Genomic DNA, 247,442 nt, shown 5'->3' on the forward strand with positions numbered 1-247,442 from the left:
CTCTGTTGCCAGAATGTTTGTAATGTGTTCGTTGGCCCACCGGCTACTTCAATATTCGTACTAGAAATTCTGACTGGTTGATATTCCAATTGCTGAACTGTATATCTTGGAATTGTGGATTTATACTTATGGAAAACATCGTCAATAAATTTATGCCAACGATAAAATATTGGATCACGCATATTAATTGCACTATCATTCATAGGTGAAAAGTTTTCCAAATATCTATGATCCGGATCATGAACATAACCAATAAAAATGTGACCCATATTATGTAAATTTCCATAGTAAGGTCTGTTAAGTGACAAAATGTTAGCTTCAAGTAAATTTCCAAGTACATCAATACCTTCATCCAATCCATTGGGAGCATTAAGTGTTTGTTGAGAACCATTTTCCTAGAATAAACATTTAAATTATTTATTATTATTTATTTTAATTTTATTTATAAAATTTATAAGGTTTTATTTGGTGAAATAATGCAATGTTTGCATCGAGGATAGAATTATGGTGTTACTGCCGAAATTGTATTTTATTTTACTGACATGAAATTATGTACATAGTTAAATAGTTTCATTTCAGTACATTTGCAGGTGTAGTAAAAAAAAAAAGTTTTTCATGAATATATTGCACAATAATAATTATAATTGGATATTTTCATGGTTTTCTAATCCATTGAATAGCTACATTTTATTATTTAAAATTTTTGAAAAAAACAAATTTTTTTAATTCATAATTGAACTAATAATAAAACAAATTGTAAAAATTTAACCGAATATCTAGCTCCACCTTGTGTATGTGACGCGTGATTATTATTAATAATTACCTTCGTTATACAGGGTGTCCTTGACTCGATGGTACTAGCCTAAGAGCGCATTCTCTGAAATTTTGAGTCGAAAGTGTCTTTTTAACTTCCAAAGTTCAATAGTTAAGAAGTTATGGGTAATATGAATTTAACCACTAAAGAAAAGACACTATATATGACACTTTCGACTTGTCCAAAGAATACGCTCTTAAGCTATGACCATCGTGTCACGCGACATCTAGTATATTATGTTTAAGTAATAATAATATGCACAAAGACGGCAGACCAATTATTATTCATTTATTTATTTAAAAATCGTTTATAAAAATTAAATTTTAATCTTATTTAAATATTTAACGTATATCAAAGAATTTATTAAAGTAACTTTATTTGCAAAATCAGTTTCATGAAAATCCTCAAGTTTTGGACTTTTTATTATTTTTTTTATACCAAAAATTGAAACTATTTATTTTAGTTTGCTGAAATGAAATTAACTTTCCGGTAATAAATTTTAGAATAAATTTTTCTAATGGTCACATCAAATTGGAATTCATCCCACTCAAAAATTTCTAAGTGCAAATTATTTATCAGTTTTTTTTTCTTTTTGGATATTTAATCATTTTAAAAATCCGTTTACAAACAGTAGAAAACTCTCTCCTTTGAATATATCGATACAATAAGAAAAAAAATTGCTTCTTCAAATTTAATTTTAGATTCTTGATTAAAATACGATACTTGAAAAACTTATTTATAAAATTTCGAAAAAATAAAATGTGGTTAATAATGCCGACAAAGAAGTTTCTGAGCTCGCTTTCAAAAACATTCGAAAATACAAACAAATTTTGCATTTATTGATTTGATTTAATGCTTGTTCATGTGTTCTATGATTCTAAAAGCTATATCTTTCAGGATTTTGTTGGCCTTAAAAATATATAAAAAATTATGTGTTAATGACCAATTTCCGATCATTAACTCCAACAATCAACCTTTGAAGTTCATTGCTGAATATTCAGTTTTACATTTCAATAAATAACGAAAACCAAAATTTTGTGTCAGATTTTTTAAATTTTACGTTTCAGTTTATTTAATGTGCCCTTACCAATCTAATAAAACCAGAATTAATAGCTTCATGAAGTCGATCAGTCCAACGAGTCATATCATCTAAATCTTGCTTCAAACGATTAGCGGGTCGATTTAAGTCTTTACAAACCATGTTAGGACTTCGTGCAGGCCATGCGCGACTTGCTACTAAACTGTCCAATTTCGGGAAATATGCCTCTTTCATAGGTTGTTTCAAGTCTGCTAATGGCAGCACGCGTGGTAATTTGTTACATAAACGTTCAATATCGTATCTGGCAACAATTTGTTGATGCATATAATAAAATAATTCTCCACGCCTGTCCTTTGCTACAATTTCACGTGGTCCTTCGATCGGGTACACTAAATGCCAATGCCAATGATGTAAATTAACACCCAAATCTTCTCGAAAGTATGCTATACGATTTTCTGGTTCCAAATCACTTGCAGAATAATCACGGGGAAGTTCAATTGGCATCTAAAAAAAATTCCATTAGTTTTCCATAATATATTGTCTGAAAAATATACTCACTCGTGATCCTTCTGGAACTATAGCAGCCTCTTCACGGGCATTACTAAATACAGCACCATCTACGAATTTTTCCGGGAATGACTCAGCAAAATTCGGTATGTCCGTACCTTGGGTATCAGGACGATGTAACATGGCAACACTCAAAGCGTAGTTAAACAAGAACGGATTAATTCGATCGCGAACATAACAACATAATGATGTTAAATCCGAAACACTTTTCATGCCCATCATAAGAGTAATTAAGTTTGCAGCTAGTTCACGATGGAATGGAAGGAATACCGAAAACGGTTCACGTCGTCCTAGCTCTTCAAATTGGCGAGTGTTTGGTAAACTAATTTTGTTCACATTTATTTGTTCTTCGGCCTCTTCACCAAAACGGGTTTGTAAAGCTGGCCCGAGTGGCTTGTATCGGCTGGATAAATAAGTATTAGGCACTTTAAATGTTGCTTTTCGATCACCTTTCGGTACGAAGACGGGCTCAGTTGGTCGTTCAAACATAAGTTTCAAATTTTCTACTTCTTGTCTGCTCATTTTGAAACTATAAAAAATGTATTTATTTTATCATAATTTATTAAAAAACTATATTCTACCTTGGTACTGAACCGAAATGAGCGCTTCCTCGGAGAAATATTTATAACTTTATACTCAATTATTTTTAATTATTTAATTATTTTAATTATTTTTTCAAAATTCAAAATATTTTTGTTTTTGGTGATCAGTTTTAAGCAAAAAAATACTCTTGTGATGTTTTCTCTAGGCACGCAGTTTTTGAAATAAAAATTTGTGTAAAATTATAATTGCAATATTCGATTTTAAGAAAATGCGTTTTGAATCTATGAGGGAATTCGCTTAGCTAAAGAAACTCTTGCGCTACGAAGCTTTGTAAAGGGCTGAATGTATTTTCTGCTATTTTTTTGTTAAAATCTTTCGGGTCATATGATTGACGGAATCTGGTTAGTGCTATTTGCATGTTTGTCTGGTTATTTATATTATACCTAAAATGGTAATTGTAACAACAATAATTTTGTAAACTTACATGATTTGCTGACTTGTAATAATTCACAACAATGATTGACTGCTTATGCGGAAGATAAAAAACTTCGAATGATTATTATGTGAAAATTATTGCCTTCTTATACCCATTGTAAACCGAATAGACACTCATTGACTGTTACTAAAACCGCAATAACTTAAAAATAAATATTTTTGACATTGAACTTGTTTTCTTTTTTATTTGACCGCTAATCTCCCCATAATAAAACAATAGGATACTGTGGTTTATATTATAGACATCAATTTTTTCCAGTTATTTTTTTCCTCCTACCGGAAATTAATATCAGAATCTACTATAATTAGAAAATCTCCGTTTTAGTACGGCAGATGATCCTGAAATGTATCATACTCGTTTTTATAACGCCAAATTTGAATATAAAATGTTAGAGAATTTTTTTTGTTCCTTTTAAAATTTTGAAAATGAACATCTTGCTTCATGACTTTAAAAGTAAAATTTATAAAATTAAAAAACTCCCGAGAAATTTTCCGGTTACGAAACCCAAAACTTGCACTTGAAACGTATCTAAGAACACTTCCCATTACCTTTAACCTAAACGAAACAAAAAAAAAACACCCAAATCGGTTCATCCGTTTAGGCTCTACGATGCCACAGACGCATGTAGTGGTCAAACTTATAATGTCTCTTTTTGGTTCGGCGGTTAAAAATGGACAAAAACAGTATATATAGCTTTTATTTAGTTAGTGAAAAAAAAATATATATTGGCTTCAAAGGAGCTTGCGTTTTAGCAGTATTTTTTGCATTCCAACCCTTGCTTTTAACTTTTGATTCAAACTTGGTTTGATTTGAAACATTATGACTAAGATAAAAAAACAATAAAAAAAAAAAACTAAACATTACTCCGGTAAGAAAATGAACTTTTTCAAGCATTTGTAACATTTGTCGACATAACTCCGGATTGGGACCACTAGCTGGGATCAAACTTTGCAAAATGACTGTTCAAAATAACATCAAATGAATTATCAAACAAGCCGTTTCCAGAACCATCACTTGGTGGCAGTTTCGGTTTTTTCGGCACAGCACCGGATTGGGACCACTTGTTGTGCTCAAACTTTACAGGATGACTGTTCAGAATCACATCTAACGAATTATCAAAAAAGCAGACAGTTTCCAGAACCATCAATTAGCGACACTTTTTCGAACCCCCACCTAGGACTTGGGGCATTACCTACTATCATATTTAAGGTTCAGTAGACAGTAACCATGACCATCAGTAAATCATATGGACAGCTCTCTAACTATTTGGGAATATTTGAAGGTGTGAAAAAATCATTGGAAGGTTTGAAAAAACAGTACTTAATAATTGTTTAATAATTACAGTGTAGATATATTGATTTTATTTTATTTCATCAGATTTTGTAGGTATTTTGTAACATACGTGTAGTATCATCAATACCTAAATATTAGGGTGTATTACCCGTAGGTATATATAATATTAGGAATTGTTTTTAACGGTATTAATTGTTATTTATTCTCTTTTGTAATATTATTCTTCGTCATGCATGCAGAATATGTTAACAGCTCATATATTATAACATGGACATTTATAACAGCATGTTGTGCTCACAACAAGCATTTTACATTTATGGATGTACGGACGCCAAGGCAATTTTATTTTTTTTAATTTGAGATTGGACTGATTCTTAATCAATTCTAAATAAATGACTTCAAAAGTAGGCATATTTAACATTGGTCTTAAGGGAAAACGGTAGATGCGTTATCAGATGGATGATATATTTTCATAGATATCTCCAAAACTAGTCGGTGGAAATTAAAAACACAAAAAAACTATTTAAATTAAAGTTAAAACATTAATAAATTTATGGAGAAAAAGAGTGGTGCCCGATTAAGTAAGGATGTACGAGCATGGTAGTGGGGACATAAATTAAAAAAATATATAATTTCAATTTTGTGTGTGAATTATGTTATAACTTTTGTTATAAGATGAAAAGTAAGACTGCAATTTTTCGATATCTGAAGTAATTTCCAAAATATCGAAAATCGAAAATATTAATTATTTATTTAGCTTTCGATCTAATTTTTCGTCTTCTTTCATGAAGCTATTACAAAATTCACCACCAAAGTTGAAAATAAGGTACATAATTTCAACCACAAGTCTAAACTTGCCTTGGCACTCGTACTACCTTAAATGCATGCTAAGTATAAACAGTTCTGTTTAACTCATGGAAAAAGTTACCTTCGTTAACTACCGTATCTGCCGAGAAATTACTGACAGATTCAAGGTACAATGTAATCAAGGTCTTAATCTATAACACATGAACGAAAATAATAGTTTATAGTTTTCCAATACGATATGTTTACCGAACTATTAAATTTTATGTGAATTATCAGATCGAAAGTGAAATGGTTGTTACACGTACATTAGTGTTGTTTCCCATATTTAATTCAGAAAATATCTGACAAATTAAAGATGTACGAGCGCCAATTCTGAAAACTTAAGGGCGGAGGCTCTGCCCGATTATATAAATAAATAAATGACTTCAAAAGTAGGTATATTTATCATTGGTCTTACGGGAAAACGGTAGATGGATGATATATTTTCATAGATTTCTCCAAAACAAGTCGGTGGAAATTAAAAAAAAAAAAAAACTATTTAAATTAAAGATACAACCATAATAAATTATTGAGAAAAAAAAGAAAAAAAAACGTTGTGCCCGACTAATTAAGGATGTATGAGAACGGTTGTGGGGACACAAATTAAAAAAAACATATATATTTTATCAATTTTGACCCTGATTTATGCTATAACAATATAAGACGAAAAGTAAATTCTTCGATATCTCGAGTAATTTTTAAAATATTGAAAAAAATTTTGTGTTTTAGCTTGCAATATTTCGAAAACCAAGGCAGATATAGGAAACTTTATTCTTATTTTTCGTCTACATTCATGAAGTTATAACAAAATTTATCATTCAAGTATAAAATAAGGTACAAATAAATTCAACCACATGTCTAAACTTACCTTGGCACTCGTACTTCCTTAACCAATGTATTCTAGCTTATAAAATGGGACATTTATTGTGAAATCATTACGCCCTCCATCACAGAATTGTTAGGTTCAATGCCCTCCTTATTATAATACTAAGTCATTTAGCGGTCACCCTCTCACCCTCAGCACTGTTAAGTGATTTATGGCCAGCCCTAGATAACCGAGTTTTGTTATACGAACATCCTTAAAATATTGCTTATTGACATATTTCGTTTACTTTACAAATAAACATAAATGTTTTAGCTCGATAGATAATTATAGCCTATTTGAATTGAATTAACATATTAGACCAACATAGAGTAAACATAAAACCAGAATAATAATTCTAGTTAATACCATTGGCACATATTTAATATAACTAACAAATTAACGTAATAGCTCTGTTATTTAGATGACACATAGTCATGAGCTTCATATAGGACACTATTAATAATTTGATGATTTAATAACATATTCATATAATTTAATGATAATTAGAAGTTTATAAATTATATTATGTATACAGGTCGCCCTTCATACTACTATTTTATTCTATACTATATTTATTCGCATGGATGCATATATAATTGTATGGATTGCATTTCTGACTTACATTGAAAATTTAATATTATTGTCTCACAAATTGAAATAAATAATTATGATAATTTACATTTGAAAAATAATATTTGTGCAATTTGATTTCTTATTTTCACAATTTTTAATGCATTAAGTTTAATTAATTCGTGTTTTTCAATAATTTTAATTTGACATTTTCTATAACATTAACATGTAAAGAACTGCAAGTTAGTCATAACAGCCTCCTTTATCGCCAAAATTTTTCACTGGAAGCGCTGGCATCGATTTTATTGTCCCTACCATGACTACGCACACAACGAATACCACATGGATAGGGCTTTAGTCTAATTTGTCCTTTCTATTAGTGTACTTAAATTCCTTTTGAATACGCATTGGGTTTGAACCTACTAAATGGATCATTTAATCGATAATGAATCTTACAATAGGGATGATGATTAAATTTTTTTACCACTTCAGGTGGTGAGTTAGTTTCTTCCTATTGGTTTTCGGATAGTAGTTTGAATTGAACACTCTGTGTTATATGTGTTGATATATTATATTATACATATAATGAAAACATGACGAATTCATCTCCATAAATCAGCTATTAATCAAAATCCTTTGTTAAATATGAGAAGTTGTATACTGACATTTGAGGATATTAAACGGGACAGTAATGTTCATTGGAGAGATATACCTTTCCATCGCCGTATTGATTTAATGTAAAACAAAGTGAGGTTATGTTGTATCTCAGCACGTTAACTATGCAATAACAAGAAGGTAAATGTCAGTTTATTGACAATATTTAAGTGAACTATATGTTTGTTTATGAAAGGTATAAACTATTTTAACTTTGAAAAGCTGTTTATCCTAAGCTGCATTTCTGTTTTTCATGAAAAAGGTCTATTATGGCATTCGTGCATATACGCTACCTTCTCCTCTGTCTTAAAATTGGTCCACACATTATGTGACTTTCTTCGATACATGATACTTACTTTGTAAAATTGCAATAGGTAAGAATTATTATAACTTGAAGCTTAAGATTAAATAAAGAGATAGAATAAGTATAAAAATAATAAAGGTCTTTATTCTGTGTAATTAAATTGAAAAATTATATGACACACAATGTATATACTTGACTTACTAGAACCAGACAGACATGTTTGGTATAGGTTAGGTAGGTATAATCTATCTTGCGGTATTTTCTGCTGACGTTATATAACTACTTTATCATGTAAGAGAAAAACATGGCATTTTGGTGACTTATGCTGATGTATACGATTAGATTTTCTTCGTCTTCCTTCTATGTTTTTTTATTTTCATGAAATTATGTTTGTCCTATATGGTGCTATTTATTATATCAATTTCATGTGTGTGTTTGTGTGCACACATGTTTCCGTATGTGCTATATGCAATGTGTCACAAAACTATGTGGCATCTAGTACAGTAAAAGATCGTTACAAAAATCGACGAATAAAGGAAAATGAAAGAAACCGCTCGCATTTGGCTAAAACCACATGGAATGGGTTTCGTTGGTGTCAAATATCTTTAGTAAGACATGAGTTAGTGGTGCAAATTTATCTATTGGTTAATAAGCAATAAATTTTTAATTAAATGAAACAATCATGTTCACATGTGTTTTTCAAATAGGCGAAAAATATTATAGATATATAACGCATACGTAATTCAAGTTGCCTATTTATAAGTTTTGTAAGTCAACTGTAACATTTATCGTTTGATTGAATTAAAAATTTATTGTTTATTAACAATACAGATCGCTTTCAAGGGCCTGTATTAGGAAAATTGTTGGTGCTATTACAGGACACAGGCTGGGCGCCAGGCATGCTGGACTCCTGGGCCTTACAGTGTATCACGACTACTGCAGGAGCTTACACAGTGCGGAGGAGGAGGAGATTATGAACTTATTTGAACAAGCGTTTCTTTGAAGACCTCTCTGATCTAAAGTCCATTGACGTCGAAGCACTCCTGCTGTTCTTGCACAACAGCTCAAAATGGTTCATGGGGTAGTGGCCGAGATTGGGCAACCCTTTTTCGGTATCACAACGGACCCCATGGTCTAAGTGTGTCCCACCCCAGCACAGCCTAACCTAACCTTTACAAATAGAAACATTGGCTCCACTAACCAATGCGTTACTAATGATAAGAAACATATTTCATGAGGTTTTAGCAAGCGGTTACTTTCTTTTTCCTTAATTTGTAACATCTTTAACTGTACAATTTAGACATATTTTGTATTATTTACGTCAGATATGTGTACATAAAGTTTCTAAATCAATTAAAATATAATATAAATTCTAAACCTGAGAAATTTCTCACAATTTAGTAACAGGATAAATAACTCGACAAGTATTATTTGCTATAAACAGTGTACGCCGTTATATCATAAATATTATGAATAATCTAAAGATGACCGATGTTTATTACCATGAATACTAATTTAGTAATTAAACCAAATAAATAATAATGGCTGATTGTTGCAATCGGACTTTCTAATATAATCAGGTTTTTTACAAATCTAAAAATGTCATTCACATCTGTTGACTTGAGCAGTTCGATGAAATAATCCAATATAAAAACGTACTATCCCATACGGTGCTAAAATTATAACCCTCCTTTTAGCTTCACTGTTTTCGATTAAAAAGAAAATTGTATATAAAAAACCATACGTAATATCACACACACAATTTTTTCTTTGCATCCAATATTTTTACAGTGTGCTGACGCATAACCATCCATCGTTCTAAACACTTTTATATCAAATAGCTTAAACATTAAATAAAATTATGAGTCACTTATTTAAAACAATGAGATCCACTTTATCTAAATATATAAAAACATTAGGGCGTATTAGTAATGCTTTAACATTTATAAAATGTCAAAAAAAAAATTTGTACGATTAATGGTTTTTCAAAGCATCTATTTAAAAATTCTACTTATTCAATCGAACGAAATGACCATTAAAGTGAAAGTAATAAAATAAAATTAATGATTCATGTAATGCTGAAAAATGTAAAAAAATTTTGTCGGAGTAGGTCATTTTCTTTTTATTATCTCAATTAATCCATCATCGATTTGGAATAATTTATTTGTATATTTGATGATATATGCATTATTTTACTCGCAAAGTTTCGTAATTCTTTAAGTATTTATGGAAGTAATAGGTGTTCCGTAAGCATTAAGTACATCAATAACCAAATTTATAATTCCAATTTTAGTTCTCAAGTTCTTAGTTCTCGATTGCTTGTGTCAGTTAAATCTTTTACAGCCCCTTTTATAAATATAACTCCATTGAGTAATAAAAGTTATTGCTCCATTAATTACTCTTAATTATAAGATATTGAAAAAAAATTATTAGAAAAAGTTTCTTAGAATATTTTTTTATACCCATATACCGATTTTTATGACAAAATTCACAATTTTAATTTTTTCATTATTTTGATCTTTACTGAAAATTATAACAAGTTTATTAAAATATTTGAATACATAACATTATTAAGTTATCAATTTGTCCAGTTTTAATTTTCCATTTTCCATTTGTTGTAAAAGTTTATTTTTATTATTTTTTTTAAATTTTATATAACTAGTGTTCTATGGAATATAAAAACCGTAAAAATTGATAATTAAACACTATTATGTATTCAAATATTTCAATAAACTTGTAATTAAAACAATGGAAAACTTAAAAATACGAATTTGGTCATGAAAATCGGTATATGGGTATAAAAAATATCTTAAGCAACTTTCTCTTATAGTGTTTATCGATATCTCTAATCATCTCTGATGTCAGGCAAAATATTAAGAATCGGCCCTAGATTTGTCAATTTGAAGTAGACTGAGTTTAAATACCGAATTTCGATTAAGTGTTTTAAAAAATGTGACCCATTACCCTGTGTGACTTTGTAAAATTTAAAATCGATATTCTTATAAATAACAAAAATATGGGAATGTCTTCAACTTAAATTCGACACAATGTATAAATAAAAATTATACACAAACGAAAAAGGGCTAATTTCCAGTTTATTTTCAATGAATATCTTTATTTCAAATCAGTATAATTAAATCGGATAGAAAATTAAAAACTATTTTTATATATTTGGTAAAACGAAAACATACGGAAAGGAATGTTTGTTGAGTTTTTTTACTAAACGAAACACTATGTGCATATCCTCGAATTGATTCCTTGGGGGAAGACTAGAAATTGTACACTAGTGCTAGTATGCATTAAGTACCTATACTTAAACTTAATCGAAAGGAAAATTTCGTTTAAATTTACAAAGTTTTTTACTATTAACAAAGTTTTTGAAACATAGTCACGTATTTCATTTAAATTTTATTTTTTTTCTCAAAAATAAATACATTTGACTGATACAGAAAATAGAATACACATTCACAATAATATCAATTGTAAAGATATAGAAAAAAGAAATTATAGCAGAGACACTTATGAAAAACACTTAGGGTGGTGTGAATCATGTTAGAGGACAAATATACAGACAAGTACTAAAAAAAAATTATTTATAATGTTTTATAATTGAAATATAATACCAATTATGTTATACTAATAAACAATAACCTTTTTTCATACCCCTGCATCTATTCATACATACAATATTACTTATACAGATATGACATAATATGCTGTGTTTTGTGAAAATGAAAGTCAAATAAGGTTAAATAAGTGTTATTTAATATTCATATACGATCCCCTATTTTCTAATATACTTAAAAGTAATCATGGTTAAAAGGGCGTTCCATTTTTTATATATAACGGATGTACTGTAAAGTTAAGTTCATACGAATTTAAAATATGCAACAGCAGTAATCGAATACTGAATTTCTGACATTTATGACGAATGCCACTCGATCGACTGCAACGATTTGAATTTTTGTTCTCAATTAACACCATTACTGTTGGTACAGTCATATTAAGACATTTTTCACGAATGTAATAAATTAAGGTAATTCCAGCATGAATGAATTTAAATATTATCAATTAATAAATGAGAACTCTAGGATATTTCGAAATAAATTTCGATTTTTGCCCCGAATTCCTAGATTAATGTTTTGTATTATATAAATACATATATTGACTACCAAGTATTCATCATCAGTATGAATTAGCTAATCATAAATGTTCTTATTGTGGTATGTTAGTCGTTACTAATTTGGTAGCGAACGAACTTCACGTGATTCATACTGATGATGACAACTTGGTAATCGAAATACGTATTTATATAATACAAAAAAGTGATCTAGGAAATTGGGACAAAAATCGAAATTTATTACGAATAATGCACTTGTCAACAGAAAAGGCCTTTTTTTTCCATAGTCTCATAGGCTAATGTTTGCTGTAAGATACCGAAGTTGCAAAATTTTTGGTCGTTTAGATGGCAAGGTAATCAGCTATCAACTTTTAATCTAATATAAAGTGTTATTCTATCTCTTGGCTTGGCTTTTACTTTATGACGTCATCAGAATCCAAAAAATTTAATTTTGCTCTATCACAGCCAAATTTTATCCAATTTTGATAAACCAAGTATGTAATCCTACTAAATTTGGGCCATAATTTTCAAATTTATGATCAAAATTACCCTAGCTCTATAAGATTTCAAGAATGTGGACGCCTGGTTCCGGAATTAAGCACACATATGATAGCTAGCAAAAAACTGACATCACAGCTGTAAAGAATGACCCAAAATTAGTTGGTTTCAAAAAAAATTCCAAGAAGATCGGATAACAATTGCCTGTGTTATCAAAAAATCGAATTTTTGAACTTTATGACGTCATCAGAATCCAAAAAATTTAATTTTGCTCTATCACATCCAAATTTTATCCAATTTTGATAAACCAAGTATGTAATCCTACTAAATCTGGGCCATACTTTTCAAATTTACGGTCAAAATTAATCTAGCTCTATTAGGTTTCAAGATTGTGGAGGTCTGGTCCTGGAATTTGGCACATATATGATAGCTAGCAAATAACTGACATCACAGCTGAAAAGGATGACCCAAAATTAGTGGGTTTCAAAAAAAAAATCCAATAAGATCGGTTAAAAATTGCCTGTGTTATCAAAAAAATCAAATTTTTGAACTTTATGACGTCATCAGAATCCAAAAAATTTAATTTTGCTCTATCACATCCAAATTTTATCCAATTTTGATAAACCAAGTATGTAATCCTACTAAATTTGGGCCATACTTTTCAAATTTACGGTCAAAAGTAATCTAGCTCTATTAGGTTTCAAGATTGTGGAGGTCTGGTCCTGGAATTAGACACAAATGTGATAGCTAGCGAAAAACTGACATCACAGCTGAAAAGAATGACCCAATATTAGTGGGTTTCAAAAAAAAATCCAATAAGATCGGATAAAAATTGCCTGTGTTATCAAAAAAATCGAATTTTTGAACTATATGACGTCATCAGAATCCAAAAAATTTAATTTTGCTCTATCACATCCAAATTTTATCCAATTTTGATAAACCAAGTATGTAATCCTACTAAATTTGGGCCATACTTTTCAAATTTACGGTCAAAATTAATCTAGCTCTATTAGGTTTCAAGATTGTGGAGGTCTGGTCCTGGAATTAGACACAAATGTGATAGCTAGCGAAAAACTGACATCACAGCTGAAAAGAATGACCCAAAATTAGTGGGTTTCAAAAAAAAATCCAATAAGATCGGATAAAAATTATAATATATTATATCTCATATATACATGGTATGAAAATATCAAGCTTATTTAATCCTTCTTCTTTTTACACCTTCAGTTATTTCGTAGTATATTTTAGGTATTTTACGTACCTATTATGATAAACGTATATTGACTTAATACATAACTATAAAGCAACATTTTGTTTATGATCTTTATGATATAATGTTATAAAAATAGTTTCTAGCTTAATAAACTAATTAAAAACTCGTATGTTTGATCTTGTAGTCAGGTTATATATAAAAAGTTGATGTTTAAAAGGAAGTTCTGAAATACCATCAGCATAAAAACACTAAATTTTAAAACACTCAATATACTACATAATACACACACCCTTGAATACGCTTTGAATAAATATAAAATCTTCATTAACATATTTTCGTAATTTAGCTTTAGCTAGTACGTATCGAGTATATAGGTAGGTGTACATATTAGTGATGTGGCGAATGTTGCATTTTTTCCTAGGGTTTTTCATTTCAAAATCACGGTTCACTTTTGTTTCGTACTAAAAGAATTATAACCAATGTGATAAAATGAATAACAAATATCTTCTATCTTAGCCCTACTTATTGCTGTCAATACGAAAAAATAAACGCTGCACTTGCGCTTATGACATGATGAAAAGGCTGATTCACGAATGCGAATGTTAACTTTAAAATTCTAAATGTATTATTAACTTAATTAATCCTTATATATTATTTTTCCAGCATGTTTTTTTCTGCCATGGGAGCGGAATGCCGCACGGATCGAACATTCAAATTTTACATTTTTTTGCAATTTTTGATGTTTGGGATTATTTTGCAATTAATGATACAAAATGATAATGATTACAAACGCATCGTTTTATGCGAATGCGAATGTTAAAAAATAGGCGAATGTTCTCGAATTCGAAGGCGAATATTCGTCCCATCACTAGTGTATATACATTATATAGGTTAGTGCTTCGACACAATACTTAAAATAAAGAATGTGTGTTCGAAACATAAAAGAAAATATTTTAAATTAAAATTTTAAATGAAGTATTGAATCCAATGTATTGTTTATTCAATCTACTTAATATAGAGCCAGAAAAATCACCTCAAAATTTGTATTATTTTTTTTTTAAATTTCTAATTGTTTTTGTAAAAGATGTTGTTTAATTTTTTAGCTCTACAATTTGAATTTTATCGATTCTATCAAGTAATTGGTAAGAATTCATTCAGTGGAGTAATGAACCTTTAAGTATCAACGTGTCATTTGTTCTAAAGTAATGCTTAATAAGGCCATAAACTTCTTCTTAGATAATTCTATGAACACCTATACAAAAATTTATTTCGTAGCATCAATATTTTTAAGCGTTACAAACTTGGAACTAACCTTAATATACTATGCATATTTCATATATACATGGTATAAAAAATTAACACACTTTATTTACAAAACACCAATATAGTAGCACCACCATGATACCAAATACAGAAGACAAATTATATATTTTATAACTTTATATATGAATACAAAAATAAAAATTATCTTCAGACATAAATGGTTACAGTTACTGTGCCAGCTAAACTTTTATCAAATGTTTATAATATTCATATAATATGAAAATTATTTGAATACATATTAGTGAAGATGCTTTGGGCATATAACATGGAACACTGTCCATTTATTATTATACCTCAAAATGAAGACATATATAGTAGTGTCAGCTTCTCGATTCTGCTGCAGAGAAGACCGTAAAAACTACGTTTGTCACAGCTATAATTTTACCAGTCCATCCTTGTTTACTGAATGTAATACTGTGTCCGAAAACTAAGGTGACATTTGAATTTTAACTGCGCGCGTTTGTTGTGCATTATGAATTCCTTCCGCCCGGCCAAACAGTCAACAAGGAATATTATTTGACCGTTATGCGTCATTTTCGTAGCGCTATCCGCCTAAAAAGGCCGGAATTGAGGAAAGACAATTCATGGTTTTTACAACACGATAATGCACCATCCAGTCATTTCCAGTCAAAAGCTCAACCCATATCGTTTCGCAACGACCGTATTCACCTGATCTGACACAGTGCGAATTCTGGCTGGACACCGTTTTGATACGATAGAGGAGATTCAAGTCGCAGCGAAGACGGAACTAAAGGCAATCCCGGAAAGTGACTACAACCAGTGTTTCGAAGATTGGAAAATTCGTTGGCATAAGTGCATTGCATCGGGAGGGGATTACTTTGAAGGGGATGAAATTGATTTGGAAGAATAAATACAAGTTCACAGTACCAGGATATTTATTATGACATAACATACAAATTTCATTGTACTTACTTTACATTATCTCTCTTATCTTTAACTTCCTATAACTTTCACAACGAAATTTTGTTAAATGATAATACATAAAATTTTGACAAAAATACAAATTGACAATTACAATAATATTTTTGTATTTTCTCAAAATGCATAGAAAGCTGAGTCGATTGTAAAAGTTTAAGTTTCCTAGGCAACCTAGAAGAAAATATTCGGTTTTTGTTACACTTTTTATACCATGCATATATGAAATATACATAGTATATTAAGTTTAGTCCCAAGTTTGTAACGCTTAAAAATAATGATGCTAGGAAAAAAATTTTGTCATAGCTGTTCATAAAATCACCTAATTAGTCTATTTCCGGTTGTCCATCCGTCCGTCCGTCCGTCCGTCTGTGGTCACGATAACTCAAAAACGAAAAAAGATATCGAGCTGAAATTTTTACAGCGTACTCAGGACGTAAAAAGTGAGGTCAAGTTCGTAAATGAGCATCATAGGTCAATTCAGTCTTGGGTCCGTAGGACCCATCTTGTAAACCATTAGAGATAGATCAAAAGTTTAAATGTAAAAAATGTTCCTTTTGTTTTGATTTAATCTTCCAACCTGCAAAGAAATCAGAACAATAACGTGTGAAAAGGAACATCTTCAAAGTAAAACACGTTGTGTTAAAAAATCCAACGTCACCTCTGTTATTTTTCTATAATCATCACATTATACATATACTTGGAGTATACTAACATATATTGGTTTTCAAATTATTCTGGCAAATAGCCAGTACATATATAAACATAAAACTATATATACTATAATATATAATAACATCTATATATATATTCCAAATATATACCAATTATAATAATATTTGTCTGTTTGTATAAGGTACAACTCCATTGATAGTAACAATAAGATACACTATTACCGGCTTACCTCAAATGATACCTATTAAATGTAATAAAATTGTAACCCTTGAGGTTTATTTTCAAAACCGATCATGTATGTATATTTTCATTTATTTGAGTCTTGTATTCAGTATGTTTTGTGTACTATGTTTTATATAAATACAAACTTTGGGAAGCTGTTTATGATTTGTATATAGATACAAATCAAAATATATCTATGGATATAAATCCAAGTAATCCGAGAACCAGACCGTATGTAGATTCTGGAAGTCTGGATAAATCTAAAGCACATGATGAAGAACAAATAAATTTAGTATCTTTTCAGATAGTAGACAATGTAGAAGTGTTTTGATACAACATTGAATGTGTTCCACGAAGTAATCAATAAAATTCAATTGTTGGTTTGATGCGGAAAATCATGCTAACAAAACTAATTCATTTTCACTACTATTTCTCAACTTTATAATATAATAAATAAATAATTTTGTTCACATTGAAATCATAAAACATTCATTTCATGGTAAGTTAGTTTTTATGTTTCAATAAAACTTCATAATTTAATATTTTAGTTTAGAATGTTGATAATAAACAGTTCAAAAACTAAGTTCGAATATCACTTTCATTTTAGTATTGTCAAAACTATTCGATTTATATTATGTCCTTGTTAGCGGGGGTTCAGAAGCTTTTTTCTTTTTTTAATGGAATCTACAAAATTTTTATTGGGTCTGTTAGGTTAGGTTAGGTTATATTGGCTGCCCACGAAGGACACACTTAGGCTATAGAGCCCATAATGATACCATATATAAATACTCAATTTCAAAGGCTCAGTGCTTCATGCATATACCATGCCCTACATCAGCCCATCACAACTATTAATTAAATTAATTTTGTTGCGACGACGGGAATGAAACCCGCTACCCTAAGCATTCCGCAGACGGAATTGGTTACGCCTTAACCAACTGACCTAATAGGCCGACTATTGGGTCTGTAACTACTAAAAAAACTTTAGTGTCATATTGAAGATTGAATCGGGTTTTCTGTTCACAATTATTTTAAAGGTATTGATTCTAAATTTGTGTATATTCGATTCAAATTGTATGTGCATTTGGTGTTCAGTTAATTTGAATCGGTAGATACCCGCATTCACCACAATTTGCCACTTGTTAATTTGGAGTACTAAAATGATTAATACAAGAAACATTTTTGACTTGCGATTATAAACCTGTGTAAAATAATGAGGATTCTTTAAATTTTATTATCCGAAATTAGTCTGGATACTGAATTTACTATCCGATATCCGCGCCGGCCGGATAGTGAAAACAAACCGGATAGGCTGGATACCGGATAGTTTCCGGATATCAGTTTCATATATAATAAGAAACATTCATTGAGTTTTCTACGAATATAATTATGATTTCTGGGAATCAGAAATACTTTATATAGAATAATAGAGGAAATCTGCATGTATTATTTTTATTCAATATATTTATACAGAATTTATATATGCAGAATATTCGCAGAATTTAGTAGTAGCCAGTTATTAAAACTATTATAACTATTATTACTATAATTTTTTTTATTTTTTGATATAAACAAAATGATATTATCTATCGAAGCGGGATGTTAATGGTTAGTAAAAAGTGGAATATACATATTCATTTAAATCATTAGCAGTTTAAGTGGTAACTCTTGCTAAAATATTATAATAAAATACATTAAAAACAATCCATTAAAAATGTTTCCACTAAAATTACCAAATAATTCACTGTTGAATCGAATGCACACTTTGAAAAAATAATGATCAAATATGAATTATTTACTTATAGTAAAAGATGACTATTTAGTACTTTATAATAAGAGTACACACAATAGTCAATTTTTTAGAAAAATTTTTGCCCGTGTTCAATAAAACTAGACATCTTTGAAACATATTTCCTTTTGCCACATGTGATATACTGGCTATTAAGATTCGTTTAGATAGTTAAGGGAACTTGTTGTTGCGACAGATTTGAACTATTGTATCACTTGGTATTCCACAGTGTTTCATAGTGATGGGCTACACTAAGACCAAAACCAAATTTCGATTGTCAAGTGATCAAACACCTAATCTCCATTTCAGCAAGGCTTGATTTTTACCTAAATGTTGACTGTTGTTAACGGCACTTTTTTTTTTTACTTTTCAAAAACCTTTGAACTTTGAAGAACCCAGAACTTGAATATGGGTTCTTACTCATGTTGTACATCAATAGTGTTCAAAGTACTTTGAAATAAAACTGTATCGGAGAAAGGCTATAATAGTACAAGCTTACTGCGAAAATAACTCTGTCTGTCTGTTTGAATGTATGTTACGCAATCACGCCTAAACTACTGCACTGATTTAAATAAAATTTAGTACAGAGATAGTCTAGACCCTGAGGAAGGACAAAGTTTTATTGCGAAAAAGAGCTGTAATGAGTTAAAATAGAGGTTAAAAGTGGGTTGCTTCAAATCTTAAAAAGTTTTGCATCGATTAAGCACAAATTTTGACAAAATATACAACCAGCTTCAAGGATGATTTTATCTATTATTATATTTCAGGGGGACGAAAGTTGGGCCGTGAAAATGGGGCTAACAATATAATATTTTCAAATATACCCAAGGGGGGTATCAAATAAAAGAGCATGACGCGTACATTACAAAGCTGTAACCCCGAAGCAAAGAGATATGGGGGGAAGGTGTGAAAGTGGGGATGAACGACAGAATATTTTCAAATATATCCAAGTCTGATATCAAATAAAAGGGCACGACATGTACATTGAAAACTGTAAGCTACATGAAAGTCAGTTTTGCCGTTTAAAAGTTTTGAAATTTTTTATCTCGGGCTTATCAAATTTCATAAAATTTACTAGATACTTCTCATCTATTTTTATACAACCAATATCCCACAGCGAAGCATGGCAGGGTACAGCTAAATAATAAAGTTCACGAAATTGGTAACAAGGCCAATTGGGATAAGTGACGGCATTTGACGTGAAGGTTATAACACAAAAATCTTTGTATTTAAAATTGAAGTTGCCTAACGAAGCGGGTAGTTCACAGCTAGTATTAGATAAAAGGTACACAGTGTTCTTTACTTTGCGAATATATGGATAATATTTGACTTAACTTTTATAAGCGACTTTCACTATATTTTTGTTGATAAAGGAACATTAACGAGAGAAAAATAAAACAAATAGCATTTCTTATACGTTTTAACATTATTATTCATTAAATATTATATGAAAAATATGCCTTTTCAGTATATTAAAATCATTTATAAAACATTTTTTTTCATCTTGGAAAATGGTTATAAGTATCCCACCCACAAAGCCCATTTGTTATTCTGTAAAGATATTTTATTTTTCAATTATCAATTTTAATTAAAACAGAGGAAAAAAGTCGGTGGAGCGTGAATAAGGCACACTTATTTTACAGTAGTACACAAATAATAGGGATGTTGACTTAATTTTTTTATCACTTCAGATTAAAAATTCTCACTGCACGAATAGAAAAGAGAAATTGGCTTTTGAAAATCTTTAGAAATACGCAAATTGAATGTTTAAAACTCCTAATTAAACAAAGAGGACAATATCGACTAGTGACATCATTGCACGGTATCGCCATAGAGATTACATATAAAACTTGGTTTTTCAAAAAAGAGTCAGATAACAATATTTGAATGTTTATAGCTACTTCATCTTTTCATCAATTTTAAATAAAGACTAATAATAGTTAAAATTAGGACGCTAAAAAATAAAAACCAAATAACTTTTCCATAATTTCTTTACTTTAAATTGTTAGAAGTTGAAGGCGGTGTTTCGCAACACCTACAAATGATTTGTTACATTTTAGTTTAAACCTAAGATCATGGAGAAATTTTTTTAAAAATAATTTCAATTGTTCACATATCAATAAAAGCAAATTACCTCCGAAAACTTTCAATAGCTCATATTTCAATAGAAGCGTGTCGTTTTTGTGCCTTAAATATCCTAGTTAATGATTTTCCGCTACATAACCTTAAAAAAAAAAATAAAACGATTCATAAAAAATGTATTTTTTTCCAAACATAAAAAGTACATCACATTGTGTAAAAAAACTCTTCTCAACGTTTTCGTTCAAAGCACTAAATGCTTAAGGGTAGTTGAACAAAAAAAGAAAAAAGAATGGAGAAGAAATGTTTGTAGATATCAGAAACCAACCTTACCAAACAACCCCTTTCTTTAAAAACATTTAATAATAACCAACGATATTTTTTTTTTTTTTCATTACAAATGTGAGACGTTATGTATAACTAAAGAAAAGTCATCTAAATATCTCTGGAGTTGTTGAATGTTGCTTGCTTACATTCTTTACTCTTAAGGATGTACTAGCGCCAGGGCAATTTTGGATAAAAGATTCGATTTTAAACCTCCCAGAGGAAGTTAATGTAACGGGGTCGATTTTGAAAATGTCCAGTTTTACAAATTTCCGCGGTTTCAAGGCCGCAATAACTGAGTCCAACCTTTTCAATGTGATGTCTGTGTGTGTAAGTATGTATGTGCGTATCTTCGTTCGGATTCTTTCGCCTCGATTATCTCCGAACCAGTTGTGACATTAATACGTGACTGGGCTTATTCGACGCGTAATCGCGTATTTACAAACGGCTCAACTACTTCTACTGAAATAGTCCTCAGCAGAATTAGTTGTGCCGTTTTTTAATGGTAATAAAAAAACTGGAAAAAACTGTATAAACTGAAAATGAAAAGTGAATAAACACACATCTTTTATCTATAGAGATAATGATCGTTCCAGCATAAGCTACAGTACGTGTTCGAAGAATAATTCATGAAGGCTAACAAGACCTTTTTATTAATGTATTTTTTCCCCTCTGGGAAGTTAGTCGTGTGGACTACAGGGGTCGAACTCACACGACTTAAGTACCACACCGACTATATACTGCCGATTTTTTTTAAATATGAAGTTGGACTAGGTCTAAAATTTTAGGAACGGTTACCCAATTATTTAAATAAATAAATGACTTCAAAAGTAGGTATATTTAACATTTATTTTATGGGAAAACGGTAGATGGATGATATTTTCATAAATTTCTCCAAAACTAGTCGTTTAAAAAATTTAAAAACTATTGAAATTAAAGTTAAATTCTTAATAAATTATTGACAAAAAAAAACAGTAAAGTCGGACTAATTAAGGATATATGAGCACGGTAGTGGGAAAACAAATAAAAAAATATAAATTTTCAATTTTTATGGTGAACTATGTTTTAACTTGACAATATAAGTTGATTGAAAAGAAAAGCGAGAACGAAATTTTTCGATATCTGGAGTAATTTTCAAAATATGGAAAATTGACAATTTTGTTTAAATATTTAAGCTTTCGATATTTCGCAAACCAAGGCAAATATCGAATAATTTTGTTCTTATTTCTTCTTAAAAGTTGAAAATAAAGTACAAATACTTTAAACCAAAAGTCTAAACTTGTCTTGACGCTCGTACTACCTTAACTCTAAAGAATTAGAGTATTTTTCTTGTACAAATTTTAACAATATTGTAAATTTCGTAGGAAAATAAAATTTGTATTGTATGTTATTGTAATAATAAATTTGTATTCTATGTTATTACGTCTGTTGTTTTGTAATTCTAAGTAGTTTTAATGTAAAAGACAATTTATCACTAATTTCTAATTAAATTCTTGGAGACAGACATACAACGTTTCTGTTTTGTCTACAACTTTATGACAATTACGTCCAAATCAAGTTTTATTTTAATTTACCCTTCTTTCAGATTCTTATACACGACACATAAGCTGGACTCAAAAACTCACTAATCTACAAATTTTCATATACGAAAACGCGATTTCGATAGTGTCTGTAAGAATTTGAATATAGTTAACCAGCTAAAATTAATAATATTTCAATTAATTGTTAAGTCGACTTGTTAAAATTCCTAATGCATAATTTCAAAAACATTTTTGCATGTTGGGCTTACAATTTAATATGACGTACATAGACATGAATATGGCATACATAAATGATATCTTTAGCCGTAAATCGTGTCTTAATTTGAAGTTTTAGTTTTATTTGGTTCGTAATTATTCTTTAACAAGTCACAAAAGGTATGATTTTGGTGCTATTTCCAAAAAAATATGTTAAGATATGGGGAAATCGCGCTTTTTCCGAAATTGAAAAGTAGGTACTTATCCTTATAAGAGGATAATTTTTGGGCTACAAATCGTTAAAACTAAAGTTTTGAAATACAACGTTTGTTTTAAATGTATTTCAATGAACGCAGTTTATACTGAAACTGATTTTTTAGCATCAAAAACCATTATAGGGGCTATTATCGCGTCATTACTTCTTCAAAGTATCCTTAATTTCACTTAAATAAAATGTAAGATTGGATCAAATTCTTGGTACTACCTTTTTATGCTGACATTTAACAAAACGAACTCGGATATATACTCATACAATATCACTTCAATAACAACTAATTTATTTAATGGATAATCTACGCTTTAAGTACAAACTTTAATAATCTTTGATAAAGTTATATATAAGGAAGACTAAAATTACCTCTCTGATTTAAAAAGCACGATCTTTTTTTATTATGTATATTTTTGAGAAAATTTTAATTTCTTTCAAAGGTTAATTTAATTTTTTATTCACGTCCAACATGGAATAATATTACATTTAGTACGATGCCCATATTATTTTTGGTGAAATTAGTATTATCTGGAAAATTTTGTACAATAACTTGAATGTCTTCACAATTGAAAATATGAGACGTTTAGACAGCCTCTTTTTAAATGATCATATGAAAAGACTCAGCTAACTGAGCAGGTTCAGCTTATTAAGGTAATGAATATGGTACTTGCCAAATCTTTAAAATATTCTGATCAGTTTCTTTGCAGTGATATATTTTTTATTTTGAACGTTAATACTTCTCTGTAAAAAAACTTATAAGCCTTTTAAATAAGAAATGAACTAATGGTTCACATTCTATTATGTTCAAACATTCAGATATACTCGTATGAATATGAATAAAATACTTAAGGGAAGGTGTTGAACCTAGAATCAAGACTCATTTATTAAAATATCACAATGGAATTGTCTTTGTTTATTTTTATATTACTATACTAGAGTGATACCCACCCGCTTTGCTGGGTTTAAAAGTAAAGATTGATAAAGATTGCTCTCGCTTATCCCTTTTCTATAACACTCGAAATAATGGTAAGGATTGTTTTACAATAATGGTAAAATATATTAATGGTTTTTTGTTTTTTGTTTTTGTTTTTTTTAATGTATCATAGTCGTAATCGTAATAGCTCCCCAAAATTTGACGTTATGTTTAAAACTGAAGTATGGTATAACAGCTTTCTCATCAATATGATCAATTCATGGAACAAAATGCAATTGTCAGCTTGTAAATAGACAATCAGGCAAATTCAAATTTTTTTCGTCTCAAAAATATTTTATATTTAGTTTATTCGAAAACAAAGCCACATTCACAATCAGTCTTCTACCTACCATCTTTATCATAAAATATCCTCAAATGCTGTTCAGTAAATAATAATATCTATTGTGAAACTACTGAAGATTCAAGGTGCATAGTACTCTAGGTACTACATCTTATCCTATTATCGAATAATGTTTTCGATTATTTTTAAATTAGTATTTGAATTTTATGCTTGATATCATTTTAAATTAACTAATTGCTTTTTTAATTCTTGCGTTGACATATTTAGTAGAAAATTAACAACGTTTATAAAAAGGTTTTCAATATGAGTTTCTATATTTCCTTCTATTATTGGGTAAAAATATTATTAGGTCAATTCAGTAATTTAATAATTTAATTTTAATATTTTTTCATTGAAAATGATTAATAGGTCCAGTCCATGCGTGTTTGCCCGAGCTTTAAATGAAAATATCTGATAGAATGTAGATGATCAGACCACGTTCCATATTTCATAGCCTTTGATGTACCTTATAGGGTAAGCTTGTATTCTTATTTCCTTAAGTCTCTAAAAGCTAATCAAAGAGGGTGCAAGAAGTAACTTGTTTTGTACACTGCGGGATATTTTTTGATAGCTCAGAATGCAAAAATGAATTGTTAATTTATACCCATTATTGAACACTTTTTGAGAATGAAGTGGTAAATTGGAAGTGAACAAATAAGACAACCGTAGTAGCTCCTTGCTCCCTTAGTTTCCCTAATTGGTTCTTTCACATATTACTCCTACGAATCTATGTATTTATGAAAACTGTAGGTTGACTCGAGTTTAATATTAAACATGTTTTGTTTTATAGTTAAAATTTGTAACAGAATTGTTAAATATTTATTTTGTTTAAAATAATGAAATGATAATTATTTCTAATGTTTATGTTTTCCTAAGAAAATAATGAATTTTTTTGGTGATGTTTGTTTAGAAATTGAAAAATACAGAATGTAACAAAATAGTATATTTGATTTTGGTACCTATTTGAGTTTATATGATAAACAGAAAAATTAATATTCTAAGTAGAAAAAGTCACACACTGAATAGAAACAATTCAAATAGTATCTAATTCCCGACATTTTTTTTTAATAGTTCACTGTAAGTGCCTTACTCCAGGGGGCTTTTTGGACAACATTTCATGTTCAGTAGAGTGGCCTATCTATTTATATAATAAATTATAATCTGTGATTAGTTTTGTATTTCAAGTAAAGAAGATATTTCGAGTGTAGAAATTATTTTTTAGCCATTTATTCAGTTAGATGCCCTTGATACAGGCTGTATGTGTTATGAAATACATATATTTTAGGGTTCCTATATGAAAGATATTTGGGGTTACCATGGTAACAGCTAATCCCAATTGAATACTAAATATGTACCATATAATACATGCTTATGTTTACGACGATGAAGACTATACATACACTCACTATACAATGGTTTTACTATAAACTTACATATTTATTTCTTTGTATACAATATGAGCATATATTACCTACTAGCTGGTGTATTTGTGCGAGACGATGGTTTATTGGTTAAGCTTTACCTATACTAACACACACTTACACAACACAATAATTCCACAAACTTATTGTAAGTAAATAACACGTTTCCCAAAAGCATGTTGATGTACAAACTTACTCTAACAAAATATTTTCTCAATACTGAATAACAAACATATTTTCTATTTATCATAATACATTTACATTAGTCCTTATACACCAGTCTAAATACCTCTGAAATTAGTTAGTTTTGGAAAAAATTAGTTGCAGGACCAGACCTGTTTTTTTTTTTGGGTAGGACATAATATATATAACTCTCTATTAAAGAATAATTAAAACAGCTTAATTTAGCCGCAAAGGGGTGCGCTGGGGGGTGAAAAAGGGTAGCAGCAGGCTAAAGTATTTATTTAAGAGAAAAAAGTTAAATAGAAAAGTTCTTAATAATAAAAAAATACCTTCTTGATCATAATATCTTTTGTATATATCATTTTTTTTACATAACTTCAAATTTAACGAGTAAAAAACTAATATTATTTTTTTAGCTTTAGGACACTTCCCCCTCCAAGTTTGTAAGGATTTGTAAGGATCTTACATTTAGTACATGATATTGAACTTATTTGAATAAAAAAATATCTCTTGTAATTTAATGCAGAAAAAAATTCTGTGTAGTTTGAAGTAAGTCAAAAAACACAATTTTGATTACAAAATAAGAAATCATTTACTAAATCTTCGTGTCATAAAGTAAGTATGAAATTGAGATGGAAAACCTTTGTCAATATTTAATACAATAATGACAGTGAAAAATAATATAAAAATATATATCTTTATTTTTATATACGTCATTTAAGTTTGAATATTATGAATTTTCCAATATTTTCTTTACCGAGATTATTATATATTTTATTCAAAACTGTTTTTTCCTTTCATTTTGTTACTATGTATGTATAAATTTATATAAATCATGAATAAAACGTATGTTTGAGAATTCTCAAATGTCACCGAAAATGTACAGTTTTGTTTGAAAAATATTAAAGGATTTGAGAATATCGTATAGATATTTATTTACATAACATATAGGAACATTTGAAAAGAATAATGATCGATATCCATTTCATTTTTTTTTACCGCCTTCAAACAAAAAAGAAGGAGGTTATCAATTCGACTGTATTTTTTTTAAGTGTGTTACCTCAACTTTCGATTGGGTGAACCGATTTTGATGATTCTTTATCTATTTGAAAGATGGCACGTCCCGTGTGGTTCCATTTGATTTTGGTTCAGTTCTGACAATGGCATCCATGAGAAAAAAATTAAAGTTTTTAATTTGCATCAAGTTTGCACGACAAGAGGACGAATAACTCAATATCACGCCAACCGATTTCGATGATTCTTTTTTTAGTGACAAATTAGTTAGTGTACTTCAGATTCACTATAAGTTACAAAATAAAATAAACTTTTAACAAAAAGAAAATCGACTTTAAAAGTAAAACTTTTCCAAAACAAATTAACATGCACTAAAAAGTAAAAAATTAACGATAATATAATGTAGTTAAAATTATTATTTTTGTCAGTCAAGCTAATGTAGCAAACTGTTCTGTCAGAGTTGCTTCCATGACTGACACCGACTCCAAAAATAACAATAATTTTAACTACATTATATTATCGTTATTTTTTTACTTTTTAGTGCATATTAATTTGTTTTGGAAAAATTTTTCTTTTGAAGTCGGTTTTCTTTTTGTTAAAAGTTTTTATTTTTATTTTAATATAATATGTTTCTCCATTTTGTTGTTTACAAGATATGGTATTGACCTTGAAAATGTTGTTTTTCATTTTTATAGATGCAAATGAAGTCTTTTTTCATCTAACCAAGAAAATTTTATTCTTTGACTTATGTTTTCTTATAAATGATGCAATGAAATGTGAACTAAAAACTATAAAGAAAACTTGGCTATAATAAAAGAAAGAACCGTGGTTTGAAGAGTTTTAGACTATAGTCTAAGACAGCAAAAAACCATAATCCAGATTTTCTATTGGGTATTCTATAATTGACTGCAGTTCATTTATTAAATAAGCTGAATAAAAGAAAAAGTTATTTGCCAAATTTTGGTCGAAGGTCTAATTTCCGAGATAATTTAGATAATAAAAAATACATAAATTAATAGAAAATACATCAAATAATAGACCACTTAAATAGCAAATGTGTATTGACATAGATAGGAGGAGTGATCTAAACACAAAATTATTACACACAAAAAAACTGTATTTGGCAATTTATATAATACTGTTGCTGTCTTTATGCTCCCATTTAATTATCAAATTATCTCACTTTCTTTCACTATTTTTTCTATTTTTAACGAAAAAGACCGTTTCTTTTTATAGATCAGAAGCTGTCAATATTTGAGTTTGAAAAAACTTGATCATAAAAGAATATTTGAGTTTGTAAAAGCTTTTTCTTATAGATTAATATTCCTAATGCTATTAGAAATCCTATTGCTCCAATTTAAAACTACACTAGGTTTTTCTGGATCATTTCACGTAAAAAGGATCTTTGTGATTTTTAAGTAAAGTTCACCGTCTTCGAGATATAATCAGTTTAACGTTTGGAAAAACTCCAAAACGACCATTTTCAAAGCTGAAAAACGAGGCTAAAAACCTTTTTGAACTCACCAATATAGTACTTTCTTTCGATTAAATGCAATTCTGACAAATTTTTAAGCCGCATATCCTCTGAAAGCTGGCAATTTTGGAAATAATGGTTAAGGCAAAAATGAAAAAAATGTTGGTTTTTTTGCGAGGGTTAACTTTATAATTTTAAAAGTTATTCTTTCTCTTACCGTATCTAAATTGGCTATTAAAGACACCTTAAGAACTAGGTCCCATCTGATGTCAGAACATGATCCTCCATAAAAATCAACAATTTTTGATTAGATTATTTTTTAATTGGTTAACTACAAAACGAGGTAATAGCCATTTTAGATTTAAATGACCTACCCTGAATAAACGAATAACTTTGGTTTGAAACATTTTTTTAAATATGACTTACCTCAGAAGAAATACCTCATTAAAGGGTGGCTAATGACTTATAGGAAAAACTGTATATTGGTCCGATGACCGGAAGCTTGAAGAAAAAAGTTAAAAATAATTTAAATAATTATAAATTGAGAATTAAATTGGTAAGCCTATAGTCTGGGGCAGATATTTTTACGAAAAAACAAGCTGGTTGCATTGATCGTACTCGTACCCAATGTTATAAATTCATTTAAATGTCGCAATTTAAATGTGTCGTTAATATGTGAATATCATGGCTAGGCATAGACTTTTAATATTTTCACTTTTGTTCACTGTTATATACGGTACGCAAGCATTTTATACACGAGTTGGAAAACTCGTTGAAAATTTTATTTCTAGAAATGGATGTCCATTTCTGGAATAAAATTTTCTAAATTGCTGAAATAGTTAAAAAATAATTTTTTGAAGCAAAAGAATGAACGTATAATTTATAATCGGTGATAATTAAACCAAGTTTGGATTTTAATAAACGTTGTCTACTCATTTATGTGAGTTATGTGATACGATATAAGTGTGATTCCAATAAAAGTTATTCTACTTGGAATGGGATATCTTAGTAAAATCTGAGAATTTGATCTGGACTTCCGGGATCGTAAAAATAGTTATATCTTTACAAGATATCTACAAGATATAGTGATCAATTTATTTAAAAACAATTATTTTCAAACAAAACACATTCAATTGAAAAATGGCGTTTATCAATCATTTTCGCATTTTTTCTCAAAAGTTGCAGTAAAAAATCTGTTTTTTGTTTTTTTTCTCTTGAAGTTTTAGAAAAACATCTAAGGAACAAAAAGTTCGAATCAATATCATAGCATCAGTATCCTAAAGTGCACCATTTACGAGTTATAGCGCTTGCAAGGAAGCAAAAAAAAAATTTTCAGTCGAATTTTTTTAATAATTCTAGTCCCCAGGTCTTGGGCGAGTGGACTCACCAGCCCCATTATGAGAGTACCCCCTTTCAGAGATTGAAACCACTTCTGACCTGATACCGAAAACAAAACGTACAATCTATTGGCCTAAAGGTCTTAGCAACGAATTGTCCATACTCAAATGTCTAATTTGAGTATGTCTATTTATGCATATATTTGAGTATGTCCATATGAGTTGTCCATGCAGCATAATTTTTAAATAAAAAAATTAACACTATATATGCAAATGAATCATCAAAATTTAAATAATTGTGATCGAAAATTCTACAGAAGTCCTTCAAAGAAGGAAAGATTCCAAGAAATAAAAAACGAAAAACCATAAAAATGAACTATTGTGATTAAGTCAGGAGAAAAAATGTACATAAGAACTGATAGCATTGAATGTTCAAACACATTTTAATATAAGCTTCAATGGAATATTTTAATGTACGCTACCAATTTTTGTATTCCTTAAATAAGAGATATTATGATAAGAAAAGTCATTGCAATATGATGCCGTCTTTAAGAATTCAAAAAAGAAAGTTTTTTTATAGCGTTACACACGTCTATTGGGGATGTTAAACAATAGAGGGTCGAAATATTTATGAGTACCAATTTGCAGATTCTCTTCTTTTGTGTATGGCTTTGTGTTTAAAAGTATAGAAAATTTTACAAAAGTCGTAATGTATTAACTTATAACAAAAGATTACCGATAGAAAAAATGTGAATAAATTATTTTGGAAAATTATCAATTCAAATAATTTCCCTTCTGTCTTCTTAAATTTAATCTGGCGTCTAGATTTATAAATATCCTGGCTCGATATTTGAAATCAACGTCAGTTTTGTATGGTACAGGTGAAAATATAAATGTCACACGCCTGGATCAGCATATATATACGACGTTGCCGGGTACTAACTCTGCGTAAGTATTCGAAGCTAATTACATAAATTTTGTACTGAAATCACCGATAATAAGGCTGCCCGCTCTCGATAAAGTTACCTTTCTACAAAAAAACTAAGTAAAAATCAGTTGACCTAACATCTGTTGAATCGGGAATTACCAACGCCTCTGTCTGGTTGAGCTACATGAGTTTATATGAATACAAGTGAAAAAAAACAATTGAGTGTGTTAATTGTTTAAATACCATGTATAGACAGTGTTGATTACGGAATGGTTTGTTTTTTCTCTTCATGAGAGTAACGAGAGATAGCCAGCTATACATACATGTCACACACACATGACTGATATTCCGAATACTTGCTATACAATATTCGTACCTAATTTGCGCCATCACGGGTAAACAGTGATGTATTCGAAAAAATGTTTCAAGCAAAAGTTGTCTCTTTTTTTATAGAGAACATTTCTTACATTTAAACTTTTGTTACATCTATAATAGTTTACAAGATGGTTTCTATGGACCCAAGAAACAATTGATTTATGTTGCTCATTTACGAACTCGACCTCACTTTTTACGTTCTAAGCACGCTATAAAATCAAATAAAAGTTTTCAGCTTGATATCTATTTTCGTATTTGAGTAATCGTGATGACAGACGAACATTTCGACGACAGACAGACAGACAACCGGAAAGGGGCAAATTAAGTGATTTTATGAACAGCTACATTAAAATTGGGACTAAACTTAGTATACCTTGATATATATATTACATGTATACATGGTATAAAAATGAGTATTGAAATGCATTATGTGAAACAATAGCTTAAGTTAAATATGTTTTCCCTTTGTATGTTATGTAAATAGCTGCAGGAAGCATAACCAAATATTTACTACTAATTAGTCAATACCAATGTGTTCTTATATTTGTGTCAATAATACTAATCAATCGTTGGGTATGCTATGTTTACAAAGCTGCTACTAGCAGTTGTACTTCTATTTTATTAGATCAAATGTATTTTAATGCATATTAGTGATGTGACGAATATTCACTTATAGATATGTTGGCTTTAGATAGCTGTTGGTACATTTCCAGGACTGCAAAGGATTTAATAAAGCGGCACCCTGTTTTTCATTTGCTCGTGATTTTAATTCATCATATTCATTTTTATGTTTTTATACCGTGTATATGAAATATATCAAGGTATACTAAGTTTAGTCCCAAATTTGTAACGCTTGAAAATATTGATGCTATGAACAAAATTTTGGTATAGGTGGCCATAAAACCACCTATACCAAATTAGTTCATTTCCAGTTGTCTATCTGTCTGTTTGTCGTCTGTCGCCTGTCTGTCGTCTATCCGTCTGTCATCACGATAACTCAAAAACGAATAGAGATAACAAGCTGAAATTTCTATAGCGTGCTTAAGACGTAAATAGTGAGGTTGAGTTCGTAAATGGGCAACATAGGTCAATTGGGTCTTGGGTCCGTAGGACTCATCTTGTAAACCGTTAGAGATATAACAAAAGTTTAAGTGTAAAAATGCTTCTCGTAAAAAAATGAACAACTTTTGTTTGAAACATTTTCTTATAAACATCCATGTTTACTCGTGAGAGTGTAAATTATGCGTAAATTGTCTAGTTTGTATTATATAGGTATATCAAATATATATATGTGACATGTATGTATGTATAATGTGACAGAATAATCAAGATATGGTATTTCAACAATTTACTCAGTCAATTGTTTGTTTTCTCTTGTTTTCTAGATGATTTCCGCGGTTCCGCGGTACGGAACCCTAAACTTGTACTTGAAAAAATATATATAAAAACACTCTCCATTAAATTACTTTTTTTCTTATAGCATTTTAAAGATAGTCGCCAATTTTTTTCAACTAAATTCGCACTTGAAACATAGCTAACTCGTCGTTAAATTACCTTTCAAATGAAACCAATAAAATTATAATCGGTTCACCTGTTTAGGCGCTACACTGCCTAGGTAACCTATATGAAAATGGTCTTTTTTTGGTGTCATTTTTTTTATTGCTTTTTTTTTTTTTTTTATTTCCCAACCAGCAAACAAATCAGAACGATGTCGTGCTATAAGGAACATAGTTCCAATAAAAAACAGACCATACTATTGCACAATGTTAATTTATACAAAATAAAATTCTTTAAAATAAACAAATATAATAAAAATATAGCTAAACTGAGAAAAAATTTACCATTTATATCTTCATTTTTTAATTCATATTTCAATTACGTTGTACCCCAACAATTTAAATAATTTAGTATGTGCTACCATGGCTGTAAGTGTATAAAATTGTACAACAATGGTTTAGTAGATACCTTCCTACTCTATAATAATGGTGGTTTTTCAACACATAACAACATATTTATAACAAACAGACAAAATTCTATACAAAAAACACAATCGTTGGGAGTATTGTATTAAAGGGTTAAAAATGGTAAAATTATGAGACAGTGGTAACATATAAATGGTGTTTTGAGTTTTCATATAGCGCGTCCTCAGTTTTAATCGCTTACGTTGAATTTTTCGCCAATGAAGCGTTTTTGAAACACATGGTCTGACTAGTAGTTGTCCTGTTTGGAGGGGTAAATCTTATGTAGATATCAATAAAATAAAGTTCGAAAACTAAAACCCAAACAATTACAAAATCGCGCCCTTAAAAGTATGAAAACAAGAAAATATTTTCATCTGAAATTGTTTTGATGAGTAAAATAGCCATTACAGTCGGGGACATCTTTTTGGGCCTGTGGAAAACTGTTTTATCTTAGAGGTCTCCCGACTGTAACGACGATTTTACTTATCATAATAATTTCAGATGAACATATATTCTTGTTTTCATACTTTTAAGAGCGCGATTCTGTAATTGTCGGGGTTTAAGTTTTTGAACTTTATTTTATTTAAACCATTTCAGGGTTATACTTTCGCGAAAAATTATAACAACATACATAAATTGAAAAAGTGCTATCATAACTTTATGTACTCTAGAGGGCGCCATATTCAATTTATTGTGACGCCTCATAACCTATAACCAGCAAGCAATGAAGAAGCTTCTAACGATACCTCATGGTAGGTTTTTTGAGCTATCATGTTGACAGACAGACGGACAGACCGACGGTCTGACAAACGGATAGACGACCGAAAATTAGATGATTTTATGAATACCTATACTAAAATTTTGTTCGTAGCGTCAATATTTTTAGGAGTTACAAACTTGGGACTAAACCTAGTATAGCTTGATGATATATTTTATATACATGGTATAATAAAGATATTATTATATTCATATTTATTTTATGTGATATATGTGAAATGTCAAGTTATAAATGTTTGGCCGTTGCCTGTACTACCATTACATAGATACTCGTTGTATTACACAAAACCATTGTGCTCAGAGAATCTAGCTCTGTTCGCAGTTTTTAACCACTAGATATTTATATGCTATTGTGTAGTGATTTTAGTACGTATAACTTTTTTTTTTCATAAACTTTTTTCTCTATTTATGTTGTAAGAGTTACATGGGTCCTTTATGCCTTTTATTTATTTAATTTTTTTCATAAAAATACATCCTGTTTATTACCTTGGAATTCAATATATAAAAACACACATACAACAAGCATAAAATAAAATAATTTTTTTAATATTTCGCAGAAATACTTTGATACTACAACCATTAAAACGCGAAATATTAACTTCCAAATAATGCCATATCTTTATCAGGTCTTCATTTATCAGAAAACTGCAAATGAGCTTGTGTCTCAAAATCTATATTTGGGTGTGTTATTCGATTTCAGTTTGGTAGCCTCATATACCCCATTCATATTGATTATTTCATTATTTTTCGACTGCAGAAGTTGGTTACCAAGATATCGGAAGCAAAAGAATATGTATTCAAAGAATTTCATATGGAAAGTCAGTAAAACAGCTAATTTTCAAGCTCTGGCGTCGGTCAGAACGTTGATGTGATTGATTTGTTATTAAAGTTGGTATTGTCTATACTGCAAAAGCTACGAGCGGGGGCATAACCTAGGGCAAGGTTAGGTTAAGTTAGGTAAGAGTGGCTGTCCTAAGGTGGGTCACACTTAGACCATAGGGTCCGTTGTGATTCCGAAAAAGGGTTGGCCCATCCCCGGCCACTACACCATGAAACATTTGGATTTGTTTAAGAACAGCAGGAGAGCTTAGACGTCGACGGACTTTAGGTCGGAGGGGTCTTCGAAGGGAGGCTGGCTCAAGTAAGTTCATGGCAAGAGCTGGGCAGTAACAAAGAAGATGAGACATTGTCTCCTCCTCCTCACCACTGTGACAGCTCCTGCAGTAGTCGTGATACACTGCCAGGCCCCAGCGTTCGACATTCCTGTCGCCCAACCAGTGTCCTGTAATAGCCGCAATAACTTTGCTTACAGAGGCCCTTGGAAGTGATATAAGATCTTCGGAACACAAACGATTGTACTCAGACCACATCTGTCTTTTAGTACTATAAGTACGTTCCTCCTTCCATCTAAGATTGGCTCTTTTTAAGATCCTCCTTGAAGAAGAACTGGTAGTTCGCAAATGGAATTCCCGGATTTGTATTGATGCTTGTGTCCGGCAGTATTGTCATATTTCTAGCAAGCTCGTCGCTTCACAATTTTCTAGAATCTTCCTGTGTCCCGGAAGCCTATGAGCGGGGGCATAACCTAGGGCAAGGAACTGATAGACTGAGGACTGAGGGCGCCGCAGCCTTTGTTTTTAGAGTCAAATTTTAAATATTTCAAATCTTTGTATATCGTTTATTTTGAGACCCAGTTCAAAGTGGACGATTGAAAACCTGTAAACAAGTATCCAGTTTAAATCCATAATTTAATGTGAAAATTTTGTTTACTACTGTTATTTGTTTAAAAGAATGATTGAAACATATAGATTTTCATATATTTAATGAATTCAAATACCATAAAATACACTCGGTTTTTACGTCAGCTGCTTTCTTGTTTCATATGTGTATGTAAATTTTGAGATTTATAGTTTTGTGTTTTGAGTTATTTTTTATTGTTTCTGCATTTATTTATACATTTCGTTTTTTTTTTTTTTTTATATAAAACTATAAAATAAAACTCATAAAATTGTAATGTTTTTTTGTTTTTATAATTTTTAATATTAAACTTTTAACAAGCAGATAACAAAATTTTATGCTTGGCTCTCATTGCTCTAGAATTTTTTTGAGTAGAGGTTTTTTGAACAAATATTCGTATTATTTTAAATTCTGCAATATTAATAACTTCCCGGTATGGGAAGTTATATTAATGTTCGATTTTAGTAATCGAATTTATGAACATATCTTTACTTTTCATGGTTAGGAAGGCTTTAACACCAATTTGAAGTGTGTGAATGAGTGTGTGTGTGATTGACATTATTTTGGAATTCAGAGTTGACTTTGAAAGCAAAATCTAACACAGGTCACAAAATAGGTGTTGCAAAAAAGGCTACTAATAAATTTGAAGATTGTGGTGCATTTAAAAGTCCCTCAAAAGAAGGTATGTAAAAATGCTACCTCTTAAAAATATTACCGCGCACGGTGGTAAATTCATTTTTGCAAGCAACGAATGGTAGCTTTATTATGTCTTCGTCTCCAATATTAAATATTTTTATTCAATAAATAATATTGATATATTCGTTAATTTTGAATGCACTTGTTTGGATTTATTTCATTGAACGAAATATGTGTGTAAATTTCAAAAGCGTTCAAAGTCTTTCTATATTTTATATCACTTTTAGGTTATCACATGCTTGTAAAAATGAATCTACAATTTTATTGCTTCGTTTACTTTTATATTGATAGTATTGCAAAGCTTCGGTTTTGAATACATCTTTCTACGAATAATTTTACAAAAATAATCACCTAATTTGAATATAAATTTTCCTCTATTTTATTTTTCTACTACTCAATTAAATTAGCAACAGACTAGAATAACTATGGACCAAAACACTAACGTTATAACAGTTTGTTTCAATTAAGTGTATGTTTGTTTAAATTATTTTCGACTTTGCAACATATTCGCCGGACATAACAGTACATATTGGCCAATATATAGTTTCTAAACTAAAGAAAGGAAAGACACTGGTTTTTAACTGTTTCATTTAACACTAAATTGTTGCGTAGAAAACAGTAGAAATAAATAAATTTTCGTAATATGATATGATAAATTGATGAAATGTTTAGTAAAATGGAGAAACACACTTTGATATCATTTATCATAAAATTTTGAGAGCTTTGTACGTAATCCTTACTCATCTGAGAACAACTACTTTATCATTTTTAAAACAAAACAAAAATGTCATAATTCAAAATAATAAATAAAGATATTTTCAAATGCTTTGAAATATTGCAAAAACATTAAAATAAAAAAATATTGAAATAGTTTTTCTTTAAAGCCACTAAAAATATTCAGTCTCTCTATATTTTGAAACTTCGAGGTTGCTGAAGTGAAATGAACCTAAAATTTTTAATGCTTTCTTAGTTTCTCTCTATCAACCTGCATTCATCATCTTTCATGACGATAGTAAGTCTTTAACGATAGTAAACTCTGTGTATGTAATTTCTATGTAACAGGAAGAAAGTTCCCTTTTTGCCACTCTCACGGCTTAAAGGCACTGTCCGTATATATTCTTAAAAGTTTTATTTTTTAATTTAATTTCAAAACCTATTTTCTTTTCTTTCCAAATTTATAATTTCTACAATGATGGAATTTTGCAAAACTTTTTGAAACTTCTATCGAAGTTGAATATTTGAAAGGCAATGTTTATTAACCTCCGAAATCAACAATTTCGACTCTTTCAGATACAATACGCCCTCTGTTAGGTACTTAGCCTCTAGGTAAAGTATTATTGTTTACTTACACACACACTTTAAGATTCTTCTTCAATTATTTTGCCACTTACGACCCTTAAGTTTTTCGAGGCTCTATTTAAAAATTCATCCAGCAAACATGATATAAAATAGTCAAAACAATCGTAATTGCTTCACCAAATGGAAAAGAAAGCCTCTATTATACATTTTCATTAGCCGAGGAAAACACAAGAGAAAGAGACATAACATGCAATTTCTTACTGTCTAACAGATTCGGCAAAAAGTCAATTTTAAAAGTAATCTGTATATATTAACAAGTGAAAACAAACAATTGACTGAGTTAATTGTTGAAATACCTTGTATAGAATGTGTTGACTATCATTCTTCCATTAAATGATGCGCTTGCATCATTTTTTTACAAATTAGAGCAGTTTAAAAACCAAAAAAATTAATTCAACTCCTTTTCTTGGAGAAAATGTACACTTAAATTTTGTCCTGATTTGCACCCTCACGGGTAAACAGTGCGTTTACGAAAGCATGTTTCAAATTAAAGTTGTTTTTTTTTTTTTTTATAAGAAACATTTTTTACATTTAAATTTTGTTCTATCTCTAAAGGTTTACAAATCGAGACCTATGCACACAAGACCCAATTTTGACGTCCTAAGCGCGCTATAAAAAATTTCAGCTTGATATCTCTTTCATTTTGAGTTATCGTGTTAACAGACGGGCAGACAGGCAGACGGGCAGACGAACAGACGAACAGACAGGTGGTTTTATGAACACCTATACCAAAATTTTGTTCCTAGCATCAATATTTTTAATACCTTGGTGTATATTACATATATACAGGGTATAAAAAGATGGTTTTTGAATTCGATTTCCAATGGTGATACGGTATAAAGAGGACGACTAAATAATTTAGAAACAAACTTTTAAATTATCATATGTATAGTTATAATGTAAACTTTTCTCGATATAATTTCAAAAAATTGAACTTTTTTATAATATTATTATTATACCATGTATATATGAAATATACATAGTATATTAAGTTTCGTCCCAAGTTTGTAACGCTTAAAAATATTGATACTACGAAAAAAATTTTGGTATAGGTGTTCATAGAATCACCTAATTAGTCCATTTCCGGTTGTCCGTCCGTCCGTCCGCCCGTTCGTCTGTGGACACGATAACTCAAAAACGAAAATAGATATCGAGCTGAAATTTTTACAGCGTACTCAGGACGTAAAAAGTGAGATCAAGTTCGTAAATGAGCAACATAGGTCAATTGGGTCTTAGGTCCGTAGGACCCATCTTGTAAACCGTTAGAAATAAAACAAAAGTTTAAATGTAAAAACTGTTCCTTATCAAAAATTAAACAACTTTTGTTTGAAACATTTTTTCGTAAACATCACTGTTTACCCGTGAGGGCGCTAACTAGGCGGAAATTTTATAATATGTAATATATCAGATTTGTATGTGTCACATGTTTGACACATCAGTTGATGTGATTATCAGTTATGTATGTGTCTCATGTTTGTATGTGTAATGTGATAAAGAAATCAACACTGACTATGCACTCAACAATTAACTCAGTCAGATGTTTGTTTTCACTTGTTTTATAATATTATAAGCTCCAATCACATTTACTTATATACCTCCAACTATATGTACGGAGGTTATAAAACATAATAATGTAAATGATGAACGAAATAAAAAAACAATGAAGTAAAAAACTATATGATTCCTTAGTGTGTTATATGTTGTATATGTTGTATGTGCTTTGTGTATTGAAAAATATAAAATCGTATATATTTTTTTTTTTTGTTTTCAGGTCGTTGTGGACATGGTAGTCCATGTGAACAACTGTGCTACGAGCTACACGATGGCATGTATGAATGTGATTGTAAAGAGGGTTACGAACTACATCAAGATGGTTATAGCTGCTACGGTACGTTAAATAAAACTATAATAATAGTATACTACACTTACTACATACTATGTGTATGCTTTTGTTTTTAAAGGATTTTTACTTTTTTATTTTTACCTCTATCCACAAGACTTGAGCGTAGGAGGTCTGATATAGGTAACCTGTGAAATAAGCTTAAGGTTGGCTTGACTACTTACAACGCTGAAAACGTGACGCTGTGAAAATTCTTAAATACTTTATTACTCTAGCAAGTTTTTTCCTGTCCTACTGTTATCTTCCTTATTCCTTTTTCATATTCCATGATTTATCCCTCTTATTATGTCCTATATATTAAGTTTGACGAAAACCATACTCATGGTCTAAAAATGTACCGCTTAGGAAAAAACACGATAGACAAATAATTTGAACGAAGAAATATCATAAATTTAAATAATAAGTTTATTAGACAAACATGTTAGTTTTTACAGATGCTCTCCGGATACTCTAAACACTTAATACTCAAAACATGATTAGGCAAACATGTTACTTTTTACAGATGCTCTCTTAATACTCTAGGCATACATAACTTGTTGTTGCTTTTAACCACGGCTACGAGGTAGCCACGCCTTTCGGTAACTGCGGGACCGGAATTCCCACGGGTCGAGCTAGTCTTATATATGATTACTCTAGCAAATTTTTTTCTTTCCTAACCTTATCATGATTGGCTCCTCATTTTCAAGCTTATTATGTCTAAGTTTGACAAAAAATATACCCATGGTTTAAAAATGTACCGCTTAGGAAAAAACACGCTCGACAAATATTTTGAACGAAAAAATATCATAAATTTAAATTAATTTAAATAATAAATTTATTAGACAAACATGTTAGTTTCTACAGATGCTCTCCTAATAGTCTAAGCATATAATACTCAAAACATTATTAGGCAAACATGTTAGTTTCTACATATGCTTTCCGGGCATATAATTACTAAAATATACTATTATAAACACTTTGAGCATATAATTAATATTTTAAATAAATGTTCTCCTAATATTAATTTAAGGACTTCGACTTTTTTCACCATTTTCCTACGAAATTTGTTGTTTATTGTTTCCCGCCACTGGTACAGGGTAGCCACGGCACAAACGGGACCTACAGAAACGGGATTCCTCACGGGCCGAGCTAGTAATAAACTTAATAGTCTACATACAGGGGTTATGGTTTTGTGAATACCTCTCTTGAGAAACTTCGTGAGTGGCTTCATTTCAGTGTAACCTATAACGTTTAACGTTTAAATTTACGAAAACTTTTAAAGTTGGGGTTTTAATGTAGAAAACGGAAAACATGTCAATTAATTGACCTATTGAAAAAATATGAACAACCATTTCATTTTTTCTTGAATGCAAGATAAATAAATATAATAAGAAATAATAATAGTTGTCGACAAAAATATTAAACCGTTTGGCCTGACCTATACTTCCAACAGGAAAACTAGGGTACGAAAATTCATTAACAACCGGCTAACTTTTACACAAATAAATAATAGTAAAATTGAATGCGCATACTGGCCTAGAAATCTCATAAGCCGTTTTCTCAGACCTAGATGAAGTCTTTTTGACCAGTTTTCTACCTACCATTTTGGAAATTTTTGAATTTTCAATACAAATAGTCTTCAAATTTAATATTATAAAATTTCTCCTGTCCTCATATTGTGTAAGTGTGAGATCGTATTCTGTGTATAGAGGTTGTAAAGTGCTCACGTCAAATTTTTTTAATAGAAATTTTCAACTTCTTTCATTTTCATACACATACTACAAACAATCAGTGCATTGCATTTTATTTACAATTTATTCATTTTTTTCTTTTTCCCACGTCTTCTCTTCACATCATATCTCAGTTTTGTTTTTTTGTTTTATGTTTAGAGATGTGTTTTGTTTTTTTGTTATAATTACTAGCTATATGTTTATATTCTGGTATAGCTTTAGTAGTTACATTCAGGAAAAACAAATGAAAATGTTGTATGAATAACTATATATTTACTGCATTCCCATATTTAAAAGTGTAGCAAATTTCTATGCTATTATTAAAATTAAAATGATAGAAAAATTATCTTTCGGAATCCTTAACTTCTCGCTCCATATTCTGTACCATTTACTATACATTTAATATCATATTAGCGACTTTCCGTAGGAAATGGAGCCATTGCTTTTGTACTGACGATGGAATTTAAAATAATTTTTTTAAATGTCCATCGATCCTACGTAAAAAATGTCCATTTAAACCAGAATTGAATTAAATTTCATATGAAGAAGGGTTTTGGTATTTGAATAGTCTAGTTCGTTAGTGAGAAAAGTCGACCTATAAATGGCTTTCGCAAATATTTTGAACTTTTCCAAAATGAAAAATATTTCGGTGTCTTTTAGTCAGTTTTAAGCAAAAAAAATACACAGACAAAAAAGTATATTTAAATGGATGCAATAAGAATATTGTTTCAGCTACTTTGACATTGTATTGGTAAATGTGGCTACTTCTTTTTAAAACGCCCCGCTTTGCTGATAAACTCTGTATAGACTGTACATAGCAATTATTAATAACAACAGTCTATCTTAAATAGTTTTTAGGTGGATTAAATTGGGATTGTATTTGGATTTAGTGTTCAACCTATTATCGTCTTTTAACCGTATTACTAACACTAAATCATACACACATGCGGTATAGTCACTGTTTCCACCGTTTAATAACAGAAATAAAGAATAGAATATAAGAAAAAGTAAAAACGGTGTTCACAAAAAAAAAAATTAATTAGATTTTTATCTCACCCTCATACAAAATGTAGATTCTTCTCTTTATTGCAGTTAATTTTTTAATTAGTTGTAAAATTTAATTCTGTTTACACAAATAAACTGTTACAAAAGACTTACTTTGATAGTTTGATGTTTTTTTATTTTTAACGAGAAAGTTATATGAATTTTTTGATGTGTAGATAATAATGTTTTATTTTTTATTTTCTGGGAAAATAGCAAAGAGGGAAATTTTAATTAATTATTGCAGTCTTTTGAATCAGTTTAAAATTATTTTCTGTTAATTAAGATTTTTATGTCTTACAGTTTTTAGATAACAGGTATGCATTTGGTTAGGAAAATTTGAAGAAATTAGGGCCAAATGACGAGCAATAAGTGATAGAAAAAAAGTTAATTGTATCCTTAACAACATTTTGTTATTTTGAAAAATATATTTGAAATAGAATATTTCCATTAAATTTCCAGTAAATTTTATTAGTGTACTAAGAATTGCTGACGTTACAATCATACAGTAACTGATACAAAGGAAGTATATCTGGTATCACAATCAAATTCGAAAATGTAATTCCAAATAAAATCAAGTGAAAACAAACAATTGACTGAGTTAATTGTTGAAATACCATGTATAGCCAGTGTTGATTACTATGTCATATTACACATACATACATGTCACAAATATATAACTGATATTGCCATATAATACGTACTATACAATTTGCACATAATTTTCGCTCTCACGGGTAAACAGTGATATTTACGAAAAAATGTTTCAAACAAAAGTTGTTAATTTTTTTACAAGAAACATTTTTTACGTTTAAACCTTTGTTGTGTCTCTAACGGTTTACAAGATGGGTCCTTTTACGCCCTAAGCACACTCTAAAAATTTCAGTTGAAAATCTCTTTTTGTGTTTGAGTAATCGTAATGACAGACGTTGAGACGTCAGACGTCAAACGACAGACGACAGACGACAGACGACAGACGACAGACGACAGATGATAGATGGCAGACAGACAGACAGATAGACAATCGGAAATGGACTGATTAAGAGATTTTATGAACACCTATACCAAAATTTTGTTCATAGTATCAATATTTTTAAGTGTTACAAACTTGGGACTAAAGCTAGCATACCTTGGTATATTTTATATATATGGTATAATTAGAATGGTGCAGCAATAAGGAAGACATATTTTTTGTTAAAGTGAGCAGTGGTTTTAAACCTTTTTATAAAATATTATTAATACTCCCTAAATTAACATGCGGACTAAAAAGTACAAAATAATTTATAGGCTTATGTAAAATTCAATGCTTAATAGATTAGGATTCTTGATGTCTTATAGACCTGTATCATACATAGAATAATATACATAGAAAACGCGAGGAATCTGCTAGTCTGAAAGTGGATGCGATATGATGAATGAGAAAAAAGAGTGCCATTGAGTTACCCTGTGTCCCGGTCATAGTCATCTGTCATAATCATATTATTTAGCCAATGACATATAGATTAGACAAGGACACAGGGGAACTCAGGCTTCTTTCTCGTAGATCATATCGCAAGTGAGGGCCATGACGTTCTCTAGTTTATTATTCTATGATATCATATACCTCGATATCGGATGGTTATATGAATACTTTTCGGTCCACGCTTTGCACTCTGCACTGTATATCACCTTAAATTTTGTTTTGTATTATTTAGTATAGTACTATTTATTAAAGTGCTATTAGGTATGTTTTTTAAAGCTAAATTTTCTGTATTAAAAACTGAAAATATTAATTCGAAAAATTATTATGCATATAAAAGATGATGTTAAAAAGTTTGTTCAAATATTTGATTAATAGCATTAAAAGTAATTTGTTTAGTATGAAAGTTTTATTTTCTCTAACATGTTATAAACAAACTGCTTTTATCATATTTTAAATTTACCTCGAACGTCAACTGTCTCTATTTTGTATCGGATGTCCTACCATAAAAATAAATTAAAGACAAACGAATATCAGACGAATCACACTTAGACTACAAAAAAAAATCTAAATTCACAGAGGGTAAGCGAAAAAGTAGATGCGGGGAAAATAGACCCGGAAAAAGGAGACCGAAAATCTTAAAGGCTCAAATTATTGTTGCGAGTTGGTTGGATTCTGAAGATTTAGCTCTTGAGTTCAAAAATGGGACACTATCACAGAAAATTTGTTCGGTTGATTTTTTCCTTAATCCACACAAATAAGTACGAATTGTTCAAAGGATTTCTTTAAGTATATTAATAATTGTTTATCAAAATAAGTTTTCTCAATTTGTTCTTGGATAAAAATGATGATTCATGTCAATCAATATACGCTCCAGTAAAAGTAGAGTTGGTTGGCAGATAGAAATGAATAAATATCATTATTTATTTACCACAAAAGTTTTTTACAAATCTTTTCTTATAACACTTTAAGTGATTCCAAACTTATTAGATAAAATTTTTTTTTTTGATCTTAATATCTAAGTAGTTATCATTTTATTTAAATGATCTCTAGCAAGTTCAAATATAAATAATATCCATGATAAAAAATATCTTGATATAAATAATATTCGTATCCCTTAAAAATATTTTTTTTATTATAGCTACGATCTAATTGTCAACCTGAGTATCTCAGCTTGATAAGGTGTAACCAATTTCGTTCGCGGTATGCCTAGCGTAGCGGGTTCGATACCTGCTATCACAACAAAAATTAATTAATAGTTGTGATGGGCCGGTGTAGTGCATGGTAAATGCATGAAGGAGATGCACTCTGCCTCTGAAAATAATTTAGGAGCTGATAAATGAAATTATCAGCGGAAAAGGTATCGTCCTATCACGATTGATCTGAGTGCGAATTTTTGTATATTTTTTAATTTGTCCGGATGACATTATGTTATGAGTACAAACTTATTTGAGAAAGCCCATTATTTTTGTCTGCTATAATACTAGTATGGATCTACTATATAAAAAACATTCTTTTCAGTTCACTGTATTTTATCTCGTTATAGTATAATGTTTATACTTAAATTACATCTAATAAATCACACATCTTGCAAAAAGTTTAAATATACGTTACAACTGATTCGGGAGTAAATCTTTAAAATATTTTTACTGTACAAATACATACAGCACATAAGAACACAATGTTGTTCGAAAATCATTGTATTATGTACCACTAATTCGCTATAATAGACCTTTTCATGAAAAACAGAAATGCTTTTTGGTAACTTTTTATGAAAATATAGGTTGAGTAGAGTCTGTAACTCGAAAATTACGCATTTTTAACAATAAAAACACTAAGAAAAAAATTATAAAAAAATCACAATTGGCGGTTTTCCCCCAACAACTTTAGTTTGATTTTACTTGATGAGTGGAGCCTCCGTCCCTAGTTACCTACTCTAAGTAAAGTAAATGATACAATATTGCGAGAGAATAATATCATTGTACGATACTTTACCATACAATATCCACCCCCCCCAGCCATAAAAGTTTTTCTTTGAAATATAAATACATAACAGTCGTCATTTTCATCGCATTAATCCAATAAAGAAAAAAAAAGTTTCATTTCCAATATATGTTATCCTTACAAATAATATATTTTTCATTTATTTAATTTTTAATACAAAAAATCACTGCTGAAACTGTTGTTTTGTAATAGGTAATATAAAAAAAAAATATGACACAGGCTAGGATTCAGTTATTTATTTATCGATCCTTAGAAAATAAAAACAGTATTTCAATTAATTGATTTCAATTTTTTTTTAAATCACTTAAAATCATTTTGTAATATTTGAATGCAGCTCTTTAAAGGAGATTCGTATAAAATTTATCCATGCCATATTTTTGGAAATTCGTGCTTCTAATTCCGATCGTGTGTTGTAGCTTAGTAGCTTATTTCTATATGGTTAATTCATATAGAAATAAGCTACTCCTTTTTTTCCTTATTTTAAGGACTGTAATTCTGAAACGAATGGTTTAGGGGTACAATAGGGAATATTCATGTATTTTTTTATATTTTTAATTCATTGCTTACACCGTTATAACATAGTAAAAAATATAAATACTGTTTAAAAATGCATTAATCAAGTGTAAGAAAATATTTAAAATACATAATATTTTTGAAATGTTTAAACGCAGTCTTTTGAGGATGTTTAAACAGAGTTCAATGCATAATTTAAACTTTAAAAAAATGAATTTACACTCGTTATTATTAAGTTTTCTAATAAAAAGTCGTAGAATAATATAACTCAATGTAATACCATACAAAATATAAGTAATTAATACCATACACTATGCAAACGAATTTGCGAGCCAATAATATGACGTTATGTACGTTTTAAAATTTGAATTTCCGTTTTAGAAATTTTGAATTTCTCTCACTGAATTTGCACTTTTATTAATTAATTTTAAATAATTAAAAATATATTAATTACTAAAATAATGATTTAGTTGAATTGTCCAGCCAACAAAGTTACGGAAAAAAATTAAAAAATGCATGCAAATTTAAATTGCATGAATATTCCCTATTGGATTTATTAGGATGACAATACCATATTATTATGTACGGTTTAAAGAAATTTTTATCGAAAACCAAATTTTATCAAAAATATATGTCTTTTCTTGAAAACAAAAGAACGCGAACTTTGTCTTCAAATAGGTATATTTCAAGTGCCATAGAAATTTTTCAAGAAATAGAATTCAAGATAAATTTACATAGAAGTAGTTGACACAATATAAACATGCGAGTAACATGGTACCCAAATTCGAGCTGCTTCGAAAAAAATTGCGAATGGGCATAACTTTTACCGTTGGCCGATTTATTTTATCTCATGTCTCATCTTTGGTTATTTAAAGAAAAAATATACTATAAGGAAGGAGAATGTACAATCCATTTTCTTTTGTAATATTTTAAACAATTTTGTTAAAAAAATAAGAATAAAAACCATCTCGAGTGATTTTAATCACCCCACTATAAAAAAAAAAAACCATAGAAACAAGCATTTATTAAGTGGTTGATTACATACCTGTGCAGCTAGTAACATTCAACAGTAGCAAAACACTCGAATACATTTTTTACAGAATTATATTATTTGAAGAGAAATTTTTAAATTATATTTGAACTCGATGATCTGTATAAAATAATAATATTATTCTGATTTTATTTTTTATTACTTTCGTTGTAGTTCTTTAAGCTTTTTGAACAGCCGGAAAATAAAAAAAAGTTTCTTTTTTGTTGTTGAAAATGTTGAAAATAATATCTACCTACATTCATTTCGTCTACAACAAACATCCTCCCACCTGTACTTTTTTTTATATGTTTTAATAAATAAATTAAGTTTTCTTACTAAAATGGACGTCTTACTTTTCATTTGTGACATAGATCTTGTAAATATTACTTTGGATTTGGCTTTTGGTTCAAATTTCTTGAATTTAAACGCGTTTTTCTTACGAAACAAAAGACTCGTTTGAAGTTCAAAGAAGGTTAAAAACAATACTAGATTCATGCACGATACATCTTCTTCGTTCTTTATTTCAAAGATTTAAATCAAAAGTTTAATTACATACGATTGTAAATAGACTTTATAAACTTGTAATTATTTTTAACATTTTCTAAACGTTTTTAAAGTTTATTTATATATGGTTGTATATACCTATTTAACATTAAATTAATTTTATTTCTAGGTTCTCTTTTTAATTGAACAGAAAACATCTAAAAATAAAATTTATATACTGAAAGAGGGTGGCAACTTACGTCAATATAATTTACTATAAGTGTTTAAATAAATGTTTCTAGAGTAATTTCTATCCATATTATCTCTAACTATATTCCATTAAGATTTGTTGTTCTATTAATAAATTATTATGTTCACTATAAAATTGCATAAACTATTTGCAAATAAAATATGCTTATTATATAAAATGCTTTTTAGCACTTAGTAAGTATACATTTGTTTTCTTTAACGTTCATTTTCCAACCTGTACTGCTATGTGCGTTCATAGAAATATCGTACGTAAAATTAAAATGAATAGAAAGTAATTGAAAAATTCCTAAAATGTATATAACCATTATTATCCGGTAAAATTTTCAAGCATAGTTATTGAAGGAATTTTTTAGAAATATCGTTTAAACTTTTATATTATCGTAATTTTTTTTATTTCTCCAATAATATCGTTGACGAATATTCGTCCTTCAAAAAATATATATATCTAAGAATTAAGTCAAGTTGAAATACGTGACTCAAAAAATATATCTGGCTTAAAATACTGACCGGAAGAAACCACAAGAGGAGCTTTTTCACCCCTATCTTCAATTTCCACCGTCTCATTTAACAACACTTTTTTTTTCTTTTATAGCCCATTTCACGCTGCAGTTCCTTTCTATATGATATAATTCATAGCCTGTTTATGCATAGAAAAATAATTGGTTTCGGAAAAATCTACAATTTTTCGAATTTTTCTTCAGTATTACGTAGTTTACCTTAAATTGCGACTTCTAGGAAAAAATGCTGCAATCAAAACTTTAAGACAGTAAAATTTTCATCATCCTGTATATTCGGATTTTTCCTGACTTTAATATTGTCGGGGAAATCGACATTTTATGACATTTCTCAAAACTATGCATTTTAAGGAGAAAATATTACGGGTCAAAGTTAAAGCAAATAAAATTTTTTATAGATTTGTGAATTGTGGTTTGATGGATTCTTCGTAAGCTGGGAGATTCAATCTAGTCTTTCGACCGAAAGTGGTAGAAAAACGTTACTAAAATATCACTCACTAAATATTATATGAAAGTTTGCGATTCCAGGATGTTTAAACTGTAATCAAGCTTGGGACACCTAAGAGCCACCGGAGATTGATATATTCAGTTTATTTTAACTAGGAAAAAAAAAACATTTGGAAGACCTGGTAAAGGCGCATATCTTTCAAACTAGAATCTGGGGTCTGAGTAATAAACAGCACATACTATTGTGCATTTACCATAGCTCCGGTACTATATTGGAAACAAGAATAATTTATTATTAACGTATATTTTATAGTTTTCCATTTTTATTTATTTAGCCAATATGTTATTGTAAATTGGTAATCACTACATATTATAAAACAAAGTCGCTTTTTCTGTCCCTATGTCCCTATGTCCCTATGTCCCTTTGTACGCTTAAATCTTTGAAACTACGCAACGGATTTTTGATTTTTTAATAGATAGAGTGATTCAAGAGGAAGGTTTTTATGTATAATACATCCATATTATAGTAGAGTAAGGGGTTGAAATAGGGGTTGAAAGGGATATGCTTCAAAAACTAAAATTATTAAGCTCAAATATTGACACGATATACAACCAGCTTCAAATATCTATTGTTTTTATCTACTTTTAACCTTCGGAGGGTAGAAAGGTGTAGCGAGAAAGTGGGAAGGAATTATCGAATATTTACAAATATACCTAAGTGGGGTATCAAATAAAAGAGCATGACGGGTACATTACAAAACTGTTATCCCACGCAAGGAAATGTGGAGGGAGGGTTGCAAGTGGGGATGTTGCCCAGCAAAGCGGGTAGTTCACAGCTAGTAATAAATAATTAAAACAAATTTTACAGCCAGATCTAAATGATATTCCAGATTTACAAATAAGTTTTTATTAATTTTAGAGTGTATACATTTGATACATTTGGCTATACCTGACTATTATTGAAATTAAATAAAAACAAGAGGTAGTGAACTTTTAGCCTTAGACTTTTTCCATGAAAAAAGTTTATTTAGCATCACTTTTATGTCTGAGATACTGATTAGACACTGGTAGCTACAAAAAAACTATCTGCATTTTTATATCCTCAAAAAAAGATACAACTAAAGAAGCAGTTAAAATTAAAAACATGATTATTGACTATTATTTGTATTTATTTATTTTTACGAACTCCCTGTATATTAAACATATATAAAATATAGGGTAAAGTATATATAAAACCGAAACAAATAATACAATTTTGTATAGAATATAATGAAAACTTGTATGTAATTTAAATCGCAATGTAAGTCAATCCAATTTATATTGACTTGACATTTAAAACGTATACCTTGTTGTTGTAAAGATTAAAATAGAATACGAAATAACATTATCTGTACAGAATGTAAGAGTGACTAAGTATTTTGTTGTGTTGGTACTATTAACACAGGGTAATGCTATTATGAGCACAACGTTCACCAGGTCGATGCATTATTCTTGAAAATTTATTTTCCCTAGTTAAAATTAATTCGTGTTATTACATATAAGTTACACATATAAGTCATATTTAATTAACTTCCCAGTAAAGGAAGTTATTGTAATGGGTCCGATTTTCGAAATCGAAACTTTTAACATATTTTTACGTTCCATGATCAGGACAAGGCATTAACTCCGATTTCGAGAAGAAGTATCTGTGTGTGTGTGTGTTCGTGCGTGTACTTACGCAGTCATTTTTTTACGTCGTCGATATCGCGTTAACAAAAACAGATATCGACTTCGTTGAAGTGTTGATCGAAGCGTATTAACGGCAATATGATCCGAAAAGAATTTTACAATATTCGGTCGTTTTGATTTGATAGAGTTTTTAGTCGCACCAGAGTCTACCCCAGCTTTGTTAGCTAACATTCACCTTTGTGCAAATATCGGTACCACGGCCCTATTATCTTCAAAACTTTTAGAGGTAGGTTAAAATTTGAAAAGTATGACCCAAAATTAGTATAATTTCATTCTTGGTTTATTGAAATTGGATATAATTTGGATGTGATAAAGCAAAATTCAATTTTTTGGATTTTGATGGTGTCATAAAGTTTAAAAAATCAATTTTTAATAAATACACCCAAAATTAATTCGATCTAAATGAAATTTTTTTTGATACCCACTAACTCTTATGCACTTTGTATATAAGAATATATACAATATAGATAAAATTTTCATGTTAATCTTATTTTCCATTATTACTTACATTGCAAAATTTTAGTTGAATCGAATGAACAGGCACGTGTAATCTAGCCTAAGTTTTTACAGGCTGTGCTTCCATGAAAAAACGTATTTCATGAAATATAACGAAATACAATCTTTTCATGTTTCTATTTAATAATTTCAAATAGAGGAAAATATGAACTTTTCATAATTGTGTTATTTTAATGAAAATAAACCAAATTCATGAGAAAATAATTGTAGCTCTCGAATGTGATATGTCCTGTATGTTTAAAATATATACCTATGGGTTGGCAGTTATATTGAGTTTGACGCATTCATTCATCCTCACAAAATTTCACACTAATAATATGAAAATAGGATGACGATTCATCTGAGTAAGTTGCATTTATTTGTCATGAATTTTTTTAAAGAGGAAATTCAAAAATAATAAATTTCATTAGATATTAAAAGAAATATTCGCAAAACAAGAACATCCATTAAAACTTAATAAATTTATTTTCCTAATAATTATCCAATTTCCAGTTTTATTATTTATTTCAATTTATTTCTTGATCATTTATTTGTGTTTGTAATAGATCACAAAATAAACAAATATCATAATCAATTTACTTTAAAATAAATAAAATTTTGTGATATATGTTTATTTTAAGTTCAAATTTAATAATAAATATATATTACAATCTATATTCGTATTTTATCCCACGCTCAATTATAATGTAATATTTTCTATACATTTTATCTAATATTGTATTTCATATTATATTGTATGCTTATGAATACAGGATTGGATCAAGTAGAATTTTATATCTAGTCCACAGTACAGAGGAGGGTATGGTTTCGTGACTATCACTCTTATGAAACTTCGTGAGTGGCTTCATTTCAGTGTAACCTACAACGTTTTCCTTGTTCATAATAAAACCAACATGTTCATAATAAATCATATTGTCGTTAAATTGGCATGTTTAAGGCGTAGGACTGAGAAAACGGCTAATGAAATTTGTAGGCCAGTATGAGCAATCAATTTTACTAATATTTATAAACATTTCTGTAAAAATTAGTCGGTTGTCATAAAGCCAGTTGTTCGTTCCCTCGTTTTTTCGATATGTTGGGGGTGGAGGTCACGCAAAACGGCACAATATTTTTGTAGGTCACTATTATTTTCTCTTATTATATTCATTTATCTTGCATTCAAGAATAAAGCAAATGGTTGTTCATATTTTTTCAAATATATCGTTCAATTGACATGTTTTCCACATTGAAAAGTCCCCAATTTCCAAAGTTTTCGTAAAAGAAAACATTGTAGGTTACACTGAAATAAAGCCCTTCACGAAGTTTCACAAGTATTAGTCACGAAACCATATCCCCCCCCCCCAACTGTAGTGTAGACTAATCTCATTAGATTGAATAAAAGAGAAATCAATATTTTTGTAGCATATTTATTATTTTGTTTGGTAGAAAGTAAGAAACTTTTTATTAAACGCGAGAAAATAAAACGAATTGAATTTTTCGATTCCGGGAATTTAATTTTTCCACTTTTATCCTATTAAACGTCTCTTAAAAATTTAATATATCAAAATTAAACTTCGCCTCAACTCAACGAGCAGCTTTTTCCAAAAATCGGTTTGTCAATAAAAATGTTTAGTATGTATTGATGATTTGAAAATCTGTTGTCATTTATTCGGAAATTACCATAGAGAAAATTAAGACGACGCCTATTATAGATCCAGAAACGTACCAAAAATCAAAGCGTACCTCTCCTTATATTTTATATCAAAAAGTACCGACCATCGCGCGTACCTATCCTGTAAATTATGTTATACTCGTATTGTATGAGAAAGACATATTATACAGGATGATCCAAGTTATAAAAGAAGCTTTATCAAATGGTAGATAATATTAACATACTAAAAAATTTCGTAATACACTTATAACCGGAGAAGGTTGTTTTTCTAAATACCTACCGTAAGGACCTACAAGGTAAGAAAGGAAGATAGTTCCTACTGGTTCCTACTGGGTGTCCCATGACACCTCTCGTTTTTTATAAAATATAAGTATATTTAGAAATTATCCCTATTTTAACGTCATCGTAAACCTCATTTTAAACTCGTTATAATCGCGATTATAGTTTATGCCTTTCCTTAAGCATTTTAAAATAATAGTAAAGTTATTCACGAGTCGTGTTGTACGCAATTTCATGATGTCCTGAATTGTCATAACTTGAACCATCTTGTGTACATTGATGATAAACGAGTTACGTAAAATATAATTAACAATTATATAATATATTTAATATAAATATGTATCTTAGTATCTATCCAGAATGTTGTTGAGTTTACAAATGTAATTAACGTATTTATTTAGAATTGTATCTACCTTCTTCTTGCCAATATAATTTACCTGCACTATATACATAGTGCTTTTCCAAATACAATTTGTTTATGCTTGATAAATAAGCAGAAAAAATATCACTAATGTTAAAATGATAGCCCTTGAACAAACGATAATTTTTATGGTTCAATTACCGTTAAGCATTTACTTTATAATATTTCGCTACTGAAATATTGATTTTTTTGTTGTATTTTATTCTTTTGCGTTGAAGTTTCATCGGATAACATTTTCATGGTTTAATTATTTCCGAAAGAATTGAGGATTAATTTTCATTAAAAAATTAAAAGTAATCACGATTTTTAAAACCTTAAATTTTATAGCAAACTGGGGTGATTCTCACCCGCTTCGCTGGGCTTAAAAGTATAGATTGATAAAGATTGCTCTCGCTTATCCCCTTTCTATAATACTCGAAATAATGGTAAGTATTGTTTTACTCAGGTAAAATATATGAATGGTTTTCTATTTTTTTAAATGTATAATAGTCGTAATTATTCATTGAGTATATCAGAAAAGATTGCCGTGAAATATTTTATATTGATTAGTTTTACAGAATTCTGTAACTTATGGCAATGTCAAATGACTACAGAAATCTGTAATTTATGGTAATGTCAAATTAAATTATTTTATGGCCTACAGATATATTGAGCCGTGGCGCGTGGTAAATATTCACCAAGCCCGACTATCATATCAATGAATTAACCTAAGCATTCCCTAGAAACGAAAGCAAACATTAAAAAATAATAATAGCTTATACATATGTAGCTATTTTTCCCCATTGATCATTAAAACTTTTTCAATTTATAACAATTTCTAGTCAGTTGAAAAAATTTTTAATGCATTGTGTCTCAGACTATTGTGAATAAATCAAAATAATCAAAAATTACTCATTTAATTCGTAATTAGCCCTGAGTTACTCATAAGATCGTGATAAAATAGTTTTTGTAAGATCTTAAGTGTTATGAAATACCCGCAAAGTTAAGAGCAATAAAAACTGTGTAGTTAAATCTGGAAAAAAACTATAACATCAACCCACATAAACAAACGATCATCAGTTTTTATTGTAAACAGCTTCATAAGTTTAATAAATATAAATCGAATTATGATGTATTATTAATCGTATTTGTTGTGTATTTTTAAACGAAACATGTTCATTTGTTAAGTATTTTTTATTATATAGCGTACCTACTTATGACGTAAAGTTGCTTTTTGTAGACCGAGTATCATTCTGTATACATGTGTACTAGTGATGGGGCGAATATTCGCATTTGCGAATATTCGGGTATTTCTTAACATTCGCATTCGCATTCATAAAAAACGATGTGAATGTTTTTGACAAAAAGCATCATCATTTTGTATCATATTGCAATTGCAAAATAACTCCAAACTTCACCAATAGGTACCCCTTAGAAAAATTCGAAAAAATCGTAAAAAATTATTTGTTTCGGAATTTGATGAAACTCAGTTTATAAGGTAATTTTGACCCAAGAAATTCAAAAATCGAGTTTATTTGCCGATAGGCCGAGTAATTTTCGAAAAAAACGATATTTCGGATCGATTTCCGGTATTATCTCGAGAATTATTCGCCCAATCGTTAAATGAAACCGATTTTTGTATTTTTTGGGTCCAAATTACCTTATATACAGAGTTTTATCGAAATTGGAGACGATAAATTTGTATCGATTTTTTGCAATTTTTTCAAGGGGTACCCCTTAGAAAAATTCGAAAAAATCGTAAAAAATTATTTGTTTCGGAATTTGATGAAACTCAATTTATAAGGTAATTTTGACCCAAGAAATTCAAAAATCGTGTTTATTTGGCGATTGGCCGAGTAATTTTCGAAAAAAAAGATATTTCGGATCGATTTCCGGTATTATCTCGAGAATTATTCGCCCAATCGTTAAATGAAACCGATTTTTGTATTTTTTGGGTCAAAATTACCTTATATACAGAGTTTTATCGAAATTGGAGACGATAAATTTGTATCGATTTTTTGCAATTTTTTCAAGGGGTACCCCTTAGAAAAATTCGAAAAAATCGTAAAAAATTGTTTGTTTCGTAATTTGATGAAACTCAGTTTATAAGGTAATTTTGACCCAAGAAATTCAAAAATCGAGTTTATTTGCCGATAGGCCGAGTAATTTTCGAAAAAAAACGATATTTCGGATCGATTTCCGGTATTATCTCGAGAATTATTCGCCCAATCGTTAAATGAAACCGATTTTTGTATTTTTTGGGTCAAAATTACCTTATATACAGAGTTTTATCGAAATTGGAGACGATAAATTTTTTCAAGGGGTACCCCTTAGAAAAATTCGAAAAAATCGTAAAGAATTATTTGTTTCGGAATTTGATGAAACTCAGTTTATAAGGTAATTTTGACCCAAGTTTGATTTCCGTGAGTATATTTTTTGCCAGAAGCCAACATGATAAGCTTGAAAATGAGGGGTAAATCATGGAATTTGAGAAAGGAATAAGGAAGATGGTATGGGCAGAAAAAAACATGAAGGGGAAATAATATGTAAAAATAATAAGGATTAATTAAGATAATCATTTACTTTTCATTTATTTATTCGTCCCATCACTATGTATGTAATAAATACAATGCATGGATACTACTACAATCAGAGCTAGAAAACTTTGTTGTATCGACGCAGAATCACATTTGTAATTTAATTCAAAATATATTGTAAAGCATCTATTGGTCTAACAAAGTAATCTAATATATAAACTAAAAACCTCATCCTGTATTATTATCGTCTATCTAGGATTCTCAACCGGATGTGCCAGAACAAATTCAAGTCAATTATCAAGGAGGTGATAAGAGTAAGTCAAAGCCAGAATTCTGTTCGGAAGCTTGCCTTCGGGGCTGCAACCGTTAAAAACTTTGTATGGGGTTAAAAGAAGTTGTAGAAACTTTTATCTTCTGTATCTTTTATAATGAATGTTAATACGATTGAAGGCAAAAGAAATGAGATATACACAACAAACTAGTTTTCGAGACCTTCGACCTTATCTACGGACGCGCACATGTGACCATATGTGACTTTTGAGACAACATTTTTACTATCAAAAGTGATTCGAGCATTAATTTCTCTGTTAAAATAGCCCGATCTGTTACAGTTCATGATTATTTACAGCCTCGTACATGAATATTCTGTTACTCATAACAAAATGCTACATAGTACCTGTATAAATGTGGTTATATGCAGTTTATCTTTTAAAGTCATCAGTAAATCACACGTGAAATCACATTTCTACTGTTACGGCTAAGTTATCCACACTACAACAACATAATATTATTACGAGTTTATTATGATGGCAATGTAGACGACTCAACGACTGGAGTGTTTACATCCTATAGAGTGTAGTTACTGTAGGTACTATATGCGACAATACGTGTGATTGTGAATTGTATGATCATTAAACCGTAGACTATTTAGTTATCGGTGTAATGTTGTAAATTTTATATTCGATGTTATTATATATCTTTAGTTTTCACTGAGATTTATTGTTATTGAAAATTTCTCAATACGTGCTACGTGCAGTTATAGATAATATTTCATTGATGCATTTGATAGAACGGAAATTAAACTATTTACATTAAATGCAACTTCTACAATTCAAAATACCTTAATCTTCTTTTACACAGTGATTGGTTAGCGTATCGGCAAAATTTTGGTAAATGATAGTTAGTAGAAATCCACACTAGAATATCAACAGGCTTACGTTAAGAGCTGACGCGTTAATCATCTCATAAATCTTGACACTCCAAGCTGAAAATCGTGACGTAGATTGAAACAATCGACGTTGAGCCTCATCAATGCAATAGGCCAGTCATATGTTACACTAAAAATCGCTAAAATAGCAAAAAAATTACTAGTTGTGATTTATTAATATGTTGTTAGCTTCGAAAGACCTGTGCTTACTTCACAGAACTCGAAAACCCTTGAAATTTTTGCCCTTTTTTTAATTTTTTTAATATAAGTCCAAACCTATGCGTTTTTTTTTTTTAGAAAATATTATCTATAAGTTTTTAAAATAGAATAAAATTTTGAGATCAAAACCAGCTTACTTACTTATCACTTATCTTTTGGGATCTTAATTGATTATTGAGGCAATTCGGAAAACTCCAATCCGAATGTCGAAAAAGTCCAATCTGATGTCAGAACATGATGTCCTCCATCAAAATCTGCAACTCTTAAGTTATTTTTTGATTATTTAACTATAAAAAGAGCTATATTAAATGTTAAAAATCCTATAATAACGAATTTGTATAATACTTTTGTCAAGTTGAAAGTAGCTTACGCCTCCACTAACATTTTATATATTTTCAAGCATCGCTAGCATGCATTAAAAGTTTAATCTTATGATTGATCTTTGTTTACGAAAAATGCAGTTTTGGAAAAATGATTAAAATATTTTAATAAGAAAGAAAAATTTCCAGAATTGCACAGTAAGAAAGTAGTAAAAAAAAAGGAAAGTTTTTTAAAAATATTTGCAAATAGTTTCATTACTGTAAAACCTAGGATAGATAATACGATGGAGAATGTTTTTTTAGCGAATTGCCGAAGGAAATTGAGCTATTGTTTTTACATTGATGATGGAGTTTTGGAAAAATTTTTCAAATGTTCATAGATCTAACCTAATAGATGTCAAAAACGACCATCGCGATCGTAGACATATGTATATTTACATATGATTATGCATCTGTAAACTCTCTAGCGGCTGCAATTTAAGATCAATTTCAATAAAATTTGGTATCAGGATGGGTTTTGGTATTTGAAAGTTTGCTAATGAGAAAAATCGACAGGAAAACAAGCTGTAGTTGGGGGTTGTGCGCAACGTACAATGTTTTGAATTTTTTCAAAATAAAATGTACTTTTGTGGTTCTTTCTCGGGATGCTTAGTTTTGGAAATAAAAAAGCTTGAAAAATTAAAAATTCAATATTCGATTTTAAGGAGATATGCAAGGATTGAATAATACTAGAGATTTCAATAAAAGTTTATAAATACATTTTTTGATTAACAAAGTTTCCAAAAATCGCAAAAAATTCCTTGGTCATCGGGCTTTTTATTATTATTTTATCGTTCAAAGTTGGCTGATAAAAATGATGAATTATATGGGTTATCCTTTTCAATTGAATATTTCTATATCAAAAATTTAGAGAGTGTGATAAAAAAAACTCTCTAAGATATTTAGGCAATCTTTTAATTTATAATAATTTCATAAAAATATAAGGTTGCCGATGATATAAAAAAAACTTTAATTTAATTATTAAAATTCGAAGATCTATCATTTGATGAACAGACACGACTATAGTTATTATATTGATGATTGAAGAGCGATATCTATATTATCAAATTTATAAGCATCACTTTCACGCAATATATTATATAATTTTGTAGTTGCGTGATATTGTAAAGCCAAAAATAAAATCATAAAAGCATGTATTTGGTTTATATGTATGTACCGTGCAATAAATCAAAACTTTTTTTTACAATACTGAAGATTTACAATCACCTTAAGAAAAATGTGTTATTTTCTCAATCTCAGAGGGAATGCGCTTAGCTAACGCAGCTCCTGCGCTATGAATTTTTTTTCCAATGCACTCACATAGAATGTCATTGTTCACAATGATGATATCGTCATGTAAAATTTCATATATCGAACACAGTACAATCCTGATTAAATGTTCTATCATATATAATGTCTATATATTCACATATGTATGAAATGCATATGAGACTTTTTACTATTATTTCTAAAATAACTCTTGTGTATACACATTATTTTTTATACTAGATGTACCATGAAAATTTGTATATAATGCTATTGTTTTTATTTCAAGAATGTACAAGCGTCAAGGCAATGTTGGATAAAACGCTTGTTTTTTTTTTTTATATGAAGTTGTACTTAGTTTAAATCAATAAGCTATTGTCCACTAAGAATAAATCGTTTGAATAAAAGTTTTATTATTATCATTAATATTTTTGGATACTAATTTTCATAAACCTATGCATCCAGTCACGTGACAGCAAACACAGATCAGATGTACTTTCATGGTACTACGTCACATAATATGAAAGAATGTAAATACGCAAACAAAAAAACATATAACATGTCATGAGGTGACATCATAAAGGACGCTATTAGATTGTTTTAGTATTAAATTTGAATTGGTTTTTTAAAATGGAAAATGCATAAGATAAATAGGATTTTTTTAAGTAATACTTGGTATAAATCAAATACTAATGTAACATATAAACCAATTTTTAAGTTAAGGCCTATTCTGAAGATTTGGGGCAGGTTGCCCGATTATTTAAATAGATAAATGACTTCAAAAGTAAGCATATTTAACATTAATCTTATGTAAAAATGGTAGATGGATGATATGTTTTCATATTTTTTTTTAGAAATTAAAAAATAAACTATATAATGAAATTCAAAATCTTAATAAATTATTGAAAAAAAAAAAACCTTGTGTCCGAGTAATTGAGGATGTATGAGGACGGTAGTGGGGACACAAATTTAAAAAAGTATGTATTTTCAACTTTGTTGGTGATTTTTGTTGACAATATAAGATGAAAAGTAAAAATAAAATTTTTCGATATCTTTAATAATTTTCAAACTATCGAAAATTTTAAATATTTTTTATTTATTAAGCTTTCGATATTTCGAAAACTAAGACTTATCGAAAATTTTTATTCTTATTTTTCGTCTTCATTCATGAAGTTATAACAAAATTCATCATCAACGTTGAAAATGAGGTACAAATAATATAAATATTTTTAACCACAAGTCTAAAAAACAACCTTGGCGCTAATACTACCCTAATTACTTATAATATGTCATACTTTACTTCGTTCTGGCGCATATTCTCATCATTACTTTGGGAAATTCGTCTTATGACTATAATATCGTACCGTAAGTCTCTACACAAGTGCATGTTTTATAGTATCTGGTTTTTTATCTTATCGTAACTCTCAATTTAAATAATTGAAATTTTTAACATTTTTCTTTAATATTCAATACGTTGAACAAACAATTTTTCCAGACATTATACATCATATATGATTTGGATCACAACTGATTCATTTTTTTTTTTCATGTCAAGTTAATATGAATGCGCTCAAACATTTTCAATGTCCATAAAACTGTTTATTCAGTCCAAATATTTATCTCATTTTGCAATCATTCTAATAGGGTTGGCCTTTTCTAGGAAATTAAATATGACTAACAAATTTCATATCTCATAAAATCATTATTATGTATGTGAGTATTACGTAAGTGTATGTGCGTTTCACAGGAGGTGAGGGGGTTTAAAAATAAAAACTTAAGTTAGAGATTGGAAAAATTTTATTTCAACATTGAATAAATTCGGTTGATAATGATTGTAAAATTGTTATTTTAAACGGAGAGCCGCAAGGTATAAATATGAAAAAATTTCGGAATCCAGGGATAGTCAATGAATCTTAATAAAAACTGTTCGACTGCATTGTTTAAAGCTTACTTAAAGAAGTTAAAAACACAAATTTGTGCGATCTTCCTCAGGGGGTGGAAAAGATTATATTAAAAATGACAACGAGAATCGATAGGAGGATGAATTTTTAAAGAAAAAAGTCATTTAAGTATCTTTCGAAAAGTCAAGTTTTCGAGTTATTGGCGATTAAAATTTGGATTATTTAACGTCAAATAATTGAAAAATTTGAAGTTTTTTAAGCAAACACGTCGTACACTTTTTAGAATAACTATAACAAAAAACCCGACGCACATGTTTATACATACTCAACTCTGATCAGCGTCTGTTTTCTATAATATCTATAGGCGGTAATTATATAAAAAATATAACATTTTCAATATGTTACGACATTAAAAATCAAACTGATTGATAGATGATTGATTTGAATGGTTAAATAAAATTTATTTACAACATGGGGATTTAAAAAGATTTTAATTATAATTTTTTTTTGTGTGTTAATGTTTAGTTAAACTTCAATTTAAATTTCATTTTTAAATCAAAATGTTTAAATGATTTATAAAATATATAGTATTACAAATTAATTGTTTTTTTTTTTTTTTTTTTTTACTCAGATAACCCTAATTCATCTTGCTCGTAATGTTTTTATATTCATTTATATACACGGTATCTGTAAATTGCGGAAACGTTCAAAGAACGAATCCCGCGAATGATGGCACTTGCGGGACTGCAGGTGGATAAACTTACTATTACATATAGGAGCTACTTTTTCAACATGATTCCTGGTGAGCCATTTCATCGGAAAATTTTTAGCATAGGCTTGTAATCTATTGCTGTCTCTAAATGATAAGAAAAACTTTGCTTGTGATAAATATTTCTAATAATAACTAGTTTTGCTAATAAAAATCAAATTGCGATTGAAAAAGTAAATGCGACTGATCTTTAAACTACATAACAATATTTTTATAAAATGAAAATGTTCCTTTTCCAATAGATTGTCGACTTAGATAGATATAAATATCTGAAACTATTAAATAGACAAAGATATATTGTCTACGATTATCAGACAATAGCAAAAATAATGATATATATCATACCTAATCTATATACTACATCGAATGTATGGTATTATGTTTTCTCTAGTCTCGTCGAGATGACAAATTTGTTGAAAGATGATTTGAAAAAAAATTTTTTTTATCAGGTGATATCAAATAAAAGAAATTTTTTCATAAAATTCAACACAAATTATACCGGCTGTTTGTTAGTTCGATGGCCACGTTAAAAAGGCTTAAGCCCCAAATAAGTTTCCAAACATAAATAACTGCAAATAAAAATGAATGAACAGCTCTCTGGCTATCAAAATTCTAAGTTCTCCATGTTCTCTACATTTTTGTTGAGAAAACGTTGAGAATCATAAAACCTGTTACATTTTGGGCAAATACAGTTCGTGTAATCTATGCAAAGCATAAAATAAAGTCGCTACATGCGTCTGTTTATCTGCTTACTCCTTCTGAATCACACAACGGATTTTGAAACGGTTTTTTTTTTGGGTAATAATATTGATAACAGCCAAATTTTTGTTATAAAATAATATATTTTATATCATTCCAACGAATTAGCCCATTATAAATAATACCTAGTCTATTAAAGCTAAATAATTAAACAAAATTTACAATTTCCAATATTTTGAAAATTATTCCAGATATCGAAAAATTATATTCTTACTTTTCGTCTCATATGCTCATGTTTTAACATAATTCACCCTCAAAGTTGGAAAAATATATTTTTTTAAACTTGTGTTCCCACTTCCGAGATCATACATTCTTAATTCGTTGTGCACAACGTGTTTTTTTCATTAATTTATTCAGATTTTTATTTTCATAAGATAGTTTTTTTTTAAATTTCTACCGACTAATTTTGGAGAAATCTATGAAAACATATCACCCATATACCATTTTTTCCTAAGACCAATGTTAAATATGCTTTTTTTTTAAGTCATTTATTTATTTATATTATAGGGCAATCCCCATAAAAATTTTCAGAATTGATTTAATACAACTTCATAAAAAGAAATCAAACTTTTTATCCAAAATTGCCCTGGTGCTCGTGCATCCTTAAGTTATTTAAATAACTAAACCCTCTTTCTGGCGTAGTCATATAATAAAACATTTGCCTTTTCTTCTGCATCAACATGATATAATATTATGTAAATATAATGTTAGTAAACTATTCTGCCAATTTTTGTGTCATTTAAAGTGCGGTACTATGATGCATGTATAAAGTAAAGTTTGTATTTCATCTCTATGTAAATTTATAACCTTATTGCTGATTATGGCGTGGCGTAAATGTATCTCTGTGAACATATGCGCGAATATTCATATGTGTATAGTACGTAATATTTGGAATTGTATGTATACCGAATGTGTCAGAATAGTGGTATCTGCAGAATGTGATATAGTACACAAAACATATATTTTGATATAAGGGATATTTATCCAGAAATACTCTTCAAAACTACAGACGTTAAAAATTTTACATACCTAGTCGAATTTTTGTTAAATCCATTGGCTAGTCGTTAGTAAAAATTGTTTCGAGCAAAAGTTGTAAGTATTTTTATGAGGTTTTACTCTATCTACTATATTATTGTATTAAGAGCTAGTTTTTCTACAGCTCTTTAACTTGTGAGCTGTGTTCCTCAAAATTTGTTAGATATAGAAAAAAAAATTCGTATCGCAGGAGCTGCGTTGGCTAAGCAAATTCCCTCAGAGATTAAAAAACTAAGCGTTTAGGAAAAAAATTACAAGAGTACTTTTTTGCTTAAAACTGATTAAAAAAATCATTTTTAACATCTATTAAGTAGAATCGATGAACATTTGACGAAATTTTTTCAAAATTCCATCATCAGTACAAAAGTAATAGCTCTATATCCTTCGGCAATCCGCTAATAACTTTAAATGTCAAAAATGTTTTATCTAAAAATATTTAAAGTTATAGAAACGAAACACTAAAAATGGTCCAAGTTCGGAAAATTTGAACAGTCTTCTTTGAATGCGATTTTCGGCATTCGATTCGTTAAAGCGTCAGGAAATTTTACGACCTAAATATATTAATGAGACATTAATAATATGAAATTTGCATAAATAATTTGCATTTTAAATAAACTGTAAATCTATATTCACAATTCAGTAATTGTGTTGAAAATGATTCCAAACTTGATACTCGGGGGTTTTTGGGGTGGCTGAAAACGAATATCGTGACAGAATTGATTTCCGAAGTACCTGATGCCCGATTCTATCGCGATATTTGTGTTCAGCGACCCCAAAAACCCTCGAATAACAAGTTTGGAATAATTTTCATTACTACTAACCGAATTGTAAATTTAGTATATTTAGGTACTGCTAATTTAAAATGCAGTTATAAAATGGATATTATTTGTGCAAATTGAATGTTTTTAATTCCTTATAAATCAATTTAAGTTACAAAATTTCCCGACACTCTAACGAATCGAATGCCGAAATACGTATTAAATCCGATTTACTGTTCAAATTTTTCAAACTTCATTGCTTCGTTTCTGCGACTAGTACAGAACTAGTGAAAATGTGACGTTCATTTAATCAACTGCATCTTTATTCATTCTAATTGTATATGTGACATGCTGCCTGTTCTTTTCATTTACAAATGATTTTGAATAAAAAAATTATTAAATAATGTCACAAATATTACATAGAACAAAAAGTTTATATAAAATTTCCGTCAGTTTCAATTGTGATCATGATCTTGAGAATTTTTTAATGAAATATTATGCTCACTCCACAGGGAAACCTTACAACTAACACTTTGAAGTTTTTTCTTGTTCATAATTTTTTTTCTGTTTTATTATTTATGTGACAGAAACATTAAGTATCTACCTATGAAACAATAATTGTTAAGTAATTAACAAAGGGTGTATATTCCATTTTTAAAGCCTTTTGTGTTGTAAATGAAAATTAAAAGAGAGTGTGTTTTCTACTGACAGGAAGAGTCGAAAAGAAAGTACAAAGATGTATTTTCTACATTAAGAACTACATTTAGGTGCCGTCATATTTTTTTAGTGAAATCTATTAAACTTTCAGTGGTGGCGCCAAGTTTGACAGAACCATAAATTTTTGGTTTTATTTCTGGTTTCTGTTAATAATTTCTTATCATTTAAGTTATTTTATAGTATCTGTGGGATATACTTAAGAGATGTAAGAAATCAGTAGATAAAGAAATGGTACAACAAAATTGAATTCTAGGAATCGGAACCTTCCAAAAAAGATTTAATTACAAATATTCTTTATTATGGGTATTTAAAACGCATAATTATTACCTGCATAGTTATTTGAAACAAAACATAATTTAAAGCCTCCAAACATGAAAATCCCACTTGTCTCAAGCATATAATTTTTTTTTGTGAAACAAGATATTGTTGGATAAAAATCTGGACCAAACTTTTTAAAACTTGAAACCAAAAAAAGATTTTCTTCAAACCTAGAGTATGGGCCCAAAAGCGGAAAACGAGATTAGTAATGCCAGCTTAAATTTTGTGCGTATGACTGATGTATCCTGATGAAAGCAGAAGTTTTTATAATAAAATTGAAAAATTTTGTTTAGAATTTTGTATTTCGTTAAAGACAAAAATATCGTTAATCGGGCAAAATACAACAATCTTTCAATTATAGAATTTTATTCTTAATTTTGGCTTTCCTCGCAGTAAGCTGTAAAATCAATAATTTAAAAAAAATATGTTTCAAAAATATTAAATACCTTTTTTACAATTTCATTTAAAATTTGCATTTCATTAAAGTAAAGAAATGGCTTGGGCCATCTAAAACTAGAACATGCTATATTTCGCCGCAAATACAATTTACATATCAATAACGCACTCTTCTAGTACTCTTTTGTACGTTCCTTCTGGCTCACTATATACTTCAGTTTAACGTAATATAATTTCACTTTTAAATGGTTTCTCCAAAAAACAGGTAGGTAAATGATTATGAAAAAATTTAATAAAAAAATTATCCTTTTAAGTGCTTTGTTTGTAATGAAAAAAGTATAACTAAGTAGAATTAAAATAATCATTGGACGGAAAGGTATAAAGCAAAAAATGTACGAGAAACGGGTTTTATGGAAGGAAAACTATTTATAAAATGTTCTAATTTATAGTTAATAGCAACACAATTAATCCGACTCAATTTTTATTGAAAATTTCCCATGCAAACCCATGGATAAATACTTTACGAGAAGGCGTTAGTCCAAGGTAACGAATTTTTCAATATGAATATTGATTATTTGAGAAATAAAATAGATACCATTTTCTTAGTCATTTTCTTAAGGTGAGAAAGCTAGTATACCATTTGTAAAAGCAAGTATGAAACGTTGGGAATTTGAAATTTAAAATTAATGTTATGTCTTTTCGAAGAACATAATGCATGATTCAACAAATGATCTATAAATACGATTTAGAGTGACCACTTATGTACATAAACTTAGAAAGGTAGATCAAGCATCACTATTGATACAAGTGGCTTCTTTGAAATAAATATGTAGGGATGTGATAGTCATGATTGAACGAAAATAAACACTTATTGAACAAAAGAAAAGATAGAACAACCATTATATTCAATACACTAGGTACCATCAACGAATAGATGATAATGGCAATAATATTACAAGAGTACATAAAATTTGACTCAAATTACTCATATGACATTCATAGGTATATGTAGAGTAACAAGTCAAAACCAACAATTGACTGAATTGATTGTTGAATACCATGTAAAGACAGTGTTGATCACAGAATCGTTTGTTTTTTCGCGTGTTAGTAAAGAGAGATAGCCAGCCATACATATATGTCACTAATTTGCACTCTCACGGGTAAACAGAGATGTTTTCAAAAAAACGTTCCAAACAAAAGTTGTTTATTTTTTTATATGGAACATTTCTTGCATTTAAAATTTTATCTATCTCTAACGGTTTGCAAGATGGGTCCTACGGACCCAAGACCCAATTGACCTATGTTGCTCATTTACGAACTTGACCTCACTTTTTACGACCTGAGCACGCTGTAAAAATTTCAACTTAATATTTTTTTTTCGTTTTTGAGTTATCGTGATGACAGAAGGGTAGACAGACAGGCAGACGGACAACCGGAAATGGACTAATAAGGTGATTTTATGAACCCCTATATCAAAATTTTGTTCATAGCGTCAATATTTTTAAGCGTTACATACTAGGAACTAAACTTACACAAATACATCGTATAAAAGTTTTAGACACTGTTATGTATTGGGTATCTAACTACGAATTATTATCAAAATGTTGTTGATTTACACGCTTTTGTGGTTAAACAAATAGAGACAAAAGGGAAAAATAAAAATTATTGAATAATTTTACTTTACTCACATTTCCTCGAAAAAAGACTAACGCACTTTATCAACGCTCAACGAGAGGCTAGAATACGACTTACGGGTTTTATTTAATTTGCTAAGGATCCTTCTTGATTTAAAGCTTATGTAGATTAATTTCGAAAATCAGCAGTAAATATACCTGTGGGCCATGATCCGTTTCAATAAAAAAAGGAAAACATTTCTAGCATTCTACCATCACTGGAGGCATTGTGTACCAAATTTTCTATTTTTCTAAACAGGCAGCCGCTTTGTTTATATTCACAATAATATTCTTTTTTCCTAAAACTACTTGTATTAAGAAGGAATTGAGAAATTGTTATTGATTTAACGATATCTAACATTCGTTGAATTCCTCAATGTTCCGCTGTTATAACTTGAACCACAATATTTTTGTATAATTATCATTTCAGCAATTGGGAGGGAATTTCCAGGTTCGATTACTGTTTTTTAAAATTACATCTTGAAAGTCTGAAAGTTATATAGAAAGTGTAAAGTCATCCAAGCCACAATTCAAAATCTTCATTGATTAGGTGTACATATACATATACATACATTACTTATATGTATATAACATATATACATGTAAGTAATAAACATAATATAGCTATATGAACATTGAAAGTTTACAATGTAAGCAATAACTAACTTTATTGTGGCTTATTGTTAATAATGCAGTATCTATCACAAAGTTATTGTGAATATTGGTCAATATAATGGATATGGCAATGACTTCATAGTAGCATGTATCATTTGTAAATTATCAATATTCAACATAGGCTCAAATTACTCGTAGGAAAGTAATTCAGGAATCACTTATTGTTTTTTTTTAAATTATATTAATTGAATTTATACTTATTAGGTTTTTGGTAGTACATACTATATTACAATAAATAATTAAATTAATAAAACATAATTTTATTGTTGATGTATGACTACAAGTTTTTTTATTTTCTCTCTTTCGAACTTTCGGCCATTCTCAAAAGATAAAATTAATTGATACAAAATTTGTTTATGATAAATATAACAAAATAAATACCATGGTTTTATAAAATTTTTTGACGCTAGTATGAAAAAAAATAAATAAATAAAGTAAAATTTTGAATTTATCATTAAGTTCATGGGCATTTAGAATGCCATGATGAGTAGTCATATAATATAACTATAACATAGTCATATAATATAACTATATGTGTAGCTTTGATTGCCAATAGCTCGAAAACGACTCGTTAACAAATTTTGTGGCCTTGAGAGCTTTTGATCCGAACAATCCGAATATCATTTTGGAAACGTTTTGAAAAGTTTCACAGAAAGCCATTTTCCTATCTAATCGTGCGGGGCCTTTTTGATATTTTTCAAAAAAAAAAAAAAGCTAGGCCTTTATACCTATAAAATTTTACGATTTTATGTGAACTTTTTATATAAACTATAAATGGACTATAAAATTTTTACTTTGTATTTTATCGCACCACAAAGAATAGAACAATATTATTTATAATTTGAGAGTTTTTTTTTTTAATATTATTTAAATGAAATGTAAATTAATATTACACTTGTGAGTTATATGTGAGTACATACAGTCGCCATGATGGTGTAAAAGAGATCCTTCGTTTATTCAAGATACGTTTATATGTATATACAATTTATGAAGTAGGTAATTTACCTAAGGACATAATGGTAGTTTAGTAGTTTTATAATGTATATAATTATTTAGTTGGTATACATTATGTCCAAGGATTGAGTTAACAATAAGGAAATTGTTTTTATTATTACGAAAGTAAATTATATTCTCTATAAAATATTTTGTTTTGTTCAAAAATATATTATTTGCATTCTTATAATTTATATAAATGTGGACAAAATTTAGAAAAATATGAAAATGCTTCTAGTGAAAAGTAAACATACATTATTTAAGTAATTACGATCAGCTAAATCATGCTGATGATGGCTACATAATAGCTGAAATACATATTAATAAAAAAAATTTAAACTCAAATCTATAATATATAAACCAGATTCACACAATTTATTTAGTTTTCTTTGAGAAAATCAAGTAATTCAATAAAATGAACTACTTTACCGATTTTTGATATTCCAAAGCGTTTTTAAAAAAATTAACTGGTAACTTTTCAAAAATCAACCTGTATGTAAAAGTTTAGGTTAATCAAATAACAACTAACCTCATTTTTTTTGTTGCAGGTACGTAACTTTTTAATTTTTTAATGTGGTAAGTAAAAAAAAAATTATTCATTATTTTACGAAAAATTATTTCTAAAAGAAAAAATTATTTTCGAATTGTCTATAAGGATAAATAAATATAATTAAAATTTTTGGATTTTGTTTAATTAACTATAGATAAGAAAATATTGATATAAAATTAATCAAGGCTATTTATGCTGGTGTAAAAGTATCAATTTCATAGTATATTGGATCTACTTAAGCTCAAACTTTCATTGAAAACAATAGACGGTATCAAAAGGTTTGCAAACCTGATATCAATTTGGTTGACAGACCTAATATCAATCGCACTTCTCGTCGACAAATTGAAAGAAAACTATCAAGTTCTTTGTTTATTTTCAAAAATGTATCGAAATCTAATATGTCTGCTAGAAAATATAAAGGTGAAGCTGAAAAACGAAAATTACAGTTAGATCGGGAAAAAGAAAGAAAAATATAAATAAATGTGCAAAGAGATTTTAGGTAGAACCCTCAGTACTATTAGGAATACACCCGTGATGAGTCATAAGATATGAACAACTTTTTGACATAATTATATCGTGATTGGTATTAAATTATAGATCTTGATGAGGTGAATTATAGGTTGATCTGTTGGTGATTACGCAAAAATTGCGGGTACGGAACCTTAAACTCGCACTTGAAACATAACTAAGAACACTTTTCATTAAATTAACTTTCAAACGAAACAATGAAAAATCTAAATCTGTTCATCTTATAACTACTACTATGCCACAGATAGACGGACAGACAAACAGATACACACACATAGTTGTCTATCTTATAACAGCCTTTTTTTTTGGTTTGGGGGTTAATAAAAATCTCCATTTTAGAACACTCGAAATAATAATAGGAATTGTTTTAACCAGGTAAAATATATGCACGGTTTTCTATTTCAAAAAATGTAAAATAGTCATAATTCAGAAAAGATGGCCATGAAATTTTTATATTGACTGTTTTTACAGAAATCTGTAATTTATAGTAATGTCAAATTTAGTTTAATTTTTATTTTGTTTGTTTGTTTTTTTTTTTGATATATTTTCATAAATTATAGCTCATGTTAGTTTTTGCGTGAAAGCGTAACAAACAAACAAACAAACAGACATCCTTACTTTTACATTTATAATATATAGGGATAGGGATAGGGATACATGGTATAATAAATAGTTACAAAAAAATGTTTTTCCCATTATTAAAATCGAACAAAGGACTCCCACAAACCCAAAATTTTTCCCTTTTAGAGAAATGTATTACAAACATCAATTAACATTTTTCATTTATTCAACTAAAAGATGTACTTGAAAACAAATAGCTATACACTAGAATATATTGTAAATATAATTATGTTATGTGTTTTACAAATATGAACTTTATAAGGTAACCATGTTTTGTATTGAACTTTTGTGGGTAGGGGGTGAATTTTGTATAAAGAGTTATTTGTGTATATGTACGTTTGTATTGTAGACTGTACATACTTAATATCATGGCGTGACGTTTTTCCTTCATTATTCTATAATTAAAATAGTAGTAGAAACGATCGATATGTGTTATACATTATTTATATTTTCCACTTAAAACCCGTACTAGTAAATATATAATTACCATAAAATATTACGTAGGCATAAAAGCTTTGGTCTCGAATAATGAAATCTGTCTATTAGTATAAGGCCGATGCTATTCTATAGCAGAGTAACCAAATATCAAATTTATCTTTTAATGAATGAATTTTTGGTTGCATATTTGTAAGAGAAAGTATTATGCTATAGTAGATCATTACAATATTTGTGGAACTATTGTGCCTTCTTGAATTTTCAAAACTTCCTGACTCCTAGGTATACTCCGTTAAAAAAGTACCCCTCCCAAAATCCTCATCACTTTTGTTGAAGATGTGGAAAATATTTTCTCATGTGGATTCAAAATCCCAACTGTTTTTGCAGTTAATTTAAACTTTTTCCTATAACGGTTTTGAATTGTTACCATTTTCGAACATAAATGCGATAAAATTTCTTCAGGATGGAACAATTCCGCTTAATAATTTTTGTTACGTTAAATATTGTCAGGAGAAGGTTCTAGTTAATGAAAAAATTAGGGAAGTTGAGCGGAACAATGAAAAATTATTAAATACAATAAATGGTGGGAACGCATATAAATAATGAGTAACATTACACCTTCCTATCTACTATGTATTTATTTGCGCTCCCACCGTATTTATCCAGAATAATAATAATTTCTAACAGTCATGATGTATTTTTTGTTTTTTTATTTAATTTATTAATATTCACGTATTCTGAATATTTATTTATTAAAGCTATATGAAAGCGCAACGACTTCTCATTGCCGAAGGATTCAGGCAGCTCGAAGGTTTGCCCAAGAGATTGTAGTAATAAAATATATTTTGAAATAACATTTTTTTTTTAATTCATTATACCAATTCGAATTCAATATGGATAGTTAAGACAGGACATTGTCTGCCGAGTCAGCTAATATATACATTCAATTCATGAATGATTTTATAAAGTTTCGCCTGGATATCCAATTAAGTAACCATAAGTTGATAATTCATAATCACTACGATCATCACTTTCCTTTTTAGGTCTTAACCAATATAAATATTCTAAGCCAATTTTCAGCAACATTTGACAGCACTGCCAGAGGCTTTAGCCAAAATCAATTTTGACTAACTTTCAGTCAATATCGATGTTGGCGAAGCGTTCAGTCAATACCGATTCTGTTTGATTTTTCCAATTTTGGCTAGTTGTAAGTTTTTTTTACACGAAACCAATGTCGACTGGTTATAATTTTTGACTGTAACATATATTAAATAAATAATAATTATATTTTAACTGAGTTGCTTGTTTATATAATGTAAATAAGTGGTAAATTGTCTAACATTTATTATTTTAATGAATATAAGATATTGTTATAATTAATAATATTTTTTTATTTACATTATATAATTTGTTTATTTCTCTGTTTATTATTATTATTTATTTTCATACAATGTGTACTTGAGGAGAATAAAAACTGGAGTTTAATTGAAAACGATTCTATTTGATTAACTCACTAGCTAAAACTACTCGAGGTTTCATTAGGCGATAATTTTCTTTCATTTTGATTCTTGCTTTATAAGTATTTAAGGATGGTATTTTACTCATATACCAGCCAGTTATTTGGCCCAATCCTATATTTCTGATAAATTTTGGCCTAACCCGATAAATGATACGTTTATTATTTTTTAATCTATAAATTGATCCATTTTTGTTTTCACGAATTTGGGTTTTTTAATTTTTTCAGGTTTGTGTTTTTATTATAATCTAAAGTACGCTATTCACTATCGAGCCCACACATTGACGTACCTGGACGTCTAGCTAATATGTATAATTTTACAGTCTCCAAAGCTAGGAATTCACTAACTATTGTGTTGTATCTAACAATCACACCTACTATTGTATATTATCATGCAACAGATGGGTATTTAAAGTATAATTAGTAGCTTATTTTTATATACAAACAACATTATGGTTCGTCAGCTAAATCACGGATGGTTACACATTGGCGAGCTCGATTGGCTCGGGGCACGACAGTGAATGCTAGGCCTTCTAACAGACAAACAGTCATGAATCGGGTGTATATATCCATTCCTTAATGTTTTGAGTTAAAAGCTTTCTATTCATATCATTATCCATGTTTCAGGTAGGTTTTCAGTCGTTGGTTTTTGTTATACTTTCAGCAGTTTTGAATGCTTACACATTATAATAATTTATTAAAATATTTACTTACATAACATATTTATAAAGTAAAACTTCCTATTTATATTTTACCTTAATAAACATAAAAGTTTAGTTACAGCAGGTACATATAGAAGGGTAAGATGTAGTACCAAAAGTATTATGTTGTATCGAAGAATACAATTTACCTTGATTAGTTATCTAATTCTAGATAGTTATTACTATTTATGAGATAAAAACTACATGCAGACAAAACTTAGTTAATATGAGACAAGTAACCTAGAGAAGTAACCGATAAATTTTTCGGGCACGGAACCCTAAACTCGCATTTGAAACGTATGTAAGAACACTCTGCATTAAATTACCCTTTTCTTTAGAACCTTATGCAAACTGAATCGATTTTCTATTTTTTAGTTTTTCTGGGTACGAAGCACTAAACTTACACTTTAAACATTGCTGAGAACACTCCCCATTAAATTACCTTTCAAAGGAAACAAAACAATCCAAATCGTTTCATTCGCTTAGGCGCTATGATGCCACAGATAGACTCCCAGACAGACAGACACACATAGCGGTCAAACTTTTAACACTTCTTTTTTTGGTTGGGGGATTAAAAATACAAATACGTGTAAATTTTGGTCTCTGGTACTATTATTTTTCCCTAAATATTATTTATAATAATACCTACACACACATGTATTTATAACTATTTTATATCATAAATAACAGGATAACTAAACAATAGAATAAGCAATTAATAATAATAAGTTTATTGTAGCAAATAAAGTAATTATTAATAAAAGGTATGTTTCCAATTCAATATAAATAATTGGCTGTCAGATAAAACTATTATTTTGCATCATAAAATTTCATATTTTCAAATACATTCAAATTCCATACTCAAAAATTGAGAAATATCCCGTATAGGTATATCAGTAATATGCCTGATTAGTAAAAATGTAGATCTGCTTCTGATATTTGCTTAAGAACTACAATATTTTCGTTTGTTGAATACTAATCTAGTTTTTCGCAGAAACAAGACACTTAAAACGGTTAACAAGGTTGAAATCATGTCCATTATTACTATATTAACCGAATTGTGAAATCAGTATATTTACGGTTAATTTAAAATGCAATTATAGAATGCATACTATTTATGCAAATTGCATATTTTAATTTGTTATGAATCAATTTAGGTCACAATTTCCTGACTCTCTAACGAATCGAATGCCGAAAACTGTGTTCAAATCCGACTTACTGTTCAATTTTTCGAACTTCATTGCTTCGCTTCTGTGACTAAGTTTAGGCAAAAATAAAGTTTTTGTGTGGTTGCGATACCATATAATGGCAGTGTTGACATCGAAATGGTTTTTTACGTCATGTAAGTAAAGAAAGATAGCCACTCTTACACACAAAGCTATAAGAGTATATTTCTTCTCACTTCCTCAGTGGATATAGTAATAAGCAAACAAACACATACATAATATAACGTATAAATTTAAAATATATACAATAGGCATACATACTATATAATGTTACTAATATGCACCCTCACGAGTTTGCAGTCATGTTTACGAAAAAACGTTTTGCTTAGCTGTTTATTCTTTAATACGGAATATTTTTTACATTTAACCTTTTGTTCTATCTCTAACGGTTTACAAGATGGGTCCTACGAATCCAAGACTCAATTGACCTATGTTGCTCATTTACGAATTTGACTTCATTTTTTACTCTCTGTACTCGATATAAAATTTCATTTTCATAGACAGTGCTGATTATACTGGCACATTTCACATACGTATATGTCACTCATACATAACTGATGTCCCCATATAATACATACCATACAATTTCCGCCTAATTTGCGCTCTCATAGGGAAAGTTGTTTAGTTTTTAAAAAGGATAATTTTTTACATTTAAACTTTTTTTTTATCTCTACGGGTTTACAAAATGGATATTACGGACCCAAGACCCAATTGACCTAAATTGCTCATTTACGAGCTCGACCTCAGACAACCAGAAATGGACTAATTTTGTTTTTTTTTTAGGAACACCTATATCAAAATTTTATTCGTAGTATCAATATCTTTAAGCGTTATAAACTTAGGACTAAACTTAGTTTACCTTGATATATATTACAATTATACATGGTATAACAAATGCATAAAAACAAATTATTTTTTTATAAATACCTACTAAAAAATAAAATTTTGTGAGCAGACGCCTTCCATCCCGAACAAAGCAAAGGTTTAAAACAAGTGAAAACAAACAATTGACTGAGTTAATTGTTGAAATACCATGCATAATCAGTGTTGATTTCTTTATCACATAACACATACATGCATGTGACTCATAGATACATAACTGATATTAAATTACTATATATTTATAGTACATTCTATAAAACTTCACGAACTCGACCTCACTTTTTACGTCCTGTGTACGCTGTAAAAATTTCAGCTCGATATCTTTTTTCGTTTTTGAGTTATCGTGTCACACAGACGGACGAACAGACGGACGGACAACCGAAAATGGATTAATTAGGTGATTCTATGAACACCTATACCAAAATTTTGTTCATAGCATCAATATTTTTAAGCGTTACAAACTTGGGACTAAACTTAGTATACCTTGCATATTACATATATACATGGTATAACAAATACAGTGTCTATGAAGATGTATAACAATTGTAACCTTACAAAATCATAGAGTAATATAATATAAAACAAGTGAAAACAAACAATTGACTGAGTTAATTGTTGAAATACCATGTATAGACAGTGTTGATGCGCAGTCGTTTGTTTTTTTGACGTCACGTAAATAACAAAATAAATTCACTTTTAAATAGACACACACACAACTGATATTCCTATATTAATACGTACTATAAAATTTGCACCTAATTAACGCCCTCGTGGGTAAACAGTGATGTTTACAAAAAAATGTTTCAAACAAAAGTTTTTTATTTTTTTACAAGGAACATTTTTTACATTTAAACTTTTGTTCTATCTCTAACGGTTTACAAGATGGGTCCTACGGACCCAAGACCCAATTGACCTATGATGCTCATTTACGAACTTGACCTCACTTTTTACGTCCTGATTACACTGTAAAAATTTCAGCTCGATATCTTTTTTCGTTTTTGAGTTATCGTGTCCACAGACGGACGGACGGACGGACGGACGGACGGTCGGACGGACGGACGGACGGACAACCGGAAATGGATTAATTAGGTGATTCTATGAACACCTATACCAAAATTTTTTTCGTACCATCAATATTTTTAAGCGTTACAAACTTGGGACGAAACTTAATATACTATGTATATTTCATATATACATGGTATAATTATGAATATAACAATAATATTATTATCATCACCCATAATATAAATTTTCTTTTATATTTCTTAAATTTGCTGAATATTATTGTAAATTATAATAAAATAATATAAATTGTGAATAATTTCCTTTGTAGACGGAGAGAAGTGTAATAATAATTACTATTCTTATTATATTACATACCTATACGTACACATTTTATATTATATAAAGACGAAAAAAAAAAATTAAATTACAAATTGTGCACAGAAAATATTTATTATGAAATCTGAATACTTTCTCATTATATTTTCTAGAATTTATTTTTATTGTAAGGCTTTTATTTCTTTCAGTGCTATATTATTACGATAAAATATTGTACAATGTTTGTAATGTACATTTTTGAGACAGTCTTTACTTGAACGTTGAAGTGGGAATTGATTATTAAAAAAAAAAAAAAAAAAAAAAAAAAAAAAACTTTTATCAAAAAGAAAACCGACTTCAAAAGAAAAATTTTTCCAAAACATATGAATATGCACTAAAAAGTAAGAAAGTAACGATAATATAATGAAGTTAAAATTATTGTTAATTTTGGATTCGGTGTCAGCCAATGAAACAACTCAGACAGATCAGTTAGCTACATTAGCGTGGCTGACACCGACTCCAAAAATAACAATAATTTTAACTACATTATATTATCGTTATTTTCTTACTTTTTAATGCATATTAATATGTTTTGGAAAAGTTTTTCTTTTGAAGTCGGTTCCGTTTTTGTTAAAAGTTTTATGTGATTTTTAGTGAATCTGAAGTACACTAACTAATTTTTCACTAAAAGAATAATAATCGAAATCGGTTGGCGTGGTATTGAGTTATTCGTCCTTTTGTCGTACATACTTAATGCTTTAAGACTTTTATGGTTTTCTCATGGATGCCGTTGTCAAAAGTGGACCAAAATGAAATGGGACCACATTAATAACCTCCTCCTTCTTTGTTTGAAGTCGGTCAAAAATCTAGAATAAACAGCGAAACAACTTTGATTTACAGACTTTGTTGTAATGTTTTTGTTATTATTACAACAGAGTCTATTATTACAGTTAATTAAATGTGACGTAACAAAGCCTATAACCACCGGGCAATCAAGACGTTTATAACGATACCTCATTTGTCAAATTACGATAAGTAGTTTAGAAGCTAGGTCCGAACAGATGAACATACATACATACCGGCAAACACATAATCCTCGCCATAGTATAGTCGGGGTAAAGATCCCACCCATACTTGCATTGTTTTCCCTAGTTTTACCATTAATTTAAATAGAGATATACACAAATATCATACCAAAAAGTATTCTCATTTATTTAAATTATTTTTCCAGTTTATAATATTTTGTAAAATCTCTTTCACAGATCACTAAACTTTAAAAATATATGATAACTAAATCATTAAAATGATGATAAAGCTATTATTGTTTACATATATAAATGAGGGAGTGTTACAACACAGGGGAGCCTAAAGCGCATCTGATTTATCCAAAGCGTTATCTATTATAATCTACATTGATTTCATAATAATTGTATATACAAGGGTTGGTACTCTATACATTAGAGTGTATGTAAATTAACTGGGCAAAAACTTATCGCCTTAACTAAAAAGAAATCTAAACATGCTATAAAATTGGATATTGATCTATTTATTCTATGATAAATTGGTTCTATTTAACTATTTAACGCATGTTTTCATTTCATTTCATAATTAGTTATTTGTTTTATATGTTCAAGCAGTGCAGCAAGCGTAAAATCATCAGAAGGTATATGCTAAAATGGCCGCAAAAACAGAATGTATACGCTATAATCGAGGAATGGAATTTTGGAATTTTCGAATAAACAACACAATAATTAAAGATGTTGGGATCAATTTGTAATGTTTTATAGGAAATAAAATTATAATGAAACTTTCTTTCCTGTCATAAAACTTTTTTTTGTGCTAAATTGGATAAAAAAAATAATTTTTATGTATCCCTAGCCGAAAGTACGTACTTACTGGCCGCATTTGACTCCAGAAAGAACAACTTTAGTGGCTTGTTATTCTGGTAGCATAGCAGCAATCTGTAAAATTACAAAACCGATTTAAAAAAAAAAGTTAAATCTGTCCAATCTTATTGGCATGATTTGACCCATCCTCTTTACCTCACAAAATTATTTATGGATAATAGAAAGGTCGTTAATATATACGAAATAATGAGAAACTATTCTTTCGGGTAAGTGTAGATCAAGAAAAATTGTATTTTTGAAAATGGACATCAATTTAGTTGTTTCGGCCTCACCTTACCCTTTATTTAACACACGCCAGGAAATCCAGCTCTCTGGCCTGTAGAAGTAATTTACTATTTTACTCTTGGTATATTTTGAAAAATTGCAAGTTTTAAAATAAAATTTATTCAAAGTTGAATTATGATCAAATTGGGCTTTTTTTGAATTTTCTCAAATATTCACGTTCATGTTTCCTCTGATGTATGTTTTTTCTAAATGTGAAAACTAAAATATAATAGTATTGCTGGCTCCTAAAATTTGGCCTGAGTATTTAGTCGTCAAATTAAGGTAGTTTAGTGCTCAGCTGAGATAAACCCCATGTAATAATTCAAGCAAATATAATGGTGAAATTGAAAAGGTTATATTACGTTAGTTACACTCAACCACAACTGAACAGTAATTATATACAACAATTTTCTCTCCTGTAAAGTTATTAAAAAATTGTATACATAACCTGTAAGTCTTATCTATGTATATATTGAAACATTTTCCAAGGTATTTTCATGTTGCGTCAGTAATTATTATAGCTGCTAATGGATTCTTTTTTACAATAGATACTTAAACATTGTTTATATAATAATAATAATAATAAGCATGAAAAGATAATACACAAGCATTCATTATAATACAGGGTGTTAAAACAATTAGGTTTACAAGTGTCTAACATAATGGTATCATTTTCGTTACAGTAAAAAGAGAATCTAAAAAACGGTGTAAAAATTATATCCATATTTTAAAAGTTTTTTTTATTAATTGTATTAAACGTATTAGTCCTGGTAAAAATTGCAAGACCAATGCTACAACCATAGGGACCAACTTCAACACCAGTACACCCCCTTTTTAAATATTCCAAAAACATAAAAAATTAACTTTTTGAAACAAGCGGTGCTCTTATCAGATAACGTTTTGGAGGTTTGTATACATTTTTATACCCATACATTATCTATTTGATAGTGTCTATTTGATAGATAGTGATCTATATTTGATAGAACATTATAAATACTAAACAATCCGTGAGGTGAATCTGGTGCGACTCTTGAGACCCACACAAATAACTTGCCAGCATATTATAGAGAGTGCAAAAATTTAAAACCAAAAACTCGATCTAATCGAAACGGCTTGACCAAATCTCATGAAATTATTTTCGGATCATACTTTCATTAATACGCTTCGATCGAATACGAAGTTTAGCGCCAAGGACTAACGTGCGTACGTACGTCTACTTGGGGGTAAGAAAATTGCGAAATTTTTCTACTCCCAAGTAGGCATCACCAAGTATCTTCTCAAGTAAGCACACTGCCTTCGCTTTGGGATAGACAGAAATTATTTAATTTTTTTTAAATTCATCTTTTTCAAATTCATCAACTTTTATCTAATCTACAGTTTAATTCTGATTTACTTTTTAACTTTTTATCCAAAACAGGATTTAATTGAAAAAGTAGAACTAGGTACAAAAATAGGATCTAATTATAATTTTTTTAATTCGTAGCGCAGGAGGTGCGATAACTGAGGGAATGCCCTAAGATTCCCTTTATTTTGAAAAAATTCAAAATTTCGCGCACTCCCCTTGTTTCACTGTCGATTAATTAACAAACTTGACCTCTCGAATACCAAAATCCTTCTTGATATCAAATTTTATTCAAATCGGACTTAAATAGATACATTTATATATACATACATACATATTTATATATATGCATATAAATTTTAACGATGGTCATTGTCGACATATTTTAGGTAGGATCGATAAACATTTGAAGATTTTTCAAAATTCCATCATTATAAAAGCAATAGCTTCATTTCCCTCGGCAATTCGCTAAAAAAACCTAAAAACCTTATTAGTAATTTTACATTATACACCGTAGTAATAGGTACAAAGTTATACTACATTGCTGGAAACAAATCACTGGGTTGAAATAATAGCATTAACTTAATTATATCAATAATTTATTCCAGAAAATAAGTTGATGACTGCTTTAAAATTTTCTTCGGACAAGAAAATATTTACTTCTTACCAAGTTTAAGACATATTTTATCGCAACTAATACCTTTTTTAGTGTTTTTTTCATTTAAGGTATCCTATTATTGTAGAAGTAAGGAATCCTATTATTGTATAAGTGTGTTGGTGCTACTACATTCTTCTTCATGTTATTTGAGTAGCACAATTTTAATTATTAATTTAATTTTTTAAATAATGTTTTTATAATAATAATAGAAGAATAAAATGAATATGTATATCGTGTATATAACGTACTACCTACATGGAAGCTTAAATTACAATGAAGTTTTTTGTCATTTATTTCAAATAAAAAAAACTTACTTTAAACGGTTTTTCTTCTCTCTTATTTACCATGTAATTATATTACTCTTGTTATTGTCATTGTCATTTATTTATTTATAACCTCTGTGTACATACCAGATCCGTGGTGTCTGCATATTGAGCATTGATACACCTTAGCAGAGCAGTTTAGCAATTTCTGTCATGCGGCTCAATATACTATAAGTATCAGAGTTTACAAGTGAAGCAAAATTTAAAAAACTCGCGACATATTTTAACAAAAAACTGTTTTTCGCACTCTTACGATTTTTTTTAAACAACTTAATAAACTTTGATTTTTTCCAAAATTTTTTTTCAGCTATGAACTCTAATGAGCTACGGAAACTTGTTTTAAATAAAATTTCTAAATAAATAATGTACAAATATATATAAATGTTGATATACAGTTGATATAATTCCCAAACAAACTTCAAACGCCACTTTTAATCAGGTTTTATTAGTTTTCCAAAATAGTAAGTTCAACTTTCTTAAATCGCATCTTCGAATCAAACTCCAGACCCGCCACTTTCCAAGAAAGCTTGAAATGATTCTTCGAATCTACCACTCACTTCCAGTTTTTATCGAGGTAGAAAAAAGATATGAATCAAGGTGAATAAATTCTTTTACAACTTTCAATACCCAACCCTGTATACCTAATAAATTATATATAAAACTCGTTTTGACTGTTATATTTTAAACTCGTATTGATTGTAATATTTCCTCAAGGGGAATTTTATACATTTAACCTTTAATTCTTCTATAATTCTATCTAAAAACAAGCATTTTAATTGTCATGCCCTGAAACTATATTTATTGTAAGCAAAGTATTTTACATTTTCTACCTTTCAAACAGGGTTTAGCGTTTATTTTGCATACCTTTGAATACATTTATTTCTGTATGTAAGCATTTTCTAAATATGCCAACTAACCTTGCTGTAGCTATTGATTTTTATTCTGTTTAATTTTTTTTCCAAATTATAAATCCATTATTACGAGTTTAACGTCTCTCAATTCAATTGCTTTTCAAATTTCTTCAAAAAATAATTTCGTTCTACAATAGTTACTAGCGTTCTACAATAGTTTTCATTCACGCTTACAATGTCTTGATTGGCAAATTCGATCTTATCTTTCTTTTTTTTTTGTATTTTTTTCCTGATTTTTGAAGTATGATGTAGGATCGATAACCAGTCCTTAAATTTAAATGGATAAACATCCCTTAAAATTTTGGACTTGCTTAGCCCAACAGGAAAATATTCCAGTATGTTTTTCTTAAAGTTTATTATATACTGTACAACTATTGTACAGCCAACCAAGTATGTAATTCTACCAAATTTAGGCCATAATTTTCAAATTTGTGGTCAAAATTAACCTAGAACTAATAGGTTTCAAGAATGTGGAGGTCTGGTTTCGGAATTAAGCACATTGGTGATAACTAGCGAAAAACTGACATCACAGCTGAAAAGAATGACCCAAAATTAGTGGGTTTCAAAAAAAATTCCAATAAGATCGGATCAAAATTGCCTGTGTTATTAAAAAAATCGAATTTTTGAACTTGATGATGTCATCAAAATTCAAAATATTCAATTTGGCTCTATTACATCGAAATTTTATACAATTTTGATAAACAAAGTATGTAATCCTACTAAATTTGGGCCATATTTTTCAAATTTTTGATCAAAATTAACCTTGCTTTATTAGATTTCAAGAATGTGGAGGTCTGGTTTCGGAATTAAGCACATAAGTGATAACTAGCGAAAAACTGACATCACAGCTGAAAAGAATGACCCAAAATTAGTGGGTTTCAAAAAAAATTCCAATAAGATCGGATCAAAATTGCCTGTGTTATTAAAAAAATCGAATTTTTGAACTTGATGACGTCATCAAAATTCAAAATATTGAATTTGGCTCTATTACATCGAAATTTTATCCAATTTTGATAAACAAAGTATGTAATCCTACTAAATTTGGGCCATATTTTTCAAATTTATGATCAAAATTAACCTTGCTCTATTAGATTTCAAGAATGTGGAGATCTGGTCCCGGAATTAAGCACATAAGTGATAACTAGCGAAAAACTAACATCACAGCTGAAAAGAATGACCCAAAATTAGTGGGTTTCAAAAAAAATTCCAATAAGATCGCATCAAAATTGCCTGTGTTATTTGAAAAAGAAGAATTTTTGAACTTGATGACGTCATCAAAATTCAAAATATTTAATTTTGCTCTATTACATCGAAATTTTATCAAATTTTGACAAACCAAGTATGTAATTCTACTGAATTTGGGCCATACTTTTCAAATTTGTGGTCAAAATTAACCTAGCACTAAAAGGTTTCAAGAATGTGGAGGTCTGGTTTCGGAATTAAGCACATAAGTGTTAACAAGCGAAAAACTAACATCACAGCTGAAAAGAATGACCCAATATTAGTGGTTTCAAAAAAAATTCCAATAAGATCGCATCAAAATTGCCTGTGTTATTTGAAAAAAAAGAATTTTTGAACTTGATGACGTCATCAAAATTCAAAATATTTAATTTTGCTCTATTACATCGAAATCTTATCAAATTTTGACAAACCAAGTATGTAATTCTACTAAATTTGGGCCATAATTTTCAAATTTGTGGTCAAAATTAACCTAGAACTAATATTTTTCAAAAATGTGGAGGTCTGGCCCCGGAATTAAGCACATAAGTGTTAACAAGCGAAAAACTAACATCACAGCTGAAAAGAATGACCCAATATTAGTGGTTTCAAAAAAAATTCCAATAAGAGCGGATCCAAATTGCCTGTGTTATTTTTCAAAAAATCGAATTTTTGAACTTGATTATAAATGCGACGCCTCAAACGATCAGACTTGAATTAATGTCAGCAATTTTTTTAAATATATTATTTTTTGTATCTTGATTTATTTTTTGTAGTTGGTTCTTACATACTTGGATTGCGTTTTTCGCACCCTAATTTTTCATGGAATTTGTGGCAAACTTATTGTATAAGCTACTCATAATTTACACCAAGCATTACGCAAGGACGAATTAATTAAATACATGGTAATTAAATTATATACATAACTATCAAGGACAAAACATAATCAATGCAATCACATAAATAATAAAAAATATAAAATTTCTAGTAAAATTTATGGAAAATTGGACTTCAATATTTGAATAGCGACTGAATTGAAAAATTGATAATCGTAAATTCATAATCAATAAGTGAATTAAAATGAATAATTGAAAATAAAATTCGAATTAATGTTTAAGAACATATTCCTCATCTGAAGTTAATTAATTACCTTTATATTTAAATAAACTCATACGCAGCAAATTTACGCGATACAAGCAATTTGAATAAATAATATTCGAATATCGAATATATTTTCATTTAACATTGAATGTAATTTAAGACTTTAACAACGATTAGTTACTATATTGATTGACGAAGTGGAAAAATAGGGGTCGGATATTATTGAACTGTTCCATATACAGTTCAAATCATTATATTGGAAAAAATAATTTAATGTAGGGGTAAAACTTATATATATACAGTATGTCCAATTTAGTCGGAGTTCAACCATATGGAAAATTTTTGTATTGTTTATTGACTGAAAAGAAGTTTGCTTTGATGAAAAGTTCTGCATGATCTAAGACGCAATATAAAATAAAAAGATATCACGAACTACGGCCTGAGAACTATCTTTAAGAATTAGTATCCATCTACGATGAATAAGCCGTATATTTATGTTTTGGATATCTGACAAAACTTAGATATAGGCTAAACTTATAAAGCAGATTCGTAATTATACCTTGTATATATGAAATATGCATAGTATATTAAGTTTAGTCCCTTATACCATGTATATATGAAATATACATAGTATATTAAGTTTAGTCCCTTATACCATGTATATATGAAATATACATAGTATATTAAGTTTAGTCCCAAGTTTATAACGCTTAAAAATAATGATGCTAGGAAAAAAATTTTGCCATAGGTGTTCATAAAATCACCTAATTAGTCCGTTTCCGTCCGTCCATCTGTGGACACGATAACTCAAAAACGAAAAAAGATATCGAGCTTAAATTTTTACAGCGTACTCAGGACGTAAAAAGTGAGGTCAAGTTCGTAAATGAGCATCCTAGGTCAATTGGGTCTTGGGTCCGTAGGACCCATCTTGCAAACCGTTAGAGATAGAACAAATATTCCTTATCAAAAATTAAACAACTTTTGTTTGAAACATTTTTTCGTAAACTTCACTGTTTACCCCTGAGGGCGCCAATTAGGCGGAAATTTTATAATATGTACTATACTTGATTATCAGTTATGTATGTGTCACATGTATGATTTCCAAAATCGGACCCACTACAATAACTTCCTATACTAAGAAGTTATTAATAATAGAATAAGATAGATAATCATGTAAATAATTCTGTTGCAACTTAAAGAAGTTCCAGAAAATTAATATAAAAATTATTTTAAACATCTGCTAACAAAATATTTCTAGTTTCAACATAATAAAAATAATAATTATACTAAACATTGTTAATATCTACAGCGAAGAATAGCAGCATAAGTAAACAACCTACTGAATACTTAGTATTTTATGTAAAATTATAAGTTACATCTGAAGAGCTGTTCGTATAAATGGTATGTGTATTTATTAAGCTCTATTATACTTAGAAATAATAATAATAATACTAAGACAATAGGAACATCGAATCGGTTCGTTGGAAACTGACTGCATATGCCATTGTATGTTGTTGGTGTCAAAATAATTTCCATTATTCTACTTAAAACAAAGTGAAACAATCACAGAATGATTTTTTTAATGTTTCCAGCAAAATTTTTCAAAAAAGGATGGGAATATAAAAGAAAACAAAAACAGTAAAGCTTCTTATTATAGTAGGAATTGAATAAAATGATCTAGTTTTATTTTCCGATGATGTCTTCATGTTGCAAGGGTCAAACGATTGTTAATTTTGTTTTTATTTTTTTTAAGGGGTTCTTTCAACTTCTTCTGTTTTAATTAAATAATATTAGATTACTAGAAAAAATAGTTTTTTTATAATAGTTTAAGTCTTTATCTACCTTATAGTGAAGTTTCGATCCTACTATTATATATTTTTGGAACAACAGAAACCTTGATTTATTAGATTTGACAAATATTTAACTCATAAGCCTTGGATAAGAAGCAGGATTGTAGTCACTAGATTTGGTCTGACGAGGCATCGGCAATTCAAAGCGCGATTTACTTGCCAAGGCAGGACAGCCAAAAGCGTGGACAAGTTTTGGCAAAGGCCTGACCTTCGAGTTTTTACTGAATTCCGTGTCTTGTGGCTGTATGTATTTAATTATAATAAAAATACAAATATAGAAATAGAAATAAATATACAAAATAAATATTTTAATAAAAGGATTTTATCAAATATATATTCAATTTTTGATATCTTTTAGAAAACTCCATACATATAATAATACAGGTTATATAGAAGCTAGTTTCTCCTGTCCATAATAATATTACAGGAGGTATTTTATTATTTAAATAACGTTCAGTATGTTGTACTGATAGTAAATGCACAAATTCCTAAAAATAGGCGGAAGAAGTGCCTCCATTTAAAAAAAAACCGTTTTAGGCTAAATCTCCATAAACGTGCACCGTAGACCAAAACCTTTTGTATAAACTGTTTTTTTTTGTATCACTAACCGTTTATGACTTATACGACTATAATGATTTATTTATTGACTATTCGATCGATATCTCTTCTAATATTTGTTTAAACAAGACAATGATAATAACTTAACTTTTAAATCTACAAATTTCCTAAAACATTAATTTTCTAAAATTAATATATAAGAAATTATAACGCATTTAATGTTGCAACCACCGGGTTCAAGATACATAAAAAAGAAGTATACATAGCGCTATGATAAGAGTTGAATTATTACATGAAAAAAGTGATATAAAAAAAAATTAGTATACAAAAAAAAGTAGGTAATTAATTTAATTATCTACAACGGTTATGGGTGTATGGCCTTTTCGGTTTTCCTTAAAACGGTTTTCCTTAAAATGGAGGCACTTTCCCCACCCATTTTGGTAAGGACTTTGTGCATTTTCATTCAGTACGTGATACTGAACCAATTTAAATTTAAAAAAAATAACTCCTGTAATTTAATGCAGAAAAAATTTCTCTACTGTCTGAAGTATAACATACACATAGTATATATACTCAAAACTGTGTTTTAATTATATTCTATATTTTATCTAGTACATTTCTCTATTCATATATATTTTATTTTAAAACAAAAATTTTAATCTATCATCACATGGAAATGAATATTATTATGGAGAACAAAGAATTTTAATCATCACATAACAAACAGCATTTCTATTGTTTTATTAGTTCAATTAAAATTAATTACAAATAGTATTTTAACTCCTTCAAAAACTCAAATGTCAAAAGTACATTCTCATTGGTCTGTCTCATTAAAATAGAACGAGATATTGGTTGTTGGTAAGTGGTACTACTAGCATGAATAGCAATTAATTGAATTGAAATTCGTCTTACATTTAACATGAGCTGTTATTGGATATCTTTGATTTGCAGGTCCAATCAAATCCGATATAAATACGTAAATCGACCATTTTTTTCTCAATTGCATTGCGTAACTAGGAAAGTTGTTCATATGTATTTAAGCTACAGACAGATAATACGTTTATCTGTGAACTTAAAAAAAAAATAAGCAAAAGGTACCTTTCGTACCTGGATACATGTATTTTATTGGTAATAAATATGTAGCGCTTACTTTTATTATTTACAAGATATTTTTCTACTTTTAATTTATAATTAGTTTCTACTTTTTAGTACAATAAAAGCTTGTCCTTTAAAAAGTATTTGTATTTAAGTTCTTAATTTAAAACAATTGAAAAAGGAATGTAAATCAAATATAGTGAAAGCTATGAGAAAATCCCATCATGTCTACCATAAAAACGCATTGTCATTCGATTTTTATAAGCTTTTCCTTTTCAGTAAACCATGTCATTCGATACCCATATCTTAAGAGAGCATAAAAATAGCTAGTCGGTCATCTTGGACGGCTCGCGATATTGAATTTAGAAAGACTAAGCAAACCATGCATTGCCATGCAAACTTAACATGTATGTATAATTTCAGACTGTATTCATGTATTTTTTTTTTGTATTTTTTAATTCATTGTTTACACAGTTATAATACAGTAAAAAATACTGTTTAAAAATGCGTTAATTAAGTGTAAAAAATTTTTTTTAAATACATAATAATTTTGAGATGTTTCAACACAGTCTTTTGACGCTCTCTGTTTATGATGTATTAATACATGACCTGTCAATTGGTCACAGTTCAGATAATTTACTCTTTAAAAAAATGAATTTAAAACACAAATTTTCACTTGTTATTATTAAGTTTTCCAATAAAAGTCTTAGAATAATGTAACTTAATGTAATACCATACAAAATACAAGTAATTAATACCATACAGTATGTAAAAAAATTAGAGAAGCCAATACTATGACGTTATGTTCGTTTTAAAATTTGAATTTACGTTTTAGAAATTTTGAATTCCGCTCACTGAATTTGCACTTGTATTTATTAATTTTAAGTAATTAAAAAGATATTAATTACTAAAATAATGGTTTAGTTGAAATTTCCAGCAAATAAAGTTACGGAAAAACCAAATTTATATTCCATGAATATTCCTTATGGGTTACATACATACATGGATACATACATACATTGCAAGTTAAATAAAAATTCTCAATTGAAGCATATATCCATTTAAAGATTGTGCTCAGAAGTTTTATTAGTTTAATAATTTTCTACATAGGTACCTTTCTTATATATGTCATTTTATTGTTGTCGATAAAGGAAACACCTTGTGTAAAATAATAAAGTTTTTCAGGTGTTCAAAAACATTATACCTACACTTATAAACTTAATGAGCGTAGTTTTATATCCATTTAATAAAAACGACGCGTTTGGGAATTCTGACGTTTGTTTCAATGAAACAATATGCTAGTTATCACCGTATCGTCTTTTTTACATAGTGATAATGTCTATTTGTGTATAATCGAATTAATGAGAACTGTAAAGCGATATTATTTTATTGCTTTTGACGAATTAACATATGACCGCACGTAATTTGCGAAATCGATGCCATCATGGAATTTGGAAACCAATTTTTCGGAAACAAATTTATATATCGATATAACATCTGCTTTCTCAATTGTTCAGCGCTCTGTCCGGAAAATGGATTGGACTGCAGGCATCATATGTCGTGTTTGAGCGCACAATTTTTGTTTGCTAGTTGGGAGCTAAAATAAAAAGAAAACTGGAACAGACACCAAAAACCGCCAACTGGGTCACCTGGGCAACTAAAAATTTTCCAATCGGTTCAGGTTGCCATGAATTTTGAAAAATGCAAAAATCTTTTTATAACTATCCATTTGTATTTTTTCTCAAAATTTTGTTTTATCATTAAAAAAAATTACGTTGTGAAAGTTATCAGAAGTTAAAGAGAACAGAGATAATTTTAAGTAATTACAATGCAATTAGTATGTTATATCATAATAAATATCCTGATCAAATCAAACGTAAAGTAATCACATATTGGGTTGGCTACTAAATCAGGAGTATGTCTTTATTAAACTAATACTACAATTATTTCATCAATATAAACTAAAATTAGCAATAATATTAAATTCTTTAAAGAATCAAACAAGTATTTGACTTCTAAAATTATGTACCAAGGTACGAATAATTCAGCAATTTTCATTATGTGCTCACGGTCTATAATGTTCAAAGCTTAGCATCCTCAAATAAACATAAAAAATTCTTAAAGTATTAAAAAACTACACGTCGAAAAAGGAAATCTTTGTGTTACCACTTGAAGACCTGCCTCTACCGAATTCTAATAAAACTGTAGAATAAATTGTTGAATATAAAATACATGAATAAAAACATTATCCATTGACCGTTTTCAGACTTAGTTGAAAGTAATTGATATAAAAGCGTGGGTAGTTAATTTTTTTTAACGCTTTAATAAAATTATAATTGAGCATATCGATATATAATCATTATTTATAATTGGTATTACAATCTTTTGAAGTATCTCCCTTTCATAAATTGATTACTTTAAAAAACTGTATTATAAATGCCAGGCTATTCCTTTTATATGTAATAAACATGTTTTCCTACATTTTATTTGTAAGCAAAGCAAGAGTAACGTGCTTTTTATTTTTAATTATCGTTATTAATTTTTTAATGATTACGGAATAGAAGACTTATCGATTAAATAACATGAACAAATTATTTTTTATTCGTTTTTTAATTATTAGAAAATTATTTTACATCTAGGGTTTCTGGTTTCTCGACCATTTTTTTACTTGAACCACGAGAATTGAAGACTAAGATTTCTCGAATATCTCAAGAAATTTTGAAATTTTTGATAAAAGATGTTTTATGTTTATGCAACAGTCTTTTATTAAGGTAATACGAGCGCCAAGTCAAGTTTAGCTTTGTGAAATTATTTTTACCTTATTTTCTACTTTGATGATGAATTTTGTTACAACGTTATGAATGTAGACGAAAAATAAGAATACAATTTTTCGACATCTGTATTTAAATGTTATTGTCGGCGGATTTGATTTCCGGATACGTTCCTGGAATGATTTTTCGGTGGTAATTTGTGAAAAAAAAATTATCAATAAATTAAGAAAGAACATATTGATGTGAATAATAGTTGACGTGAATATATCTATGGAGCATAATTTTAATTAATAATAATAATTTCAATGATTTAATTCACTCCGACACGAATATACAACCTTCGTGATTTTGCGCTATATACATATAATTATTTTAAAATTATTCCTTACAAGTTAACAGTTTTTAATAGATTAAGAAATAAAAAGGTTGATGAAAAAGTTTGTATCACTTTTACACAAAGTTCAAAATCAATAAACAATTATTTGTAGACTCTAATTATTTGTTTAAATGATGTATTGAACATCTACATAAAAACTTATTAACTTGAGTTAATTAATAATAAAACTTTTTGAAAGCTTAATGTGGTGTCTGTCAAACAGTATTTAATTTAAATTAATCTTCTACGATTAACGTTTATCGTTTTATATATAAATTAAATACATAAACTTTTAAGTTTTTATTTTTATTTTGTTTTTTTTGTTTTTTTTTTGTTTTTTTTTTTTGTTACGAAAACTAAAATAAACTTTAATCAAGAATGACTATAAAATTCAAATGAATTAAAATAAACATTATTCAATATGATTGCTGAGAGCTGAGAGAAATAAAAAAAAAGATTGAGAGGGGTCGTGGGATACCCGGCAGGAACTATATTCCTTTCGTACTATTAGATTATAAATGCAGAGCTTACTTTTTTTATTTAAAGGATATTTTTTTAGAGGTATAAATTTTAGAAGTCAAATATCTACTTGTATAATTCTTTTAGTTTTCACTGTATGAAATAATTGTAGTATTTGTTTAAACAAGACATACTTCTGATTTATTAGTCAACCCAATATGTAAGAACATTACGTTTGGATCAGGATATTTATTAGAACATGACACCGAAATTTCATTGTACTTACTGTAAATTATCTCTGCTTCTTTTACTACTGATAACAATCACATCTCAATTTTTTTTTTAATTTTAATGAAACAAAACTTTTGAAAAAAATTACAAATTCACGGCTATATATTTCGAGACCAGGTCCCTTATTTAAATGCAGTTGCCATTTTCGTTTGATGAGTGGATTGTTCAGCTCTTTTATTTTCCATATTGCTCATATTTTTCATATAATTGGTACATATTTTGCATATATTTGTTCTCATATCACTTGACAATTGGAAAACTTTAGTATTCAAATTTGAAAGACAGAAAGACCGTGATCGCTCCAATTCTTTTGTAGATACTACTTGAAGCAACTAATTTATCTGTGCTGAAAGAAGAAATTATTGTCAAGTTTTTATTTTTGATTTATATTTAGAAAAATATTTAAAAATTAAAAAAAGATCGAAAAAATTAATTATGATCGCTTTTTTATATTTTTAATTGTGATATCATCAACATTGAAAAAATGTGTATATGAAAAAATAGAATTTTTAGTTTTTCTCGATTTAAACATAGTTTATCCATTGCGACGGAATGTTATTATTTTCTTTTTTTTTATGACAATATACATCCATACAATGAAAAGGAGATCCTACTGAGTTTTGTTCGTTGAAAAAGAATATATTTTTCATTCAGCGCAAAAATATGGTAATTTTGTCGAAAAATGATGCTTATCTCGAAAACAATTCAATTCTTTGAAACAAAAAGAAACTGCAACTCTAAGATTAAAAAGTTTTCTAGGGAGATCCCCGACTGTAACGACGATTTTTCTTATCATAACAATTTCAGATGATAATATTTTCTTATCTCGGTTAAAAACTTTTTTAACCGATTTCAAACAAAAAAGGAGGAGGCTATCAATTCGACTGTATTTTTTTTATGAGTGTTACCTCAGAAGTTTCGCTTGGGTGAGCCGGTTTTGATGATTCTTTGTATATTTGAAAGCTGTTGCTTCCCGTGTGGTCCCATTTCATTTTGGTCCAGTTATGGCAACGACATCCATGAGAAAATCATAAAAGTCTTAAATTTGCATTAACTATGCACGACAAGAGGACGAATAACTCAATGTCACGCCAACTGATTTCGTTGATTCTTTTTTTGTGACAAATTAGTTAGTGTACTTCAAATTCACTAAAAATCACAAAATGAAAAAAAAAGTTTTAACAAAAAGTAAACCGACTTCAAAAGAAAAACGAAACGCTCATCCAAGGTGTCATCCAAGCTAATGTAGCAAACTGTTTTGTCAGAGTTGTTTCCTTGGCTGACACTGACTTCAAAAATAACAATAATTTTAACTACATTATATTATCGTTATCTTTTTACTTCTTAGTGCATATTAATTTGTTTTGGAAAAATTTTTCTTTTCAAGTCGGTTTTCTTTTTGTTAAAAGTTTTTTTTATTAATAAAGAGAATTGCAATAGTCCAAAGGCAATCAGCGCTATTGTTTCATCTAAACCAATATTACAGTGTATCGATAATAATACCGCATTCAAACAATACTCCGTTTCTCTGCACCCGTATGTATAAATATGTCTGTATTCATATTATTACACACAATTAAATATTAATTTTGAATTTTGTTTTGTTGAAAAATATAGAAAAAATGTAAAAAAAAACACAAAAAACAAAATAAAAAAGCTATTCAAATGAATGTAATTATTTCCGCCCAAACTTCCGTTATGAAAAAATTTATCCCAACATACTATATCAATCAATATACATACAAAACGTGTGGAAAACATTTTATACATAAAAAAATACTATTTTTGTGAACACGTCAACTAAATGTGTGTCTGTATGTCATTGGAAAATAAATAAGCTATTTAATGTTTCCGGTTTTCGTATTGTGTTATGTTAATATACAAATATAAATATAATTTCATTGAACACAAAAGGGACAAGTTATGATATAAGACGGAAATTGTTTTTATTTATTTTTCAATATTGAAATTAATTTTCTTAAGAAACGTCACTTTCATTTCAAAAGCTTACAACGGTGGAATCACTTGGTGTTTCGGTTCCGCGAGAATTGAGACAAGTTAATTATATGTCACAAATTCATAAGTTTTTGTTTTTACTTCATGATTGTTAATGTATGCTAGTGATCTACAAAATATGAAATCAAAGCTATTAATAAATCACCTACTCAATCCATTTTCAGTTGTCAGACAGACGCTTATCCGTCTGTCGACACGATAACTCAAAAACGAAATTAGATATCAAGCTGAAATTTTTATAGCGTGCTTAGGACGTAAAAAGTAACCTCGATATCTTAAATGAACGACTTAAAACCATTGGGTTTTGGGTTCGTAGAACCAATTTTGTAAACTGTTAGAGATAGAACAAAGGCTGAAGTAAAAATGTTCCTTCTAAAAAAATTAGCAACTTTTGTTTGAAACATTTTTTCGCAAACGTCACTGTTTACCCGTGAAGGGCAAGTTAATTCGAAAAGCAAATAAATGGTGCCATAATTGTGTTGGTTTTTCAAAATATTCTAATTTATAAAAAAAAATAATGGACGCACTGATATTCAACACATTCTGTTCATAGTATTTCAACAAATAACTCGGTCAATTGTTTGTCGTCACTTGTTTTTCAATTAAAATCTATTACATGTAATTTAAAATTAGTTGAATCGTACAAGTTACCTGTTAAATTTAAGTTTATACTGCATGAAATGCAACATATCTCTATATCTCTCATGTGTTAACTGAAATTGTGTTGTTTGTGTGTACCAAAGCAGAGCAGCACAAGTTTCGAATTATTGTTATAAAATAGTGTTCAGTGTCATATGAAAACCATTTAAACGTGCAAAGGAAATAATTTCAATCAACTGTCAAATAAATAGTTACCTACTCATTCAGTTTGTTCATACTCATCTGATATCTATATTCAAATTTATCTATTTATACTATTAGTACTTCAGACTATAGAGAATTTTTTTCTGCATTAAACTACAGGAGTAATTTGTTTATTTAAATAGGTTTAGTATCGCAAGCTGAATGTAAATTCACAAAATCCTTACAAAAATAGGCGGGGGAAGTGCCTCCATTTTAACGAAAACCGTTTTGAACTATATCTACATAACCCTGCACTTGAAACCAAAAATGATAATAGTCTTTACTTATTGATTATTTGTTTAAACCATAAAATGCTAATGACTTTTAAATCTATAAATTTTCTAAAAAGTTGTTTAAACAAATATTAGTTTAAGTTATTAAATTGTGGAATGTTTCGACTTGAGTTCTCAACGAATCAAATACAAAATTTAAGCAGAATCGAAAATCACTCGAATCTCTTTGTTATTTTATTAGTTTTATGGTGGCAATTTTTCGATCGAAAATTCGATTTTCCGGTTATTCGCCAAAAACTAGTATAATTTAAACATTCGTGCCTATTAACTTTTACAAAGTAGTCAGTTTTTCATGCTCCACCTTGTTATTTGCTGATCTATGATGATATAATGTACATATTCATTGTCTCCATGGTACAACACTTTAATCCGTCTTTATACAGTGAGAGATATAAGACATATGTTGATGCTTGATTGCTTGAATGAGCATGATGGTAATGCGAGTTTCACATGGTTAGACAAATTTTTTTTTTGCTAATGAATAAAACTATCATCTTTTTATTCAGAATATATCATTTTCATAACTTTTATATATGAGTTTTTTAATTATCTTCTTTTTTTTAGTTTTTCTCATAAATCATAATCAAAGGTACCTACTTGCTATACGATATTAAAAAAAACTCGAGAGAAGAAAAACTCCATCTCTAAGGACGTCTTCCCCCTCATTAGATTTTTCGTATTATTAGATGCTTCTATTGAAAGCAAATTTTTCTTGGTACAACACAAGGAACATTTTCAAAAAAAAAAATATAAAGACGGTAAGCGCAGGAAGAGTGGTCGAAATATAACACTACCAAAAACATTAACTCAGTCCTTACCAAAAATTTTAACTCTTTAGTTCAAAAGAACTTTTGTCCCCTAAGAATCAATCGATTGGATAAAAGTTTCTAATGCTTAATCATGATAGGTAGATACCAAAACACAAAATTAATTTATATAAAATATAAGGACTATGATTAATTTAAAAAAAAAAAAAAAAGATCCTTTAAAATTATACATCCGGTCATGTGAAATCAAACACCAATCAGATGTCCTTTGAAAGTACTACGTCACATCATATAAAAGGCTATGTAAGCTTACAAATACATGAAAATGTAAACTTTCAAATACTTGTCAACTTGCTTATACAAATATGAATGTATGTCACGATTTGATGTCATTCAGGACGCCATGACACTTTACACTGTTTTAGAAATAAATTTAAATTGTTTTTTTTAAATGCAAAATCCATACTATAAAGTATTTTTATTTTTTTTAAATAATACTTTCTTGATGTAAATCAGATACTAATGCAAAGTATAAAACAATTTTTCAAACTTAGGACAAAAGCCTATTTAGTATGTACGTAAATTTTGAAAAATGGGCTAAGAAACATATTATATTTTCACATAAATAAGAGTGAAAGGGGGCTTACCTCGTATATTTGACCACTCTCAAAAAGCATTTTCTTAACGCATACTCAATACCGATTAACTCAATACTCATACTCAATACCGACTTACTCTCCTACCGATTTTAAGTTCAATTTAAAGGAGCTCAACAAATGCAGAGCCTTTGAAAATCGGAAAGTTCATATTTTCTCTTGGAAATCCCCTCTAAATCCTAAACCTTCGCTTAAATAACAGCGATCTACCCACTTAACCTTAACTTAAACGATATATTCTTAATTTAAGGTCATATGAACAAATTAAGGCTCTGAACGTGACCATATGTAGCGAGAAATAAATAAATATATATATAGTTGTATATTAAACCTCCCCAATCCCTGTTTATGATTTTCTAGAGGTAAAAAAACGGGCGGCTAACACATTTCTCACCGTTTTTTTGACCTTCGATACAGCGCATAAGTCTATATTTTCGTGGAAAATATGACTAAAAATATGTATATATACTACAAACGTCTACCTCCTCTTTTACAAATTACAAACTTTCTCTAATCTTTGATTAATCTATTTCTATATACAGTATTTACACAGTATGATCCAAATTTTCTTCAAAATGTTTTCTCCGGTGCTGAAAACTAAAATTTATAAAGAGAAATTATACTTCGGTAAATATTTTCCAAAAATTTATGTGCACAAGCAGTAAAACTTCGAAATTTATTAAGTCTGACAGTAGTGTTTATCGTGTAGAACGCAATACAGTCGTATTATTATCGTAAAATTGAAGAGCTGATTAAAAAAATTATCGGCTCAAAAGTAATTGTACCTATATAGTTCTTTCGTATGGTAATGTTACATTTTAGAGGGAATGGGTTAAAAATTGTTAGTTTGATTGTATAGATTTATGTTTGAAATGCTATAAACGAATTTATCAAATAAATTAAATTTAAATAGATAGATAGATACCACGTGTTAAGGGTACACACAAAAATGATTATAAAAGAACATTTTGGTATAAATATATTGTCATTTTGTCATTAAATCGATAATTGGCACATCAAGAGGAAGATAAAATAAGCAGATAGCATAAATTTTCGCTTCACGAAAGTGTAGATGCTGAATGTGATTTTACGAAGTTGCTTATCTTTTCTTTTCAAAAGGAATGTTTCTATGTCCGTTATCGCACGTTAGCGTTCTGATTTGATTGCTGGTTGGGAGGTAATACCAAGAAAAGTGCAACAAACAGCAAGGACACAAAAAACTGACATGTCGGTCAAATAGGAAACTAAAATTTTTTCAATCGATTCAGCCTTCCATGACTTTTGAGAATATGTAAAAATATTTTTACAACTGTCAATTTGTTTTTTTTTTGTCAAATTTTTTATTTTTTTTCAAATTTATGTTTTATCATTTAAAAAAATTGAGTTATGAATGTTATCAGAAGTTAAACATAACAGGCTCATTTAAAGTGAGTACAATGCAATTTTTATGTTATATCATACAAAATATCCTGATCAAACCAAACGTTATGTACGCACATATTGGGTTGACTACAAAAGTATTTAGTAGTCACCCAGTACAGTACAGCCAAAGTTAAAAGTAGCTAGAGTCAAAGAAGTATTTAGCTTCTTAAATTAATACTTTAATTTTCAAAAAATATATCTTGTAAATAAAATATAGAAAGTGCTTTAATTATAATGTACTAAGCTACGAAAGGAATATAGTTCCTTCTGGGTGTATATATAACTGGTTAATTTCTGAAACTCATTTTCCGATATTTTAGTGTAATGGTATAAATTAAACCTGAAAAGGAGGTTATAAAACTAATATCTCTGAGACACATTGTACTGGAACGTTAGAATGTAAACACTCGTCTAGCTACATAGTATGAGAATACTATTCATAAATAAATAGATGTATCTAACATATAGATAGATTCGTATAGAAAATGTTTATGTTGTCATAACCATATGTGGAAATGAAAATTTTATATGTTCATTTCAACGTCGAAATTACATACTGCTTGCGCTTACTATGTTACTGTGCTAGAACAGCTATATTATTCGCTGTTACACTGAAAAAAATTGAAATAATGACAACCTTCTGAAGTCGTTTTATATTGAAATAAAGTAAAAATACTTTCAAACAATTGCCTAACGATTGGAACAAGTACAGCTAACTAATTGTATTTGCAATGGAATTAGTTAAATAAACAAAATCATTGCTTCTATGAAAGAGATTCATTTTAGTTTAAAGTCAATATTTTATTGATGGGAAATAAAATTTTACTTATTTGGAAAATATAATTTTGTAAATAAAGCTTATCGATGAATTAAACGAAAATATCTTTCTGTTTCTTTCTCAAAATAGAGGATTTGGTTATTATGATCACATATCTATCATGTTTAGTCCATATGTGATTGAGCCAACTACAGGAAGATTGTTGTTACTAACTTACAGAAAGTTTGAAATAAACTTATTGATCATTTTTAAAATATATATCATATTATTTGGTATATACAGGCATCGGTAGCGGAGTTGGTTAAACTGTAGACTAAGGCCACTAAATCAATAGTAATACATTGTCGCTGGTTCAAATCCGACTCGAAGAAATTTTTTTTTAAAATTAACCTATAGAGGTATAAACCTTTAATTTTTTTACCTGCTCATGTGGTTGTGACAATCACATAAGTATTTTGTTATAACATTTATAAGTGGTAGAAAAAATCAAAAAAAGATTGTTTTAAACTATGTTGCATTTCAAAACAACAATATTTGAAATTTGTTCGACAGTATATTACTTTCATACAAACAACTCATGCGTTTGTGTCAACTTTACCACCCCGTACGGTAGTTGTATGATATTCGTGACATCATTCGCCATATTTGATCTCACGATGATGTTGAGACAACCTCATATCGGTTGGTATTAAGTTTTTTTTTTCAGTGTACCATCCATATACGATTACATATTACTATTTGCTTTTCATTTGTTACTCTTTGAAAATAATAGTATGATCACATTGCATCATCACCATCATTCAACATACCCATCACCGCACCGTGATCATGTAACGTTAAATTGCAATAAACGTTCTAATGCACTAGTGACATAATATACCAGAAATCATTGATGAAGAATGCCGTATATTCGAATAAAATTCTTTGATTATGTTTAACATCTACTTCAAAATATTATTTTATCAAGAACTATCTACTATTATAATGACGTACTATTTACCCGAATGCGCGACGCAAAGGAGTGGTAATGTGTTTATCAGTCTGTATATGTATGCGTGGTCCAATATAGTTTACTACAGACCAAATACGTGGGTCGATTTGGATGATCGCTCCTTCAATCGATTGTTATTAACCTAGTGAAACTTACACTTACACAAAATAAAGTTTTGTTGAATACAACAACCATATAAAAATACTGTAAAATGAAGAGGTAAAATAAGAAACTAGAACTTAAACAGACATAGTTTACTATATTAAATTATTAACTTTTGAAAATAAATCAATAACTACTTTATTATTTGTTTTATATTTGTAGATACAAAACTTGAACTTAAAATTAAAAGATTTGTCTAGAGAATTGAAGTATTGTGTAGTATACACTATTACTCTAGTAAACGAGGAGAAAACAAGACGAAATCTCTAAATTTTTACTTATATAACCGATTTTCATGAAAATTTGGGATTAAGCTTTGTTTACCCTCTAGAACAAAAGTTACATGGTGCCGAGTGGTGCTTTTGCTTAAGGCAATTGTTAAAAACGCAAATGGCAATCGATAGAACGATAAAATTTAAGCAAAAATTGTCATTTAAGTATAATTTTATTTAATGTTAAATAACTGAAAATTTTACGTTTTTTTGAAAAAGTTATATCTACTAATCCACTTTTTAAAGTTCTATAAAAAAAACTTGAAAATGAAAAAGTTTCAAGTCATTTGCACGAACATTAATGAATTTATAACGAAAAGAAAGTTTCTCGTACCTTTTTTTTTATATTTTATTCAGCACAAAAACTGATGAATTTATGTCGGGAACTAAAATTCATGCTTGCCGCTTTTCAGTTTACTTTCTTTAAGTACTGGAAGCATGCTCAAAAAGTTCTAAAAGTTTCGGATAAACAGTTTTCGAAATATTGCAATTCAAATGCAAAAAAGCTTTCGAAAAAAACAAAAAAATTGTATGTTTCGTTAAATAATTTCAAAAATAATAAAGTTTTTCATTTTCAAGGTTTTCTATAGAACTTTAAAAAGAGTGTGATATATTTTTTTTCAAAAAACGTCCTATTTTCAGTTATTTAACTTTAAATACTCCGAATTTCAATCGCCGAGAACTCGAAATATTGACTTTTCGAAATATACTTAAAAGACACATGTTCCTTAGATTTCATCGCTCTATCGATTGCCGTTGCTATTTTCAACACATAGTTTTTCATCCCTTACAAAAGGTGGTTACCACTTCCTGGTAAAAAGCACCACTAGGTACCTTAAAAGTTTTGATATAGAGAATGAACCAAGCTTAATCCCAAGTTTTTAGGTCAATCGAACCTATAAGAAGGAATTTAGAGGTTTTAGCCTTAGTTTACTGGAGTATTTACATGATGTTTTCAATACATTTCATTTAACATTTTATCTTGCATTTTCTTTCAATACTTTCAATATTGATTATTTAAATTTCAATTAACTGCTTTAAGTATAAGCTCTTTATTATAAGCTCTTTAAAGAATAAAGTTATTATTATAATATTGTTTATGTTAATATTTATCTTTTACCTATTAGTCGAATTAACTAAAAATCCAATATTTACTTTTAGTTTTTTCATTCTGATTTTAAATCTCTACGAGCTTAAGTTTTCCTTTTTAAGATCCCTACTTACGGGGTAGTCCAAATTATAACGCAGGACCTCCTTAAATGGTAAATTGCGAGAAAATAATGACCATTTCTCATTTTTATCTGTCTGTCTGTCTGTCTGTCTGTCTCAGTTTATTTGCCTTTCTGTCTGTGCGACGTAGCGCCTGAACGGGTGAATCGATTTTGATTTTCTTTGTTTCGTAAAGGTAATTAATGGAGGCTTTTAAGCAAATGTTAATATAATGGAGAGTGTTCTTAGATATGTTTCAAGTACTCCCTTTTTTCAGTTCGGGGGTTAAACAAGTAATTTAATGAAGACTGTTTCTATATATGTTTCAAGTGCGAGTTAAGGGCCTTACCAGAAAAGTTTGCCGGGGTAATTTTGTAAATTTGACTTGTTGTAATTAGTAACTCAGTGGATTATTACAAAGTTGACGCTGCTTTTCGTAATTTATCACCATAAACCCGCAAAAAATTTGCATTTTTCTTCTAAAGTTTCAACAGCTTGTTCTGAAGTTCTGCTATTATAACTTTTACCGTCTATAATCGTGCACAACACCACCATATAAGTGTGTCACAATAAAACCGAGATTGCTAAAATAATTTGGCTAGAACAAAAATAAAATAGAATTCTTTTTATGACTAACTACCTATGGACTAACAGCCAGGCCTTAAAAAATTCGTTGAATTAACTAAAGCTGATCATTTAAGAATTGGTTATGGTAGTTGTGTACACACACATACTGTGGTCAATCAAACGATAGAACAGAGGTCAGATTTATGCTATCGAAACGGTTATGTTTCCGTAGTACTTCAATGAATTTACTAAAGCTAAAAATTGTTATACAGATTGTATATTGTATATAAATAACAGTTATGACTGTCAGTCAGTTAAGTGTTAGAACAGGGCTGGTCAGTCAGCCCTTATTTATGAACAATAAATAAATAAGTTTCATTTACGATTTCGTCTTACTAATTGCTTTCCCATAAATTTAATTGAAGAATAGCCACTTTGCGAATAATACGCTCCTGCTAATAACTAATAAATGATGAATTTATAAATATTTTACAACAACAGAATATATGAATAGTATGAAGTTAACTAAAGATATATCTATTATATAATGGATAATACATGTAATATTTAGTGTATTATATAACAAACATTAAAATATACTGTATGTTGTGATATACTTAGTACTTACTACTCTATTCATGTGAGTGAGGTATACTCAAACCATATGTGGTTATTGTGGCTACGACCGGCACAACAATCTAAATCAATCTATGTCGAGTCAACTTTATAAAATTACATTGAGAAGCACACAAGCACTGAATATATAGAAAACATCTGTAAAGATAGTTATTGACAAATAAAATAACAATCTATATTTACTATTGGTAAATTTTATCGGATAATCTTATGAAAGTAAATTATACACATAGTTTAGTTTACATCTTTGCATAGGCATCATCCACGAGTATGACAGAGTACATGCATTAAGCAATGCAGCTAAGAAAGAGGTATTATAGGCATGTGTTAAATGTAGCTTCGATACATGTTGAGGTGTATAACGTTTGGAGAGTCTTACACCTCAGAAGAACCACCGCACATTGGATTATTTATATGAAATTTCCGGACAAAATATAATAAAGGCATTTTGATGGTCAAAATAATTTCAAAAGACTATTAAGATACAAAATTCTTTTATTTGACAATATTTCAAAAAAAAATTTCAGTCATATTTTTATTCATCATATTTGTCTTCAAATATCCCAATATTTCATTTTCTTCCTCAATTGTTTTAATGTTTTTTTATTCTGTTTTTCTTATCTATGCTTTGTTTCCGTGTAAGGTGATTTTAGAATTATTTGTTTTTTTGATTTTAGAAATTTTCACTGGAAAACTGCTTGCCCCTTTTATTGACGTTTGACTTAAGCTGTCACAAGTTCGCAAAGGCGCAAGTTTGCGCCAGATTTCTTTTCATAAACATGTTATAGATAAAACAAATTGCAACAGTAATTTTTTTAGTCTCTTAAGCCCATTGGTCTTTTATAATTTATTAGAAATAATGTAAGCACTGACATTCAACACTTTCCATAAAGGATATTTCAACAATTAACTCAGTAAATTGTTTGTTTTAACTTGTTACATATAGTTTTAGGACATATTATATAAATCTGTGACAATTGAAATTTGGTGGAAAATTTTGGAAAATGGAAAACAATCTTAACATGAAAACGTTTGGACTGAATTAGATATACCTTTCCTCGCAAGAAAATTAATTTTTTTTTTTTAATTTTAATTTTCAGTTCTTAACTAGTTGCCCAGACTTAAAACGTCAGAGATGTGTTGAAAATTACAATTTGAATTTTTGAAATCATTACAATTGTCAATTGTATTTAACTAAGCAAATAAAGTTAATTATGTTATAAATTACTTGAAACTTACAATTTACGATCTTTTCTCATAAGTTGAGACGCAAAGAAAGGTATTTTAAGAGTAGAAAACACCAGGCTAATCAACCATCAACTGTTGAAGCACTAAAAGAACGGGCATGCCAATATAATCGGATCAAATCCTGTGGAATGTTTAGTGGCATAGAAGTATATGAACACCTCAATTGACATCTTGTTTCTGAAGTTATATTTTGATTTGAACTCGGTTACATTTAGTTATATTCCGAAATGATTTTGCTGTAATTCAGAAATTTAAGTTATCAAAAATACAATTTATTTCATTTGATTAAAAATAAGATTTATAACTAAGTTGAATAAACAATTAATGGAATTTTCTTTAATGGTTTTTTTTATTATCACTTTATTTAGAAATTACTATATCATTAAAATGCAAGGTTATGTTCTATATAATGCTGTTTATTAGAGTTGCCATTGTAAAATATGTAGACAAAACTACCCTAATCTGGTAATAACTTATTTTTAATACCAATGGATTAAAAAACTAGTAACCTATTTTATCTAGCCAACTAAATTTCATTATATGTTCATTCTTATAATATAACAATTATATCTATAATCTTAAAACGAAAAATTACCATAGCATTGGGAATTCTCACTCCATTTTAATGTAAATTATAGAATTAAGGATGTACGAGCACCAATAATAGAGAGCCATAGGGTATAAATATCTTAAAATTTCGGAATCCAGGGAAAGTCAAAGAATTTTTATAGAAACTGTGCGACTGCATTGTTTAAAGCTTACTTAGAGAAGTTAAAAATAAAAATTTGTGCGATCTTGCCCAGGGGTTGGGAGCCTCTTCTTCTCTGGGGAGAAAAAATTTATGCTAAAAATGACAACGGAAATCGATATAGGAATGAATGTAAAGAGATATTGGCGATTGAAAACTCCGAATTTCAATCGCCAGTAATTCGGGAGGTATTGACTTTTCGAAATGACACTTTTTGCTTAGAATTCATTCCATTATCGATTCCCGTTGTAATTTTCAGCATAAATTTTCCCACCCCTGAGAAGGGGTGGCTCCCACTTCCTAGGTCAGATCGCAGAAATTTTTGTTTCTAACTTCTTTAAGTAAGCTTTAAACAATGCAGTCGCGCAGGTTTTATAAAGATTCATTGACTGTTCTTGGATTCCGAGGTATTAATCTTACGGCTCACTTCGAACTTTGATGATGAAACATAAAAAAATTTTCGATCTGCCTTGGTTTTCAAAATATTGAAAGCTAAATAATTAAACAAAATTTTCAATTTTCGATATTTTGAAAATTACTCCAGATATCGAAAAATTTTCAGTTAATAACATAATTCACAATCAAAATTCAAAAAAAATATAGTTTTTTTAAATTTGTGCCCCCACTACTGTGGTCATACGTACTTAAATAGTCGGGCACAACGGTTTTTTTTTGTTTCCATTAATTTATAAAGGTTTTAACTTTAATTCAAATGTTTTGTTTTTTTTATTTTCTACTGACTAGTTTTGGAGAAATCAATGAAAACATATTATCCATCTGTTAAATTTGTTTACTTTTGAAGTAACTTATTTATTTTCTCTGTTACTGCCCGGCGCTCATACAGCAGCGAAGGAAATGGTTTGGTCCGGCCATAGTCGAACCAGAAGAAATTAGGAAACTCTGCGCTAGGCAAATCCTGGGTTTCAGTACATCAGTTGGTTATAATAGCCACTGAAAAGCGTAGCGGGGATAGAGTACAAGGTTCTACTTGGCTAGGTGTTCTGAGCCATTGCTTCGAGGCGCGATCCTTGAGCATGGCCCGCTAACCTCCATACTCCCCCCCATACCCAACTTATTTATTTAAATAATCGGACAAGATCCCTAAAATTTTCAGAATTGATTTAGGATTAGTCCACCTTCATATAAAAGAAAATCAATCTTTTTATTTAAAATTGCCTTGGTGTTCGTACATCTCTGAGTCGCTAATTCATCACTTACATTATTACTTCCATAAATTGCTTTACGTTTTTTCATATTCACCTAGTTTTCTTTAGGCTAATATTACCTATTTCAATGTTAGTGTCAGAAATAATCAAATTCATCTTTATAAATAATAATAGACTTTCCTTTAAAACATTCTACTTGAAGTTGGATGCTTGCCTTGTTTATTACTTATTCAATATGTTTAATATTGTTCCAGAAATAATTTCACTTATTTACAGACATAACCTACATAAATATTTTGTCTATCATCCGTTTATTTCATATGAATATCAGTTTTAATCAAAATTTTGTATGCATAATAGTTCTATGAAACATTTTCAAAATTTAATTAATTAATAATCCTATTTAAAGATTACTCTTTTGAACAGTTTAGTACAGCGATTTTGTAAAAGTTGGACAATAAAAGATTCTTTTGATATTAATATTTGGCAGTTTTTAAGTTGACGAGGATTTTATCACACAGATACTCAGGCACGTGGCTCTATAATAGTCGCATGTATAACAGATATGGGTCTCTAATACCTATCCATTTTTGTAACTTTGTTCCTTATCGCACGTTATCATTCTAATTTGTTTGCTGGTTGGGAGGTAAAACCAAAAATAGTTCAACAAAAAAAACGACACAAAAAACTGACATGTAGGCTACCTAGTAGACTAGAACTTTTTCAATCGATTCAGGTCGCCATAAATTTTAAGAAAATACAAACATCTTTTTATAACTCAATTTTTTATGTTTTATCATTTAAAAAAATCGCCAAGAAGTCACCATTGTTATAGCTTTATTGTGTGCCATAAACTTTATTGTGTGTTTCTTTATCCTATTCCGCATTGCTCAAAGAGGAGGAAGCGAGACGGGTATACGAATCTTCTACCTATCTCAGTTTCTCTATTAGTAATGAGATAGGTAGAAAAAAAAATGTTTTCTCTCTGTCTTACTCGTATTTTAGTAACAGAAGGATTTCTCTAAGTCATGTTTGCCCATACCAGATTTACCAAACCTCCAGTTATTCTCTGCTTGATTAAATAACAGAACACACTCTTTCTACTTTTAAAACACAATTGATAATTCATAAATAAAGTTAAAATCGATTGTATAATGAATTGTGGATCTAGTTTACTCATCTTCTCTCTCTTTGCAAACAAAGAAAATAATGTAGAACATGAAAGTTTGTCCTTGTTATTTGTTTTCTTTACTGTAACATTTGCTATAGACTTAGGATATCTATGATTATAATCTGTATGAACGGTTCAAACTGTTGTCGTGGGGAATATATTATGTAATAAATATTTGAGAGTCATGGCAACGAATTTTCCTTAGAAAATCAACTTAGTTGCAAAAGTACTTGAAATCGGAGATGGTAACAATATTATATATAAAAAAATATTTCAGTCAATATTCGAATATATTGATATTTAACAAAAAATATTAGGCAGAACCTGTTACTACAGGTTATAGAGAAGTTAGTTACTCTTGTCCATAATGCACTAAATTACAGGAGTTATTTTATTATTTAAATAGGTTCAGTATCACGTAGTGAATGTAAATGCACAAAATCCTTACAAAAATAGGCGGGGGAAGTGCCTCTATTTTAAGGAAAACCGTTTTGGGCGATATCTTCATAACCGTGCACTTTAGACCGAAAATGGTCTTTATTGTAGATAATGTCTTTTATGCTTGCAAGTCCATAAATTAGAGTCTCATGAATAGTTTTGTCCTATAAAACGTCAAACGTTAGTTTAAAACTTATCATTTACGATATAAATCGTTTAACTAACGCTCAGCACTCAAATTGTTCACTTGTTCTACAGAAATAACAAATCTAAAGTGCAGACTTTAACGGAAAGAAGGCTAATTTAATCATCTTAGTCATCGAACGATTCATAACGTTGTGCAAAGTTCCGAGGAAACTATAAGCATTTGAGTAAGTGTGTATCATGACAACGAGAGTTCAGCCAAGAATACGCTATTGCATTTCATTTTGTGGGATTTTTAGAGTCGCGTCTATATCCACAAACCTGCAATGTTGCAGTACCTAAAAGCTCATATCTGCCAAGTTTTAATCGAAATAACAATCCGAACCTTACGAAAAGTAATAGAAAACTACCTCGAACAAAGAAACTTTTGCATAACTAAGATAATATTACATTTAGTATTTTTTTTCTTCTCAGTATAGGAAGTTACTTTAATGGGTCCGATTTTCGAAATCGATATCGCACGAACGAACAAAAAAATGATTGCGGCAGCGATGACGTGTCGTTCGAAACGTACCAACGGCAATATAATCCGAAAAGAATTTTATAATATTCAGTCGAGTCGGTTCGAGTCAGTCGAGTTTTAAAAAAAATCTTTCTTGATCGATATTGCGTGAAAAATTAACGGTAATATGATCCGACAAGACCCAAAACATTCGGTCGAGCTTTTATTTATGTATTTTTTATAACTATTTATTATGCTGAGAAGTTATTCGTATAGACCTCAAAGCTTGTTTAATAAGCTTTTAACTGATGAACGCAAATATATTTTTATGTTACTAATTGCAGTCATTGATTGCTTGGTAAAATGTTAATTTTATCATTAATTATTCAATGAGATGTTTCGTATAATGTACCATAATCCACATTTAGTTGAGCCACCCCACATCAATTATGGTCGAACGCATAAAATGAATGTGTCATACCTTCACTATACCTACCTATACATATATCGACTATAATAAACACATCAACTTAATCATTGGAATGATATGTATAATAACCTAATAGTATTGTGCTATTAGTGCGCTATGTCAGCAACAATATGTGAAACTTGTGTTGTGTGGATGTGTGGATGTGAATGTGTGGACTCACTAAACTCCATTCAAACATATATTACGTAATATTATAGAGCACATATATATGTATTATGAATGAAATTATATTGCCATCATATGCAATAATTTGATTGTAAAATCAATAATATGTGTCCGTAACGTACGGAATGATTTATGTTTGTAGTTAACTTACATATTTTACAATACTCAAACTCAAAACAAATTATTATTGAATTTTTATTTAATAAAATTGCCGTTCTGATTATTTATTTTTATACCATGTATATGAAATATACTAAGGTATATTAAGTTTAGTCCCGAGTTTGTAATGCTCAAAAATATTGATACTATGAAGAAAATTTTGGTATAGGTGTTCTTAAAATCACCTAATTAGTTCATTTTCTTCGACCCTTCGTTTATTTGATGTCATGTAAGTTCGGCATTAAGAAACAATTCAAATAGCCTTATTTTCTAATCGCAATCAGACAAAAATAGGTAAAATTTATCCAAAATATCATTTTTATTTCTATACATGGTAGAAGGGTACGATTTTTTTCATTCAAGGTCATTAATATAGACAAACTTGCCGTAAATTGTGTTTTATCAGCCATTAAAAATTAACCTTTTAGCCCTGATGTTTAATCAGCCATTAAAAATGTACTTCCCATCATTTAGTACCAATACTAAATATAGTTCAATCACCCACTATTTTCGTTATTAATTATTAATTAATATATAATGTACCGCATTAAAATGTAGATATTTGGGTAGTAAATGAATTACCCATCTTTTATCAAAACCTTTCGATCATAACTCATTATCCACGTAATTATTTCCTAATAATTAATTGTTTTGTTTTCCACAATTAATTTATACAATTAAGCTGTGTGCAATGAAATTTATTGTACTTAAATTATTCTAAAATTTATGTTATTGAAATATTATAATTTACAATTTCAATAAAATATGATGGCATACCAACAAAGTTAAACAAACCACATTTCAGTATCGCTAATGTGTTGAAACTGAAACGTATGCCATTATGCCTGGAGCTCACATTGCTAGACAGCTAATAGTCAAGTCAGTTTGAGATTAGAATAATTTCTATTTTGAGTCATTAACCAAAATTTGTTTCTAAATCAATAAATGCCGAACTATGATAGTGAACTGTCGTAATTGCTCCCTGGGTATTTAGACCACACTTCGAGGATCTTACCTTTTGCCAGACACTTTAGTTCTGACTCTCAAAAAAACCAATCGGTTTTTTTAATTCTGTAAATTCTTCCCAAATCTTAAATTTCTCATTTGAGAGATTACATTAAAAATAATGATACTAGGACGTAGGTCTGACAGGATAGCAATTTTTATTTTGGTTTAATTAAATGTTCCGTTATCAAAACTTTTGATCTTAATGATTTACTAACTCATTTTGCCGAATACTTCTGTCAATATCAGCATGTAATATTTATATCTAATGCAATCGAAATCAAAATACATCGAAACATTGATTGATTGAATTAAGTTTTGTAAAATTAAAATAATTATCATAATTTCAATGACATTTATTAAATAATAAATATAAATTTTGCATGTTGAATATTTGACTAGTTGGTAACATGTTTAAAATATTTTTCCCTTTGACCACAAACAGAAATGTATTTCATTATTTTTATTATTCGAATAGAATAAATATCTGGCACATTATTTAAAGTTGTTGATGCCGATTATCATAATATAGCAAGACAAATCAGTAAATTAGTATAGAACAAAGTGGCCGTTTTATTCAAAATTATTCACCACTAATAATATCTAAGTTTATAGATAATATTACTGAAATTTTGAAAAAATGCAAAAGAGAACGTTTTCAGATCTCGAAAACTATATAAAGACATCAGTTTTTTTAGTGGGGTAAAATTTCCACATTTTAATATAGGTATGTACAATATGGATCCGGGGATATATTTCTTTATTTTTAAGTCTTCCTTCTCAAAGTATTTAAAAATAGGACAGTCAATGCTACTTTTCGAAAGACACTTTTTTATTGTTATTTTCTTAACAGGGCCTTTTACGCTGAAATAATTAACTATAAATAACTATGGTAAAATAACTTGCACTCACTTTAATTAAGATACTGTTCATCTGTCATCAAAAAGTAAAGATCCACAAACGAAGATATGCATCATACCCATTACTTTTATAGTAAATAAGCTACACATGAATCTCGCCAGCTTTCCAACTTTCCAACTTTGTGGTCCAGCTATAATACCTCTTAAGAATCTTTTTATAACTAAGTTTAGAAGCTAGGAGTTCGCTACTTGATCCTGTACTAAACGTTGCATGTTTATAAAACATAATATTATTTTTAAAAACATCAAATTTATATTTCATTACTTTCATTGGCTTTGTTGGAATGTGAATGTTTGAATGAGTATGACTGTCTGTGTACTCGCATGAAAAAATGTAGTCAAGTCTGGAAAATATTTTTTAATGGAAACAATTTTAATCCTGATATTTTCATATTTGAAATAATAAAGTTGTCACGTAATACCTTCATAGACCAAAGTAATTTTCTTAGAGGAAGTAGAAAATAGCCAGTCATTTATCTTTTGTCAAAAATATTTTACTCTTGTCAAGAATTTATTTAGAAGAAGACGAATTATCATGGGTTACATTTACTTTTTGTGTTACATTTTTGAAAAAATTTGTTTAGTTGTTTTCTAATTGAAATAGAAAAAAAATATATTGTAATTTTAGATTGAAAACTAGTTTTCAACCAAGTACAAACCAAAACATTGAAAACCAAAAAATTTTTTTGAAAAAAAAGACATTTTTTCCTTAACCACACCGTTTTCAAAAAATTCGCTATTTTGATGAAAATTTGATACCGACAAGCACCACTTATTAATTTTTTTTTAAATTATTATCTATTTCCTTTCCGTGAAAGTGACTGAGACAGCTAATCAGCTGAGGAAGAGTCATTTGAAAATCATGTGAAATTCCATCTGCCAATCACAGACCGATTTTCAGAGCTACGAGGTAAAATGAAGTTTTACTACCGGGTAGTAAAATTTTATTTTTGCATTCTAAATTTTCTATTCATAGGAAAAGACACAATTTTGAAGTGCATTCCTAATTGTAAGTACTAAAATAGAAAGATTTGCTACAATTAAAATAAAAACAAGTGAAAACAAACAATTGGGGTAAATACCATGTATAGACAATGTTGATGACTCATATCATATTACACATACATTCGTCGCACACATACATAAGTGATATTCCCATATAATTCATGCTATACAATTTGCGCCTAATTTGCACCCTCACGGGAAAACAGGGATGTTAACGAAAAAATGTTTCAAGCAAAGTTGTTCATTTTTTTATAAGGAACATTTTTTATATTTAAACTTTTGTTCTATCTCTAACGGCTTCCAATATGGGTCCTACGGACCCAAGAACCAATTGGCCTATGTTGCTCATTTACGATCTCGACCTGACTTTGATATATTTTTTCGTTTTTGAGTTATCATGGCGACAGACAACCGGAAATGGACTAATTATGTGATTTTATGAACACCTATACCAAAATTTTGTTGGTAGCATCAATATTTTTAAGGGTTACAAACTTGGGATTAAACTTAGTATACCTTGTATATTACATATATACAGGGAGAAGAATTGTGATATTTTTGGATAACCTTTAAGGAAATTAATAGCTTTGTATTTAAACAATTGTTAACTGTAGTGTTATCAGGGGAAATCTCCCTACAGATCTTAAATTATAAAAAAATAAAAATTCATTCAAAAATTAATGCTAGAACATCAACCATTTAACTTCGTTATTGTATGCTATATATGTATGTTATATTCTCTATTCCAACATATTACATAGATAAAAAAAAATTCACAACTAATTACGTTAATAAGTTTTAAATGTATATACTCTCCGTTATACCATATGTGAATACTCCAAAAAAAAAAAACAACAACAACAACAAAAAATTTTCTAAAAATCGCATCATTATAAAAATTGAAACATCAATTAAACAAAACTAAAAGCAAAAAAAATAAACAAAATTAACAAAATGAGTGAATATGAAAATTTAATGTGACTGTCAACAATTCTATTATAAATGTTGATGTTATTTAACTCACTTTACATTAATATCATCATCAAATAATAAATTTATACATGTAAATTGAAAACAATTAGATTGAAATGAAATTGGTTGAATTTGGGTTATCTATTTACTCAACAGTTTTTCAATGAGAATGATACTTTTCAAAATTTTAGAGAAGTTTAGAGAACGAAAATAGCTCAATGTAACATATTAAGCATAGAAGTTTATTACATGAATATCTAGGCAACTCAACTGAACATGAAATGTTATCCAAACAGTCCTCTGGAGTAAGACACTTAAAGTGAATTAATTTAAAAAAAAAAATGGTGAGAATTAGGTATTATTGAATTAGTCCCATTCAGTTTATTAATTTTAAATTTTTTTTGTACTTATTTTTCTTCTAATTAAATAAAGTGAGGCTTTTTTAAATAAAATAACAAGAATAGCATTCATTTTATTATTTACATATTTAAAGTTATTATTTACTTGTTTAGTGTAAGTTAAATGCAATGCCTAACCATATATAGTTCTTTAATATAGTCAATAATAATCACAAATAAACACGACCTCAACGTAATCAACACGATTTCCAAGACCTAAACACTAAACTCAACGCAGAAAGTAATAAAAAACACCTACCTAAATTACAGTAAGTTATCAAGAACTAGAATAATCCCTATATATTTTAAATGTGAAAGTAAGCATGTTGTTTGTTTATTTGTTAAGCTTTCACGCTAAAATTAGAGAATGGTTTTTAATGAAACTGTACAGCAATATAGCTGATATATCAGAATAACACATGAACTATAATTTATAAAGATATATTTAAAAAAATTAAATTAAATTTGACATTTACCATTGTTTTTAATTTTTACAGAAATCTTTAATTTATGGTTCAAAATGATGATTATAGAAAGACCAGATCTATGATCATCATTTTGAACCATGAATTAAAGAATTCTGTTAAAATTTAATATAGTAAATGTGAAACAAATCATGGTTAACTTTTTTGATATATTCAATGAATTATGACTATTTTGCATTTAACAAAATTGAAAACTGTGTATATCAAGAGAGGGTGGAGACTATAAAACGGTGGTTTTTACTTTTCAGCCAGGTGAGGCGGGCGGGTATCAATCTAGTAGTTAATAAATACGACTAAAATGACCTAAACACTAAAATATAGCCACAATTAATTACAATATAAGTTTAAAACACGATTAAAACCTCAACACTAAAATTTACACACTACACAAATTGTCCAAAAAAAAGTTAATAAATGCAATCAATTGAGAATACATACAAAGAAACTTAACGAATTTTAACAACATGCCAAGTTTGAAAGACCTATTGTTTATTTATTTTAAAATACATAAAATACCATTTACCCAACAACCATTGAAATAGGTAAATTATTCACCAAACTAGCAGATGGTTCATTGATGATCATTTAATCGTGTAGAGCCAGCTGGAGGAATGCACCAGCTTAGAACTATAAATAGTAAAAATTTCTCAAAAAGTTGCAGATCTGTTTTAAATTAAATATTATATTATTTGATATAAAGTAATAAATAAAGTTTGTTTTCTTAAAAGGGCCAGCTTTGTAATTTAAAGAATTCTACTATCGCTTGTCAGTAACGATCCCGGGAGACTTTTACAGTATCTTGAAGGTCAAGGTCATATACAATGTATTTATAAGATATCACAATTTTACTGAAATTTCTTTATCCACCCTGTATACATCATACAGTCACTTTGTTATATTATTATTGTACTTGTTCATAATAATTAGTAATAATAATTAAACAAATTAAGTATACAAGATATTTTATAAATATGGCAAAGTTTTGTTGTTGAAGATAATATTTTGTTGGTTTTTGTGTTAAATATGTAAACGAGAATAATTTAATGAAACAGTGTTTTCATCATCATAATAGTAAACCATACCACATGTACTGGAACAATTGAAACTAAAGGACTGATTAAGTTCTGTTAAAAGTAAAAAATGAAATTACAGAAACGTGAATAAAGATACCGGAGCTTCAATAACAAGATGTAAGATATGAAATTAAACAGTCTCTGTTATTTATTTGTAACTGAAGAAGAAACGATTGTCATACAAGTATATCCACAACCCTTGAACCATTTGGAGTTGCTCAATAACCACAAATGAGGTTTATCGTCGACAGGCAAGGCTTGCGAGTGCTCATCAAAAAAGGATAATTCAAGGGTGTCAGTCTCGTGGCCATAGAAGATCAGTGACAGACGAAGTAGATCAAAGAATCGTCCTCCTAAACTTTAAGTTCATCTAAAAGTAATGTAGAGCTTGCTACTAGTAAAAGAATTGCATATTTACAAGTCTTTAAGAAGTTAATTTAAGTGGTTTTTATTCAAAAACTACTTAAATTTCAAAGTTGTTCCTTATAACATATTCTATCCGAAAGATATTTCATAAATCAAATAGATAAGGCTCAAATTGATATTAAAATCTTACTATAAATGAAGGTATCTTTATTTTTCAACTTTCGATTAAATTATGATTTACAGGGATGGTTTAATAGTCATCGGTAGTGCTTTGAGCTAACAAAGGTTTTTGTATCGCCTTCTATTTTGAAATCTTCTAAAATAAGTTAATCGATAAAGATTCATTTTAATTGACTTAATTTAGTACAATTGAAAAATTTCTAATGATTGAGTCAAATATTAATAAATTTTTAAACTGAATCTAATAAAAATTTTATTTTATTTACAGAAATAAATTCAACAGCAACACCGACACTAGATGGAGCACATATCAACGATGAAGATATTTTATATCAAAAAGATGCATCATTTTCCGCCCAATTATCCATAACATTGGATACAACAAACAATAACATAACAAATGAAACATTATACATAAATAATAATAACATTAATAATATTGTAACAACATCACCTACAATACAATTACAAAAATCTCCGTCCAGCAGAAGTAATACAAAAAACAAATCATTACATCGTTCACATAATAATCATCAACATTATTCAATACAATCGAATTCAATTGATTATGAAATAAATTTCAATGAAAATAATATTGATTCATTATCGATTACAACGAATAATAATAATAATATTGATTTGTCATCAACTGAAATTACAACAACAACACCAACTACAGAAACAACACCGTTGTGTCCGTTAGATTGTGGAATTGGTGGTGCGTGTGAAATTGATGATACTGTACCTGGTGCACATCGATGTTTATGCCCATTAGGACGTGGTGGTAAAACTTGTAAAAAAGGTATGTGTGATTGTCTTTCTCTTCTATTTATTTATATCCTCCTAAACATCAATGACAATTTGTAACATGTTTGATGTTAGATTAAATCGTTTTACTCTAGAAAATAGTGTTACAAACATATATACATTAACATCGTCGTCTAAAACATTTATATTGTTCACCATAGAGGGTGGTATCTAACCTATTTTTAAATCCTTTGTGGTAAATTTCTGTCAACTTATCTTCAATGTTTCGAATTGATTAATTACTTGATTTCTAGCACGTATTTATTTAAAGTCAGTTATACTTCATCACCGTTTTACTAAAATAGAAAACAAAATTGAGTTAATTAATTGTAGGGAGCTTTGTGGAACTCCAAAATTAGGATTTGTAAGAAATAAAATTTTCGATTTTCTTTGTTTAGTCCACTGTATTTTTTAATGTTCTAATAATTTATAATATACTAGCGCTGAGTTTCTTAATTTCTTCTGGTTCGACTATGACCGAACTAAACCATTTCCTTCGCTGCTGTATGAGCGCCGGGCAGTAACAGAGAAAGTGGATCGATGTTTCTTCTGAATTTTCTCCGCATCTGTCACACGCGGGAGATAGTCTTTTCCAATCTGATGTTGGAACTTGTTCAGGTTATCATGCCCTGTGAGTAACTCTACGATGACTCAAATATCAGCACTGTTTACTTTTTTTTTTCTAAACCATCCCTGAACTAAAGCGAACAAAACAAAAAAAAAATTTTGAAAATCGGTCCAGCCGTTTTTGAGTTTTAGCGAGACTAACGCACAGCAATTTATTTTTATATATACAGACAATAAAATTGAAAAAAACCCAACTCAACCCACACCAACACCCACACCCACACCCACACCCACACCCACACCCACACCCACACCCAACCCTAACCCACTCCCACTCCCACTCCCACACCCACACCCACACCCACTCCCACACTCAACCCAACCCAACCCAACCCAACCCAGCCTAACCCAGCCTAACCCAACCTAACCCAACCTTACCCAGCCTAACCCAACCTTACCCAGCCTAACCCAACCTAACCCAGCCTAACCCAGCCTAACCCAACCTAACCCAACTTAACCCAACCCAACCCAACCCAACCAAAAATTACAAAAATTGTGTCAATAAAATTGAAAAAAAACCCAACTCTACCCACTCCCACTCCCACTCCCACTCCCACTCTCACTCCCCCTCCCCCTCCCACTCTCACTCCCCCTCCCACTCTCACTCCCCCTCCCACTCCCACACCCACCCCCACACCCACGCCCACACCCACACCCACTCAAACACCCACTCCCGCACTCAACCCAACCCAACCTTACCCAGCCTAACCCAGCCTAACCCAGCCTAACCCAACCTAACCCAACCTAACCCAACCTAACCCAACCTAACCCAACCTAACCCAGCCTAACCCAACCTAACCCAACCCAACCCAACCCAACCCAACCAAAAATTACAAAAATTGTGTTTTTTTGAATTTTTTATGATTTTTTCGATTTTTACAAATTGGAAAAAGTGTAAAAAAAGTTTTTGTTTCCGATTTCGATAAAACTAAGTTTATAAGGTAATTTTGACCCGAAAATTACAAAAATCGTGTTTATTTGACCATTAAATGAGTAATTTTCGAGATATTTTATGAATCTGACTGTAGAGCCAACATTTTCATTCCGTTCAGTCTCTGAAATTATTCCGCATTGAATCTAATTATTCCGAAATTGTCCTTTTCATTTCAATTACGATTCATTACTGTTTCGGACACACAGTAATAAATTGGACAAAGACCCAAGATATTTGTTATTCATTTTATTACATTAGTTTTTTAAGAAACTGTCCGAAACAAAAGGTAATCAATTTTTAAAATGAAAAGGTCTATTACATAGAATATGAAAATAGCTTAATAATTCGTTTTTCTTGACTATAAAACATAGAAGTCTAAATTAATAAATTTTGATTTCTGTAGTTTAATTTTTGGGTTTTCAAAATTTTTAAACCATCCCTGAACTATAGCGAACAAAACAAACAAAAAATTTTGAAAATCGGTCCAGCCGTTTTTGAGTTTTAGCGAGACTAACGCACAGCAATTTATTTTTATATATACAGATTAGATGAGAAAAATATCTCAAAACTGTCATTTTAGACGAAACTTTTATTTTCTTCAATTTTTTGAAACAATGAATATTTTTTGCATTTTAAAAGAATGAACAAAATTATTCTTAAAGCGAAAAGAAATTTACTTGAAGCCAGAAAAATTTCTTGGCGCAAAAAAAAAATCAAATAAAATCTTGATTGTTTTTGACTAAGCAGTAAACAATATATTTAATTTAAATTTCTATATCGATTGGTAAAATTACAACCATCCCTCTTACTAAACTTTATAAATTTACTATATTTTTTAAAAGAGTTTCTTCATTATACTCATAAGTTGTAAATTAACAATGATTTTTAACTATGAAAAAGTTACCAAAAATAAATAGTTAATTGAAATAAATATAGAGACAATTTTACTAAACTTTTCTTTCTAATAGTTCATATATTAAAACGATCCCTTTGTAAATACATACACAAACGTAATATGTCTGTGATGCAATTAAAATATAAAGCAACCATCACACCATATTTAATTAATAAAAGTGTTTTTTAGTATTATAAAACCGTTTACATTCTCATAAACATGTGAAATAATATAAACTAATATGTACGAGTACTATGTGTTAATGTTATGACTATACTTTTTGTATGCTTTGTAAAATATTTTCATCATATTTTAACTACAACATGCCGATAGGATGGTTCTCTTACAAAATAGTTGATCTCTCACGTAGTTGTTATATGAGGGATATAAAGTATCAGCCGTTAAAAAACGCGCCACCTTTTAGCGAATTGTCGAAGGAAATGGAGCTATTGCTTTTGTACTGATGGTAGAATTTTGGGAAAATTTCTTCATAAGTTCATCGATCCTACCCAACAGATTTCAAAAATGACCATCGTTAAAATTTATATATATATAATGCAAAAACAAACAAAAAATATATATCCGGTTTGAATAAAATTTACTATTAAGAAGGGTTTTTGTATTTGAAAGGTCAGGTTCGTTAATGAGAAAAATCGACCGATAAACAACGGGTGGAGGGATCCGCATAGTTTCAAATTTTTTCAAAATAAAAAATATACTTTATTCTTTAATCCGTTTTAAGCAAAAAAGTACTCTTGTAATTTTTTGCCATAGACGCTTTGTTTTTAAAATAAAAATTCTTGAAAAAATTAAAAATGAAAAATTTAATTTTTAAGAAAAATGTGTTCTTTTTTTCAATCTCTGAGGAAATTCGCTTAGCTAACGCAGCTCCTGCGCTACGAATTTGTTTTCGTTAAAATGGGAATTTTGGCTGTTAATGGTATCTTTTTGGACAACAAATTTTCGTTGCAAAATAATATAAGGTTTCAGCACATAAATTTAAAAATAAGTCCTTCTTAAAATCCATGCGCAATCGATAACGAAGCATCTTTCTACAATTAAAATATAAAGGATTTTTTTCGTAAAGCGTCTTCCTTAAACCACTGCATAGTTATTGATCTCGTAGATGGTTTATGGAATCATGAAAACGCAAAGAAAATGGGAATTAATGACGTTTCTCTTGATTGAATGGATCAATCGAAAATTGAAAGCACTAAAAAAAAGTATACGATAAGAAGTGTTTCAAATCCAACGGGCGAAGCTACTAAGGTTAATAACTCACCTGAAAATATGCCTACACATAAATTTTGTTATCGCCAAGTGAAGTTGAAACTTTTAACGTCTACACAAATTAATTTTAACATTTTGCTTAAAAGCACAATAGAGAAGTTGTCTGTTTTTAATTTTTGAAACAAAAAATTTTCAATCGATTTTTCATGTAATTTAACAATTTCTAAACTATAAATTCAAACGGCAGTGACGTCAACACATCGGTTTCGTAACGCCACGGAGAATGATAGTATAACATGATAAATGGGTTGTTTCTCAGCTGGCTTTCACTATATTTTTCATAATTGGCTCACTGCCTCGACGGAAATTAATACACGAATATCGTTTTATTAATTCAAAAAGATACTTAGCTATTTTTTGTTAATAATTAATACAAAAATGGAATTATTAATTTTAAAAAAATTGTTCAAATATACTTCAGATAAATTGTCTTTCAATTATATATGAATTTGTGACCAAAAAAAAAAATAAATTAATGCAACTTCTCTAATTTTCGTAACTGCTTTTTCGTCCGTAAAGTATTGTATATATATTTTTGGAAGAACATTCTGTACACATGTATACTAGAAAGAAATAATTAAAAAATAAATATGGCGCAATATTTGTTATAAAATTAGCATAATTAAATTTTTTATTCGTGTAATATGCATTACAACAAATTTTTTTGCTATTTGAGGATAATAAAAAAAAGTTTTGTTATAGTTGTATAAAATCTGAAATTTTAACTATATGAAATATCAAAATTTTAAATTTCTAAATTAAAATGCTGTTCGTTAATTACGTAGTTATTTCTGACTTTAATTGTTATTCTCAAGTTTTTTCCGCCGCATAATTTCCAATTTACACAAATTATTATTAGCGAATTTCCGAAGGAAATTGAGGCCTTGAAACCGCGAAGGAAATTGAGGCCTTGAAACCGCGAAGGATATGGCGGCCTTGAAACCGCGGAAATATGAAAAACTGGAGATTCAAAATCGGCCTCATTACATTAACTTCCTCTGAAAAGTTAATAAGAAGATAAAAATTAATTTAGAAATAAACCACATTAATTGAAGATAAGGTGATATAAAATATCGATGCCCGTTCGATAGAAAATATTACGATCATGTTATGATGGAAACTCCTTCCGATCCAAAACTAAGAAATGGTTGTTTATATTTTATCAGTGTATGAAATATTAATCTGATATAGTTTCAATAATATATTATGACGTTAAATTTTCAAAGACAGAATATCATTTACATACACACATGGAGGAAATGGAAAAACTGAAAATAAACATAAAAAATTATCAATAAATTGCTATTTACTATGATGTTATTTTGTGTGAAAATGACGGTAAACATAAAAAATGTAATGTAGAAACATTTCTTTATACTATGCGGTAATTGACTTTTACTTCCTCGAAAATTTTATTTATTTCCCAAATCAAGGATGAAATTCTATGATCTAGTAGAGATGGTTTGAGGGTACATAATTTTAGAGTGTTTTGCGGTAATAAAACCATTTCTTATTCAAAATTAGAACAAACGTTTTTTTAAGATTTGTAAGAAAAGTCTTAAACGAATCTTACAGCGATGCATTGGAAATCCTCAAAATCCTCAAGATACCTTTGAGACTTGATTTTAGAAAAATTCAAACATTTAGTAAGAACTTATAAATAAACTCTTCGAGTCGTTTGAAATTGGTCTGATATGCTATTGTAAGAAATTCAAGGCATTCAACTGAGGTCAATATAAAGAAAATTAAGTGTCCATTTGTCCATAGATATCTGTAACGGCGATTGGAGAGTGTGTAAACATGGTCTTAGAATATATGATTAAATGACAAAAATCAAAACGTACAAACAAAAAGTGCTGAATGTGCAATAAAAGTATATACGCTGTATAAAAGTTTAGAATCAGGTGTTGTTTCAGTTCCTCTCTCGATCTTTTATGCCAACAAATACACGAGGTAAAAATTAGGAGAAGAGGAATTTAAATGAAATTTTCAAAATTGGAAAATCTTCCACCAATTTTTGAACACAGAACCCTAAACTCACATTTGAAACATAGCTAAAACCACTCTCCATTAAATTACCTTCTAAACGAAACAAAAAACATCAAAATCAGTTCGACAGACAGACAGGCCGCCAGACAGGTAAGCATACAGACAGAGGGATTAACATACATAGTGGTCAGGCTTATATCACTGCTTTTTTTATTGGGGGTTTAAAATAGAACTACGAGAACCGGCTTAAAGAGGATTTCAGAAGATTTGAATAAATAAATGGATAGTAAGGAACCATAGTAATAGACCCTCACTGATTGTTTAAGATTTTAGGCGTCTTATGGTTACCATATGGACTGTTCCATGTCATTAACGATTTTCTCAATAGAATAATTTAAACATGTCATATTCATACAATCAATCCAAAATAAAATTGTGTAGTTTATTGCTTGTTTAAATTGATAATAAAAGTTGCAACTATTTTTAAAATATCAAAACAAAATTCGATTTAAAATAAATTTATCATGGATTCTTATTAATTTATAGAATAGATGACACAATGTCGATGACACGGAGCATAATAGATGACACAATATCGATGACACGGTTCATTGAAAATGTTACAAAAGGCGTAGGGAGGAATTCAAATTAAACAATCGAACAAACCTAAACGTTTGCAAATTAGAATTCCAGTATTATATCAAATATAAGTTACATGGTCTGTATATAGAAGTTAGAACTCTCATAAAGTATATTTTTTATGACAATTATTTCATATAATGTTATTGAAATCTCTGTACTTAGTTTTTATGGAACGGAATAAATATTATATAACTTTTAATATGAATCAACTTAGACGTTATCTACTTCTATATAAAGTAGGAACGTACGTTTTCATTATTAATTATGAATAGTGCTTTTCAATATCTTTCTATAAAAATAAAAATTAAAAAAAAAAAAAAAAATAGGACACTGATTCTATAAATTAGACTAGACATGGATGGCAGATAGAAATAGATATTGATATTAAATAATATCTATCGTCAAAAACTATCAGTGATAAAGTTACATATAAAAGCATTATTGTTTTCTAGTCTCGTATAATATACCTCTTTTTAATTTTATTGACGTTATACCATATTTTATTTTTTAATGATATTGTATTTTTGTATATAGGTTAAAAGTTTTGTACTATACTTCCATTGTATGTTTGTACCCTTTATACATGTAATATATATCAAGGTATACTAAGTTTAGTCCTAAATTTGTAACGCCTTAAAATATTGATGCCACAAACAAAATTTTGGTATGTGTTCATAAAATGACGGGTTGTCTGTCCGTCTGTGAACACGATAACTCAAAAAGGAAAAAAGATATCAAGCTGAAATTTTTACAGCGTACGTAAAAAGTGAGGTCGAGTACGTAAATGAGTGTCTTAATTATTCCATGTATATATGTAATATATAAGGTATACTAAGTTTAGCCCTAAGTCTGTAACGCTTAAAAATATTGATGCTTCCAACAAAATTTTGTGTATAGGTGTTCATAAAATCACCTTATAAGTCCATTTTCTTTTTATCTATAACAGATCCTGTAATTCTCAGTAATTCTCAAACACTCAATATATAAACTAGAACCTTACGCAATTAGTGTGATACCGTTAAAGCTATAAGAAAGGAGATAGGCAGAGGTTTTTATTGATTAAACACAACAAATTGATAACCAAAAACACAAGAGTAAAATAAATGTTTATAATCAAACAGATCCGCTTTCAATAATAATATTACAAAACATTAAACCACTTGATGTTTTGTTCTACTTAAGTAATTTAATATAATTTAACTAAGATAATATATACAATGTTGTACAACATTGTGGAAATACAAAACACATAAAAAAAATCTCAACTCAATTTAACAAATTATACGTATCATTGAGTTTTACTCGAGAAAATAGTAAAAAAAATTACACTTAACACAAGTATTTTTAGTTTTTTTATTACACTTTATGAGTATGTTCCATATGAAAATGAATCAATTAACAAAGAATTTATTATATATACATTTTTGGACAACTAAAGCTCAGTAAATTTAGACCAATACAGATACTTTAGGTAGTACGAGTGCCAAGGCAAGTTTAGACTTGTGGGTGAAATTATTTGTACCAACTTTGATGATGAATTTTATGTTATAACTTCGTGAATGTAGACGAAAAATATGAATACAATTTTTCGATATTTGCCTTAGTTTTCGATATATCGAAAGCTAAATAATTAAACAAAATATTCAATTATCGATATTTTGAAAATTACTCCAGATATCGAAAACTTTTTTACCATGTATATGAAATATACAAAGGTAATTAAGTTTAGTTCCAAGTTTGTAACGCTTAAAAATAATGATGCTAGGAAAACAATTTTGTCATAGGTGTTCATAAAATCATTTAATTAGTCCATTTCCGATTGTCCGTCCGTCCGTCCGTCCGTCTGTGGACACGATAACTCAAAAACGAAAAAAAGATATCGAGCTGAAATTCTTACAGCGTATTCAGGACGTAAAAAGTGAGGTCAAGTTCGTAAATGAGCATCATAGGTCAATTAGGTCTTGGGTCCGTAGGACCCATCTTGTAAACCGTTAGAGATAGATAAAAGGTTCATATGTAAAAAATGTCCTTATCAAAAATTAAACAACTTTTGTTTGAAAAATTTTTTCGTAAACATCACTGTTTACCCGTGAGGGCGCCAATTAGGCGGAAATTGTATAATATGTACTATACTTGATTATCAGTTATGTATGTGTCACATGTTTGTATGTGTAATGTAATAAAGAAATCAACACTGACTATGCATGGTATTTCAACAGTTAACTCCGTCAATTGTTTGTTTTCACTTGTTTCACTTAATTTTTTAAATTAGCGTTGTGTTGATTCAATTTCTTTGTAGTACCTCGAACTAATTGCAATAAAAGTTCTATGCGTAAAATTTCCATAGAAAAATTTCGGCTGAAATAAATCTAAACTTGCCAATTTCAGAAAAAAAATCATATTTTTGAAACACGCTGAATTAAATCTTACAACATACGACCCGAACCGTTCCATACATTATGGAATTATCGATGGTTGTCATTAAACTCTTTAAATTAGACACATAATTTTACCTTTGATATATTTTAAGAACGTTTTGTTCTTTATGTGAACAATAAATTCTTTGTGTAATACAAGTATAACAAGTACATATGATGCTAATTCAATAATTTATTTTGTCTTCAATATCACGTATTTCATGTATCTATCTATACTCGTATCTGACGACTCACGTGAATGTGTATTATGGTTCTCTCCTTTGATGATGTAATTCCAGTTAATTGTATTGAATATTAATTAATATAGATGGAACGATTATATCAATCACCAGATTACACAGGATTATTTAGGATGATAATATGTCTATGCCGTTCTCATTTACGTAATGTATATACATATAGTACAGTAAAAGATCGGCCAGTTAAGGAAAATTAAATAATCCGCTCATTTTTTGCTAAAACTGGATTGAATGTGTTTCTTAGGCGTCAAATATCATTTTGAAACCATGAGTTCATTGTGCAAATGTTTCTATTTGTTAACAAAATTGTTAATTAAATGAAACGGTACATGTAAAAGTTAATTTACAAACTCTGCCATCTGCTCTGCAAAAGCTGTAAGAGTTGATGACGTCATAAAGTAAAAAATCAAATCATAAAGTAAAAGTTCAAAAAGTCAATTTTTTTCGTAATACACCCTAATTTTATCGGATCTGAATATATTTTTTTCTTAAGTTCACTAATTTTGGGTCAAACTTTTGATTTTTGATGTTATAATTTAGCTTACTTTCACCTTTATGTTAAGTATCACTACCAGGCTCCTACTATCTTCACAATTTTTTGGGGTAGGTTAAACGTGGCAACGAATTTCAAAGGTTTGACTCCAAATTAGCATAATTCCAAACTTAGTCTATTAAAATTGGATATAATTTGGATGTGATATAGGAAAATTAATTTTTTTGGATTTTGATGACGTCATAAAGTTAAAAAAATCAAGTTTTTTTCATAATACATCCAAATTTTATCCGGTCTGAATGAAAGCATTTTGAAACCTACTAATTTTGGGTCAAACTTTTCATTTTTGATGTTATAATTTAGCTAACATTTATGCTTATTATCAGTACCACGCTCCTAGATGATAAACGCCAAGAAGATGTTTTTTCAAAAAATTCACATGAATAAACAAAGCAAGAAAAATAAGACAAAAGAACATTCGATAAGTGTCAAAAAATGTTATAAAAAAATTTAATCGCTTTGAAAAAATATTTAGAAGTATAAAATAATTTACGAAAATAATAAATCACCGTACAAAATCGTTTAATAAGTAGCCTACTAAAATAGTACTGGGTGTGCAATATACAACAAACTCCTGTATTTTGATGAAGTTTCTAGTAACAGATTACTATATTTCTATAATGCTTGTTATTTCATCCGGAATTCAGCATCATTGGCTGTGCAGCCGCGAAGATGTCTTTGTGTACGCTTAGAGAGTGGACTTCAAACTCAAATCAAGTTGTTTTTTTTTCCTGTCCACTATACCACTAAACATGCTTTGGCGCATTGTCCGGTAATCGAACCCGAACCACCACTGAAGTAATGGGCCATGAGAGGTTTTAAGCATCCATCTTTTTGTCTTGGCATAGTGAACATGTCATGTAGGAACAACATCCTACAAAATCTACAACAAAATTTGCTATTCGATCACTTAACTAATTTAAGATACTCACAAATATAAAACAAAAAACATTAATATACGCTCGTGAAATAAGAATCCCACTCATTTTGTGTCAGTTAACAAGTTATTACCACATACATTTTCATTACCACACAAAAATACCACAAAATCTAAACTAATAACAAGTTAGTATAGTAACTTTTTTAATGTACTAGTTTTCTCAACAACTCATGACAAATTTTAAATTATATAATGACCATTTATTTTCATATTTTAGAGGCGAAGAAAAACTTTTGTACAATATACGTGTGATAACGCATTATTAACAATTTCTGCGATTGCAAACTTCGCATGCATACGTTAATAACATTCTCGTCCCACTTATATCGTAAATAACTATTTTAATATACGCCCATTCAATTAGTATAGGAAAGGACGCATTTTAGTTAGAATCTATCATTTAAGGATAGTTTCCATAGATTCTAAGATATGATAAGTAATTGGGTTTAAACTCCGTTTCTCTGACATATGCCTATAACAAAGGCCACCCACATCATTATTTGTTAATCTTTATTTATTTAAAAACATCCGTTTAATTTTAATACATCCTAATCGAAAAATTTCAAATTTTGTCCTCGAAAATGAAAAGTTCGTTTATATAAATAAATGTCACAAAATGTTTTACATAAAATGTCGTAATTTCACTGAACTTTTTCGCTTTTTGACTTAAAAAAAATAGTTATCACATATCATTTTTAATTTTTTCTAACGAATCTACTGTGACAAGTATGACAACAACACTTTATTTTGACATTTCAACATCGCCGCTATCATAGATTTGTCCCAAGTTATTACCTCAGTTGTTGGCATACTTTAAATCGTTTGGCGCTCACTCCATGTACTTTATGGTCTAAGGTATATATGCTATATGAAACTAAAATTCTATTTCTTCCATGAAAATTGATAACGCGTTATATGACACATCCAGTATAATGCAGTGTATAAAGGGAGAGAAATATAACATTAACATTTTATTTAAAATACAGGATTACGTTAAGGATTCACACATATGAACATTTTTTTTCATAACTGTTATAGCAGAAACATTAAAGATATTATGCTGCTATTTACTCATAAATATTTGCACACATTTTATAAAAAATCCCGTTAATATTTTTTTATCTTTTTAATCTGTTAAAAACCGAATTTTTATGGTAATGACTTTATATTTTACATACCTGTTTTGTGTTCTGATCATACATTTTTGTACAATTTATACGAAAATTATACAACAAAAATATGGAATTTTTTTGTTACTGAATAGCAGCTAAGCAGTGGGTATTGTGGTCACAAAGAAATATTTTTATAGGTTAACTTTGTTATCAGAAAAATACGATATGCTCATTGTTTGTTTTGTTGGATATTGAAAGGGAAGCTATGCAGGCAGGATTAGGGAGAATCATAAAATTCATTTATACATTGATGAGGAAAAATTTGAGGTATTTTTTGTTAACTTAGTATACTAGCAGACACCCGCCCGCTCTGTTGAGCAATTTCTTATTTAAAAAAAAAGACTACCGCGTTATAACCCTCATTTATCCTCTTTTTTGCTCAAAATGTTATAGATTTTTGTCTCATGATATTCGCGGATATTGTGACTTTTTATAAAACTCAATAAGAAGTTTATTGAGTTGTGAAAGTTAACAGAAGTTAAAAAATCAGAGATAATTTAAAGTAAGTTCAATGCAGTTTTTATGATATGTCATAATAAATATCCTGATCAAACCAAACGTAATGTTCTCACCTAATGTACTAAAGTATGAAAGGAATATGTGCCTAATGGGTGTCCCATTACACCTCTCGATCTTGTTGAATAAAATGACTTGTTGAGTAGATTATCATATATATTTAAATTACATACAATTTATTTACCCACAATAAAGCTTATTATGTATTATTTTTGGTGTAAAGTGCACCTTCCCTTCTCTTTTTTTGTGCTTTTACATTTAGCACGTGATACTGAACGTATTTAATTAAAAAAATAACTCCTGTAATTTAATGCAGAAAAATAAACCCTCTAGTCTGAAGTACATCACAAGCTTCCTATATTGATTCTCAACACTTGTTAAATATTTATAATATTCCTTCAGTACTAGCAATTTTTAGATGGAAAATTATAATGTCATCATAGTTGGTTAAACATTACATGAAGGTAAAAATAATGAATGATAAGAATACATGCAAGAACAACACACATTTTACATCTTGCTGATTTAACATTTGATGATGAATTCTAATGAATATTTAATATGAATACACAATACATAACTTGAAATAAATGAATAATATGTATGGATGTATGGTGCCTAGCTAGTGTGAAATGTAAAGTTTATAGGTAAGAAGATCTTCAACAACATCTTTAGATTCTTCTTCTAATTCACTTAAATATACGTTGCAGTCATATTATCAAAGACATTTTGCGATTTCAATACTAAGGGAAGTCAAGTAGCAGTCAAATAGTAAATTACAAACTTTCTACCCGTATGATGTATACTATTTTTCTTTATTTTCGGTCGTATTGATTACTTTTGTCGGGCACTCTGTCGGAATGTCGGACACTCTGCCTCCCAGAAGCAGAAGTACGTACGTTCGACCGTGGATGAAGAAAAAATATTTTCTCAACTCCGTGTAAAAAGTGACAACTTTCATCTCACTGTCCAAAAGAATTTGCCGTTCTTTGCTTTCGTCGCGGAGAAAAATAGTATACACACCACGGGAGCAAGATCTCAGATCTCATGTTCATTATCGCCCGAGATTTGAGCCGACGGTGACGGTGAATTGCAAAGCCTTACAATTCAGTTCTAACATTAGTTCTGACTGATCTTAATGCATACAATAATTTGCCATTTCATTAAATGTCAGAAATGAAAATCTTCCATAGTATAATGTCAAACTCGATTAAGTACGCCTCGAAAAACAATGCCGGTGCACTAGAAAAAATTAATATTTATACGGTCACTGCACAAAAATGAGAAGCCTGAGGATTACGTTATGCTTATCAATTAATAACACGGTGCTTAAAAATTTAGCCTGCTTTATTATTTTTAATATTCGAGTTAATGAAACAATTTACTGCCGTCATTCTCGTAATATGTTAACGAAATTTTTTTCAGTTACTGATTCAAAGTAATTCATGCTAGGTTCTACGACTTTGCTATTAGCTTTATCTTCTAGTAACGTACATCTAGATACTCCAAATTTACGATAATTCTTATTGATTTTCCCTTATTTTAATAGAATTTCACGTTATCTTTGTTTTGAAACAACGAAATCTAACAGGCCGTCCTCTAATATAAAATATCCAACAAAGTAAATGTTAGTAGCATGATAGCGAGCTATTTCATTCTCTTGAATCCGGAATAATAAACCACAAAAACACAAATTTGGCTTTGTATTTCATTCACTTTTCCCACATCATTTGCAAATATATTTCAAATTTTTTAATGATGGCGATCTAGAAAGGGAGGGATACTTTTAACTAGTTTTAACTTGTGGTGGCTATATTATGGTTCAATCCACTCAGGGGCAAACAATTTTTACCAACCTCAAATTTTGGGGTCTTACGATAGCGTTAACGAAAATTCCGACAGCCGAACAAAAAAGTTTCCCGAATTACAAAAGACTTGAAGAAGAAATTTTCATTTACAGTGTTTTTTTAAAAGTCTATTACATTTTCATTATTCATTAATCAATTTGCGTTCTATGAAAACTATTACTTTTCCCGAGACCTTTGCTACAATGTCGCTTCCCTACATTCTTTCTTTAAATGAACATTATGGTTTAAACTTAAAAGCATTACCTACTTTGGAGAGATTATATTCTAATAAATAAATGATTTAAATTCTACAAGTTTGCTAGAGTTAGTTTAATAATTGTGTTTTCCAAATATTTGAGCGATACAATCATAACAAATCACCTTCGTAGAACAAAATCATGCATACATACGCATGTCAAGAACTAAATGAATAAATGGAGAGATTTATTTTATACATATATTGTTTTGAAAGGAATTTAATTTTAAAGTTCTCGTGTCAACAGTGTAAGACAGCATTCAATCAACAAGATAATACGTACACAAATACTTAAATATGTCGCAGGAAGTGAAATATTTTTTCAGTTCAAATATTTCTAGTAATAAGAAATTCTTAAACAAAACAAGTAATAATGAAAACTTTAGAACGTTGAGGTGTTCTAAAAACTAATAGGAATTTTAATTATTCTTGCACTATTCAGTTATTTTCTTTTCCGCTAAACATGAGCCGATACATTTCTCACCTTTACCATCTCAACCTTCAATGCAAAGCGGCAGGGAGTGATAAACATTTTTGAACAATAAATTCCAAAACTATAAAGTATAAGTTTTAAAATATAATACATATACAATATAAAATGACGCTTGCCTATTTTTACCGTTAAATTAAAATTATAAATTTTAGAGATACAGTTCCGGAGTGAGGATCTTTTTATTGGAAATTTCCTCCTTTTAAAGGATCTTTTCTAAAAATTAAAATCTTGAATATTAATATTTTATGAAATATTGGAGAAAAAGAAAAAACCTTTTTTTTAAATTTTTAATTTTTCATGAGGTAGAGTGGCTGTCTTTGGGTGGACACACTTAGACCATAGGTCCGTTGTGATACCGAAAAAGATTTGGCCTATCCCCAGCCACTACTCCATGAACCATTTGGAGCTGTTTAAGAACAGTAGGAGTGCTTTGACGTCTACGGACTTTCAAGTAAGTCCATCTTCTCATGGCAAGAGCTGGACAGTGTCAGAGAAGATGAGACATTGTATCTCCTCCTCACTGTAGTCGTGATACACTGCTAGGCACAGGTGTTCTAATTTTTTATTACTTTTGCAATTTTTTATGTGTTAAAAAGCCAAGAAGCAAAGAATCCAATAATCTTTCACACGTATTTTTACGACCATTAGCTCTATATTTCACCTGCAACTTGAAGTTTGTGACTAAACTACTTTATCATGTGATAATTTTTCCGGAAGGTTTTTATGTACAGTTATTATCCTAACTGAAAATTCATAAATTATGAAAATAATTAAAAATTTTAAATTGTGGAAATCATTAAAAATAAGGCATTGTGAACCAAAACTGTAGTGTTTTTTTGTTTTTTCGTACGAGGTTAAATCTGGTCGTAAGTAAAAGAATAAAACACATAAATAAATTACAAAAAATTAACTCTAACTAATCGATTTTAATTGCAGTTAGATAAATTGACCTATATTTTATAACTTTTATATAGTGTCTGACGGCCAGACAAAATTGGAGTATAGCAATCTCTAACTAATACAGGGTGTATCATAAGTCACGTTGCATCTCTTGGGTATTAATTCGACAAGACTTGTTTCTTATTTTCGATTTAATTTATCCTCGGAATCTATTCTTCAGATATGTACATTCTATTATAATGCATTCTGTATACATAATGTTCAATTTACATCTAGGTATATAAATATGACGAGTATGACAAAATACATGCGTTAACCAATGCATCTAAGTGAGAGGTATTATACACATGTGTTGAAGCTTCGATATGCATTGAGATAGTTGTAAGACACTTGGGGAGTGGGAGTTTCTTAGTTGAATAGATGAACAACAACAGCCAAGCCACGATACAAGTCACTTTTGCAATTTCATATAACACCTATAATACCTCTTACTTAGAGGCATTGCTCAACGCATGTACTCTGTCATACTTGTGATATTTGTATGCCTAGATGTAAATCGAACATTCGGTAGACTAGCAATTATATATTGTTTTTCGATTGTTTCGACCAAATAGCATTTAATAGCACAGTTTAATATATTGTATGTTTATAACGGATATTAACAAACTCAATGGCCGACGAAAAGCTTAAAATCATTAACGAGAAAAAAGGTGCTGTGTGTGTTTTTTACGTAATAATTTATTTGACATTTTCAAATAAATTACATAACATCGAACAAAACATAATACAAATGGTACCGTCTGTTATTTACAAATATATATTATGTTTAGTTTTTTGTTTTGTTTCTCTCATGTTATCTAAATATGTACAATATGTATATACATGTGTGTGGAATTTTTGTTTTTTCCCATTTTTATGTTGAGTTCAACCGGAAATATGTAAATGAGTATGCAATTTGTTGTTTATATGTTATATACAGGAAAATTTATAGAAAAAATTCTACCAATAAATTTGATGTGTATACCAAATACGTTACTTTTATGTCACCAAATCTATTTTTCATTGTATAGAAGCGTTGCGTTGTACAGTGGAGCATTTATACACAATTTCCAGAAACAATATACTGAAGTGATTGTTATTCTAAAAATTGATTCAAAAGACTATCTAGTTGCAAAAGTTTCTTTTATTTAGCACTAATTTAAAAAAATAATTTGTTAGTCATATTCGTCTACAAACCCAATTATTTCAATTTCTTCTTCAATTTTGTAATTATTTTTGCTGCTGAGCCGCTTTTTTTCTTATCAATTTTTGCTTTGGTCTCCACGTAAAGTGATTTTGGCATTAAAAGTAACAACGTTCACTGGAAAACTGCTTGCTCCTTTTTTTTTTTTACTTTTCCCTTAAGCTCTATCCTTATCTTAGTTTTAAAAGGAAAGCGCAATATTTTTTTTTATAAACATATTAAAGAATACTTAAACTTTGCCTTGTTAGAAACAATTTTACCCGACAAAACTTGAAACATAAACAAAATCCTGAAACTAATGTATGATAAATTTAATGAAAAAAATTACCTTTTTTAACAGCAAATATGAATCACAAATATTTAATTATAACTATATAACAAAAAAATTTCTTACTTAATTGCACAACAACAAACACAGTAAAGGTAAATTGTGTGGCCGGGTAAATCGTAAGAACGGATAAATTGTTGCTTACAAAACAAGTCGAGGTAACTCAAGTGACCTGTTTGTGATGGAGTAGTTATCTGACCTGTTAGTTTTTTTCCGGAAATTTGGTATAAATACTCCACTGTGCTTTGTTTTATTAGGTTGATGTGCTTGGGATTTCAAGATTTTCTGTAATTTCCAAGTGATAACAAATGGGCAGTACTTTTTAAAGTTTTGTAATCAAATGTGAAAAACGAAATCATTAAAATTTCGGCACGATCGCCTGTGATGAACTCTTGTAACTGTAAAAACCCTTTTAACTTTGCCATTTGTTGTCCAGTTTTATTAAATAGAATATCGTTGGGCTATATAACTTTTCTACTCAAATGATCCAGAGCGCTAGTTACGAAGATTGGAAAATTGTTAACATTTCAAGCAATCATTTGTAAATAAGATCTCTCGATCGGTGTCTCGAGAAAAAAAAAGGTATAGAAATCAAAACTCTAGGTGGAGGATTACTGACTTAAAATTCATTTTCAAAATTTAACCTGATCCAACATACAAACGTATATTGCAATAAGTTAAATAACTTTCCCCGACTGAGGCGGGGTTTTATTTTTCGATCTTTATTTTATTTAAACTATTTTGGAGTTATAGTTTTTGTTCTTTCATTTAATACCTAAAACGGTATCGTTAAATTATAATTTGTATTTAGTTCGTGACTTTATGTCCTCTAGAGGGCGCCATATCCAGTTTAATGTGACGTCACATAATCTATAACCACCGAATAATCAAGACGCTTCTAACGATAACTAATATGTCATATTATTATAAGTAGTTTAGAAGCTAGATGGAAACAGACGAAAATACATACCATTTAAATTATTTTGTGGTTATAATTTCGTGATTAAGTATAACAATATATATATATTTTTATAATTTGCTAACTACGCCCTTTAATTTGTTACCAAACACGCTATCATTATATCGAAATTTGTTTTTCGATCATAACATTATGTCCTCTAGAAGGCCCCATATTCAATTTTATGTGCCTTATAGTCTTTAACCAGCGGAAAATCACGACGCTTCTAACGATACCACATTTGTCAAATTATGATCAAAGTATTTTAGAAGCTAGGTACGAACAGATGAACATACATATGGGTCAAACACATAACCCTTGCCATTGTATAGTCGGGGTAAAAAATATAAAAATTGACTGTTGTTTCTATACAGAAAAAACACTCATATTAATGTGTACTTAAATTACCCTGTAAATGTAGTATTATTTGGAAGTTTTTGTTTTAATATATTATCCCAGTGAAAAATATGTGAATGCTATTTACCAAAAAACAACTTAATCAAAATTGGCTAGTTATTTTCAGTAAATATTTTGTTTTTGTACATATTATTAAACAATTTTATTCACATACTTTAACCAATATATGTTACAGGCATGAAATTATAATTTATTATACCATGTATATATATGAAATATACGTAGTATATTAAGTTTATTCCCAAGTTTGTAACGCTTAAAAATATTGATGCTACGAAAAAAATTTGGGTATGGGTGTTCATAGAATCACCTAATTAATCAATTTTCGGTTGTCTGTTCGCCTGTCTGTCAACACGATAGCTCACAAACGAAAAAAGATATCAAGCAGAAATTTTTATAGCGTGCTCAGGACATAAAAACTGAGGTCGATTTCGTAAATGAGCAACATAGGTCATACGGATCTTGGGTCCGTAGGACAAATTTTGTAATCCGTTTGAGATAGAACAAAACTTTAGAGATAGAACAAACTTTTGTTTGAAACATTTTTCCGTAAACATCACTGTTTATCCGAGAGCGCAAATTAATTGTGTTTGTATGTATGTTTGGCTATCTTTTTTATATGACGTAAAAAAACAAACGATTGCGTGATCAACACTGTGTTTGCATGGTATTTCAACAACTAACTCAGTTAATTAATTGTTTTCACTTGTTGCATTTTAAATTCACCGTAAAAATACTAAATTCACACCTCGGTTAATAGTTATGAAAATTATTTCAAACTTGTTCGCATCAGAATTGGTCTCCGAGGTACCTGGTGCCCAAGGTAAACGGTATTCCCGTCGTCTCCTGGAGTTTTCGGGATATAGTTGGTCCAAACTCGTTACTCTTGGGTTTTTGGGGTTCTTGAACACAATATGGCGACAAAACTGATCTCTGAATGAAGTACCTGGTGTCTAGGTTATCTTGGGTACTCCGGGCATCAGATCCTGGTGTCCGATTCTGTCGCGAAGTTCGTGTTCAGCGACCACAAAAACTCTCGAGTAACAAATTTTGAATCATTTTCATCACTATTAATAAAATTGTGAATTTAGTATATTTACGGTTAATTTAAAATGCAATTATAAAATGCATATTATTTATGCAAATTGCATGTTGCCGAAAACCGTATTCAAGTTCGACCTACTGTTAAAATTTTTCGAATTTTGACCGTTTTTAGTGTTCCGTATTAGCACATGCGTACTTAACTACAGAGCATTCGTCGAGTCAATGAAATAATATGAACCATTTCTTTGATACCATTAAGGATAGGTATACAAGTAATTTTATTAAATAACACATTTTCTGTAATTTGAAATGAAAACAATGTAAATACCTCGTACACCATATAAATAATTAGATCACGACTTACTTATTTTAATAACAAATTCCAAAATAATTATTACCACTAAAGTTATGTACTGCTACATTATTATTATATGTAAGTGGGTATTGTAGAAAATTGGTTGTAGGTAGTATACCTGTAAATTATCAACAAAAGGTTCAAGAAAGGTTCAACACATTTACCTTGAAAAGGATAACTTATCTAATTACTATAATTACTTTAACGAGTCTTTGAAGTAACAGCATACCAATGTAGAAATAGTGTACCTATTTGGTTTGGTTCTATACCTCATTCATCACCAGATATACCTCCTGTTTGTAAATATACAAGCAAATTTAAATGATTTTCTTTGAGAAATATGAAAATCTTCTTATTTTAATTCTCTCCAAATGAAGCAAATGAAGTGACTATAATAGAAGCAAATTTAGCATATGAGGTTTCATATTCATATAATCATTAATTTAATTTGAATATAAATATGCGAGTGGAGCAGATTAATGTTTTTAAGAAAGATATTGAAGGATTAGAGGGAGAGCCAGTGACCAATTGAAGGTGGTCATTTCAAAAGTCACGAAACTTTTCGTAATAAAACCTCAATACTTACAGATACTGAAAAGCCAACTTCTGACAGCCATATGTGGCCGGAGTGGCCTACCCTAAATTTTTAAAGATGGTAAGAAATAAAGCTTTTTTTTGTTAAAGTCATAAAATTTTAGGAAATTACTTTCGACAATATAAATTCACTAAAAAGTAAAAAAATAACGATAATTTAATGTAGTTAAAATTATTGTTATTTTTGGAGTCGGTGCCAGCCAAGCTAATGTAGCAAACTGTTCTGTCAGAGTTGTTTCCTTGGCTGACACTGACTCCAAAAATAACAACAATTTTAACTACATTAAATTATCGTTATTTTTTTACTTTTTAGTGCATTTTAATTTGTTTTGGAAAAGTTTTTCTTTTGAAGTCGGTTTTCTTTTTGTTAAGAGTTTTTTTTATTTTGTGATTTTTAGTGAATCTGAAGTACACTAACTAACTTTTCACTAAAAAAAGCATCATCGAAGTGATATTGAGTTATTCGTCCTCTTGTCGTGCATACTCATGATTTTCTCATGGATGCCGTTGTCAGAACTAGACCAAAATGAAATGGGACCAAACGGGAAGCACCAGCTTTCAAACAGAATCATCAAAATCGGTTCACCCAGTCAAAAGTTCTGAGGAAACAAACATAAAAAAAAAATACAGTAGAATTGATAACCTCCTCCGTTTTTGTTTGAAGTCGGTTAAAAATAATACATCATATTGATACATATTACCGTTTTGTTTGTCCATCAGATGATTTTGCGAAGGAATTTTGGTTTTGCAAATAATATAGAAGATTAAATATTGATTCTCTAAATAGGCAAAGCCAGGAACGCTATAATACGTTATTCATTTTTTGATACTGACTTTACATTTGATAAACAACTTGACTAATAATGAAACATGACTAATAATTTCGCAAGCAACTTATGAGAACATATTTTTTAGAAAGTATTAATTACAATTCATACTAACTGGTTTGATACGCTGAAATATCTCAAAATAAAAATCTTTAACAAAATGCAATTTTTTTAAATAAATCTCTAATCTTTGGTTGAAAAATAAAATAAATAAAGTAGAAATAAATCAGTAACCAGCAATGGACACAAGATCAAATGAAATAAGTTTAAAAATTCCACATTGATTCGTTACTCATAGTATAAAATATCAGTCGTAACAATGTTTTCTTCACATATCGCTTGCTTATACGTATACTTACTATATCGATTGCTTGATGATAGAGAAAATGTCATTACGTGCCAACAACAGTACATTTATCTGAGAATATACTTCGAATATAGACACTTTTTTTATACAAGGTGGTTGGTTAAAGATCTCATTAGCAAAGAGAATTAGCAAATTTGCAAGTAGCATTTTTTTTTCTTGAAATTGTGATGTCCAAATACCACTCAGTTACAAAAATTAACCAATCAGAACATTTGGTGTAAAAAGTCTATTCGGTGATGACGGCTGCAGTTAGGCCCTTATAGATTTTAATGGGTCCCGACTGTTAAAGTCGCTCTGTAAGCTGCTGGCCTTGCTTTTATCCATTAAGTTTATATTTAACTTAAGCGGATTTTTTGATTTTTTAAATATTTTTTTTTTATTTTACTCTTTTTAGTAAGGATTTAAATAGTCAAATACTTATCTAACGATATCTCACTTACCATAGTTTGTCGACTTTCATTTTCAGCCTATGTATGTATGTATGTATTTTTGGTCCTTTGAGACCAAACGCGTGAACTCGTGGAGACGTTACACATACAATATTCATTTGTATGTATACAACACCAATCCTAACACTCTTCTGTCTGACTCGCTACTATGTATACTCGCTACTACTTCTTTCTGCCTGACTCGCTACTATGTATACTTGCTTATAAATTGTTGAACTTTAAACCATTTCTTTTAATTTTTTAATTTTTTTTTTAGAATAGAAACAAGTCAGTTAATAGACTGTTAGTTTTTTCAAAATATCGGACAGTTAGTTTGTTTTTTATAAATTAATAACTGATGCAAAAGTATAAAGAGTGTACACCATACATGTTAAATATCGAACTTTTAATTAAATTAATCTAGGATTCTGATTCTGATTCTACTCAAATATCGCGACAACAACCTTGATTTCAAATTACTAGAATACTTATTGATATCTATCGGTTGAAATAACGCAGTCTGGTATTACAATGTGAAGTACTTTATTCAATAGCGTATACAATAATAAGTCCAAGCTTTAATGAACAGTAAAGCTCGGACAAACTTATTTATATTATCCTTCAGATACATATCAATACATCTTTTCATAGTGATCATTAAAATTTTCTTCTAACAGGTTAATGAGTAAGCTCTTCATCTTATTAAGAACAAATTCTTGTGAAGGTCTTTTTATTTAATAGAATATTTGAAGGATTTGAAATTTTAAGGGTTCAAAGATTTAATAACAAAACATTTTCCAAGAGAAAATAAAAGCATTAGCTTGGAAAAATATCAGCACAAAGCTCTATTTTCATAAATAAAATACTTCATATGAATTTGTTGGAAACCATTCCTTATATATGTTTTCGTACATTTTAAAACCACAAATACTGTTGTTTTGGCGAATAATTAGCGAAAGATTTTAAAAAAATAAAAAACAGAGCAAAGTGCTTGACAATGACTTAAATTTAGTTAAAACAAACGTCACAATATTATTTGTTTTATGAACACAAAATTATGTAACAATTTTCTCTCGCATACTGAGTGAGAAAAATATTTCTTATTTATGTAAAATTATGTAGAGGTTATGATTTAATATTTGACACATGCAAATCATCACTCAACTAAGTATTGCCGAACAGTGGACACGAGTGCTGATGGGTTAAATATAAAAATGTGAAATATATTGTTATATAGCACAAACATTTATAGCATAAAAGGAATCTATAAATCATCAAACTCCTAAAATATTCCGGACAATGGAATTTAAGAAAATTATTCTATGATTTCGGATCAACCTGTATTTAGATATTTACGTTCATAACCTAACATGGCCGTGTTCTCATATCTGGAGTTGTGTTCATATCATTACTATTGCTTGCTGATGGTGGTGACATTTACTGACGTTCAAATATATACGATACTTGTAATTCTTTCAACATTTTTTACTGATATGAAAATATTCTTTAAAATTTTCATTTCTTTAAATATGAACAAGAACAAGCTGTGACGTTAAACTTGTCTCATTAAAAACGATAAAATGCTTAGCCTGACATATCATTCATGTTTTTATTATATACGGATGCATTTATCAGTTCGACTTGCACCTATGTGTATTTATAAACATAAAAAGACATTTCAGTCCTTCCTTATGATACTAATTTGATGTCAATTCCAAAGGCGATCGGTTTTTTTCTGTTCAAAAGTTATACAGTCAAACCTGGATAAGCGAAAGTTCAAGGGAGTACAATCTCATTCTTGCTTATAGAGGTTTCTCACTAACCCGAGTTTCTAGCTAATGCAGGTACACGGGTAGTTTCTCTCTTATAGAGGTACGGAGCAATAACAAGTCACAGCAAGTACGAATGTAGTAAATATATTTTTATTGTAGCTATAGTTTCTCCTAAATAATATAAATAAATAAAGCTCGACTAACGCTTATAGAGGTATAGATAAGTAGCAGTCTCGCTTACGGAGGTCCATGGGGGAAAAACGACTCTCTCTTACAGAGGTTTCTTTTTCTCGCTCATAGAGGTTTTGGGAGCTTAAAATGACGGGTCCTGGCTATTACTCTCACTTATAGAGTTTTCTCACTTATTCAATTATCACTTACCCAGGTTTGACTGTATTTATAAGAATTGAAATAAAATATTAAAATAATTATTATCATATTAAAGTTATTATTTATATTAATAATTTTCCGTCCGTATAACCCATCTTGTAGGGTTATACGGACTCCATTGACCTTTGTTGCTCATTTACGAACTTGACCTCACTTTTTACGTCCTCAGCACACTATTAAAATCAGCTCGATATCCCTTTTTGTTTTTGAGGTATCGTGAAGACAGACGGACAACCAAAAATGGACTAATAAGATTATTTTATGAACACATATACCAAAGTTTTGTTCGCAATATCATTATTTTTAAGCGTTACAAACTTGGGACTAAACTTAGTATACCTTGATATGGTATGATAATATAAGCTGTAAAGTCAGGGTGCATATGGCACCTCCTTTATTAGATTAGGAAACTTAGAGCTATTAGTCAAAGTCACATCTAACAACTTGTTCTTTAGGGGAATTCCCGAAGCGAACGACATCTCTTTTCAAAGTTCAAGGAAATTTTAAATTGCATTATAAACATAAAATTGATGAGAAATCCTTTAGAGAGTTAAATATTGAAGAGGGAAAAACGGAAACTCCATCGGCCGACATTATAAATTTAACTACAATTCATCTATCAATTACGATAAGAATTATTAGAAATGTTAGTTTACAGTGGAGAGGAAAGTCATTCAAAATGTATCAATGCTGTCGGGAGAGTAAAACACAAGACAAAATGGTTACATAAACAATATAGTTTACACTCTCTTTATAATAAACAAAAATTTTCTTTAATATTTAGTATATTTATGTATTCTATATATATTGCTTTGTGAATTGTCTTTTATACTTGAGGGCAATGTTCGTGCCGAAAATTCCTTCATAACTTTCAACTGTATAATATATATGTATATACAAGGTGTTCTATAAATGATTGCAGAACTTTCACTTCTTGAATAAGTTGAGAAAAGAGAATAAAACATTCTTCGCCCTTGAATCTAAGGCCTTATTTACGAGATAACTAACCCACTCTTATAATAATAAAAAATATATTTTTCAAAATAAAATTCCTCCAATAAAACCTATTTATACTACTTAAATATAGGAAGTGTTTTATCATAGTGTGAAGGAGTGACTTAAAGGCAAAATTACTACAAATTAAAGCTAACCCATAATATTTTAATGAGACGGGCCGTGAACTCACGGACAAACCACACTATGTATGGTGAAGTTCATACGATGTATAAGATTTTGTTTTAGAGTTTTTTTTCTTTAGTAATTTCGCATTTAGGTCATTCCTTCACACTATGATTAAACACATCATCTGTTTACGTAGGGTTTTATTGGTTGAATTTTATTTTGATGAATGAATTTCTTCTAAATTGATTAATATAAGATTAGGTGATTTATCTCGTAAATAAGGCCTCAGATCAAAATTTGATAAAAAACATTTTCTTCTTTTTATTCTTAGCTTATTAGGGAGGCGAAAGTTATGCAGTCAATTGTGGAACATCCTGTATATAGATATATTTATATTGGTTTGTTGTCACGCAACAATAGCACCATCTCTTTAAAACCATGTATAACATTCTCTATCTTTCAATTAAAGACGGTAAAATCAATATTTGTACCGTAAAATAAATGGTTGTTGTGGTCGTTTCAGTTACGTGTTACCCATACACAATTAATTGATTTCAACTTTATTTTTTTCGTTGTTGGTAACTTTAATTTTTTTTATGTTCACAATGTTTTTCATAACTTTTTGAAACAATAGAAAAATTGAAACTAAATACTGCATTTGATACCCTTATAATGTGTTTCATTTACGTGAATATATGGAGAAAGTACATACGTGTTCTAGCGAAGCACGGACTTTAAATAACGAAAAAACAAAATAAAGTTGAAATTTAAAGTCCCCGCTCGACACCGCATAAAATATTGAAAAATAAAAATATAAATTTCGTTTAATTGAAAATCTTGGTGATCAGTTCAAGGCTTGATGTCTTCATTAGGAAACCAAAGATATGACTTGAATGAGACTAAAACAATAATTTTTGTCGCATTGTAGTAACTCAAGAATGTATATTCTAAGTTTTATGAACCTATGCTCACGTAAGGTAGAAGATTTATTGATTTTCTTTTAAAACATAACTATATATAACAAGCTGTGTAGGCCACGGCCTTTATATGCCAGAACAATTTCTTTCAAATTATGCATCTTATGTAAACATCGGTAAACTAAATAAATTTCTTCATAATAAATTTGAAGTTATCTTGTTTCAATAACGTCAACAAAATTTAGATTATATGCGCGGTAAGTGTATATGAACTTGTAGTGAAATGAGATATAATTTTTGTCTAAACTGTACCCCACAGCTGTTTACACAGACAACACTCCGTTGGTCTTCTTTATAAACTTTTACTATAGTTATTTCTCATACAATCACAATTATAAATTTAATTGTATATTCGGATGTACTTTAAAATAAATATAGATTAAAAATAATGATGTGGGTGGCTCCTGGTATCGATGGATGTCTCAAAAACGGAGGTTAAACACCCTTATTATTACTATACCCTCCGTTGATGATTAGAGACGGTCAATTTACTTCAACTTTTGATGCTAACAAAATACTTTTTTCTGTAATGCAAAAAACCGTGGTACATCCGGTAGGAACTATATTGCTTTCGTACCTTGGTATATTATAAATGTAGCGCTTACTTTTTTTATTTATAAGATTTTTTTATGAAAATTTAAGGTATTAATTTTAGAAGTAATGAACTTGTTTGATTCATTTAAAGAATTTAATTATATAGCCACTTTTACTTTTTACTCTATGAATTAATTGTAATATTAGTTTAAAAACGGCATACTTCTGATTTAGTAGTCAACCCGATATGTACGTACTTATATTACATTTGGTTTGATCAGGATGTTAATTATGACATAACATAAAAATTTCCTTGTACTTACCTTGAATTATGTCTGTTATATTTAACTTCTGATAACTTTCATTACTCAATTTATTTAAATGATAAAGCATAAAATTTCGATAAAAGATACAAATTGACATATTATAAAAATATTTTTTGCATTTTCTCAAAATTCATGGCAAGCTGAATCGATTGAAAAAATTTTAGTTTCGTAGGTGACCTAGATGCAAATGGTCGATTTTTTTTTCTTTTGATGCACTTTTCTTGGTTTTACCTTCCAACCAACAAACAAACCAGAACGATAACATGTGATAAGGAACATAGTTCCAAAACTTATTTTCTTACGCGTAATTAGATCCTGATAAATTTTCGTCCATAGACCTCCACGGATAAAAGTTAGTGCCTACGACTTTCTATAGGTATCATATAACCTATCAATATCATTTTTAGGTTGAAAATAAAAAACTTTCTATTAGAAAGTTAAAAAAAAGTTTCCATAAAATTACACTGAAGTTATTTGTGTGTCTTGTGTGTGTGTTGTGTGTGAGTGTATGTGTGTGTGTGTGTGTAAGTGTATATATATATATATATGCGATTTTGGTCGCTGAGTTCTATTAAAATAAAACCATTAAAACTAACTATACTTATATTATTTGCTATGAGACACATGTGTCTAACATTGCGTGATGTATTTAATATAAACACACGAACTTCAAGAAACCATGATTTTCATAATATGTGTTTTTCTCTTTGGAATTGGTGTCATTATAGTTCAATAAGACTATTCTACACTACTTACACTCAGTGTATACACTATTGTACAAAAAGAACATATGAATGTATTTCGCTGATGGATTGCCGAATCAGTTGTTTTACAAAAACCGTTAGTTGTACAAAACAGTTATTTCATTCATAACGGCTAAACAACGTTGCGTTACGTTTGGATAGCCCTCGCGTTACGTTTCATAAAACTACAATGCAAGTTTAGACGTAATGCAGGAGTTTTTTGCAGCCACGTCCATGATAAAATAAAAGATGAAATGATCCCTATTTTATGTGTAAAATTATAATAGGTAAAATGATCTCCCGTCATGTGGCGGGTCTTGAATTTGTTGATTTAGATGATTTTGAAGTGATTTTTGTTTCCATAGTAATCGTTGATGCAATGTGAAAGAACAATTAATATTTTTTGTGAAAAATGTGTTCGGTATAAAATGCTGGAATCATTTTACCTACCTATTATTAAAAAGTAAATACGATCCCTTTTGAGAAATATTGAATAGTACTAAAAATTTGAAAGAAACTAAAAATATTTCGACGTTTTATGTATCTCGAATAGTTTGGCTATAAATTACATCTTTTCTAAAGGGGATCACTACAGGACAACTTCCCCTAATATATTATCCTTATCGAATGGAATATCAATTTTCTTAATCCCGATTGGAATAAAATGTCCTTCATGTGGTATACATGTTTAATTTTATTCCATTTTACATTATTCAGTTTCGGGATGATTTAGTATTAAACATTCTTCAAACTTTCCTCTACGATTTTTTTCAAAAAGGCTGCGTTATCAAATGAGCATGACGACGTCACATTTGAGTTACCGTTTTGAAAAAAACGTTGCAGAGAAATTGTCGAGCACTATGACCGCGTGATAACATTTATAATTAATAAGCAATTCAGCAAAAGTGAACCATGTACGTTTTCGAACGCAAAAATGCTTTGTTTTCGAACGCAAAAGTACTGCATGTTGAGTATATACAAGCTCATCGATGCAATATTTTTGTCGGGCAAATTCCCAGATTCGTCAAACGGAAGCCACTCACGAAGTTTCAAGTATGTATTTATCATTTTAAAAAACCCGTGGTGTCCCACGGTCTGCGTCCTTTTCGTATTGGCTTTTCGAATTTCTGCACTAAAGATTTTATACATTCATAATAACATTACGATACATTCTCCAATTTCGATATCAGTAAAAAAAAGTAAATAAATCTATAAATGGAAGAAAAAAAGGGAAAAACCACACAAATAATACGGTCTGGTTTCAATATCACGCAATTTATGTTACCAATGTATTACATCATGTAACACCCTCTACTTATATAGTTGTATGTGTTATTGTAAAACTGTATAAAAAAAAATGAGAAAAAAAACTCAAGAATTTGCCTTATTGTTGTCTCTTAAATAAGATCAATAATTCTAAAATTGGTTTTTCCCATGATTCACAGAAAAAAAAAACGGAAAATAATTCAAACGAAGAAGAACGATAAAAAGAATGTAAACACTCAAAATGCATATGTGTATGTTATTATCTTTGGATGTGTTTGGGTACATTTACTATCATACCTTGTATCTCAAAAAGGGTTAGCATTTTAAGATAGAACGAACACCAAGGCAATTTCAGATTTGGAGTTGAAATTATTTGTACCATATTTTCAACTTTAATTATGAATTTTATTATCTTAACTTCATGAATGTAGACAAAATATAAGAATAAAATTTTTCGATTTCTGCCCGTCTGTCTGTCTGTTTGTCATCACGACAACTCAAAAATGAGATATCAAATTGAGTCAATTGGATCTTGGGTCCGTAGAGATAGAACTTAACAAAAAAAAATGGTCAGGAATCGAATATTAGTTAAATTAATTTTGCACAGGTGTCCGTTAATTTAAAATGGCGTTTGTAACCCCCGACTCAACCAAAAGAAGATGTTATGTGCCTGTGTGTGTATTTGTTCAAAATTTTTACAATTTTTCGAACTTTGTTTCATTTAGATATAGGAAAAGGTTATTTATAAGGTATTTCATATGTTTTATCAGCAGTAACAGTGAAAAGCTTTTTGAGATGCTGTGTAAGTACTACCATGCTGGTAAAAAAAAAAAAATATGTAGTATCAATTTCATAAAAATTTATAGTTTTATGAATCAGAAACAATAATGGGAAAAAATACTATTTATTGTTTTCAAACTCCTTCGGCAACAATTTATTACATTTTTATGTAATTTAATAATTTATAATTTTTTCACGTATTTTCATTGATTAAAATGTTAAGTTTAAATTTATTTTTCCAAATGTAGGAATACCTTGGAAATGAAATCAACAGTTTTTTTCTGGATGTTAATCTAAAATTTATTTTACATTTATTTTAGTGTTTTTAAGATTCCAGTTTTGAGCAGGCCTTTTGATCTATCGTGTAACATATTTGACATTCGATTCCTGAAAAATTTATCGATTTTAGGCTGCAATAAATTAGGTGTTAACCGTAAGTGGCAGATATTGCTCTCCAGTAGAATATAACTCGTTGGTTGTCAATGGTCACATTTTGGTATATGGCAACGTATTAACTTGCTCCGAACTGAGCATTTCGTGTGTTCTTAACTTGTACCATATCTATTGACTTATTGAAAAAAGTTCAATTTTAATTTTTGAACAGGGTTCAAGTTCACACAAATTACAAAATAAAAAAGATTATCGTTTTTCTCTACGGAGGCAACTCTTTCAATAATGTCATTATAGAGATATACAAACAAAATTCAATCAATATCTTTTGATTAAAGTTTTGATTAAAAGTAGATACGTTTGAATCAACGTACATTTTTTAAAATATTTAATTCAAGATATATTCAGGAGTGGATAACGACATTGATTTACAAACACAGCCGTATTAAAACTAATGATTTTGCGAACAGGTATATTTTAATAAATATTTTTATCAGATTAAAATTATCGTAAAAATAATATATCATTTTTGTAACACATATCATTTATAAAGGTTGTCTCAAAATAATAACAGTCCTTTTTATACCATGTATATATGAAATATACATAGTATATTAAGTTTAGTCCCAAGTTTGTAACGCTTAAAAATACTGATGCTACGAAAAAAATTTTGGTATGGGTAAATCGGTCGGAAATCGATCCGAAATATGCCAATCGCCAAATAAACTCGATTTTTGAATTTCTTGGGTCAAAATTACCTTCTAAACTGAGTTTCCTCAAATTCCAAAACAAATAATTTTTTCCGATTTTTTCGAATTTTTCTAAGGGGTACCCCTTGAAAAAATTGCAAAAAATCGATACAAATTTATCGTCTCCAATTTCGATAAAACTCTGAATATAAGGTAATTTTGACCCAAAAAATACAAAAATCGGTTTCATTTAACGATTGGGCGATTAATTCTCGAGATAATACCGGAAATCGATCCGAAATATCGTTTTTTTCGAAAATTACTCGGCCAATCGCCAAATAAACTCGATTTTTGAATTTCTTGGGTCAAAATTACCTTATAAACTGAGTTTCATCAAATTCCAAAACAAAAAATTTTTTACGATTTTTTCGAATTTTTCTAAGGGGTCATAAAGTCATTTGGGTCTTTGCTCCGTAGGAGACCTATCTTGTAAACCGTTAGAGATAGAACAAAAATTTAAATATAAAAAATGTTCCTTATAAAATATTAAACAACATTTTTTCGTAAACAACACTGTTTACCCGTGAGAGCACAAAATTGTATAGTATGTATGTTATATCAGGTATCAGACAGACTAATCAACACTGTCCATACATGGTATTTCGACCATTAACTCAGTCAATTGTTTGTTTTCTCTTGTTCGAGTTAATTTCAAAATAAATTTCATTGAGATTATTTTCCGATAAAATATCTTTAAATAGCAGTAATTTTAGTTTTAAAAGTGTTTATAAGAAAATTTCCTACAAAAAAAAACCATTTAATTGTTAGTTTTTCGCTACAAGACTGCTTTGTGTAAAAAATCGGCACCAGGACCCCACAATCTCGAAACCAATTATTAGTGAGATTAAAACTGACCAGAAACTAATAGTTTCTGAACTTCGATGGTTTTAGAACGAACAAAAAAAAATTCTCAAAATCGATCTATATTGACTCCTAAACGATGAACGACAATGCAGTCCAACCATTATTTTGTGCAATCAACGATAGCAGATAGTAGAGGTTTTGAGGGTCAAAAACAGAAAAGTGGGCAGTCTTATCCAGCACCTACGTAGTTCGCAGTTTCGGTCGTAGTTTGTGATAATCTGTAAATTGAATTAATGTGCTCAATCCAAAATTAAAGTAAAATGATTTCAAAATCCAGGACATGTTTTAGTAGAAAATTATTATTAGAGCGGTACCAGAATGTGAGAATTATCTGATGAATTAAACATTAAATTTTATTTTATCGTTATAGAAAATTGCATTCCATACTGTTTATATATAGAGCGGTCATTCATTTAGCGTTTAAAATTAAAAATCATTCTCTATACTTAAAAAGTCATTAAACGTATCAAACAGAGAAAGCATCGTCACGACTAATTACAAAATCGATAGACAAACGTATCATATTTATACACATTAACATTATACTAAAGAGGTTAGTTAAATAAAACCTTAATTTGACCCTGAAGGGTTGAGCTTTTGTATTCTTGGAATATATATCCTAAAGTAATTGTTAAGAAGTGTTGCCATGGTGACAATATTGCCAGACAGCAGAGTATAAGAATTTGCATTCCTGGAAAATAATTAATTGTTAACATGCATCTCAAAAAAATTTTAATAAAAAATACTTTTAAGGGACAAGCTTTTATTGTACTAAAAAGTAAAAAATTATTTTATCTATAAGTCACTCATACCCGACTATTCGTAGAAGCTTTAGGCGCATATCAAGGATGAATCGAAAAATAATTAGGCATGTGAAGTAGATGAGGCGTTCCGATTCATTTTTGATATTTTAAATTAGCCGCCTCAAGCTTTTACAAATAGTCGGGTATGGGGAGTTTCATGGGCCTTCGAATTTTGGCGTCAGATTGGTTCTAGTTCTCCGGGTTTCTTTAATAGTCAATTTAGATCCAAAAAATTAAGGGATAGAATTAAACTTTAAATTTGAAAGTTGATTCCCATATGAACCTCATCAAACTCACTTGATATGAACCTCGTCAAACTGGCCACTTTTTTTAAAGATATTTTTTGACTGGTTAACTCATAGCTAATAGCCATAATCTTTGTACATTCGGGAAATGAACTCTTTCGCTGCCATCTTGGACTTTTTTACGTTTTGGTCTATATATTGCGTTTAATTCATTCAAATTTAATGATTTTGATGTTGTTGGGCTTGCCTGCGTTTTATCTTCAAACTCTTGTCAAAGTACACTCTATGATTGATAGAAAAAAGTTATTCTTGTTTATTTGCTCTCTTATTCTAAGTCAATAATTTTATTTTGAGTTTGTTTTGAACTTTGACATAAATAGTCCAAAACGTAAAAAAACATTTTCCAAGATGGTGGAGAAAAGGTTAATTTCCCGAATACACAAAATCATATTTAAGGTCTCCAAACAAACCCCTATCGAATGAATAAATAAAAAAGTGACTGAAGTACACTCAATTTTTGTGCAAAACAGGAAAGTTATCTCCGCGGCAACATGTCTGAAATTATCTTTATAAAACGTGTAATTTTGATGTACAAAATCTCAATTCGTCAGAGACAAAACGAGGTTTTGTGTAAGTAACTTCCATACTATTTATTAAAAGATTACTTTGCACGCAACGTAGGCGTAGGTAGTAAAATGAACAGATATATCAAAAAATATTATTTTTCTATAATATACTTACAATTCAGCGTATTACTTGTAAATATATATTACGGTCTTGTAACATAATGGTTTTATTCCATATATATATATATATATATATATATATATATATATATATATATATATATTTAATGGCATACCTACCGCTTAGGTTAATTATAATGGGTTCATATTATTATTTTATATTCTATATTTCAACAAGATTAAAATTATGTATAAACACTGAAAATGAATTACATAAATTAAGGTGCGACATTTAAATCGATACAACCAAAAATCTTTTCTTTAATACACTAGCTATGAATCAGAACAAAAATTATTGAGTTTGACGGTGAGCATATAATTATTCTGATATTTAATTTGGCATGGTTATTATGGTTTTTCCTCGGGAAATTTGTCTTCAGTCGAGACGGGAAAAAAAACTCAATGCTTCGAGAACTGTATTCTGTGCGCTAGGTAGCTAAAAACGCTATAAAATACAACAGTGAAAATGAAAAGATTTTTCAACGCTGCAACAAAACGACATTGATTAAATACAACGAAGAATTATGTAATAGATTATATCCGAACAATTTTGAGTTTTTTTTCCAAACCAAGATAATGAAGAAAACCTGAAATTTCAATTAAAAAAAGCCATTGAGACAACTGAAATTATTGAAAAAACCAATCACACACACATCAGTACAAATTTAATAAAAAAAATAATTTCACTTATTTGAGTCTACTGGGCAACGAACGCCTCAAAATAATTTACAAAGCTGCAATGACCACTAAGCCAACTTCAACGAAGAATGAGCGGCAAGACCCAATTGACCTATGATGCTCATTTTCGAACTCGACCTCACTTTTTACCTCTTGAGAACGCTGTAAAAATTTCAGCTCGATATCTTTTTTCGTTTTTGAGTTATCGTGTCCACAGCCGCACCGACGGACGGACGAACGGGCGGACAACCGGAAATGGACTAATTCGGTGATTATATGAACACCTATACCAAAATTTTTTTCGTAGCATCAACATTTTTAAGCGTTACAAACTTGGGACTAAACTTAATATATTATGTATATTTCATATATACATGGTATAAAAAGGCTATGAAAACATCTATCACGGTTTTGATAATAAAAAAGAAACACATTTATATATTAAGCGTATAAATATGAAGAAAGCTTTCTATTATTAAAAACACTCTAGAAAGATTATCGACCTTTATAACAACAAAAAAATTTGCATTAGAGAAGTTTTTTTATAACCCCACTCTCTCCAATTGCCATGAACAGGACTTTTTTTTTAAATGTAATCCTTAAATGTAGCTATTTGCATAATTTATTTCAGTATATATTAAAATGATTTATATGATTTAAGTTATTGTATAAAAATTACAGGTGGCACCTACAAATGTTGGCATGCATCTATCCATCTATCTAAAATGTATAGGTATTAAAACATTTATCTTTTACCAGCAATAGATGTATGTCTACGACCTTTTGTTCATTTTATTTTTATATCGAAAATGTAGTGTTGTACCAGTTATTGCACATAAAACTAAACGTGATGGTCGCCAGACTTTGTTGTACAAAGAGTTTCAGGGTTAAATACTGTGTCAGATGTAGATAGAAAATTAGTCACACTAAAGATGCGAAAAATAAGAAAAAGCTCGCGTAGTTAAAAGAAAATTGTCACTTCATGAGAAATTCTGTATACAATATAACAAAGGTTTTCTTGAAAATTACGGGTCCAGCATTTTCACTATATGTGGATCATTGATATTACACTGTAACACCTCATCTCTGCTACTAGAATACCTAACTCATTGTGTTTTATTCGATATCAAGTAAAACATAATCCCCTAGTAAAAGACTTACTTTTTTCACACTAATTGGTTTTATAACAATTTCAAGGTTAAAATTCTAGCATAATTAATTCAGCTAAAGGAGCAAGAGGCTCGTAAAAGCAATACAATTCATTTCACTGAAGTAAAGCAAAAGCCAAGTCAAAGACCTTCATGTGAGATTTAAAGGAAGTAAGAAGGATAAGGAAAGTCCAGGAGGGTAAAGAAGATATCAAGAAAGGTGAAGAGAACTGACTAATGAGGCGGGCGGATGGATGACTGCTAGTATCATACATGTCATATCTCAGAAAAATTATGAGTTGTTTTTCTGGATAAATTATAAATAATGTTAACTGTCACAGTACGTAACTATAAATTTTATTACTTCTTCAACGAATAGAGAATAATCCTGATGTTGAAGCAATCAAAGATTACATTCAAAGGTTTTCCATCTCCTTTTAGCAAAACGAAGTTTTATATGTAATCTCTATGGCGATACCCACGTATGACGTCACTAGTGAGTATCTTCCTCTTAGTTTAATTAGAAATTTTAAACGTTCATAACTTGCAAACTAATAAAGATTTTTTAGTCCGAAAAATTTAGGCCTATTCCATTATATTAAGACAGCTTAAAAAAATTATCGGAATCTTGAGATCTGTTGTGCTGCCTTGTGTTAGATAACCCAATTTTCCTTGAAGTATTTTCAGACATCTTGCAGACCAATTAGAATACATTGTCCTAATATTTTAGAGCGTCGGTTTTTCTAATGATGAGTCTTTGCACACTACGCTATTTTTCGCCAATTTCGATTAATGGCACTATCATCTCCGCCTTATCATACCTCTTCTTGTTTTTTCCCTGTAATTTTATCAATATGATCCTTTAATCACCCGACGGCCACCAATCACTTCTGGCTGCAAGCTTTGTCCCCTTTCATGTTTTCCTTCACATCCCTGCGTAAACAACTCCAGCTTTTGAGGATATGGATGTATCACTCAATATTGATGTCTTTAAACATGAAGTATTGACATGTTTCCCTATTCCTTTCTAGTTCTTGATCTAGAATGGGCACATCACTCAGACTTCAGACTTCGTAAGTCGGCTGGCTGAAACAACCCTCTGTACCCTCTCTAGCGGTCGCAATTTTAGTTCGATTTGAATAAAATTGGTATCAAAAAGAGTTTTGGTATTTGGACTTTTCTTTGAATTGCAACACTTTGTGAACAATATTTGTACACTGTACCGTATCATATTGTATGTTATATGACTGACATTGTTGTTAGAATTAGAATATTCACAAAAGTTGAAGTACATGATCTAAATATTTATGAAGTGATTTGCATATTACTTTCTATCGTAGGTCATCATGTTAAAAACACTATACTTTAACCAAGCCAACACATAACAAACGCTTTACTTTGCTTGATTGTGTACCGTCTCTATTCCATTATATAATAACACCACTCATACGAAAATCACTCTCCAAAAACACTAGTAGCACTACTATCAGATATAGTTGAGTTTATGTTATACATAATTTTACCTTTAATGACATAATCTATAGTATCCAATCTACATAAATCTTTTTAGAACGATTTATAATACGATATACATATACCTACCAACAACAACTGGGAAAAGTACCTACTTTCTTACATTTTATATACCTTTAACTGACTTTATTTCAAATATTAGACCAGTCATTAAAGTAAAAAAACTTGTATAAAAAAAACTGGTAACCAGCAATGTTTTAAAACAATTTTAGACTTTTAAGTGTCCCAGCATTATATTAAAAATTTGAAGCCAAATTATTTTTCCTAATTAAAGTTAAGCATTTTAATATATTTTTGTAATCCCCTTTTAAAAATTCCTTCATTTCGATACCCTACTCAATAGGTTCGCTCCAAAAATCTGTCATTTTGTTTGTAAAAACGATAGTGAATATTTTTTATGGCATTGATATTCTTTTCATTAAAAAACGAAAATTGGTTCAGATAAACATAGGTCAAAATCTCATTTTCGAGATATAGGATGATAATAATTGTTGGTCCTTTTCGCACGTTATAATGGTTTGTTTGCTCGGTGGGAAGTGAAACCAAAAAAAGTGCAACAAAAAAAGACACCAAAAACCGACAATATACATCTGGGCTACCTAAGAAACTAAAACTTTTTCAATCGATGCAGTTTGCAAGGAATTTTGAGAAAATGCAAATATATTTTTATAATTAATCAATTTATATTTTTCGTCAAAATTTTATGTTTTATTTTAAATTTATTACATTAAAAAAATTGAGTTGTGAATGTTATCAGAAGTTAAAGATAACAGAGGTAATTTAAAGTTAGTACAATTAAATTTGTATGTTTTGTCATAGTAAAAATCCTGATCTAACCAAATGTAATGTACGCACATATTGGGTTGATTGCTAAATCAGAAGTATGTCTTTTTTAAACTAATATTACAATTAATTCAGCAAAACCTAAAATGAGCGATAAAATTAAATTCTTTAAATAATTAAGTAAGTATCTGACTTCTAACATTAATGGCTTAAATTTTCAAAAAAATATCTTGTAAATAAAAAAAGTACGCGTTACATTTCGTACCAAAGTACAAAAGGAATATAATTCCTTCAGGATGCCCCTCGACACTTTTCGTTCCTTTTTTTTAAAACTTTTTCGTCAAAAATAAAACATCTTTATTATTATATGTTTGTATGAACTTTTTTTTTAAACAAATGACCCAATTTTGATTTTTTTGGTTTTGTTTCAAAGGTAATTTAATGGAGAGTGTTCTTAACTATGTTTCGAGTGCAAATTTAGGGTGTCCTTAAAGGAAAAAGGCAATTTAATGGAGAATATTCTCAGATATGTTTCAAATGCCAGTTTAGGGTTCCGTATCGAAAATTTGTCGGGGCTTGTAAATTTCACTTATGTTTAAAGCTTTTACGTCGACTAATGATCAATTATTTCAAAAATGAAAAGCCTTTGTTCAAGGTTTATTTGAAAGGTTTATAAATTCTTTATTGTTATGGAAGGGATCTCGCCTTAAATTTTTAGTGCCCTTAAACTTTTATATGCCCAAGAAATTTCTCTTCTAATGGCTGGTCTATACATAAACTTATGGCCTATATACTTTGTATAATAGGATGCATGAAGTGGGTATATTGAAACACAGTTTAATTTTCCATAATATTCTATTACATCAATATTAATCAATTTTAATATATTCAACATTATCATATTATAGAATATTCTACTATTCTTTTTCGTTCTATAATTGGATATGTCATCATTTAAAAAAAGTTCTTCAAATATAATTAATTTTTTGACTTAAACGAAACTCGCTTCATGAATTACAAACAATCGATTTTAATTTTGAACATATGAGTTCATGAGATTATTTTTTAAGAATTATATGATATGCTACAAATTGTTATCAAAACTCAAATAATTGAAATGAACGGTATTTAGTAAGGTGTTTAATAGAAACTGATATTTTAGAATACGAAAGTTTATTTTGACGTGTTACTGATTGTTAACGTAAAGTATTAAATTAGTTTACAAGAAGTGATAAATATTTAGGATTTCCTCAAATTGAAGAACTAACAGAACAAAATAAATTATGAAAACAGTTTTATTAACAAATACGTTTATAATTTGTATAATAAATATTTAATTATTTATATAATTGTTTATCATTAAGTTTTGTTAAGAAACTGAGATTATCACAATCATGGAGACTGAAATAAAAAAATTATATTTTCTAAAAAAAAACATGGTCACAGAATAGCTTTACGTTGAATAACAAACACTAATCAAAATATTCTTTAGAGTTCTGCTAAGTAAAATGAAATAAAAAATGTTAGATTACTTAAAAGTCAATCAAATTATTATGATGATATAATGAAGTTACAATTACTGCTATTTTTGGAGTCAGCCCGGTTAGTGTAGCAAACTGTTCTGTCACAGTTGTTTCCTTGGTTGACACCAACTTCAAAAATAGTAATAATTGTAACTTCATTATATTATCGTTATAATTTGACTGACTTTTATGCAATCTAACATTTTTTATTTCATTTTACTTAGCAGAACTCTAAAGAATATTGGATTAGTGTATATTATTCAGAAGAATACGGAATTATTTTGTTTAAGAATAGTTTTTTTTTTTTTTAAGTCGGTTTTTTTTGTCAAAAGTTATTTTAATATAGTGTGTCAGAACGTAAAAAGTGAGTTCGAGTTCGGAATAGATTATTATATTTCAAAGGCACTGTGTTTCCGTAGAACCCATTTTGTACGCTGTAAGAGCTTGAACTAAAGCTGAAATGTAAAAATATTCTTTATGAAAAAATAAACCAATTTTGTACGAATCATTTTTTCATAAATATGTTTTTGTGGGGGCGCAAATTTAGGTAGAATTTTAATTCCATTTACCACAAGGCTATAAAAGATAGAAAGTTGAAAATCCTTTTATAACAAGTTATCTTTTTATTAGGATTATAATGAAGTAATCATACTAAATTTTACTGATGTATATAAATAAATAATCTTTTAGAAAACTAACATGTGATGAATCTGTACTAAAACGAGGGTTTTTGAACGTATCAAGTAGGTACTATTCATATAAATAAATAATATAACCATATAAGGGTTTTCTTGATGAAATAGAAACCTGTTAAAGAAAAAATGATTTTTCTCTAAAATAGAACATCAAATATACTTAATATACCTAAACTAAAAATATTGTTAAGAACGTAAGAAATTTCGTTCGTTTTTTTAAATATAGCATTGTGGCATTTTATTCAAAAGAAATGTTTTCATCGTTACTTGAAACATATTTTCATAATTTAGTTCCAACAAATTCTTTATATTGTTCGTGCATTTTATATTTGACACTGTCGTGCAGTTTGAAAAAATTCAAAACATTTTCTTTGTATTTTTGTTACATAAAATAAAAGAGAAGTTACTTTAACCGATTGTGATATAAAGGAAATCTTTATATTCAACTCTCAAAATGTGCTTCGTTTTTTTTTATAAAATGTAAGTAAAATATACAACATGTTGTAATGACAAGTCCCTATGGTTCCAACGACATACACGACTATAGAAAAGTTTACTGTTTTATTCCAATAAATAAACCAAAAAATAAATATATATAAAATGGCCAATAAATAAAATATGAATACAATAGAGATGTTGACACTAATCGCAAATTTATGGTTAATTATCTATATAGATTAATTAGTCATATTTAAATATCAAAAATCATATCCTATTAAAATATCTAATCATGTTAAATTAAATTAAATCGATTTAACTGTTTCAGTGCAATACAGTTTTTAATATACAATTCTATCGTGAAGGTAGCGATTCGAACTACACTAAGTCACATTAAGATGTCACCCATGGGACATTACCATCTTGTACTATGGATCGTACATTTTTTTGACTAGAAATTGTAAAAAATATATAAATATAACTAGATTGACACCCTCTCTTGATATACACAGTTTTCAATTTTGTTAAATATAAAATAGTCATAATTCATTGAGTATATCTGAAAAGTTGGCCATGATTTGTTTGAAATTAACTATTTTAAATGTCAAATTAAATTAAATTTTTGTATTTTTTTTTTCAATTTATCTTTCTAAATTATAGTTCATGTGTTATTCTGATATATCAGCTATATTGCGGTACAGTTTCATTAGAAACCATTCGCTAGTTTAAGCTTGAAAGCGTAATAAACAAACAGACAAACAAACATACTTACTTTCACATTTATAATGTATAGGGATATTTTCAATCCATCATTCAAAGAAAATACCAACAAACAAATTGTATTCCTAACAAATTTCTAACTAACTAACATTTAATTATGAAATTAAAATAATTCAACTGTTTATTTTCTTCTATGAAAATACTATTTTTACCAAACAATTCCAACTAGGTAAACTTCTTTTGTTATATTTTTTTATACAACAATAAACAAAAAGCTATCCATAAATAGAAACTATTAAAGAAAGAAGAAAACAAGTTTATAATAGGCTTTCTTGAAGAAAGACTGGCCTATTCGATTGTTCATTCACCATCAGCTTAGAATTAAAAAATACAATAAAACGTATACCAATCTATAATCTTTAAGCTGCTTATTTATAAATGTTCTTTCAAGATACTACCTAAGGATATATTTACAATGTATTTTGGAAAATATTGATCTGAGAGAGCCTAAATTACCAGTGTCGATAAATTAATAAGTCTGGCTGGTTACTTCAGTCTTCGACAGTAGAATTAGTTTGTTTGCAATAAAGTATTGATATTTAGTTTGATAGTTAATAAAAGCCAAAAATGTGCCAAAACAAGCCGTGGATAGAGTCTGGTGCGACACTTGAGATCCACACGAAGAACTTATGAAACCAGAATAATGAAAAGTTATAAAAATTTAAAAAAATAATAACTCGACCGACTCGAAACGACTCGATCGAATGCTCTGAAATTTTTTCGAATCATATTGCTCGTTAATACGCTTCGATCGACACCTCAACGGAGTCAATATCATTTTTTATTTCCGCAATATCGATCGGGATAAAATTAAAGATAAAGTTCGCCCGACTCGAAGAGGCTCGACCGAATGTTATGAAATTCTTTTTGGATTATATCGCTTTTAATACGCATCGTGCGTACACACACACACACACACACACATACACACAAACATACACACACACATACATACATACTTCTTCTTCAAATTAGTGTTAATGCCTTATCCTAACCATGAAACGTAAAGAACCCATTACAATAACTTCCTAAAGTGAGAAGAAAAACCATAGAAAAGCCATATACATTGTTTTTAACTTCGAATATACATCACTTACCATTCAAGATGTACTACGACTTTGCGATGGTAGTTTCCCTGTAGTATCGAAACGTTTCCCTTTATATTTTGATTTTCCAAAATTTAAAAAAAAAAAAGTTTCCAGGCAAGGGTGGTAGTCCAGATTGGCGACAAATAGAAGACTTGTTTCGGTTTCCATGAAGAACAATGTCAAAGCAAAGAATCTTCGTTGCGTAACTCAACATTGCTACTCGGTAAGAAATACATAGCGTTTATCATACATTTACGTATGTATGGAGTTATAGGCTTGAAATATAATTTTTTCGAAATACGGCAAAAAGGAATTTCAGGATTAAGCGAATTTTTCAGCACGTTATTTTCGGTACGATTATTTTCGAAGTTTTTTTGAAATTAAAATGAAATATATAAAGAATTTAGTATGAAAAAATTTTTACATCATTGAAGAAAAAAGTAAGTAAAAGTTAAACGGCATAGAATATATTAAAATAATTAATTTTTGGGCAGAAAAAAACAGTATTGTTTGTTGAAAAACCAAAATAGGGAGAATAATAACCCGTCACATAATTTTCTACATTCTGTATATATTATTTTGTGAATAACTGGTAGGAAAATGAAGGAATAGTCGATAGCGATAGCGTAATAAATGCGTGTTTTGTTGGTATAACAACGGAGGTGAACTTGAAATGACTTCCGGCATTTACCCTAGAGAAGAGCACGTATACATACATGTAGGTAGAATATTTCTACATGCTACAAAACCATCTTGAAATCTTGTTCTGTAATAAAATATATATGATTTTACGTCTTGTATATCAGAGTTCTATCACATAACCTTATACTCTTAACTATTATTGTAGTAGTGATTGTTACTCACAATTTATTTACTGGAATCAAAGTTTTTTTTTTTTTACTAAAATGAATGTTCAATTGTCTGCATAATGTCTGGATATTTCTCGTTTTATAATATTTTTTTCTAATATTTACAATTATACAATGAAAAGATATTCTATATTTGCTGAAATTTATGTTCTCGTCTGTTTGCTAGTTTTTTTTTATTTGTTTGTTTGTTTGGGTTTAGTGAAAATAAAATACTAAAGTTTAAGAAAACTTATAATAGCCATAGAGTCACGAAATTTAAGCTATATTCAATTAAGTTTTAACAATATAACATCCTTCAAACTTTTAATTCAAGTTAATAATTTTATACCACCGCCAAGGCAAGTTTAGACCTTGGATTGAAATTATTTATACCTTATTTTTTAACTTTGATGATGAATTTTGTTATATCTACATGCATGTAGGCAAAAAATAACAATTGAATTCTTCGATATCTTCCTTGGTTTTCGAAATATAATTGAAAGATAAATAGTTAAATAAAATTTTAATTTTGGATATTTTGAAAATAACTCCAGATATCGAAAAATTTTATTACATAATTAACCATAAAAATTGAAAATATATATTATTTTAATTTAATTTGTGCCCCCCCCTACCGTGCTCATACAACCTTAATTAGTCGGGTACAACGATTGTTTTTGTTTTCAATAATTTATTGAAGTTAAAATTGAAGTTTATTTTAATAGTTTTTTTAAATTTCCACCGACTAGTTTTGGAGAAATCTATGAAAACATATCATCCATCTACCGTTTTTTCATAAAACCACTATTAAATATGCCTATTTTTGAGGTCATTTATTTATTTAAATAATCGGGATGCCTACCCTAAAATTTTCAGAATTGATTAAAACTCAAAATCCAACTTCCTATAAAAAAAAATCAAGCCTTTTATCCAAAATTGTCCTGGCACTCGCAAATCCTTAAAGTCTTATGCTTCGATAAAAATATTCGTGCATTAACCAATTTCGTCCGCGGCATGCTTAGGGTAGCGTGTTTGATTCCTGCCGTCGCCACAAAATTAATTTTATGAATAGTTGTGATGGGCTGGTGTAGTGCATGGTATATGCATGAAGGAGATGCACTCAACCTCTGAAATTGAGGAGCTGATAAATAAAATTATCAGCGGAAAGGTGGTAAAACACATCATATATGGTATGACAATGAGCTCTACAGCCTAAGTGTGTCCTTCGTGAACAGCCAATATACCCTAACCTAACCTAACGTGCAGCTTGATTATCGAAGTAATTTTCTATACCACCAGTTATCGCATGTGTAAAATGAAAACCTTATTCTTGTACATTGCAGATCTATGTTTGTTACAAATTATAAATTGCGTTATACTACAAATATTTTGTCCTTACTTACAACTTTTTAGTGACAAAACTTAATAGAGAAAAACTTTAAATTTAATAAAACAAGAACTTTTCTTATGTATGTACCTTCCTAGCTCTCGATGTATGCATGGTACAAAAGTTTGTTCTTAAAAAACAAAAAACAATGTACAATTAAAGTAAGTAGTTTTGACTTGAATCATTTATTTATTCAATACATATTAACTTGATGATAGAAATTCATTGTTTTCAACCTGAAAAATAAACTAAAAACTTTTACATTTATTAATTCAACATTTTAATAATTGAATTTTTATTGTACCTGCTTTCTAATGTGTTTGGAACAATGTTGCTTATCGCAGGTTATTTGTTAACTGGTTGAAGTTAAAACCAAAAAAACTGCAACAGACACCAAAAACCGACATCTTGGTTACCTAGGAAACCAAAAGTTTTTCTATCGATTCAGGTTGCTATGAATTTTGAGAAAATGCAAAAATATTTTCATAACTGTCAATTTGTATTTTATGTACAAATTTTATGTTTTATCGTTTAAAAAAATTGAATTGTGAAAGTTGTCAGAAGTTAAAGAAAACAGAGATAATTGAAAGTAAGTACAATGTAATTTTTATAATGTAGGTACTCACATATTAGGTTGACTACTGCATCAGAAATATGTCTTTTTTAAACTAATACTACAGTTATTTCATACAGTAAGACTAAAAGTAGCGATAAAATTAAATTCTTTAAAGAATCAAACAAGTATTTGACTTCTAAATTTCAGAAAAACATCTAGTTCATAAAAAAGTAAGCGCTACATTTATAATGTACCAAGGCACGAAAGAAATATAATTCCTTCCGGGTGTAATTTAAGAGAGTTTGATTATCAAAAAATTTAGGTTTCAACCGAGGCCCAACTAAGTCGCTAATGTAAATGGCAACATACTTATTAAAGGTATTTACCAATTTCGATTAGTTAACAGATCGGTGTAGTTACCTATATTTACTTACCTGTTCATATGGTATGAACAAATTTACACCGATCTGTTAACCAATCGAAATTGGTATCAGAAGAAAGATAATTAATTTAATTACGAAAATAATGGTATAGACTTACACAAAAAAATCCTTCATGAAAAAATTTGATTTATTTAAAAATAGCCATGAACACTTTGCGATAAAAACATTATGATAGGAGTGTTTAAAAATCAATAAAATTTCATAAAAAATGTCTTATCTGTGTATAAGATCGGTGAAGATCGACCTTATAACGTCCCTTGTACAATACTGCACCTTCCTCTACTAAATATTCTTAGACATTACGTAACAAATAACAGTATAAATAAAAGAAAATTTACCAAAGGGAAACAAAACTACCTTTATAATAATGATTAGTAGTTTGTTATAGAAGGGGAAGGAAATATATATACAGTTTCATGATCGAAATATATGTTTTCCTGTATTGAATGTTACACTATTTATTGAAAGGGTATTGTACATTTATTTGAGTAGGCAGTTTCTTTGACTTGAACGAGGGTTGTTACCAATTATCACGGACTGGTCTTCACAATAAAATAAATAATTAAAAAATAAAAAACCCGACTGCGTTAAATAAAATCAGAAAAGAAAGAAACAAGTCGAGTTGGGACTTTATCAGCCGGGGCCCATTAAAGCCTCGACTGATAAAGTCGTTATATAAGCTACTGGACTTGTTTCTTTTTTTTTTTAACGCAATCGGGTGTTTTATTTTTTTTAATTTTTTTTTTTATTAAAGACTTTTTAGTACCCCAACACTAAAAAAATCCCTCTTATAAAACCATAGGTATTAAAACTTTAAAGCCAGTTTATTATTTTTAATTAAGACTGGGTTTTTGAGATAAATATAATGATATATTAAATGATGAAATCCATTGAGCCGTTTGGAAGATACGAGGTAATAAAGCAATTTACAAACAAATAGACGTACAAGATACGCGCGCAAAACATAGCCACCTTGACAGTCGGGTAAAAAGATAAATTGAAAAATTGTTTAACTTAAAGAGATTACTTTTTAGTATCGAAAATGCTTGGACATCTATTCCAAATCGTAGCGATTCTTCAAACAACAATTTTTGTCTACTTCAACTGTATGACACTTCGTAAATGGTATCTGACCTCTAACAATCAAGACAGACATCAAATCAACAAATGGTGTTCAAAATTGCGTAATTCTTTGTCCAATCCTTTACTTAAATATTTGAATTCTAAGGAGACTATTGTAAGCTTCAAATGCTGAGGTACATACTTCACTCTAAGTACCTTTATTTCTAAACTCAAATTTCCAGCAAGAACTATTTTGCTTGGTATTCGGAAAAAATATATCTGGTAAAAATAGACCGAAAATTTTATAGACCCGGAGTATTGTTGTAATTACGAGTTTGTTGAATTTAGTTTGTCGACTATAGAGGAATTGGTTGGGCTCTAAATTTTGTTCGGTCTATTTTTTCCGGTCTATTTTTACCGAAATTCATTTTGATTTACAAAAAGCTATTTAAGTAATCATGAAACAATGTACACTAAATGAAGATACCAACGCACTGTACCACAAATGACAAACCCACACAAACTCAATTCTTATATTAAAGGCCTACATAATTACATCCCTAACAATCTTACCTCAAATATCTTCAAATAAATGTAATCGTCATCTTGTCTTATAATAAGTTTACTGACGTGTAACATAACATTGTCTATCACATGAGCAAACAGAATGGAAAGTACGCACTAAAACGAAGAGGGGTCTAAAATTGACTTCATAACTGAAAAATACAACATGTCCAACAATTATGTGGCAATGTTGTTGGAATTTTCTTTGATATGAAATGAAATTTGAAAATGTTTTACTTTAATAGTTTTCAGAATCACCTCAATCAATTATTGAAATTCACTTTTTATTATACCATGTAGATATAAAATATACATGTCCCAAATATACATTAAGATTAGTTCCAAGTTTGTAACGCTTAAAAATATTGATGCTACGAAAATAATTTTGGTATAGGCGTCTGTCCTTCTGTCTGTCTGTAAGCACGATAACTCAAAATCGAAAAGAGATATCAAGCTGAAATTTTTATAGCGTGCTTAGGACGTAAAAAGTGAAGTCGATTTCGTAAATGAGCAACATAGGTCAAGTGGGTCTTGGGTCCGTAAGACCCATTTTATATATCGTTAGAGATAGATCAAAAGTTTTAGTGTAAATGAAAAAATATATGTAAATAATAAAACTTATAAGAAAATAAACAACTTTTGTTTGAAACATTTTTTTGTAAACATCACTGTTTACCCACGAGGGCGCTAATTAGGTGCAAATTTTATAGTATGTATTAATATGGGAATATCAGTTATGTGTATGTGGCTATTTAAGAGTGGATATCCCCCCTCTTCATAATTTTTGGGAGCGTCATTAAAGTATATTGTATAAGAAAATAAAGTGTTTCAATTTTTCACCACATTTTAACACAATCCTGTTAGCCTATCCTCTCCCATTTGACTCCTTTGATAGGTTTTCAGACGTCTGAGTGACGAAAATGACATTTCATCCGTTGCTGTGATTATTGGCCAGGAGTGACTAATCTTAAAAAAAACTGTAGTAAGCATGGAAGGGTTTTACTTATATCATATTTTTTAAATAGACCAGCGTGCTTGCTGTCTTTTTGATGGGATCTTGAGAGTTCCTAAGGTTAGTAATTGCAAAGGCTCTGTGTATTTTGTATCCATTTAATTTATAGAAAGAAAAGATTCATTTAAATGTGTATGCTATTTGTTTTTGTGGTGTTAGATATTTTAAGACGTTTTTCATAATGTTAACGAATATGTAAAATTTCACATAATATGTAGTTAATAAGTTATTTCCATTTTTTAATTACGTGTTTAAAGAAGTCCAGAATAGTAAAGAAGTAAATAAATTATCTCCATTTTTATTGTATTTTCAAAAAATTTGAAGAAAATTGGGGGGAGGGGCTTTTTGGGTACTTTATATAATTACTTTAGGTTTTCAAAGAGAGGACATTTCTGAAAAATATTTTATTGCAACGGATTAATTGAAAATAGTGAAAAATTAGTTTGAAACGCAGTGTATAATAATTTCATTTTTATGTTGAAAATAATACCATCATATAAACGACTGATCTGTTTGGTCTCTTAGGTGCGATAATTACGTTTCACATACAGACAAATGTATAAAGTTTTCCCCTATTTTTTTTTCTTATTTTACTGTTTTGAAACGATAGCAACCAATGAGATTTTCACATTAATATGTATTATTTAGTCCATTAGGATTATTGGTTTATGAATTTTTTAGACCATAAAAAATGCCGTTCAAAATTAAGCTTTTTTCGTATTTTATTTGAAAGTGAAAATTTTAATGTTTATAAACTTGAATTAAAAAAATTATTTAAAAACCGCGACAAAAAACCTTTCTATTTAAAAATCGCTGTTTGTTCACAAAATCTAGCATTCAGTACTCTTAAATTAGCTGCCAAGGTGTGCAATACATTTTATTATCGGAGAATAAACCTGCCCTCTATACAAAAAAATTTAATTGACCTTTGTTTTGAACTAGAAATACTAACTTAACTAAAACTTGAACACACATTTTCAAAGTTACATAACAATTTAATTAAGATTTATGATTCTGTTATGTCTGAAGAAAACCATTGTTTATTGTTGTATGGATACACAACATGTTTAAATGATAAATTCAAGTTATTTAAATTAAAGCTCCAGTAAGGATTTTCAAATAAAAATTCCAAACTGTAGAAGATGTTTCCAAAGGTCCATTGCCTATATATTTTTACTGCTGCTACCGACTACAGTAGATTTAAATATATGAAGAATGTAAGAAGGGAAAAAAACGGCTGTAGAATAGCAAATCTGAAATCAAAATTTTAAAATTTTTATATTTCCATATTTTAAACATTTTAATGCTTGTAAACCTTTTTTTATTACATTATGGTAGTAAGACAAATTGAAAATATTAATTATTCAACATAAAAAAAGCATAAATAACTGCTAATGATAATAAAATTGTATCAAAACATTCAAGTCTCCAGTGGCATGGCCACAAATTTTGAACTTAAATTAAATCATGCCTCAGTAGACAAACTAAATAATAATATATTCCCATATATCTCTCTAGACAAGATTCACTAAGTGAACATTACACACTGAAGACATATTTACTTGAAACAATATTAGTCGAGTATAGAGAATGTCGTCTTTAGTCCTCACATATTTTTCTGCAGACATACATCTGGCTATTTGAAAACAAATATTTTTTCTTATACTACTATAGTTCATAGTTTTCTTGTCTCCTTTTTCATGATGTAACTTGGCTCTTTAAAAAATGGCGCTCTCAACAAAACATCCACGTGTCCCGATACTTTGCAGATAGTTTTCGAATTAGAACTCCGTATTGAACTTCTCTTGAAAATCAGGCAATGATTAGTAAAGAAAATTGTATTTGTATAACGCCAATAAACTAAAACTATATAAATGTAAACAATAGATGTATATTTTGTTAACAAACAAATGTTATTGCTAGCTTTTAATACCTAAATAATTCCTTTTATTTTTATTAACAAAAGCATCATATCATATTTTATTACTACAATAAATAAAGACACGAAAATAAGTTTTACTTTAAAAAAAATTCTTAATGGCTGAAATTTTAAGGAATTGTTTAGGGCACGTCCTGAGTCTAAAACCGAGATTTCGTATTTGTGGTGGTGGGGGTAGATACAACCTCCTGTCAATAGAGGGTTTTTAAGCGTAGTTTTTTTAATGTTTTATTTTTTACTGCCTGCAATAGGTTTCAAACCTCTTATATTTGACGTCTAAAAGAACGTAGAAACATATCAGATATTCAGTATTTATTAATGAAAGAAAACTGCCTTTCAAATTTTACCTTTGACACAGCATTGTCATTGACCTTATTGGTCTGCAGTTTTGATAATCAAATTTTCAAAAAAAATGATATGTTTAATTTGGCTGTACGTGCGATAGCAACAAAGATAACTAATAAAAACCATTTCACCACCACCACGAATACGAAAACTTGGTTTTAGACTCAGGGCATGGTCCTAAACACCCCCAAAAAATTGAGCCATTGAGGATATATGAGCATGGTAATGGAGGCACAAATTTAAAAAATATATATTTTCAATTTTGATGATAAATTATATTATTACTTGACGATATAAGACAAAAAGTACGAAAAAAAAATTTTTAATATCTGGCGTAATTATCAAAATATTGAAAATTTTGTTTAATTATTCAGCTTTCGGTATATCGAAAACCAAGGCACATATCGAAAAAAGTTATTCTTATTTTTCGTCTACATTCATGAAGTTATAACAAAAGTTCATCATCATCATCAGTTCAGTTGAAAATAAGATAAAAATAATTTCAACCCTAAATCTACCGTGCTCTTACATCCCTTATATGGACGGAATCATTTGTTTTTTTTAATTTGTTTTCATTAATTCCAAGTGAAAATTATCAAAAACTTTCAAAATATGTCGTTTTTTGAGATTCCTCCATAAGAGCCAATGTATTTTATATCGATTTTTAATGACTTTTTTCTTAAAAATTTGCACGGATACATATGCTGTAATTTTAATCACATATTCTTTGAGTAAACGTCTGACTATAAAAAATTTGAGCCTTTAAAACGTCGTTGTCATGCTCATACATCCTTAAGTATTTTTTTAAGTAAAATATATTTATTTACTGTACTATATACCTAGGTATAATATCCATCGTACTTTACCATGAAGAACTTATAGCTAAGGAATAAAACGGGTTGCTTGTTGTGACAAAGAATAATTTAATAATAACAATAAAACTAAGGATACCTTTGATAAAAGACTATAATGCAATGTCTTCGTATACTAACTATTATGATGATGTGGTTTTAATATTTTATACGGATATCTTCTATATGAAATTCTTCATCTTTGTAATAATATTATTGCTATAATGTGAGTGCACAGAAGTAGGTAGAATCATCCTAGTTAGAAACTATATTCAACTAAATAGTTCATTTCTAGGCATAGTTCGGTCATCATAATGTAAAGACAAGAAAGTACTAATACGTAACGATGAAAATTCTGGAAAGTAAGAAGTATGTGCATGATAAGAAATTTTTTTTGGATATCAGTATTTTAGTTTCGAATAGTAACATTATCAATAGTTATGGCGGACGAGTCAGTACAGCATGGGCTTCAAGCCCATAGTGAGTGGCGATACCCACAATACTGAGCCCACAATACTGAGAATAATCTAGTCACTATCAAGAATTCTGTGACCATGAAAGGATAAGCAAGAGATCAAGATTTTTGATGATTCTATACGCTTACCCCTCGATTTGTCCACTCTTTTTTAAGGGTTACTAAACTTTGCTTGCTTAGAGTTAGCAAGCGAAAAATGGTTTTGTTTAAATTTGTTTGTGTAAAATCACGAAAAAAATTCAGTTTATAAAAGGTTCTTTTGGAAAATTTTGATTAAAATTCAAAGGTACTTTTTACGAATTTGAGTCGATTAAATGAAGGGTTTATTTTGAAAACTGCCCGGTGGACAATTTTCATGTCATTAAAAGCTGTTATACTAACACTAGCCAAAAAGCATGGGAAATGATCTCTTGTCAACGCTTTCATGGTCACAGAACCTTGCGTACGGATTGGAGTACGCTTGTTATAACTTGAAAGTACGCTTGTTATAACTGGAAAAAAAATAATTTTAATGACAATAAAATCCAATGTTTAAAAGCATGGAATGCTCTCTAATTGCGTTTACATAATTATTCTAAAAGACACCGAGCATATCTTGATATCTGCAACAAAAATAATGTTTTTGTAATTGAATTATTTTTATTATACCGTAAAGATCAACAAAAATCGACGGAAAAACATTTGATTTATAAAAAGCTTTGAGGTAGATATAATTTAAAAGAATTAATTATCAGATCAAATAATCATTTGATATGTTTTGGAAGTTGATTTATTAAAAACGTAGTTACGTTCCTGTTTATTGCTTAAATTTGAAGCATTTAAGTGTACCTTTTTCGACGAGTACAAAAAATCTTGCTTATACCTACGATTTCTAATATTAATCTGTGATTATTTTGGCTATTGTCTAAACTGAATAAAATTAAAACTATTTCGTATTTCGAAAGTATAAGGTACGGGTAGATGTTCATAAATAAATAGTTTATGAGATTCGAAGTTAGAATTTTGAAAAACCACGGCGCAACCAACCTGAATACAACTTTACTGGTACGTTACTTGCTGAGCAACTAATGTATTTACAGAGCAATCGTAGTGCACAGTGCTGTAGTTTGTTTTTGAAAACATTAATACCTACAGACTTTTCATATTTTATGTTACAAGTATGGAATTATATCTTGTATCATTGTAACACTTGCAAATAACATTCTTATTTGTCTATGAATTGTTAATAGTTTTCAAGTAAATTTATATACATTTGTATGATGTTTTAGCTAGAAATTTTGTACCATACGGCGGACAGCATGCGGTTGTTATCGTGAATGTGTTCTTTTACTTTATGGGATAAATAAAAGTTAGTAGATCTTTCTAAATGTATGTTAATCTAGAGGCTAGTTGATATCACTTTTAATTTTGGGATACTACATAAGAAAAAATGATAATATCACCTCTATATCGATAGTTCCCCAGGACCGTATTTAACATTTAAGGGACCTTGGGCCGAAAATCATAGGAGCTTCATGTAAGGATAGAAGTTTCTTTTATTATAAGACTATCTGATGTTTCCAGTCAATTTTACTATGTAATTGTAATAAGCATCCTGGGTTATGTAGTTTGGAGATCTACGATAGAAGATCTCATACTTGCTTATTTCATCAGACATTTGCTGATTGATTTATTTCACCGGGCCCTGATGATGCCCGGTCCGTTCTTTACGGTTGAATTATCGGATAATAATTATTATATTTTTGTTTCACACAAAATGCCATGAAAAACTACTTCATATTTTAAGTTTATATTTAAGTTTAAATTTTGTACTCTCTTAAAGGAAAACCCTTCAAATCATATACCTTCCAAATTAAACAAAAGTATGGAGTATTTATACCATGTATATATGAAATATACATAGTATATTAAGTTTAGTCCCAAGTTTGTAACGCTTAAAAATATTGATTATTGATGCTACGAAAAAAATTTTGGTATAGGTAAATCGATCGGAAATCGATCCGAAATATCGTTTTTTTCGAAAATTACTCGGCCAATCGCCAAATAAACCCGATTTTTTAATTTCTTGGGTCAAAATTACCTTATAAACTGAGTTTCATCAAATTCCGAAACAAACAATTTTTTACGATTTTTTCGAATTTTTCTAAGGGGTACCCCTTGAAAAAATTGCAAAAAATCGATACAAATTTATCGTCTCCAATTTCGATAAAACTCTTTATATAAGGTAATTTTGACCCAAAAAATACAAAAATCGGTTTCATTTAACGATTGGGCGAATAATTCTCGAGATAATACCGAAAATCGATCCGAAATACCGTTTTTTTCGAAAATTACTCGGCCAATCGCCAAATAAACTCGATTTTTGAATTTCTTGGGTCAAAATTACCTTATAAACTGAGTTTCATCAAATTCCGAAACAAATAATTTTTTACGATTTTTTCGAATTTTTCTAAGGGGTACCCCTTGAAAAAATTGCAAAAAATCGATACAAATTTATCGTCTCCAATTTCGATAAAACTCTTTATATAAGGTAATTTTGACCCAAAAAATACAAAAATCGGTTTCATTTAACGATTGGGCGAATAATTCTCGAGATAATACCGAAAATCGATCCGAAATACCGTTTTTTTCGAAAATTACTCGGCCAATCGCCAAATAAACTCGATTTTTGAATTTCTTGGGTCAAAATTACCTTATAAACTGAGTTTCATCAAATTCCGAAACAAATAATTTTTTACGATTTTTTCGAATTTTTCTAAGGGGTACCCCTTGAAAAAATTGCAAAAAATCGATACAAATTTATCGTCTCCAATTTCGATAAAACTCTATATATAAGGTAATTTTGAGCCAAAAAATACAAAAATCGGTTTCATTTAACGATTGGACGAATAATTCTCGAGATAATACCGGAAATCGATCCGAAATATACTTTTTTTCGAAAATTACTCGGCCAATCGCCAAATAAACTCGATTTTTGACTTTCTTGGGTCAAAATTACCTTATAAACTGAGTTTCATCAAATTCCGAAACAAATAATTTTTTACGATTTTTTCGAATTTTTCTAAGGGGTACCCCTTGAAAAAATTGCAAAAAATCGATACAAATTTATCGTCTCCAATTTCGATAAAATTCTGTATATAAGGTAATTTTGACCCAAAAAATACAAAAATCGGTTTCATTTAACGATTGGGCGAATAATTATCGAGATAATACCGGAAATCGATCCGAAATATAGTTTTTTTCGAAAATTACTCGGCCAATCGCCAAATAAACTCGATTTTTGAATTTCTTGGGTCAAAATTACTCAGTCAATTGTTTGTTTTCTCTTGTTTACTTATAAATTTGTTCAAATTACTGGGATTGTATATAGAAAAATTTATGGTAAATAAAAAAAAGCATTTCATAATGTACTAATTGAAAAAGGTTTATGTATTTCACTTTTAAGGTTTATGTACGGCGGATGAAAAGTGTTCGAATTACTGGATATGTCGATCTACTGTATTTACATATGTGTATTATTGATTCGTATATTCTGGGTCAGGATATGATTGGTACGAATATTGGCTAAAGCTATTTTTGGGTGGCAGATTTTGGATGAATATAATACCCGGAATATTTGAAGGGGGGCTATTACGAGGTTAATCCATATTTCAATGATATTAAACTTCTCTACGAGATCTTGTCTACTCATGTAAATATTCGAAGGTTAAAGGAAGTAATTATAAAATATTGAATAAGATGAAATCTTCATGCAATTATTTCAACTGTTTATATTCATAGAAGAAAGAGTTTAAAAAAAATTTCATATAAATATAAATTAATTTAAAATTCATTTTGTTTCAGAAATGAATGTACATTCACCACGATTTTCCGGTCACAGTTGGCTTGCATTTCCTGCATTACGTGCAGCATATAAACATGTTCAATTAACACTTGAAATACGACCTGAAGCCTATGATGGAATATTTTTTCTAACGGGTGAACGTGATGATATGGCTGGTGATTTTATGGCTTTATTATTACATCAAGGTTTCGTGGAATTCAGGTAAACCATTTTTTTTTTAATAAAACATTATATACTTATATGGGATGGTCAAATTTATAACAGACACTTCATTTAAAGATAGAAAAGGATCTTCTAGATACAGGTTTGATAAAATTTAAGAATAAAAAAGATGTTTTGTGAATGTAAATTAAAGAACGAGTTTTGAGTTTCCTGTAAACAATTGATTCGAGATCACAACTTCTTCTTCTTGTAAAAATTTTTTAATATTTTTAAGATGAACAAAAATCATGGAGCTCGTATCATCGCGTGTTTGTAACTAAACTCCTCTTAAACGTATGGACCGATTTTGAGAAAATTTGTTCCACAAAATTGTTCAAGTGGATGCGAGGTCGGTTCCGGCTCACAATTCAAAAATTAAAACCCATAAAATAAATGGTATAATGATCCAGCCATGATATATCAAACCATGGTATTCAAATATAACCATTCAAATATATTTATTTGCACTCCCACCATATTTATGTAGAATTGTGAACAGTTATTTGAATAGTATTGAGGTATTATTTATAATTATTCAGGTATTGTGAAATTGTCGTTATTTTAAAATCTTCCACCATTTGTTGAAGTCCTGTAGTTATAAATTCGGCCATCCTGTATAATAAAATGTATAGTAAAATTTATTTTATGAAATGATAAAAAATTGTTCAAATACATTATTCAGAGATTTTCAATTTCGAAATGTAGAACGATAGTTTATTTAATCAATACTTTTAACAATGGTTGTAATTTGAAGAGTTTTTATAAAAATCTAACAACGTTATAATATTCAATAAACAAAATATAGGGTGTTTTTTAATAAAATGAACTTTCAAATAAAATGAAATACTTTTTAAATAGTACTCTTGGCTTGTTTTTTGCTTTATTGAATATTATGTTTATATACTCTCTATTTTTTACACAATTTCGGGTAAATACGCAGCTAAAAGTTCAAAAAAATAGTCTGAAAAACGTTTAATGATTCAGAGCTTATATAATGATAAATAATTGATAAATAATCTTCTAGATATTTCGAGGAAATCGAGGAGGTTTTCAACTATTGTACGCACAATTTTTTAACAAAATTTTAGCAGTTTTCCCTTACATTAATACCAGGCCCGGATTTAGAAATTTGCCGCCCCTAAGCAGTTGCCAAAATTGCCGCCCCTCCACCACCCTTGAAATTTCTTAAATGGTGGAATTAGTTTGTTTTATCCAAAATAATGCATTTTTCTGAAAGCAAATATTTTATTTAATTATAATCAGTAGCCTTATAATAATGAGGTATATGACTTAATGTACCAATTAATAATACCATTATTTATGCTATTGTCGTTTGTATAATTATTGCTTATTGGCCCAAATTTTTACGTCTTGTTTTTAGAATGGCAAAGTAATTGATCGATTTTTTTCTCGATTCAGACATTTTCCACTTTTGATGTTGGTACGCATGCCAACAAACCAGGCGGGAAATTCAATTCCCGCGAATTGAACAAGTTTTCGAAGTTTTCGCTAAAATTTGCCGCCCCTCAATTATTGCCGCTGTAGGCGACAGCCTACAATGCCTGCATGGTAAATCCGGGCCTGATTAATACTTTCCTACCATATTATTACATATTTTGAACCATCCTATATATTTATATAAAAATATTTTGGATTAATATATAAATATAAGTTGTGGAAAATTTGCGTTCTTTAAATATATACAATAAAAACACATTAAAATTCATAGAATTTTTATGTTTTTTTGGTAAAAAATAAAAACGTATTCATGCGTAAAAAAATTATTTATGTAGGTATAGAATATTTAGTACGTACGTACGGCACATTCTTATTCACATACTTCATGTTTTCTTTTCCCCCTATTTTATATTTTTTTTTTCATATAATTTTCAAAAATGAATATAAATTACATTAAATATTATTATATTGATGTACAATCCATAATACACCTTTAAATAAAATATAATAAACGATAAAGTACAGATAACTAACGGCGCTAACTGCGGTGCTGTTTTGGCACGCATACAATTGAAAACGAAGAAATATATAGTTGTACATAAACGTAATAAATAAATATTAGATTTTTTGTATGTATGCATATTTTTAGGTATATTTGTTGTTTCGTAATGGATAAACTCTACACGGTAAGAAATGCGTAGCGTTTTTACAAATCTGGTATAGTGATTACAAAAATTGTTGGCCCTTAGCAAATTTACAAAATTGGAATGAATGAATGAATTTTAAAATATAGTTAATACATTTTAAAAGAAATGGTTATAAAATACAAATTTTATTATAAATAAAAGGAATTATTAATAAAAGTAACACATTAAAAAAAAGGAATTAAAAACAAAATAGAACGTAATAAGTGTCATTATCACAGTTTTCGAATATCAAAAAAAATTATCATATTTTATCACAGATGCACAATATCACTTAACATTCACTGCTATTAGGGGGAAGGGGTTGCCTCAGGTGTTCGGGCCATCCAGTACCTTTGTGCTTGGTCACGGGGGCAGATAATGGTACTGCTTCTGTCTGGTTAGGTGTTCGATGAAGATGTCGCGAGACCAGCGGATCGTGTCCAACACTATCAACGGAGCCATGGCCTGCGTATATTTCGGTGCTAATCCCAAAGACTTCGTAGTCAGATAGTTATTAGCTAGCCAGGACCCGAGCGAACCAACGACAAATGCATCCAATGAGACTCTTTAGCTAAGTTGGTTATATTATTCGAGCTTTTGCTGCCTAGCAATCTCTAGAACATCAGGAGCAACCTCAAATGGAATGCAAATGTCGATGATCATTACTTCCATGCTAGATTAATCCAGGACCACCAGGTCAGGACAAAGTTTACTCCGTGCGCCGGGTACTTGTCTATTGATTACAAAAAAATTCGTATCGCAGGAGCTGCGCTAGCTAAGCAAATTTCCTCAGATATTTAAAAAAAAAGTAAGTTTTTCAAGAATTTTTATTTCGAAAACTAACCGTCGAGAGAAAAAATCACAAGAGTCCTTTTTAAAAGCAAATGTTTTGGTTTTGTTTTCTCTTATTTTTGCCAACATAAATGAATATTTTAATTTTGAATACTACCTACACATTTTTACTACAACACTTAAAATCAAACATGATCATTTTTCAATTTTTCCATATAATAATGAAATAAAATCATTTGTTTATTAAACTCATAAATGAGAATTTAAAATGGAAAAAGTATGACGTCAATTCATGATTAATAATAAAATTTCAACTCTCACATTATTTTTAACACCTCTGGGGAAATTAATTAAAAAGTATATGAAATGTATAATATTTATCTAGAATACAAACAGTAAAATACTGAACGTGAGTCTTGTAAACATATAAAGGAAAGAAAACTACCTTAATAAAATTAATATATATTGTAGGTTCAAAAACTACCTTAAGATATTATTTTATTAATGTAAATTACATGCTAAAAAGTTTTTAGTTAAGTGTTTTCCTGTGGAATGTTTACTTATAGTTAATCATCCAGTGTGTCTCTCGAAAAAGGATCACACATTCTTCAAGGAATATAGCGAAAAGCATGTGTCCACTTGTGAAACTTCTCTACCATCTTGGATTTTTCGATTTTTGTTTTGTAATTTTTCGGCTTAGTACCAGGTTTTAAAAAAAAAGACAGCACCCAAAGAAATTTGCAAATGGATTTTTGAAGAAATTTTAAAGCAGAAATTAAGGTAAATATACGGGCTAAAGTCGACTAGATCCAATTACAAACTGAAGGCAAATTTTTCATAATATTTTTGACCACTTTCAGGATGTTTGATTGAATTGTCATGAATTTTAAATCGTCATGTGTCCCTTATTGTTAGGCAAATCTGATTCAAAGATTTTTAGATTTAATATATTTTGAAACCCAAATGTTCGGGTAATATTTTTACAGTAAGAAAAATTATCCCATTACCACCTTTTTATTTATGCATCCATTTTTGCGGATTTAGGACACATTTTTGTGAGATACCTCGGCACATAGTGTAATGGAATATGTACGTGAAGTGAAGTTTCATTTTAGTAAGTATTTTTTAAGTTTAAACGTCATAGCTGTTGTGACATTTATACGTATATTCAGATAATTCATCACAGTAATTCTTTAAATTAGCTAACGTATTTACTTTATAACTGATGAAAAACATTTGTTATATTATATTAGACCGTAAGCCCATACCGAAGCAAAGTTTCTAAAATACTTTTAATCTAGATTATATAGGCATATTTAGTAGCAGAGCAAGCTTTCATTATACTTAACAGTAGTGCTCAATTTAAAATATCATGAATGATTTGGAGCGCCTCAAACTTGAATAGTACTGATGTATTATTTATTATTATTCTGGTATTGTAAATAGCTATTTAGTAGAGCTATATGCAAACGCAGCGAGCTCCACTGCCGAAGAGTTCAGCTAGGGCGAGGCCTTTCCAAGAGATAGTAGTCAAATTTGTGTTTAGCGGGCGGGCTAAGCATAGTATAGCTATTAATGACTTGGTTCTGCCGGCTAATGCAGATTAATAATGGCTGATCAATAGTTACAATTAATTAAATTGTAGGTGAAACGAAGTTCACCGGGTCATCTAGAGGTATCGATATCGAATTCAATATTCATTGTTAAGACAGGACAACATCTGCCGGGTCAGCTAGTATTATATAAATATTTCTTGTCTATGGTAAAACGGCGATTTAATTGCAGTTCGAATGTTAAATTTATTTTTATCTTGTTCGTGTTCTTCGGTTAGTTTCTTTTGACTACCGTATATGTTAAAAATAAGCCATTGCCAACGCAATATGTGTAAAAAATAGCAGAAAACCTTGCCTTTCAACAGTTGCAACCGTCTTACCATTTTTTTCACGTAATGTGTTGTGGACGCATAGGCAAATCAAAAAACTTGAATTGCAAGTACTCTACACTGAACCTATGATTAAAATTGCAATTTTCTTTCTATTAAACTTAATAAACCTCATAAAGCCTGAAAAATGTTGTTTCATCATGAGCTTATGGTCTATATGAATTTCACGCTACTCATATTATACTTGTTTTTATCTTACTCATTCATTATTATATTATTTATGTTAATTTGTGAAAATTTAAGGAAATGTCGAATGTTTTTAATGTTTTCTAAAATTCTCCTTTACGTTGGTTGGCTTGTTTTAAATAAATTACAGTTTCTTTTCTTACAATGTACACAATGACTTTTGGGACTATATTCGGCAATAAATTGGTAAAGGAATGTTTTAAATTTTCTTAAATTTGATATTTGTGGTGTAAACAAAAAAATTGACTGTTCATTCAACTTGTTGGCTGTGACATATATATTTTAGGATACAATTACAATACCGACTTTCTTTATTCGATTTAAGAAATGTTGCCACGGCGAAGGTCAAATAAATCAACTGTTTGAAGACACCCGGTGACCGCCCGGTCCGTTTTCAAAGGTCATTTTCAAAAAGATAGCGTTCAAAGGCCATATCTGGCCCCGAAAAAAAATGACTCTAGTAAAAGCTGTTCTAAGCCTTCTTAATTTGAAGAAGGGTATTTTATGGAGACCTTAAATTTGACCTAGATAAAACAGGGTGAGGAAAAATTTGAATTAGAAAGTATGAAATATTTTCGTGAACCTTATAATTTCTGTCGAAATTGAATGCAAAATTTTATCGATAGGTACTAGTTTTTCCATTCCACAACTTGTTGTTACAAAAGTTGTTGGTTTATTGTAAGGTTGTAAGGATAAGCTTTGTTATTTGAATTTTTTTCTCGATCCTTTACTACCTATTTCTAAAAATTGAGCGCCCTACCCACACTTTCATATGAGCAGCATTTATTTTTCGTTTCAAATTCTGCAGTATGTATTCGATAAAAAGTTTCGAACAAAAGTTTTTTGTATTTAGTAAAATATAACATTCCAATTAAAAATTTTTCTCTATCTCTTATCAGTTTAGAGATGACTTTATTTTTAAACGAACTTATTTGTCAAGCTCAAATTTACTCTTTTGTGGGAGATCCCCTCCAAATTAAATAACTCTTACTGGGGCCATTTTTTCCAAAAACTTTTAGTTGAAATCATTTTCAGCTATAGGTATTGCTTAAGACAAAACAGACATTTTCTAATATCGAATATATTACTTCTCTTGAATGTTTTTGCCTGTCCATGTGATATCTTCTTTATTCCTTTTTCAAATTACATGTTTTACCCCTCTTTTTAAAGGTTATCCTGCTGGATATTGAAAACTCAAACTCTGAAAAAGTACCGCTTAAGAAAAAAACGGGTTAGAGAAATAATATTAAGATTCAATTTTGTTCATTATGTAACTTTTACATCATATCTGTAATAAAATTGCCTATATATAAAAAGTTATCACTTATTTTTTATTTCTCTAGCTTGTCTATCTTGTTGTTAGCCACGGATACCTGCTGCAGAATTCCGTACGGGCTGAGCTAGGCCTCTATAATTAAATTCAGAAGATAATAATGAAAATATGCAGCGATGTATATCCGTCACAGGAATTGTGTTTTATTTGTGAGAAAGAAAAAAATATGTAACATTTGAAATACATAGGTTTGCATATTCTATACACAATCCGTTTGTAATTCTGTTTGTAAAAAAATAATATTTTAAAAATTTACTGATAATGATTTTAAAGTTACATGAATAACTCTACAAAAATTTAAAAAGAACAGAGAGAAATTCATCATTTGAATAAATTATTTTTATTTGAATATATAAAAACTATACTTCAATATAGACAGAAGCTTGGATACAAATGATAAAATAATTTCATACAATTACGTGACTTTATTTTATAATAAAACTTCAAAATCTTTATAAACCAACTTAACAAAAAAATAACGAAAAATAAAATAAAAATTTTTAATGAAATTTCTCTATGATTGGTATAGATTATTTTATTGCCAACCAAATAGAATCATTCAAGGTGTTAACAGAGACTTTTTAATAAACATATTGATCATTTTTATAAATTCCATCTATACTTTTTGGTTTATACGGAACATGCATCGATAGTACAGTTGGTTAGGCTGTAGACTCTTTGGACACTAAAATCAATAGTAAATCATATGTCGCAAGTTCAAATCCTACTTGAACTTATCTAATTTTATCTAAATAAACCTTTTAGCAGGTACAAACCATTTATTTTTTTAACTGCTCGTGTAGTTGTGACAATCACATCAGTATTTTGAATAATATTAATATTATTCAAAAAAACAATATTTGAAATTTGTTAGACAGTATATTACTTTCATACAAACACCTCATGCGTTTGTGTCAACTTCACCACTCAACCCCGTACGATAGTTGTATCACATTTGTGGCACCATTCGCCATATATGACCTCACGATGAGGCTGAGACAACCTCATATCGGTTAGTATTAAGAATTTTTGTTCAGTGTGGTTAACGTGGGATAGATTTGTTTTGATTTTTCATGGGGCAAAGGATCGACATGGTTTTTTGCATAGGTAGTGGTAGCTTAGGTGTCAGAAAATGGAATAGACAAATTTTCATCCCGGAAAAATGCACGGTTTCTATGGAATAGCATACAGGAACCGTGTTTTTTAAAGGTTTTTGTAAAAGTTCGTGAAATAGATTTAGAGCACATTTTTCGCAAAAAGGCTTGATTAATTAACATAGCAACGATAAAAAATCTCAAAATCTCTTTTAATCGCGGTAACACCACTCTCTTTAAATCGCGGGTAACAACAATCGCAGCTTGTTGCTAATAAAATTCTGAGTAACAAAATCATGTCGCATAGATGAATTTTATCTGTTTTTTAAAACTTATTTCATGACCTAAACTCGATGAAAGTATTCAGTTCGAATTTATATCCTTCGTCATGAAGTCGGTTGAAAAAAGGTATCACACGAATGATCGTACTAGGGCACCCATTATTTTAATGTATATACATGAAATATTATCGAAAATTCATACCTATCAAATGTATATATTTCCAATATTTTTTTCTCTTTAAGAATTGTATTTTATGAAGTGTAATAAAGATAACAAAGTTATAAGTAAAATATTATTGTTTTTCCATAAAGAAGAAAATATATTTGTTTAATATGAAAATTAACTTAATAAATTATGATATGTCTATATATACATATATATAGGTTCGTATATGTACAAAGATAATCAGAATTACATGATTTCCTTAAATTTATGACGTATAACTAAAAAGTTTAAAACTAAATAAATGGTTTTATTCCGTTAATAGTTACAGATAAAATGGACAAGGCGCGCAATGTGTTTACAAATGATAAATTTACACATTTTAATTGTAGTTTTAGTAAGATAACAGAATTATTGGTACACCTGGTTGTGTGTTTTGTTCTGTTTCATACATTAAAATTAAATTTATACACCAGACTAATCCAAAATCGCAAAATGCGATGTGAAGGTGCTTTTTTGCTATATTATTTGGACCCTATAGGGGAGTGTGAAACTATACTACCTGCGCAATAAGTTTTTGACATTAGTTTCTGCTATCATCTTGAAAGTATATTAGATATGAAACAATAGAAGCCAGTCTACAGTTCCGCATGCCTAGTAGTTTTTGAGAAATGATGCTTCAAAAATTTACATGGTTTTCAGAAATGTTAAATTTTGAGCCTTGCTTATGTTAAACCGTTTGAGATAGAACAAAACCTTAAATGTAAAAAATATTCCGTGGGAAAAAATTAACAACTTTGTTTGAAACTAGTTTTTGTAAACCCCATTGATTTCTCATGAGGGGGCAAATTAGGCCAAAACTTTGGTATCCATCTTCTTCAAAGTATAAAGGATGGAGATTTGAAAATTTGTAGGTTTGGAAAAAAACAAAAAAAAAAAAACAAATTTCAAGAAATTACTTTGAAAAATTTTTAATATTTCCAAAAACTAGTATTCAGGGGGGGGCAAGGCTAAAGGGAGTGTGAAACTACCTTTTGCTACCAAACAAAAGTGTGCTGTCTGCGTAATGCATGAAAATATTTTTTCACCTATAACGCAGGTAGCACAACTTTTATTTGCAAAACGTAGTTCCTTCTTCATTTCGCTTGCAAGAAGGTGAATAGTAAACAATTTACGAATAATTTGACAAATATCAATTTAAAGGGCAGAGAATTATTTTAGATTGAGCAAATATGGATTTAAAATAAAAATTCAAATTATAATAAATAATGGTCCATAAAGTTGCCCTCATAAGGAGTTTGTTATATTTACATCGAAATATTATATTATTTTCTCACATATTATACAGGTTTGATTAAAAAATTCAAAATTAAAATTTTAAATCGACTCTAAAAATAAACGAAAATAGATAATCATCACCAATTCAAAATCCTCTGAAATATAAAATAAACTTAAACAAGAGAAAACAAACAACTGACTGAGTTAATTGTTGAAATACCATGTATAGACAGTGTTGATCACATTACACATATACCTATATATGTCACACATACATAACTGATAATCCCATATTAATACATACTATAAAATTTCCGCCTAATTGGCGCCCTCACGGGTAAACAGTGATGTTTACGAAAAAATGTTTCAAACAAAAGTTGTTGTTTTTGATAAGGAACATTTTTTACATTTAAACTTTTATGCTATCTGTAACCGTTTACAAGATCCTACGGGCCCAAGAACCAATTATATTGCTCATTTACGAACTCGGCCTCACTTTTTACGTCCTGAGCACGCTGTTTCAACTTGATATCTTTTTTTCGTCTTTGAGTTATCGTGATGACAAACGGACGGACGACAGACGACCGGAAATGGACAAATTAGGTGATTTTATGAACACCTATACCAAAATTTTGTTCATAGCATCAATATTTTTAAGCGTTACAAACTTGCGACTAAACTTAGTATACCTTGGTATATTTCACATACATAGTATAAAAGAAAAGTGTTTGTTTACATATATCTTAATTCGAAAGGTTCACTAGCATACTTTATCGTTTATACGAATTTTAACATCACAGTTTTCTCACCATTTTTCTGAAATTCAAAATAGACGCATATATATGTATAAAATACTGATGTTATCTTTTACATTTTCCAAACACATAATATGATGTTTGTTATCTATTGAAATGCGTAGTACATTAAAAATATGTGAATTTTGTATGTATCCAAATACTCATTATAACAAATTGCTTTGGAAAGGTTTCGAAACTATACATACATGTTTTGTTATATAAATATTAATGATAAGCAAAACATGTTGAAAGGTTTACTTACCTATATGTTCGTGTTATTGTAGTAACATAATAGTAGTATATACCTATCGTTGCAATGTATAAGCAGTTAAGGATGACTATCAGTTTATATAGATCATACCTGAAAAGTGAAGTTGGTTTTAAAAATCTTTGCTTGAATTCAAGATATGAAAATTTTTAATTCCTAATTAAACAAAGAGAAAGATACCCTCTACTGACGACATACGTGGGTATCGCCATAAAGATTACATATAAAACTTTGTTATCCTCATCTTTGATTCCTTACAACTTTTTTTTCACAATTTTAACTTCACTTTCAAATTTTGTTATGGTATCAAGTCTAGTTTTACATTTTTATGGGTATTATGGCTAATTCGACATTATGATTATTCTCTATTCAACATGATTCTTGATCACTGATTGAGATGCAAGATTGATTGAGCGTGGTTGGCTCCCAGCCTCAACGGATATCAAGACAACAGAAAACAGCCTCAACAAAAAACAAACAATTGACTGAGTTAATTTTTTTTAATAACCTTTATAAAAAGTATTGAATATCAGTGCTTTCTTTATTTTTCTATAAACACGGAAAGATTAAATAAACGCATTTATGGCGGCCTTTCGACAGATATTTATTTCATTTTCGAAAATAATAGTTAATAATAATACTTTTTACTTAAAAGTATTTTCTAGAATGTTTCACAAGATAAACTACCTGCAAATTTTCTACTTCCGCAAATTTTCAACTCCTTCACTTTTTAATCTTCAAAATGAACTCTATTAGAGCTCAAAAGGATCAAAGAGACAAATGTCAGTAAATTTTTTTTTACGTTTTTATTGAAACAAAAAAAAAAAGAAATATACTAAAAAATGTCTTGCTTGCTCTCGTATAGTAGCGACGCGCGTTTTGTAGACGGCCAATTACTTTCCGCCCATTTTTGCCCACCTGGTTAATAGTTTCTTGATACTACCTCCGTTTTTAAATGAGCCATCATATCGAGCTTTCACTACAAAAGCTTCAATAAACCAAGATAAGTATATATACTATATATACCTATACTGTAAAAGTATAAGTAAGTATTGGCAAGCACTATGTCTTCATGATAAAATACAATGTATTCAGTAGCTTTATAAGTATAGCAAGTAACTATTTTATTATTATGTGGTTGGTTAAATGTTGGGAACATATCCAGGCGGTGAACACAAGTTTTGATTCTATGTAGTACATACTATAATATTAAGTGTATATAAAGACATATTATTTGAATTCGATCAATATGTGGGTAAGTATGGTGCCCGACATTTGCGTGTTATTTCATGCGTTTTCATAACAAACAAACCACATTGATAGAGTTAACGTTCCTAAAATATATTTCACAATACATGTATACATATAGTAAAGTAAGTACGATACATTATTTGGTGAATATAAATACAGTGATTATTTATTTTATTTAATATCCTATACACGAACTATGTCCAAACTAAATACTCCAGGTTTTATGGAAGCTAGTTACTCTTGCCCATAATGCACTAAATTACAGGAGTTATTTTATTATTCAAATAGGTTCAATATCACGTACTGAATGTAAATGCACAAAATCCTAACAAAAATAGGCGGAGGCTTTATTGTAGATAATTAAATTATGTATAATAACTTTATTTTATATCTATTTGACCGATATGTCTCATAATATTTGTTTAAACAAGAAAATGATAATAGCTTAACTTTTAAATCAACAAATTTCCTTAAACATTTACCTTAAGCATTTTCTTCTGAAATTAATATTTATGAAGTTATCACGCGTTTAATGTTGCAACCACCGGGTGCAAGATTAAGTAATAAAAAAGAAGTATACATAACGTAATGATAACAATTCAATAAATATATGAAAAATGTTCTTGGTGACATAATTAGCAATAAATAGTTTGCCTTCTTATCTGCAAAAGCAGCAACTCTTAAAAATTTTTAAAGGTTATAAAATAAATTGACTAAAAAGGTAGGAAATTTAATTATGTACAAAAAAGGTTATTACCATTATTGGCCAAAAGTGCTTGGTTGCGGGGTTATAGGCCGTAACGATTTTTCTCGTCTATTTTTGTAAGGATTTTGTGAATTTAAATAAAAATTACTTCTGTAATTTAATGCAAAAAATAATTCTCTGTAGTCTGAAGTAAAAAGCGAATTATGTGCAGTAATTCACAACCGTGATTTCTATTATAATGTGGATATACATTCTATTTATTAGTGGAATTTGCATTATTTTAATGTAAGCATATTTAATTAACATTTTATAAATAATACCAAGGCAATAAAACTTTGCTCTATTACCGAATCTATGATAACCGAGCATTTTAACGCCGCTTAAAAAATATGAACCAGTTAAAAATGTTTAGAAAGAATTTCATTGCGTTCAAGTGCCATCTGCCGTTGAGGCAATGCATTCATATGACAGTCTATACTGTTTGTAAACCATATCGTTAGCCATATATATTATATGAAGTAAGTTCTTATGAAAGTTCTTATGTATAAAACAAAGAGGATTTGCGTATTAAGAACATAGCCGGTCAGAATCATCACTTGAAGTTGTACAAAAACCATACCAATCACACACATTACACATTCCATTTTGGTTTATACATAAGAACGTCCATGAAAACTCCTTTTACATCACAAATTTTATTTGGGTAACGAGATAGCTTGCAATCGGTTTATTTTAGTGAGTCCATATTCTACAAGATAGAAAAAATAGCATGATTATTTTTGTGGAAAATGTAAAAAAATTATTTTTCATGGTGAAAACTTAATTATCGGAGAAAATTGAATAAGTCAAAATTAACAAAACTTAAGGACCCATAAATATCATGTTATATAGATTATAACTAACCGTGATATCAAACAAAAACTGTTGATGAAAGGATGTTAGCGATGCAAATCAACAGATATCGTTTTAATATCTTTTTTGTTATCCATCTTTAAAAGTGGTCGTGAAATAATATGAAAAAGATGAAGTTCAAAAAAAATATAGTAGATCCATATTAAAAACAGGGAAGCATACAGTTTAAAGGTGATTGCTTTTTCGGAAACCCTTTTTTGTTGAAGATTTTACTTTGGATATTCCTTTGTCTCATAAACCTCCTATGAAAGTTTCCTAATGTTTGGCAATTGTAAAACACTCGTAACGGAAGCATAACCTAAATCGTCTCGTTACCAAAACCAACGCCATTTTCGAAGATTTTTCTTCGAAGCCGAAAATATTTGTTTGTAGATCACGCGGTCATTCACATTATAATTTTATTTTATGAATGAAATTTTTTCTTAATGAAAGTCTCCAAACCATTTAAGGTCGGACAATATCTGTGTTTATATCTTCTTTAAACAATATCTCTCAAAAATTCATTTCCTTGCATTCAATTAATATTCACAAATTTTACGTGGTCATAACACGTTCAAATTTATAATACAGAGATATAATTGGTATTATAATTTGTTCTAGATGTCAAAAACTAATTGTTGATTAAAGTTAAGTTATTATTATCGTCGGTTATTATGATAAAGTTTATGGCCAGTTAGCACAACATGAATTGTTACTAAAGTTATAATGGAGACTTTATATTGTACAATATTATTTTAGGGGTTACAACCTAAATTCTAAAATAATTTGTGTCTGTTAATAATTGTTTCACGTTTTATTTTTCTATTTAAACACTACCAGAACTGTTACAAATATTCGCCGTTTTTAATTCATATTTTATGAAGCATTGGCGAAAAACGAAATACCTTTTTTAACCTGGTTTATAACTTTTGCAATTTTTTATGTGCTGAAAAACAATTCTGCCACATTTTTCGAGACATCATTGCGAATCCAAATAGCTATCACACGTATTTTTACGACCAGTATTCCTATATCTCCAACAAGTCTGGCTCTGAATTTGTTTTAGAAAGTCCCACTGGGTTATCTAAATGGGAAGAAGTTTCATTCAAGGTTCCTCCCAAACCAAAATCCTTGGTATGGTTTTTCCTAACATTCCCTTGATTAATGACTGTTCGTTCTTACACACTCGATAAAATTAAATTCCAATTTCCAAAATGTTTGATGAATACTCAATGGAATAAAAATGAATACTATTATAGAAACCATAAATGCTAGACATGTTAAATAAAAACTATTTTTTGGAGAACGACAGTTACTATTATCTGTCGACAGTATAAAAACAATAAAAAAATTAAATAAATGCAAAATTATGTCGTTAAACAATAAATTTTCACATAGACCTAATTTATTACATAATCTGTTTTTTTCAGCAGACCGTTAAAATAATGATCCCAACGGAATTAAACGAGTTGCTGTTGCTCTCTTTTCAACATGCCTCAGTGAATTGAACAGACAAATACTATTTTATATGAGGTAAATTTTAGTACCCCGTATTCAATATACAAAATCCATTTTCTATTTTCAACATACATAGCCATACTATCTATGAGATAGCAACTATATGAAGACAAAGTTTAGTTACTAGCAGTACTTCAGACTACAGAGAATTTTTTTTCTGCATTAAATTACAGGAGTTAATTTTGTTCTTTAAATAGGTCAGTATCACGTACTGAATGTTAATGTACAAATTCCTTACAAAACTAGGCAGGGAAAGTGCCTCAATTTAAGGAAAACCTTTTTGGGCTATATCTCCTTAACCGTGCTTTTTAGACCAAAAATGGTAGTAGTCTTTATTGTAAATAATAAAATTTACTGTCTTTTTTGTGCAATTTTTATTTTTATATCACTAACCCTTTATGACTTATACGACTATGACAATTTATTTATTAATTATTTGACCGATATCTCTTCTATTTGTTTAAAAATAGTAGAAATAACCTTTTTTAAGTAAATAAAAGTAAAAACTTTTGCTTTTACTGTGTTATTCACCAGCTTATTGGTGAGTATTTTGCCAGATGACAATTTAATTTTAAACACAGCATAAAATTTCAAGAACTAACAAAAATATCAGTTAAAGCTGGAATTGGACGCTCAAAAACGAAGAAGTTATAGAAACTTAAAGATTTTCAAAATTTAAATTACTGATATATTATTATATATTATATAATGCTGTTTCATAAATTGTTAATATAACCTGTTGGAGAGACATTGTACGATGAATCACCAGTTTTTATCGTTATCTATTTCATTATACCATTATTATGCATTGAAAAATGTCTTTAAAAACACATAAACGTAAATTTTGTATCTATGTATAATCCCCGGTACAATAGTCTCCCCTACATTCAAACATTATAAAAATATAATAGTGTTATTCGAGTTAACATTTTTATTTTTCTTATCATATTGTATCTTCTTAAACATCTTATAAACAACAATATGAGCACTTTTATATATTATGTCCTTGGACGAATATGTCCTTAAACGGAATTTTTTTTTATACTTTTATACTTCTTAGATATTTTGAGAGAAATAAATGGTACTCATTTTAATATTCGCAAAAAACAATGCTAATGTTTTTGATAAAAAATCTATCATTTTGTATCATAAATTGCAAAATAACCCCAATCTTCACTAATATGTACTTTACTCATGTTTTTATACCATGTATATATGAAATATACATAGGATATTCAGTTTAGTCCCAAGTTTGTAACGCTTAAAAATATTGATGCTACGAAAAAAATGTTGGTTTAGGTGTTATAGAATTATCTAATTAGTCCATTTTCAGTTGTCTGTCCGGCCGTCCGTCTGTGACCACGATAACTCAGAAACGAAAAAATATATCAAGTTGAAATTTTTACAGCGCACTCAGGACGTAAATCAGCACTCAGGACGAGTTCGTAAATGAGCAACATAGTTCAATTGGGTCTTGGGTCCGTAAGGCCCATCTTTTAAACCGTTAGAGATAGAACCAAACTTTAAATGTCAATAACTCAGTCAATTGTTTGTTTACAATAACTCAGTCAATTGTTTAACTCAGTCAATTGTTTGTTTACACTTGTTATATCAATTTTTAATCACATTTAAATTAAACTGTTACAATTATAGCAAATTAAACTCGAAAAACTAAATGGATCTGCATCAAAAAGCTCAAATTTTTGACACGATGCACAACCCGCTTGTTTGTTTTTATGTATTTCTAAGGGATCGAAGTGGGCATGAACTATCCAAATTTTTCATTTAATAAAAGGACACGTCTTCTATATTACAAAAATGTTACATAGAAAGTCGATTAAGCCGATTAAAAGATGTGAACTCTTTTATCGGGGGTTTATCAAATTTTATAAAATTTTCAAGCGGTTAGCTCATCTATTTTCATAACGTGCCAACCATAACGTACTGGCAGGGTACAGCAAGTTTTGTATAAAATATCAAACGGTTTTTAAAATAAATTCGATGGAATTCTATCTGAACTTGTTTTTCCATATGTTGAACATATGTTGTTTATTATTTTATAAAGAATAACTTTCTAATTTAAACTTTAGGCTTCATGGATATTTTTACGTGCCCTATCCTAAAGAATATATCGAAAATTACAGCTTTACTAGAATATAACAATTTACATGATTTTGTTCTATTAATTACTCACAAGTTTACTCGTTTATCGAAAAAAACACCAGAGACTAACGTACGTGATTCGAAAATATTGGGCACCAATAGAAAGCTTCTGCCACTGCTGTCAAAGTGTAAAGGATCTTATGAAAACAAGTGTCTCACATTTTATTCGCTCACATGGAAAAATGTGATCGTCAGGTAAAGTGAAAAATAATTAAAAATAAGTGAAAACAAACAATTGACTGAGTTAATTGTTGAAATACCATGTATAGACAGTTTTGATGAAGCAATCGTTTGTTTTTTGACGTCACGTAAGTAAAGGAAGATATCCACTCTCAGATAGCCATATATAATAACTGATATTCCCACATAATACATACTATAACATTTGTACCTATTTTTTGCCCTCGTGGGTAAACATACCCACTATTAGATAGCCACAAATTCATAACTGATATTCCCATATAATACATACTCTAAAATTTGTACCTAATTTTTACAAAAAGTGATTTTGTTTCAAACAAAAAAATCTCTAACGGCTTAAAAGATTTGTCCTACGGACCCAAAACCACTTGACCTATATTGCTCATTTACGAACTCGACCTCACTTTTTTCGTTCTAAGCACGCTATAAAAATTTCATCTTGATATCTCTTATCGTTTTTTAGTTATCGAGTTGACAGATAGACGGACAGACAAACAACCAGAAATGTATTAATTAGGTGATTTTATGAGCACCTATACCAAAATTTTGTTCGTAGCATGAATATTTTTAAGCGTTACAAACTTGGGACTAAACTTAATATACTCTGATATATTTTATATATACGTGGTATAAAAATACATAACAGATGCATTCTGTTGAAAAATATTTCTAACATGGCGTAAACAATTTCTGTGTAGTAAATGAATTTTTCATATAAATATGTATGATTTTTAATATATATGAAAGTGGAATAATGAAAATCTTCGTAAATAGTTTGAAAGATTTATTTGTGAAATAAAAACTAAAACGTAGTACATGTAGAATTTGATGATGATGATGATGACGATGATGCATTATTTCTACATTTCTGATAGAAATAATAATAATAAGGACTGACTGTGAATGTAAGTGAAGAATGAATGAACTACAGACATACACAGCTCTTCATAATGTACAAGTAATATGAACTACCCAAACAGAAAGGACTGACAACATCAATGTATTTGTGGTAAGTTCATGTGCTGGTACTGCTGGTAGATATTAGAGTTTGTGGTGGAATAAATTTAAGCTACAAATACGTAAAATGATTTTCTAAAATATTGAAAGTGTCAACATTATTACGGTAGTATTCTGTTCTAGAAATTTGAAGAAATCGATTTTTTTACCCATATTTTCCAAGATCAGACCCTTATGAATATGTCCTTTAACGGATTTTTCAAAATTATAATTATTTTCGGAGATACAGCGGGTTTTCTGGTAACGAAGTTTGAATTTATGGCACTGTACTGCGAGCTTCTGCTACTTCAAAAGAAAGCAAAACAACTCGGCATAAATAACTTTGCAAGACATTGTATATGAAGTAGAATAAGGTGATGTATGGATCGGGAATCGCCGATTATTATTATCCGAGTCTGCCGGAATTGTCTCTCAAACTTAAAACGCATTTTTCGAAGTGGTTGACATGAGATCGAAGTTTTTTTACCAAGGCTCAGACGATAACGATATTTTTACTTGTTAAGAATTTTTTTGATTCAGATCACTACAAGGGCTGGAATTGTGTCAACTAGGGTGTAGTGTTTTTTTTTGTAGCCCCAACTTCAACGGCAATTTTAAATTTTCATTGAGTATTTTTAAAATGTCAATAATATCAAATGAAAAAATGGCTACATAAATTTTTCATTTTTTTATAATCTTAGTTTGAAAAGTGCGTACAATTGAGGCTTCTAGACCAGAATACCCCCTTAAGGATGTGTTAATCGGTGTCCTACTAATTTCAATGACAAAAGAGTAGCTTAGATCTTCCAATCTATCTTTGGCTAAAATTTTTCAAGGCTATCCCTAGATGGATGTTCGTTAAGTGGTACATTCCTCTAAAAAGGGACGGAATTTGATACCAGATTTGAAAAAAGCACTCAAATAACTATCGCTAGAGGCAAGTAAATTTGCCGTACTCTTGTATACTTGAAACATAAACACCCGGGACCCGCTCAATTTTGAATTCAACAATTGCCTGTCCATAAACCATTATAAATATAATCAAAATCCACTTTCAATTTATTATTCCCCGAACTAAAAAAAGGGGTGTTATGAGTTTGACCGCTATGTGTGTGTGTCTGTCTGTGGCATCGTAGCCCCTGAACGGATAAACCGATTTTAATTTTTTTTTTGTTTCATTTGAATGGTAATTTAACGGAGAGTGTTCTTAGCTATGTATGCTATGTACTCCGTACCCGAAAGTGCGAGCTATAGTTTCCGTACTCAAAAAAAACTTAAAAATTGGCGATGATCTTCAAAATTTAATCAGTTTGGAAAAGGCATGGCATATAATTTTAACATATAAATAATTACTATGGAAATTAATGGTCTTATATACCTGGCTCAATTCATTTCGAAATGTGAAATGGTAAAATAATTAGGTAATTCAAAAAAATAATTCAAAAGCACAAAGTCAACTAAAATATTTCAATTCAAATATTTCCAAAAATTTGTTCTTAAAAATGATAGCTATCTAAGTATCCTTCACATCTCATCTCGTCCTTGACCATCACTTATATATTGATTTAAGAAGGAGTGTTATAAGTTTAAAGTGTTTATCTATTCGTCTGTGTGTTTCTCAGTGACATTGTAGTTCCTAAACGGTCGAACCGACTTGATTGAAAACATTTTATAGCTAAGTTTCCAAAAATCCGTTTAGAAGGAATAAACCGCATTTGTCGGGTATTTTTTTTATAATTTTGTTAATTTCACTTGACTTATTTTTATGGTCTATACCATAAAATGTAAGCAGCTACTTCATTATCAAAATAGAGGGAACTTTCTGTACATAGGAAAACGTTTATAATAACGGAAACGTAGAAAATTGAAGAACGTTGTAGAAGTTGGTTGTTGGTTTGTATACTGTTAGTAGTATTAAGTTCAATTCGTATGTACCAGCTTTACATATAGCGGCAGAATAACGTGACCTTTCTTTTTTACATTTGCTTTTTGCATTTTGTCAGTCAGTAATAACTGTTACGGATGCATAATTGAATTTTTATACTAAAGAAACTATTTATTATAATTTTTTATTTATTATAATTTTCAAGTTACCAATTGATTTCGTTTTCTTAACTGGCAATTTGAATATATTCTTAAAGACTGAAATAACTGCAGTAGCTCCTTTAATTTATACTTTTATAGTTTTTTATCAGGAATTGGGTAAAGAGATGCCAACTCGCACAGCTAATATCTGTAGAGCGTAAAAAGACCAGTAGAGGAATAATTTAAATTGGACCCAGCAATATTAGATAAGACAATGGATTTCTGTGATTTTCTTCTTTTTTTTAGTTGGGTTTAACCTCCGTTTGTCTGACATATGCGCCCATAACGGAGGCCACTCACATCATTACTTGTTAATCTTTATTTATTTAACTATCCATATTTACAAGTACATTTATGATGTGGGTGGAGTCGGTTAGTTCGTTTTTATCCAAGCGTCGACAATGTGAACAATTCTACCGCCCCCATTAATCATAATTATTCACACTGTCGCTGCCTGGATTCGAACTCGCAACCTAAGTCTAAGTAGACAAACGGTCAAAGCCTAGCTTTAGACCGCTCGGCCACTTAAGCTCTACAACTTTCCAATTTAGACTATGTGGTATGAATATAAAGCAAGGATCGACTTTTAAAAGACATCGTTAGTCCAGATCCAACTCATAGTTCCACTAAGTACAAATTTTTATGTTCTAAAATTTTGTTTCAAACTTTTTTTGTAAATTTTTTTTTTGTAATAATCTGAAATTAGACTTCCTTATCTATAAATATTATTGATTAATATTTAAGTTATCAATTCCCTTGTAATTCTAGTCTCATAGACAATCAATAATACTCTAGATAAGTAACTTTAACAGGAATTGATTAATTCTGATGTTCTTCAAAACGAAAAATTATATTGTTCGTATAGATGATCAAATTTTTTTCCTAGTTAGAATCGACATAAATGATTCATTTATTTTTCAGCGGGTTTCAGCTTTTTCTATAGCAATCATATAAACGATATTGTATTATTAAGGAATAGTTTTTACTATTATTGAAAGAGAAGAAAAGCAGTGAACCAATACAAAAGATTAGATACATTCAGTGAAATCCCAAAAGGTACAAAACAAGTGAAAATGGGTAAATCCCAGTGACACCTTTATTGAAATCTTATAAATAAACATACAACTACCTATTTAGAATAAAATAAGGATTAGAATATTGAATATTTCCATAAACATTTTATAACACAAACAACCATAATAGAACTGGATTCATTATAAGTATGAATTAAGTGTATATTATACGTAAGGATTTTTTTTCCTATTTTTTTCTATGGACGAACCTTGACGAAAATCAATATTGTCTCATTATTCCTCACTACAACCAAACACGTTACAAGATTGAACTTCCCCTTTGGCATATTTCCAAACATGAACCCCACTTTGATATCCTAACACATCCCGTGTTACTTTATTGTTTTGGGTCTCTTTTAAGAGAAGAAAAATGATCATTACCTGTTATCGTAAAATTAAAACATCAAGGTATACCTACCTATAAAAGAGTCGACCTAAGCAACTCTCTCACGTATGTATATCTATAAAGCATGATGGCGGTACAGTTGTATTTCACTCAATTATACGTTAATTCAAATATACCTTCTTCGTTAAGGTAACCAACTTTACAATAACATCTACGTGTATGAAAATAACAGAATGTTGAGATTTTTCTGTCTAATACTTCACTTCTTTCATAAATATTTTTAAGAGGTTCATTCTCTGGATTTACGATTTTATATATAGGTGTGTGTAACATTTTTTCAGGGCCGTAGTGAAAAATTAGATAGTCGACGGTTAGATAGAGAATCAAGAAAATAATGTACCTTAAATTATTATATACTATCTCGATAGATATTGCTAGATAGGTATTGTACAGCACTTGAATTGAAACTAGCAGTTATCAGTCCGCTTCACTGGGTAATTTCCGCTTTAAAAATAAAGACTACCACATTATTGCTTTCACTTCCTTGCCCGCACTTATTTATCCTTTTGTTCACAATGGTGGGGAACTTTTTGAAAATGAAAAACAGCCCGTGTTACTCGCTGGTGAAATAACTTTTAAAATCGGTCCAGTCTTGGGTTTCATCATATTTTCCCTGCTTATTTCCATGGTCCTAGCTCCAAGAATTTGGATTGTGCGTTGATATGCCAATTTGATGGTTCAGTACTAGGGGCTATACTAAAAGCATCATCAGATTGTGCTGCTTTATTATCATGAGTTACACCTTTTTCCAGAATTTCGACTCAATTCCTTCATTTTTCGAAAAGTTATCAGAGACAGTTGAAAATATGAGATTACAGTGGTTTTCTTGAGATTTTAAGGTTATTTTGTTATTTTCAGGGTTCGATAGCAGGCAAAGTTGATGCACAAATTCATAGCAAAAAATTATTTTTTTTGTACTCGCCTCAATCCTATCAATATGAGCACAGATACCTAAGAAAACAATCAAGTAGCTCTGTTTTTTCCAACGAAATAAACCTATTTTTTTATTATCCAACTAATTTTCTTTTTAAGATAAACTTTTTTTCAAATTAAAAACATCGAATTAAAAACCGCAAAGGGTTTTTTGTGAAGTCTTATACAAGTGTAATGTAAAACAACTATTACCGACAATAATACTACAAACACCAAGATATTATAAGTACTATTAGCTACTCCTGATAATATCTATTTATTATAGGATGATGACACCAAAACACTGCCTCTGTGGGTATGATATGTGTGTATGTGAAGGATATTCTATATGATCGTTATCTCCGAAAAAAAAAACTTGCATTATTCGTTTAATCTTTCTTTATCGATGTTTATTGAAAAAATAATTTTTTGTTCATGAAAAGAAGATTATTTAAATCGTATTTTCTCACGTATTAAGTAATAAAATGATACTTGGGCTCAAACTTCCTTGGTATATTTATTATGGTAAAAATCTTGAATATAAATCAGTCAATATTTTGAAATAAAGTAGCTCTGTATGACATAAACGCCTTACAAGTAAAAACTATAAAATAAAATTATAGCGGAGGAAAGGAAGGAAAATGGGTCTTTTCGAATATTTATAAAAAATAAAATTTTTCAAATTTAAAGACACCAATGCATTGATATTTCAACCAATTTTTTGACACCAATGCATTGATATTTCAACCATTGGGGATCACTTACTGTGGTTTGAAAGACAGTTTAGAAAAACCCTTTTTAAATTGTAAAATTACATGGAAAATCAATTTAAGAAAATCAACTGAATAAAAATTACATGAAAAATCAATTAAAAAAGACTCCGTGACTGTGTAATATATAAATCCCATGCACAGTTTATATAATAAGATTTCTTCTATATCAACCGTGGCCCTATCTCAATTAAATCGATGTTAAATTGATCAGTGAATCAATTATTATCAATTATTTTCAAAATAAAAAATATTTTTGCATTTTTTGATCAGTTTTAAGCAAAAGTACTCTTATGATTTTTTTCTAGGCGTTCAGTTTTCGATATAAAAATTCTTGAAAAGTTAAAAATGCAATATTCGATTTTTAAAAAAATGAGTTATTTTTTCTATCTCAGAGGGAATTTGCTTAGCTAACTTAGCAGGAATAATCGGAGTTCTTCTTTTTTATAAAATTGGATTCGATTTATTATTTTTAATTTAGTCGTAATTTCACAACTCAAATATTTTATTTTTATTATTTCGATTTACATTACTGCAAGAGAGTAAAGAGACCTCTTAGGTCAAAAAATGAGACTTCAAAGAGCGAATATTGGATTGAAAGTTTGGATTGTAAATGCAAGAGAGTTAAAGGATGTAGGATACTATACAGTGTGAACAAAATCAAAGGTAAAGTTTGTTTATATTCTTTAGTGATGAGCGAAACCAAGACCGAGACTAAAACCAAAACTGTATTTGACTATCATTGTTCAACGAATTGAGTGTAATTGGTTTAGCAACTAAGTAACTTTGTCTTACTCATTAGTCTTGGTCTTGCAATTCTTGTTGAGTCTTCGATATGTGTAAGAGCAAGATCAAAGTACAGCCCCAAGTATGCTAGGCAGAAGCAGTTAGTTATGTGTAAGATACAGAGCAAAGTTTAAGTGTGTAAGATAGATTGGTGCTCTTCACTTATATTTTTAACAAGAGGCTTGAAAATAATATTTGAAAAGTTGGGTTTGTCCAACGAAGCCGACACGGAAAAGGGTTATTTTTCATATTTTTACTAATTTTTTAAACGAAGGTTATTTATTTAAATCATAAATAAAATATTTATAATATTGTAAGTCTATAATATTCTAACATAAAACTCTTACATTTATAACACCCACAAAATATGAATTGAGGAATGTACTTTCAAACTTTTTTGTTAAATAACTTTCATATGTCTTTCACATATTTAAAACAAATTCTTGAATAGAATGAAAATGCGAGCCACAAACATGGAAAAATACTTAAATATAAAGAATTCAACCGATACTTTGTTCATCCAGTATTTGTAGTTTGCCAAAAATTTAACATAGAGCTATAGGGGATTATTGTCAGAGTATATTTCACAAATAATGTATTTTTGTATTTTGATACACTTATTCATGGCACATGTTTTATCGTAACGTATTTTTACTTATCAAAAGCAATATTTAACCCTAAGTTTTTCGTTCATTGACTTTTTGTATCATCGAAACACAAATAGTATATCGCCCCTCTAAATATGTACCATCAATTGTTAACAATAAGATACAAACGTTCTTCGTTATAGGTAGATAACTTTATTCTACAGTATTACATTCCACAATTGAGAGTTTTTGAGAGAACACTTTATCTTAACTGAAATCCGGTAAAATATTTCTAATATTATTTCAATTGTAGGAAGAGACAACTCTAGTATCTTAGTCTGTTAGAGCATCAACAATTCCGTTCGCAGTATGCTAAGGGTGGCGGGTTCGATTTTCACCGTCACATCAAATATTAATTTAATTAATAGTTGTGATGGCTGGGCTGGTGTAGTTCATGGCATAATCATGAAGAAGTCACACTCAGCCTCTCAAAATAATTGAGGAGCTGATAAATGAAATGATTAGCGGAAAAGGTGGTAAAACACATATATTTTATCAAAATGTGATATAACAGATACTGATATACTTGTCTTCAGACTTGGGCGAAGATCGTATACTTGTATTGGAGGAACATTTGACACCCAGGGTTGAAACAATTTGATTGTTTGATGATAATGCCCGATTAGTTAATCTTGGTTTCCAAGACGGGTAACTGTTGTTATTTTCTCCTGTTACTCCCTTTTATTAATCAGGCTATCAACAAACCTTAGCCACATTGTTCCTAGCAATTAATTATATTTTTTAAATCATGAACAATCGTGGTGTTGTTTCGTCTTTATCCACGTAACATAGTCATTGTATATCAGTAGATATACATGAATGTCGCCAGGGACTTAGTTTCATCCTACTTTTTATTTGTATTCCTTCCAGAATTATATGTTATGTGGCGTTGATGTAGAACACAATAGACATTCGTAAAAAGTTGTTTATATGTTAAAAAATAATTTTTTTCTTTCATATTATATCTCTTTTTTATAATATATATACTTTTTTCTTCTACTTCATCTTCTTCTGTATACAAAACATCCAGTATCATCTATCACATGTAAAAAATTACACTATTCGCTTTTCTATTTTCATAAAACAATATAAGTAATATTACCATTTATTAGGGCTATGTTGCAAAATATGTTATAGAAAGGGTGAAAAAATTCGTCTAAAACATTATAGCATTTAATCGAAAAAAAACGCGCTAACTACGGAAAAATGCATTAGCCAAAAGTTGTAAGAGACGTAGAGGATATTAGCCTATGTCCATGACTTTAACCTACAATCATCGATAATCTTTAAGCGTATTTTTCTTTCGATTCAATGCAATAATGACATATTTTTAAATCGCATTTACTCCAAAAGATAACGTTTTTCGCAAAAAATGTAATACACAAAAATTGTTAGTTTTCTTATGATGATCAAATTTCTAATTTAAAGTGTGATTCTACCTCTTATCGTTTAGAAATTAAATTGGCTATTAAAGCAACTCGAAGAACTAGGTTCAATCGGATGTCAGAACATAATATCTCCAATGAAACTCTACTATTTTTGTTGGGATCTGGTGAAATATTCAGATGCATAGATTAAAATGGCCCACCCTGAAAAATGTGAGTAGTATAATTTATGTTCTTTTCTCTAAAATGGGCCCTCGTTAAAATTTTGCAGCGTATGGGTAATTTGTCACTGGTAGCTTGATGGATCATCATTATAATCAAAGCCGCATAGCGCTCATGTATTTCCAACATTTTAAATTCTAAATGCGTAAGAAATATAGAAACAACATATTCAAACAAAGAAGAATACTAATGTTTAATTTTTCCACTCACAAACAAACTAAAAAAAATATTTGAAAAGTCTAGACACAATAGCTACAAATCTCTACTCAAACAGTTAAATTTCTTTGAAACATAACCGTATCTAAATCTAGCTTTCACAAGAATGGGGCATCAATAAATGAAATAAGCAAATTGAGTTTGTACATTTCACTGTCGTCAAGTAAATTTAGCAATATCTTGACAAATGGTATAATGGTATTCTCTATTTAGAATTTGTAAATGTAAATATATATTAAATTATATAGGGTGTCTACATTTTGCTTCGTATTTGATCTAGTGGCTGTTTCGTCATTGGGAAGTCTAGGCTGTCTTTCAAGTAACAGAAATTCATTATTGTATTTCCATTGAACGAAATAAGTCATTATACCCTCCAATAAGTAGTCCGAAAACTGTTTGAGCAAGAACGGCGAATGTTCATTTTTTGCGGTAAATGATAGTTTGAAGTACATTCTTCGAACAAAAACAATGTACATTCTCAGAGCACACAGTTTAATTTAAGAAATTCGATTTTTTAATTCTGATTTAAAGTAACTATACTTATATTTAGCTAAAAATTCGATTCAAATAAATTGTACTATTAAGCTCGAAAACAAACTTTAAAATGAAAAAAGTTGGTCTCGATAAAACGCATCAAGTATAGTTACTTGTTTATTTCATATACGTATTAAAATGTGTACCACCCTATATACATAATTATTAAACTTTCTGCATTATACATTAGACTTGGTCTGTTCATTTTAGTTGCATTTATATAATTGAAATACTATTATATTAAATCAATATTTTGCTGTATCATAAAATAATTACTCCTATGGGATTTTCCTAGTCAGCATTGAGATGAAATTTCAAATAATTAAAAACTACTGAGCTGCAGAGAGTGCTTTTCTCGCATTGTTATCAATTTGAACTGAAAGTATTGAATTTAATTATCTATATTTAATTTATTTTCTGATATTTAAGCTTTATACAAATATAATTACAAAAGAATGAGAGGTATCGTGGGACATCCGGTAGGACCTCTATTCCTTTTGTAAATAAATATAGCACTTGCTTTTTTTATTTACAAGATATTTTTCTGAAAATTTTAAAGTAATAATTTTAGAAGTCAAAAACGTGTTTTATTCTTTAAAGAACTTAATTTTATAGCTACTTTATGTCAACCCAATATGTGCGTACATTACGTTTGATTTCATAAGGATATTTATAATGGCATAACATAAAAATTTCATTTCACTTACTTTTAATTATCTCTGTAATCTTTAACTTCTGATAACCTTTGCAACTCATTTTTTTTAAATGATAAGATACAAAATTTGGAGAAAAAATACAAATTAATAATTATAATATTGTTTTTGCATTTTCTCCAAATTTATGGCAAGTTGAATCGATTGAAAAAGTTTTAGTTACCTAGATAACCTAGATGAAAATAGTCGGTTTTTGGTGTCGATTTTTTTGTTACACTTTCTTTTTTAGTTAATAATTAATTGGTCCTATGATTTCTTGAGGAATAGAGGCCCTAAAACTGCTTCTTTTTATCCATGTCAAGTCTTCCCACGTTCTTTGTTTAATGTTTGGGAAGTGCTGTAATTAGCACGATTGTTATTTCCCATATGCGATGATGGATAAAAATATTAATAATATTATTAAATAACTATATTCGTTGCAAAATAAAATATTCTTTGAAGTTTTCTACGATGAAATGTTCGATTTAAAATTCAATTTATCGCAACACACGTTTAAATTCATCGATATGTAAAAAAAAATTTTTATTCACATTTAATACTTACCGTTTATAAAATACATCATACATTCAAGTAGCAATGTAATTGATCAACAATTGCATCACATCCTTTTGAAACCAATAATATGCCGTTGGCAACCCTCCGCTTTTATAAATTATATCAAAATATATATATTATATAGAAACTCTTCTTACTTTGTGAATTGAAAATATATTTATAAATCAGAATAGAAATTTTTATTTTCACAATACAATAATGGGAAAAATCTGTCTTGCCTAAGGTGGAAACTTTAATTATCAAAGATTTAAAGGTATCTCCTACTAGTGTAATTTTTACCCAGTAGGTAATATTTCACTGAAAATCATGCAGAACCGACAGTAGAAAACAGTAAAAAAAAATTATAAAATACCGGCTCTACTCAATAATTTCCTTGTGAGTAATTAGGTACAAATGGATTCATGACGTCGATTTTAAAGAGCAATTTCTCACAAGGAAATTATTGATTGGAGTCGGTAAAATAATTGTTTACTTTTTCGTCGGTTCTATTTTTTGCAAAAATAGAGCCGAGTGAGCTTAAGTCTACCTTTGTACGTAGACGATATTTCAACAAAATCGGTTCTCAGATAAAAATTCAGTGGATGATGTTAAGGTAAAATTTTTATGAAAATGCAGTCGGTGATCGTAAGAACAAATTTTTCGGTACTCTTGAAGTATATCCTATCCAATAGAAAATCTTAAAATTGGACAACTTGGTGTTATCTGACATCGAATTTAAAAAAATGTTGGCGGTGGTCTACATATACCCCTCACTGACGCCCTATACCCCTCTATGATTAAGTTAAGTTGGCTGAATGTTCCTTGGGATCCTATGAGCACGTTACAAGAAATTTCATTAAATTCGGTGCTGTTTCCCAACTTTTCCATGCAGGGGGAGGTATGCTCAATTATTTAAATAAATAAATGACTTCGAAAGTAGGCATATTTAACATTAGTCCAAAACGGTAGATGGATGATATATTTTCATAGATTTCTCCAAAACAGTCAGTGGAAAATAAAACTATTTAAATTAAAGTTTTAACCTTAATATATAAACTGAAAACAAAAAAAAAACCGTTGTGCCCGACTAATTAAGGATTTATGAGCACGGTGGTGGGGACACAATTTAAATTTTGATGGTAAATTTTGTTATAACTTGTCAATATAAGATGAAAAGTAAGAATAAAATTTTTCGATATCTGGAGTAAATTTCGAAAATTGAAAATTTTGTTTAATTATGTGGCTTTCAATTTTTCGAAAACCAAGGCAGATATCGAAAAAAATTATTCTTATTTTTCGTCTACATTCATGAAGTTTTAGCATAAATAATCATCAAAGTTGAAAATAAAGTACAAATAATTTCAACCACAAGTCTAAACTTGCCTTGGCGCTCATACTACCTTAATCAAATCTCATCCATAAATAAGAATGAATTCTGCAAACTGAATTAACAACATTATTTTATAGAAAAGCTAGACAATTTTTTATATTAGTAATATATTTATTTATCTGTACTTCAAAACCATAAAATATTTTCCATTTGGTAAATTGTGTGTGTGTGTGGTTAACATCAACTATTTTATGATTATTTATGTGTTTAAGTTTAAGGTATATCTAGATATAAATTATTATAAGATTCAAAAGGTTTATATTATATGCTTATGCTTGCTTACTCTACCGCCATCATAAATAATATATATATAAATATATTTTTGGCAACAGATTTGATTGTGGATCTGGTATTGGTGTTGTACGAACAGAAGAAACAGTGTTACTCAACCAATGGAATCGTTTAACATTATACAGACATCGATGGGATGCATGGATACAATTAAACGGTGGTAAACATGTTAAAGGACGCTCTAAGGTAAGTCATTCGTCATTTTTAGTTTGAATAATTAAATTGCTTACCATTAATTACGTCTTTTTTATGGTAATAAGAATACTTTTTCAATAAGCTTTTGTCCTAAATTGGAAAAATTTGTTCATAAGTTATTGGTTCATTGGTATTTGATTTACAGCAAAACAGTATTATTTAAAACAAAAAAATTCAAATTTACTCTGAAAACAATGTAATGTGAGGATGTTCTCAATTCGACTGTATTTTTTTAAAATGTTTGTTACCTCAGAACTTTCGACTAGGTGAACCGATTCTGATGACTCTTTTTCTATTTGAAAGATGTTGCATCCCGTGTGGACCCATTTCAATTTGATCCAGTTCTGACTATAGCATCCATGAGAAAACGATAAAAGTCTTAAATTTGCATTAAGTATGTGCGCAACTAATGGGCAATCGGCAATCTCAGATTCAAACATTGTGCCTTTTACTTCTATTAGACTTCTTGGAAAAAAGATTCCTCAGGTCGTCAGGCAACATCTGCCGTTTATTGTGTGATACGCTCCGCTCGGCCGGCTTACATTTCGCGTCAGGAAATCCACTGTATCTCTGAAAATAATTTTTAAAAATTCTTTGCAAAAAAGGTCTTTTTTCAAATTCCTAGATGAAAAATTTGACGTTTCATCCTAATTTCCTAGCTTGATTTGAGGAGTTGTAAAATAATTTTAAGGTATGTAAATTATTAGCAAGCAGTTGAGTGTAGGATATTACAATAAACATATTCTATACGATTTTTGTCACTTACTTTTTAATATTTCCATTGATTGTAGCCCAAACAATTTTAAAACGCGATACAAATATAAATATTTTTAACTTAAGGGTATTAATTATTCGAGGAAATACAATTATTAGCCAATTGTGAAAGTTGTTTGTTTGGTGCAAACTTAAATAAATAAGATGTACTAAGTAAACATTCAACTGATAATGGTAACCATTAATGAACAGATAAACACTATCTGTGCAATATGAACTTGAAAGTTTGAGAACGAGACATTATTATTAACTTGTATGTACGTTATAGTCAGGAAAACACCATAGTATTTCTTAGTAATACATAAGCTCTACACTATAAACTTCCGTGAAATAGTTGTATATGTATTTACTTACAAACATCAAATTATTGGAAGTCTACATGTAAATAATTCATTGGTAGACAATATGCTGTAGGCTAATATAGAAGCTTTTTATTCAGCTTTAAACATACAAGATACTTAAATACTTTTACACATTAACACAATCAACAATCTCATAAATATAAGAAGTGAGAATTGGCTGTAGACCTAAAGACTTTCTAAATAAGCATATCAAAACTAACAAAAAAACTCTTTACCAAATTTCGATCGGAGGCCTAATTTGAGAGATATTGTTATGGAAATAAATAGAAATTTTTGTGCATTGACAAACCATTTAATTGGATAGAGAATTTTATGCTCTTTCAAATAAGTTATCAGTAGGTACGGGGTGCCATTTGAAATTTAAAAATGAGGGTGGGCGGGGGTGAAGGAATGAAAATAATAATTTTTGAACTTCCCCGCCGATATCTTATCGATATCACATCAAGTCAAGAGTTATGAAGGGTGGATATCATCCATCTGCTGTCTAGTCTTTCTCAAGAATGAATCGATCGATTTCATTTTTATTATCATGGTTGACAAGAAAATTTTATGCGCTTTCAAAAATGATGTATAACAAGAAAAGGGGTGTCATTTGAAATTTCAAAGTTGGGGTGGCAAAGAGAGAAGGGACAAAATCTTAAATTATCAAGATACCAATTTTGAGCTGCCTCTTCCATATCTCAGGTTGAATTTTTTTAAATGAACACAATGTGTATTTTACTATGACAACTCCTGCCAAGTGACAAGTACCTACAGCATGTATCATTAATATTATAGAAAATGGAAAATATGAGATTCCTAGGTAAAAATAAGAAAAAAGTTCAATTAAATCAAAAACTTTCAATATTAAATAAATTTGATGTTTTGTTATATAGTGTACCCGTTGGGTAATTATCAGTTTCAAACAATAGATGCCTTGTAGTACAATAGACGTACTATGTAGTATAATTTATATATGATAAAAACTGGAAGATTTATGGTGTACGCCGGCTGAGTAGCTATGTAGTCATTCGTTATCGGTGGGTAACAACTATGCCCGCCAGGTTATTATCAGTTTCAAAAAATTGATGTTTTGTCGGCAGCATAAAAATATACAAGCTATATACACACATTACTAAAAAGTGCAAAGTGCGCACGATAGGCTACGCACCAAAAACGTAACGAGGTCCTTCGGTCGCCTGATTTTACCCCTCATATTTTTTTCATGCCGGGCGCCTTATATGAAAATCGATCCTTAAGCAATAAACTACAAAAAATCATGTAGACATGATATGGTAAGAAGCTTCTTATTTTCATATTTCAAAATATGGGAAGATTAAGTTTTGAATTAATTTGTGACATGGTGTATATCAAAACAGCGTCTTTAATCAAATGTTAATAGGATTTTTTTTTTTTTGACAAACTTTAAAGCGGAAGTTTTTTACAAGTTTATGTTGCACCTTGTAATTATTGTATACAAGAACTGAAATAGAAGGTTTATTCAAATTGAATAATGTATATTATGGAACAATAAATAGTTTTGAACACGAGTAAGGCGGAACTCTTTCATATTATAAAGTTGAACTTATTAAATCATCATACACATTGTTACTTAATATAGATAGGTACAAAACACATTAGATAAAATTATTAAGATTGGATGATTCGAGAATTATTTAGGTATAGTACAGTTAAAGATGTTGCAAATAAGGGAAAATGAATGAAACCGCTCGCATTTTGCTAAAACCTCATGGAATGTATTTCTTACGTGTCAAATATCATTGGTAACGCATGAGCTAGTGGTACAAATGTTTCTATTTGTTAATCAAAAATAAATTGTTAATCCAATGAAACGGTCAATGTTAAAGTTGATTCACAAAATTATTAAATGGACAACTTGAATTACGTATACATGTATAATAGTTTTCGATTATTTGACAAACACTTAACATTTACGTCATACAAGTTGCCTATTTACTAATTTTTTTTAAGTGAACTTTAACGTTGATCGTTTCATTGAATTAACAATTTATTGTTTATTAACAAATAGAAACATTGCGCACTAACTCATGCGTTACTAAAGAGGTTTCAGCTAAATGCGAAACTTCTTCTTTCATTTTCCTTTATTAGCCGATTTTTGTTGTTATTTTTGTTTATCTTTTACTGTACTAATTATAATTTAGCTATTTAACAACATCGTTAGCGGAATATGCTTACTATAGACGTCAATAGATATATAAGTGCAAGAGACGATATAAGGTCGAACTTCACCCATCGGATAACCGGATGAGACATATAGTTTTTCTATCGAAAACTGTCCATGGCTATTTTTAATTAAATTAATTTTAATCAATTTTTCCATGAACGATTTTTTTTCCGGCAAGCCTATATATAACATTATTTTCGTAATTAAATTATCTTTCTTCTGATACCAATTTCGATTGGTTAAAGGATCGGTGTAGATGAATACTTTTTGATAGAAAAACTACGATAGGTGTCTTTAAAAATCAATAAAATTTTTAAAAAAATATGGCTTACCTGTTTATTAGATGAGTGAATGATCTTACACCGTCTCTCTTAGACCATATAGATATTTTTATTATGCAACTTTTACCAGCTTCTGTGTAATTTTTTCGTTTTTTTTCTATTCGTAATGTGCGTTTTCCATTGAATTGTACATTTTCGTACTCATATGTTGGTTGTATTGAGATAGCAAAAGCTATTAAAAGTATTATGCATGAGTGACTTTGAAAAATATAAAATACACTAACTTTAAATAATTGTAAAAATTTAGTTTTACAATAAAAATATATTAATTGTATCACTAACATAGCAGTGTGAAACGTTTGTGTCTTGTGTATACACAGACATATACACATTAAAATGGCCAGAGTAGGTTACATATAATTTAAGGCATTCACATATAAAAGGATGAATAAATTGAATTGAATTAAATTGAGTGAATAACCTGGTACATTAAATTATACATATTACACGAATGAAAATACCAAAAATACCAAAGTTTATAACTAACCACCAAACACGCTATAGTTTTATTATCATTTAGTTGATAAAGCTGGGGCATGGCTACCAATATAATAATATTTAATGAGAAAATCAATACAATATGAATATTATTTATTTCATTTTGATAATGTGTTGTTAGTTGTTATATTTTTTCGGCGTGAATTTTGTTTGTATAACATACCCACATGTGAAAGGGAAGGGTGTGATTACGCACACAGTTGTAATTGTATTTATTTTTTCATGAATATTATAATATTTACCAGGTTGGTACCAGCAGGCTTCGCTGGGATTAAAAGTAAAAACCACCGCAAATGAATTATATTTCGCTCAACATTTTAACAAAAATATTTAATTTACGGTTCAAAATTATACTCATAGGCGTAGTGCCTTAGTCATGGACTATATTTAATTTTTTTTTTTATATATACATACCTTAATTAATTATAGCTCATGCGTTATTCTGATGTATGAGCTATATTACAAGTTTCATTCTATTCCGCTTCACTGGGCATAAAAGTAAAAACCACCGCTTTATAGGCCTCACTTCTCTTGATCTCACTTATCTCCCTTCCATAACACTTGAAGAGATTGTTATACGCAGCTAAAAGGTTTGAACAGTTTTCAATTTGTTTAATTGTAAAATAGTCATAATTCATTCAGTATATCAGAAAAGATAGCCAGCTAGTTTTAGCGTGAAAGCGTAACAAACAAACATCCCTACTTTCACATTTATAATATATAGGGATAGAGATATTAAGGGTATTTGGTTAAAATTTCAGAATATTATTACTATCAATGCAAATTTTTAAATAAAAATCACTGAAAAATCTAGTTTTAAACAATCTAAGACCACTACATCGTACAAAGTATTATAATACAAATAGTTGTAAACAGCCATATTCTTATCTTAAACTTTGTTTCGTTTATATTTCAAAACTAATAATCATAAAAACAATAGAGAAATATTTATCTTTTTCAAAGTTTTGCTCTACCAAACATTAAACAAAAATATTACAAATCGTAGTTTAGAAATACCTACTAATAAAGTCGAAATTTAAATAAGTAAACGTTGTGGAATAACAACCTATACATATTTTTAAATAGAAACTTTGATTTTTGAACCTCACACGACCTGTACTTATAGAGTAAGACACAAAAAAACTGAAAAATACATTTTGGCACCAATTTGTCTTCCAGAATGTTTTATTAAATCCATTTTTTAAACTAAAAGCAAATTATTCTAAGTAATTACAGGTTTTCGTAAACTGTCCAGAAAAAGTGAATAAGGTTCCTCATATTTGCGGAATTTAAGACCCACCTAAATTGTCAATGCTATAAAAGCATAAAATTAGAATGAGTGCAAAGTAAAAATTAAAACTTTTAGAAATATTTAACTTTTTAAAAACCGAGTTAACTTTTTAAAAGCCTAAAAAACTACCGTTTCTTAGAATGAATAATTATAAAACTACACAGTAAAATGTAGCTTTGACAAAGCCTCGTTCGTCACTGACAAGATGGCGGCGAAAACGACTGCGGATCAATACCATAGCGTTAACACCAATGTATCGCAAGTGTGCCTAAAAAGTGAAGTGAGTGGACATTGTTTTACTGCGAAATTTCAAATGTTGGCCTCATTACCCTTTGGGCCTTATTTTCCTCAGGTACCGTAGTCGATAAATTATCCCCCTTTTGTTCACAATTTCGTTTAACCTCTAAAATTGTCAATGTTTCCCTAATATATTATGCATGTATTATACATAAAAACCTTCCTCTTGAATAACTCTATCTATTAGAAAAACCGCATCAAAATCTGTGGCGTAATTTTAAAGATCTGAGCATACATAGGGACATAGGGACAGATAGCGAGAAGCGACCTCACATTACTCAATGTAGTCTGCATATGAAGGTAAAGGACTAGGTAAAGGTAAAAGTACATGCACCAAACAACAAAATGAACATAATATTAAAATATTCTAACACACTAATACTGGTAATTTTTCAAAATGGAAAATGTAGTGTAAGTAAGCGTATCTTCTTTCTTACAGAAGAAAACTATGATACGTTATCTCCAATATAGACGGCAATTTTGTTGAAATGTTCATAAGTATGTTCATGTCTCAACTCCACTAACAAAACAGTCAAATTAGAGTATATTATTTTTGTCTAGGTATTTTATTAACACTTGCAATTTAAATGAATATTTGATGGGGTTATAGTCTGCCTGTAAAATAATAAGTCTATTAAGGTCTCTCAAATAATTCATTGAATAAATTGTTGCAAATCTATATCTTCCTAGCTCCCAGTTAACAGTACAGAGGATCTAAACCAGGCATGAGCGAGTTATTTTAAGTTGAAGTCACCATTGTTATAACTTTATTGTGTGTCTCTTTATCCAAATCTGCATTGCTCATAGAGGAGGAGCGAGACGGGTATACTAATCTTCTACCTACCTATTCTCTAATAGTAATGAGATAGGTAGAAAAAAAATGTTGTCTCTCTATCTTGCTCGTATTTTAGGTTGACGCTGGTTAGATTATCACTGGCATACTCGTTTTTTAAGTGAGGAGTCTGAGGCAGTCACATTTGCCCTCTTCAGTTTTTGAAGGACGTTGATGTTTATCTTCAGTTGAAAGTATCCAATTTGCATTTTGACGTTTATTCAATATACGTCAAAACTAGGGATATTATGACGACTCTAAGAAAATAAAGTTCTAAAAAAAATGCAATGATTGTTTTACTGTGTTTTTATATCTTGGATGCTCCTAATAGTCATGCACTTAATTCCCAGTTATGTAATGAGCTTACACTCAAATGATTAACTTAAACTAAGGATATTATGAGAACTCTCAGAAAACGAAGTTCCAAAAGGTATGGTTAGGTACTATCGTTTCTTCAAATCTTGAATCCTGATAATAGTAATTCACTTAATTACTAAGTAATAGTTATTCACTTCATTTCTTGTGACCTTAGTTTTTGTTAAACAGCATCCACCAGCCCTTCGTCTTCATTACGTTATAATAGAAATACTTATTGAATTTGTTGATAGTCACGTTTTGTAACACGATACACTGCATCAAAACTTTCTTTAATTTGCGTGTAAGAAATAAATTATTTTGAAATAAAGTGGCGTGTAAACATCTCTGATTGAAAATCATCTTCATTAATCTTAATTAATGACGTTAAAGTATAATCAAGATTAACATAATTATAGACAACTACCTCTTATTGTCAAAAGTTCCATTTCAGTCGATACCTGTAATAATGTTAATAAAATATCCAGAATTCATGGTACGGTGTGACTATCTCAATCTTCATCTTATAACATTCAGACACACCAGCACACACACCTTATGTAACATAGATAAAGCTAGGGTCGGATTTTGTTTTGATCTCTTCGTAAGGTAAGTAGTTTATGTATATTATAATACTAAAGGTACTAACTTCACTAGGGGGATGAAAATAAAATCAATGATTTACCAAAGGGAAAATGTTGCACAAACAAATGCATTTATTTATATTATTTATTTGTACCTGTAGAAAAATAAATGGTTAATATATCACTAAAAATACATTATACTTGAAGTATTCTAGCAAGAAAAAGAGGCACTCGATCATGACTTGAATATAAGGTGCGTTAAAAGCTGTTTCGGGAAGCTAGAAACTTAGAAGCAATAAATGATTTTTTTAAGGTAGTACCAGCGCCAAGGCAAGTTTAGGCTTGTAAATTATTTGTACCTTATTTTCAACTTTGATTATGAATTTTGTTATAACGTCCAGAATGTAGACGAAAAATAAAATTTTTCAATATGTGCGTTGGTTTTCGAAATATCGAAAACAAAATAATTAAACAAAATTTGCTTTTTTCTTTTAATAATTTATTAAGGTTTTAACTTTAATTTAAATAGTTAGTTTTTAATTTCCACCCACTAGTTTTTGGAGAAATCCATGACCAATGTTAAATATGCTTTTGAAATCATTTATTTATTTACACAGTCAGGCAATCCCCCCCCCCCTTAAAATTTTCAGAATTGATTTACACTTAGTCCAACTTCATCAAGCTTTTTATCAAAAATTGTCCTGGCGCTCGTACATCCTTGAACGATATGAACTACAATACCAATTCCCTAAATTTTTCCAATCCAAATATTCTTATGCCGTATTTTTTGGAGGAGGAAAACTGTAAGTCTGTTGCCTAACAACTGTAAGTCTGTTCACGGCCGTATTGTTAGGTAGTTTATTTGGTATCAGAATATCAATGTTATTTTAAATTTCAACAACCATTTTAATTTTTTTGTAGTTTATAATTTATTTTCGAATAGCAAATCTGTTTTAAAACCCATCATATCGTTTCCAAAGGCAGAATACCGCCTGTCCGTAGAGTTCTTAATAACTTTTTATTGAGAATTACTTTAGATAGTAAAATGTTTCAGGCAAAAGTCTGTTCGTCTCAAATTTGAAAAAATCGAATTCGTAAATAATAATACCTGTCGTAAATAAAATAAATTAAACAGAAATTCATGTCAATATAACTGTTTCTCCTAGGAGGTATTACAAGATTTTTCAAAATTCATCTTTGTAATTTAAATCTCTTTTCTACCACCCTTACTGTATCTGCCGCAAAAAAAATTTTTTTTAGGCGAATTTTTATCAATTTTTGCCGAGTCTTTTGGATTTACGAAGATGCGTTTCCAACAAAGGAGATTACCATTTTTACATCAAAATAATTTAAAATTTAAGCGATCTTCTATCTCTGATCAGTTAGAAGCTCGAGTTAACTATGAAATGAATCTGTAATTTAAGTCCAATTCAAGGTTATATTCGTTTGAGTTTATATAACTTTTATTTGAAATAGTTTTCTATATCTGGATTATCACACAATATACTTCTATTAGGAATTTTTTATATTAAACTATTCAAGGACTTTCGTTACAGACTGTACACCCACCTTTTGTAGAATATTCTATATGGCAATTATTAGATAAATTCATTTTTTTTCTTATATATCTATAAATACATAAATATATGAGATGAAAAAGAAAGATTTCTCTCGTCCTTTTATTATTCGAGGAAATGTTATATACGGTAAGCGTAATAAAAGTTCACAAAGTGTAAACATTAATAATAAAATATTACATTATGTCAAGATTAAGGGTCAACTTACCTACATTAATATTAGTTTTTATACATTATATAATTTTATATTTACAGAATGTAACAGAAAATATATTAATCTGAACTCTATGTAAGATACCTTGCCCATAGGTTTAAGATGCAGTGACTATCTGAATAAAACACTCAGGTTGCTTGGCTGATAAATGCATCTGTTTCTTGTAGGTATACCACTAGTTCGAGTTACATCTAGGCATATAACTATCACGATTATTATAACAGAGTACATGCGTTAAGCATGCATCTAAGTAAGAGGTATTATAGATGTTATATGAAATTGCAAAAGTGATTTGAATCGTGGCTTCGATGTCTTTTATGCTACACAACAGTTCTTCTGTTGTATGCCTGCAGAGAGTGGGGTCAGGATATGTATATAATACCTCTGACTTAGATGCATTGCTTAACGAATGTATTCTGTTATATACCATCCAGGATATCATCTCAACTATTTATTTTAATTTTTGATAGGAAGGGAGGAATCAAACGCCGTTCGAAATCATTTGCTTACAAACTTAAGTTATTTCCAGCATGGTATATGCTATGCGAAAGCTATGGCTAAATTTTTTTCGACAGAATATAGCGAGAAGTTAAATTCAAAAACTTAATTGGGCTATTAATTCCCAAAGTTTCAAAGACTAAAATTTTTCGATAACTTGAGTAATTTTCAAAATGTCGAAAATTGAAAGGTTTCTTTAATTATTTAGCTTTCGGTATTTCGAAAACCAAGGCAAATATCGAAAAATTTTATTTATATTTTTCGTCTACGTGCATGGAGTTATAAAAAAATTCATCATTGAAAATAAGGTACAAATAATTTCAACCACAAGTCTTAACTTGCCTTGAAGCTCGTACTACCTTAAGTGATTTAAGGCACTTCGTATAATCTATCCGGTTCATATTTAATTCACTTAGTATTATTATTAAATGTTGCAATACAATTTCAGAAAAATCATGTACCTTTGGTAATTTAATTTCGTGAAGGGGTTCGTAAATACGCAGAACTTTTAAGTAGGCAGGTACAATCTATGATACGGAATCCATACAAAGCGTCCAATAATTTAATTGAATATTAAACGTATAATGCGAATGAATGTTGCCTGCAGACAAAAGATATTTATTTATAAAATAAAAGAAATTCATAAGAACAATTCTATTTGGGAAAAAAAAAAAGATAAAATTTTACTTTGAAATTGGTTTTACCATACGTATTCATGTTAGTTTTATAACAATTTTTTTACATCAATTGTTTGATTTCCATTGGGGAAAAATTCTTTTGCAACTTATTTTAAGGTACACACAAACATAAATATATAAGACGTGAATATTCTTTAAAAGAAACGAAAAAAAAAGAAGAAATTTATGTTTGTGCGTGAGAATAAAACTTTAATGGCGATTCGAATTTTTTTTAAATGCATTCTCACTATAGCAAAATTTATCCAAAAATACAGTATACATACAAGAAGTAACAAAATAAGTGCTACTGTGTACAATTAACCAAAAATTTAACTACCCTAGCATACAGGAACCCACTATAAAAGATAGAAGGTTGCAAAGTATGATACTCTTTCTGATAATACCCAAAAAATAGTTTAGTTTCCATAGGTTTTTAACGAATTGCAAATTTTTTAGGATTTTCGAACAGTAGGTTTTTTATTGATCTTAATACCATTTGCACTCCATCTGATAGTTTAAAGGTAGTGAAAAGGGTGGTCCAAATTATTTTTAACGATCGAAATTCGCAAGCTTACCATAGTTTATATAACATCTTGACAAGTATGTGTTAAATTACACTATGTATGGGATTCCATGATGCTATACCATTTATATAAAATTAATTTCAAAAGTATTTCAAAATTGAACTATTTACAAAATCTTTGCACAAGAATAAGGAAAAAAGTTAATATCAGCCTTTGATTAAAGACTATCTAACTTTTTATCTAAAACTACATAATTTTAGTTCTTCTATAAAGCTTTTTAAAAAGATCTTATTTTTTCAATCGACAAACAAAAAAGAACGAAATGTCGTAGGACACCTGGACACTATCGTAGAACACCACCTTCTTACATTATAAATGTAGAGCTTACTTTTTTATTTACAAGATATTTTTCTGAAAGTTTAAGGTATTCATTTCAGAAGTCAAATACTTGTTTCCTTCTTTCCAAAATTTATTTTAGCTATTTTTACTTTTTACTGTATCAATTAACTGTAATATTAGTTTCAAAAAGATATAATTCTGATTTAGTAGTCAATCTAATATGTGCGTACTTGCATTTGGTTTGATGAGGATATTTATTATGACATAACATAAAATTTCCTTGTACTTACTTTCAATTATCTCTATTATCTTTAACTTCTGATAACTCACGTCCACATTTTTTTAAATGAAAAAACAATAAATTTTTATAAAAAAATACAAATTGACAAATTATAAAAATATTTTTGCATATTCTCAAAATTCATGTCAAGCTCGAGCTCTTGAAAAAGTTTCAGTTTCCTAAGTAATCTAGATGAAAATAGTCGGTTTTTTATGTCGTTTTTTTTTGTTGCACGTTTTTTAATTTTATCTCCCAACCAGCAAACAAATCAGAACGATAACGTGCGATAAGGAACATAGTTCCATAAACTATAATGATCAAATTGAATCTTTTAGTTCAAAATAATCAAACACATCCGTATGAATATGATATGAAATGTAAATAATACTTATGCTTAGTATATTTTTCCAGTTCTAAAGGCACGTCTAGACGCATTGATTATTAACTACTAACATACCAACCCATCATCTACAACAGCTCCGTTAGAATTTTTACTTTAGTTATTATTTCCAACTGTATTCATGCTTATACCGTATTTCATCTTTTGTTGTCGTCAACATAACACAGTTAAAAGATATTACAAATACAGAAACGATAACTGAAATATATATTCTCTTTACAGAGTGCTTCAATGTTCACTTGGCGTGCAAGTGAACAAGTCCGGCAAGATGTTGACGAGTATGCTCACGAACATATCGCCAATGTATCGAAACCCTTAAGGTTAAGCCCTACATTCTATTAACTTTAAACGCTATTGTACCATGTACCTATATGAAATATACTAAGGTAAACTAAGTTTAGTCCCAAGTTTGTAACGCTTAAAAATATTGATACCATAAACAAAATTTTAGTATAGGTGTTCATAAAATCACCTAATTAGTCCATGTCCGGTTGTCTGTCTGTCTGTCCGCTTGTCATCACGATTACTCAAAAACGAAAAGAGATATCAAGTTGAAATTTTAATAGCGTGCTTTGGACGTAAAAAGTGAGGTCGAGTTCATAAATGAGCAACATATGTCAATTAGGTCTTGGGTCCGTTGGGCCCATCTTGTAAACCGTTAGATATAGAACAAAAGTTTAAATGTAAAAAATGTTCTTTATAAAAAACTAAACAACTTTTGTTTGAACTATTTTTTCGTAAACATCAAAGTTTACCCGTGAGAGAGCAAATTATGCGCGAATTGTATAATATGTATAATATGGGAATACCAGTTATATATGTGTAACATGTATGTATCTGTAATGTGACAAAGTAATCAACACTGTCTATACATGGTATTTGAGCAATTAACTCAGTCAATTGTTTGTTTCCACTTGTTTATTTTTTACTTTAGAACACTCTGTGAATAGATAGTGGAAACGAAAATATTATCATCAAACAAAAACTGTCACATTTATACTTTATATATGTATATAGAGGATAATGTTTGTAAGAATAAGAAAAATATTAGAAGATTATTCTACCACATATTGCCAACAACAAAATATTATTTTATGTAGAAAAAATATACATCATATGTCTTGAATCTTTATATTAACAATAATATGATACATTACACACCCAGTTTCAAAGTTTTATTTTAATAAAAATCTGTATGTCAAGCTCAGGGACGAATTTAATGAAGTAGGTTCGGGGTCAACCCCCACTCCCCTGGGAATTATTAATTCATTATTTAATATAATTTTTATAACTTCAATTCAATAAATGGTTTAAAATCACAAAAATCAAAAAAAAAGGTAGATGATGTCATCGCCTCCCCCTGTATTAAATTCTGAATTCGCACCTGGTCAAGTCCATATTTCACTACGGTGCTGTCTTTCCTTGAAAAACAAGGAATTTTGTTTTGCGATATTCGGTTTTTCTCACTCCAAAAAAGTGAGATTTAATAAAGTATAAGCCGTAAGATTGAAAAAGGTCTCAAACCGAATTGCCAAATGAGCCTTGTTGGTAATTCGTATTTACTTGTTTATTCTTATGGTAATAGTCAAAATAGACGAAGAATTAAAGGTGGCCTCACACTATCAGAACATCTCCAGAATTTCCATTAATGTGCGGTGCACATCACACTTCTGTTGCACAATCAAAATTTCACATGAGTATTTCTGATAATACTTAAGAGATACAGAATATGTACGGTGGCCATCTGTTGACATAAATATTTGCCCAGGAAAGCTCTCAATAAACTCTTAACAAAAATGTGTAGCTTGGAATGAGCTACGTAAGGATAACCTTAATTTTACCTTGAACCGTTAAGATAATCACTTGCCTTTTTTAACGATATTTAAAGGTCATCATCAGATGGCCCCTTTCAAATTCAACAACTTGTATTCAGACTTTTTTTATAGAGATCTTTCCAAAAAAAAGTAGAAAAAAAATGTGTAGACTAAAATGGCCTACCGTGAATGTTCTTTTACTCGCATTTTATTATAATGTACATATGCGAAATTATAAGCAGAAGTAGGTTGATAACGTGTTATCACACGTATATGAATGATATTAGGGTTAATACTCCTAGTCCACTTGTATAACTATTTGAACATCGAACATTCTCCTCAGTTAAATAAAAATATGTAAATCTTATTAACTAAACGTTACTTTGAAACAAACAAAAGCATTATTTTGTACCTAGTTTTGCCGTATAAACAAACAAAGATGCAATGGACATTTAAGCTGACTATACAAAAACTAATAATACAAATTGTAATAGTAAGAGAGCCAGCCGCTCATAGTAAACTGTTAACTTAGTAAGTCATAAGCTTTAATAAGAACTTCAGAGTCATTTAAAAGACAAATTTAAATCAAAAACCTTTCAGAAATTGTTAAATAGTAGCGATTTTCGTATTTTGACGCCAGAAAACCTGTTTTTCTAGCTTTTGCCATGTTTACAAAAACATTCAAAATTTGTGGTCTTCTATCTATTTTTAGTTACTTTGAAGATAAATTATATATTTTTAATTTTTTAATAATAAAAATAATGATCGATAAACATTTTCACCAGAAGATATTTAGAATTTTGACCCAACGATAAACCACCGAAACAAAAAAATTGAACATTGATATAATCAATGTCAGTATACTGCACCCAGCTCTTTAACCACAATATTTTTGTGCAAATAATTGTATTCTCAGAAATCTTTAGTACATAATTAGAAAGAATAAGAGCATTTAAAAGAGCATTTTACAAAATAAACGATTAAAATATGAAATTATTTACAAATAGGTTAATAGTTTTTACTAAATTTGGCATACATCCAATTTTCGTTGGCAGTCAAAACAGTAACTATCTATATTGCATCTTCATGTTATATGTATGTCTACTTTATTATTCCAAAATAAAATGAGTAGGTATTATCTGAATATGAAAAATTACTTTAAAATATCTGACATATTTCTATGTTTGTAAATTTTTTACAAATAAATAGAGAAATATTGGTAAGGACTATTATGAAATTGGGCTACAAATAAGGAAAATAAAAGATAATCCAATGAGATCACCTAATCACCTGATTCAATTCGTTAGCTTAAATTATATTTTCATGGTACGTAAAGATGGTGGCAGATCAAAATGTACGATACTTTTGCTTTGAAAGAAACTGTCGAAGAAAGCATATCGAAAATTTAGTTTTAAATTATTTGTCGAGCTACGGTTTTGTTGACATTTGATTCAGTGGGATGTTTTAAGTAGTAAAAAAGAAAGAATATGAATATCACGAAACAAGAATATTTTTTGAGTTTAAGAAGTTTTTCCCAATTAAACGTATGAAAATGGAAAAGAAACAGAAGCGAACAAAATATATTTGGTTAAGGGCTCGAAAAATAGAAAATGAATTTTGCTATTTGCTTTTAACCGACATTGAAATTCTTTTAACATCCCCTCTAGCACGTCAAAACAAACTTTCCATAAACACGGAAATCGAAAACTCAATTCCCATTTGCAATTCTATTTACGCAACATTTCAGTCACTGATTCTTCGATTATTTTTATTGTAAAATATACATTTATCGATTCTCACAAAAGTCTAACTAGATTAAAATAATTACGCATTTTAAACTTTATGGGCTCAGGGTCTATTTATAATATATTCAATTTCAAAGATATAAGTTTTCTCATAAATTGAAACATACAAATTATTCTAAAATTTCTTCAACAACAAAGTAACTAACACGTTGTTGTATACTATTCAGTTTACTGAACTTCATGATTAAGTTATGAATAAATATGTATCAATATTTGTATTTCATTTTTACAATATTCTTATTCAACCTCGACTTTCAAACTATCGAATATGTTTTCGATATATATTTTGTATGATATACACACCATTATCTATAGATACAAATGTATATTATGTCTGCGTACGTTTATATTATAGAGTGTCCGATTTCCCATACCGTAGAATACCATAGCGACGAAAATACAATGTATCCAGATCAAAATTTCTCCATATGAAATATCTAGGTATAAGATAGTAGGATTCAAAGTTATTAGTTCAGGATTCAAATTTATTTCCGGAAAAGCATTACCAATATTCCTGCAATGAGTTGCCTAGAAAAATGGTGGCAAGACTTCGAAAACCTCATTTTTATCGATTTCTATAAAAGCCTCTCATTTTGAGCACAAGGATTAGAAACTGCAGAACCCAACCAACTATTCTATAGACAAACTCAACCCAACCAACAATACTTCGTATTTTTTTTATAAACTTCGGGTCTATAAAATTTTCGGTATATACCATAAAATAAGAAACTGGCTGATCGATCAACGCACATTTGAAACCGCTGGGTCTAGAAGTATGAAATTATGTACACACGTTCCTTTAATGACGTAAATATGCACAAAGAAGAAATTTTTGGAAATTCGTCCCCTAAGGTGTTAAAACGTGGGTTGAAGTTTGGCCAGTTTTGAAGTTAGAAATGCAAAAATAGATCTATGTACTCTTGGTTCAAAACAAAAGTTTACTTATCACTTTTTTTATTTCATTCGGTAAGGGAGCACAGCGAGCTCCATCGCCGAAGGCCGCGTTATTTTCCAAGGGGATAGGAGTGAAACTGTTGTTAAGGGTTGGGCTAAGGTCGATCGAGGAGGTTGAAGGATAGCATGTAGGTCTACAAAGTTAGATTTGTCTTGTGGTGTTAACAATCCATTCGCACACATACTTTATTAAAACCAATTTTAATATTGACAATTCTAAAAAGAAATATACAATATCATTTTATATTATGTAACCAAAGATAGAAAACATATAAAAATCGGACAAGATTAAAAATTTTTTTATTCGAGGCATGATGAATACAAATTTTTTAACTAACCACTGACAAATATTTATTTGTCAGTCATTTATCTCAACACTATCAGCAAAACAACGGCCTAAACAGCATAAAAAATAAAGTCTTAATTACCTTATTTCAACTAGGCAATGACAAAGTTTGTCTGAAATCAAATCAGGAACTGGTCAGGAGTGAGTTTATATTCTCCTCGGATATGATATCGGATATTTATATTTTACAACTGTTAAGTAATTTACATAATCAACTCTACTTCTTTGCTAGACTTTCGTAGCATGCAATACATTTAAAATTCACTCATATGTTTTAAACACAACATTCAAAATTATATAAAATATCATACCAAAAATAAACACCCAATAGTCAGAATAATTCGTTACATTATCGTCAACAAAATTCAACACACTACACTGAATGTGAATTCTTTATCAAACGAATACACTTTTTGTATTTTCCATTGATGATAGCAAGTAAATACAGGATAACTCAAATGTCTTGTGTTAAGTTGGGAATATAGGAGGACGCATTACAGATACAGAGCGGTTGAAGTGATATGTGTATTAGTATATGAAAATTTAAAACATGCAATTCAATGAAACCAGTGGAAAAATCGATTCCAAATACATACGAGCCGAAACAGTTGTTCTATGCGAGCAAAGATGCGGCATCCAACACGTAACAGAAAAATAACTTATTTTTAAACCCCCCCCCCCCATACAAAAAAAAGGTGTTGTAACGTTGATCGCTGTATGTGTGTCTGCCTCTCTGTGACATCGTAGTGCCTAAACTGTGAAAAGTAATTTAATGAAGAGGGTTATTAGCTTTCATCTACTAACAATTCAATTACAATATTTCTGAAAAAACAAATTGTATACTTAGTTTAAACTGCAGCCACATATTGGAGAATATGCAAATCTGCATATTAAACAATTTTTTTTTTTAAGTGTCTATTATTATATTTTATTTAGCTCATTCTGTATATTTACCGTAAAAGAACGAAAAATGTTTTCTATAGCTGCTATGAATTTAAAAGTAACAGATTTCAACGTAAAAATGAATTCCGAAAGAAGCGGATAGGTACGTATGTTATCTAGGTAAGTTAAAATCTTTAGGTACCGTACGTGACTTTGAAAACGTAAAAAGATTTTTTCGCATTTTTTTACATTGACTCCGGTTCAAAACTGTAAAAATTTGTGTAAATTAATCTTTAACTTTCTGATAAAAAATTATTTTGAAGTCAAAACTTCTTTAGGCAGGTTGAGCACTTTTTAGATGCTCAACACACTTAGTTCGAGGATGGATGACCGCTTGAAAACACTGTGTGTTGTTGCTTTTTTTTGATTCTTTATAATACTTTTTTATACACACGGTAATAATTTCAATTTACAAATTATGCAACTTTAATTATTTCTACTATAATTAATTAAAAGTTTAATTTACATTTAAAGAAATTTGTTGGTTAAAAATTTACATTTAAGACCAATAGGGTTTCTGGCAACATCCAGAATAATAATCTATAAGCTTTTCTGATATATCATATGTCAATATATCAATAGACAAAATGCAGTTCGCATATTTTACACGCTCCATCAGCGCCCGGTCCATTAAATAGAGGAAATTCCCCGTATGTAACAATAAACAACCTTTGATTGAAACCTTTATTTATGTAAACATAAGTTTTCCCGTAAACATAACAATGTAGGCGGCTTCAAAATGCCAGTGAACCTATTGATTCTAACTAAACCTATCGGATAATAGAAGGTCAAATAGAAAAATTTTCGAAATTTCTAAATATCGTCCAAATAAAACACACAATTACGGATATTTAAACAAATACTTTATATAGGCTAGTACTCCTGCTTGAAAAAAATTAGATTAGGTTTTTTACGGCACACTCTTGGCGGCTGTGAAAACTTCGTTCTCAATAAAGTAAAGAAATAAAATATGTAAAAGTTACATACAATTTTATGCTAAAACACAAGATTTACGTTTGTTCTTTGTCATTTCATCGATTTTGTTAGTCTTATTTCATTTGCAGTGGTTTTTTATTAAATTTCTCAACCTCAACTTCTGTTTCCGGTCTTTGAATGTTATAAAACAAATAGATATCAATCACTTCATCGTTTTTAGCAATAGGGTTTTGATTTAAATCATTAAATAATACGGCAAAAGTACTACTTTTTGGTACCTTCAAAAATTTGTTAAATTTGCTAAGAGTTTACCGTAAAAAAACCATGTCCACAAATGGTAGGTCAGGTCTATCAAGTTACTCTTTTATTTCCATAAGTTTTCCAGTTTCTTCAACCTTCGTTACATTTTCAGTTTTCTTTTTCCCTTCATTCCAATTTTGAACTTCACCAGTACCAAATATCAAAAAACATACACCCGAAAATATTTCGGTAGATGCAAGTATTGTAAAAATCCAAAACCATGCGTTATATGGCTGAAATATTTAGAAAAATACATTTTATATTCAAGAATTTAAATAGTAAAAATGAAAATTTTTAGTTTATTCTAATGCCGAAAGTGAAATTTTTCTTTTAAATAATCTTTGAAGGTATAAGAACTAAAGCTTATTATGCGTAATTAATACGAGTTAAAGATTCAAAACAAGAGCCGATAAGCAAATATCGTGATTTAAACATATACTAATTACTCCCACCGCGACGACGGCGAAGGATATGTGTTTCCTCAGTATGTATGCCCTAGCTTCTAAACTACTTATCATAATTTGACAAACGAGATATCGTTGGAAGCATTTTGATCCTTCGCTGGTTATAGGCTGAACGTCCGCTAGTTGTAGGTGACGTCATATATTGATGGGAAAGGTTATATAAAGGTGGGTTGGCAAAATGCGTTAATTAGAAGTATTTACACTTTTTTTTATTATTGAAAATTCGTTATAAAGAGATTATGCCCAAAAAAATTCGCAATGTAAAGGTAAATTTTACACTGACTTATATAGACAAATCAAGAAGATTACGAACAATTTGTTAAATTGGGGAATTCGTTATATTTAGAGTTATATAAAAGACAGTTATATTAAGGTTGCACTGCATATTGTTATACTTTTTCGCGAAATTTTATATCCCCAAAATAATTTCATCTGAAATTGTTATTATAGTTAGATTTTTCTAAATTCGTGTATAGATCAAAAACATGCCTTAAAGAAGTGTATTTGAGTGATTTAAGTTGGCGTATATCCTAAATTATCCTAGAAAGTATAAGGGCTGCCAAAAGTGGAAAAAAAGTACGATATTATTATTTGTAGGGTAGGTATATACTCGTAAAAAATGAATCACATGGCTCTAGTAATTCAAAACTTAAACTTTCGCTATACATACAATGAATCTAAAAACTATATTACTTTCTCATACATTTGATGTTAAAATAGAACTGTAGATTAAAGGCGATATGATTCCTGGTATAAACACTGTAGTTTGAACTAATCCAGTAATAATACCTGAAAAAATTAATAAACAATTTTCAAAAATTTTTTTAATCTTTTTATTAAAAAATAAAATGCTTACCTGCAAAGTTTGGTGCAATATCACTTAAATTAGCTAAGCCAGCTGATGAAGAAGTTCCATTAAACGTATAAAAAACGGCAATTAATATTACCGATATTACGTAATCACTATGAGTAAATGAGGCCAAAATAAGTAATATAAATCCAGTTATTACTTTACCTGCAATTTATCAAATTTCATTTTTAATTTTTGACACAGTCAAAATAAATCAGTTTAAACATTTTCTTGCATAAAATTTCTTTTCGATCCTTTCGACAGGTCTTCAGAGTACTTAAAACCATAAGCTATCAATTTATTTGCTATTTGCAATTAGTGTAGCTTGATTCTATATTTAGTTAATTTAAAATTTAGTTTATCTAGAATTGTGAGCTGGTATTTGAATAGTATTGAGTGGACTAAGCAGTAGATGGCCTCGCGGGTGGGCTTAACGGACTTAGCGGGCGGTCTAAGCATAGTATAGCTATTAATAAATTGGAAGTGCTTAATTAAAATAAATAATCGCTGATCAATAGTTACAGATAAATAAATTGTAGGTGAACCAAAGTTCACCGGGTCATCTAGTAGTATGAATAATTTCAAATATCAGGTCCCGAGTAACAAGAGACTTATAATGTTTCATATACGTCTAGAAGAAGGCAGGGCACTTAATAAATATTTTTCCAATTTATGAACAGGAGTGCTATTCTTGAAAATTGTTTTGCAAAATGGCGAGATAATTTCCAATTTAACAAAATATAACATCATGCTTGTAATGTAACCTCATGATATAAGTCAAATGAAAAGTGTGCTCGTTATAAGATCTCTAATATGAGATTCACTGATCCCACATTCTGATATATTTCCTAGTTACCTTGGTAATATTTCCTAGTACATAGACTTTCTGGCCGATTGCAGAAGCTGCGAGTCTATTATGGTTTCTCAATCTCGAAAGGGACAATTTTCAGGAATAGCAACCGTTATTCATAAACTATAGGAATCAATTCTTTTAATACAAACTTGTGACTGTAGATATTTTCCTGACCATTGTTACAGAACATTTTTGTTGTTTAACTAACCAATCCATATAATATCCAAATATTAAACCAGACAGTGCTTTGCAAATACTAAGTGAGCCAACTGTGATACCATTCTGAAAATAAAGTTTAAGTGTTTAATAGACCTTTTCATTTTAAAAAGTGATTACCTTTTGTTTCGGACAGTTTGTTAAAAAACGAATTTTTTGATAAAATGAATAAGAAATATCTTGTATGTTTTTCCAACTGATTACTATCTGTCTGTAGTTTGTGTTAGAGACGCATTATAAATTAAAATTTTTAATTTGCATACATTCCACCACGGCCTTATTTTATAAAAAACATCTGTCATAGTAGGCATGTAATGAAAGTAAAATTTATGTATTCCAGCTCTACGGGAAACTGGGTCTGAAAGCATATTTGATGTACCCCGATTAGATTTACCTTATTGGATGACAAATTTTGATAGATCATTTGACACAGACTTTTTTTTTAAATTATGAATACATACTTGAAACTTCATGAATGGCTTCCCTTTTCTACCAAACTTTCCTCTACGTTTTTTTTCGAAAAGGCTGCGTTTTAAAATGAGCATGATGACGTTAAATTTGAGTTATCGTTTTGAAAATAAGCATCAACAGGTAATTTAGACCATTAGATGTTTTTATACCATGTTATGTCAGAACTATTTATATTAATTGAGATCCTCCTTATATTGATTGGACGAATAATTATATGGAGTTGAGTTCATAACTTACCGTTTTTATATTTACGTTATGAGCGTAAGTGAAATATCTTGGCAGTTGTAGAGATAATGTGGCCATGCACCACATAGCACCGTGATTGTAAATAGCTGTTGCCCAAAACGCTGATGAGGTCATTATAGATTTCCATGGGATTAATGAAAGTGACTGATTTTTTTTATTTTTATTAGCTGTTATTCCAATAATTTTACTTTGAAGGTATGTTTTTTCTTCATCAGATATTGTTGGATGTATATTTGGTGAATCGTATGCATAATAGTACCAAAATATTAACCAAACGAAACATAAAATTCCACTTAAATAAAATCCACTTTCCCATCCATAATAGAATATTATAAATCCACTTATTGGATAAAAAATTACATTCGCGAGATTATTACCTGCAAGATTTATTTTATTATTATTTTGAATTCGAATCAACCACAGCTCTTTCAAAATCGTATACTTTCTGATTATCAAATAATAGATATGTTTCAAAATTTTTGTCATATAATACTGTTTTGTGCCGAAGGTTGTAATTTTAATTAAATTTACCTTTTTTATGAAAGTGAATTTTTTGTTTGGATTACGCTTTCAACCTTTGACACAAAGCAAAAAAAAGTTAGAAGATGACACAAATTTGAACAGAAAAGAAGAAGAAGCTTTTGAATTAGCTGCGTTCGAATTAATATTTGATATTTCTAACATAAATTATAAACTGTTTGAAATTTAAAAAAAAAATGAAATTAGAAAAAATTCTCAATTTTAAATATTGGCTACTACCACAATAAATATTACTACCTCGACCCGTGTGGAATTCTATAGGCAATTTTATAACAGATATAATATACAAATTACATACTGAATAAAATTAAATCTTAGTATTAATTTTCTAGCCTGTTTATCCTATGCGGGATATTTTTAGATTGTGAGTCTATTTTTCGTAATAAGCCATAAAAGCTTTAAAACGAGGAGTAAATAATGGAAAATAATATAGGAATAAGTAAAACCACACGATGCGACCAAAAATCAAACTAGAGAAATAATACATAATATTTTATAAGATAGATAAATACCTTGAAAAATATTTGAGAAAAAACTTCGTTCACATTTTGGAATCCATATTGCACCTAAACCTACTGCAGCAGGCCAAGTAACTCCCTAAATAAAAATATTTAAAATATTTAAAATTATCATTGAATATTCTTTCTATGACCGACCGCAAGTAGAATTAATTCCATTCTTATAGAGGCAATATAAGATCAATAACGATTAACAAGTTATTCATAAAATTATAATTTCATTTTACGGTACAAAAAAGGTGTTAGAAATCTAATAATTAACCAAAATATGCCTGTTTTTCGTATTTCACCTTCCAAAATACCTTCTCCAAAAATCTAGTGAAGATATTTATGTTTTTTATTCTCTAAAAGTAACCCTCGAAAAATTGTTTTAAAAGTATAAAAAAAAAAATATTCAAAATTTTCGGGACAAAACCGGGAAAATAGCACTAGACATTTTCGCTTATATCCCGGGTTCTAATAAAAATAGGAGACTCTACGTTTCATTTTCAAGCTAAAAGCATAAACATTTAATTTAAGTATCGTGCAATACCCAAATACTGTTTAAAAGAAAATTACACCGGTTATAAAAGGCAAATATTTTCCATTTTACTAAACATCTCTAATTTGATTTTTTTGCGAAGATATGAGAATTTAAGTTAGATGCCAGTACTCACAAGTATGACCTGTTATTTGCATTTACTGTAGCAGACTGGCTCTATTCCAGTCAAGGTAGTCAGTCGTCATCAAGTTAGAGATGTCTAGTAAAGAGGTAAAATGTGTTAAGAAACAAAAGCTATTAAAAATATCATGTAAGAGGGACGTAAGTATATAAATTGCAAATAATCAGATCAGTAATCAAAGTGAACTAAATTATAAATTTCAACAAGTTTTAAATTCATAAAATTCTACTTACGGTTGGCGTATATAAAAGTTTCAACCAACATTTGCCAACCCTAAAATCACTCTAATAGAAAAAGCGAAAATGGGATGGATCTTAGCTGCTATGGGAAAAACGCATGAAGACACTCCAGATATAAAAGTACTTATCAATAAAACTTTCCTGCTCCCATAACGACGTGAAAGTAGTCCACCCGGAACTTTGGTAAAGCAATATCCCCAAAAAAAAGCACCTTGGACCAAAGCTATCGAAGACGAATCCCAGTGTAGTTTCTAAAAGTCGATAAATTAATTAATAACACATTAAAACATTCAATTAATTAATAACAATTTAAATTGTAGAAAGTAAGTTTAGCTAGAATTCATTATGTGTCTATTTTTATTTATGTGGGGGCACATAAATAAAAAAGCACTTGCACAAAAAAAGAAAAAAAGTTTATACAATCCTTTCATTTTTCCTTTTCTGTCGAAAATGAAAGAAACCGCTCGCATTTTGCCAAAACGTCATGGAATGTGTTTTTTAAGTGTAGCAAAAATGTAATAAATAAACAATAAATTTTAATTCAATGAAACAATCAATGTTAAAGCTTACTTAAAAAATTATTTATTAGGCAACTTGTATGACTTAAATGTTAAGTGTTTGTCAAATAATCGAAAGCTATTATACATGTATAACGTACACGTAATTAAAGTTGCCTATTTATTAATTTGGTAAGTCAACTTTTACCGTTCTATTGAATTTATTTTTGAACACATTCCATGAGGTTTTAGCAAAATGCGAGCGCTTTGTTTCATTTTCCTTTATTTTATTTGTAACATTTTCAACTGTACTATCTATATAAAATGATTACACAATGAACCAAGTCGAATCACAATCGTCATTGAATCTTATATTGATTTAGTTGTCATAAACAATGAGAGTCATAAACAAAATAGTGTGTTTACTTTAAGCACAACAACATCAGGTCATATGACACAAATATTGTATTATTTTGAAACCATTACACCTGTTTGTGTTGCAACTCAATATACGTGTGTCGCATTTAAGATATTTTCGTAATTTATAGCAATAACCATTTATCGCGGTAAAAAGTATAGTTTCCGTGGATTAGATTTGTTTTAATTCTTCATAGAGCAAAGGATCGACATGATTGTTTACATAAGTAGGTAGTGATAGTATAGTTTAGCTCTTCATTGAGCTATCGTATTGACAGACAGACAACCGAAAAGTGGTAATTAGGTGATTTTATAACACCTATACCAAAATTTTGCTGGTAGCATCAATATTTTTAAACGTTACAAACTTGGGACTAAACTTAATATACTATGAAATATTTCATATACATGGTATAAAAATATCTACGTACATTTTGATGAAGATTTTCAGAATTTATAGATGATGTCATGTTCCTTGTGGAAGTATTACGATCAACCATTGATACAATAGAAATGTGTAAAACATTATTAGATAAATTTGTCACAATAAACATAAAAAACAATAAAACACTTATTATAACTCTTCCTAAAATATAAATAAAAATTCATAATATTTATAAATCTAATTTTAATTGATATTAAAAATAATATTTGACATTTACTTGCAATGTAAATACCCATAATTATTGGTTTCTAATTCGAACATTAGAAACAAAACAAAAGAACAAAACAACACACAGCTAACAAAAAAACACACGTTTTTCTCCCAAAGACAACAGTATTAATTTATTATTAAATGGTTAATACCTAACTAACTTAATATAATAAATATTAAAATACTAGTTAAGCCATGTTTACTTAGTATTATTTGAATTTGTTTTGTAGTCTAGCCAAAAATCGGCAAAATACTTAAATTTTATAATGATAGTGTATAAGTATATGGTGTTTCTTATCATTATAGTCGTACAAAGGAATGCTTAAATTGCCATTCTTAGGGAGTCCTTACTAACAGCTCCGATTTTGATGATTTTTTAAAAAATTATTCTTTTTACATATTGTTTAAAATCAGAAACATTTCAAAGGGGGGAAACTATCTGGAGTGGGAAAACGCAATGTCTCGACTACTATACCAACGCCTATTTTATTGTTATTACGTTAAAATACATTTTTGTGGAAAAAAAATCACGCAAGTGTGTTTTTTTTTATACAAGTTGCACAAATGTTGTTTAAACAATATAAATAATTAGCAGTTATCCACGTTATAGCCCTCAAATCTCTTACCTTCTCTTGTTCACTAATTAATGGATTTTAACTTTTAGTACGAACCCCTAATCATTTTGAAAAGAAAATACGCCCATGCCAATTGCTAATAATCTAGCATTCTATAGATGAAAGAATTTTTAAAATCGGTTACGTATTGAACTGTTAAAATGTCGGTCTCACTATTTATTTTTATTTTTAGTGTATAATCTTAATCGTTTTTTTGAAAATAAAATAGAGTCCATGTTACTTGCTGGTAATGTGGCATTCTATAGGAGAAAGAATTTTTAAAATCGACAACAAAAATAAATTTGCTTACAAAAATAAATTTGCTTACAAACTTTCATGCCCTATTTCACCCCTTTAGGGAATTAATTTCGGAAAATCATTTCTTCAAGTGACACCTACAGTATAAAATCAATATCCTCTCGATATTTCAAACTTCTATCATTACCGATTTAGGCTGGGCGTCTATATATCAGTCAGGACATTGCCTTTTCCCCCTCCTGGTTAATTCCTCCATATGAAATGTTTCTGATTTTAACTAATATACAAAAAAAAAATTATTTTGAAAAAAAAAATCATCAAAATCGGTGCTGTTATTCAGGACTCCTGAATAAAAACATTAATTGATGCGACTATTAGCTAATACTCAAATAATATTATTGACAATGTTCAGAGCATTAGATAATTTGTAATAATCATTATTTGATAAATTTAAGACACTGACAATTTTATCTCTGAGATCGAGCGCAAATAGTGATACAGTTTTATATATAGTGCGTTGCAGTTAAGGAGGTCATTTCGCCGCCAATGTTAATTTAAAAATTATAGATTACAAGGAAAAATGATTTTTTTATAATAGTTTAAGTCTATATGTACCGTATAATGAAGTTTCGATCAAACTCTACCATGTAAATTTTTGTGAAAAAATTTTTCAAAAATGCTAACCTTTGTTGATAGTCTTACGAAAAAGAAAGACCCTACCAAATTTTTTTAAATTATACAACTAGTTATCGATTAGATGGAGTGGAAAAAATTTGAAAATAAGTTTTTCGAAATATTCTGGTTCATGTTATTGCACTAAAATATATAAATAAGATAATGTAAGAAATAAGATATGACTAAATACACTAAAAAAATTATTTAGAATATACCCTCATTGTTAACAACATTCAATTAGTTTTGAGACTGTACGCTGTAATGCCAATAGAAATAATTAGTTCGTTAAAATTTCTATGTTCCTGAAATATAGGTAAATTTTACGAATTTTTTACTCGAAAACTGGTGAGTGTAGAGAAAAATGTCTGAAAAGATTATTTGTTAATTTTGACTCCAATTTTATCATTTTCCAAAGGGATTCGATTAATACTATTTATTTATTCAAAATAAATTAAGTTAAACAATATCCTACCGCGTTAACCTGCATTGTTTAAATAGGATTCTGCAAAAATTTTCCATCCGATAATTATTCATGCTCAATAATGAATTTTACCGGATCTATTATAAAATTCCAAATAAATGGCCTATAAAACTCCTATGAACCTTGAAAAATATCCTGACATTCACCTAAAAAGATCCTTACATATACGTCTTAAAGATAGTAGATAATATTTATGAAATTGTATTGTTTGATCTAAATTTTATTATGTATATGCCTAAGCATATGATTAATAAAACACTTGACTGTCCAAAAGTCAGTCACTGATTAATTCATAAAAAATTAAAATATCAGTTCATTATTCTTTTAATTAAACTAACATACATGTTTATTAATTAAGAACAATAAGAACACTTACAACGACACAAATTACATAAAATTTTCAACTCTATATTTTATTTAACTCATTTTTATACTATGTACATGAAATATATCAAGGTATACTAAGTTTAGTCCCAAGTTTGTAACACTTAAAAATATTGATGCGATGAACAAAATTTTCTATATTTAATTGTTTACGTTGTCAGAAAAACGTAAAATTGACAGTGTTGTAACTACAAGGTTGAGCGCAATCAATGTTTTACACGTTTCTTAACTCCAGTAACAATGTAGGAGCCACCGGTCAATCTAGTAAGTTTTTTTCGGCATATCCCAATATATTATAAATGTGAAAGTAAAGATGTTTGTTTGTTTGTTTGTTACGCTTTCACGCAATAACTAGCAAATGGATTTGAATGAAACTGTAAAACAATATAGCTCATATATCATAATAACACATTAGCTATAGTTTTTAAAAATATATTTAAAAAAAAAAATAAAAATAAAAAATTTATTATATTCTGACATTTTACTGTCTCATCTATGATCATCATGTTAAACCATAAATTAAAGATATCTGTAATAATTTATAATAGTAAATGTCAAACAATTTATGGAATTCTTTTCTTATATACTCAATGAATTATGACAATTTTACACTTTAAAAAAATTGAAAATTGTGCAAATATTTGAGCTGCGTAAAACAATTCCTTCGAGTGTTGCGGAAGGAGAATCAGTGAGATCAAGATTAAGCTAGTAAGATAATAAATCCCAAAATTTGGGTTTGTTAAAATACATTTTTCAGCTTGGGTAATTTTTCCAGCTACTGGCACACATAATTTTAGATATCATGGTACATATAAAAGTTCGATATACGTAGGTGTTAATAAATTAAAAATAGGATGTAAATTTAAAAAAGTGTACAGAACAATTGTTTTGTTGTTGTTGCCGTATGGAAGATTTTCCTTATTCCGGAAACATCGATAAACGCAAGTTTCCTGTACGGTGTACAAAATTTGTTTTACATAAATGTATTCGTTTTCGAATATAAATTATATATAAACATTTATAACTGTAGTAATATTAACAAGGTTCATTGAATTTATAAACAAATAAATAATTTTTTATTTCAGGGTTTATTTTCAAGAATTACATTCCGCGAACCATTGTTTATTGGTGGACCAGGGAATACCACCGGACTTTCTGATAAACTTCCCGTATCTACAGGCTTACGTGGTTGCGTTAGACACCTAGAGGTCAATGATCACGCATATAGGTTTGCGCTGGCGCCATATGGAGATGCTACGAAAGGCTTCGGTGTTCGTAAGTGAAATGAACATTTTTTTTATATAATATATCATTTAACATATTATATTGTTTGATATTGAAAATTACGTTACCTATTTCCACGTTTTATATTTGTGTTTTTAAATTCATGTATAATTAATCATTGTTTCAAACGTTTTTGAAATAATTTTGATTGGAAAATAAATCTCATTAAATTATAGCATTTCTAATGAAGAAAAAAGATCGATATTAGTCCGAAATGAACATAAAAGTTTCTATATACATAGATGCTATTCTCAAGTGTTACAGAAATACAGGGTTGTCTCTATTCTTCTAACGATTTAAAATAGTTACTTTTAACTCATGTTTATAGGATCTTTAATGATTACTTAAGGTTTGGTATTCAGAGATGTCAAATAACGTAAAAGTTTCTATAAACATGGGCCCTATTCTCAAGAATTATAAGACTATAGTAATCCAATTTCCGCAACACTTGAGAATAGTTCTAATAAACCCATGTTTAACCTGGAATCTATTCTATAGCGCCACAAGAATAAAAACAACGCAGTATTTCAGTAACGCTTAATAAGGACCATATTTATAGAAATTTGAAAAACAAAAACCCTTAAAATGATAAATGAATCTAATCAGATTATTTGTAAGTTTAACTAAAAGTTTTCAAACAGCCACAAACCCTTGAAATTTTTGCGATAAGCAAAGTTGTAGAAAAAAAATTACACTTCAGTATATCCGTCAGTCAATTTTTTTCTGTGACTACAATTTTCACCGAGATATATGGTAATTCGATATCTATCTTGAATAAGCATATACTAGCACTCATTTGCAACAAATTTCACCAGGCTGAAAACGCCTGACTCTAGTATTATAGCTACATTTAAGTTTTCTTATATGTTTCACATTTTATTGCAAAAAACAGCTAGCGGTATAAAAACTATTTCTCTTAGGAAAAATAATTTTACCGAATCTAAGAATTAATGAGTTATTAACTTCTTTAAAATATAATATTTCCCACAAATAATCACATTGTGCGAATGTAAGACTTCAGATATTTATACATTTTTAGAAAGTTTATGAGTCAATTGAGGAAGTTTTCTCTGAAATGCGCTATTCAAGAGTGTAATACGGTAGTTGACTAATGACGAATTTGCCATATTTCGCATAAAAATGTAAAACTGGAATTGACACAATGACAAAATTTGACGTGAAATTAAAATTGAATAAAAACACGAAGAAGTTATAAGCATTCAAAGATTGTTGCCCATCTCCTTTTAGCAAAACATAGTTTTATATCTCTATGGTGATCGAAACACGGACGTCACTAATCTACATCTTCCTCTTTGTTTAATTAGGAATTTTAAACGTTTATATTTTGCATACTTCTAAAGATTTTCGAAAACCAACTTCACTTTTCTGCCCGTGCAGTGAAAATTTTTCACCTAAAGTGATAAGAAAATTTTGTCAACATTCCTATTACTATTTTAAAATAATTTTCTTGAACAAATTACAAAATTTTTGTGCTTCATTGCGATTTGTAACCCTACATTTCCAACCAAATGCTAATTTGTGGCATGTATTGAATTTTAAATGTATTGAAGTCAATTACTCATTAGCTGTTCAGATTCAGATTTTTTGCAATAAAATATGAAATATAAAAAGTTGCTCTAACTCGTGTTCCGTACATTTTCGGCATTAAGTAAATTATTCAAATTTGGTGTAAATTAGCTCTAGTACAAGCCCCTACAGCGTGGCTTACGAATTACCAAGCATCCTGTATACTAAAAATTTTAAAATGCATAATTTGAAATTGTTCGATAATGAAAATGTTTTATACGTTCTTAATTAGAATAATGAAAATCTTTTATGCGTTGTTTACTTCTTAGAAACTCTTTTATAATATGCTTCTATCATTTGTACCAAGAAATCTATGTTTAACGCTTTGATAATATTAAATAACTCTTCATTAAAATAATTACTAGAACTTATATTAGAATCAAGATAATTTTATACCCAATTAAAATAATAATGAATTTATATTGATATTTGATATTTTTTTATCTTTCTTTTTTTGTATTCTTTGTTTAATCATTACGAATGACTCAAACAGAGAGGAAAAACTATTTTGATTGAAAGGTGATTCAAAGACTTCCCCTACTTTCAAAAAAAAAAATAATAATAACAAAAGCTCACTGGTACGTTATTCGGAAATGGAAAATAAATTCAATACAATTTAAATTGATTATACTCATTTGAAAAAGAAAATTGTTCTAATCGAGATCAAACATAAACGAAACGTTACATCATTATGTGACGTCTTATCGAAAAGAAATATGTAATCATTTTATTTATAACTGCATTTTGATTCTTTTTTTCATTTCTATATTATTTTCTTCATGTTTTTTCTTTTTAATACAGGAAAAGATTGATATAATATGCCCAAAATAAACAAAAATTTTGTGCTGGCGTAAAATTTTGTTTGTAGGTTTAAAAGCCAAAGTTCAAAGTTCATTTGTTTTACTGATTAATTAAGTAAGCAAACCTGTTCAAGGCATTGGAAAAGTAGGAAAACAGCATCGATTTTAATAAAAAAAACTTTGTAACGTGTTTATAGGACCTCAAACACGTTATAGGGCGATATTTACAATTAATTTACATTATGTAATTAGTCTATTTACAATTACTCCAATCATCTTAAGATTTCACCTCAGAATCTAAGGGAATAAACTGAATTTTTATACTAACCATTATTTTGATAGAATAAATGTTGTCAGGGCGCAGAAGATGGAGCGCTCAGCTTAACGTACTTCAATGCTGGGTCAATATTTATAAATATAAGTTTTTAAATAATTATTTAAGTAATATTTAATGGATAATTATTTAATACCTTATATTTATAAATATTGATGCTGAACTAAGGTATGTACAACTGAGCGATTCCATCTTTTGTATCCTCTATTTCAAAAACGGTCCAACATATAAAAAAAGGTTTCAAACAAAATTTGTAGAAAATTTTATACTCTACAAATTGAAATAGGATTGAATGCAAAAAAAGAAACGATATATTATCAAAAAACTGACTTTTGCGACAACATTTGCACTATCAAAATAAATGTTTGTACAAAAATTCAGCTTATTCCGAAGTGACCACTTTTTTAACTAAGAAGATCGGATTAAATAAATTTTTTGCTATGAACGAGTCTTTTATTTATTTAAAAATTGTAAATCGAAACCTTATTCATTTGATGTAAATTTCGGTAATGGGGCAGCATTTTTACTTTTCTCAGAAGCGGCGCTAAGGTTAAATCCGGCCCTGAGTATAATCAAGCGGGAAACAAGACCTCAGGTATTCTTGTTATCTTACTCTCAATTCGTATAAGATAATACTTAAAATAAGAATGTAGTTTTCTACATTTTCAAAAATTTTCATCATTAAAGAAGTTTCTACATTTTTTGAACCATCTTGTGTAATAGTTAGTTCTTAGTAGAGAATGTAGTAAAGTTTATAAATTTTTTCTTTCTTCTATCAACTTTTCTAAAAGTTTTAATTTAAAAACAACATGTTTCAGGCACATCTTGCACGTATCAGTAAATTTAAAGTGAAACTTTTTCCAAAATATGTTGATTTGCTAGCTTTAATTTTAAGATATTTTATTAATGAGTAATTTGGTTGAAATTATCTCGAATAATACGGCATGAAACATTTTATTTGTAACTCTAGAGCCGTGGCAATTGTCATATAGTCGAGTTTGAAAACGTACTTGAACGTCAACTCCAAAGCTCGGAATTAAATATCACAGTATACAGAATGTCCCTAAATCAACGCACCAATCAGAAACTATGAATTCCTAACGAAATGTTTAGACGAATTGTTCTTTAGTGTTTATCTGACGATACACCGTTAACGATTAAGGCTTCGTTAATTACCGTTTTTAATTTTCAAAAATTTCTCTTCAATATTAGAAAAATAAAAATTTGTATAATATCCAAAGTTGTAGAAATAAAGTTTGTTACATTTCCCCTGGCCATTTTTTTACTCAGTCAAAAATTTACAAAGAAATTTGACATTAAATTACAAAAACAAAAATTTGAAGTTTTCTCGAAACACTTTCAAAATTATAGAAAAAGTCCGCTCGGTCAAATGAGACTAAATTTTGAAAATAGGAATTTTTTAATGGTGAAGTCTCAATGAGCACATTATATAATTCTCGGTTTTACATCAAATTTTAAAACACTAGAGAACTTTTCGTCTTAAAAATTACGTGTGTCGATGGGGAGAAGTCTAAATCAATTCTGAAAATTTTAGGTGAGGTTGCCCGATTATTGAAATAAATAAATGACTTCGAAAGTAGGCATATTTAACATTGGTCTTGAGGGAAAACGGTAGATGGATGATATGTTTTCATAGATTTCTCCAAAACTAGTCGGTGGAAATTAAATTAAAAAAATAAATTTTATAATTTTGATGGTGAATTATGTTATAACTTGACAAAGGACGAAAAATAAGAATAAAATTTTTCGATATCGGGAGTAATTCAATTTCAAAATATCGAAAATTGAAAATTTGTTTAATTATTTAAAAATATCGAAAAATTTTATTCTTATTTTCGTCTTTGTTCGTGAAAATATTCATCATCAAAGTTGAAAATAAGGTGCAAATAATTTCAACCGTAAGTCTTGTCTAAACTTGTCTTGGCGCTCGTACTACCTTAATTTCAATATTCAATACACTTTGTTTCTATATTTTTAAAATCAAATAATTTTTTACAGAGGAATGCACAGCAGATCGATGCAGTCGTGTACCATGTCAGCATGGTGGTAAATGTTTGACGAGTGGTGAATCGGCTGTATGTGTATGTCCGCTTGGTTTCTCTGGGGATTTATGTGAAACGCGAGTAGATTTACAAGTACCATCATTCAATGGTTCTAGTTATCTACGATATCGTGGTCTAGCAAATTCAGTTGTGTCCTGGTTAGATTTACAAATTACATTAAAACCAGGTGCTGATAGCGGTGTACTATTATATAATGGACATCATGTAGATGGTTCTGGAGATTTTATGGCTGTATACATGAATGATGGACATATAGAGTTTGCATTCGATTTAGGAACAGGAGCTGCTGTAGTTAGGTAAAATAAATATATTATTTTGAATATATAAACACAAAATTAAAATAAATATTAAAAATATATATTAACACCTTTATCATCTTTAACTTTAATCCTAATTAATACTCCAATAAGCGATGAGAAAAAAGACGTAATCTATAAATTTTACTCCAGATCAAAATAGATATGGTGCCTAATGGTGCTTTTGTCCGGAGGGTGTTAGCCATCCCTTCTAGGGGTGGTTAACCACCCCTTCTAAATTAATCAAAAACTGACGGACTTACCACTTGAACTAAAACATATTGCTAAAACTCGCATATTGCTAAAACATGCTTGCCATTCGCATATTGCTAAAACATCATGGAATGAGTTTCCTAGATGTCAAATATCATTAGTAAGGCATGAGTGGTGCAAATGTTACTATTTCTTAATAAACAATAAATTTACAATTCAACGAAACAATCAATGTTAAAGTTCACTTAAAGAATTAGTAAATAGGCAACTTGTATGACGTAAATGTTAAACATGTATAATCATTTTCGATTATTTGACAAACACTTAACATTTACGTCATACAAGTTGCCTATTTACTAATTTTTTTAAGTGAACTTTAACATTGATTGTTTCGTTGAATTATAAATTTATTGTTTATTAAGAAATAGTAACATTTGCACCACTAACTCATGCCTTACTAATGGTATTGGCAAAATGGGAGCGGTTTCTTTCATTTTCCATTATTAGCCGATTTTTGTAACATCTTTTACTGTACTACGAGCATTTTTGATTTTTTTTAAATTTACTTATAGTATTGTTTTGGATTTTTTGAAAGTTTAATGGTATGAAAGGGAGTATAATAAAAACTTTGTTTTTATAGGTTAGTTTTTCAATAATATTATCACTTTTTACAAACACCTTCACAGCGTGGTCCGTAATACGGTGCCAATGACATTTGTCAAAATTTACTCGATAAGCAATAATAATGAAATATTCAAATTTAGATTAGCATTTCTGTACGCTGTACCTATTATGCATTTTGTTAAAATATATCCTTTTCAGGACTCGCAATGAAAATATTTAGCTAAATTTTATAACCAATTAATTAAACCAATCATCTTCATTTGAAATTAAAACACTTAAAATTCAAAATCAAAATAAAACCATAAGAACAAATAATTTAAACAATAAAAATTTATATAACGACCTGTAAAAAATAATTTTATTCATTTTGTAACACGCTTATATAAGCTTCACCTGTATATTTGTAAGTTTGTATGTGGCTCTGTAATATCATACCCATTCATAAGACATCATCAGTTATATACATTTATTATACTACCGGTAACCATACTATACATATATACTTAGAACAAGTAACAAGCGTGTTTTTGAGTTTTTTAAACTATATTTATTCTGTTTCAGATAATTGATTAATTTTTGCAATCCGTTATATATATTTTAATTATTTATTTTCAAGCTTTTGATTTTTAGTTTTAATTATTTAATGCTACATGACTGACTCTCAGAGCAATTCAATCCGATCTAGCTAATTAAAATTTTGTTAAATGTTTTATTTGTCGGTTCTGAAAGATTTATTTTAACAAAAATGAATAATAATGAAATCAGTTTGCAATTTCACGCTTAAGCTGTTGAATAAAAATTAACTCACTAACAATTTTAATATTTTATTTAAATTATTATTTAAATATAATTTAAATACTTTGCAATTATCTAACTTTCTAATTATACATTTTGCAGAAGTGAAGAACGGATTAGTATGGGAGAATGGCATGAAGTAAAAATTTCAAGAACTGGACGTTTAGCAGTATTACAAGTTGATACATCCCCAGCATTGGAAATATGGTCGCCTGGGGCGTTCACACAGTTATCGTTACCACAAAATTTATATATTGGTGGAGTTCCAAATTTTGCCATTGTCTCGCCAAATGTACGAGTGCGTACATCATTTGTTGGCTGTATACAAAAAGTGGTTATTAACAACAGACCTTTGGGTATTCTTGCTGAAGCATTGGGTGGCGCCAATGTTGATAATTGTCCACATCCGTGTGTTGCACGACCATGTGGAGAAGATGGAACATGCATACCTAATTTAGATTATTTTACATGTCATTGTAAGCCTGGATATAGAGATGCACAATGTAGTTCTAGAGGAAGTGCTTCAGAGCGACAATCTTATGACTCGCAAATACCACAATTTTCAGGCCTCGACTCATTTTTACACTTCACTGATTATGAAACCATTGACAAACTAAGTGGACATCGAGTAGACATTAATATACGTTTTAAAATTGCCGAGGGCAATGGTTTATTAATATGGACAGAACGTATATCATTAGGCTTGGAACACGGCGCTTTAGTTTTACGACATCGTCCTATAGCTGGATCAGATCATTTAATATATAATCTTACACGTATTGATGATGGATTATGGCATAGACTAAGAGCGGTTTGGAGTGAAGGTGGAGGGTCATTAGAAGTAGATAGTGCTCCTGTTATAACAGCTGGATGGGCTTCAGCAGTACATCACCTACCAACAGTGAGAAATCTATTTGTTGGGGGAATGTCACGTCCAGAAAGAACAACACACGGTAGATATACGACCGGAGTGATAGGATGCGTTGAAGATTTAGTACTGGATTCAGAATATCATATCAAATTAATTGCAATGTCAGCAGTGGGACAAAATGTCGGCAGATGTAATCCATAAAAACATCACTGTCCATAATTAAACCCCAAATTGTAAAAAAAACTAAATATATAAACTTTTTTACTGTGAATATATTCTAAGGCCATATTAGAATAGAAATTAAGTGGCCATTATTAAAATAAATTGTGAAATAAATGAACTAAATACAAATTATTTATGACACTAATAAGGCTGACATTAAACAAAAAAAAATTATTCACAAATAAGTATAAAATTAAAAATTGTGAAATTAGGAGCTAATGTATAAAAAAAAATATTTGTAAGTGTGAATACTTGTATACAAAGTGAGCCAGCAACTCGTGTGTTCAAACGAAAAAAAACCAAAAACCTCCTACTAATTCCATAAACAGAAAGGGTATTTATAAATTCACATCCATCCCTATTAACTAACACACTAAATAAAAAAAACAGTTTTTAATATTTTATCTTAAATATCAATGGATTTATATAAATGAGTTGCCCTTTGCGGTTCACCATGTGCTTTAACCTATTTTAATGTGTTAGAAACATACATAACCTTCTATCCTTGAAAAGTAGACTTCATCCAGATGAAAAATATCTTTATGCTTTTTTTATTTCCAATTAATTAAATTTTGCACTATTTTCAAAGAAAAATTTTATTGTTTGTTAAAAAAACAAATTGAAAATGAGATTCTAATAAACTTAAGAATGATATTTAATTATTTGGGATAACCTTATTACATGAGGGTTACCAAAAATGTTTCTATTCAATAAAATGTATAAAAAAATGAGATATTATTTTCTTATATTTAAATTAATTTTACATATTTATGAAATATACAACATCAGAAAATACTGTCATAGATAACAACGATAAAAGAGTCCATCCATGGTAGAAATAGATAAGGTTCAGCTCGCACACCTACCCAGTCGACACTTAGCATGTTGATTCAAATGTTAAATGTACAAAAACGTGAGTACGTTTGTGTAAACCATCCTTGATTTAAGTAATGGAAAAATTGCTCCTTAAAGTTTTTTGGCATAAGACATGTAAAAGATAACTTATCAAAATTTTTTTATAAATATTATGGAGATAATTCGATAAAACGAATAAGCTCGAACGTAAAGAAATTATCAATATGGCGGTGACTGGATACCGTGCTAGAGAGATTACCGAGTGAGAGAATGTCCCTAACCCTACCCTTACCTGCGCAAGAGCATACTTTGTCTAATTCTACCATGAGTTCATCTAAAACTTTGCTATAAAAAATAATTCTTGACACAATAAATATTTTGGCACTTTAAAATAAGAAAAAAAATTCTTTGAACACAAAGAAATTACCTTAATGCCAAAGAAATTGATAGTTTACTTTTAAAATGAAAAAAATATTGTTGTGCCAAGAAAACTATTTTTTTGAGTAGGAGCACTCGTGAAAGCAGCAAAACCCTCAATTGGCGCAAACTTCTTCAATTAATAATGTCCTTAATTCCAAATTTCTTAAGCTAAAATGAAAACCAATTTTCTTTTGCATTTGTTCTGCTATCCCGAACCGAATGAATGTGTCCGATTTGGGGAAATCTAACTTCATTTTCATTGAATATAAATAAATATAATTTTCTGTTTATTCCTCTCCAACCCTATTCAAGATTTTGGCCAATAATTTAAAACGAGCGATTTGACAAATTATATTAAACGACAAGATTAAAGCAAAGTGAACAACCATTTAAATCTTGTTATCTGGTAAAAAATTTTTCATGGCAGTTTCCAATTGTTGAAATGAAAATCAAAGTGTTAATAGAATTAATCTGTTTTACTTGCAGGAAAAAGACTATTAAGTACTTGATCTTTGAAAGGGGGGCCTTTCTTTCCAGATGAGAAAAAGGTAATTTTTGTATACTGTTGTTCGTGATTTGTTTTAATATTAAAACAAACTCTTAATAAAGTTTACTTTAACTTATTTCACGTAGATAAAGTAAAATAAAAATATTAAAAATTTCCTTAAAAGTTTACCCTGAAAATTAAGGTCTCCTTACAAAAAGATCATCATATTTTACAAAAAATCCACACTGTATTTCATCAACAGTTTTTTACACAAACTGTAAAACATAGTATTTTTTGTTTCTTCAGTTTGTCACAAATCAACTCATTCACTTTTCAATTATGCAATTATTGTCCAAAAATATGACAACCTTTATTAGTTTTATGATTCGCACCTATACACCATATAATAAAAGAAAGATAATAATATTTGCGGATTGGAATATAACGGTTTAAAACTTTAAAGAGTCGGTCGATTTAAGAATGAACAGAAAACTAATTTCAACCTGCTGTTTTATACCACTATTTTAAAAAGTAAACCAGACGTGACAATTTTTGTATTTGATATGCTCTAAATATAATTACAAGTTATTTTTTCACATTTTCAAAACGAAACGAAAAATAAAAAATTCTTAACAAAGGAGCTGAGTTAGCTAAGCGAATTCCCTCAGAGATTAGAAAAAAATAACACATTTTTTTAAAATTGAATATTACATTTGTAATTTTTCAAGAATTTTTATTTCGAAAAACAAGAGTATTATTTTGCTTAAAACTTCGTCAAAAAATACAAAAATATTTTTTATTTCGAAAAAATTCCAAATTTTGTATTTTACGCATCCCCAACCCCTTGTTTATCGGTCGATTTTTCTCATTAACCCCATGATCAGTACAAAAGCAATAGCCCCATTTCCTTCGGAAATTTACTTAAAAAAAGCGTGAATTGACTCAATTTAAGAGCAAATGAAAATAGGTATACCCAATAATTCTGTTTTAGTAATTTTACAGGGATATTTGCATGATCAAATGGTGTCAAATCTGTTTTTTAAAAAGGAATATAGATATTTTTTTGCAGATCTACATCACGAAAAATCATCAAAATCACAGGTCCAATACGCAAATATTAATATTTTCATTACTTATCACATATGGATTGTTTTTTTCTAATCACCTTCTTAAAACATATTTTCTTCTATTGTGTGCGAATAATGTGTGTTATAAAAAAAAAATACTAATAATAATTATTAATATAATTATAAAAAAAAATAATTACAGTGAAAATGGTTATAAGAAATACTAGGAACAATTTTATATAAACGCAAATTTATGTCATTAATTAAATTTATATAAAACTGGGATTTTATTCAGAATCCTATATAGATAATTAATAGTCAATGATAACAAAATGATAACAGAGTAAAACACAGCGTATGTATATTTTCAAAGAAAATACAAATTTTCTTTGTAAAATATGATAGTTTATAAAAAAACAAAATCTTTCACGATATTAATTGTATATAATTATTTATTTCATTTTAAATAACAATAGTTTATAAGCTTATATTGTAAATTTAAACAAACAAGATAAGAGAAACCTAAATACTTCTTTTATAAAAGATGTACACATTTAATCGAGTAATGGTTTTATTTTGTCTTAAATAAAATACAAGTTCAATTATTATCTTTTACACATAACACCTTTACCTATATTGTATCTTATCCTACAAATAAGTATAAAAAGCCAAGGTTTTCTCGGATGCAATACCTTTAAACAATGTTTGTTAAAAAATTTTGGATATGATCACATTTATAAGGGTTAATTTCGGAATTGAAAGAAAAATGTTATTTTAAGGCGATGGGTGAAGTCTTCAGATCAAAAGCTTTTATAAAAGGTGTTCTGTTATTGATAGCAAAAAATTATACTAGTAAATTAAGCTTATCAAGGCAAATGAAAAAGCTCTTTACCAAATTTCGATCTGAGGTCTAATTCGAGAGATGTGACTATGGGAAAAAAATAGAAAGATTTGTGCATTCACAGACCTATCAAACCCCCTGTATGAATATTTATACAAACAATGATACCACCTCCTACATCTAAGTGTCTCTGGATTGGTGAAATAATTTAATAAATGTGTATTATTTTTTTGTTTTCATTATAAATAAAGACAACAAAATATTTTTTTTTAGTATTTGCTACCCAATTAATCCATTTACAATCAATTATTGCTTTATGATAGTCCCCTTTATATTCTAAAGTGACACCTACTACGTTTAATGTGTTTGATAGGTCTGTTAATGCACAAATCTTTCTATTTGTCTCATAGACGCATCTCTCGAATTAGGCCTGAGATCGAAATTTAGTAAAAAGATTTTATATTTGTCTTGATAAGCTTAATTTACTAATATAATTATCTGCTATCAATAACAGAATACCACACACACTTCGGTTTTGAAGCTTTTAGGAAATGGCAACAATACGGTCATTTTTAAGTATGTGTGCGAATAGAACTTTTTGTTCAGTTATTAAAACTTTAATATTATTTTAGATTGTCTCTAAATCACCTCACCTTACATTTATAATTAGGGAACCGCTTCTTAGATAATACAACTCAGAGCAGAGTTGCCACTTTTACTCACTGAGTGCATCTCCTTCATGCATATACCATGCACTACACCAGCCCATTACAACTATTAATTAAATTAACTTATATTACATCTTACTATTCAAAGGTATTTTTTGCGCTACCAACATATTTATCTAGAATTGTGAACAGCTATTTGAATAGTATTGCAGTATTATTTATTATAATTCAGGAATAGGTATTGTGAATAGGTATTTATCAGAGCTATGTACAAGCGCAGCGAGCTTCCCTGTCGAAGGTTCCAGCCAGGCCAAAGGTCAGTTATTCCAAAGTTTTAAGTTTTCACTTTCGTCAACTGTCCCCATTTTTTTCCTAAAAGCATCTGTTGTGTGTCATTTTTTTTCAGTTCAACAGAAATGGAGCGTTTGGCAACTCTGAACTATAATCTAGGATTGAATTATGACTAAAGATTCTTAGACGAAGTAAAAACAAATAATTAAGATTGCTAAAAAAGTATCCCTAATGCGAAAACTTTTTTTGAAAATAGCATAATAAGTATCTCGATTTCATTAAAACAGCACCAGTTAAAACAATCTAAGTGTACTCATCACATGTAATGTTATAGTAATCAAACTTAGAATATTTTAACTCGTGTGTTTTTCATGACAGAGACATTTTTTTTAGTTAATTAAATCCTCCCCGATATAACTACCACTTCCGAGAAAACCAGAGCTTATTTATTTAAAGAATGCTAAGGAATTGTTAAATTATTCTGGCAATTCAAATGCTTTAGACAAAGTTAGACACTTTGCTTTTAAACTGTGATTATATGAATATCTACAGATATTAACGAATTTTTATTGGTCAATTACAACAATTTTAATTAACACTTTAGAACTTTGTGCATAAGTTCTAATGGTATTACATATTATACCTGAGCTTTTGTGTAAGCTAAGATACAATCAAATGTTAAATAATTTTAGATTAAATTAATATTGTTCACATTTTAAGAATATTTCCCACCAATTTATTAAGTAATATAAAATGCCTCGAGATTTGATTTTATACATTTACAATTTTTTTCCATTCAATCAATTTTAGTCAATTATTATCAATATCAGTCCAACAAACACAGAAAAATTTGTACACGTCACCAGACTCAGGTAACCACTCTGTTCCTTTATACCATAGAGATATGATGATAGAGAACGCTAGCCTGTAAATGGATGCTATATGCGAAGCGAGAGAGAAGACTGTCAGTAGGTTCCCCTGTGTCTTTGTCTAATACATATACTTATACTTAATAATACATATATATATGTACATATGATTATGGATGATTATGGCAAGGACACAGGGGAACTCACTAACAGTCTTCTCTCTCAATCATCATATTGTATCCACTTACAGCGGACATTACTTATAAACAGCGTGCGCCATCTTTTATGTCGGTAAGTAAACATTGAATAACTTTGAAATATGTATAATTTTAACCGTGAATCGTTTCACAACCTAAACAACGAGCGGAAACAGTGACCCTGTACATTGAAAAAAGTCGTTCCGCTGTGTCAACTCAACGTACATATCGTCAAAAATATCGTGGCCAACAGACACCTCCTTATAACACAAATTTTGTTGAGCACGAAACAATTAGAGATCGTCAACGACCAAAGCGTTCCAATTAACTGATTGAAACGGTCAAATAATTTAATTTCTGCAATGAAAATTCCCTGGGCGTCTAGTGTCAACAAGAGGCTACATTGTCTCTAAACTTAATTGCCTGGTTTACCTATATCTCCATATTTGACGCTGACGGTATTCTTTTTGTGGAGTTATTTGAAAAGCAAAGTGTACGCCAGCAAACATCAGACCATTGACGAGCTGAAGGCAAACATCTGTACGGAAATCACCGCTATACCACGGCAAAGTACCCAATTGAATAAAAATAGCTCATACACAGAAATCGATTTCTTTCGCAAAGTTATTCAATGCTTACATACCAAGATAAAAGATGGCGTACCCGTTGCAATTCGTTATGCCAATTGACACGATATGATGTCATCCATTTACATTGTATAATTGTAAATGACATCAAATCATGTCATCCAAAAAAAAATGTAGCAAATAAACAAATAAATAACTGGTAGTAAAACAAAGTAACAGCTTGGAGGGCTATGGTAAAGATAAAAACCCGGCAACTTTACCTACAATATCGAGCTGAAGTAAATTTTACGTTACTTATGACTCCTTTCTGCTGAAATCGATAGCGACGTTAAAGTAATGGTACAAAAGAATGAATGTTTAGACTCATCAGGGCTTTGTTTTTTCCATTTGGTGTTTATAATAATTTTTTATTTACGTAAACAATCAAAACAAAATTTTGTTTTTCTGAGTTAATAGAAATATTTTGCAGCTTCCTGTCTCCCAATTCTTTTTGTAAATCATACTTCAAATATCAATAACGCAAATAAATACTATGACTAATTTAATTTAATTCGTTTGACGATGAAACTACACTGTCAACAGCTTAGTTTGTCATTGTCAGCTTATTTGTAGCGGAGATGATGGTAACCTTAAAATGTACCCCACAACAAAGGCCAAAATGCAAGAACATATACATTAAGGACGTAAAAGTAGAGTCGAGAGGGTAGCAGGAAAAAAAGTGCCTATCTGGGCGAATACATCGTTGCGTATTTTGTACTGCGCATCATCATTTTTGTCTTTTGTTTTCAATAAATTGAACAATTTCAATTGTTCTCAATCACTTAGACAGCCTCCTTTGATGCGCAATACAAAGTAGATACGCAACGAATTCAGCCACGGACGCTTATGGCTCGGTATAGGAGGTTTCATGTCCTTAATATATATATTCTTGCTAAAATGTGTGTAATCGACTTTATTTATCGTTAATAACCCAATTCTTTGAATGTTAACAATGCAAGACTCAAGTATGGATAGTAATTTTTTCTAAGGTTCGATTCTTGCTATCTGTCCTAGGTCCTCATTAAATTATATCGTATTTTAGTATTGCATGTTAATCATCCATACTGTTTTGAAATTTTACCAAAAAAACTCTTCTGTGTGTTATTGAACTATCTTAAGAGTCATTTAAAGAGATCTCGAAGTATATGGAAACCTGAGTTGCTAGTTCGAAGTGTAACCAGTTTATCCCAGCCACATGATTTGTAGGAGCAACATCTTTTGTCTTTTGAATATAAATTTAGTGGACATGTATTGTTGAA

The 247,442-nt window shown here is 29.3% G+C and overlaps 3 protein-coding genes across 3 annotated transcripts in view; 1 reads left to right on the forward strand and 2 right to left on the reverse strand.

The window, feature by feature from the left end:
- The window catches only part of LOC123299232 (phenoloxidase 1-like), a 4,864-nt gene extending 1,354 nt beyond the window's left edge, over positions 1 to 3,510 (reverse strand). Inside the window, exons 1-4 of the mRNA XM_044881539.1 lie at positions 3,448 to 3,510; positions 2,412 to 2,949; positions 1,902 to 2,357; positions 1 to 395 (exon numbers count right to left, since the gene is read on the reverse strand). The exon at positions 1 to 395 is cut by the window's left edge and continues 93 nt beyond it. Coding sequence (XP_044737474.1) covers positions 1 to 395; positions 1,902 to 2,357; positions 2,412 to 2,942 — 1,382 coding nt within the window. The 5' untranslated portion in view covers positions 2,943 to 2,949; positions 3,448 to 3,510. The remainder of the gene's footprint in view (positions 396 to 1,901; positions 2,358 to 2,411; positions 2,950 to 3,447) is intronic.
- A 112,622-nt stretch (positions 3,511 to 116,132) lies between these two features.
- LOC123297451 (pikachurin-like) lies at positions 116,133 to 239,869 on the forward strand. The gene is made up of 6 exons (XM_044879114.1): positions 116,133 to 116,228; positions 172,224 to 172,425; positions 202,435 to 202,579; positions 231,838 to 232,027; positions 236,777 to 237,137; positions 238,872 to 239,869. Exons 2-6 carry the CDS (start codon positions 172,226 to 172,228, stop codon positions 239,839 to 239,841), a joined length of 1,866 nt encoding a protein of 621 aa, XP_044735049.1. The 5' UTR covers positions 116,133 to 116,228; positions 172,224 to 172,225; the 3' UTR covers positions 239,842 to 239,869.
- Positions 220,984 to 222,934, reverse strand: LOC123297452. The gene is made up of 2 exons (XM_044879116.1): positions 222,870 to 222,934; positions 220,984 to 221,945 (listed from the first exon to the last, which is right to left on the reverse strand). Exons 1-2 carry the CDS (start codon positions 222,879 to 222,881, stop codon positions 221,769 to 221,771), a joined length of 189 nt encoding a protein of 62 aa, XP_044735051.1. The 5' UTR covers positions 222,882 to 222,934; the 3' UTR covers positions 220,984 to 221,768.
- Positions 239,870 to 247,442: the final 7,573 nt, after the last annotated feature.

This window comes from Chrysoperla carnea, chromosome 4, assembly GCF_905475395.1.
Source record: "Chrysoperla carnea chromosome 4, inChrCarn1.1, whole genome shotgun sequence".
Taxonomy (NCBI): domain Eukaryota; kingdom Metazoa; phylum Arthropoda; class Insecta; order Neuroptera; family Chrysopidae; genus Chrysoperla; species Chrysoperla carnea.

Coding starts and splice junctions, on each gene's coding strand:
- LOC123297451 (XM_044879114.1), top strand. CDS start 172,226: ATGAATGTACATTCACCACGATTTTCCGGTCACAGTTGGCTTGCATTT. Junction 172,426..202,434: donor CAAGGTTTCGTGGAATTCAG/GTAAACCATTTT, acceptor TTTTGGCAACAG/ATTTGATTGTGGATCTGGTA. Junction 232,028..236,776: donor TACGAAAGGCTTCGGTGTTC/GTAAGTGAAATG, acceptor AATTTTTTACAG/AGGAATGCACAGCAGATCGA.